The sequence below is a fragment of the Giraffa tippelskirchi genome, chromosome 7 (assembly GCF_054371585.1).
Source record: "Giraffa tippelskirchi isolate mGirTip1 chromosome 7, T2T-mGirTip1v1.2.pri, whole genome shotgun sequence".
NCBI lineage: Eukaryota > Metazoa > Chordata > Mammalia > Artiodactyla > Giraffidae > Giraffa > Giraffa tippelskirchi.
The window spans coordinates 136,189,530-136,405,956 of record NC_137281.1 but is presented as its reverse complement, the minus strand read 5'-3'; the positions used below and the strand labels follow the sequence as shown (position 1 = coordinate 136,405,956).

The 216,427-nt window shown below is 38.6% G+C and overlaps 2 protein-coding genes, 3 long non-coding RNA genes and 2 pseudogenes across 8 annotated transcripts; 4 read left to right on the top strand and 3 right to left on the bottom strand.

Moving 5' to 3' along the window:
- Nucleotides 1–73,227: 73,227 nt before the first annotated feature.
- SGPP1 (sphingosine-1-phosphate phosphatase 1) lies at nucleotides 73,228–113,090 on the top strand. The gene is made up of 3 exons (XM_081509862.1): nucleotides 73,228–74,117; nucleotides 105,149–105,238; nucleotides 112,331–113,090. Exons 1-3 carry the CDS (start codon nucleotides 73,422–73,424, stop codon nucleotides 112,880–112,882), a joined length of 1,338 nt encoding a protein of 445 aa, XP_081365988.1. The 5' UTR covers nucleotides 73,228–73,421; the 3' UTR covers nucleotides 112,883–113,090.
- LOC145513454 (large ribosomal subunit protein eL19 pseudogene) lies at nucleotides 80,447–81,111 on the bottom strand (annotated as a pseudogene).
- On the top strand, nucleotides 81,287–91,361 carry LOC145513458 (uncharacterized). The gene is made up of 3 exons (XR_014059409.1): nucleotides 81,287–81,411; nucleotides 86,843–87,156; nucleotides 90,001–91,361. It is a non-coding gene; the product is annotated as an uncharacterized LOC145513458 (long non-coding RNA).
- Nucleotides 113,091–123,584: 10,494 nt separating the features above from the next.
- LOC145513457 (uncharacterized) lies at nucleotides 123,585–148,556 on the bottom strand. The gene is made up of 4 exons (XR_014059408.1): nucleotides 148,438–148,556; nucleotides 124,864–126,261; nucleotides 124,132–124,546; nucleotides 123,585–123,779 (listed from the first exon to the last, which is right to left on the bottom strand). It is a non-coding gene; the product is annotated as an uncharacterized LOC145513457 (long non-coding RNA).
- LOC145516023 (28S ribosomal RNA) lies at nucleotides 144,605–145,760 on the top strand (annotated as a pseudogene).
- A 254-nt stretch (nucleotides 148,557–148,810) lies between the features above and the next one.
- Nucleotides 148,811–194,808, top strand: WDR89 (WD repeat domain 89). 4 transcript variants are annotated; one of them, XM_081509865.1, is made up of 2 exons: nucleotides 148,811–148,886; nucleotides 193,498–194,808. In XM_081509865.1, exon 2 carries the CDS (start codon nucleotides 193,528–193,530, stop codon nucleotides 194,686–194,688), a length of 1,161 nt encoding a protein of 386 aa, XP_081365991.1. In that variant the 5' UTR covers nucleotides 148,811–148,886; nucleotides 193,498–193,527; the 3' UTR covers nucleotides 194,689–194,808. The 4 variants fall into 4 exon arrangements, with proteins under 4 accessions (XP_081365991.1, XP_081365992.1, XP_081365990.1 ...); XM_081509866.1 differs by lacking the exon at nucleotides 148,811–148,886 and adding an exon at nucleotides 167,547–167,608; XM_081509864.1 differs by lacking the exon at nucleotides 148,811–148,886 and adding an exon at nucleotides 167,547–167,668.
- On the bottom strand, nucleotides 194,166–202,175 carry LOC145513456 (uncharacterized). Its single transcript, XR_014059407.1, has 2 exons — nucleotides 202,034–202,175; nucleotides 194,166–194,536 (listed from the first exon to the last, which is right to left on the bottom strand). It is a non-coding gene; the product is annotated as an uncharacterized LOC145513456 (long non-coding RNA).
- Between the last annotated feature and the right edge of the window lie 14,252 nt (nucleotides 202,176–216,427).

Sequence of the window (216,427 nt, the reverse complement as noted above, 5' to 3'; positions counted from 1 at the left end):
TTGTTTAATAAATGTACCTGTGCCTTTGGAGCTAATGTGCATAACTGCTCCCTAGTAATAAAACAGCATTGAGAGCCTCCACACAGAAAGCCCCTATGGGCACAAAACCCTTCGCAGGAAAAAAGGCTTGTTAGGAAATATAAAAAACATTGCTTTGTGAAACTGTTACTTAATCTATATTTACTCACTATGTTTTTACTCTTAACATATTTAGCCTATATAATGAAAGCACAATAGTTAGAGATTTATATAAATAGAAGTTTAGCTTTAATACAAATAATAAGACAATTGTTGATTTAACTGATGATTCTTACTTAGAGCTGAACTTCAGCTTGCTGTTCTATGACTTTATGGAACCACATTCTTTTCTGTTAAGCTCAAGGCATAGAGTAAATTACCAAAAACAGGTTTTACCTTAAAACTTCCTGTTGATGAATTCTTTCCTGATGTGCCCGATACAAAAGTGTTCTGATTGATCAATGCTTATCAATGGAGAGTCACAAGGTGTTAGCAGGCCACCAGGCCAGAAGATGATGTAAAAAAAATGAGGCTTTTTGTAACTAAAGACATGCAAACGGCTTCGATGAGAGTTGAAACTGCTGGCTCATTGAGCTAAATTGATAGGCCCATTAAGACATACCCATTAAGCTAAGTTGGTATGTCCCTTAAGCTGAATTGGTATGACTCTATACTTTACATTTGTTTCTATATACCACTAAAAATATAAAAGCTGTCTTAAAAAACAATAAAGTAGGAGACACTTGGAAACGCTGAGACTCGCTGTGTCTTCTCATTCATATCACCGATGCCGTCCTTCCTGAGGGAACCCCTGGACCAGCTGGAGCAGGACTCCGGCACAACTTATACTACATATAAGCTGTATACACACACACACACACACACACACACACACACACATATATATATATAATTTGAAAAGATTCATGAACCTCAATGTTCCTAGAGGCACAATTTACAACTGCCAAGACTTGAAAGCAACCTAAGTGTCCATCAACAGATGAGTGGATAAGAAGATATGAGATACACACACACACACACTTACACACACACACAAAACGACATACTACTCAGTCATAAAAATGAATGAAATTTTTCCATTTGCAGCAACATGGATGGACTTGGAGGATATTTTGCCAAGCGAAATAAGCCAGCCAAAGAAAGACAAAAACTGTATGATACTACTTATATGTAGAATCTAAAAAATACAACAAATATTAATAAAACAATAACAAAAAGAAGCAGACTCACAGATAAGGAGAACAAACTAGTGGTTGCCAGTGGAGAGAGGGAAAAGGGGAGGGGCAATATAGGGGTAGGAGAGTAAGAGGTACAAACTAATATCAATATGTATAAAATAAACTGCAAAGATATATTGTAAAACATAGGAAAAATAGTCAATATTTCATAAGTGGAGGATAACCTTTAAAAATTATGAATCACAGCCTCTTGCCTTCTGAGATGACTCTTGTCCTCTCTGTGAAGTCTGTTTCTCTCAGGGCCACTTTCACCTTTTGAGATGAACCCCATTCTGTCTATGGAATGTGTTGTTGTTGTTTAGTCGCTAAGTCATGTCCAACTGTTTTGTGACCCCACGGACTATAGCCTGCCAGGCTTCTCTGTCCATGGGGTTTTCCAGGCAAGAGTACTAGAGTGGGTTGCCATTTCCTTCTTCAGGGGATCTTCCTGACCCAGTGATAGAACCCGAGTTTCCTGCTTAGCAAGCAGATTCTTTACGAAAGACCCACCTGGGAAGCCGTATGGAATATTCAGTTCAGTTCAGTTCAGTCGCTCAGTCGTGTCGGACTCTTTGCGACCCCATGAACCGCAGCACGCCAGGCCTCCCTGTCCATCACCAACTCCCTGAGTCCACCCAAACCCATGTCCATTGAGTCGATGATGCCATCCAACCATCTCATCCTCTGTTGTCCACTTCTCCTCCTGCCCTCAATCTTTCCCAGCATCAGGGTCTTTTCCAATGAGTCAGCTCTTCGCATGAGGTAGCCAAAGTATTGGAGTTTCAGCTTCAACATCAGTCCTTCCAATGAACACCCAGGACTGATCTCCTTTAGGATGGACTGGTTGGATCTCCTTGCAGTCCAAGGGACTCTCAAGAGTCTTCTCCAACACCACAGTTCAAAAACATCAATTCTTTGGTGCTCAGCTTTCTTTATAGTCCAACTCTCACATCCATACATGACCACTGGAAAGACCATAGTCTTGACTAGACAGACCTTTGTTGGCAAATTAATGCCTCTGCTTTTTAATATGCTGTCTAGGTCGGTCATAACTTTCCCTCCCAGGAGTAAGCGTCTTTTAATTTCATTGCTGCAATCACCATCAGCAGTGATTTTGGAGCCCCCAAAAATAAAGTCAGCCACTCTTTCCACTGTTTCCCCATCTATTTCCCATGAAGTGATGGGACCAGATGCCATGATCTTAGTTTTCTGAATGTTGAGCTTTAAGCCAACTGTTTTCACTCTCCTCTTTCACTTTCATCAAGGGGCTCTTTAGTTCTTCTTCACTTTCTGCCATAAGGGTGGTGTCATCTGCATATCTGAGGTGATTGATATTTCTTCCAGCAATCTAGATTCCAGCTTGTGCTTCATCCAGCCCAGCGTTTCTCATGACGTACTCTGCATATAAGTTAAATAAGCAGGGTGACAATATACAGCCTTGACATACTCCTTTTCCTATTTGGAACCAGTCTGTTGTTCCATGTCCAGTTCTAACTGTTGCTTCCTGACCTGCATACAGGTTTCTCAAGAGGCAGGTCAGGTGGTCTGGTATTCCCATCTCTTTCAGAATTTTCCACAGTTTATTGTGATCCACACAGCCAAAGGCTTTGGCATAGTCAATAAAGCAGAAATAGATGTTTTTCTGGAACTCTCTTGCTTTTCAATGATCCATCGGATGTTGGCAATTTGATCTCTGGTTCCTCTGCCTTTTCCAAAACCAGCTTGAACATCTGGAAGTTCACGGATACATACTATGGAATATGTACCTTTCTAAATAAAACCACTTCTTACCCATCACTTTGTCTCTCACTGAATTCTTTCTGCAACAAGAGCAAAAACCTGAGCATCTGTTAAGTCCTGACACCAGGAGTTAAGGCCCCCCACCCAGGTGGAGGAGGGAATGATGATGTTGACCCTCTAGACTTCAATCAACTAATGCTTGGACTCTGTTGACCTTTGCCCCAATTCTATGCTGAATTCTCCTCCGCTCAACACCCCTCATGAATATGCACATACCCTTAGTTTAAGACTTCCCCAATTTTGCAGTTCTGGGAGACATTTTGAGAAATGATCCCTGGTGTTCTCTTTACTTGCTGCAAGTAATAAATCCTTCCTTCAACCCATAACCCCCCTAAAAAATTGTGAATCACTATATTGTACACCTGTATCATATAATACTGTACATCAACTATACTTCAATAAGAAAAAAAGGAAAAAGAAATCTGACTTTTATTCAGTGTAAGATGACAATTCATTGTAGTGCTTTGAGCAGAGAAACAATATTATATGACTCACATTGTAACAGGATTTTTCTGGGTGCTTCATTGAGGTAGAATGTGGGGGGTGGAAAGGGGTAAGAACAGAAGCTGGCAGATCCACTGTGAGGCTACCGCAATAATTTACATAATAGATGATGATGTCTTGGACTAAGATTGTGGTAGTGGGAATGATGAGAAGTGGTAGAACTCTGGATATATTTTGAAGGTTCAGTTCAGTCGCTCAGTCGTGTCCGACTCTTTGCGACCCCATGAATTGCAGCACTCCAGGCCTCTCTGTCCATCACCAACTCCCGGAGTCTACCCAAACCCATGTCCATCGAGTCAGTGATGCCATCCAACCATCTCATCCTCTGTCGCCCCCTTCTCCTCCCGCCCCCAATCCTACCCAGCATTAGAGTCTTTTCCAATGAGTCAACCCTTCGCATGAGGTGGCCAAAGTATTGGAGTTTCAGCCTCAACATCAGACCTTCCAATGAACACCCAGGGTTGATCTCTTTTAGGATGGATTGATTGGATCTCCTTGCAGTCCAAGAAACTCTCAAGAGTCTCCTCCAACACCACAGTTCAAAAGCATCAATTCTGCGGCGCTCAGCTTTCTTCACCGTCCAACTCTCACATCCATACATGACCACTGGAAAAACCATAGCCTTTACTAGATGGACTTTTGTTGGCAAAGTAATGTCTCTGCTTTTAAATATGCTATCTAGGTTGGCCATAACCTTCCTTCCAAGGAGTAAGCATCTTTTAATTTCATGGCTGCAGTCACCATCAGCAGTGATTCTGGAGCCCAAAAAAATAAAGTCTGACACTGTTTCCACTGTTTCCCCATCTATTTCCCATGAAGTGATGGGACCAGATGCCATGATCTTAGTTTTCTGAACGTTGAGCTTTAAGCCAGCTTTTTCACTCTCCTCTTTCACCTTCATCAAGAGGCTCTTTAGTTCTTCTTCACTTTCTGCCATAAGGGTGGTGTCACCTGCATATCTGAGGTTATTGATATTTCTCCTGGCAATCTTGATTCCAGCTTGTTTCTTCCAGCCCAGCATTTCTCATGATGTACTCTGCATATAAGTTAAATACGCAAGGTGACAATATACAGCCTTGACGTACTCCAGCAACAAAATTTGAGGGGTATTGGTGAAGGATAGGAATTAAGTAGGTATTAGGATGAAAGGAAAATGAGCTAACTTTAAAATATTTTTTAAAACAATGACACAGTTGGTATGATGATACTGCAAAAATGGTGAGGCATAGAAAGTGAAAGGAATCAGTAACACTGATGTTTTTAGTCTGAACAAATGGAAGAATAAAGTCTTATGTCATTGTCTGAACTTTTACATTTCAAATTTTTATAATATGCAAATGTTGATAATAAATAACTTTTAATAAAAAGATTATAAATATGAATTAAAATGGTAATTAGAATATTTAGAGATTTTGAAAATTAGAATAAGAAATGAGATACTAGAAAACACTGATAGGAATATCTCAGTAGGAGTATCTCAAAGTTAACCATGTACTTTAAAACTTTTCTATAATATTTTGTATTACAATTATTATGTATGCATGATCACGGTATTTTTGTCTATTAAAACTTCTTTATTGATGCATCTTCAGCATGTAGAAAGATGGCAGGCATATAATATGCACTCAAGAGTCAGAATAAATGAACAAAAGAGCCTTATTTTTTTCTCTAGGTCCAATTTTTTCCTTTACCTATTATTTAAATTCCACAAGTTCTGAGTTTGACTTTCACCATTCTACATGATAAGAATTAAGAAACAGTGATTTATGTGGCATTATTATCAGAGTAAACTTCAGTTATAACTAAACCAATCTAAAGAATTTTAAACTGAAAGGAATTTTTTAATCTGTGAAACAAATCAGCAAGTTAAACTAAAATTCAGAAGAGTTCCTTAAATATTCTTCATTATGCACATCTTGGAATGTGTCTATTTACTAGAGATTACAAAAAAATACGACTACCTTTTGAGATAGGAGATAAAGCAGCTTATGTTGTGTAGGGAAAGATTCTATGTTGGTACATTTATCATTCTTACTAGGTGATAACTAAGCTGACTCCAAGAATGTTGTGGTTATTCAAGTGTGGTTAGCATGCCACTGGGGATTTATGTGATTATTTTAGTTGATGATACACAGACACGCTATTAAAAAAAATCAACAATTCCATGGATAATAATGTTTAGGACTAGGTTAAAGTAGGCATTACAATGAAAGGAATATGAGTCAACTTAAAATTATTTTAAAAATAACAGCCCAGTTGGTATGATGACATTGTGAAAATTGTGATGATCATAAATGAAAGACTGAAGTTTTAGAAACATTAAGTTAAAGGAATAAGGAAGAGTACAAAGCACATTGTATACCATTAATAAGGAGTTATTAATTTGATGAGGTTTGGAAAGGGAATTGAGAAGCTGGACTGACACAGCTTCTAAATGATCTATGGACAATGGTTCAAGGACAGAGAATAAACAGATGCTATTAAAGAAAAGGTTCTGGCACTTAGCTGGGACTTTATCATAAACAAAGAGAGGTGATACTGCTGTCAATCAGTGGTCAGCTCATTGAGTGTCAGTTGGTCTGTTATATGTTTGTCTTCACATATCTTATCTATTTGAGAAAGAAAATACATGAAGACTGTGATTATATCTGTGTAGTCTACCTCCTTTCATATTGGTAGAACAAAATATATATGTGGATATTTAAATATTTTAATACTAATGAAAGAGCATTTTATGACATATGAATTGATTCAGAGATAAATTTTTCTTAACAATATGCAAAAAAATATATATCATAACTACATGGTTCAGTGAATTTTCACACACTAAATAAACCCATAAAGCATCATTTTCCCTTTGTTTTTAAACTAGCTGCATTGCCTAAACTTATTTGTGTACTTTTACTTAAATGAAATAAAACACTCTACTCACTGGATTTCATGCCATGTCCTATCTTCAGACCATCATAATTGTTAGTGCTTTTAATGTTTAAAGTCTACATGTGAACTTTTTTTTTTTATTAAATAAATTTATTTATTTTAGTTGGGGGCTAATTACTTTACAATATTGTAGTAGTTTTTGCCATACATTGACATGAATCAGCCATGGGTTTACATGTGTTCCCCTTCCTGGACCCCCCTCCCACTTCCCTCCCCATCCCATCCCTCTGGGTCATCCCATTGCCCCAGTCCTGAGCATTTGTCTCATGCATCGAACATGGAATGGTGTTCTGTTTCACATATGATAATATACATGTTTCAATGCTATTCTCCCAGAACGTCCCACCCTTACCTTCTCCCTCAGAGTCCATAAGACTGTTCTATGCATCTGTGTCTCTTATTCTGTCTTGCATATAGGGTTATCGTTACCATCTTTCAAATTCCATATATATGCATTAGTATACTGTATTGGTGTTTTTCTTTCTGGCTTACTTCACTCTGTATAATGGGCTCCAGTTTCATCCATCTCAGTAGAACCGATTCAAATGTATTTTTTTTTAATGGCTGAGTAATATTCCATTGTGTATATGTACCACAGCTTCCTTATCCATTCGTCTGCTGATGGACATCTAGGTTGCTCCCATGTCCTGGCTATTGTAAACAGTGCTGCGATGAACATTGGGGTACACGCGTCTCTTTCAATTCTGGTTTCCTCAGTGTGTATGCCCAGTACATGTGAACTTTTTACTGTCTCAACATAGGTTGGGAGTGGGGATGGAATTACTATTAAAGCATTATCTCTGGAGTGCTATATAGGATTCCATTTACATTTATTTTAAACAGCTTAAATTCCAACAGCAACAGGTCTTGTTACCTTTATTTTCTCTCCTTTTGTTCAATCAGAAGTTCAGATAGATATAATATGTGCATTATTATTAACCAATGAGATTATCCTGCTTTGGTGTATTTTAAGTTGCTAAATGCTAACTCATTGATAATTATGGTTTTCTTCTGGCCATTTCTTTTCTGTGATTATAAATGCTGTAAAACAGAGATGGAGAATATACCAAATCTGACACTCTTCTTGTGGTAATTGTGTTCTCGACTTCTTAGCTGCAATCTAAAATAATTTTTCCTTGGTGGATTATTATGACTTTTGGATTCAGAAGAGAAGTTTCCAAACTTCAAAGATTAGACAAATTACAAAGTTAGGAATATGGTTAGCATTTAAATTAAAATTTCCAGTTGATTTGATGAGCAGTTACCTATTTTGAATTTCAGTGCATTATACAATGAAAACAGAATAAATTTTTGTACCAATTAAAAAATTACTATTAATCTTTCTCTGAACTATTTTTCTTGTTTCCTTAATCTTTTCTTTTTATTCTTTTTTCTAAATCTACCTCCATTGTAGTTTTCTCCTATACTGAGTCCTTATAACTTAAAATCTTTCTCCTCTTTCTTGGTGTGTGTCATATGTGTGTGTGTGTGTGTGTCTCCTTTGTTCTGAATCTTCGGTCCATTTTGTTCATCTGGTAATTTTTGTTTTCTCTCTGTCTCTGTTTGCCTCTCTTTCTCTTTGGCTTCTTGCTTTCCATTCTTCTTCCCTCCCTATTTTTGCTCCTCTTCTTTCTTTTAGTTGAAAACTGAGAAATTTTTATCTTGACAGCTCAGAGCAAAGATATTTGATTAACTTGAAACTCATAATTTGGTAGATTTGTTTTCTTCTTATTTCATGATGTTTATTTTGAACATTTATTCATAAGTATCTTTGCCATTGACAGGTTATTATAAATAAAAATAACAATCTTTGTGAAGTACAAGAATAAAATAATATGAACATATGCCCATAAAATGTGGTTTCTTAAATATTGAAAATTTCAAAAAAAAAATCTATTTTCTAATTAGTTTTTAAAATAATGCATATTATCTTAATGACTTCAACAGTCACTAAGATTTTTAGGAAAATGAGCAGTATATTCTAACATTCGCTACTTGCATAAGTCAATGGGAAGTATGTGTTTTAAGAAAAAAGTTAACAAAAATAGATCAATATTTAGACACATGCTGGAGAAAATCTTGAACTTCAATAGAGAAAAAAAAATCATACATGCATAAAACTAAATAAAAAATCAAGTGTAAATGCCAGCAACAAAAATAATCAAACTAGGCTCAGACTTTTTTCCTATGACATTACATACTAGAAAGCAATGAAATAATGTCTTTGTACTTGAAAGAGATTGAGTCGCATGACTTATACTTAGTCACTATGTCACTTCATATGTGAAGATAACAGACAGAGTTAGATAGCCAAGGACTGCCCATAGCCCTTCCTGAAAAAATACTCAAGTAAAATTCTGGTCAGCCAAGAGAGTAGTCAAAATAGAGGTTCAAAGAGAGGAGAGATGACTGTATCGAAGGATGGGTGCTAAGAATTAAAAATCCATTTAATCATTAGATTATATTGCAATAATTATTATGAACAATTACAAAACAAAGAATATATTATTAGCAAGTCTTAGAAAACACATGTTTAAAGGTAAAGATAACTTGAATATAAGAAATGATTTAAGTTCCCCAGACAGATGGGGAAAAATAATGAGGAGATATGAGAAATGTTAAAATGTTCTGATAACCTTTTTGTGTGTGTGTAATTCAATGACTTTTAGTATATGCACAGAGTGTGCATGCATCACCACAATCCATTTTAGACTATTTTTTTTTTAACCTCAAAAAGAAACCTCATACCCTTTAGCCATCAGCCTACAACCTCATAAGTACCACCAAATTCAGGCCTAGGCAACCACTAATCTACTTTCTGCCTTTATAAATTTTCCTCATCTGGACATTTCACAGAAATGCAATCATACAGTATGTAATGCTTTGTGACTGACTTCCTTTGCTTAGCGTGTTTTTGTAGCATGTATCAGCATTCCATTCCTTTTTATATATGAATAATATTCCATAGATATACTGTATTCATTTGTTGATGGGCACTTGGGTTTTTTTCCTACTTTCTGGTTATTACAAATAATGCTACTATGAAATTTTGGAATTTTTTCTGTGAACATGTGTTTCTTGGGTGTATGCCTAGGACTAGTGGATCATGTGGTAACTCTGTGTGTAAACATTTGGGGAACTGCCAAACTGTTTTTCAAAGTGGCTGCACCATTTAACATTCCCACCAGCAATGGATGAGTGTACACATCCTAACTAGTACTTATTATCTATCTTTTTGATTATAGCCATCCTTGTGTGAAGTGGTATCTCACTCTGATTTTGGTTTGTATTTCTCTAATGATTAATGATACCGAGCATCCTTCCACGTGCTTACTGGTTATTTGTATTAATATATGTTTTTTTGAGTCACGACTATTCAAATCTTTTGCCAGCCTCTTGACTGGGTTGTCTCTTTGTTGTTGCTGTTGTTGAGTTGTAATAGTTCTTCATATATTCTGGATACTAGACAATTATTAAATATATAACTTGCAAATATTTTCTCCCATTCCATGAGCTGTCTTTTCACTTTCTTGATGAGGTTCTTTGGAGCTCACAAGTTTTAAATTTTGATGAGGTTCCGTTATCTATTTTTTTCTTTTATAGTTTACTCTTTTTGGTATCATAGCTAAGAAAATGTTGCCTAACTCAAAGTCAAAAAGATATTCATCTAGGTTTTCTTCTAAGTTTCTTAATTTTTTTTTCCTTCAAAAAGAGTTTCTTTACTGTTTTAACATTTAAAACATTTAAGTTGATGATTCTTTTTTGATTAATTTGTATCAATGGTGTCAGATTCAACTTTAGTTTTGTGGATGGTAGAAGTTCAACTTTACTTTTTTATATGTGGATATCCCATTATCCCAGCACCATTCATGGAAAATACTATTGTTTTCCTACAGAATTTTCTTGACATTCTTGTCAAAAATCAATTGACATAAATGTGAGAATTTATTTCTCGATTCTCAATGCTATTTCATTGGTGTATAAGTCTATCCTCATGCCAGCTCCACGCTACTCTGGTTACTATAGCTTTTAGTAAGTTTTGAGATTGGGGAATGTGAGTCCTCCAACTTTTTTATTCTTTGCCAAGGTTGTTTTGGATATTCTGGGTCTCTTGTACTTCCATATGAACTTTAGAATCAACCTGCACCATTCTACAAAAAATGGCGGCTGAAGTTTTGATTGAGATTGCATTGAATATACACATCAATTTGAGACGTATCGCCATCTTAACAATATGAAGAACTCCATGAATCCAAGATGTCTTGCCATTTATCTTGGTCTTTAATTTCTCTCAATGACCTTTTGTAGTTTCCATTGTATGTCTTGCCTTTTTGGGGGGTTATATTTATTTCAAGTATCTTACTGTTTTTAATGCCATTGAGAATGGTATTTTCAATTTGTATTCCCTGATTTTTCATTGGGAACATATGGAAATGCATTTGGGTATTGTATATTAATTTTTTATGCTGCAACTTTGTTAAACATGTTTATTGGTTCTAGTAATTTTTGTAGATATAATGGAATTTTCTACATAAAAGATCATGTCACCTACATTAAATAGTTTAATTTCTTCCTTTCCAATCTTGAAGGTTTTTTAGAAAAAGTCTTATTGCTCTAGATAGAAACTGCAGGGCCATGCTGGATAGAAGATGTAATGAGAGCAGATATCCATGTCTTGTTACTGATACTTTAGGGAAATCATTTAGTTTTTCACCATTGAGTATGTGTTAGCAGTAGTCTTCTTCATCAGTGTCCCTTATCCAGTTGAGAAAGTTTCCTCCTTTTCCTAATTTGCTGAGAGATTCTTCAGGAATGGATATTGGATTCTGTCAAATTATCTTCTGTGTCTACTGACATGATCACATGTTTTTATCCTTTCTTCTATTAATGTGTTTTGTTACAATGATGTTTTTGTAGGTTAGATCAATCTTGCCTTCCTGGGAGAAATTTCATGTGGTTGTGGTACATAACCCTTTTTATATAAATAGATCATGAAATTTGATATGTCAGTATTTTCTTGAGAATGTTTGCATCAATTTTCCTAAAGATGCAAAAATATTTATAAAATGCTTTAAAATATTCATAAAATATTGGTTTGTAGTTTTCTTTCCTTGTGGTGTCTTTGTTTGGTCTTGGTATCAGTCATACAGGTGTCACAGAATGAGTTAGAAAGAAAGCATTCCTGTCTCTGTTACTTTTGGGGGACAGTTTGTGAAGGATAGCTATTAATTCTTCTTTAGAGGTTTGGTAGAATTCAGCAGTTGAAGACATTAGGGCATGGACCTTCATTTCTGGGAAGATTTTTGGTTAATAATCCAATCTCTCCAATTGTTAAGTCTATCCAAATTTTCTGTTTCTTCTAGAGTCCATTTGGTAGCTTTGTCCTTTTAGGAATTTGCCTATTTCAATTTGTTAGCATACTACTCTTCACAGAATCCCTGTAATCCTTTTATCTGCAAGGTCAGTAGTGACATTTCCTTTTCATTTACGATTTTAGTAATTTGAGTCTTCTCTCTTTTTTGCTTTGTCAGCTACTTAAAAGTTTGTCAATTTTGTTCATCTTTTCAAGAAACCAGCTTTTAGTTTTGTTGGGTTTTTAGTATATTTTTTATTCTCTATTTCATTTATTTCCACTCTAATCTTTTTGTTTCCTTCCTTTTGCTTGCTTTAGTTATGGCTTGTTCTTTTTTAGTTTCCTATTGTGTATGGTTAACTTATCGATTTAAGTTCTTTCTTCTGCTTTAGTATAGGTGTATAAAGTTATAAATTTCAGTCTAAACACCACTCTGTGCATGTTTTGGGGTATGTTTTCAATGCTGTAAGCAGGTAGTTTACAACTATGCCTTCATCTTCATTTTCTGCTTGTGCAGAGCCTCAAGGTCAGTCAGAGGTGAGAAATTATGGCTTTCTCAGCTCTTTCTTGAACATGAGCAGGGCACTGCACCTGCACAGGACTTTCTAGATTCCCTGGAATATGTTGAAGCTTTGTAACATAGACATCTCATCCTATATTTTCTCCTTTTAATTTTTTTGGTCAGGGTCTTAGTATCTCCAACTAATATAATTGCCTCATGCACCTGCAGTGATAAACAACTGACACGACTTGTTTTTGGCAAATGTCCTATAATAATAAGAGTATTCACACAGAGTAAGCTCTGATGCAGGTCAAATAAAGACTAACTTTGATAACAGAGCTTTTCAAGGAGCTAAAAGGTCAAATAGTGAAAATTATCTGGGGATGGAAAGAGTAGGAGTGTCAAATCCATTCTGCCCCTCTCCACCAGTGGCTACCAGGCTTCTAATTTTCACATCTATCATAGTTGTGAAGCCAATGGTTTCTAAGACTACCCTGGAACTTGGGGGAGAGGCATATGAATAGGGCACGTTAAGAGCCACAAAGCTCGCTGTTCTTACTGATATTTAGCCATTTTTCTTGAACAAACGATCCTAGAATATTGCAACACTTTCATTCATTTCTAGAGTTCTGAATAAGTTGATTTTGACAATTTTTTGTCATTGTTCTCTTGCTTTCAGGCTTCCCTGCTAGTTCAGATGGTAAAGAATCCACCTGCAATGCAGGAGACCCAGGTTCGATCCCTGGGTTGGGAAGATTCCCTGGAGAAGAAAATGACAACCCACTCCAGTATTCTTGCCTGGTGAATTCCATGGACAGGAACCTGGCAGGCTACAGTCCATGGGGTCTCAAAGAGTTGGACACAACTGATCAACTAACACTCACACTAACATAATTTCTTGCTTTTGTGAATGAGCAGATTTTCATAGGTTCTTACTCCACCATTGTGAAAATGTTTCTAAACAAGTGCATTTTTAGATTAATATAATATATATATAATAATATATATAATATATATTATTATATAATATATATAATGAATACAGAGTATTTCAGGGTGCTATATTTCATTGTTTATTTTCAATTAATTGCATTTTGATCATGTGTCAAATTTTAAATTATAGAAGCTAGATTAAAAAGTTAAAGGGAGGGACTTCCCTGGTGGTCCACACTACCAATGCAGGGGTCCTGTGTTCAGTCCCTGGCCAGGGAACTAAATCCTACATGTTGTAACTAAGAGTTCAAATGCCCCAACTAAAGATAATTCCACTCTTAGGACATATATATCCAAAAGAATTGAAAACAGAGATTCAAACAGATACAGGAACATCTCAGAGATGTCATGAGTTCAGTTTTGGACCACCACAATAAAATGAATATTGCATTAGAGCAAATAATCACAGTAAAGCAAGTCACAATTTATTTGGTTGGGGAACTAAGATCCTGCAAGCTGTGTGGTGTGACCAAAATAAACAAAACAAACAAATAAATAAAAATAATGTGTGTCCAAGATAACACAACCAGTAAGTGAAAAAGCTGAGACTTAAACTCAGTTCTGACTGTAAAGTATTCAATACAGTACTTTACAGTAGTCATCTCAGAATACTGACAGTAAGTCATTTCATTTAATTCATATGATGTAAAAATTATAGAACTTTATGAAACAAAAACTGATTTCAAAAAAATCAAACAATGTTAACCTAACTCATTAATTTGAATCATTCTTGGGGTAGAAAGAAATTGGCAAAGGAAAGACCAGTCACAGAGAATATCTTCCTAAACCTCTTCTACCTCCTCAATCTTCTGCAGCTGGAAAATAATTTTGATTGAAGTTCTAAAGTCACTTTCCCATCACTCTTCATTTATACTGAAATTGTACAATGGCAACTATAGAAGTTCGTAAATTAAAAGACCATTAAAGTGACACTTATATAGATGAGAGGCTCCTTTCCAGGAGCTAAACTTTCTTGTTAAAACATTTTAATGGGCCACATGGTACCAGATAGCACCAATCAAGAATTGTCACTATTGTCTCTTTCTCTCTTTAGTTCTTCCTTTCTTTCTTTGTTTTGGAAGTGTTAATAGCCTTTGACTCTTTTCTCCCTGTGTAGCATATGTCATATCCTACTGTGAGTCCATCTGTTGTATTTGAGTACAACTTCAGGGATAAGGAAACATTCATGGGCTCAAAAACCATACGCTAGTAGGATTTTTGTTTCAGTTTCATTAATAAACACAACACGGAAAGAAAAATGAAGAAAAAATCTGAATCATCTTTGTAAATCCTGACTAGGGAAATATTTAGTGTTACAATTTTGTTTTTATTATCTTTAAAAATTTTTTTATTTGTTTGGCTGCACCAGGTCTTAGTTGCAGCACGCAGGAACTGGTTCTCTGACTAGGGATTGAACCTGGGCCCCCTGCACTGGGGGCGTGGAGTCTCGGCCACCGGACCACCAGGGAAGTCCCTAGTGTTTAGATTTAAAAATGGAAATATGACTGTACTTTATGCTTTGAGGACTTAGATCATAAAAGACATTGGGATGTGAAAGAAGGAAAGAGTACGGGAGTGGCGTTCCGACTTCTGACTTCTATCGTCAGAAGAAAGCCTTTTCTGGGTTGCATACACGACACAGGTCATGAAAAATGAAAGAGTTCGTCAAAATAAACTTTTGCCCCAAAATGAACAGCCTAACAGGAAAATTAAAAGTTCTTTCCTAGATGGGGCTTTGAAAATTGTCATTCCTCAGCAGATGTTGGATGCTTCCAGACCTTCCAGACAAATCCTGAATTCTGTACAAGAAACTCCTTCCTGATTTCCCTTTTAAGGAAATTATCCTGAGATCAGATTAGTCTGGGTCGTCTGGTGGTATCTTCTAATGCTTGAAAAAAAAGAAGGAAATAGGCCTTTTAAGACCAAAAATAATAATAACTTTAGTGTTATAGACCGTTTTATCTTTCAAGCGCAACTGCGACACCTAATGGACAAAATCTTTCACTAACTAGAGCTTTTGTTATTCAGTCGCAAAGTCCTGTCCCGACTCTGTGACCCCACAGACTGGACTGCAGACGTCAGGCTCCTTTGTTCTTCACTGTCTCCTGGAGTTTGCTCAGATTCATATCCACTGAGGCGGTGAATTTAACGTTTTCTATTTCTGTCTTTAAGAAAAAATATGCTATAAAATATTTATACCTTAATAAATGTTTTCTTCCCCCTAGATTCACTCACGGAGAAGGCAATGGCACCCCACTCCAGTACTCTTGCCTGGAAAATCCCATGGACGGAGGAGCCAGGCTACAGTCCATGGGGTCGCACAGAGTTGGACACGACTGAAGCGACTTAGCAGAAGCAGCAGCAGCAGCAGATTCACTCAGGTCAGTGGCCACTGATAAAAAAAAAAAAATTCTCATATATATACTAAAAAGGTTCTCAGTAACTTGTGTGACCAGGGCCTTGGGTCCCCCAGAGAGTTGTTCAACAGGATATCAGGTAATCTCCAGTACCCACAGAACTCACCTGGGTGAGGGAACAAGACAGACCTCTTCCTAGCCATTTTTCTTCTTCCCATTAGAACTATGATGAGGCGTTCTGATAGTAGCCACACTTTGGAGGAGGTGCTGATCATACTTCTCCAAGGTACATGGAGATTACAGTGAAATAATACCACTCAGAGGCCAGGGCTAGAATCTAGTTAAGAGTCCAGAATGGGGGAAAAAAAGATTGAAGTAAGAGTTCTAGGTAAGATTGCCGCACAAGGAAGAAATATTTCCTAATTCTGTATTTTAATAGACTAATCTAGGGGAAATATAAATCAAGAAAGCAAGTAAGCATATGCCATCAGTAAGTTCTAAATTGCTCTTCATTCTCCTTCAGGTTTAATCTTGTTAAGAAGTCCTAGAGAATTGCCCGGATCTTCTCTAAAACTCAGGACTGGTCCTAAAGTATGAAAAGACACCTGATAGTGATGACTGAGGAAAGCTCCTGCTTCTTTAGTGTCTACTACAAGCAAGACATCATGCTAAGATTTCATGCACATTAAATCAGACTGTATTTAATACATACAATCCTGAAGTGTAGGCATTTAAGTCTACCTTTATATGTAAGAAAAATGAGGTTTCAGGCTGTATAACTTAAGTAGCAGAATCAGAAATCAAATCTCAGTTATTTCAGTTCTAAATCCCATTGTCTGTTCAATGTGTATTGCTCCTGCCATACAGATAGATGAAAGAAAATGGAAACTATTCTTCATCTCTTCTCTAGAAATCTGATGGAGCAGTTTTACTGTTATCCTAAATTGAAAACTAACATTTCCTCCCCTGCTTCGTACTGTCAAATTTGGTATATTATATATTTTTCAACTTCAGGGGAGATTCACAATGATGCTGCTTCACTAGAACTTAAAAAGCATCATCAACGGGCTTCCCTGGTGACTCAGTGGTAAAGAATCCACCTGCCAGTGCAGGAGACATGAGTTCAATCCCTGGTCCGGGAAGATCTCACATGCCTCCGAGCAGCTAAGCCACTGCACCACAACTATTGAGCCTGTGCTGTAGAGCTCAGGAAGCCACAGCTACTGAGCCATGTGCCACAGCTGCTGAAGCCCAACTACCTAGAGTCTGTACTCTGCAATAAGAGAAGCCGTGCAATGAGAAGCCTGCACACCACAACTAGAGAGTAACCCTGCTCATCGCAACTAGAGAAAAGCCCGCGCAGCAACAAAGACCTAGCACAGCCAAAAATATAAATAAATAAATACTTTAAAAAAATCATCAAAATTTGATTTGTCTTAGTAGATTTATGAGAGTACAACTACTGGAACAAGTTGCTTAGATTTCAGTCCTGGCTCACCTATTTACTTACTGCATGACCTCGGCAAGTTACTTACGTGGGCCTCAGTTTCCTCATTTATAAATGGAATGTGGTATGTGCTTAGTCAGGTCTCACTCTTTGTGACCGCATGGACTAGAGCCCACCAAGCTCCTCTATTCATGGGATTCTCCAGGCAAGAATACTGGAGTGGGTAGCCATTCCCTTCTCTAGCAGATCTTCTGGACCCAGGGACTGAACCTGGGTCTTCTGAATTGCAGGCTGATTCTTTACCATCTGAGACAACAGGGAAGCCTGTATAAACGGAATAATAAAATTTATTTCATAGATTGTTGTGAGGACTAAGTAAAGTGCTTAAAACAGTGCCTGGCACTTAGCAAGAGCTCAGTATCGTTATTATTGTCAATATTAATTCTAATACGCTAAAAAGTAACAAGTTATTACATGTAGTTATGTAACAACTTTGAGGTATAATTTACATAACATAAATTCATCCATTTAAAAAATTTTCTCTAATTTTTAAAAAGATTTTTTTTTGATGTGGACCACTTTTAAAGTCTTTATTGAATTTGTTATAATATTGTTTCTGTTTTATGTTTTATTTTTTCATGGGATCTTAGCTCCTTTACCAGGGATCGAACCCATACTCCCTGCATTGGAAGACGAAGTCTTAAACATTGGACTGCAGGGGAAGTCCAAAATTCACCCATTTTTAACAGTACAATTTAATGATTTTTAGTCAGTGTGCTAAATATTTTGACAATCACAATTCAGTTTTAGAATATTTCCATCACCCTAAAAATTTCCCTTGTCCCCTTTGATATATACCAGCCCCATCCTCAGCCCTAGGCAATCATGGATCTGCTCTGTCTCTGTAAATTTGCCTTCCTTAAACATTTCACGTAAATGGAATCATACAACATGCAGTCTTTGTGTTTCTTTCACATAGCATGATGTTTCTGAGGCTTAGCCATGCTGTCGCATGTATCAGTAGACTATTCACTGCTGAATAGTAGTCCATCATATGGATATACACATCATGTTTACCCATTCACCAACCGATGAATTTTCAGGTTGTTTCCATGCTTTGGCTATTCTGAATAATGCTGCTATGAACATTCACATGCTGGTCTTTGCATGAACCAATGTTTTCAGTTTTCTGGGTAATATCTAGGAGTGGAATTGTTGGATTATATGGTAAATTTGTTTAAATTTCTAAGTAACTGCCGAGTATACCAATTCTTCTACTCATTTTTAATTGGTTTGTTTGGCCTCTTTTTAATGAGTTGTATAAAATGCTGCTGCTAAGTCGCTTCAGTCGTGTCCGACTCTGTGCGACCCCATAGACGGCAGCCCACCAGGCTCCCCCATCCCTGGGATTCTCCAGGCAAGAACACTGGAGTGGGTTGCCATTTCCTTCTCCAATGCATGAAAGTGAAAAGTGAAAGTGAAGTCACTCAGTCGTGTCCGACTCTTAGCGACCGCATAGACTGTAGCCCACCAGGCTCCTCCATCCATGGGATTTTCCAGGCAAGAGTACTGGAGTGGGGTGCCATTGCCTTCTCCGAGTCTCAATAAATTTATAAGGATTATTTTACTTTAGCTTGACAGAAATCTATAGATTGCCCTCAGGTCAAGTTGCTTGATAATGTTTAAGATTCTAACCTTGCTGATTTGATTTTCTGTCTAGTTATTATTTTAGTTTTTGAGAATAGGATATTAAAATCTCCAGTTATTATTGTTGAATTATTCTTCTTTCTTCAAATCTCTCAGTTTTTCCTTGATATATTTGGAGTTCTCTTGTTAAATGCATATACGTTTATAATTATCTTCCTGATGGACCAATCATTTTATCATTATAGCATATCTACTTTCCTCTTACAGTAACTTATTTTGGTCTTAAAGTCTATCAGACAAAATATTTTTTCTGATATTATAGCCAGTCCAGTTTTCTTACAGCCACTTTTTGCATCATTTTACTTTCAATCTAGTAAATCTATGAATCCAAAATGTATGTCTTATAGACAGTATGTAGTTGGATATGATTTCTTTATTTTATATCTTTACTTTCTATTTGAAGTGCTTAATCCATTTACATTTAATGTACTTACTTGCTTGGTTAGATTTATGCCTGCTATTTTCCTATTTGCATCTTTATGTCTCGTGTCATTTTTGTTCCTCTGTTCCAACTTTACTGCCTTCTTTTGCATTAAACCAATACTCTTCAGTGTGCCATTTTAATTCATTCATTCATTTTTAAGCTATTTTTTGAGCTTTTTCTTACTGGTTACTCTAGGGAATATGGTATGTATCTTTATCACAGTCTGCTTCAGGCTTCAACTGACCAATTCTAGTAAAATGTACAAACTTGATCTAATATACTGCCATTTTCCCCCTCCCCTTCAATGTAGAGATAGATTAAAACAGATGCTTTCAAAGGTTCCAAGTATTTTAAAGAGATAGAAAGTAAAAAAAGGAAAAGAAACACCGTATTTCAGGAAAGGGATACACATGAGCAAAGGCATGAATCAAAAAACAGCCTATTTATTGGCATATAATGCAACAGAGATGTGAAAGAAACATAACAAAGGCCAGATCATGAAGGACCTTGTTAAATCAATAGGGGAAGGGTTGGCAGAGCACACATTATTTTAAAATATAGAGAGGTATGGTCACATTTGCATCCATTCAGAGCACTTTAACAGCAATGCAGAGTATCCGTTTCAGGAAGACACAATCGAACCAAAGCTCGCTATAACCCTCCTTCTGAGTTTTTCTTGATCTGTGAATGTAGTTTCTGTGAGTCCTCAGATGGGATCAAGCCCCTTCACATTCATTCCTTAGCTTGTAACCCTCTGAGGTGATAACCCCAACTGCTGGAGTCTCACTGTGTGCAAAGTCATCCAAGTCAATGCTGACTTATTCAGAGGTCACCTACTGAGTTTGCATAGAATCACACCATGGTATCTCTGTTTCATCCCTTCTTCATGCCCTACTCTCATTTACTGGCTGAATAACTCCTTCATATTATGGACGAAAAAAAGAGTAAAAATGAGGGTGAGTATGAACGCTTCTGAAACAAAATAAGTTTGAGGTGATAACAAATTTCCAGTAGTAGTAAAAATACTGGCTGAGGATTTACAATGTACCAGGCACTATTCTAAGTGCTTTACATGCATTAACTCATTCGAGCCTCAAAATTGTTGTGTTCAGTCGCTAAGTCATGTTTGACTCTGCGATCCTATAGACTGCAGCATTCCAGGCTTCCCTGTCCTTCACTATCTCCTGGAGTTTGTTCAGATTCGTGTCCATTGAGTCGGTGGTGCTATCTAACCATCTCATCCTCTGCCACTCCCTTCTCCTTCTGCCATCAATCTTTCCCAGCATCAGGGTCTTTTCCAAATTTACCTTAAAATTACCCTGGAAGAAACTACTACTTTCCTCATTTCACAGATATATTTGCCCAATGTCAGAGAGCAAGAAAGTGGCAGATTTGAATCCACTGAATCTGAAACGCTGGAATTTTGACTGCTCTGTCTTCAAGCAGAAGTTTGTTGACTAATGGTAAGGGTGGAGTGAGGTGAAGGGTGTCATAGGGTCAAAGCCTGGCTAGGATGAGGTAACTTATGTGAGACTAATAGCTACATTTATTAAACACTTGCTGTCTGTCGGACACTGGAGTAAAAATCTCACATACATTAGAAGAGATAATCCATCAAATCACCTGGCCAAGTGTTGAGTACATCATAAATACTCAATTACTATTAATTGCTATGATCACTTTTAATCCTCTCAGCAGTAATATTAGATGAGTATTACTGTATTCACTTTTCTAACGGAAAATCAAAGTGTTGAGAGACAAGTAAATTACCCAAGGTCAGGTAACAGTAAGTGCTAAAGCCAGCGTGTGAACTCTGATGTGCCTGAATGCTACAGCCCTATCTTTTCTACCACATTATGCTTTCACTAGGGTACCTACCCTTCCACCTGGAAATCATGTGGTTCTGTGAAACCAAACAGCAAATAAGTTCAACTTAAAAAAATAATCTAGGGAATTCCTTGGCAGTCCAGTGGTTAGGGCTTCATGCTTCCACTGAAGGGGTCATGGGTTCAGTCCCTGATTGGGGAACTAAGGTTACCCATGTCACACAGCCAAGAAAAAAAAAAAAGGATATGCAAACTTAAATAAAGCTTACAAATTAGTAGACTATTAGCTAGGTGAAGTTAAATCTGATAAAATAAGTAATATCAAAAGTGCAATGAAATGAGATTGGTTTTATTTTTAAATTTTCAAATCCACTTATTTACCAGTTAAAGATCATTTTCCTGGCCTTTCTCCTTATAAGTTCCACCTAGAAATTTCCAGGTGCTAATAAATGGAGAGAAACTCCAAGCTAGAATAGTGATGATCATGAGTTAAAATCAAATGGCCCTCAAGGATCAGAACTGGATATTTGCATTAGGAGTCAGGGTAGAAAAGCCCATGGGAATAGAGGACATGAGACCACCACCACATACACAAACACCTGAACAGGTCAGAACGGAAATAAGCTCTCTGCAGAAAGCTGGCACCGGGAAAAGCTGCTCTGCCTGTGAAACAAGGAGAAAAACTCCACCTGCTGGTGTGTGTGTAGAGACATGAGTAGAAACAGGCTAATAGGCTGTGCTATGGATGGAAGAGTCACCAAGAGACTATCTGAACCCAAAGTTTCTGCAGGCAGTGGTTGTAGGTACACATTCTCACTGGGCTTCCCAGGTGGTACTAGTGGTGAAGAATCCACCTGCCAATGCGAGAGACACAAGATATTCAGGTTCAATCCCTGGGTCAGGAAGATTCCCTGGAGGAGGAAATGGCAATCCACTCCAGTATTCTTGCCTGGAGAATCCCACAGACAGAGGAGCCTGGTGGGCTATGATCCACTGGATCACAAAGAGTCGGACACGACTGAAGCGACTGAGCACGCAAGGTGACAAAATCCAAATCAGAAAGAATTCAATAAGGACATCTTAATAAACCAGAGTACATAGAAATCACACAGTAAATAACTCTAAGGATGAACTCAGAATCAAAAATTAGACGGAAAATGATAATATCAGAGAAGATCAGTAGGTCCAACAAATAATACATATAACAAATAGCCAGACACTGAGGTGACTGAGCTATATTAAAGTCTAGTTATGTTCTTCTCAGAAAAGAAGTGAAACTCTAAGGAGTGGGGGGGAAAAGACATGTCAATGAAACTTCAACTAGCAAGAAGAAATAAAGGGAATTTTATTTGAGCTAAATAGAGGATTATAACCCGGGAAGCAGATTCACAGAAAACTTTGAAAACTGTTCCATTTGTTAGAAGTTGAAGGCAAGTCATATACAGTTTTGAGACAAAAGACTTTACATCAAAATGATATGCTGATATTCCACATAGACTTCACCAAGCATACCTAGCCAGGGTAGCACATAAAGCAAGCAGCAAGTGATCATGGCTCCCTACAGAGCTGAGAAAGGACACTATTCTTCTAAGAAGTTACACTGCTAGCATCCCATCTTTGAGGAACCCTGGTTAATGTGTAATGCTGTTGGGAGCCGTTCTGGAACTACTGCCGGGTGACCAAGTCACGGCACCAATCAAGAAGAAACCGCAAAGCGTTTCTCTCCAGGATCGGAACCTTCACTCCTTCCTGTTTCTATGCTTCTGTTGTAGCTAGCTGTGTTTCTTTCTTTCTGTTGGGAGCCGTTCTGGATCTACTGCCGGATGACAAAGTCACAGCACCACTCAAGAAGAAACTGCAAAGCAGTTTCTCTCCAGGATCGGAACCTTCCCTCCTTCCTGTTTCTATGCTTTTGTTGTGGCTAACTCTGTTTCATTTTTTGATGGCTGGAGCTGTAGGGGCTTCCATGATGAGATCATGAGAGTCCAGTAAAAAGAAAAATGATCCCTTGCCCCAGAGAAACATTCCAAAAATGATTAAACCTACTGAGGCCCCTGACTGGTGGGTCCCTAACATTCAGCCAGAGAATAAGGCCATGATCATTTGGAAAACAAGCCCTAAGCCTATTGTGACCTGGCCTCCTGAGGAAATTGTTATTGATGACTGGAAAACTTGGGTCATGTATCAGGGATAGTTACAGAAACTAAGCCAATTGCCTTTTCCCCTCAGAATCTAAGCATAAACGGAAAAAATATATATAAATTGTATTGTAAATAGTTTCTAGGTAAACTGCAAAAGACTTCCCCTGCCAGAAATAGTCTTGTATTATGTGGGTAGATGGTAAACAAGCCACCAGTGACAATGGCTGTACTATGAAAAACTTTGCCCTTAGCCACCGCTATAGTTTTTAGTCATTGAAGCAAGACGCTGTACTCACTGTAGTAGCAGGCTGTACAAAATAAGCAGATGGAATAATATGATTTATAGATTATGTTTTAGTAAAATAAAAATAGGTTTCAGGGTAAACATGTAACCAAAATGTGACAATAAGCAGATGGAATAATATGATTTATAGATTATGTTTTAGTAAAATAAAAATAGGTTTCAGGGTAAACATGTAACCAAAATGTGACAATAGACTAGGAAAAAACTTTTAACACATCTTAGAATCAGGGGATGTTGATCTGAATGGAAAAATATTGTAAGAATCATTACGTAGAAGATCATATGCTATATAAATAGAGACTAAAGCAATAAAGATTGTGGTCCTTGGGCCATCATCATCAAAAAAACTCTCTGTCTCCTTTCTTTTCCTTTCGCCGACGCCGTTCATCCCTTGGGGACCCCTGGACCAGCTGGAGCGGGACTCCGGCATAATGCAAATGCACACTGCAAAGTGGGGAGTGAGAAGGGCCAAACAAACACACAGAGAGAAGTTTATGTTTAATTTTTTCTTGTCCTGCCATTAAATATAAATAGTATTTCATCAGACTTTATGAAAAACAAAAAAAGAGGAAACAAGAGATGTGAAAAAAATCATCCAGAAGGTGGCGCAGACAGAAAAAAAAAAACACAATATATCAAAGAGTATCTAAGAAATATGAAAAACAGAATGAGAAGCTCCAATATAAACCCAGTCACAACTTCAGAGGGAGGAAGTAGAGAGAATGAGAGAAAAGAAATATTCAAAAAGGTGACAGAGGAGCATTCTCTTAAACATGAATGCTAAGATTGAAAAACACCAAAGAATCTTCATGAGGAAAAATAGTAACAAATCAACAGGAAGGCACACTGAAGTTAAACTGTAGAAATCAAAAGTAATGAGAGAATTCCCTGATGGTCCAGTGATTAGGACTCTGTACTTTCACTTCTGAGGGACTGAGTTTAATCCCTGGCTGGGGAACAGATAACTAAAAACAGAATAATTAGACTGACGTGGACTTATCATCAGTAGGCTTTTATTAGCAATTATAAGATCTAGAAACACATGGGGTGTTAAGAGAAACAAAGCTCACTGAAGTTAGATCTCAACATACAACCCTCAGACCTCTGAATGGGGAATAGCTATTAAATAGCTCCTGCCCTTTATCATAATTTGCTGGACAGCAGAGTTTGAAGAGGGCCAGTGAGAATCAAGTTTCCATTAAGAAGAAAGTGGCAAAATAAGGTTATTATATCCTTATGTTGCTCTTTGAAAAACTGTGGTAGTACTTTCTGCACAGGGCCAGAGACCTCTGCAAAATGTCAAATCACATTTAATAGAACTGTATGATCCCTTTACACACCTTTCATGTATCAGCTTCTCCCTTATTTAATACCATTCTTCCACCCTCATCACCTGCTGATTAGGAACTTATACACCTTAGAAATACTTCTGCACAACATTTCCTTTGGTTTTCCAAAACACTTTGCCTCAAAATGGAAACACCTATATTGCTTTTTCTGATTATAAAAGACACTCATTATGGGGGGACAAAAAAGAAATCAGAAATGTACATGGAGTGGTCAAGTTTGATCACATCATAAAATGAGATATACAAAAATACAGCATCTGTTATTTTCTGAGTAAGGACTAACTCACTCTTCCTCTACAGTTCTCATTTCAGAGAGGGAGGGTGGATATGGGATAAGAATGTAAACCTACTAGTTAAAGGTATCTCGGTTTCCTCCTGTTTCATCATCTACTTCAGGTAAGCGTTTGGGGGCAACCCTCTGAATCCACTCCTAAACTCTTAGAATTTAACTCTCCTACAAAATTTTATAGGTGAATAGAGCGATCTCTGTTCATTTCCAAGGCAAACCATTCAATATCACAGTAATCCAAGTCTATGCCCTAAATGCTAATGCCAAAGAAGCTGAAGTTGAACAGTTCTATGAAAACCTACATGACCTTCTAGAACGAACACCAAAAAAAGATGTCCTTTTCATCATAGGGGACTGGAATGCAAAAGTAGGAAGTCAAGAGATACCTGGAGTAACAAACAAGTTTGGCCTTGGAGTACAGAATGAAGCAGGGCAAAGGCTAATAGAGTTTTGCCAAGAGAGCTCACTGCTTATAGCAAACACTCTCTTCCAACAACATAAGAGACGACTCGACACATGGACATCACCAAATGGTCAATACCGAAATCAGACCGATTATATTCTTTGCAGCCGAAGATGGAGAAGCTCTATACAGTCAGCAAAAATAAGACCGGGAACTGACTGTTGCTCAGATTAGGAGCTCCTTATTGCCAAATTCAGACTTAAATTGAAGAAAGTAGGGAAAACTACTAGGCCATTCATGTATGACCTAAATCAAATCCCTTAAGATTATACAGTGGAAATGACAAATAGATACAAGGGATTAGATCTTATAGACAGAGTGCCTGAAGAACTATGGACGGAGGTTCGTAACATTGTACAGGAGGCTGTACAAAACCATCCCCAAGAAAAAGAAAGGCAAAATGGTTGTCTGAGGAGACCTTACAAATAGCTGAGAAAAGAAGAGAAGCGAAAGGCAAAGGAGAAAAGGAAAGATATATCCATCTGAATGCAGACTTCAAAAAAACAGCAAGGAGAGATAAGATAGCCTTCCCAAGTGATCATTGCAAAGAAACAGAGGAAAACAATAGAATGGGAAAGACTAGAGAACACTCCAGTGTTCTTGCCTGGAGAATCCCAGGGACGGGGAGCCTGGTGGGCTGCCATCTATGGGGTCGCACAGAGTCGGACGCAACTGAAGTGACTTAGCAGCAGCAGCAGGAGCAGAGATCTCTTCAAGAAAATTAGAGATACCAAGGGAACACTTCATGCAAAGGTGGGCACAATAAAGAACAAAAACAATATGGACCTAAAAGAAACAGAAGATATTAAGAAGGGATGACAATACACAGAAAAACTATACAAAAGAGATCTTCATGACCCAGATAACCATGATGGTGTGATCACTCACCTAGAGCCAGACATCCTGGAATGCAAAGTCAAGTGGGCCTTAGGAACTATCACAACGAACAAAGCTAGTGGAGGTGAAGGAATTCCAGTTGAGCTATTTCAAATCCTAAAAGATGATGCTGTAAAACTGTTATACTCAATATGCCAGCAAATTGGGAAAACTCAGCAGTGGTCACAGGACTTGAAAAGGTTAGCTTTCATTCAAATTCCAAAGAAAGGCAATGCCAAAGAATGCTCAAGCTACTCCACAACTGCACTCATCTCACACGCTAGCAAAGTAATGCTCAAAATTCTCCAAGCCAGGCTTCAACAGTATGTGAACTGTGAACTTCCAGATGTTCAAGCTGGATTTAGAAAAGGCAGAGGAGCCAGAGATCAAATTGCCAACATCCACTGGATCATAGAAAAAGCAAGAAAATTCCAGAAAACCATCTACTTCTGCTTCATTGACTATGATAAAGCCTTTGACCATGTGGATCACAACAAACTGGAAAATTCTTCAAGAGATGGGAATATCAGATGACCTTACCTGCCTCCTGAGACATCTGTATGCAGGTCAAGAAGCAACAGTTAGAACCAGACGTGGAACAACAGACTGGTTCCAAATCGGGAAAGGAGTACGTCAAGGCTGTATATTGTCACCCTGCTTATTTAACTTATATGCAGAGTACGTCATGCAAAATGACAGGCTGGATGAAACACAAGCCAGAATCAAGATTGCAGGGAGAAATATCAATGACCTCAGATATGCAGATGACACCACCGTTATAGTAGAAAGCGAAGAGGAACTAAAGAGTCTCTTGATCAAAGTGAAAGAGGAGAATGAAAAAGGTGGCTTAAAACTCAACATTCAGAGAACTAAGATCATGACATCCAGTCCCATCACTTCATGGCAATTAGATGGGGAAACAATGGAAACAGTGAGAGACTTTATTTTCTTGGGCTCCAAAATCACTGCAGATGGTGACTGCAGCCATTCAGTTAAAAGACGCTTGCTCCCTGGAAGAAAAGTTATGACCAACCTAGACAGCATATTAAAAAGCAGAGAGATTACTTTGCCGACAAAGGTCTGTCTAATCAAAGCTATGGTTTTCCCAGTAGTCATTATGGATGTGAAAGCTGGACTATAAAGAAAGCTGAGCACCAAAGAATTGATGCTTTTGAACTGTGGTGTTGGAGAAGACTTCTGAGAGTCCCTTGGACTGCAAAGAGATCAAACCAGTCAATGCTGAAGGAAATCAATCCTGAATATTCATTGGAAGGACTGATGCTGAAGCTGAAGCTCCAATACTTTGGCCACCTGATGTGAAGAACCAACTCATTAGAAAAAAACCCTGATGCTGGGAAAGTTTGAAGGCAGGAGGAGAAAGAGATGACAGAGGACAAGATGGTTGGATGGCATCACTGACTTAATGGACATGAATCTGAGCAAGCTCTGGGAGATGGTGAAGGACAGGGAAGCCTGGCGTGCTGCAGTCCATGGGGTCGCAAAGAGTTGGACATGACTGAGCGACTGAGCAACAACAACAACAGGATCTTAACTTTTATATTCGTTTATTCATTCCCAACAATATTGTCTTTGGTGAAGGACTCCTAAATCAGGTACCTTGGGGGAATAAGGATATTTTCAGAAATGCACATAGTCAGAAAACAAAAAATAGAACAAAATTCCTTTGCATCTTTCTTATGAAATAACTGGAGAATGTGCTCCCCTAAAACAAAAGTACAACTCAAGATGAAAATGAACAGGTCATCTACAGTAATTGAGAGGTGAAGGATGACAATGAGGGGATGTCTCAGGTGGCACAGTGGTAAAGAATCTACCTGCCAATGCAGGAGACACAGGAGAAGTGGGTTCAGTCCCTGGGTCAGGAAGATCCTCTTGAGTAGGAAATGACCAGTATTCTTGCCTGTAAAGGGCTTCCCTGGCAGCTCAGCCAGTAAAGAATCTGCCCACAGTGCAGGAGATTCCAGTTCAACTCCTGGGTCAGGAAGACTCTGCTGGAGAAGGGATAGGCTAACCACTCCAGTATTCTTTGGCTTCCTTGGTGGCTTAACTGGTAAAGAATCCACCTGCCATGCAGGGGACCTGGGTTGGATCCCTGGATTGGGAAGATCCCCTGGAGAAAATAAAGGCTACCCACTTGCCTGGAAAATCTCATGGACAGAGGAGCATGGCAGGCCACAGTCCATGGGGTTGCAAAGAGTCAGACATGCACACCCTTAATATGGATCAAATCAAAATTTGATAGAACAGTTTTTGGAGGTTGTGGGAGAGGGGAGGATGGAAGGATGGGAAGGGTGAGTAACTGTGTGGTGGGTGAAGGGAGAGCAATGAGAATTTGGGTCCCACCTTCCACAGTAAGTTTACAAATAAGTAGTTGTTTACAAAACTGAAAAATCAAAGAAATAAAAGTTATGTTATTTAGAGACATGGCAGCAAACACAAAAATAATCAGCTACAAAAGATGAAAGTGGTTACCTCTGAAGAGTGGGTAATAGGTAGAGGGAACACAGGGTATTGATAGTTTTTCCTAACAAAACTTGCTGAATTACTTGACTCTTTAAATAAAGTACATATATAAAGCTTCATATTTGTCTGGTTCTTATAAAACATCTCTGGCTATTGAATTTTCTAGATTTTTGTGGACACATTTTTCACACTAGACACACATTGTCCTATTTGGGATTACACTAATGCCTTTCAGTAATCCCTTGGAGCAAGTCAACAGACACATAATTGTCTCATGAACAGATCTGAAGTCATGGTTGTAAATATTCACTTTGCCTGGCAGAGTAAATCCTGAGTAGATTCTGGAAAAGAGGTTTGCTAGTTTTGATTATGATTTCTCAGTATTTCCAAAACAATGAAACAGGAAAGCATTTTAAGCAGACAGAATAGTGGGACTTATCAGTAAAGAGGTTTGTTCCCTTTAAGAGTAAGAACCACCATTTCAAACTGAACACTGAGTTCATATACTTACAAATATCATAGCACGCCACTATTTTACCACATATACACACACACACACACACGTAGGTTCACTTAAACATACATATGCTGGTAGTATGAATAACTTTTTAAACTTTTAATTTTGCTCATAGAATTCTCCAGGCCAGAATACTGGAGTGGGTAACCATGCCCTTCGCCAGGGGATCTTCCTGACCCAGTGACCAAACCCAGGTCTCCCGCATTGCAGGTGGACTTTTTACCATCTGAGCCACCAGGGAAGACCTTGATATAATTACACATTTACTAAAAAGTTGCAAGAATAGTGTAAGAAACCCCATATACTCACCAGACTCACAAATTATTTATATTTTGCATCATTTATCATTCTCTCTCTCACCCTGATATATACTTATTTGTTTGTATATGCCTGCCTACATATATATATATATATATATATATATATATGTATATTCTTTCTGAACCATTTAAAATTAAGTTGTTACCAGGGAGAGAGGGCAATTGTGCCTTTACCCCAAAACACTTTTGTATTTTCTAAGAGCAAGAACATTCTCTTATGTAATCCATACCATGACCCAAATCAGAAAACTTAACATTGGTACTATACTGTTATTTACCCTGAAGTTCATATTCAAATTTCATCACTTATCCAAATAATATTCTTCATAATATTCTTCATATTTATTTTTCCTTGTCTAGGATCCAACCCAAGATTCTATATTGTTTTTAGATGTTATGACTTGTTGGTCTCTTTTAATATGGAACAGCTCCTCAGTGATGAGAGTATATACCAGATATTTTGTAGGAAGTCATTCAAGTTGAATTTGTCTAATGTTTTACCATAATTAGATTCAGGTTATCCATTTCTGTTAATAATAACACAGAGAGATGCTGTAGCTTTCTTAGAGCATCATATCAGGAGATACATGATGTCAAATTGTCCATTTCCTTCTCCAGGGGATCTTCTCGACTCAGGGATTGAACCCGGGTCTCCTGCGTTGCAGGCAGATTCTTTACCATCTGAGCTACCAGGGAATCTGCAGTCAGACTGTCCCAACTTTGCTAATTAGCTTAGGTAGTGGCCGTGAGATGTCTCCACTGTAAAGTTAATATTTTCCCCTATGTAAATATTAAGTAATTTGTGTGGAAATACTTCAATACTATGTAAATATTCTGTGTGTAATATTTTTATCCACTAAACGTCCACTAATGGTATCCAACTTTACCATTTCTTCTATATTTTTTAGTGAGCATTCTATTGTAGGGCTTTCCTGATGGCTCAGATGGTAAAGAATCTGCCTGCAATGCGGGAGACCTTGGTTCCATCACTGGGTTGGGAAGATCCCCTGGAGAAGGTCATGGCAACCCACTCCAGTATTCTTGCCTGGAAAATCCAATGGACAGATCGGATTCATAGAATCTTATTTTATTCAATGGATTATACTCCATTTCTATCATTTATTACAAGGCTCAAATTGTCCTAAATTTAGATAATGATAGAAACTTCAATAAAAGAATAAAATCTGAGTGCTAGGTATGCTCACTGCTACTGATGTGTCATTGTTTGTAGGCCCTCTCAGCAGACAAAGCTAAAAAATGTATATATCCATACATTAATAGACATATCTGATAACTACATAAATCCACTTAACCCACCCCTAAAAACATTTCCATTATCCCAAAAGTTTCTCTCATGTTCCTCCCCAGTCAATCCCAATCAATTCCCATCCCAATACCAACCAGGAGCAACCTCTGCCCTGATTTTCTTTTTCATTATATATTAGTTTTGCCTGTTCTAGAAGCACATGTAAATGAATCATATATTATGTACTATTTTTGTTCTAGCTTCTTTCATTCAGTGTAATATTTTTGAGATTCAAACAAGTTGATTCATGTATCAGCAGTTTGTTCCTTTTTGTTACTGAAAAGTATTTCATTGTTTCAGTTCAGTTCAGTTCAGTCGCTCAGTCGTGTCCGACTCTTTGCGACCCCATGAATTGCAGAACGCCAGGCCTCTCTGTCCATCACCAACTCCGGGAGTCTACCCAAACCCATGTCCATCGAGTCGGTAATGCCATCCAACCATCTCATCCTCTGTCATCCCCTTCTCCTCCCGCCCCCAATCCTACCCAGCATTAGGGTCTTTTCCAATGAGTCAACTCTTCACATGAGGTGGCCAAAGTATTGGAGTTTCAGCTTCAACATCAGTCCTTCCAATGAACACCCAGGATTGATCTCTTTTAGGATGGATTGATTGGATCTCCTTGCAGTCCAAGGGACTCTCAAGAGTCTTCTCCAACACCACAGTTCAAAAGCATCAATTCTGCGGTGCTCAGCTTTCTTCACCGTCTAACTCTCACATCCATACATGACCACGGGAAAAACCATAGCCTCGACTAGACATACTTTTGTTGGCAAAGTAATGTCTCTGCTTTTAAATATGCTATCTAGGTTGGCCATAACCTTCCTTCCAAGGAGTAAGTGTCTTTTAATTTCATGGCTGCAATCACCATCTGCAGTGATTCTGGAGCCCAAAAAAATAAAGTCTGACACTGTTTCCACCGTTTCCCCATCTATTTGCCATGAAGTGATGGGACCAGATGCCATGATCTTAGTTTTCTGAACGTTGAGCTTTAAGCCAACTTTTTCACTCTCCTCTTTCACCTTCATCAAGAAGCTCTTTAGTTATTCACTTTCTGCCATAAGGGTGGTGTCATCCGCACATCTGAGGTTATTGATATTTCTCCCGGCAATCTTGATTCCAGCTTGTGTTTCTTCCAGCCCAGTGTTTCTCATGATGTACTCTGCATATAAGTTAAATAAGCAGGGTGACAATATACAGCCTTGACGTACTCCTTTTCCTATTTGGAACCAGTCTGCTGTTCCATGTCCAGTTCTAACTGTTGCTTCCTGACCTACATACAGGTTTCTCAAGAGACAAGTCAGATGGTCTGGTATTCCCATCTCTTTCAGAATTTTCCACAGTTTATTGTGATCCACACAGTCAAAGGCTTTGGCATAGTCAATAAAGCAGAAATAGATGTTTTTCTGGAACTCTCTTGCTTTTTTGATGATCCAGTGGATATTGGCAATTTGATCTCTGGTTCCTCTGCCTTTTCTAAAACCAGCTTGAACATCTGGAAGTTCATGGTTCACGTATTGCTGAAGCCTGGCTTGGAGAATTTTGAGCATTACTTTACTAGCATGTGAGATGAGTGCAATTGTGTGGTAGTTTGAGCATTCTTTGGCATTGCCTTTCTTTGGGATTGGAACGAAAACTGACCTTTTCCAGTCCTGTGGCCACTGCTCAGTTTTCCAAATTTGCTGGCATATCGAGTGCAGCACTTTCACAGCATCACCTTTGAGGCTTTGAAATAGCTCAACTGGAATTCCATCACCTCCACTAGCTTTGTTCGTAGTGATGCTTTCTAAGGCCCACTTGACTTCACATTCCAGGATGTCTGGCTCTAGGTGAGTGATCACACCATCGTGATTATCTGTGTCATGAAGATCTTTTTTGTACAGTTCTTCTGTGTATTCTTGCCACCTCTTCTTAATATCTTCTGCTTCTGTTAGGTCCATACCATTTCTGTCCTTTATCGAGCCTATCTTTGCGTGAAATGTTCCCTTGGTATCTCTAATTTTCTTGAAGAGGCCTCTAGTCTTTCCCAATCTGTTGTTTTCCTCTATTTCTTTGCACTGATCGCTGAGGAAGGCTTTCTTATCTCTCCTTGCTATTCTTTGGAACTCTGCATTCAGATGGGAATATCTTTCCTTTTCTCCTTTGCTTTTTGCTTCTCTTCTCTTCCCAGCTATCTGTAAGGCCTCCTCAGACAGCCATTTTGCTTTTTTGCATTTCTTTTACATGGGGATTTTCTTGATCCCTGTCTCCTGTACAATGTCATGAACCTCTGTCCATAGTTCATCAGGCACTCTGTCTATCAGGTCTAGTCCCTTAAATCTATTTGTCACTTCCACTGTATACTCATAAGGGATTCGATCTAGGTCATACCTGAATGGACTAGTGGTTTTCCCTACTTTCTTCAATTTAAGTCTGAATTTGGCAATAAGCAGTTCATGATCTGAGCCACAGTCTGCTCCCGGTCTTGTTTTTGCTGACTGTATAGAGCTTTTCCATCTTTGGTTGTAAAGAATATAATCAATCTGATTTCAGTGTTGACCATCTGGTGATGTCCACGTGTACAGTCTTCTCTTGTGTTGTTGGAATAGGGTGTTTGCTATGACCAGTGCGTTCTCGTGGCAAAACTCTATTAGTCTTTGCCCTGCTTCATTCTGTACTCCAAGGCCAAACTTTCCTGTTACGCCAGGTGTTTCTTGACTTCCTACTTTTGCATTCCAGTCCCCTATAATGAAAAGGACATCTTTTTTGGGTGTTAGTTCTAGAAGGTCTTGTAGGTCTTCATAGAACCGTTCAACTTCAGCTTCTTCGGCGTTACTGGTCGGGGCATAGACTTGGATTACCGTGATATTGAATGGTTTGCCTTGGAAACGAACAGAGATCATTCTATCATTTTTGAGATTGCATCCAAGTACTGCCTTTTGGACTCTTTTGTTGACCATGATGGCTACTCCATTTCTTCTAAGGGATTCCTGCTCACAGTAGTAGCTATAATGGTCATCTGAGTTAAATTCACCCATTCCAGTCCATCTTAGTTCGCTGATTCCTAGAATGTCGACGTTCACTCTTGCCATCTCCTGTTTGACCACTTCCAATTTGCCTTGATTGATGGACCTAACATTCCAGGTTCCTATGCAATATTGCTCTTTACAGCATCGGACTTTGCGTCTATCACCAGTCACATCCACAGTTATTATAATTTCTTTTGCAGTGTTCAGGTTAGAGGTCATGCACAGTTTTTGTTAAGTTAATTGAAGTATTTTATGCTATTGTAAATAGAATTGTTTTCATTTCACTTTCCAATTGTATTTCCAATAGCATTGATCTGTAAATTTTGACTATGTATCCTTTGATCTTGGAAGTATCAGATCTAGGGGTTGTATTATAGATGCTCAGATTTCCAACTTTTTCATTAACTGCAACAATGAATAGTTTTACTTTTTCTTCTCCTACCTGTAATCCTTTTCTTTTTCTTGCATTGGTTAAGATCTCCAACACAATCTTGAATTAAAATAATGAGAAAGGACATCTTTGCCTTGTTGCTGAACTTAGAAAAAAAATAATTTAATATTTTACTATCTGTATAAGGTTAGCTCTAAGTTTTTTGTAGCTGATCTTACTTGTCTACCTTTTTCAAGTAAAAAGTTAGATCATTGATTTTATTTAAGATTTTATTTTTAATTTCCAGAAGTATAGAAAAGTTGAAAGGATAATATGATTATCACCCAAATGCCTGCCATCTAGAATCTACAGGTATATTTTACTCTGCTTTCTTTATTACATATCTATCCAAATATCCATCCCTCTAGACATCTCTCTAGACAGTGTAGAAGGGTTCCCTTTTCTCCACACCCTGTCCAGCATTTATTGTTTGTAGATTTGTTTTTTTATGATGGCTATTCTGACTGGTGTGAGGTGATAACTTATTGTAGTTTTGATTTCTATTCCTTTAATAATTAGTGATGCTGATCATCTTCTCATGTGCCTCTTGGCCATCTGTGTGTCTTCTTTGGAGAAATGTCTCTTTAGGTCTCCTGCACGTTTTTTTGACTGGGTTGTTTTCTTTTTGATATAGAGCTGCATGAGCTGTTTGTATATGTTGGAGATTAATCCTTTGTTGGTTGCTTGATTTGTAAATATTTTCTCCCATCCTGTGGGCTGTCTTTTCATTTTGCTTATGGTTTCCTTTCCTGAGCAAAACTTTTAAGTTTAATTAGGCCCCATTTGTTTATTTTTGTTTTTATTTTCATTATTCTAGGAGGTGGATCAAAAAAGATATTGCTGGGACTTTTCTGGTAATCCAGTGGCTGAGACTCTGTGCTCTGAATACAGGGGGCCAAGGTTTGATCCTTGGTCAGGGAACTCGATTCCACATGCCACAACTAAGAGTTCACATGCCCTAACTAAGGACCCCACAGGCCACACAAATATTGAAGCTCCCACATGCCACAACTAAGACCTGGTGAGCTGAAATAAATAAATAAAAGTAATATTAAAAAAGATATTGCTAAAAAAAAAGATATTGCTATGGAATTTGAAAGACGGTAATGATAACCCTATATGTGAGACAGAATAAGAGACACAGATGCATAGAACAGTCTTATGGACTCTGAGGGAGAAGGTGAGGGTGGGACGTTCTGGGAGAATAGCATTGAAACATGTATATTATCATATGTGAAACAGAACACCATTCCAGGTTTGATGCATGAGACAAATGCTCAGGGCTGGGGCAATGGGATGACCCAGAGGGATGGTATGGGGAGGGAGGTGGGAGGGGGGTTCAGGATGGGGAACACATGTAAACCCATGGCTGATTCATGTCAATGTATGGCAAAAACCACTACAATATTGTAAAGTAATTAGCCCCCAACTAAAATAAATAAATTTATTTAAAAAAAATAAAAAAGATATTGCTGCAATTTATGTCAAAGAATGTTCTGCCTATGTTTTCTTCTAAGAGTCTTACAGCGACCAGCCTTACATTTAGGTCTTTGATCCATTTTTAGTTTATTTTTGTATATGATGTTAGAGAAGGTTCTAATTTCACTCTTTTACACGTAGCTGTCCAGTTTTCCCAGCACCACTTATTGAAGAGACCATTGTATATTTTTTCCATTGTATATTCTTGCCTCCTCTGTCATAGATGAGATGACCATAGGTGCATAGGTTTTTCTCTGGACTTTCTATACTGTTTTCGTGGTCTATATTTCTGCTTTTGTGCCAGGACCAGGCTGTTTTGATTACTACGGTTTTGTAATATAGTCTGAAATCAGGAAGCCTCATTTTTCCAGCTCTGTTCTTTCCCAAGATTGCTTTGGCTGGTCTACCCTGATGGTCCAGTGGTTAAGAATCCACCTACCAATGCAGGGGACATGGGTTTGATCTCTGCTCCAGGAAGATCCCATATGCCATGTGGCAACTAAACCTGTGCACCACAACTACTGAGCCGGTGCTCTAGAGCCCACAAGGCACAACTACTGAGCCCGCATGCCACAACTGCTGAAACCCGTATGCCTAGAGCCTATGCTCTGCAACAAGAGAGGCCACCACAACAAGAAGCCCACGTACCACAATGAAGAGTAGGCCCTGCTTGCTGCAACTAAGAAAGTCTGAGTGTGGCAACAAAGACCCAGCACAGCCAAAAATGAATAAATAAATCTTTTTTAAAAATTGCTTTTGCTATTCAGGGTCTTTTATGTTTTTATACAAATTTAATTTTTTTTGTTATAATTCTGTGAAAAATGCCATTGGTAGCTAGATAGGGATGGTTTTGAATCTGTGGATTGCCTTGGGTAGTATAGTCATTTTGACAATATTGATTTTTTCCAATCCAAGAACATGGTATATCTTTCCATCTGTTTGTGTCATCTTCAGTTTCTTTCATCAGTATCTTATAGTTTTCAGAGTACAGGTCTTTTGTCCTCTTAGATAAGTTTATTCCTAGGTATTTTATTCTTTTTGATGCCATAGTAAGTGGAATTGTTTCCTTAATTTCTCTTTCTGATTTTTCACTGTTAGTGTATAAGCATGCAAGAGAGTCCTGTGTATTAACTGTAACTTTTCCAGTTACAACTTTCAGTTCAGTTCAGTTGCTCAGTCGTGTCCGACTCTTTGCAACCCCATGGACTGCAGCACGCCAGGCCTCCCTGTCCATTACCAACTCCCAGAGTTTACCCAAACTCATGTCCATTGAGTTGGTGATGCCATCCAACCATCTCATCCTCTATCATCCCCTTCTCCTCCTGCCCTCAATCTTTCCCAGCATCAGGGTCTTTTCAAATGAGTCAGCACTTCACATCAGGTGGCCAAAGTATTGGAGTTTCAGCTTCAACATCAGTCCTTCCAATGAACACCCAGGACTGATCTCCTTTAGGATGGACTGGTTGGATCTCCTTGCAGTCCAAGGGACTCTCAAAAATCTTCTCCAACACCACAGTTCAAAAGCATCAGTTCTTCAGCACTCAGCCTTCTTTATAATCCAACTCTCACATTTATACTTGACTACTGGAAAAACCATAGCTTTGACTAGATGGACCTTTGTTGGCAAAGTAATGTCTCTGCTTTTTAATATGCTGTCTAGGTTGGTCATAACTTTCCTTCCAAGGAGCAAGCGTCTTTTAATTTCATGGCTGCAGTCACCATCTGCAGTGATTTTGGAGCCCCCAAAAATAAAGTCAGCCATTGTTTCCACTGTTTACCTGCAACTTTACCAAATTCATTGATGAGCTCTAGTAGTTTTCTGGTAGCATCTTTAGGATTTTTCTCTGTATAGTATCATGTCATCTGCAAACAGTGACAGTTTTGCTTCTTCATTTCCTATTTGGATTCCTTTCATTTCTCTTTCTTCTCTGATAGTCAGGCTAGGACCTCCAAATCTATGTTGCAAATCAAGTGGCAAGAGTGCACATCCTTGTCTTGTTCCTAATCTTAGAGGAAAGAACCACTGAACATGATGTTAGTTGGAGGTTTATCATATATGGTCTTGATTGTGTTGAGGTAGATTCCCTCTAGCTCATTTTCTGGAGAGTTTTTAGCATAATGATTGTCAAATTTTGTCAGAAGTTTTTTGCATCTACTAAGATGATTGTATGATTTTTACTCTTCAGTTTGTTAATGTAGTGTAGCACATTGTTCGCATATACTGATGACTCCTTGCATCCCTGGGATAAATCCCACTTGATTAGTGTGTTCAGTTCAGTCGCTCAGTCATGTCTGACTGTTTGTTGACCCCATGGACCGCAGCACACCAGGCCTCCCTGTCCATCACCAACTCCCGGAGCTTACTCAAACTCATGTCCATCAAGTCAGTGATGCCATCCAACCATCTCATCCTCTGTCATCCCCTTCTCCTCCCGCCTTCAATCTTTCTCAACATCAGGGTCTTTTCAAATGAGTCAATTCTTCACACTAGGTGGCCAAAGTATTGGAGTTTCAGCTTCAGCATCAGTCCTTCCACTGAATATTCAGGACTGATTTCCTTTAGGATTGACTGGTTGAATCTCCTTGTAGTCCAAGGGACTCTCAAGAGGCTTCTCCAACTCCACAGTTCAAAAGCATCAATTCTTCAGTGCTCAACTTTCTTTATAGTCCAACTCTCACATCCATAATGACTACTGGAAAAACCACAGCTTTGACTAGACAGACCTCTGTCAGTAAAGTAATGTCTCTGCTTTTTAATATGCTGTCTAGATTTGTCATAGCTTTTCTTTCAAGGAGCAAGCGTCTTTTAGTTTCATGGCTGCGGTCACCATCTGCAGTGATTTTGGAGCCCAAGAAAATAAAGTCTCTCACTGTTTCCATTGTTTCCCCATCTATTTGCCATGAAGTGATAGGACCGGATGCCATGATCTTTGTTTTCTGAATGTTGAGTTTTAAGCCAGCTTTTTCATTCTCCTCTTTCACTTTGATCAAGAGGCTCTTTAGTTCCTCTTCACTTTCTGCCATAAGGGTGGTGTCATCTGTATATCTGAGGTTATTGATATTTCCAGCTCGTGCTTCATCCAGCCTGTCATTTCGCATGATGTACTCTGCATATAAGTTAAATAAGCAGGATGACAATATACATCCTTGATTAGTGTGTACAATCCTTTTAAAGTGCTGTTAAGATTCTGTTTGCTAGTATTTTTTTGAGGATTTTGCATCTATGTACATCAGTGATATTATGTCTTTTATTTTAAATGTTTCTCATAGATGCATATAATCTTTTGGTTTAAGCAATCTTTGGCTTTTGGACTTCCTAGGTGGCACAGTGGTAAAGAATCCGCCTGCTAATGCAGGAGATGCAAGAGATGTGGGTTCCATCCCTGGGTTGGGAAGATCCCTGGAAGTAGGAAATGGCAACCCACTCCAGTATTCTTGCCTAGAAAATTCCATGGAAAGAGGAGCCTGGCGGGCTACAGTCCATGGAGTTGCAAAGAGTCAGACACGACTGAGTATAATCTTTGCCTTTTAACACATTATTGACTAGAGATGCATTAATACACCTTTTGCTACCTGAACATTATTGACCAAAGATGTTTTAGTATTCACTTATATAACAAATCATTGGTCACAGGCTTTAGTTTCTGCAAAAACTCCCTGGTCAGTAATGTGTCAATTGGAGTGTTTAGTCATTTACATATAATAGAATAATTAATATCATTGGGTTTAAGTGTATTGTTTTCATATTTTCTATCTGTCTCATCTTCTTTGTCCTTTTGTTTCCTCTTTTCCTATCTTCTTTTGTCTTGAGTATTTTTACATTCTATTTTATTCCTTATATTGGCTTATTAATTATATCTCTGCTCTGAATTTGGCATTTTAAATTTATCTCAATCTATCTTCAAATAATAGCAATAATATTTTATCTATTATTAATATTAATATTAGTAATATTTGTCGGCATAAGAAATTCCTCTTTTTACATGATCTCCTTCAAAGAGCTGTCTACTTGATAGCAGGTAGAATTGCTTGTCAACAAAATAGCCCTTTGATTTCTTTCTATTTGAACCCATCCAAAGACCGGAGAAGGGCAATGGCACCCCACTCCAGTACTCTTGCCTAGAAAATCCCGTGGACAGAGGAGCCTGGTAGGCTGCAGTCCATGGGGTCGCGACAAGTAGGACACAACTGAGCGATTTCACTTTCACTTTTCACTTTCATGCATTGGAGAAGGAAATGGCAACCCACTCCGGTGTTCTTGCCTGGAAAATCCCAGGGACAGTAGAGCCTGGTGGGCTGCCGTCTGTGGGGTCACACAGAGTTGGACACGACTGAAGCGACTTAGCAGCAAAGACCCATAATGCAAAATTCTCTTTAATACCAATTATTTTGCCATCAATAGTACTAGTCTGTACAACCTGACATTTTCATAATCGTAATCAAACTAAGAGACAAAGAGAAGATTTGTGCTGAGGAATGTGTGCTATTCATAGCAAATGTTAGAGTTCAAAGTTATGTATGTAGCTGTCCTAATTGAACTGTGAACTTCATAATAGTTCACAGCTGTAACTGTGCTAACCTTCTAGGGTCAGATACATTTACAAAAGAGTCATCTTCTAAGGGTTATGTAGTAATTTCTCTGATTTACGTTCCAGAGTTGTTATCATCTGGATATTCCTGTTAATCAGGAAGGTAGAAATTTTCATTTAATTGTGATACAGAATTCATTAATCATTTGCTATCATCTTAATAAAGAGGAACAAATATTTTAATCAACATTCATTTAAAGCCTCCAGTGAACCAGATGCTGTTCAAAAGAAAAACAATACACCGATAGAGTTCAGAGGTCTCCCTCCTCCTTGGTGTGCTTACACAATTACTGAATGTACTCTGAAGGCTTTCATTGGTGAAGGAAAAGTACTAGGTGCTCTTCTTAGTGTGTTAACTCAGAACACGATGTCTTAATCTGTGGAACACATACAAAAGCTATTATAGTACCTGATCTAAAATACTGGTAGGTTCCCCTTCCTATGCTGAAGCTTCTTGGAGACACTGACCCTGTCATATCGTTAATCTTTGTAAATCTGTCAGTGTCTAACGTGTTGCCTTACATTTGGCAGGTGGTCAAGAAATGTTTATTGAATAAATTCATCTTAGTTAGTAGATTTTTCTGTAAATACAGTAATTCAGGTAACAGGAAAAACTCAGGACCTCATGGACTTTCACATTCAGGATATTATTGTTGCTGTTTTAATTTCTACTATTAATACTAACACGATCATTTAAACTCACAGCCCAGATTTTATTGATTAAAACGTTCTCTTTGTCTCCAGTTTCCTAAACTGTAAGGTGAGGGAGAAATTTCGTGCTGCTTCATAATCAGTTGAGCAGCTGTGCTACCCACAGCTAGTCAGACAAATACAAAGCATTAATAATTTTATTATAGTTGTAAGAGTCGATGAGTGGGCAGAATTGCTAACTTTATAATCATGTTGCAAAAACAAGTGTGCTCAGCTCAAACAAAAAAAATTCTTCTATCAGAAGGATGATCACAAACAAGCACAGGCCAGATTTCCCTGGTGGTACAGTGGATAAGAATCTGCCTGTCAACGCAGGGGACATGGGTTCAATCTCTGGTCCAGGAAGATTCCACATGCCATGGAGCAACTAAGCCCATGTGTCACAACTACTAAGCCCAAGCTCTAGGGATGGTGAGCTGCAACTACTGAAGCTTGTGCACCCCAAAGCGGGTGCTCCACAACAGGAGATGCCACCTCAATGAGAAGCCTGTACATTGCAATGAAGAGTAGCCCCTGCTTGCCACAACTAGAGAAAGCCCATGCACAGCAATGAAGATTCAGCACAGCCAAAAAAATAAAAAGTTTACAAACAAGCACAGGCCAGTGCATTGGTATCTGCACTTTTCATTTATTTATCAAACTGAAGTCTGTTGCTTTAGATCCCACAATTTGCTCTTTACAACATATTGAAACTAGATAGATTATGTTAAAAACACAAAATAGTAACTGCTAGTAGGTAGCTTGTGGTGATAAAAAGTACAGTTTTTAGAATTAAAATTAGTAAGCAGTAAAAATGGCAGAAACAAAGACCAAGAAGTGAGAGAACTCATAGTGTGTTTCAGTATTAGTGAGTGGACAGTATCAGTGTGTCTACAACAGATGCTGTGGTGGAAAACAAGACAAGAATGGTCAACTGGGGTCTAACTAGGGAGGGCCTTGAATCTGCTGTCACCCAGAGTGGCTGTACATCAGACTATGGTGAATAAGAAGCCTTGATGCTGTTTGAGTAGGGATCTGGTTGATATAAACTACGTTTGGAAGGCAGTATGATAATGATGTCAAGCAGAGTTGAGGTAAGTGGGTAATCCTTACTCTCACAGACTATTAAATTAAATGAATAATTTCTATTTTAGTTCATACTATGAAACATACCATAAATACAGAGGTAAAATACAAGGATGTGTAACTTAAAGAATAATAAACACCAACTTTTAAACTTTTAAAATATTTTTTGCTTCCTAATTATATATTCCTGAATTATATTTTTTTAGTTTTGCCTGTCCTCGACTTTATATAATGGAGTCATACTCTAAGTACTTTTCTTTGCTAGCTTTATTTCCTTGGTCAACATTTTTGAGATTCTCATCCATATTAATGCCTATAGCTGTAGTCCATCCTTTCACTGCTGTATAGTATTCTATTGTTTGACTACACCACAGCTTTATCCATTGATATTTCCAGTTCTTCGCTATTATGAATACTACAGCTAAGAAGCTCCTGCATATGCCTACTGGTGAATGTAGAAACTGTCCTTTAAGGTAAATATCTAGGAGTAGAATTGCTGCTGCTGCTAAGTCGTTTCAGTCGTGTCTGACTCTGTGCAACCCCATAGATGGCAGCCCACCAGGCTCTCCCGTCCCTGGGATTCTCCAGGCAAGAACACTGGAGTGGGTTGCCATTTCCTTCTCCAATGCATGAAAGTGAAAAGCGAAAGTGAAGTCGCTCAGTTGTGTCCGACTCCCAGCGACCCCATGGACTGCAACCTACCAGGCTCCTCCATCCATGGGATTTTCTAGGCGAGAGTACTGGAGTGGGGTGCCATTGCCTTCTCTGTGGAATTGCTAGGTCATTAGAAATGGTGTTTTCAACTTATAAGGCAATACAAAATTGTTACCCAAAGTCTTGAGCAAATTTACAGTCTCATAAGGACTTCCCAGGTGGTGCTAGTGGTAAAGAACCTACCTCCCAAATGCAGGAGATATAAGAAATGCAGGTTATCCCCAGGTCAGCAAGATCCCCTCTAGAAGGGCATGGCAATCCACTCCAGTTTTCTTGCCTGGAGAATTCTATGACAGAGGAGCCTAGTGGGCTACAGTCCATAGGGTCACCAACAGTCAGACACGACTGAAGTGACTGAGCATGCATGCATGCATGCAAGGAGTGTATGGGGCTTCCCAGGTGGCTCGGGGGTAAAGAATCCACCTGCCAATGGAGGAGACACAGGAGACACAGGTCTGATCCCTGGGTCGGGAAGGTTCCCTGGAGGAGGAAATGGCAACCCATTCCAGTATTCTTGCCTGGAAAATCCCATGGACAGAGGAGCCTGGTGGGCTACAGTCCATGGGGTCACAGAGCTGGACATGAGTAAGCATGCATGCAGGCAAGAAGTGTATGAGGGTTTCTATGGCTCCGTTTCCTCTCAACATCAAAAACTGACCAATTTTCAAGTTCCTTTTTGCAAGTCTGGTATGTATGAAATGGTATCTCATTGGTTTGTATTTCTCTGATCACTAATGAAGTTGAGAATCTTGTCACATGCTTTTTTGGTCATAAATGCTCTCCCTTCTAAGATTCTGTTGTTGTTTACTCACTAAGTCACATCTGAGTGTTTCACAATGCTATGGACTACACACACCAGTCAGAATGGTCATCATCAAAAAATCTACAAACAATAAATTCTGGAGAAGATATGGAGAAAAGGAAACCCTCTTGCACTGTTTGTGGGAAAGTAAGTTGATACAGCCACTATGGAGAACAGTATGGAGATTCCTTAAAAAACTATGAATAGAACTACCATGTGTGCGTACATGCTCAGTCACGTCCAACTCTTTGCGACCCCGTGAACTGCAGCCCACCAGGCTCCTATGTCCATGGGATTTTCCAGGAAAGAACACTGGAGTGGGTCACCATTTCCTTCTCCAGAGGATCTTCCCAACCCAGGGATCGAACCCATATCTCCTGCATCGGGAGGTGGATTCTTTACCACTGAGCCATCAGGAAAGCCCCTCTTCCAAGACATGATATGAGTATTTCATATAGCTAAGATTAGATGTGAAATATCTAATTATATCATTTGCCCACCTTCCAGTTGGTTTATATTTATTTATTGATCTGCCAGGTCACATCTGTCTTATATCAAGTTTCCATTTATCCATGGGTCTGTTTCTATCATCTGTTTTCTTAATTCATTTTTAATTTATTTAGTATTTAAGACTGGTAAACTACAAAATGACTTTTAACGAAAGCATCAATGAAGGAATTTATACATGGGATTTTTTTTTTTAATTTACAAGAGATTTTTGAAAACAGTAATCACTGAGGATTAGCATGCCACCAGAGAGAATCCAAAGGGGTCCATGAATATACAGCACAGCCTCCAAACATGCACAAGGCAAGGGAGGTTAGCTTTACTGAGCACTTTATGGGGGCTTTTCACTATTTCTTACATCAAGATCTTGGGGCCTGGGCTTCCCTGGTGGCTATTTGGTAAAGAATCTGCCTGCCAATGCAGGAGATTCTTGATCCGGGAAGATCCCACATGCTGCGGAGAAACTAAGTCCATGTGCCACAACTACTGAGCCTGTGCGCTACAGCCTGGGAGCCGCAGCTGCTGAGCCCATGTGCCTGCAACTACTGAAGCTGGCTCCACAACAAGAGAAGTCACTGCAATGAGAAACCCTCGCACCACAACTAGAGAGTAGTCCCCTGCTTTCCACAACTAGGAAATGCTCATGCAGCAAGGAAGATCCAGCACAGCCAAAAATAAATAAATGAATAATTGTTTGTTGTTGTTGTCTTTTTTAAAAAAAAAAAAAAAGGATCTTGGGGGTTTAAAGCATTTTTGTAGTATATCCTCTTTCTCTTTAGCATTCCACTATTTTTATTTTCCCACATCACTATGGCTCGGTAAGATATATCATGAGATAAAATAACTGGATTGGTGTTAACCCTAGGATTTTTAATGGCCTGTCTGATTCTCTGTTCTTAGTGTCCCCAGCCACTGAAGTTTTAACCCCTCCCTGTACTCTGGGATCGATCCTGAAAGTGGGAAGTTTAGTGCATTAGCTCTGGTCCATTTCCTACAACTAAAGCTTGTCCCGCTCTAATTTTGTTGGAAAGGACTGATAATGGGATTCTGTAACCTCCTAAATCCTCACTGCAAGTAACACAGCTTTGCTAGTTCTTCTATGACTGTGCTCTTTCAAGAGACCAGACTCCTGCCCTGAAACCCAGGCCAGTGATATGGACCCTGTACTCTGCTCCTCAAGGCACTAACAACTAGGAATCCCGAGTGACTTTCTTAGCTAGTGTGTTTGCTTTTTCCACACTGCTTTCTGAGACAGAGGCTGACCCCTGGCTTGTTAGGCCACAAGCTAAGGCCCTTGGCTCTTCTCTCTTTGTTCTGGTTGCTAGGAATCTGAAAAATAATTTTATGCTTGGTTGTTAAGGCTTTGTTTTGAGCAACAAGTGAGCAAAAAGTTTCCTGATATATTTTCATCTATTTATTGAACCAATAAACTTCTCTGCTATGTACTTTAGAATATGGCAATATAAAAAATTAAAAAATTAACAGGATCCTCACCATCAGGAGCTTATGGTCCAGCAGGAGAGCAAGGTATCAAACAAGTTGTGATCAAACAAGCACTGCAAAAAGGAAAGACTCAAAGTAAGCTTACATGAGGACTTAACCTCAGCTAGTTAACATCTATCACTGAATGTTGTTGTTCAGTTGCTAAGTCATGCCCAACTCTTTGTGATTCCATGGACTGCAGCATGCCAGGCTCCCCTGTCCTTCACTATTTCCTGGAGTTTGCTCAAATTCATGCCCACTGAGTTGATGATGCTATCTAACCATCTCATCCTCTGCTTCCCCCTTCTCCTTTTGCCTTTGATCTTTGCCAGCATCAGGGTCTGATGCTCTAAGCATCAGATGGCCAAAGTATTGGAGCTTCAGCTTCAGCATCAGTCCTTCCAATGAATATTCAGGGTTATTTGCCTTTTAATCTAGGTTTCCCAGGTGGTGCTAGTAGAACCCGCCTGCCAATGCAAGAGACGTAGGAGACGTGGGTTGGATCCCTGGGTTGGGAAGATCCCCTGGAGGAGACTATGGCAACCCATTCCAGTATTCTTGCCTGGAAAATCGCATGGACAGAGGAGCCTGGTGAATATAGCCCATAGGGTCACAAAGAGTCAGACACTACTGAAGCAACTTAGCACGCACACATCACACCATTTATTCTAAGTTTTTTTCTGCGGCTGTGCCATGGCTTGCAGGTTTGAACCCTGGGCCCTGGCAGTGAAAGCGCTGAGTCCTAATCACTGGATCGCCAGGGAATTCCCTAAAATAGGTTTTTTTAGCTTCTAAAAGCCCTGGGTATTACTTCTTTACAAAAGGCTTCAAAGGGAAAAACCTTTTTATAGGCTTCAAAAACAGCTTTATATACATCATTTTCCTCCAACTCTTAATTTCAAATCTACAGAGAAAAAAAAAAAGGAAATAATTGTGTAATGTATCTATATGTACTCTTTGCCTAGATTCACCACTTGTTAGCATTTTACCAATTTGCTTTTTCCTCTCTCTCACTTTCTGAATCATTTGAAAATAAGTTGCTGGCTCCATGACATTTCACTACTAAGTAGTTCATCATGTATTCTCCATGTCCACAATGCCACATTTATGCCCAAGAAATCTAACAGTAGAGTCCATTCTAGCCTCCTGAATTGTCCAAAACATGTTGTCGATAGCGTTTTTCCCCAATACATCTTTTAAAAAGGAAATATTGTGCTAATATAGCCAGCCAACTGGATGACATAAAAGAATGATGAACAAATGTGAGTGTTAGTCAGTTCTTGCTTATTTCATTATTTATTTGTATATTCAATGAGCAGACAGATAAAAATTAAATCAACTCACTTTGCTTCTCTTAAGTAATTTTGACTACAAGTCTAAAAAGCAAAGGTGTAGCTGATTATTCATTTAACTTAGATTTGGAGATAATCTACTCATATGTACACACTACAAATCTGATCTAAACATTTTCAAAATAAAAACAGTGATTGTGTTTTTCTTTCCGCTTACTACCTCCCCGATTCTTTCTGTTTAGAATATTTAGCCAACATTGATTGGTGTATTAAATATAAACTTATTAATAAAGTTTTCTCACATCAGTGAACAAGGTTTCTTTTCTTCATGGACATTAGTTTTTTTCACCCTTGTGCATGACTCAGGATTAATTTCCGTCCCTTTATCTGTATGCCTGCTAAAAGATGGAGACTATAGAAACTGGAAGTATTTTTGGAGCACCTGTTTGAATTCCTTGAACTGTTTACTTATTCCTTGAACAGTGTCTAGAAGGCTAAAAGAAACAGCCAAAAACTTCTAATTCAAGCCAGTGGTGCTTGTCCTTGTCCAGGGACAGCTCTCGAGATTACGTTATAGAGTGTGTTTTAGAGAGAGCCTGACCTTGCTTTGCCCTCATTTTATAGGTCACGGGCTGCCTGACAGTTTCATTTACACTTCCAGCCTTTCCTATAGAATTCTATGAAATATAATTTTTAGCAGCAAATGCCAAATTTTGAATTTAAATAGTAAACACAGTCCTCAAAAAAAATGAATGCAAAAATCTAGCATCAAAGACATGTAGAATTTGGTTCTCAAAAACAATACCAAAAATAGGGGGAAAAAGAATTTACTGTCACATTTTTTTTTTTTTTTTAGTTCTACCAGTTTATTGCTACCAACCCATCTCCCCACCCTCATGCATGCATGCTCAGTCATGTAACCCCATGGACTGCAGCCCACCAGGCTCCTCTGTCCATGGACTTTTCCAGGCAAGAATACTGGAGCGACTTTTTTTTTAAATAATGGAGGGAACCCAGATAAATGTAAAACCCTAAGTTAGTTGAATTTTTAGTTTTCTAAGGCAATGGTCTCCAAAGTCTGGTGTGTGTCCTATCCTTCAGGGCTACACAAGACAATCCACTGGGTATGGAAAGAAACTATTGAATAAATGTCAATTTATATTTTTATTCCACCCGTAAAAATGTCTGTGCACTGCATGGTGGTGGTGGTTTAATCGCTAAGTCGTGTCTGACTCTTGTGATCCCATGGACTGTAGCCGGCCAGACTCCTCTGTCCATGGGATTCTCCAGGCAAGAATAGTGGAGTGGGTTGTCATTTCCTTCTCCAAGGGATCTTCCCGACCCAGGAATCAAACCTGGGTCTCCTGCATTGCAGGCAGATGATTTACCAACTGAGCTATGAGGGAATGTATATTATACATTAGTATAGTAATATATTTATTTAATGTAAAAATAAATAATATGCAAAAAGCTTGCAGACCACTTTTTTTAAAGTTAGTATGCTTTGATTAAGTACATTTTGTTTATATTTTGAGAAAACTCTGGAAAAAAACTTCCCCAAAAGGAATAAACTGAAATGTACAGCTACATACAAAATGTTAAATTATAGCATTTGGACTGCTAACCTTTAAAATAGTCATTACATACTAAAAATCACCATACAGTTTTAGGAATATGTTAAAACAATGTCTTATTTAATGTTTGCAAATTGTAAAGATAAGTATTGAGAATTTGAAAATGACATGAAAATAAAATGAAGGAAAAATCCAAGAGACAATCATTGTTATCATTTTATGTAGTCTCTCTAATCTTTTTTATACATTTTTATATAGATGAAATCATATGTATAGATAAATACATTTTTGATTTGTTGTAAAATATACACATTCATAAATATATAGAAATACTGAATACACAAGATTCATAAATTCATAAGGGTAAATTTAATGATTGTGTAACAGCCCATGTTGACAAATGCCCTTATAAATGCTGAAATGAAACTAAAGGGTAGGAAGAGTTATGCACTGATAACATTTCTAGTAAATCCACCACAGATGGTTTCATGAAAGAAGCCTTTCTTTAACATGCTATTTAGATAGACATGATATTCTGTTGTGGGCTAGCATTAATTCGATTTGTTCTGTGAAGAGCTTATTTTAATCTACATTTTTGCTTCTATGATATATATACATATACATATGTATTTACATTTGTAAGTGGTATATATAGATGTGTGTGTATGTGTGTGTAGATATTTGTAGAGATACACACACACACACGCACACACACTTGCCAAAGAGAGATTCTTTAATTCTTTAGGGTCTATTAGACCAGAGGCATTTACCAAGGGAACCTCTTTCCAGGAGGTCTGAAGGCACAGGGACTGTAACTGTGGAATCATTACAACCATTTTTTCCACCAATGTCCACAAGCTAGAATTTCTATTAAAAAAAGTTAGCCTTCCTGTGTGAGCAACAGAAGAATGGATACATCAAAAGCCAGGTGGAGGTCCAAGCTAAGGAAAAGTTGGAATTATAAAATAAATTAAGCCAACAACCTCTGTGAAAGAAAATAAAGGCAGATATCCAAAACAAAGAGGTGCTATTAACAGCAGTGACTGAAAAAACACGTCAAACAAAATAAGCAGCTTAAGTTGTAAAGAATAAAAGAGATTGAAAGCACTCTTTGAAACTTGAAACAACCATTTCTACCACTCTAATCCTTCTTTGGGTCATGTATTCCTTTCTTTGGTCATTTACCCCTAAATTACTGAAAACAAATACTTGACAAGAGGCAGCTGAATTAATCTTTTAGCTTTTGACTGAACTGAGATGAGGCTAGCTGGTTTATCAGCATATTATTGATAAATCTTTGAATAGGTATAAGATTCAGTTAATATCTCAGCCCAGCTATTTTTAAGATAAATAGTGACATAGTCTTATTCCAATAAACATTACGTTCATCAAACAAGCATGACTTAAAAAAATTTCTTTTCAAGCCACTGGGAGAAAAACTCACAAATCAGAGACACACAACTAATATTTTTATCCTTTATAGTTTCCAACATTTTCAATGTCTGGATATTCCAATAATATTCAAAAATTTTCCAATTTATACTGTTAAATAAATGTGAAATACTAATAGAAAACTGTTAAAGTTATGACCAACTTTCAACTACAATGTGACCGTGTATAACTAAAAGGGTAAAACTAAAAGGAAGGCTTCCCTGGTGGCTCACTGATAAAGAATTTGCCTGCCAATTCAGAAAAGGTGGGTTCAATCCCTGGGTCACAAAGATCCTCTGGAGAAGCAAATAGCAACCCACTTGCCTGGGAAATCCCATGGACAGCAGAGCCTGGCAGGCTACAGTCCATGGGGTTCACAAAAGAGCTGGACACGACTTAGCGACTAAACAATAACAAAAAGTAAAATAAGAAAGTAACAACAAAAAGTAAAAACCTTCACTGTCAAGGTTCTTTTGTTAATGGCATCAAGAATGTTTCTAAAACTTTTTTATAACAGATTCAGAATCATAATAATATTGCAGTAAAATCTGACACCTTAACAGTCTACCTGTTTAAATTTACTAACAAAAACTTGTAAACATGGTATAATACAGACTTGGAGCAGTGTATCTCAACTTGAAAGCATTGATCTAACAACACTGTAAAGCATTATCCTTCAATTAAAAATAAATTTAAAAAAAGCACTTACTTATCTAATCAATTAAATACAGAAAGTGTATCACACAGGTCCCATACACGTGCACATGTGAGTGTGCTAAGTCACTTCAGTTGAGTCCAAGTCTGTGTGAACCTATGGACTGTAGCCCACCTTGCTCCTCTGTCCATGGGATTCTCCAGGCAAGAATATTAGAGTGGGCTGCCATGCCCTCCTCTGAGCGAACTTCCCGACCCAGGGTCAAACTTCCATCTCCCATGTCTCCTTCATTGGCAGGCGGGTTCTTTACCACTAGTGCCACCTGGGAAGCCCTACCCATGCAAAACTCCAATTAAAAACATTCTTTAGTGTGGCAATAAAATCTTTACATTTTTTGTATTTTTTTTTCTTTTTGTAACGTCCTTTTCTTCAACTTTTTTCTGTTTCATAAATATGAGTCACACAGCAACAATGATAAGGAAATCCAACCTAAGGTTCCTATAAGTTTCTAAAATTTCACAGTTATGGTGGTCTATGTATTTTATAGTCAAATTGTCTCTTCATGTATTGTATACTTAATAACTGCCAATTTTAAATACCAACTCTAAACAAAACTGCTTGACAAATTCATTTTACTCTCTAAACCAGTTTTTCTTCAAGTGAGGTATTGATTTATTTTAGGATCTTTCATTGTCAAAATATATTTTCTTTTAGTGACCACAATGTAGGAACCTAGAATAAAGGATGGAAGGAAACAGAAAACTTAGAAGCTACAATGACTACTTCAAAGGGGGGAAAAATAAGCAATTTTAGCATCTTGTAAAGAGAAGAGGATCAACAATAACTACAATTTATTAAATATTTCCTATAAGCTGTGCACTGTTAAACTTTTTACATAAATAACCTCATTCATTCTTTGCAAAATTCCTATGAGGTAAGCATTGTTATTTATTCCAATATCACAGAGCCAACAAGTTAACAGAGCTAGGTATTGAGCTTACTTTCACTTGTCTCTAAAGCTTATCTCCTAACCACCACATACTGCCTTCAACACAACACTTCTTTGACATCAAATTCTGTAAACATAATGAAATGACTCTGAGTGACGCGATAGGTAGAGCATAAGAATTAATAGTTTATTAACCAAAATGGAAACTGAGAAAACTGGGGAGGTAATGGACAAAACTGTCTGTAAATGAGCTCCAAAATCTGGTCAGAAATTCTCAACACGTGCCTGATATCTTGGGCAACAATACAAGATTTTACACAAAGTAAAATAATTAGTCCATGAGCAAGCAATTAAGCCAAGGGAAAAGCTACTGGCATTGATGTTGTGGGTCCGTTGATCAAGATAATTTGTGAATCATTTTGCATAAATCATAAAACATCACATTATGCATTGCTGCAACACATGACTTTCTGGAGAAATTCTATTAATAGAGCTAATCTGTGAACTATAATATTGTTGGATACTTGCCAGGTTCATGTACCGAAATATTTCATATACCATAAGAAGGATAATAATTTCTTGGAGATTATTCCAAAGTTTTAGAATCTGAAAAGGAGTGCATACTCAGGATCTAAAATTACTCTTGTGAGCAACAAACACAAGATGCTGAACATGACAGGCAACTTTAGTATTGCCAGAGAATTGTGATAATTAATTCTTTTTCTACCCAGCAGACATTTCCTTACTGCTTTCTTGTGGGGACTCCATTTCCTGTGGGGCTGATTCCCTGCCTTTCTCCACCAGGCATACACTTCTGCATCTACCACCACCACCACCACCTTAGGAAATACACAGATGGTACAGACCTAGCTAGATACTGCACATCTGTGGCAGCAGGGACTGATCATGAAGAGGGACAAAGCAAGGGTAATCACAATCATCTTTAGGACAATTGCTAATAATGCTGAAGAAAAGGCACTCTTCCGCTATTGTGAGGAAAACAGAAGTCTAGACTGGCAAATGGCCATCGTTGCCACCACTCGGAGAAAACTTATAAAAGAATAAATATAAAAACAGCAATAAGAAAATGCTGAGAATGGTGGGTTTGTGACAGTATTCCAATGACATCATCTGAGAATCTGAATCTAGCTGTAGTTGAAGCTGGAAGCAATCTTGCATTTTTCAGTTATACAGTCAATAGATACTCTTTTGTGTTTAAACTAGTTTGAGTGTCGGCCATTTGCAAACAAAAGTGAACTTTGACCATAGGTACACTATAAATGTATTCTGTAAGTACAGTAATACCCTAACATTGCTATAATCTCAGTTGCCTGCATACAACAAGTCCATAAACTTTGGCAAATGTGCCACAGACTTTGCTGTAGTATGATGAAATGCAACTCCACCATGATGGTCCTATTTTTTAAAATTTTGTTTTAATTCTCTTTTTAAAACATGTATCTGCACAATTTAGATTATACTAATATGGAGTGGGTTGCCATTTCCTTCTCCAGGGGATCTTCCTGATCCAGGGATCAAATCTGGGTCTCCTGCATTGCAGGCAAATTCTTTTCCATCTGAGCCACGAGGGAAGTCCAAAAGATCAACCAACCATTCCCAATTCAGAAATAGAAAACTGCTGGTATCTTAGAAGTAATTTTGTGTCTTTTTGCCTTTTCTTGAGAGGTAACCACTGTATGTTATGTGAGTTTGCATTTCTTTGGTCTCTGTATAAATGAAATTGTACTGCGTTTTTCTTCTGTAACTTGAACTTTTCTCTTAATATGTTGTTCTTGAGAATCATCTATGTTGATACATGGTGATGAAATAAAATGCATATTTTAAGGCAGAATAAGAAAAAACCTAAAGCTCAGTGTGCACCTGCATTACACATTAACCAGAGCTCCTCAAAGATGGGAGTGCCTGCTCAACCACGAAGATCAATTTTTCTCCCCCTCCTTCTTCTACGAAGATCAATTTTTCTCCCCCTCTTTCTTCTTTGTGTAGCTGTGTAACTTCTTAAAGCAATAATGTTCCTTTCACTACTTGTTTATGATAAAAAAAAAAATCCTCCAGAAAGCGAACATAGAGGGAACTTACCTCAACATAATAAAGGCTATACATGACAAACACAGCTAACATTGTTCTCAAGAGTAAGAAGCTGAAAACATTCTAAGATCAAGAACAAGACAAGGATGTCCATTGTCAACACTTTTATTCAACTTAATTTTGGAAGCTGTAGCCACAGAAAGCAGAGAAGAAAAAGAAATAAAAGGAATCCAAATTGGAAAAGAAGAAGTAAAACTGTCACTGTTTGTAGATGACATGATACTATACATAGGAAATCCTAAAAATGCTACCAAAAAACTACTAGAGTTCATCAATGAATTTGGGAAGGTTGCAGGATACAACATTAATACAGAGAAATCTTTCGCATTGCTATATGCTAACAATGAAAAATCAGAAAGAGAAATTAAGGAAATGGTCTCATTTACCATGACATCAAAAAGAATAAAATACCTAGGAATAAACCTGCCTAAGGAGGCAAAAGACCTGTACTCAGAAAACTATAAGACCCTGATGAAAGAAATCAAAGATGAAACAAAGAGATGAAGAGATATACCGTTTCTTGGATCAGAAGAGTCAGTATTGTGAAAATGACTATACTACCCAAAGCAATCTATAGATTCAGTGCAATTCCTATCAAATTATCAATGGTATTTTTCACAGAATTAGAACAAAAAAAATTTTAATCTGTATGGAAACACAAAAGAGCCCAAATAGCCAAAGCAATTATGAGAAAGAATAACAGAGCTGGAGGAATCAGGCACCCTGGCTTCAGATTATACTACAAAGGTACAGTTAAGAAAACAGTATGGCATTGGCACAAAAACAGAAATATAGATCACTAGAACAGTATAGAACCCATACACCTATGGCCACCTAATCTGTGACAAAGGAGACAAGAATATGCAATGGAGAAAAGACAATATCTTCAATAAGTGGTGCTAGGAAAACTGGACAGTTACATGTAAAAGAATGAAATTAGAACATTCTCTAACATCATATGTAAAAACAAACTAAAAATGGATCAAAGACCTAATTGTAAGGCTAGATACTATAAAACTCTTAGGAGCAGAACATAGGCAGAACACTCTTTGACATAAACTGCAGCAGGTTCTTTTTTGACCCACCTCCTAAAGTAATGAAAATAAGATTTAAAAAAATAAACAAAAGGAACCTACTTAAACTTAAAAGCTTTTGCACAGCAAAGGAAACCATAAACAAAGCAAAAAGACAACTGACAGAATGGGATCAAGTATTTGCAAATGATGTGGTTGAGAAGGGATTAATCTCCAAGATATACAAATGTCACATGCAGGTCTATGTTAAAAAAACAAACAAAATAAATAAAAAAAAAATAGGCAGAAGATCTAAATAGACACTTTTCCAAAGAAGACATATGATGACCAAAATGTACATGAAAAAAATGCTCAAAGTCACTAATTATTAAAAAAATTCAAATCAAAACTACAATGAAATATCACCTTATACCAGTCAGAATGGCCATCATCAAAAAAATCTACAAACAATAAATACTGGAGAAAAATGTGCAGAAAAGCAATCCTCCTACACTGTTGGTGGGAATGTAAATGGGTACAGTCACTAGGGAGAATAGTATGGAGATTCCTTATAAAGCTAAAAATAGGGACTTCCCTGGTGATTCAGTGGTTAAGAATCTGCCTTCTAATCAGGGGATATGGGTTCCATCCCTGGTCTGGGAACTAAGATCCTACATGCCACAGGGCAGCTAGGCCTGTGTGCTGCAAGCTACAGAGCCCACATTCACTAGAACCTGTGCATCACAACAAAGATCTCACGTGCTGCAATGAAGATCTGTTGTTCATCACCAAGTTGTGTCCGACTCTTCGAGACCCCAGGGACTACAGCATGCCAGGCAGTCAAGACCCCAGGGACTGCAGCATGCCAGCCATTCTGGTCCAATTTAAGGGGAAAGGATGGGGGAAGGGATAGTTAGAGAGTTTGGAATCAACTTGTACACATGCTATATTTAAAATGGATAAGCAACAAGGCCTACTGTATAGCGCAGGGAACTCTGTTCAATATTATGTGGCAGCCTGGATGGAAGGGGAGTTTGGGGGAGAATGGATATGTATATGTATGGTTGAGTCCCTTATTGTCCACCTGAAACTGTCACAACATTGTTAATTGGCTTATTCTTGAATATAAAAAGTTAAAAAAAACCTGAAAAATATAAATCATTGAATAATATCTAAAATGAAAAATGAAATAAAGATTAGCAGTACAAATTTATTTTAAAAATTAGGTCAAATAAAGCCCTTGTAGATTAAAATTTTTTAAATTTTAAACATTTTAAAAATCAAGTAAATAAAAACAGAGCTACCATATCATCCAGAAATCCTGTTCCTGGGCATATACCCAGAGAAAACCATAATTCAGAAAGATACATGAAAAAAAACAAATACATGCATCCCAAATGTTCATTACTCTATTTACAATAGCCGGGACGTGGAAGCAACCAGGATATGGAAACAATGTAAATGCCCAACAACAGATAAATGAATAAAGAATATATGGTATCTATATACAAAGGAATATCACTCAGCCATAAAAAAGAACAAAATAATGCCATTTGCAGCAACATGGATGGACCTAGAGATTATCATACTAAGTACAATAATCCTGAAATGTGAAGTCAAGTGGGCCTTAGGAAGCATCACTATGAACAAAGCTAGTGGAGGTGATGGAATTCCAGTTGAGCTATTTCAAATCCTAAAAGATGATGCTGTGAAAGTGCTGCACTCAATATGCCAGCAAATTTGGAGAACTCAGCAGTGGCCACAGGACTGGATAAGGTCAGTTTTCATTCCAATCCCTAAGAAAGGCAATGCCAGAGAATGTTCAAACTACTGCACAATTGCACTCATCTCACACACTAGCAAAGTAATGCTCAAAATTCTCCAAGCCAGGCTTTAGCAATACGTGAACCGTGAACTTCCAGACGTTCAAGCTGGTTTTAGAAAAGGCAGAGGGACCAGAGATGAAATTGCCAACATCCGCTGGATCATCGAAAAAGTAAGAGAATTCCAGAAAAACATCTATTTCTGCTTTATTGACTATGCCAAAGCCTTTGTGTGGATCACAATAAACTGTGGAAAGTTCTGAAAGAGATGGGAATACCAGACCACCTGACCTACCTCTTGAGAAATCTGTATGCAGGTCAATATCAATAGCCTCAGATGTGCAGATGGCACCACCCTATGGCAGAAAGTGAAGAACTAAAGAGCCTCTTGATGAAAGTGAGAGAGGATATTGAAAAAGTTGGCTTAAAGCTCAACATTCAGAAAACTAAGATCATGGCATACGGTCCCATCACTTCATGGCAAATAGATGGGGAAACAGTGGAAACAGTAGCTGACTTTATTTTTTGGGCTCCAAAATCACTGCAGATGGCGACTGCAGCCATAAAATTAAAAGATGCTTATTCCTTGAAAGGAAAGTTATGACCAACCTACACAGCATATTAAAAAGCAGAGACATTACTTTGCCAACAAAGGTCCATCTAGTCAAGGCTATGGTTTTCCCAGTAGTCGTGTATGGATATGAGAGTTGGACTATAAAGAAAGCTGATTGCTGAAGAATTGATGTTTTTGAACTGTGGTGTTGGAGAAGACTCCTGAGAGTCCCTTGAACTGCAAGGAGATCCAACCAGTCCATCCTAAAGGAGATCAGTCCTGGGTGTTGGAAGGACTGATGTTGAAGCTGAAACTCCAATACTTTGGCCACCTGATGCGAAGAGCTGACTCATTTGAAAAGACCCTGGTGCTTGGAAAGATTGGAGGCAGGAGGACAAGCGGACGACAGAAAGGTGAGATGGTTGGATGGCATCACTGACTCGATGGAGATGAGTTTCAGCAAACTCCAGGAGTTGGTGATGGACAGGTAAGCCTGGCGAGGTCCATCGGGTCATGAAGAGTCGGACATGACTGAGCAACTGGACTGAACTATAAGTCAGACAGACAAAGACAAATACCAAGTGATATTAGTCACATGTGGAATCTAATTTTTAAAAAATTATGCAAATGAACTTATTTACAAAGCAGAAACAGACTTATAGATTTTGAAAACAAACTGATGGTTATGCATGCCTGCTAAGTTGTTTCAGTCGTGTCTGACTCTGTGAGACCCTCTGGACTGTAGCCTACCGAGCTCCTCTGTCCATGGGATTCTCCAGGCAAGAATACTGGAGTGGGTTGCCATGCCCTCCTCCAGGGTTATCAAAGGGAAAACATGGAGCAGGAGGGAAGAACTGGGAGTTTGGGATTAATATGCACACAGTACTATATACAAAATAGATATCCAAAAGGACCACCTGTATAGCACAGTGAACTCTACTCAGTATTCTAACACTCTGTACAAGAAAAATCTATGAAAAAGAATGAACATATGTATATGTAAAACTGAATAACTTTGCTGTAACCTGAAACCAACACAACATTGTAAATTAACTATATTCTAATAAAATTTTTAAAATAAAATAAAACTCTTCAGCTACTAAAAAAAATAGTGTTGTTTCCTGGCTCTGTAGGGGGTTTCAGTGGCTGTATATGCTTACCTGGACTATGAACCCTTGATGAACCTTGTGTAAAATACCAGCTTATCGTTTTGAGGTACAATCCTTTGTCTCAAAAATATATATGACTATTCTCAACCTCTACCAGGTGGAACAGTTCTCAGAGCTTTCTGAGAATCTATGTCCTGGGTTATTATTCTCAGTTTGGCTCAAATAAAATTCCTTTTTCTTTTTAACTTGTAGCTAATTGAATTTTCATTAGCAGTAGAATAAAAGTTAATTCATTTACACTGCTGTGTAAAGCATTCAGTTGAGGAACACACCACAATTTATTAGTCTATTTTTCAATTGAAGGACATTTGGGTTTCCCATTTTTTGCTATCACAAACATTGCTTCTATGAACATTCTTATGTGTGTTCCTAAGGCACATGTACAAGAGATGCCTTAAACTGTACCTAGGAGTGGCAACAGTGGGTTATTGGGTATGCTTGTGTTCTTTTTTCCCAGAAAATGCCAAATTATTTTCCAAAGTGGTTGTACCAATTTCGACTTTGACCAGCAATGTATCAAAGTTCTGATTGCTCCACATATTCTTATCAATATCTAACATTAACCCACTTAAAATTTTTGCCCAGTCTGGTTATCATGAAATAGTACTGTTTGGTTTAAAATTTTCATTTTTCCTGACTACTAAAGATGTTGAGCACATTTTAATATGGTTATGAACCATTTGATTTCTTCTTTTTTGGTGAAATGACTGTTTCTGTATTGCACCTATTTTTTAGCTTGGTATTAGTCTTATTCTTATTAACTAACAGTCTTACAATTATTCTGGATGCTAATCTTTTGTGAGTTTTATGTGTCACAGTACCCTCTCAGTTTATTAATCCTTTTGGTGTCTTTCAATAAACAAAAGTTCTCCATTTAAATCTATTGAATTCATCCATATTTTCTTCTATGGTTTGTGTTTTTGTGCTCAATTTATGAAACCTTTCAGCACTCTTAACACAATAAAGATACTGTCCTACATATCATTTAAGAAGTCTGAAGCTCTGTTTTCTGTATTTAGGTCTCAATCTATCTGGAATTTGCTTTTGTATATTGTATGAGTAATGGTCCATAGCTTTTCCATAGGGATTCACAAGGGTTTCCCTGATGGCTCAGTGGGTACAGAATCTGCCTGCAATGCAGGAGACACAAGAGGATGCAGATTTGATCCCTGGGTTGGGAAGATCCCCTGGAGGAGGAAATGGCAACTCATTCCAGTATTCTTGTCCAGTATTTACTGAGGAGCCTGGCGGGCTACAGTCCAAAGGGTCACAAAGAGTTGGACATGGCTGAGCAACTAAGCACACACACACACACAACTATCAGAGAGAGTCTTATCTAATAACCTGACATTTATTTATTTAGGATTTTAATGTAGTTTCATAACATTTTATCATTTCCCTCAAAAAAGGATTACATACTTTATTAAATTTATTCTTGAATACTTTTGGTTTTTTGTTGTCATTGAAAATAGCATTTTAAAAAAATTACATCTCCCACCTGATATATGCTATTGAATTGCAGCTGACTTTTGTATATTGATTTTTAAACATTCCTGCCAGTTTCTCTTATCGATTTTAATAATTAACTTCTAGATTTAAAAATTTTAGGGACTTGACTGTTGGTCCAGTGGTTAAGAATTCACCTGTGAATGCAAGGGACACAGGTTCAATTCCCCTGGTCTGGGAAGATTCCACGTGTTGTGTGGCAACTGAGCTCATGTGCCACAACTACTGAAGCCCGCTGCTCTAGAACCCATGCTTGGCAACAAGAGAAGCCACCACAATGAGAGGCCCACACACCACAACTAGAGAGCAGCCCCTCCTTGCCTCAACTAGAGAAAGCCTGCACGCAGCAAAGACCCAGCACAGCCAATAAAAAAATAAACTTATCTGTTATAACTTTTGTTATAACTTTTTTAAACCTTATACCATTCACCAATTGTGACAGTTTTGTTTATTCTATCCCTGAAGCAATTAAGATTTCCAATACAATGTTGAAGTGAAGTGGTAATAGCAGGTATCTTTTACTTGCTTGTGATTTTAGATATGTTTGTTGCTGTTGTTCAGTTGCTCAGTCGTGTTCGACTCTTTGCAACCCCATGGACTGCAGCATGCCAGGCTTCCCTGTCCATCACCAATTCCCCAAGTTTGCTCAAACTCATGTCTATTGAGTCAGTGATGCCATCCAACCATCTTGTCCTCTGTCGTCCCCTTCTCCTCCTGCCTGCAATCTTTCCCAGCATCAGGGTCTTTTTTAATGAGTCAGTATTTAGTATTTCACTATTAGATAAAATGTTTGGTATAAGTTTTTGCAGATAACTTTTGTCAAGTTAGTAAGTTTCATTACAGTTCTGATTTTAAAAAAAGTTTTTGTTGTGAATGGATGTTGAATTTTATTTAATATTTTTCCTTCATCAACTGAAAAGATCGTATGTTTTTCTTAGATTTGTTGTTAATGCAATAAATTACAGTAATTTACCTACTATTAAACCAACATACTTCTTCAGTATAAATCCAATATGCTAACATTTCTAATACACTGTTTGATTTGATTCGCTAATGTTTTGTTTAGAATGAAAGTGTTAGTTGCTAAGTTGGGTCCGACTCTGCGACCCTGTGGACTTAGCCCCCCAGGCTCCTCTGTCTATGGAATTCTCCAGGCAAGAATACTGGAGTGGATAGCCATTCCTTTCTCTAGGGGATCTTCCTGACCCAGGAATCAAAGTTGGGTCTCCCACATTGCAGGCAGATTCTTTACCATCTGAGCCATCAGGGAAGCCCTTGTTTAGAATATTCACCTTATTTTATGAGTGCTAGTAGCCAGCAGTTTTCTTTTCTTGCTTTGTCCTTTTCTGATTTTGGTTATCAAGGTCATGTTAGTCTGATTACCCATTTTACCTGTAGAAGAGAAATATACACATCTGTAGATACAAATATTATTCCTCTGTAAATGGAGATTTATGAATTATGTCAAACATGAACCAGTTAAAGAATGCAGAGAAGACTTATCTATTCAAAGTAAATGCCTTCATCGACACTATCATTTCTTTTCATTTAATCTTCTTGCACTCCTACATAGAATATTTCTCTTGCTATGTAGTATACAGAGCAGTGTAGTAAAAGGAACACAGTACTCCACCGATACCCTGCACACTTAATTCTCATTCCAGCTCTGCCACATTCTAAGTTGCCTCAAATACAGATTGATGATAATAACTTATTTATTATTATCACTGTCAAGATCACATGAAATTACGTATATGAAAGTCAATTTTATAGAAATGTGCTACACAGACTCCAAAGAGTCATTATTCTTTGCTAATTCTGGTATTCTTGACAACTCAATGCATGAGCATTTCATTTAAATTCTTTTCCAATTGAGTATATTTTTGGATGAAAATTGACCTATTTTTGAAAATCTAAAGTTGCTAAATTTAGTTGCAGAGTTAATATAAAACAGATTTCTGAAATGGAAATTATGAAGTTGAAAGATTGTTTTGCAGTAAGTGGAAATGATATGAATTTATAGTATTCATAACTTATATATGAACTAAATAATTCTACGCACCAACAGTTAAAACAGTATAAGAAAGAAGAAGAAAAAAGCAACAGAGATCTGCTTCTGAAGTGATAGCCTACTTCTGGAGATACATATATAATATGTATATGAATTTGATGTTAAAAAAATGTTCATGACACTTTATCTAAAGAGACTAAGGAAGATTTCATTCAAGACAAACTACTGCAATGAGGGTTCTTCATTTGAGGAGAGAGAGTGGGCTCAACTCTGAATAGAATAAAGACAAGCAGGGATTTACAGTCAAGAGCAAGATAGAGGTCAGTGGCCAGAACACATTAGGGGTAAGGGAGATTCCTGCTGAAGGCTGGCCCTAAAATATCAAGAATGCAGGATGAGGAATTTGATCTGATACAAGTGATCAGATACCAAAGGTGGAGGACCTTCACTAAACCAATTCAGCAGGATTCTTCGGAAAACTAGACTAAGTGGCCAAGGACTGAGCCTAAAGTCGATTTAGGCTTGGTCAAAGAGAGTCTTTGGCAGTAGCTGGAATGTCTGTCTCTTGACTGGATGGTTGAAATACCAGCTTTTTCTAGCCTCACGCTGAGAAAATCTAAGGTTGCTTCATGTCAACTCACCTTATTAACCTGAACCAGCAACAATTAAAACTACAGAGTTCAAATTACAGTTTTGAAGCCTAAGATCCAATGTTTGCACTTAACCTTTCAGCAATAATTTTAGTATCTGACAACCACTTCTACTAGCCCAGGGCATGCAAGTGTAATAAGAACAACTTTGGAAACAATGGAATGACAAGTTCTATATACATTTTGTAATACTGGAGTCTTTATCCTTTTACTAGATGTGGGTGTGTTAGAAGGAATGACTGCCTAAGTCTTGCAATAAAACTCAAACAGGTTTGGGCTTGACACCCAAAGAATACCAACACTTATGCTTCTCTACAGAAATCTGAGTATAAGGTAATGCCTCAAGTGATGCCTTGACAAAGCTGATCTTTATCTGAAGGTTAAACAATTCCCTCACCCTTCTTCCCCAGAGGACTTAGATAAGATGCCTGCCTGGTTTGTCAATGACAGAGCCACACAGAAATATCCATTCTTTGCCTCATAAATGAAGAGCTGAACTGTTTTGTCCCCACTGATCAACAGGAAAAAATATTAAGCAAATTTTGGTTAAGCTTCTTTCCTTTCTCCAGGATCCTGTACTTGGGCCCACCCTAAGTCCTGAGGCAGCATACAGCTCTTCCTTAAGGGCAGCTCCCTGAGAAGAGGCTGGCCTTAGGGTAAAACACCCTTGACTTACTCTCCCATCCCAGGAGAAACCCCTGGTGGCTCAAACGGTCAACAGCCTGCCTGAAATGCGGTTTGATCCCTGGGTCAGGAAGATCCCTGGGAGAAGGAAATGGCAACCCACTTCAGTATTCTTGCCTCTTGCCTGGAAAATTCCATGTATGGGGGAGCCTAGCAGGCTACAGTCCATGGGGCTACAGAGTCAGACACGACTGAGCAACTAACACAACAACCCATCACACCATCCTTGCATCCCACATCCCTTACCTGTTCCTTTCTATCCTTGTTCACTCCTCTCTACAAAAAAAAAACCCTCTTTTTATCCAACTCCTGACCAAGTCAAATTTTATTTGATTTCTCATGTGGCTAGCAAATTAATCTCTGCCAAGATCACAACTCCAGCCTCAGCATTCTTTGCACTCTTTTTGCTCTTTTTCTGGCTCTCTGCTGCCTGAGAATAAAGTCCAAATTCCTTAGTGTAGCTTTTAAGTCTTTCCAAGAGGTCTAATATCTCTTGGTTCTCTCACTGAACACTTTCAGGTGTTTCTAAAACCCGCCTTGCTTTTTCTAGTCTCTTGTGTTTAACCATTTTATTTCCTGTGCTTTGAATGTTTTCCTTCCAAAATTACCCCATTTTAATTTCTATCCTACACACATACTATTCCTTCCCTGTTTGGGAATTAATCTCTTCCACTATTATTTCCCTGACACTGTCTGTACCTCCATTAAAGTATTTAACACAGTTGTCTTTTACTACAGTACTTGTCGACAGTTTTTCTCTCTCCTTCTAGAATATAAACTTCTTGAGGGCACAAATGTGCTCATTCCTCTGTGTATTTTCTCTGGCCCATAGCCAATGCCTTGCATTTTGTAAACATTCAATACTTGATCTTGTGATTAAAATGAATGCAGATAAAAATGTGAGAACTCAGGACTCAGAATCAATTGAATATTATTTACAATAAGGCAGAAGATGGATTTCTTAACTAATAATGGTCATAAGAGAACAGCAAAGATTGAGATGGTTATTTGATGACCTCTTGGGAGGCAATGGATGAGATGGTTGGATGCTATCACGACAGAGGATGAGATGGTTGGATGGCATCACTGACTCAATGGACATGAGTTTGAGCAGGCTCCGGGAGTTGGTGATAGACAGGGACCCCTGGCGTGCTGCAGTCCACGGGGTCACAAAGAGTTGGACACGAGTGAGCGACTGAACTGAACTGAACTGGGAGGCAATATAACAATGTGTTAAGACTGTGGGCTCTGGTGTCAGGTGTCTGAAAGCAGGCTCTGCTACTTACCAACTCTGTGACCTTGAGCATATTCTTTATAATCTTTCTATACCTCAATTTTTCATATGTATAATAGAAAAGAGATTTACCTTACAGGGTTGTTGTGAAGATAGTTACCGTCGGTAAAGCCTATCAAATAGTACACATCATATAATAAGACTCAATAAACATTACTTTTACTACCAAAATTGGGTATCTAAAAAGGAAAAGCTTCACTTTCTTGTTGCCTCTTAGTGATTGTTTAAGTTAAATGATTCCAAGGAAATTTGTTACCAAATAGCTACTGGTCACACTGGTTGGAACAAACCTGAGGCATCTCTAAGGATGATTAGATCTCTCAAAGATTTGTATAAGAAACAGACAACTACAGCTGTGCTGGGAGTGAGCCAAAGCCAAATAATCAAATTTATATATTTTAACAATCTGTTTAGGCTTCAGAGTCTTTCAAGGGGAATTCTGCAGGAATGGATTTCTAAAGCTCATTCACCCATATATTGCTGTTGTTTAGTCATTCAGTACTGTTTGACTCTTGGCAACCCCGGGGACCGCCAGGCTCCTCTGTCCATGGGATTTTCCATGCAGGAATACTGGAGTGGGTTGCCACTTCCTGCTCCAGGGGATCTTCTCGACCCAGGGATTGAACTCGCATCTCCTGCATTGGCAGGAGGATTCTTTACTGCTGAGCCACCAGGGAAACCCATATATATATTGATTGACAACATTTAGGTGCTAGGTATATAGAAAGATATAGGTAATAATCAAGGATATTATTCCTGTCTTCAGTTAATTTATATTCTAGTGTAGGAGACGGTCTTGAAGGACTCAGTCAGGTGAGAGATAGAAGGAAGTGAGTTCAACACAGAAATAATACAAGCTGACACAGAGAATGGACACGGAGCACCAACACAGAGGCATAAGGGAGAATGAAATATTCAGAGCAATTCATTTCAGCATAACTAAATATAGAGTGAGGATAAGTGAGGCAGTAGTAAAGTAAGAGGGAGAGACAGGAACAGGAGGATGACGACCTTGTCTACAAGGCCTGATCACCACCTGGCTTCTCTCACTCTGCCTGTTAAAGTCCCCCTAGCTTGCATACCTCATGGGAGGAGGGGAGAAGACAACAAAAAGTCAGGTAGGAGCCAAATAGCCTATGTAAAACCCAAAGTGCTGGATAGACTAGATCTCAGTCACCTGGTTTCTCCTCTTGTATCCTGAGAGATCTACATTCAGTTCTTCAGGAATGACAAAGTAAAATTTGAATTTTTTATTCTGAAGGCAATAGGGAAGCACTGAAGAGCTTTAAGCAGGAGAGAACTGTGATTCAGTTTGCCTTTAAAACGCAGTTTTTAAAGCAAGGAAGAGATTTGAGGGGGTGGTGAATAGAGGCAGAGGTATGAAGAAGACAATGCATTCTATCTCAAATATAAGTTTGAGATAATGATGGATATTTGTATGGTGATGTTAAAATGATAACACACCAAATTCAGACAGGGCTTTAAATAAAATTTCCAATGTATATCCTGCAGTTAACCCATTTTAGAGTTAAAAACTTTCTTACCTATATGATGTCATTTTTAGCCTTTCCATAATCTGACAAGGCTCTTGTTCTTCCCATTGTGCTGTGAAGATTTGTACATCTGAGACTGTAAGTGATTTGCCGAGGATCTTACAGGAAGTCGGTGGCAGATCCATGCCCCAAATCTAGGTCTTCTGAATCAAGATAATATTCTTTCCATAATTGTATACGTTTATAGTAACTCATCAACTCCTTATTTAGTGTCAATTTTGCTCCCAGCATCTTGTTAGTAGAAATAAAATGAATTAGAAGCAAAGCATGGGTCCTTGCCTCTGGGGACCAGCAACAGGTTTTGCAGCAACAAACACTGTTCATCACCAAAGCTGTAGGTGAGCGATCGGATCTGACTTCTAGTTCTAACTCTGCCTCTAACCACCTGTGTGATTTTATTTTATTTGAAAATTGCAAGTTCAGTTCAGTTCAGTTCAGTCACTCAGTCGTGTCCAACTCTTTGCAACCCCATGAGCTGCAGCACGCCAGGCTTATCTGTCCATCACCAACTCCTGGAGTTTGCTGAAACTCATCTCCATCGAGTTGGTGATGCCATCCAACCATCTCATCTTCTGTCATCCCCTTCTCCTCTTGCCTTCAATCTTTCCCAGCATCAGGGTCTTTTCAAATGAGTCAGCTCTTCGCATCAGGTGGCCAATGTATTGGAGTTTCAGCTTCAACATCAGTCCTTCCAATGAACACCCAGGACTGATCTCCTTTAGGATAGACTGGTTGGATCTCCTTGTAGTCCAGGGGACTCTCAAGAGTCTTCTCCAGCACCACAGTTCAAAAGCATCAGTTCTTTGGCGCTCAGCTTTCTTTATAGTTTAACTCTCACATGTATACATGACTACTGGAAAAACCATAGCCTTGACTAGATGGCCCTAACTTACCTCAAAAAAACCTTAATAAAAATTGAATTTATTGGCTTATGAAATCCAAGGAAGAACTGAACACAAGTATCAAGAAAAGCAGGGCAGGGACCTCCCTGGTGGTACAGGGGTTAGGAATCTGCTTGCCAATTCAGGGGTCACGGGTTTGATCTCTGGTCCAGGAAGATTTGACATGCAGCAGAGCAACTAAGCTCGTGTGCCACAACCAGTGAGCCCACATGCCACAATTACTGAGGCCCGTGAGCCTAGAGCCTGTGCTCTGTAACAAGAGAAGCCACCACAGTGAGAAACTTGTACACTGCAGTGAAGAGTAGCCCCCACTCCCTGCAACTAAAGAAAGCCTATCTGCAGCAACAAAGACCTAGCACAGCCAAAATAAATACATAAATTTAAAAAAAAGCACTACAGAGTTGGGGTAAAATAAAACAGTATAAGTAGTCTGTATGGTAAGGGAAAAAAATTTCATGGTGATCTCAGCCTATGTGGGCCAGAAGTAAAAGTGGGTGAGAAGCCATTTATTTTGTTGACTGAGATACTCTCAGACCATTTTTTTCCTTAGAATATTCCTTTGGGAGAAAGTGAAAGGCTGGGGCAGAGAAAATATAGAATATAAAAAAATTAAAATTAAAATTTTATCTATATTCATCATACATCTTCTATACATTTGTGCTATGATAGGTATCTTTTTGAGAATTCAAAAGAAATCCTATTTTTGAGAAGTATAAAACTAATCAGAGATGCAGGATAAAATCACTAGGTTATATGTAAATGATTTAATAAACATGGGTTTAATCATTCAAAAATATTCATAACGACCACTTATTGATGCCATAAGTGCTACGTAATGACATCTACATTTCAAAAATATTTTAGTAATAGTAATAACTTATGGTGACTAGTTTACAACATATAAATTTTGCAGTTTAACAAATAAGAAATTAATTTGAAACAGAAATAGGCTCACAGACATAGAAAACAAACTTATGGTTACCAAAGGGGAATGGGTAGGGGGAGAGAAATTAGGAGCTTGGGATTAACATATACACAATACTGTATATGAAATAGATAAACAACAAGGACCTACTGTATGGTACAAGGAACTAGACTCACTATCCTGTAGTAATCTATAATGGAATAGAATCTGAAGAAGAATATATATGTATATAGACACACAAATACATGTATCTATGTATAACTAATCACTTTGTTGTACACTTAAAACTAACACAATATTGTAAATCAACCATACTTCAATAAAAATATTTAAAAATTCTAAACAAACAAAAAATGAAATTTAGTTGGATTCCAGGTAGGCAAAAGAAAACAGATTGATAATAATGAATATTCAGTTTGAAATGAATATTATCATTTTCTTATTAAGTAATATAGATTCTCTGTCCCTTGGAGGGGTTTAAGGAGCTATAATTCACATTGAACATTGTATTAGTTTAAGGTGTATAACATAATGATTTAATATATTACTGTAATTTTAATTAACATCCATCACCTCACATAGTTAGTTCTTTTTTTCTTGTGATGAGAACTTTTAAAATCTACTCTCTTAGCAACACTCAAATATACAATACAGTGTAACATAGTTTTGAACCTAAATTACTTACAAGGTGCATTTCTATTGATAAAGTTCTTTGAACTCATTGTAAAAATAGCTGAATCAATGATTTGCATGCGTGCTTAGTCACTCAGTCATGTTCAAATCTTTGTGATCCCATGAACTGTACCCCGCCAGGCTCCTCAATTTACGGGATTCTCCAGGTAAAAATACTGGAGTGGATAGCCATTTCCTTCTCCAGGGGATCTTTCTGACCCAGGGATTGAACCTGGGTCTCCTGCATTGCAGGCAGATTCTTTACCATCTGAACAACCAGAGAAGCCCAAATCAATGATTTACCACAATTCACTATGATAAATTATCTGTTGAAGGTAGAACAACCAAGGCCAAGACTGTGTATTGTATTTCCCTTCTACTTTAAGGAAAGTTCCATTAGAAACGATAGCAATTTTGCCTTTACAGAACATGAGTCTTCAAAATGTTTCAATATTACATAAAGTACAAAGAAGTATATCACAAAATTTAACATATCAATTGTAGGACATGGATTAAGACATTTGTTACAATGTAAGTAACATGGAAACTTATATTACCATATGTAAAATAGATAGCCAATGGGAATTTGCTATTATGACTCAGGGAACTCAAACTGGGGCTCTGTAGCAACCTAGAGCGGTGGGATGCGGAGGGAGGTGGGAGGATTTCAAGAGGAAGGGGACATATGTATATCTATGGCTGATTCATGTTGATGTTTGATGTTTGGCAGAAACCAACAATTCTGTAAAGCAATTATCCTTCCATTAAAAAATAATTTAAAAAAAAGACATTTGACTTTGCAGGTAACACACTGAATCAGACCCAGAGTGTCATATCTTTCCTTGGCAGAAATATTTTTTTCTTTTAAAAAACGTTTATGCTTTAAAAGTGTTTGCCGCAGAATATTTAAATTTGAATTTTTATGCAGTTAAATTTCCATTAAGTTCTAAGATGTTCTATTATGAAAAGTTCAGAGTGAATGTGAATAGAATCCACCAAAACTACTATTTTTTTCGCTGTGGTGCTTTGGTTTACAGCTAAGACCGTTTCCTTATCATTAACAGATTTATTCCACTAGCAGGAGAGTGCTAGCCCCTTCAAGTTTGGTCAACTTGCATTCTTTTTCCTCCTTAGTGCAGTCATAGGCCAAATTCCCATTCCCCCATCATCTCTGTTTCCATTACCTTTAAAGGGAATATTGCATTCTGACAAAATCTATCAGTGCTGAAGGAGTCATAATTTAGCCACGGGATATACAGACATTCCCTGGTTTGTGATGCTTCAATTGAAGATTTTTTGACTATATGATGGTGCAAAGGTATTACAGATTTAGTGGACAACATACCTCAAATTCTGAATTTTGATAGTTTCCAGAGCTAAGGATATGCAGTACAAAAGGCTGGGCAGGGTAGGGGAGCGTAGGGAGCTGCAACTCTCAGTCAGCTACTAGATGACAAGAGTAAATCACTAAGACACTTATAATCATTCTGTATCCACATGGCCATTCTGTTTTTCACTTTCACTGTCAGTATACAATAAATTACATGAGATACTCAACACTTAATTAAAAAACAGGCTTTCTGTTAGGTGATTTTGCCAACTGTAGGCTAATATAAGTGTTCTGAGCATGTTTAAGGTAGGCTAGGCTAAGCTATGTTGATAGGTAGTTTAGGTGTATTAAATGCATTTTTGACTTAGGATATTTTCAATTTATGATGGGTTTATCAGGACCACCATTGTAAATTGAAGAAGATCTGTAAAGATCACCTTCTACTTTGTTTTCTGTTTTCTTTTTTCCCTGCTATCTTTAGACTAATCCCCAGAATCAAAAATTTCTTGGATGAATCTGAATAATTCCCCTCTGAACAAATTGTTTTCATAGAAAAGCATGTGTAAACTGCCTCACAGACATTTCTCTCTACAAAGTTGTTCCTTGACTTTAAGCACCAGCTAATCATCTGTTTGACAGAAGCAGTCAGAGCTAGCTCAATGTCACCTTCCTGCCTCTCACTCCACTTAGTGATTGCTTGTATCTCACTTCCTAGAACTGTTTATTATGCTTGGCTTTACATCTTTGAATATATTTTCATGTTTTCTCTTGTTATGCCTTCCTCATTAAATTAAAAATGTCTCAATATTAGACACAATATTTTCCAATCAGGGATGGACTATTATTTGCCTGCAGAGCTATGAATTTAAATGTAGTGAGTAGTGAAAGTCATTCAGTCCTGCCTGACTCTTTGTGACACCAGGGACTATAGACCACCAGGCTCCTCTGTTCATGGGATTCTCCAAGGAAGAATACTGGAGTGGGTTGCAATGCCCTTCTCCAGGGGATCTTTCCGACCCAGGGATTGAACTTGGGTCTCCTGCATTGTGGGTAAATCCTTTCAAATCCCTTCCTTCCAATTCTCAGAATCTGATTCAAGTTCAGACACTCATTCTCTCACTTGGTTACTGTAATCATCTTCTAATGATTTACCTGGCCTCTGGTCTCTGACCTGTGGCAATTCACCATTGATTTCTTTCCTAGTCCTCTTTCTAAGCACAGTTCTAATGGTGTTAGAGACAAGGTTAAAGGCCTTTGATGGTCCTGCACTGCTTACAAGGGCTTCCCAGGTGGTGCTAGTGGTGAAGAACTTGCCTTCCAATGCAGGAGATGTAAGAGACACAGATTCGATTCCTGGGTCAGGAAGATCCCCTGGAGGAAGGCATGGCAACCCACTCAAGTATTCTTACCAGGAGAATCCCGTGGACAGAAGAGTCTGGTGGGCTTCAGCCCATAGTGTCCCAAAGCAACTTAGCATGTATGCACTGCTTGCAAAATAAAATCCCCAGCCTTTACAATCTGGTCCGATCTTCCCTTTCTAACACCATTCCAGTCACTTACCCTCTCTACTCTGTATTCTATGAGCTATTAACTGTTTACTAAATATGTCTTCACACATTTCCATCTGTCTTTATTCATTTTCTCTTTTCCAAAGATAGGCTTCTCCAACTATTCATATCTCACTTTTCAATTATGATCTAGCTTAATAGGATCACCTCAACAACTTTTTTCCTGTTCCTAGTCAACTTGTTTCCTCTCCTTTCCAGAGCAAGTTGTTTATGATTCAGTTTTAGCACTTACCATCTGCTCTATACTCCAGAGGGGGATCTATCTCTGTCTCCTATTTATCTTGTGAGCAACTTGAGGGCACAGATGATGGCTTATTCATCTTTCTATGGCCACAGTCTGGCAAGTGGAGCGGGAGGAGGAGAATCATTCTCCCTGGGAAAGAAGAAAATACAATATTTCTAATGACATAAAGGAGGGGAATTTTCCAGCCTGTTTCTTGGAAGAAGTTCAAAATTTTAAATTTAGACATTCACTGTACCTGAAATGACTTCCTGGAACTAGAGTTCAGAGCCCTTTTTGTAAAAACCACTCTTTCTAGAAGTCAAATTTGTAACTCGTGGGACATGAAAGTCAAGTTTCTAAACCAGCCTTATCAAACTCAGAAATCTACCCCCTGAGTTCAGCTGCCAAGTACATATCTTCTGTGCAACCCTGCTAGCTATTAGAATTTATCAAAAGGAAATTCTATAGGTAGGTGAAGAATAACTGTGATCTGGTAACTTAGACAAAAATATTTGTTAAATTCAAAACCAAACGGACACCAGTCTTAATTCCTTGGGCAGATGAAACCAATTTAGTCATTTCTTGCTTATGCCTTGGGAAATAATAAGTAAAATCTGAACTGCTTCTCAAGGCTGATATGAGGTTACCACTGAAAATTCTATTATAACTAATCATTATGAAGAAGAAAAAGGTCACTACCTTCTCACAATATGAGCTGCTTTATAACAATATACCCCGAAAACTCACCCTGCATTTTGGTTTGAGTGATCCTAGCTTACAAACTCTTTGGTATGTGCACAATACCCATTTACTAATTACTACTTCAGCGATTTATTGGTTTTACTTCGTCCGTTTCTGAGCTTTTGACAATCAATGACACGCTACCGTCCTGGGATATACATCTACTCTAGTCACCACCAGTCAACTGGCACCTGGCTTTAAGGACAGCTCAGTAATTACTTGTAATTCCTTGAGTGCGTGGCAGTTACTTCGCTTTCGTTCACCATTCACCATTTGATTCCGTGCCAGCAGGACGTCTGGGTGCTTGGCCACTGGCACCGCCGAACCTGGCACCAGGATCGTGGCCTTTTCCAGTCAACGCCGGACCGAGAGAAGCCGGCAACCCCAGCCAGCAGGAGCGAGGGTTGAAGTTGAAAAAGGGCGCGCAAAGTCCTGCCCGCCGAGCGCCGCGACGCCTGGTGGGTACTAATAAGGAGAACCTCCAGGCCGCCGCCCTGCAGAGCCTCAGCGCCCTCACGCCGCCCGGGTGCGCTCGAGGCTGACCCGCGCCGCCGGGCCCCCTTCTGGAGCGGCCGCGGGGGCGGGGCCCGGCGGGGCGCGCGCCGGCGCGTGGAGGCCAAGGCGGTGGCGGAGCGCGCGCGGCGAGGGAGGGGCGAGCAGAGCGGGGGCGCGCGGCGGCCGCTGCGGCCTGTGGCGCCGTCACCCGGCAGAACCCAGCTGGTGGCGGGAGGTGCCGCTTGACTTGCCGTTGCCGCTGCCGTAGGCGCGCGGAGACGGATCGGGGCTGCGCCGGGGGCCGGCCCACCCTCCCGCTGTCCTCCTTCGGCCCGCGGGCCGCGCGGTTCCGTTATCATGTCGTTGGGGCAGTGGCTGGCCCAGCTGGTGAGCAGTTTGCAGGACCCGCAGAAAGTGGCCCATTTCCAGCAGCTGTGCGGGGTGGAAGCGCCGGCGAGCTGCACAGCCGCGGCCGCCGCCGACCCGAGGGAGGATGAGAAGGCGGAGGCGCACCTCGCCGGAGAATCCCGGCGCAGAGAGCGGCAGCCGGGGGCGGCCGGAGGCCCTCCGCCGCCGGGGAACGACCGCAATCAGTGCCCGGCCAAGCTGGGCGGCGGCGGCGCCCCCAACGGCGTGCGGAACGGGCGGGCGACGGAGGTGGGCCCGGCCTCGCCGCGGCGCGCGGGGGTTCTGCGCCGCAACTCGCTGACGGGCGAGGAGGGCCAGTTGGCCCACGTGAGTAGCTGGCCTCTCCACTACCTGTTCTGCTTCGGCACGGAGCTGGGCAACGAACTCTTTTACATGCTGTTCTTCCCCTTCTGGATCTGGAACCTGGACGCCCTGGTGGGCCGGAGGCTCGTGGTCATCTGGGTGCTGGTCATGTACCTGGGCCAGTGCACCAAGGACATCATCCGCTGGCCGCGGCCCGCCTCGCCACCCGTGGTCAAGTTGGAGGTTTTCTACAACTCTGAGTACAGCATGCCCTCCACCCATGCCATGTCCGGCACCGCCATCCCCATCTCCATGGTCCTTCTCACCTATGGCCGCTGGCAGGTAAGGGTCCCTGTCCTCGCCCCGCAGAGCCTCCGAGTCCTCGTTGCTCTCCGCAGTCGTTTGATTTTGGCCATTCCCTTCCCAGACTTCTCTTTCCACAGGTTTTCACAGTACCCGCCAAACAGGCCCTTTCTAGCTTAAATAATAATGAAACGATGGGGAAAACCTAAGACTTAGCCATCAAACTCGATTTTACTAGTGATGCTTTTCTTGGAACCTAAAGGAAATACCGTTTGTGGAGTAATACATTATCATCGGGCTTTAGTTGAGTTGATAAACGGTTTTTAATTCTTGTGATGCACAGACTATCATTATGATTAAGTATACCGCGCTTATAATTAATCGTTGGGTGACTAAGATTCACCTGTTTTATACGATGCCTTTCCCAGACACGACTGAGCAACTTCCCCTTTCCCTTTTCCCCTGACTGATTTCTGTTTCAGGCGTAGGTAAAGACATTGACTTTTTCTGGAGACTGTGTTTGTAAAATAAACATGGTCATTCGGCAATGAAGTAATGAATTTTAAACGAAAGCCACCCTTTGTGGAAGTTAATGGAGCATCGCCTGAGTGCTCTTTTTAAGGGGTGTGGTTGCTAATTTGCTGATAGACACAATTTAATTAGCTTTTGGATCATTGATCTGTACTGTCAGTTGTTGAGCTACAGCATGTTGAATTAGCTTTGCAAATACTTGGTTTTAGTTGGTCTTAAAAGTAGGGATCTTGGTCAGACCAGCGGGTTTGTAAAAATGGTAAATATGACTGCCTGACAGCCAGGGATGAGTGAGTTTTTAAGCAGTAAACTTTTATATTTTGCGTACTACTTCTGGCCTCCCATTTTTCGGTTTTTCGTGGTCTGTAAATGCAGATTTAAAAGCTAGTTCTTTTTTATATAGAAGCAAAATATATTTTTAGACTGATGTCTGTTTTATCTATCACTTTAAAATTCTTATTGAAGTTCAGTTGGTTTACAGTGTTGTGTTAGTTATCTGTCTTTTAAATTTTAAGGAGGTTTGTTCGTTCTGCAGACCAGTCCCTTAATTTAAGAATAAAGTTAATAACGATGAAGAATCTAAGGACTCAGACTTCTTGATTTTTTTTCCCCATTACAGCACAAAATTATCTTCTACTGAGAAATACACATCCTTTGTAAACTCTGTTATGGTAAAGACTTAATTTCAGTATAGATAAACCCTTGTCCTTATAGACATTTCTGGGCAGTGCATTGCTTACAGACTGTGGAAAATGTGTAATGTGTGTAATAAGAATGGCAAAATTATGAGGGAAGAGTACCATGAACATTTTTTCTTTTTCTCTATGCAACCTAAGGAGTTATACAGTAATGTTCAGATTGTAAAGTAATGCTGCTTGTTTTGCATAATAGGTAAATATCTCAAATGCACTTAATCTAAATACTTCAGAGTTTAAGATTGTCATTGAGTTATGATATTTACTGGTTAGCTAATGATGTTTCTCTTATTTTTATGAGATTTTCAGGATTCCATAATAATAGAGCCTTTTATAACTCCTCATTGAGTAGCTATGTTGCAAGCAATTAATTTTTAGCAGTGCAAGTAAGAGAAAGTTTTTTTTCTCTTCATTCATTGAGAGCACGTGCTAACAGGAAGTCTAGAAACAGTACCACCGGATTGTTTATGGGATGCATCTATCAGTATTTTAACACTTCAGGGTTATTTGAATTACCAGAATATGCTTACAGTATAGTTTTTCAACAACCTAGTATATTTAATTCAAAGTTTGAGGGCTTTATATATCATACAGTTTTAGAATTTGAGCTAGTCAGGACTTCAAACGTCTCCTGGTCTCAAACTGTCGTTTTACAGATGTCGAAACTTCCCAGTTACAGTAGAATTAATCTTATAAAATTTGTTTATTCTTTTACATGTCCATTACAGATGTGAATAAACTTCCAAAATTTGAGTAATTATTTGTCTTTGATTAGTTGTTTTGAAAAAAAGACTCCCTTACATGAAAGTTCTGTATTTATAAATAGTTGTAATAATTCAGTATAAAAAAACCTAAACGACCTTTTAAATTTTTACTTTTTTTTAAAACCTTGTTATGAATTGAAAAGTACCTTGCTTTGCTTTAAGGTGTTTTGGTCATCTTCTCTGCCAATTAGTATTGTACTTAGGAGGCTTGTATTTCCAGAGTGAGTAATGAAAAAATGTATGTATTGTGAAGTGGGGTAGGAATTAAACGTGAAAGCCTAGTGTTTTTCTGAGTAACAGCAGTTATGGCTGACAGTCATTGCCATCTGGTTGTGCTCCTGCAGCTTGTTCAGGACAGGTGTGTTTGTCTCTATGTGCCTAGGACGTTGAAGCTTCTCTGGAAATTTGAGTTATCTCCCTTTGATGAGACATCTGCTTCACTCCTCCCTTCATGCCACTTCATGTTCCTGCTTGAAATCTGGTCATGGTTCACTTACATGAAATCTTTTAAATGAAACCTTTGTGTTTCATCATTCATGTGTTCTTAAAATAACAGTAAGCCAGAAAAATTATTAGGGGCTTACATCAAGTGCAGTTCCTATACTTTACTCCTAGAGATTCTGATCCATTAGATAAGTAAGGGGTATTGCATTTTATTGAAATTCCCTAAATATTTTTGAGGAAAAAAAATGTACGTTTTTAAGTCCCATCCAGTAAAATTAGTATATTTGATCCTTAGACTATATTTTATATTTCTTCAACATTGCTGTCACTGTTCTTTTGCAGTTCTTTTAAAGGTATGTTAATAATACAAAAAGGGAAATTGAAACAGTGTGGCTCCAAACAATTATTTGATGTGCTGAAAGAATTTTTTCCAGTAATGTAGGATAGAAAGTGTTATGGCATTTCTCCAGGTATTAAATAGCTTGATCATATTATTTGTTGGAATTTTTTGTAGCTGAATTGAGAAAAAGTAAGAAATAAGGGACATTAGATATTAAAAACATAGTCTTTTGAAAAATAATATAAAAAAGTAAAGCATTCCTTTTATATTTATTTCGGCATGTTCTTTCCAGAAATAAAAAGTCTTAATTTTTAAATAATATGGCATATAATGAGTACAAATTTTATACTTGTCTTAATAACATTAAACAATTTTTAGATGAATTTCATTTTTAAAAAATTAGTGACATCACATGCTTTATAGCCTAACCCATTCCCAACTAGTCCATATGCTTTCACTACTTTTTAAATTATTATTAAAATAATAGTTATATTATTATCTTTATTAATATTTATTAAGGCCTTACTATGGGTCAGACATTGTTTGAAATGCTTATTACCTCATTTAGTCTGCTCTTAAAACATGCCAATGTTTGGTGCTACTGTTAATACAAATTTACAAATTATAAAACTGAGATAGGAGAAGAATAACTTACTCAAAGTTACATAGCTAGTGAGTCACAGGCCGGCTGTAAACTTATAGACAGGCTCCAGAGCTTACAAAGAAAACTCTCTTCACATGATGCTTTGTGAATTTTAAATTGACTTTGCAGTAAGAAAATTTTTGAAATAGATATGTGTCCTTACAATACAAAAACAGCTTTGATATGCCTTGAGATACAATACATGTACAATAGTCACAAATATTTCTTTTAAACATAAGTTGTTGACTGAAACTAAATGCTGATTTAATTACCCTGCCTTTCTTCTATTTTCCTAATATGAATTTTAAAAATTAAGCATAATGAAGGCTTTGGGGGGAAAAAACATAATATATTTATCATAATATAGTTTATTGTAGATAATAAATGAAACTATTTGTGAGATCATGAAATGATAAAAGGCAAAGAAGGAAGAGTTAGAAAAGTAGGTCACAAATGATGAAGACCAGAAAAGGCTTTAGGAGCCACGGGGAACTGATCATTACAGTAATTCTGGGAAGAAATACAGTTTATTAAAAAATGAAATTGGCTTGCTACTTTATTTCTTTTTACCTAGCTGATACTTGTGTTTGAAATGCACATTTTTCTGATTTTATACATGCTTATTAATAAATCTCAATTTTAAATTAATTTATTTGAATGGATAATAGATTGTTGAAAATCCAATGTTTACATAAAATATGTGAAGAGGAGAGTGGGGCTTCCCCCTTGGCTCAGCAGTAAAGAATTCATCTGCGATGCAGAAGACGGGTTCAATCCCTGTGTCGGAAGATCCCCTGGAGGCAGGCCTGGCAACTCAGTTCAGTATTCTTGCCTGGAGAATTCCATGGACCAAGAAGCCTGATGGACATATACAGTCCATGGGGTCACAGAAAGTTGGACACGACTTTAAGCTACTGAGCACATGAAGAGGAGGGTACAGTTTTTCTTTTTGAGTCACAGCTAGGAGGCTCTCTTTTCCAGAATGATTCATTGTTAGAAATTTCTTATTTAATCTTCTAGAGATAGTCTTTACTATCTATGCTGTTATGGACCTTGGTTTTTTTCACTTAGAAATATATTGTGAAGGTTTTCCTCTTCTTTTACCCAGCAGTTAATGAATACTAATTTTGTGCTTGTGATTGTTCTAAATGCCTTACTTGACTTTCAATCCCCAGAAAATCCCGTGAGTACTGTCACTGGTTTGCAGAAGAAACTGAGGCAGAGGAAATTAAGTAACTTGCCCAGAATGACTCTGCAGGTACCTAAGAGAGCCTGGATTTCAGATTCAGGCAGTCTGGTTTGAAGTGACCCCACACTGCTGTGTTATAATGTGTCTCTGTATTAGCATTTTCCTTTGAGAGAGCTATCTGATTTTTGCACATGTGCGTGATGTTCCAGTATATTAACAGCATGATTTATTCAGAATTTGACTATTCCATTACTGCCAATTCAAAGACATTCTCTATTCTTTTCCTACCAGATTATTGGTATTTTACTAATTTTTAAAAACTATACCTCTTTGCTTTTCTTTTTGTTCTTTTTTCCAAGTCCTTGCTCTACCTTCAAATATTGTTATACCAGTTCAGGTACAGCAATAGCATGCTTTATTTTTCCCTTTCCCCTCCTTTGTATTGTTGTTGTCATACATTTTACATCTATGTTATAATACTCAGAGTACATTGTTATTATTTTTGTATAGTGTTCCAGGATTATTTCTAGAAATATTTTTTTCTCCCCTCTTCCCTAACAGCCTCCCCTTCTGGAACTTGTCTCACGTATGTTAGATTTGTTAAACACTGGTCACTTGTAGATCACGAGTGCTTTGATGATGATGACGATGATGATGACTGCAGTGCTTTTGCTCTCTGTGCTTCATTTTGGATAGTTTCTATTGCTATGACTTCCAATTCACTGGTCTTCTGCAGTGTCTAATTTTCTGGTAAACATCATGTAGAATGGGATATGATTTTAGATACTATATACTTTTATATCTGGAAGTTCCTATTGGATCTTTGGTCTAGTATACAATTAAATTACTCGTCAGTTTACTCTTTTTAGGCTCACTAGAGTGAATCTGGACTAACCATAGTCTAGAGCTAATTTAGCCTGACTGACTTACAGTGATAACCTTCTGAAGACTACCCAGTTCCCTCAGCTCTCTGCCTGATGGGAAAGCAGTTGCAGGCCTGTAAGCTCTGGGAATTATATGGTCTACTACTGCTTACCAGTAGTTTTCCCCCAGCCTGGTGGACTTTTGTCCCATGTGTGCACAAGGTAGTACTCAGCCAGCAATTTGCAGAGACCCCTTCACCTCCATGGAGTTCTTTCTCCATCCAGAGTCCTGTTTCCAGTACTCTCTTGAAAATTATTGCTGCTTTGGCCCCTGGGAACTTCTGTTCTCTCCCCATAGCTCAGTAAGACTGTTGTACTTTGTTTTGGTTCTTCTTCTCATGCTACAGCCTGGAAACTCCCCTTTAGCAACAAGCCAGGGCAATCAGAGGGCTCTTTGCATTTGTTTTCCCTTTTCTTATGAATCACAGTCCTGTGCTATTTGTTTTCCAATATCTGAAAACAGTTCTTTCATATAATTAGTCTAGGTTTTTGGTTGTTTTCAGTGCAACAGCTTTTCCTACAACAGTTAATTGTTTATGGGCAGAAACAGATATCTTCTTACCTCTACTGTTTTGTGGGGTTTTTTAATGTATATAAAATACAACAGCTTCAGTTCAGTTCAGTTCAGTCGCTCAGTTGTGTCCAGCTGTTTGCGACCCCATGAACCACAGCATGCCAGGCCTCCCTGTCTATCACCAACTCCCAGAGTTTACCCAAACTCATGTCCATTGAGTTGGTGATGCCATCCAACCATCTCATCCTCTGTCGTCCCCTTCTCCTCCTGCCTTCAATCTTTCCCAGCATGAGGATCTTTTTTTTTTTTTTTTTTTAGGCAGATGAAGGCTTGTCTTTTATTGAATGAGTAATCTATGCAACTGCCGAGGCCACTATGTACAGAAAAGAGGGGGAGAACTTTATTTCTTGGTCTCTTCCTCCTTGGACAGAGTCTTGATGATTTCCTCCTTCTTGGCCTGGAGCAAGCTCTTCATGGCGCTTGTGGGCTTCCTTGGTCTTAGACCTGCGGGCCTCAGCCTGGTCCACCAGAAGCTTCTTGCAAGCCTTGTCTGCCTTCAACTTGTGGATATGTTCCATAAGAATACGCTTGTTTTTGAACACGTTACCCTTCACCTTCAAGTACAGGCTGTGATACATGTGGCGGTCAGTCTTCTTAGATTCACGGTATCGTCTGAGCAGCCGGCGCAGAATTCTCATCCTCCTCATCCAGGTTACCTTCTCGGGCATTTGAGCATTGGCAGTACCCTTTCGCTTACCTATACCCATATGCCTGCCCTTCCGGCGAGCCAAGATGTTTTTCCGGCTTCGAGCCTGGAAATGGACAGTCACAGGCTTCCGGATGATCAGCCCATCTTTTGATCAGCTTCCGGATCTGCTGGTGGGAGTTGGCATTGGCAATTTCATTAGTCTCATTGGGGTCCAACCAGACCTTTTTGCCACAGCGAAGGACACTGGAGGCAAGCCTCTTCTGAAGCCTGAGCATACTCATGGCCGTGGCCACAGCGGCGAAAAGAAAGCCAAGATCTTTTTAAATGAGTCAGCTCTTCACATTAGGTGGCCAAAGTATTGGAGTTTCAGCTTCAACATCAGTCCTTCCAATGAACACCCAGGACTGATCTCCTTTAGGATGGACTGGTTGGATCTCCTTGTAGTCCAGGGGACTCTCAAGAGTCTTCTCCAACACAACAGCTTACTGAGATGTAATTCATGTACCATACAATTCACTCATTTAAAATATACAAGTCAGTGGCTTTCAGTATATTCATAGTATTGTGCAACCATCACCACAGTCAACTTTGGAACATTTTCATCATCCCCCAAAGAAACTCCATCCCCATAGTCATTGCTCTCTATTTTCCCCCAATCTCTTGGCACCTCTAGACAATCACTAATCTACTCCATAGATTTGCCTACTATTGTCATCTTGTATAAATGGAAGTATTCAGTATGTAGTCTATTGTGAATAGCTTTTTTCACATGGCGTAATATATTAAGATTCATCCATTTTGTAGCATGTTATCAGTACTTCAATTCCTTTTTATTACTGAGTAATATGCCAGTGGTAAAGAATCCACCTGCCAGTGTAGGAGACACAGGAGACGTGAGTTTAATCGCTTGGTCAGGAAGATCCCCTGGAGGAGGAAATAGCAGCCCACTCCAGTATACTTGCCTGGAAAACTCCATGGACCGAGGAGCCTGGCAGGCTGCAGTCCATGGGGTCACAAAGAGTTAGACATGTCTTAGTAGCTGAGCACGCATGCATGCAGGCCAGTGGATGAATATACTACTGTTTTATGTGTCTTTTCATCTGCTCATGGACATTTGAGTTCACTTTTTGTGCTGTGGTGTGTGCTTAGTTGCTCAGTCATGTCCAACTCTTTGTGACCCTGTGGACTGTAGTCTGCCAGGCTTCCCTGTCCATGGGGATTCTCCAGGCAAGAATACTGGAGTGGGTTGCAGTGCCCTTCTCCAGGGGATCATCCCAACGCAGAGATTAAACCCAGATCTCCTGCAGTGCAGGTGGATTCTTTACAGCTGAGCCACCAGGGATTCACTTTTTAGTTATTTTGAATAATGTTGCCTTGTATATTTTTACGTAAGTTTTTGTAGACATATTTTTTGTTGTTGTTTTTTCTCTTGGGTTACTTACTAGTTTTTGAAGTCTTTTAAGTTTGGTGAAATTAGCCTTTTGATTGTGGTGTGATTTGGAAATATGTTTTCCTAAATTATTACTTCTCTTTTGACTTTTTCCAAGCAGAATTTTTTTCTTCTTACATATCAATTTTTATTTCATAGTTTTGGGGTTTTGTGTAATGTTAGTAAGTCTTTCTACCATGGTTTCCTATAGTACTTTTAATAGTTTCATTTTTCTATGCTTAAATCTTTGAATCCAATCTCTTGTTTTGAGGAAGGAATCCAACTTGATATTTCCTAATGGCACCATTTATTGAATAATCCAGTTTTCCCTGTTGACTTGAACTGTCACTTTTATCGTATATTAAGTGTAGGTATATATTTGGGGTCTATGCCCATGCCTTGAGTTAGAGTTGATATATCTGATATCGTGTACAAATGTGTGTGCTTAGTCACTCAGTCGTGTCTGACTCTGTGGCCCCATGAACTGTAGCCTACCAGGCTCCTCTGTCCACGGGGATTCTCCAGGCAAGAATACTGGAGTGGGTTGCCATGCCCTCCTCCAGGATATCTTCCCTACCCAGGGCTCAAACCCAGGTCTCCCACATTGCAGGTAGATTCTTTACTGTCTGAGCCACCACAGAAGCCCAAGAATACTGGAGTGGGTAGTCTATCCCTTCTCCAGGGGATGTTCCTGACCCAGGAATCGAACCACAGTCTCCTACATTGCAGGTAGATTCTTTACCAGCTGAGCTACCAGGGAAGCCTGTGTTGCACACAACAGTATTGTGTGCAAATACTATACTGTTATACTTATTATAGTTTTATAAATATTTTTTCAGAATTCTCATTGGGTTTTTTTGTTTTATTTATTTATTTATTTATCTTTAATTGAAGGATCATTGCTTTACAATATTGTGTTGGTTTCTGACGTACATCAACATGAATCAGCCATAGGTATACATATGTCCCATCTTTCTCTTTTTTCAATTTAATTAATTTATTTTTGGATGTGCTGGGTCTTTGTTGTTGCAGGGGCTACTCTCTAGTTATGGTGCACAGACTTATCCCTGCAGTGACCTTTCTTGTGGAGCATGGGCTCTAGAGTGCGGGCTCAGTAGTTGTGGTGCATGGGGGCTTATTTGCTCCACAGCATGTGGAATCTTCCCAGATCAGGGATCGAACCCATGTCTCCTGCATTGGCAGACAGATCCTTTACCACTGAGGCACCAGGGAAGCCTGCCCTTCTCTCTAGAACCTTTCTCCCACCTCCCACCCCATCCCACCCATCTAGGTTGTCACAAAACCCTGGTTTGAGTTCCCTGAGTCATACATTTACTGTTTTTATCTTTCTTCATGGACTTTAGATTTTGTCTAGTTCTAAAAGAAAAATCCTTTTGCAGTTCTTTGTATTGCAAAGATAAAGTTGTCAGTTCGCATTTAAGTCTTTGATCCCTCTTCAGTTGGTTTGTATGTGTTGTGAGGTATGGATCTGATATAATTTTTTATATAAATATGTAACTGACCTTGTACCATTTTTGGATAGTTTATCCTTTTCCACTATAGCATTATTATCTGTAATATCACTTACATTACATATCAAGTTCCCATATTTTCAGGTCTAATTCTGGGTTCTCTCTTCTGTTGAACTGGTCTGTTTGTCTAATCTCTTTAGTGATATCATTGCCTTAAATGCTATAGTTGCTTTAAAATAAGTCTTGGTATCTGTTTATGAAAGTTCTATATCATACTCTTCAAGATTATGTTGGCTATTTTTAAATATTTCTTTTCAGTATACATTTTAGAATCACCTCTTTAATTTCCATGTAAAAGCCTATCTGGACTTTTACTGAAATTGTAATAAATTTATAAATTAATATGGAGAGAATCAATAGCCTTACAATATTGAATTTTCTTATGTTTGAATATGATAAATTTTACTTATTTAAATTTTCTTAAATGTATTTCAGTGAAGTTTTATAATATTCTCCATATGGATCAACCATATTTTTTGTTGGATTTATTTCTAGTTACTTTATTTTTTGTTACTGTTGTAATGATAACTTGTTAAAATTCAAATATTCTAACTTTTTGCAGCTGTAGTATAGAAATATCCTTGGCTTTCGTACATTGATTGCATATAAACTTTGTTCAATTCTCCATTAATTTAATAATTTGTGTGATAGTCTCATATGTTTTCTATGGGGAAAATCATGTCAACTGAGAATAATGACAAGTACATTTGTTCTGTTGTAATTATACATTTGTTTCTTCTGATTGACTAAAAAGCTTTAATCAAGGTAATGACATTCAATTCCACAAATATAATCTCTTCACATTTTTAATAAGTCCTAGGCAATAATATAAGCCCTCCAGATATCGGAGTGAATAAAACAAATATGTTCTGTTTGCTCAAGGAGATTAGATTGGTATTTTAGAAATATTCTTGTATCTGTAGTATGGAAAATGGACTGGAAAGAAGCAAGGCAGGAAGCAGGTAAGCCAGACCTAGTAAGAAGTTGCTCTGCTAGTCCAAGGGAGAGTGATGGGGAGCTACATCAGGAGACTGCATCGTCAGCCTGCTGCCTGATTTTTTTATGACCTGTGAACTGTGGATGGCTTTCACAGTTTTAAGTAAAGTCAAAAGAAGAAGAATATTTTGTGACACATGTAAATTATATTATTCAAAATTTTTGCAGCTTATACAGTAAAGCTTTATTGGAACACAACCATGTCAGTTCATTTGTATATTGTCCCTTGTGCTTTTGTGCTACAACAGCACAGATGAGTAGTTGTGACATTGATGGTATAGTCCACAAAGCCCAAGATAGTTACTTTCTGGCTGTTTATAGAAAAAGACTTTGCTGGCCCCTGACCTATATAGTGGCAGAAGAGAGAAATGTGTGAATTTGAGAGAGATTAAGAGATTACCAAGCATTGGCAAGGCTTGGCGATTAACTGGATGTGTCTGTAAAGAGAAAAAAATGGAGTAAAGGATTCTTCCCAGATTTCCAGATATTTGGAAAGATGAGAAATAGTAGTTTGATTTCTAGAAATAGACAATATTGAAATCAGGTCAGATTTAGGGAAAGGAGTAGGAACATGGAGGAGATGAATTCTGTTTTAGATATGTTGAGTTGGAGGTGTCTATAAGACAGCCATTTGTAAATACCTGGGAGGCAGCTGTATACATGAAAGAGACCTGGACAGGTTTGGTCATCAGCATGACTTTGCAGAACAAAGTGATGAGAGTAGACGATATTGCTGTGAGAGAGTACATAGAATAAGAAGAACAGAGGGTCTAGTAGGAAAAAGAACTTTAAAGACATTAATATTTAAGGACTGGATAGAGTGAAAGGAACCTGGAACAGAATCTGATAAGTAGCAGTTTGAGAGGTAAGAAGATATCTTAGGGATTGTCTAACTAAGGCTGGGGGTGGGGAGGGGTGTACAGTGTTCTAGTAACCCATTTGAACTACCTTAAGCAAAAAAAGTTATTTGAGGACTAGAGGCAGGTATCTCATGGAAGTCAAGGATGAAGTGCTACAAGGTCTCCTGAGGGACTGGAGCTAAGCTCTGGAGTACTATCAGAAGTAAGGGCATGCCATCCATCTTTGTTTCTTGAGGCTGCATGGCCTCTTAGTTCTGCTGCTTTCTTCTCTATCTCTATTTTGGCACGTGTCTGTCAGCCTCACCCCTAGTTCTACGTCATTTCTGAATTCAAACACATAACAGAGACTGACTGACCTTCTCACTTTATTTCAAACTACTACTAGGAAAAAGAACCACATCAGCTTAGTTCAGCCAGTGGGTCTGCTTCTCTAGAGCCAGGTGTCTGATCCAGTAGCTGTGGTCCAGAGAACAGCATCACACAGTGTGAACATGTCTCCAGGGCCACATTGCTGGGTCTAAGTGGGGTGTTTCCAGAAGAGAGAAGTATAGACTGGACAGTATCGTAAAAAGAATATACTATAAACTATAATTTAAAGAAAAGGGAGTATACTGGAGAAGAAAAGTAATTTGATATAAGTTGATATTGTTAAATGTTGATATCGTTAAAAGGATGACTATTCAACCTTATAGAAGATTTGGAAAATAGAAGAATAGGACAAAGCTAGTATTAACTTTATTCCTTACAATTTTGAAACAATTGGGACCATATTGTGTATGGACTTTATTCATTATTTAATTAATGTGTGATGGTAAATTTTATGTGTCAACTTGGCTAGGTCACAGTACCCAGATTTTTGGTCAAACACTATTCTAGATGTTTCTGTGAGGATATTTTTAGATGACAGAGAAAGAAGGTGACAGACCATAAAGAAGGCTGAGTGCCTGAGAATTGATGCTTTCTAATTGTGATGCTGGAAAAGACTCTTGAGAGTCCCTTGGACTGCAAGGAGATCAAACCAAGTCAATCTTAAAGGAAGTCAAACCTGAATATTCACTGGGAGGACTGATGCTGAAGCTCCAGTACTTTGGCCACCTGATAGGAAGAGCCACTAGATAACCTTCTGTAATGTAGGTGGGGCTTTATCCAATCAGTAGAAGACCTTAAGAGAAAAAAAGACTACCCTCCTCCAAAGAAAGCATCAGTTCTTTGGTGTTCAGCCTTCTTTATGGTCCAACTCTCACATCTGTACATGATTACTGGAAAAATCATAGCTTTGACTATATGAACCTTTTGTCAGCAAAATGATGTCCCTGCTTTTTGGTTTGTCATAGCTTTCCTTCCAAAGAGCAATTTTAAGTTCATGGCTGCAGTCACCATCTGCAGTGATTTTGGAGCCCAAGAAAAGAAAGTCTGTCACTGCCTCCCCTTGTACCGAAGAACTGATCCTTTCCAGTCGTGCTGAAGAAAACTCTTGATAGTGCCTTGGACTGCAAGGAGATCAAAACAGTCAATCATAAAGGAAATCAACCCTAAATATTCATTGGAAGGACTACTGCTGAAGCTGAAGTACCAATACTTTGGCCACCTGATGCGAAGAGCTAACTTGTTGGAAGAGACCCTTATGCTGGGAAAGATTGAAGGCAGAAGGAGAAGGGGGTGGCAGAGGCTTAGATGGTTAGATAGCATCACTGACTCAATATATTGACGTGAATTTGAGCAAACTTCAGGAGTTAGTGGGGAACAGAGGAGCCTGGGTACTGCGGTTCATGTGTTTTCAAAGAACTAGAAATGACAGCAACTGAAGAACACAACATCTCCCAAGGAAGAGGGGATTCTGTCAGCACACTGCCTTTGGATTTGAGCTAATCAAGTTCCCTGGGTCTCCACGCTGCTTGCCAACCCTGCAGGTTTTGTATTTGCCAACCTCTGTAATCCTTAAAATAAATCCAATAATAAAACCAATTCTTTACAATAGTAAATCTCAGTGTGTATATGTACATACATACTTTTTTACTTTTTTGGGCTCCAGAATCACTGCTGATGGTGACTGCAGCCATGAAATTAAAAGACGCTTACTACTTGGAAGGAAGGTTATGGCCAACCTAGATAGCATGTTTAAAAGCAGAGACATTACTTTGCCAACAAAAGTCCGTCTAGTCAAGACTAGGGTTTTTCCAGTGGTCATGTATGGATGTGAGAGTTGGACGGTGAAGAAAGCTGAGCGCCGCAGAATTGATGCTTTTGAACTGTGGTGTTGGAGGAGACTCTTGAGAGTTTCTTGGACTGCAAGGAGATCCAATCAATCCATCCTAAAAGAGATCAATCCTGGGTGTTCATTGGAAGGTCTGATGTTGAAGCTGAAGCTCCAATACTTTGGCCACCTCATGCGAAGGGTTGACTCACTGGAAAAGACCCTAATGCTGGGTAGGATTGGGGGCGGGAGGAGAAGGGGACGACAGAGGATGAGATGGTTGGATGGCATCACCGACTCGATGAACATGGGTTTGGGTAGACTCCGGGAGTTGGTGATGGACAGAGAGGCCTGGCGTGCTGCAATTCATGGGGTCGCAGAGAGTCGGACACGACTGAGCGACTGAACTGAACTGAACTGATATGTACATACACATCCTGTTGGTTCTTTTTCTCTAAAGCGTCCTGATGAATACATTTTGTCAGTAAAAGTTCCTAGAAAACATTATTAATGAATGAAATATTTTCATATTCCTGCAAACTACTTTTGTATTATAGGGTTGCTGTTCCTGTTGATATTATTTATAAATGAGGAAACTGCATTACAAAGAGACTATGAAACTTAGCCCATGGTCCCACACCTGAAGAAGCAAGCACCTTTTATGGGGTCTGTCTAGCTCCCAGCCCTCTAAAGGCTCCCTCACCTATAAGGCTCACGTATTTTCTCTACATGATACTGCCCATCAGGAATTGAGAAGAGTAGTATTTGGGAGTATTTCCTGAGAGAAGAAGTAGTAAATTCAGAAACCTTCATCTACCTTGTGGACTGAAGAAGAGAGAAACTGGTCTGCAGGAAAAGAAGAATGAAGTGGATATGTAAAGAGAAGAGATGCCCCTGTGACTGTCCTGTTCATAGCTCCAGTTTCTTCTTGAAACTTAGCCTCATTCTGCCCTAGTGTTCTAAATCTTTCTAATGTATCAATTTTTTTTCCCTTAAGATAATTAGATATATCTGTTATTTGCATTTTTAGAGTCCCAATAAATGTATGTAGTAAGTCACTAGATCTGGGTCTGTGTAATTTTATTCGGCAGTGCTGTGGAGCTTGTGGGATCTTAGTTCCCTGACCAGGGATAGAATTGGGCTCTCTGCAGTGAATGCACTTAGTTCTAACCACTGGAAAACCAGGGAATTCCCCAAAACTGATATTTTTAAATACTATGGTCAGTAAATACTGATTTATTCATTGTATATTATATATAATTTTATGGTAAACATACTTATATATAATCCTTGCCCTCATTTCTATTTTTTTAGTGAAAAGTTCTAGGAGAAAGGTTACTGATTGAATGTATATGAATATTTAGAGATCTTTTATGTATTGACAAAATGCTTTCCAGAAAGGTTGCCTCAACTTTTACTCCACTAGCAGTGTATGAGAACAATATCATATATTAATGTTTTATTCTTGTCCTCTGTTGTTTACATATTCTCCATTCCTTAAATTGAAAATATATAAAATTTTTGTTGCTTGCCTTTGTCCTATGTTTAAGTTACTTTAAAAATTTTTGAATTCTACTAAAGACAGCTTTCATAACTGCTTTTTAATTATATTAAAAAGTAATTATATTGACTTACCAACTTCAATGAATAGGAATAGAAATATCCTAATATAAAAAATAATTCTGATTATGTGTGATAAATATTTAAGGAAAGCATATCAATAAGAGTACAACCATTTGGTAGAATAACTGAAGGAAATGTTTAGATAAGTGTTCCATGATAGGGTTTACAATGAAAAGATTAGATAGTGGTATGAAATGAGAAACATCTAGGAGATCATGTGATCTGTTTTGAGTTTAGTAAATTTTTATTAATATGAAAATTTGAAGGATTTGTAAATTTTTCTTTTACATTTTGTTGTTTTGGGTTTTCTTGGCTGTGCAGCTTGCAAGGGATCTTAGTTCCCTGATCAGGGATCAAACAGACACTCTCTGCTGTGAAAGCTTAAAAGTCTTAACCCCTGAACTGCCAGGGAATTCCCTCTTTTCGTCTTTTTTGATAAGCTCTAAAACGTTCTTTTTTTTTTAATTGATGCTTTTGAACTGTAATGTTGGAGAAGACTCTTGAGAGTCCCCTGGACTGCAAGGAGATCAAACCAGTCAATCCTAAAGGAAATCAGTCCTGAATATTCATTGGAAGGACTGATGCTGAAGATGAAACTCCAATACTTCAGCCACCTGATGTGAAGAACTGACTCATTGGAAAGGACCCTGATGCTGGGAAAGATTGAAGGCAGGGGAAGAAGGGGACAACAGAGGATGAGATTGTTGGGTGGCATCACCGACTTGATGGACATGAGTTTGAACAAGCTCTGGGGTTGGGGATGGACAGGGAAGCCTGGGATGCTGCAGTCCATGGGGTTGCAGAGAGTCGGACACGACTGAGTGAACTAACATTCTTTTTAGAGGAAATACTTAAATTTAGCAGATAAAGCTCAACATTCTCTAAGAAGAAAATGGAAACTAGGAACCCTTACCAAACTTGAAATTATAACCTATTTGTGTAGTGGTAAAAGTATAAAGTGACACGGATGGTAAATTGGAAGAGGCATCAGAATAGGCTGCTAGAATGTAGTACTTAAATGTTATGTAGCATCCCTGGGTCTGTTTCTTATTTTGTAAAGAGGGGGAATGAAATCAGTATAAGATATCCTTTCTACCTGTAATTAAGTGAAATTTAATTTTTCTCCATTCTAAGAAAAAACAAGTAAAATATATCTATGATATTTTTGATCCTAGTGATACAGGAATTAAACAACACACTTTTGGGAATTCTCTGGAGTTCCAATAGTTAGGACTCCACACTTCCACTGCTGGGTACCAGGGTTCAGTCCCTCTTTGGGAAGTTAAGATCCCACATGCTAAGCAGCCAAGAAATAAATAAAATAAAAGAATTGCTGGATACATTAAAAAATAAAAAATAACACACTTTATACAGCCTAGTATAGTGGTTAAGAGTTCAGACTTGGGAATCAGATTTCCAATGTTTGAATCTCACATCTGTAACTTAATACCTATTTAATTTGGGGCCTCTCTGTGAGGCGTTTCATTTAAATTAGAACACCTACCCCTTAGGGTTGTTCTGATGATTAAATGAACTAATATTTGTAAAGAAAGTGAAGTCGCTCAGTCGTGTCCGACTCTGCGATCTCATGGACTGTAGCCTACCAGGCTCCTCCCGTCCATAGAATTTTCCAGGCAAGAGTACTAGAATGGGTTGCCATTTTCTTCTCCAGGGGATCTTCCCAACCCAGGGATTGAACCCGTGTCTCCCGCATTGCAGGCAGACACTTTACTATCTGAGCCACCAGGGAAGCAATATTTGTAAAGCTCTTACAATAGTACCTGGTACAGAGTTAATTATATGTTAAATTATTTATTAATATCTCAGTAAAGAACAAACCCACACGTATTTCTTCTAACATATGCCTAGAATGGAACTTAGGGTATGAATTAGGGAATAAAAAATTTAGGGTATAAAAAAATCTAGTTTGAGTTTTCTATTACAATGCCTTTTGCATTTTGAAAATTGCTATTGTTGTTGTTCGGTCGCTCAGTAGTGTCTGACTCTGCAACCCCATGGACTGCAAAACGCCAGGCTTCCCTGTCCTTCACCGTCTCCTGGAGCTTTCTCAAACTCATGTCAGTTGAGTCATTGATGTCATCCAACTATCTCGTCCTCTGTCATCCGTTTCTCCCATCTCCTTCTCTTCCTGCCTTCAATCTTTCCGGAGCTTCAGCTTCATCATCAGTCCTTCCAATGAATATTCAGGATTGATTTCCTTTAGGATTGACAGGTTTGATCTCCTTGCAGTCCAAGAGACTCTCAAGAGTCTTCTCCAACACCATAGTTCAAAAGCATCAATTCTTCAGCACTAAGCTTTCTTTATGGTCCAACTCTCACATCCATACATGACTACTGGAAAAACCATAGCTTTCACTAGACGGGGTTTTGTTTCTTTTAATTTCATGGCTGCAGTCACCATCTACAGTGATTCTGGAGCCAAGAAAATAAAGTCTGTCGCTGTTTCCATTGTTTCCGCATCTATTTGCCATGAAATGATGGGACTGGATGCCATGATCTTCATTTTTTGAATGTTGAGTTGTAAGCCAGCTTTTTCACTCTCCTCTTTCACCTTCATCAGGAGGCTCTTTAGTTCCTCTTCACTTTCTGCCATTAGGGTGGTGTCATCATTTATATCTGAGGTTATTGATATTTCTCCCAGCAATCTTGATTCCAGCTTGTGTTTCATCCAGCCTGGCATTTCGCATGATGTACTCTGAGTATAAGTTAAATAAGCACAGTGACAGTAAACAGCCTTGACATACTCTTTTCCTAATTACCAGTCCGTTGTTCTAACCATCACTTCTTGACCTGCATACAGGTTTCTCGGGAGGCAGGAAAGGTGGTCTGGTATTCCCATCTCTTGAATTTTCCTGTTTGTTGTGATCCACAGAGTCAAAGGCTTTAGTGTAGTTAATGAAGCAGAAGTAGATGTTTTTCTGGAATTCTCTTGCTTTTGCTATGATCCAACGGATGTTGGCAATTTGGTCTCTGGTTCCTCTGCCTTTTCTAAATCCAGCTTGTACATATGGAAGTTCTCAGTTCACATACTTAAATTCCGCTACTCCACTTACTCTCCCAAGTACTGTTGTCATCCCAGACTAGATTTGTTCCCAACTGTAAAGATTTAAATTAGGAATTAAAAAAAACATCTCCACAGAATCTGCAATATTAGGAGAAATTTAGGCACTGGAGAAATTTTCTGGCATCTTGTAAGCAAATAGGCTATATTAGATGAAAAATTATTTGATAGGTTAAAATCAGAATGAATTAATGAATTGGAAACTGCCTGCAAGACTGGGTCTACTAAATCTGTTTTGTTTCTACTCTGGTTTCTGCAGAGAGAATCAGTAGTTTGTATTTCATCTTAACTATCTGCAAAGCTGTGGTCTGCCTATGATACGTAGCCCTTGTCTTTTTTCTTTTTTAATTTTTTTAATTTATTGCAGTATGATGACACATTTATAAGAGACTTGGAAAATATACCTCCACTATGTATTACAAGTTTTAAGTAGATAAATTAGATTATTAGTTGGAGTTTCAATATCAAACTCTCAAAACTTAGTAGAATGAATAGACAGAAAAGTAGAAGGATATAGTAGACCTGAAAAGCCCTATGATCCAATTCAGCATAATTAAGATTTATACAATTCTCACATGACAGCAGAATACAAATTCTGATCAAGTTCCATAGACGTAAGCCAGATTTCACATTGTATTTAGTTGCACTGAGCTCCATCCAAGAAATTCTGATAAACTCTTTCATTTTTATTCTGTTACAAATATTTTCTAATTTTCCTTGTTATAGCTTCTTAGATATACCCATCATTTAAAAGACATTTAATTTCCAAATACATGGAGTTTTTAAAGTATCTTTGATAATAGTTTCTCTTTTTGATATTAATTTATTATTTAAATGCTTTCTTCTCTGCAATCACCTTCGGAGTTTTTTCAGTCTTTTAACTTTATTGAGGCTTTCAATGGCTACATCAAAGATCTCCCTTGGTAAATGTCACATTGCACTTGAAAATTCGTGGGTTTTTTCCAAGTATCTCATGATATTGATTTCTAACATATTTCCACAGTGATCAGAGAACAAACTATGATTTTAGTACCTTTAGACCATGAAATTTTTGCACCTTGTTTTGTCCCTGGATATGTTCCACTATCTCCTGGTTTATAGCCTGTGTATGCTATGCCTGGTGGGCTGCCGTCTATGGGGTCGCCCAGAGTCTGACACGACTGAAGTGACTTAGCAGCATGCTATGCTATGCTATACTAAGTTGCTTCAGTCATGTCTGACTATTTGTGACCCTATGGACTGAAGCCCACGGGATCCTCCATCCATGGGATTCTCTGGGCAAGAATACTGGAATGGGTTGCCATGCCCTCATCCAGGGGATCTTCCCAACCCAAGGATCTAACCCAGGTCTTCTGCACTGCAGGTGGATTCTTTACCAGCTGAGGCACAAGGGAAGCCCAGGAACACTGGAGTAGGTAGCCTATCGCTTCTCCAGGGGAACTTCTGACCCAGGGATGGAACCGGGATCTCCTGCATTGCAGGCTGTATTCTTTACCTGCTGAGTTACCAGGGAAGATTACCTTCATTAATCTACCAGTGGAAAGTACCATGAAGGAAAACATGCTAATTTAATTAGTTTTTGATTATTTGTTTTTCTTTTTAGTATAGAAAATATAGTTTATAATGTGCTATTGAATGAAGAGGTTTTTATATTTCTATGCAACTTGAATTGCTTTGTATTAAGAAGGAAATGGCAACCCACTCCAGTACTCTTGCCTGGAAAATCCCATGGACGGAGAAGCCTGATAGGCTACAGTCCATGGGGTTGCAAAGAGTCGGTCACGACTGAGCGACTTCACTTCACTTCACTTTTTAAAGCGTAAGCTGCAGAATCCTTACCTAATGTTTATTCTAAAACAAGAATTGGAAATTCCCTTTCCTGAGTTTAGTTAGTTCAGTTGCTCAGTCATGTCTGACTCTTTGCGACCCCATGGACTGCAGCAGGCCAGGCTTCCCTGTCCGTCACCAACTCCCGAAACTTGCTCAAACTCATGTCCATCGAGTCAGTGATGCCATCCAACCATCTCATTCTCTGTCATCCTCTTCTCCTCCTGCCCTCAATCTTTCCCAGCATCAGAGTCTTTTCCAATGAGTCGGTTCTTTGCATCAGATGCCCAAACTATTGGAGCTTCATTTTCAGCATCAGTCCTTCCAATGAATATTCAGGACTGAATTCCTTTCGGATGGACTGGTTTGATCTCCTTGCAGTCCAAGGGACTCTCAAGAGTCTTCTCCAACACCACAGTTCAAAAGCATCAATTCTTCGGCGCTCAGCTTTCTTTATAGTGCAGCTCTTACAACCATACATGACTACTGAAAAACCATAGCTTTGACTAGATGAACCTTTGTTGGCAAAGTAATGTCTCTGCTTTTTAATATGCTGTCTAGGTTGGTCATAGCTTTTCTTCCAAGGAGGAAGCGTCTTTTAATTTCATGGCTGCAGTCACCATCTGCAGTGATTTTGGAGCCCAAGAAAATAAAGTCTGTCAGCGTTTCCCCATCTGTTTGCCATGATTGATGGGACCAGATGCCATGAACTTCATTTTTTGAATATTGAGTTTTAAGCCAGCTTTTTCACTCTCCTCTTCACTTTCATCAAGAGGCTCTTTAGTTCTTCTTTGCTTCCTGCCATAATGCTGGTGTCATCTGCGTATCTGAGGTTATTGATATTTCTCCCGGCAGTCTTGATCCAGCTTGTGCTTCATCCAGCCTGCTATTTCACATGATATACTCTGCATATTAGTTAAGTAAGCAGGGTGACAATATACAACTTTGACATACTCCTTTCCCTATTTGGAACCAGTAAACCGGTAAACCTGAGTTTACTCAACAGGATTTTCAGATTTCGGTTTATCATGGTGAATTCCAGAGATGCTCTTGTTAGAAATAAAGTTTGACACAGCCCAGGTTTGAGGCCAGGAATTGAGTGATACCATGGCTTTTGACCCCAGGTTATCTTGAATGATAACCTGGCTAAAGGCTTATGTTTACTTCATTCAGCAAGTATTTATTGACTGCCTATCATATGTAGACACTAGACAATAGTGAAAATAAATACTATTATTTTAAGTACATATAAGTATTTGTAGTATATATGTGTATATAGAATGTATACAGACTATATCTTAATGCATAAATGTAGCCTGTGTCAAAGATAAGGGTTGTTCATTTCTTTTAGTAAAGTGTTCTATTCTTAAAGTATTTTATTCTTTTGGGTGCTATTATAAGTTGAATTGTTTTCTTACTTTCCTTTCCAGACTGCTTGTTGCTGATGTGTAGAAATAAAACTCTTTTTTGTGCATCGATCTTTTTGTACCTGGCAACTTTGCTGAATTCATTTCTCAACTCCAGTAGTTTTTGTGGATTCTTGGAGATTTTCTGTTTTTAAGGTCCCATCTTTGTGAATGGAGATAGTTTTGAAGTGAAGTGAAGTGAAGTCGCTCAGTCGTGTCTGACTCTTTGCGACCCAGTGGACTATAGCATACCACGTTCCTCCAGCTATAGGATTTTCCAGGCAAGAGTACTGGAGTGGGTTGCCATTTCCTTCTCCAGAGGATCTTCCCGACCCAGGATTTGAACCTGGGTCTCCCACACTGTAGAGACAGGTTTACTTCTTCCTAATTTAGATATTTTAAAATTTCTTTTCCTTGCCTAACTGCTCTGGTTAGAACCTACAATACAATGTTAGAAAGCAATGGTGAGAGATAGACATCCTTGTTGTTCCTAATCTTGGCAGGCAAGCTGGGCGGGACCTTTCAGCCCTTGAATGTAATAGTATCTGTGGATATTTCGTAAGTGCCCTGTATCATGTTAAGGAAATTCCTTTCTGTTCCTAGTTTTTGAGATCTTTTATTGTGAGGGAGTGTTGAATTTTGTCAAATGCTTTTTCTAGATCCATTGAGAGGATCATGTGTTTATTTTGCTTTGTTTTTACTTCTTTCTGTTAATGTGGTATGTGACACTGATTTTTTTGTTGAACCACCCCTGTATTTCTGAGATAAATAACCATTTGATCATGGTGTGTTATACTTTTAATGTGCTGTTAGATTTTGTTTGCTAATACTTTGTATGAGATTTTTGCTTTAGTATTCACAAGGGCTAGAGGTCTGTAGTTTTCTTGTGCTGTCGTTTTCTGGTTTTGGTATCAGAGTAATAAAGGCCTCATAGCATGTGAGGACGTATTCTCTATGCTTCTGTTTTTTGGAAGAACTTGAGAAATATTGACATTGAATCTTCTTTAAATAAATGTTTGGTGGAATTCACCAGTGAAACTGTTTGGACTTTGGTTTTTCTTCAGAGGTTTTTGATTGCTGATTCAATTTCTTTACTTATTTAGATTATATTTCTTCTTGAGTCAGTTTTGGTAATATGTGTTTCTCTAGGAATTTTTGAATTTCATCTAGGTTATCTTAATTTGTTAACATATTAATTGTTCATAGTTTTCTCTTATAATCCTTTCTATTGCTGTAAGATCAGTAGTAATGTTTCCACTTTGATTTCTGGTTTTAGTTATTTGCATCTTCTTTTTTTTTTTTTTTCCCCCGCCAGGCTGTAGTTTTGTCAGTCTTGTTCTTTCTAAAGAAACAACTTTCAGTTTTGTTGATTCTCTTGTTTTACTATCCTGTATTTCGTATTTCTCCACTCTTGTCATTTTATTACTTCCCTCTATTGCTCACTTTGCATTTAGTTAGCTCTTCTTTTTCTAGTCCTCAATGTAGAGTTGTGAATGGTTTCTTTTGTTTTAATGCAGGACTCCACTGCTGTGCATTTGACCCTGAGTGCTGCTTTCATTGTATTACATGATTTGTATTATCTTGTGTTTAGTTTCTATTTGTCCTTATTTTATAATTTCCCTGTGATTTCTTATTTGGCCTATGGTTATTTAAGAGTAGTTTAATTTCTTCATATAGTTGATCTTCATTACTCATGGACTGTTTGTAAACTTAGCCCATGCAGTAAAATTTGTTACCCAAGAATCAGTACATTCAGACATGTGCAGAATGTGAAAATTTTGAGTTACCTGGCATACACGTTCCCAGGCAAGGATGAACAAGGCAACAACCTGCTTTCTGTTTCAGCTATTATTTACTGTAGACAGTCCTTTCTGCTCTGTTCAGTGCAGTGTTTTTCATGTTTTTGTGCTTTTTGTTGATGGCTTTACTGTTTAAAGTCAAGTGAAAGTCACTCAGTCCTGTCCCAATCTCTGCTATTCCATGGACTGTAGCCTGTGCATGGGATTCTCCAGGCCAGAATACTGGAGTGGGTAGCTGCTCCCTTCTCCAGGGGATCTTCCCACCCCAGGGTTCAAACCCAGGTCTCCCGCACTGCAGGCAGAATCTTTACCAGTTGAACCACCAGGGAATGGTCCCCAAATTACAGTGCTGTTTCAGTTCAGTTCAGTTCAGTTGCTCAGTCATGTCCGACTCTTTGCGACCCCATGGACTGCAGCAGGCCAGGCTTCCCTGTCCCATCATGAACTCCCGAAGCTTGCTCAAACTCATGTCCATTGAGTCAGTGATGCCATCCAACTGTCTCAACCTCTGTCATCCTCTTCTCCTCCTGCCTTCAATCTTTCCCAGCATCAGGGTCCTTTCCAGTGAGTCAGTTCTTCCCATCAGGTGGCCAAAATAATGAAGTTTCAGCTTCAGCATCAGTCCTTCCAATGAGTATTCAAGACTGAATTCCTTTAAGATTGACTGGTTTGATCTCCTTGCAGTCCAAGGGACTCTCAAGAGTCTTCTCCAACACCACAGTTCAAAAGCATCAGTTCTTCAGCGCTCAGCTTTCTTTATAGTCCAACTCTCACATCTATACGTGACTACTGGAAAAACCATAGCTTTCACTAGATGGAACTTTGTCGGCCAAGTAATGTCCCTGCTTTTTAATATGCTGTCTAGGTTGGTCATAGCTTTTCTTCCAAAGAGCAAGTGTCTTTTAATTTCATGGCTACAGTCACCATCTGCAGTGATTTTGGAGCCCAAGAAAATAAAGTCTGTCACTGTTTCCATTGTTTCCCCATCTATTTGCCGTGAAGTGATGGGACCAGATGCCATGATCTTCATTTTTTGAATGTTGAGTTTTAAGCCAGCTTTTTCTTCCTCTTTCACTTTCATCAAGGGGCTCTTTAGTTCTTCTTTGCTTTCTGCCATAAGGCTGGTGTCATCTGTGTATCTGAGGTTGATATTTCTCCTGGCAGTCTTGAGTCCAGCTTGTGCATCATCCAGCTCGGCATTTCACATGATGTACTCTGCATATAAGTTAAATAAGCAGGGTGACAATATACAGCCTTGACGTACTCCTTTCCCAATTTATAACCAGTCTATTGTTCCATGTCTAGTTCTAACTGTTGCTTCTTGACCTGCATACAGATTTCTCAGGAGGGCAGGTAAGGTGATCTGGTATTCTGGTATAAAGTGCTGTTTAGTGTCCCTAAACACAAGAAGGCAGTGATCTAATTTACAAAGTAAATATACATATGTGAGATAAGATTCATTCAGGCATCAGTTACAGTTCTTTTGGCCATGAGTTCAATGGTAATGTATCAATAATATAGTACATCCAGAAAAGAGAAGAGGAAATTCACCCGTGTATGTGTAAGGCCACTCTGGAAATGCAAAAGTAGTATTTGTAGTGTCTGATGAAGTTATGGAAAACATGGGAAAGTGGCTGGATTTGTGGGTTCATGAGATGATAACCAGTTAAAAAAAAAAAGAAACCATAGTGGACAGCATTGATGTTAGACTGAAAGCCAATGAAACCGTGTTACACAGAGCAAGGAAAATATTAAATTCTTATAGTGCTGACTGGCCTGCACATTTCAAAACACTACACAGCATTAAAAATGTTAAACTTTCAGTAATCCTGAGTCAAGAGGCTGTGGGCTGTTTTTTAAATTATCTGCCAAGTGTTAGGAAAAAGGCTATGTGGAAATTCCAGCAGGTTTTCAGTGCTGATGAGACTGGCTTGTAGAACTAGTTCTCCAATTCTGTTAGTGTTTGCGTCAGTTGTTTTGGGGCTTTGGTGCAAATAATGTTTATAATTGTTAGGTCTTTTTAATGAATTGATCCTTTTATCAGTGCATATTGTCCTTTGTCTTTGGTAACATTTTTTGACTTGAAGTCTATCTTGTCTGATTTTAGTAGAGACACTTAGGTCTCCCTTTTGGATACTGTTTGTGTGAAATGTTTTTCCATTTGTTCACTTTCAACCTATGTGTCTTCGGATCCACAGTGAGTCTCTTAGGCGACATCGAGTTGGAGCAATGTTTTCTTGTCTATCCTACCAGTCTCTGCCTTTCATTGGAGAGTTCATACCATTTCTATCTAAAGTAATTACCTGTAAGGAGTGACTTTTGGTATTTTGCTATTTGTTTTTGTGTGTCTTTTGCCTCTTTTTGCTTCTAATTTCCTACATTACTGTTTTCTTTTGCATTTGAGTTTTTTTTTTTTACAATGTACCATCTTTATTCCCTTCTTATTTTCTTATGTGTATATTTTTTGATACTTTGTGGTTACCATGGGAATTATAATTAATAACTGGATATATTTTTGAAGGTATAACTGACACTTTTAACGAGTTATTTGTGGATATGAACGGGGAAACCAAGATTAACAACAAGGTATTTGGCCTGAGGAATGAAATTGTGGGGAAGTCTTTTAGTGGGAAGGAGATAACCATAGGAATTTAAGCTGGTCAGAGGTAGAAATGGAATTGGGGATTTCAGATTTAGTCCTATTACATTTGAGATGCCTTTTAGACACTGATCACATAAGCAGTTGGATACAGAAGTCTGAGATTCAGTAGAAATGTCCCAGCTAGAGATGGAAATTTGAATCCTGAACATATAGCTTGTATATAAATCCTTGGTCCTGGATGAGATCAATAAGGGAGTGAGCATAGATTGGGAATTGGGCTCACTGATACTGAGTTGTGAATTAAGGGGGGAACTAACAAAGAGGCCTGAAAAGGAGTGGTCTATGTATATTTTATATATTTCTAATAAATTCTGTCATTTTTTAGGAAAGGATAATTCCACATGAATCTGTTTTCTTTCCAGTTATAGCTAATCGAGGACAGTAGTCCTAATTTTAGAGACAGTTCAATATAAAATTAAAAGGTAGTTATAATTTGAATATTCTTAAATATTAAATAAATCTGTCAGATGAATTGGTTATTATGCATCATCTTCCTCCCCCAGCACAATCCCACTTTAGGAGTATTACTTTTATCTAGTTTATTTTTTATTGTCATTAAGACCTGTGGTATTTTTTTATCTGGTTAAAAGATTACTTGATAAGATACTTCTTTGCTTTGATATTGTAATTATGCTGAATTCTGTTATTCTCTGGGGAGTAAATGTGAAAGGCATGTAATCAAAACTGGATCAGGTCTTCCCCCAAATATGTTCCTTTCCACAAAAGAAATCTAGGGAAAATATTCTGAAGATGGAGACTAATGGCTAAGAAAACATCAACCAATCAATGAAAATAAAAGCGACTTTTTCTTTTCCCAAGTTTTTGTCTTACCCTAAAGGTACACTGGAATGTGAGAAATGCCTCTGTGCATCTAGCTTGATTGCATTCCTCATTCTCCCATTTAAATACCTTGGAGATAGTAAACCTGAATAAATGTGGATTCAGTTCAGTTCAGTCTCTCAGTCGTGTCCAGCTCTTTGCAACCCCATGGACTGCATGCAGTCCGCTAGGTAGGCTTCCCTGTCCATCACCGACTCCCAGAGCTTACTCAAACTCATGTCCATTGAGTCGGTGATACCATCCAACCATCTCATCCTCTGTCATCCCCTTCTCCTCCCGCCTTCAATCATTCCCAGCATCAGGGTCTTTTCAAGTGAGTCAGCTCTTCGCATCAGGTGGCCAAAGTACTGGAGTCTCAGCTTCAGTATCAGTCCTTCCAATGAATATTCAGGACTGATTTCCTTCAAATGTGGATTGAATTAAGTTAAATTCAGTTTCATTGTTCCTGCTCAGTAATGCTCCTTATCCTCTACCTTCAGTCCTAGCTTTTGAGAATCAATAAATGAATTTTTCTTCTATCTGTTATGTACAGAGAATTCCCATCAATAACTTTGTACATTTTTTACTTCCTTATGGGGTCTAAGTTAAAAAAGAGAAAGAAGAAAGAATCATAGGAAAGAATCATGGTGGTTGTGGTGGTAGTTTTTACTTCTTTGACCCTCCCTTGCTAGTGAAAAAAAAAAAAAAATTAACAGGACCTGAGTAGCTGCTACAGAGACTGAAGCCATTGTCACGGTCTCTCACCTAGAGTATAGCAACAGCCTCCTGACTGGTCTTTCTGCTTCCACCCTTGCTCCCTTATTGTCCCGTCTCCAGACACTGCTCTGCCCAGGACCCTGCAGCGGGGCTCCCCAAGGCCACATTTCTTACAGAGGCCTCTCAGGCTCTGCTTGCTCTGGCTGCCAGGACCTCTCTCACCTCCTCTCCTACCTGTTCCGGCCACAGAAGCCTCCTTGCTGGTCATGTTTCCTCATTAGAGACTTTGTTCTTCCTGCTTCCACTCCCTCATGTATATTCTTTCCTCAGATATCTGGCTGATCAATTCACTTCCATCCAGTCTTGCCTCAAATCTTAGTTTGTCAATATAAAGCCTGCAATGACCATCTTCTAAAACTTTAACCTGCGCCCCCATACACTCCCATACTCCTTATCCTGTTACTGTTTTAATTATGATAAGTGTGGTTATGCTGTACTAATGATTTAACCCTGAAAACAGCTTAACAACAAAAGTTTCTTTCTCATCTTCTTTCTCATCTGGGAAGTTTGCCCATCTGGTGATACACCTCAGCATACAGCCTCCAGTATCACATCTGTAGGAAAGAGAGCGTTCATAGGATGATTAAAAGTGGCACACGTCACCTTTTTTCCCAGTTCATTGGTCAAAACCAGGCACATGGCCCCAGTCTGCCTGCAAGAAGAGCACAAGGACTATTTGGTGAACATTACTGTTTCAGCTCTGTGTGTGTATGTGCGCATCCATCCGTGTGCATGTGTGCACTCCATTGCTCAATTGTGTCTGACTCTGTGACCCTGTGGACTAGTGCCCACTAGGCTCCTCTGTCCATGGAATTTTCCAGGCAAGAATACTGGAGTGAGTTGCCATTTCCTACTCCAGGGGACTGTTTTAGCACCTGTTCCCTTTTTACTTCTCCACAGTACTTATTATTCTTTATTATATAATTTGTATATTCTATATAAAGTATCATTTATATATTTACATATCATACGATTTGCATATTTTGTGTTTATTATTAAGTTGCTTTTCCTCAGTTAGAATTTAAGCTTATTCCCCTAGAAAACGTCACTACTTACAACTTCTTGGACATAAACCTTTCTTCATTCGCTCCTACTGTTTGTAATGTCCTCTATCATTTTTACCCTGTGCTCCTTTTTTCTCTGTAAAGATTAAATCCTACTCATCTTTTGAGACAATCTGAATTGTACTTAGTTAGGGAGACTTTAAAGGTCCATCCCTTGGACTCCCTCTGTCATGGCACTTACCCTCCTTACAGGATTACTTGTCTGACTGCATCATTAACCAGATTCCTCATGCATATCGAAAAACGTCTGAAGGAATACCTGGAGCCTAGAAAAGGATCTCTGAGAATCTGAAAAGGACAGTATAAGTAGGGTGAAGAGATGACAGAATCAAGAAATATTCAGAAAGTAACATCAGTAAGACTTCATTATTGGTTGAATATGAGGGATAAGGAAGAAATCAAAGATAATTCATACTTCTCATTTAGATTATGATGCTTCCAAATGTAGTAGGGAAAATGAGAGGAGGAACAAGTCTAGTTGGTAGGATGATGAGTAGGGTTTGATGATAATGGGTTTAACTCCATAAGGATCTCAAGTTGGAGATATGTGCAGAGGCTGGCTAAATGGTTCTTAATCCAAGCACATGCATAGGTCTTCAGCATGCTGAGTAGTAGAAGAAAAGGTGAAACTGCCAATAACTACTAAGGCCAGAACCCTTAGTTATACTAATGTTTAAGGAACAATGAGGTATGTTTTCTTGTGTGGAAAACACAGAAAAAAATAGATGATGAAAGGGGAACAAGAGTGTGATGCTGTCAAAATCAAGGTATTTAGACATTCAAGAAAAAATATTTGGGCCACAGTAAATGCAGTGTGAGTGAGCTAAGTTGCTTCAGTTGTGTCCGACTCTTTGTGACCTTATGGACTGTAGCCTGCCATGCTTTTTTATCCATGGGATTCTCCAGGCAAGAATACTGGAAGTGGGTTGCCATGCCCTCCTCCAGGGGATCTTCCCAATCCAGGGATCGAACCTGCATCTCTTATGTCCCCTGTACTGGCAGGCAAGTTCTTTATCATTAGCACCACCTGGGAAGCCCCTAGAGAAATCAAATCAAAATAACTATGTACTAAATCTTGGCCACTCTTGCAGCATTACTTAATTCCTTTCTTTTAACCTCACTTCTTATTGAACCACTTTGAATACTTAATGAATTGAACCATCTTGGCTTCAATTTCATTGGGAAATTTGAAGTAATCAGGCACAAACTGTCTCAAATGTGCCCCCTCTTCTTTGTTTACAAACTTAAGACATGCCCAACTATCAGTCATTTCCTTCTTCCCTCTAGTATTAGGAGCTTCAAAGTCACCTCTAGTTAGTTCTAGAGGTGTGCCGTTGATACTGAAGTGAAAGTGAAAGTCGCTCAGTTGTGTCCGCCTCTTTGTGACCCCATGGACTATACAGTCCCTAGAATTCTCCAGGCCAGAATACTAGAGTGGGAAAGATCCCCCTTTCCCTTCTCCAGGGGATCTTCCCAACCCAGGGATCAAACCCAGGTCTCTTGCATTGCGGCCAGATTCTTTACCAACTGAGCCACAAGGGAAGCCCAAGAATACTGGAGTGGGTAGCCTATCCCTTCTCCAGCAGATCTTCCTGACCCAGGAATTGAAGCAGGGTCTCCTGCATTGCAGGCAGATTCTTTACCAACTGAGCTCTCAGGGAAGCCCAACTGATACTAAAAGTCATCTGCATTTTAAGTTTTTTCCCTCTTTATGGCTTTCTGCTTTCAATATCCCACCAAAAGTTTTCACAGTATAGTTGCTATTTGAAATTATTAATGGACAACAAATTACATGATGTTGAACATTGAAAGGAAGATGGGGAAATGGCAAACAGCAGTCACTGATGGAAGTGAGAGGGAGATAATGCCTCCTCCCCAGGGAAGCAATGACACTAAGCTGGACCAGAGTCAGATGCTTTACCAGAGGCACTTTCATTTTGTAGTTATAGTAAAAGTATGTTTTTCATTTGTTTTTCTTCTGTAGCAGGCCAGTGATTGAGTCTTTACTGTAGAAGCAAAAATGAGACAGTTCCCACAATGAAGATTGTAGAAACATTGGATTTGATTTATTTGTTCATTCATGCAAAAGTATTTCTTGAATGTCTGCTATGTGCCATGCTTAGGCTTAGGTACTAGAAATATAACAGAAAATAAACACATATACTTCTTGTTCTCCTTGAGTTTTTATCTGCTTGTTTATATTTAACCTGATTTATCTAACTAATTTTACTTTTTTTTTTCCCTTCAGTATCCTCTCACATACGGACTGATTCTTATTCCCTGCTGGTGTTCTCTAGTTTGCATAAGTAGAATTTACATGGGAATGCACTCCATTCTGGTAAGGAAAATGTTGTTCATATTGCTTTGTTTTTTCTAAAATCAACACCCAATTTTATAATTTTTAATTATTTTTAAACTTACTGGAAACTTAAGTGAGAAAATGTAGTTATTGTAAATCTTTTTTTCTTGCAAAAATAGCAACAGGATGTTTTGCAAAGTTTTAAAGTAGTTATAATATATATATTTCATAGAAACAGTTCCCAGCAATCACAAGAACCAAGTATTATTCAGGATAACATTTCTCCCTCCTTCCAGGTTCACTTTTATCTTCTTTCTCATTTTCTTCTATGCCTTTCCTACTGCGGAGTCAAAACTGACAATGTAAATAACAGACACCAAGGAGCTCTACTTGTAAGTGAAAACCCAGTGAATAGAAATTAGATAAACAAAAACTGTCCTGGTGCCACTTGTTTTTGAATATTAAACTCTAGTTTTCTTCTTTCCCAACAGTATTTTAGGGCTTACATCAGATATTTTATTTTGAGAATGCAATTCAGTTTCAAAAGCAGCGGCACAGGAACCCTGTATCTTTCAGCTATACCTACTCACTTCCCTTCCTGTTCATCTGATTGACATTCCCTAATTCTGGCCCGTATCATCTGTAGCTAGGGTACTGCAGCAGCTTCTTAATTAGTATCTCCACTTCAAGTGGGACACTGCTCCATTCAGTGTTTAGCCTCCTATTGTCTTTTACTGTTCAAAACACAAATATGATGCCATATTGAATGACCTATGTTTGCTCAAATGTGAAGGGTGTTTCTTATCTTCACATTGTTAGGAATGCCTTAACCTCCACATGGAATGCTGTTTTCCCTTTCTTTGCCTAACTATCAAATCCATTGTTCATGACTCACCAGAAGATGTTATCTCCTAAAGCCTTGTTACCTTCTCCATCTTTCCTTTCTCAAGACTGGTTAGGTGGCTTTTCTCCAGAACATCTTGAGCATAATTCTGGCATAGCACTTATGCTGAATTGCAGTTGCTTTTTTATTTATCTGTCATCCCCACTAGACAACAAGCAATATGAGAAAAATAACTCTACCCTCACGTATAGTGTGGTGTCTCTTAGAACACTCTGTGAAGGTATTATGTATTATATTATAAAGAATCAGAAGAAAGATGGAGAGATAGGGACAAATTCACAGAATCCAAAAATTTATAAAGGGTTATATCAAATTTTTCTTGTCCTTAATAAATGAACACTTTTAGAATTTTCTACTCATAAAAATATCTCATTTCATAGCTGAAAAATATTGCATTTGTTTCTTCTGCAGATTACTTACCTCCAGCAGCTGCCCCTTCACTAGTAAATTTACAAAAAGTCCCAAATACTATGTTAAGAAGCAAACTATTTGTGTTTTATTTTTTATAATTATTTATATTAATGCAAATTATGAATTGACATATAATTTTATCTTTCTGACTAGTCTGTAATAATTTTATAATAGACCAATTATCACCTTTTTATATCAAATCTAATATTAGTCACAAGAAAATGTTTTCCATCTTTGTGCCTCATTACAGTTGTTCTCTTCCACTCCCAATTAACAATATCGCACCTTAAAAACTACCAAAAGATTATGAACTAAGAATGATAATATTATCCCTAGATTCATTATCATCATAAAAGAGGAATTAGAATCTTATTATATTGAATATATAATCTCAAACATGCTGTGTTCAAAGGAAATATATAGTGGATTGATTATTCAAGCTGAGTTCAGTTCATGTTTTTGATACTGGATAACATCTGTTCTTGAATCAACTGAAGTAAGAACAATATTGATGTATTATTAAAGTATAAGTCTGATAACCTAGTCTTTTTTTTTTTCTTGTTCTTTTGGCCATACTGCGTAACTTGCAGGATCTTAGTTCCCAGACCAGGAATTGAACCTGGGCCTGGGCAGTGAAAGCATGGAGTTCTTATCACTGGATCACCAGGGAATTCCCCAACCATAGTCATTTAATTATTCAAAAGCATCCTGTCCCATAGAATATCTTTATGAGTTTTATTCTGACTAGCTACTCAATTTTATTATGTGTATTATTACAAGTTGTTTTTCTTTTTCAAAAGTAAAATCACAGATGACTTGCAAGCATTGCCAATTATGTTCCTGTGTTACAACCTTTATTAACATTAAGAAGAAAGTTCTAGTAATGTAGTCTAAATAATTTATAAGGAACACTTCATTCAGTATTTCCCATATGCTTTGTTTTTATTATTACAATACAAAGAGCAACACTTAATTTATTTTTAATGCCTACTTTCTAAATGGCTTCCCAGATGGTGCAGTAGTCAAGAATCCTCCTGCCAATGCAGAAGATACGGGTTTAGTCCCACGGTTGGGAAGATCCCCTGGAGAAGGAAATGGCAACCTACTCCAGTATTCTTGCCTGGAAAATTCCATAGACAGAGGAGCCTGGCAGGCTATAGTCCATGGGGTCAAAAGAGGTGGACATGACTGAGCAACTGAGCATGCATACACTTTCCTAAACAGATTTCCTTAATCTCCAGAAAAGTAGGAGTTATTTCCTCCATTTTTCCTTTATTTTCTATCAAACCTAGCTCTGAAAATGTCTTAAAACACAAGCCATTTAAAAATGACCAGACTAAGTACTTGTCAGCTTACTAGTTTATTTCTACATTAGTAAAATTATGAATATTTTGTAATTACATTTACCTAAAATTGTACTAAATCTTTCCACTATATGTGGAAAGATTTTTTAGAAAAGTATTATGAGATTCTCAAGTAGCATGTACCTCCAAAACCCATTTTTATAATAAGATATAAGAATCAAACTAATCAAACAACTGCAAAAGTCCTGAAAACATGTTATAGAGAAAGATCCAGAACAGTAAACACTAACAGTTTTAATAGTAGTTATTTCCAAGTAATAATTACTTGTTATTTTTTATTCATATTTTCTAGTTTTTCTATACTGAACATGTATTAAATTTGAATTTTAAAGATAAAAATTTCAAAATACATCCTTATTAGTTGTTTATAATGAAGAATGATGCATTCCAGTAATATATTTTGTTGTTAGAAACCCTGTTGGCATCACTGACATGTTGAATTAGAATCAGGACACCTGAAATATATTATAATTAAAAAAAAAAACAACACTAGGAGCAGACAGAAGTCTTGAATTCTAGTCTCAGCCAATCACTAGCCTCTCTAGTTCTATATACTGATTGGGAGAAATGAAAAGAAGGCAATTCTAGATTTGATATGTAATAAATCTTTATTGAATTTTTGGTATTTGATATCGTCTACCATAAATTTGATAACTGTGAATATTCCATTCATATGTGTAATTATTAACTTTTACAGCAGATATGTTATCTATAATTAATTTAATTATCTAAAGTTATTTGCTTTCTTTTTGGAAAATTTGCTACTTTGAGTTCTTTATTACCTTTAACATCAACTTTTCTTTATCACATATTTTGTGCTGTAACGCTTAAAATCACTTAGTTACGCATTTTAATGTTGTACATTAAATTGGTATCACAATGAGAGCCACCATGTTTATGTCCTGAATTCAGTCATTCTTCTCTAGTTCTGTGGCATGGAAATTAAATATGCCTTAATGACAATTAGAAACGGAGGCAGATTTGTATAGAGTCTTACATTAATTAAATTTAATATTCATAGAGCTATACAAAAAAAGTAGAGGACAACAAGATTGGATGTTTTATGTCATACTGAAATATACTTCCAAAAATATAATTGCTATCATATATATCTAAAGAAATCATATTAATCAACAAGAAAAAGAAAATCCCAAGTAATAGTTGCCCTAAAGACACAAATATATCTTGCATATAAAAGGAATAGCCCGTGGACTTACAAAATAATGCTTAATTAATAATCAGGGAAATGCAAATTAAACATCAAGAAATACCAACAACCGATGGAACCTGGAGAAGCATTTTGGAGATTATTTTATTGGCTTATAAAATTGAACGTGCACATATACTTTGATTCTGCCTTTCCATTCCTAGGCACATGTCTGGAGAAACTTTTGTAGACCCATACAGGAACATCAAAAGAAAGAATATAGTAGCATTGTTTAAATTCCTGGTTGGTTTAAGAGAGAAAGAGAAGTCACTCAGTAGTGTCCAACTCTTTGCGAGCCCATGGACTGTAGGCTACCAGGCTTCTCCGTCCATGGGATTTTCCAGGCAAGAATACTTGAGTGGGTTGCCACTTCTTTCTCCAGGAGATCTTCCTGACCCAGGGATTGAACCCGGGTCTCCTGCATTATAAGCAGACACTTTACCGTCTGAGTCACCAGGGAAATTGGTTTTAGAGTATATACCAATTAAGAAAGCATTCAAGCTCAGCTGTAACCAATGAACTAATCCAAAACCTGAAAACAACCTAAGTGACTCTCAGTGGGAAAAATAGATAAATAAGTTATATAATCACACAAAATATTACATACTTTGGAAAGTGAATGACCTATAAACCACATATGATGAATGAATCTTAAAAGAGTTTAATGTTAAGTGTGAAAAGCAAATCAGAGGAGACTACATATTGCCTAACATTTTTATAAAGCTCAGAAAGAAGCAACACTTGGTAATGTTTTGTTTGGAGGTATGTGATAAAACAGTTTTTATTTATATTTTTAATTGGAGTGTAATTGTTTTACAATGTTGTGTTAGTTTCTGCTGTACAGCAAAGTAAACCAGCTGTGAAGTATACATATATCCCCTCCCTCTTGAGCCTCCTTCCCACCCCACCCACCATCCCACCCTCTAGGTCATCACGGAGCCCTGAGCTGAGCTCCCTGTGCTCTACAGCAGCTTCCCACTAGCTCTCTGTTTTACGCACAGTAATGTATGCATGTCAGTCCTACTCAAAGCAGGTATCCGTTCAGTCAGTACTTAGGTTTATGCAGAGTGATAGAACTATTAACCAGCATACCAATAGATTCAAAGTACTTTGTATAATTTCAGGTACACTCTACGTATCTGATTTCTATGTACCAAATGTTACATTATAACAATAATAAAAAATCTTAGGACAGAAAAACATTAAGCCACTACTCTGTTGCTTAACTGTATTGAATGCTATTGAGAAGTAACCATTGTTTTTGGCAGCATAAAGGTCACTAGTATCTATGAAAAGAGTGGTTTCAATACAGTCATGAGTTTAGGAAAAAATAAGGAAGTGAGGAAGTGGAGACAGAGTGTATGCAATGTTTTGCATAAATTTTTCAGTGATAGTTTATCCCAGAGTTTGGTTTTGTTTGTTTTAAGGTGAAAATTTTGGAACAGTTTTGTTCATGTCAGGAGTGATTTGGAAAGGAAGATTCTTTTAATAGCTTTATTTCCTCCAATAAACCATCTTCTGTCATACATAAAACAAGATGGCATTTTTCATCCCCTTGGCTTTTCTCTTACATTCAGATAATCACTAAGTTGAAGTTGGTCAACTCTAATTTTAAAATGTTTTACTAAATCCATCTACGTATGTCTCTGTATATGGACCACATCTAGAGGGAGTCACTGTGGTAGCCTCTCACCTGTGTCTCAAGTGGTCTCCTGTCTTCCATACTTTACCCCATAATACCCCATAATCTATTCTCTACACAGTGGATGGGGTGTTCTTTTATAAACATCAGTCAGATTTTATTACACTCCTACTTGGGGATCTTTCTTTCAGGCCTCCTGTCACTTTTGAAATAAAATGTGAAGTTCTTACACCTAACCTACAAGGGCCCTCCCTACGTGATCTGACCTCTCTGCCTGTCTCTTGGATCTCATGTCACGTCTCTTTCTTACTGTTTGAGGCACACTGGATTTCTCTCAGTTCCTTGAACTCAGTAGGTTCTTTTCTGCCTCAGTACCTTGGCACTTGGTTATTTATTCTACCTGGGACACTTTTCCTTAGGTCTAAAGATAGGGCTGACTCTTTTTTGGAATCAGGTTTCTACTCGTGTCATCTCCTCAGACAGGTTTCCCTAATCACTCTTAATAGGGCCTATCCCACTGTCTTGTTGTAGCTTCTTGATAACCACCTGAAATGGTAATATTTATCTACTGTTTCAGAGAAGGCAGTAGCACCCCACTCCAGTATTCTTGCCTGGAAAATCCCATGGATGGAGGATTTTCCGTCCATGGGGTCGCTAAGAGTCGGACACGACTGAGCAACTTAAATGGCAACCCACTCCAGCGTTCTTGCCTGGAGAGTCCCAGGGACGGGGGAGCCTGGTGGGCTTCCGTCTACGGGGTCGCACAGAGTTGGACACGACTGAAGCAACTTAGCAGCAGCAGCAGCATCTACTTTTTACTTACATGATTATTGTCAGTCATCCCCACTAAAATGTAAGCTCTATGGCAGTAGGTATCTTCTCAGTTTTTAAGCAATATATCCTTAGCCCCTAAAATAGTGTCAGGCACATGTAGGTACTCAATAAGTATGTGTTTAGTGAATTAAGAAAAAATAGGCTTTGTATCCTCTTTAGTCATAGAAATAATTATGTGTTTAGATGTTATATTAAATACATGAAGATGAAGTCTTAAAATAAGACTGGTTGATCCTTGAACAACTTAAAGGTCACTGTAGTCAAAAATCCACCAATAATTATAGTGTGCTCTTCATATACTTGGTTCCTCCATATCCACAGTTTCTTCATATCAGGGCTTCTGCATCCTCAGATTAACCAACCAGGGATCATGTAGCACTGTACTACTGCTTACTGCTGAAAAGAATCAGCTTAGTGGATCCACACAGTTCAAATCCAGGTTGTTCGAGGGTCATCTGTATATTGCTTTTCTCAGAAATCACAACTGCATACTTTAAGCTAGTTTATTGTTCAGGATTTGAATATAAATTTGTGTATAGCATATCTATATTAACTTATAAAAGGGCAGAACTATAAAAACAATCATTTTATTATTATCAATAAATCTTTTTAGTGTAATGGTTTTAGTACCTACTATATATTATATAAAGTTTAATAATGTGACATTTTAAAATGTATGTTAACATTTGAAATGTGAAATATATACTTATTTCTTTAAATCCCAAACAAAAATATTGTACTAAACAACTGTGCTTTTTTCTTTTCTCAGGATGTTATTGCTGGATTCCTATATACCATTTTAATCTTAGTTATCTTCTATCCATTTGTGGACCTGATTGACAACTTCAACCAAACTCACAGATATGCTCCATTAATCATCATTGGGCTTCATTTAGCCTTGGGGATCTTTTCTTTCACTCTTGACACCTGGAGTACATCCCGGGGAGACACAGCTGAGATTCTGGGGAGTGGTGCAGGGATTGCATGTGGATCTCATCTTACCTATAAAATGGGTCTGCTATTAGATCCTCCTCTGGATATACTACCTTTAGCTAGGCACCCCATTTCAGTGACTCTGTTTGGAAAAGCCATATTGCGGATATTCATAGGGATGTTATTTATACTAGTTGTCAGAGATATAATGAAAAGGATCACTATTCCTTTAGCCTGTAAAATCTTCAATATACCTTGTGATGATATTCGAAAAGCAAGGCAGCACATGGAAGTTGAACTTCCTTATCGGTATATTACCTATGGAATGGTTGGTTTCTCTATCACATTTTTGGTTCCTTACATATTTTTCTTTATTGGTATCTCTTGATGGAGAAATACTGTTTATTATAAGAAAGGAGGGTATCAGTTACTGATATCTAAAAACCATATTCTAGTTAAAAGCCAAATCAGAGTTAGGATTTTCAGGAATTTAACTTAAATAATTATTTAAGTAAATTCTTAAGAGTCAGTGCATTTTATCACTGCACATCCAATTATTGTTTTAGGTGAGCTGAGCTATTACAACATTGAGAAAATGATAAATACCATTTGGAATGTCCATGTAATATTTGGAGAGTTTTGTGCTGTTACAGATTCAAGTTATATAATATATATTAAGGAACATAATATAAAATTATGTATCTAATATATATATTATATATAAAATAATATACCTAAGTTTTTTTGAACCATGGGGGTGTATTATAAAATCAATAATAATATGCAAACATTTGTGCCTGTGTATTTGGACTCAATACAGGTATATTATTAACTGATATATTTAATGTTTATTTACAATGGGAACCATTTCCTAATCTAATTGCATAATTACTAGACCAGAATTCATATGCTACCACATATTAATTTACTGCCTCTTTTTACACTGCCATCATCTTTCATGTTATCCATGATGTTGAACATAGGAGGCATTTTTAATGGACCAAATTTTCCGAAAAATTAGTTTTTGAATTCTTTTTTTGTTTTCCAGTTCTGTGCACTGTGTTGAATGTATTTTATTTGCAGTTTTTCTGGACATTAGTTTAATAAGTCAGGTACTGAATTTTATTGCTTGCTAATTGTGCCTTTCTGTTGCTGAATTAAGAAATGCCATGTATACTGTGATATAAAAATAAGACTATCTTAAGTTACATATAATCAGACAAATATTTAAAAAAATATCTGTCAAGCTAACAGGGCTAGAAGTAAACCACCTTTAATTCTTTAGCCTTTGTTTAGAAAGAAACGTGGAACGGGCTAAATTTTCTCACTAATTTATTGGGAACCTAAATGGATAAATATTTCCATTTTTATAGGTATTTTTCTGTGCATTGTAAGTTATAGGAATGATATATTTTTTGTACATTGTCTTGATCATTTATACTACAGGTAGATAATTCCAGTGAATGGAAATGTAATTGAACTTTATAGATGGGACAATGCACATGTTTCATATATAAACAAACCATTTTTCTAAATTATTTGGAAGGGATTGGATTTAGCAGTGTTAACTTTTAATACCCATTTAGTAGCTACTTAATGGTAAATTATAAAATTTAAAAGTATCAGAATTTTAGATCTTATTTTTTTCAACCTTTTATTATTTTCACAGTGGGAAATTTGAGTATAAATATTAAACTATTCTTTATTCTGTCTGTGCCTTTATATTTTGAAGTGTAATTGTAATTAGGTTAACATTAAATTTATTTGTATTAAGTTTTTCATAAAGAAGAGAATTAACTTTCCATGTAAATGAGCATCGGGTATGGAATTACTGACTTAGTGCAATATCTGTCTGATTATCCAGAGATATCAACTTAAGATGTTTCTATTTTGGGCAACATAACTATTTGAGCTCATATTTTTATAACTCTGATTGAGTATGTAAAGACATGGTAATTTTTGACAATACTGCATCTGATAATTGTAACTAAATTTACAGCCTTTACCTATTAGTTAACAGAAAACCAAGGCACTTAGGAACATACTGGTACGTTGGAAAATGTGCAAAGAACTTTTCTTTCAAAATGTGTTTACTGAATTGAATTTTAGGGACTATTTCCTATAATTTGGGTCTATGCTATCTTATTAATTTTTATATCTAGCTTAAAAGTATTTGAAAATATTCCGTTTCTTTGTGATTTATTATTTTCTGTCCTATGGTATTTCCATGCTAAATGTATTTTAAAATAAAAGCCAAATTCAAGATTGGAGGGTGTTTTGTTTGGCTTCTATGCATCTGTTTCTGTATTTCCTGGTAGGAATTTATGAAATATATCTAGTATTTTCATTCTAGCAGTCTTTTCCTGTGAAGCATTTCATTCAATGTAAGTACTGTTTTTAGTAACAAAAGACATTGAAGAAATTCTTTACGGTTCATACTGACTTTGGGCTCTATATATGATCATTCTGACATTGAACTTTCAGTGAAAAGTTTCATAACTTTATTTTTAAAACTTATGCCTAAAACATGTTTCAATAAAATCCATGATTAAGTATTGCAGGTATTTAGTTGACTGCTAATCCATTAATTTGGGCTCATACTACTAGGAACAGGTACCTTTTCAAGCAGAATAAACAGATGAACAATTCATTTTGTAATTGTGAACTGTCATAACATGAGTTGTAAAGACTAGGGCTGCCCATAGGTTTTTGCAATATAATTTTAAAAACCTAATATAAAGTGGTACTACTATAGTAGATTTATATTAATTTAATTTTACTTATTAGCTTTCTTTACAAGTAATGTTTAGTAAATGTATCTTTCAAAGAATATAAATATTAATTCAGTGATGTGAGTATAATTTAAAGCAAATTTTCATAAAATTTGATAAAGATGAATAAATACTAAAATGTTTTTGAGTGTTTTAGTAAATAAATACTTGAATGTTTTTATTTTTGTAATCACAGAATTTTATGTGGCAAAGACTTTTTATTACTAAAGCAATTTTATTCTTGTTAGCAAAGAACAGTTCAGTTCAGTTCAGTTCAGTTGCTCAGTCGTGTCCGACTCTTTGCGACCCCATGAATTGCAGTCCACCAGGCCTCCCTGTCCATCACCAACTCCCGGAGTTTGTTTAATCTGGACATCAATAAGGGTCAATTTTAAAAATTCAACTTTATAGTTGAATTAGTTTTTCTGAAAGGAGTTTTTGTTGTTTGCTGTGGAGATTATTTTGAGAAAGGGCAGCAGCAATGGTTTGAGAAAGAGTAGTTGGATGTAGTGAATGTTACTGTGTTGATTATTTTGTTAAATTTTGGTCATGTTCTTCCAGTTTTTGCTCTTGTACATAAGTTAAAAAGAAGACTTTTAAACTTGAGTTTTAAATAACTTTTACAGTTGAATTTTAATGCTGGTTACATAAGCTATAAGCATCCTTCTCCAGGGAATCTTCCCGACCCAGGAATCAAACTGGTGTCTCCTACATTGCAAGCAGATTCTTTACCAGCTGAGCTACCAGGAAAACCCTGAAGCTATAAATAGCACAATAAAAAAAGTTTCAACATGCTAACTACAAAGGACATTTTACAATGCTCTTCATTTTTAAGCATACCAGACCACTTCAAATTTTATAAACAAAGCATTCCACACCTTCCTTGTGAGACATACAGGGGGAAAATTCAAAGAAAAATAAAAGAAATATTTTTTTAATAAAAATGTTTACAGAAATAAATGCTAACTTTTTAACCTCAGCTAGCTAGTATTTCCTAATCTGTCCTTCTTTTTTCCTTTCACCATGTTTTGTCTTGGTGTATTTCCCATGGATGTCTAAAAAGCCCAGCTCCTACTACTGTAATCAGATGTGACAGAAATGTAATGGGTGATTTTAGGAGTATTTTCCTGTCAGTTTCTGAAAGCCAAATGAACTTTAAGATTGCATTATGATCAATACTAACAGACTGCATCATGATTGTCTACAGCATCATTGGGTTTATTTTCAGTCTCAAATGTCAAAGTTCATTATCTCAGCTTTTAAAAATTCATACATTTACCTATTATGCTGTTTGCAATATTTGTTTGATTTAATAAATATTTTTAAAATTTCTTTTGTTACATAATAACATTTTTTTGTGTGAGATGTAAAATGGATTCTCTTTTTAAAAAATAGTTACTACAGTAATATTACCTCATGTTGCATGAATATCCAGTCTCTAGATAGGTATGTGCATTTTCCAGGCAAAAAATTTCATTAGTTTTCATCAGCTTCTCAGAGAGATTGGTGATCTAAAAAAGTTTAAAAATATGTAGTAGTCTACATTTTACTTCTTGTTGTTTTAAAGGTTTATGTTGTAAATAAATGCTTCCAATGCATCTAGTATGAATTTTGTCACTTTTCATGCAAATATTTAAAGGATAATGATTTAGAGTCTTGAAGTGTTTTGCATGTAATTACTACAATACCCCATTGTATAGAATAGAATGTGATTTGTATCCAGATAAGTTTTAAGATGTATTTTCTTTGGAGTTAAAATAAAATCTAAGAAAATATTCTGTATATGTGGGGATATAACTTGTTTCCAGTAATAAGCTATATAAATATGTTCTTGAGAATATCACTTTGTACAGTTTGATCTTTAATCTCACATAACCAACTAATTCACAATCTGTGATTATTATAATTAAAGTGATATTTATAATCAAAATGTAGATGAGATACAGTCGGGGCTTAAATGTAAATTTTTTAACTAAAGCACAAAGACTCCCCTGCAGAGTCTACAGGCCTTCATGTGTTCTGCAACAAGGACTGCCTCCCAGGGGCCACGCTGGGATTTCTAGACATGCTCTGGGAGGAACGTTGTGTTCCTCAATTTATTTCCTAACCTGCTATGCTTGAGACCGGACTTTCTTCTGTAGGTTAAAGTCAGAAACTATCACACATCTGAACAACCCCAGCTGCTTAAGACGTGGTTTTTAAGGGTGAGTGTAGGAAGGGGTTTGCTAGTAGAATCAGAGTTGTTCAGTTGCTAACTCGCGTCTGACTCTTTGCAACCCCAAGGACTGCAGCACGGCAAACCATTCCAGTATCCTTGCCGTGAGAATCCCATAAACAGTATAAAAAGGCAAAAAGAATCAGAGAGACACGGTCAATATGTTCTGGATCTGTCAGGTAATCCACAATACACCCATGAGCACCTAAGTTTTCTGATTCAACATTATTGTTCCAGAGAGCTCTTGGCTTCCTCGTTAGAACTGTATATGTGTGTCTGTTACTTATTTTAAAAGGATATAATAGCCATATTGTCTTATTTTTACCTTACAATTAGCCCTCAAACATGTTACTAGACAGCACAGATCTGCAAGTGTAACCATTCCATATTATTCACTTGAAACTCATTCAAAGAAAATTTTGGTGACTTTTCATGAGATGGTTTCGTAGGTAGAATGGAAAGATTATAGAATTTTGTTTAGGGAGCTTTAAGGTGATCCATGTCACAATCAGTTCAGTAGAGTTCAGTCACTCAGTCGTGTCTGACTCTTTGCAACCCCATGGACTGCAGCACGCCAGGCCTCCCTGTCCATCACCAACTCCCGGAGTTTACTCAAACTCATGTCCATTGAGTCGGTGATGCCATCCAACCATCTCATCCTCTGTCGTCCCCTTCTTCTCTCACCTTCAATCTTTCCCAGCATCAGGGTCTTTTCAAATGAATCAGCTCTTTGCATCAGGTGGCCAAAGTATTGGAGTTTCAGCTTCAACATCAGTCCTTCCAATGAATATTCAGGACTGATCTCGTTTAGCATGGACTGGTTGGATCTCCCTGCAGTCCAAGGGACTCTCAAGAGTCTTCTCCAACACCAGAGTTCAAAAGCATCAATTCTTCGGTGCTCAGCTTTCTTTGTAAATCCCATGTCAAAGGGATTTTTATGCTACTGTATACATTTTTTAAAAAGTCTACAGGGTCAACAGTGGTTATTTCTGAGGAGTGAAATTATTTGACCAGGAGGAAGACTTCTATTCTTCCCTTTGTATCTGTTACATTTTAATTATTTATGAAACTAGGAGTAAGTTTTATTAAGTTGTGATAAACTTACACAAAAAAAATCAATGTCCCAAAATGGCCACTTAAAATGGCTACATGCAGAATACATCATGAGAAACACTGGGCTGGAGGAAGCACAAGCTGGAATCAAGATTGCCAGGAGAAATAGTAATAACCTCAGATATGCAGATGACACCACCCTTGTGGCAGAAAGTGAAGAACTAAAAAGCCTCTTGATGAAAGTGAAAGAGGAGAGTGAAAAAGTTGGCTTAAAGCTCAACATTCAGAAACTTAAGATCATGGCATCCGGTCCCAGCGACTGAACTGAACTGAACTGACTTGGGGAGTTAATCTTTCAGTGTCCTATCTTTTTGCCTTTTCATACTGTTCATGGGGTTCTCGAGGCAGGAATACTGAAGTGGTTTGCCATTCCCTTCTCCAGTGGACCACATTTTGTCAGAACTCTCCACCATGACCTGTCTGTCCTGGGTGGCCCTACACAGCATGGCTCATAGTTTCATTGAGCTAGACAAGGCTGTGTTCCATGTGATTAGATTGGTTAGTTTTCTGTGATGGTGGTTTTCAGTCTGTCTGCCCTCTGATGGAGAAGGATAAGAGGCTTATGAAAGCTTCCTGATGGGATAGACTGACTGAGGGAGATACTGGGTCTTGTTCTGATGGGTGGGGCCATGCTCAGTAAATCTTTAATCCAATTTTCTGTTGATGGGGGAAGCTGTGTTCCCTCCCTGCTATTTCAGTTCAGTTCAGTTCAGTCTCTCAGTTGTGTCCGACTCTGTGACCACATGAAACGCAGCACGCCAGGCCTCCCTGTCCATCACCAACTCCTGGAGTTTACCCAACTCATGTCCATTGAGTCAGTGATGCCATCCAGCCATCTCATCCTCTGTCATCCCCTTCTCCTCCTGCCCCCAATCCTTCCCAGCATCAGGGTCTTTTCAAATCAGTCAGCTCTTCTCATCAGGTGGCCAATGTATTGGAGTTTCAGCTTCAACATCAGTCCTTCCTATGAAAACCCAGGACTGATTTCCTTTAGGATGGACTGGTTGGATCTCTTTGCAGTCCAAGGGACTCTCAAGAGTCTTCTTCAACACCACAGTTCAAAAGCATCAATTCTTCGGCGCTCAGCTTTCTTCACAGTCCAACTCTCACATCCATGCATGACTACTGGAAAAACCACAGCCTTGACTAGACGGACTTTTGTTGGCAAAGTAATGTCTCTGCTTTTTAATATGCTATCTAGGTTGGTCATAACCTTCCTTCCAAGGAGTAAATGTCTTTTAATTTCAATGCTGCAATCACCATCTGCAGTGATTTTGGAGCCCAAAAAAAGTCTGCCACTGTTTCTCCATCCATTTCCCATGAAGTGAAGAGATCAGATGCCATGATCTTAGTTTTCTGAATATTGAGCTTTAAGCCAACTTTTTCACTCTCCTCTTTCACCTTCATCGAGAGGCTCTTTAGTTCTTCACTTTCTGCCACAAGGGTGGTGTCATCTGCACATCTGAGGTTATTGATATTTCTCCCAGCAATCTTGATTCCAGCTTGTGCTTTTTCCAGCCCAGCGTTTCTCATGATGTACTCTGCATATAAGTTAAATAAGCAGGGTGACAATATACAGCCTTGACATACTCCTTTTCCTATTTGGAACCCGTCTGTTGTTCCATGTCCAGTTCTAACTGTTGCTTCTTGACCTGCATACAGGTTTCTCAAGAGGCTATTTACCTGGAGCCAAACTATGGTGGAAGTAATGAAGATAATTGTGACCTCCCTCAAAAGATCCCAGGCATGTACTGCTACAGTCCGTGCCTCCAACCCTGAAGCAGGCCACCACCGACCCATGCCTTCGCCGGAGACTCCCGGACACCCACAGGCAAGTCTCCTGTGGGGTCACTGTTCTTTCTCCTGGGTCCTGGTGACAAGGTTCATGTTGGGGCCATGCTCAGTAAATCTTTAATCCAAGTTTCTGTTGAAGGGCGGGGCTGTGTAGCCTCCTGTTTTGGCCTGTGGCAACCTCCTTCAAAAAGACTTATGCCAACTCGCCCTTGTAAGTCTATCATGAAGTTGGTTTCAGATTCCCAAGTTGCAAGCAGTGATTTCTCTCAAATCCTGACCCTGATACAGAGCTCATTTTTTACAGAACTTTTGTCCAGTCTTGTGAAGATTTTTGTGTATAAATTCCATTCTGTGTAAAGATGCTAGTGTCAAAGTGGAATTGACTTTTGTGTTCCCGTTCTATGTTTTCTCCAATAAATATAGTGATAAAACAAGTGTGTTGAATAAAAGAAACAGACTCAAGCCAGTATGTTACGGATGATGCCAGAAGAGCAGAATTTTTGTTTTGACTTTGTTTTGTCTTTGACTATAATTTGCTATATACCTTTAGGCACTAGCTCCATTTTCCATGAGATACTATGTCCTCACATAAAATGAAGAGGTTGTACTTGATGTTTTCTAGGATCCCTTTCAACACTAAAATTTATTAAACTGTACTAGACCAAGCATGCAAAAACAAAGGGAATAGTTCTATTGTTTTTATTAGGGTACTGAAATTTAACAGAAGAAAAATTAACCCCTTTTGACTGAGGGAATTGAAGGGGCCTATCTTGTCCTGTCTGTAAATAGTTCGTAGATGCCCCTCTAAGAAAGTTTCAAGTTTCTCCAAAGAGAAACAATGAGTTAATAGCTTTAGAAGTGCCATAATAGGAGGTTGTTAAGTCTCAGTCATAATTTTTGTTTGAATCACAAGATTTAAAGTGACTGCTAGATGTTACCCAATTCAACTTACTATCCAAATAATTCTAAACTGAAATCACCTGAAACAGATAGTTCTTTGTTTAAAAAATAAAGTGGGGTGGGGTAGGGGCAGGGACAGGGTAGACACCAAATTACCTATGTAGTTTCATAATTCATTCAACATATTTTGCCAGCTATCAAGATGAACATGTAAATTAAAAAGAGAGAGAAAGAAAAGGAAAATTCTGTCTGGGATGCTCAATCAGAACTGAAACAAAAAACCAGAGAATACTTTAAAAAAAAAATGTAAAACTACTTCATTACAAGCATAAACCTCCTATGAACCTTGAAGATTCATGTTGTATTTTAGAAAATAAGACCCTTGTAATAAATTCAAGCCATTTAAAAATTGCAGAGTACATTATCAATTTAAATTTTTTAAAAATAGAGTAAGCAGAACATGAAACACCACCTATGTTCATTAGACCATTTCTAAAATTTAACAGTGCTCACTGCGTAAGGCATTTTAAAAAATATTTCAAAAGTTCTGTTAGAAAACAAGATTAACAAACATCTGTCAGCTGTTCTCTTACAATGAAATTTTTTCACAGAAATGAGAAGTTACTCACCACAAAAAAATTACATGAGATATATATGGATACATTCATGTTGTAAAAAAACCCTCAAATACAAGAAAAGCAGAAGTCCTATTTTGACCATTATAATGTATTGCAATGTAATGTGCTCACTCAATCATGTCCAACTCTGTGACCTTATGGACTAGCCCATGAGGCTCTTCTGTCCATGGGATTTTCCAGGCAAGAATACTGGAATGGGTTGCCATTTCCTTCTTAAGGGGATCTTCCCAATCCAGGGATCAAACTAGCATCTCATGCATTATAGGTAGATTCCTTACCATTAGCGTCACCATAACAACTACATTCTCCTCCCAGAAATAATCACTGTTGCCATTTGGAGGATGTTTTTCCTTTGTATGTCTATATTCACATACGTTGAAATATAAAATTGTGTGGGTTTTTTTTATAATAGCATTTTATAAAGGTTGGATTTTCTAAGAAAAACAGGATATTATACATATTGTTCTGCAAATTGCTCCCCTCTTTTCCTTCCAATTAATGATATATATTGGAGTTCATATAGAATTTCCCTCCTAGAGTTATCTTTTTTATCCTGAAACACGAACTTTTTCATGACTACTACTAAATCTCTGCCAAAAGCATACACAAACATGCTGTCCCATGTCTCTGTTCCCTACTTCTTAAGAACTGACTGTATATTCTGTCTCTACTTCCTCACCACCTATTCCCTGTTTCACTTTAGAATTTAAGAATTACAGAAAAGTTAAAAGAATATAATATCTGTATTCCCATTATATTAGTTTTATGTGTACACTTGATTTGATATATGTATATATTATGGAAGGATCACCCCAATATGCCTAGTTAACATACATCACTGCTGCTGCTGCTAAGTCGCTTCAGTCGTGTCCCACTCTGTGCGACCCCATAGACGGCAGCCCACCAGGCTCCCCCGTCCCTGGGATTCTCCAGGCAAGAACACTGGAGTGGGTTGCCGTTTCCTTTTCCAATGCATGCAAGTGAAAAGTGAAAGTGTAGTCGCTCAGTCGTGTCCGACTCTTAGCGACCCCATGGACTGTAGCCTAGCAGGCTCCTCCGTCCATGGGGTTTTCCAGGCAAGAGTACTGGAGTGGGGTGCCATTACCTTCTCCGACATCCATCACTACACAGTCACAATTTTTTTCCTACATCTTTTAAGATTTACTCTCAGCAACTTTCAAGTATGTAATACAGTATTATTAACCATTGTCACTATACTGCACATTACATACATCCCATGACCTATTTATAACTGGAAGTTTGTATCTTTTGTCCCCTTCATCCATTTTGCTCACTCTTCACTCTCCACCTCTGGCAACCACCAATCTGTTCTCTGTATTTAAGAGTTTTTTTTGTTTGGTTGTTTTTTAGATTCCACATATAAGTGAAATCATATGGTATTCACCCTTCTCTGTCTGACTTATTTCACTTAACATAATGCCTTTCAGTGCCAACCATGTTGTTGCAAATGGCAACATTTCATTCTTTTATACGGGTAATGTTGATAATATCTCATTTTGTGTGTATATACATATATACACACACACCACATTTTCTTTATCCATTCATCCATTGATGGACTCTTAGGTTGCTTCATGTCTTGACTTACAAATAATGCTACAGTGAACATGCGAGTGCAGACACCTTTTCAAGTAAGTGTTTTTGTTTTCTTCAGATAAATATCCAGACACAGACTGCTAGGTCATATAGTAGTCCTTTTTAAAACTTTTGAACAACTGGAGTGGGTTGCCAGTTCCTTCAGGGGATCTTTCTAACCCAGGGATTGAACCTGGGTATCCCACTGTGCAGGCAGATTCTTTACCATCTGAGCTACCAGGGAAGCCCTTTGTACAACTAACATACTTTTTTCTGTAGTGGCTACTACGATTTACAAATTACTACAATGTAAATCCCACCAACATTGTACAAAGATCCCCTTTTTTGCACATCTTTGTCTTTTTGATAATAGCCATTCTAACAGGTGTGAGGTGCTGTATTAGTCGCTCAGTCGTGTCCGACTCTGTGACCCCATGGATTGGAGCCCACCAGGCTCTTCCGTCCATGGGATTTTCCAGGCAAGAATGCTGGAGTGTGTTGCCATTCCCTTCTCCAGGAGATCTTCCCGACCAAGGAATCAAACCAGGGTCTCCTGCATTGCAGGCAGACTCTTTACCATCTGAGCCACTAGGGAAGACTTTTGAGTCACCATTTGTGAGATGATATTTCATTGTAATTTTGATTTGCATTTCACTGACTGAACTGAACTGAACTGATGATTAGTAATTCAGTCTCTTTTTAAAGAAGTAAAACATTACAGATGAAGCTAAAACATCTTTTAATTATTGCCATATTCCCATCTCATGATTTGCAGAGGCAATTATTGTAATGAGTCCTTCCAGTTTTTTACTTTTATGGACTTACTTGTACATCTGTAACCAAATGTACAATATTTTATGTGTTATTGTAAATGTACATCAATGGTATCATTCAACAATTGCTTTTCTTTGGTTCAGGGTTACATTTTTGAAATATATCCATGTTTATAATTTATAGATTTAATTCATTTGTTACCTACTGTATGGTATTTAGGGGCTTCCCTGATAGCTCAGTTGGTAAAGAATCTGCCTGCAATGCAGGAGACCCTGGTTTGATCCCTGAGTCGAGAAGATGCGCTGGAGAAGGGACTGGCTACCCACTCCAGTATTCTCAATTATACCAAAGTTGATTTATTTATTCCTCTAGAATGGATAGTTAAATTATCAATGTTCATTAAAAATATAATAGACTTCTTAAGGGCAGTTTTAATCTCATAGTAAAATTGAGCAAAAAGTATAGAGAGTTCTGACATTCTACTAACTGCACCTCACAGCCTCCACCACCATCAACCTCCTGCACCTGTGCAGTACATTTGTTACAATAGAGGAACCAACACTGATACATCATTATTAAACAAAGCTAGTGGCTCAGATGGTAAAGCGTCTGCCTACAATGCGGGAGACCTGAGTTCGATCCCTGGGTTGGGAAGATCCCCTGGAGAAGGAAATGGCAACCCACTCCAGTACTCTTGGTTGGAAAATCCCATGGATGGAGAAGCCTGGTAGGCTATGGTCCATAGGGTTGCAAAGAGTTGGACACGACTAAACGACTTCACTTCACTTCATAGTTTACATTAGGGTTCACGCTTTGTGTTGTATACTCTATGGACTTGACATATATCCACAATTAGAGCATCATACAAAATAATTTCATTGCCCTAAAAATCCCCTTGCTCCACCTATACCTCCCCCTAAGCTTTGGCAACCACTGATCTTTTCACTTTCTCCATAGTTTTGTCTTTTCCAGAATGTCATATAGTTGGAATCATACAATAATTGACTTTTCAGATTAGCTTCTTTCACATATTAATATGCAGTTTTATATTAAAATAATGTGCTTTGATGTACAACACAGAGTGGGCCCTAATGTAAACTATGGACTTATTGTTCATAATAATGTATCAGTGTTGGCTTTTCAACTGTAACAAATAGATCACACTGATGCAAAAATTAATAGGAGAAGTTGGGTAGGGGACTAGGGGCCATATGGCTATTTTTCCTCCAGTTTTTCTGTAAATCCAAACTTGCTCAAAAAAAATCTCAAGTTAAAAAAATAGGCTTATAAATATTAACTCAAAATGGATCAAATTAAGGGTTAAAACTATAAAATTCTTAGAAGGAAACATAGAAATAAAAAATAAACATTCATGACTTTGGATTAGGCAATAATCTCTTTTTTTAATTTATTTTTTAATTGAAGGATAATTGCTTTACAGAATTGCACTGGTTTCAGCCAAACATCAACATGAATCAGCCATAGGGACACATATGTCCCCTCCCTCTTGAACCTTCCTATCTCCTTCCCCATCCCACCCCTCTAGGTTGTTACAGAGTCCTGGTTTGAGTTCCCTGAGTCATACAGCAAATTCCCATTGGCTATCTATTTTACCTATGGAAATATGTTTCTATGGTACTCTCTCCATACATCCCACCCTCTCCTCCCTCCCCTACCCTGTGTCAATAAGTCTGTTCTCTATGTGTCTCCATTGCTGCCCTGCAAAATAATTTCATCAGTACCATCTTTCTAGATTACATATATATGTGTTAGTATATGATGTTTTTATTTTCCTGACTTACTTCACTCTGAATAATTGGTTCTAGGTTCATCCACCTCATTAGAACTGGCTCAAATGCATTTTTTATGGCTGAGTAATATTCCATTGTATTCCACAGCTTCTTTATCCATTCATCTGTCGATGGACATCTAGGTTGCTTCCATGTTCCAGCTATTGTAAACAGTGCTGCAATGAACATTGGGGTACATGTGTCTTTTTCAGTTTCGGTTTCCTCAGGGTATATGCCTAAAGGATTAGGCAATAATTTCTTATATATGACACCAAAAGCACAAACAATAACAGAAAAAATAGATAAAATGGACTTCATCAAAATCAAAAACTTTTCTGCCTCAAAGGGTATACCATCAAAAAAGGAAAAGACAATCTGCAGAATAGAATGAAAATATTTGTGTCACATATCTGATAAAGATTAAGTATCTAGATTATGTAGAAATCTTGTAACTTAATAACAAAAGATTAATAGCCCAATTTTTAAAATAGGCAAAGGATTTGAATGACACTTCTCCAAAGAAGATATACAAGTGACCTAGAAGCACATGAAAAGATGCTCAACATCATCTGTCATCTGCTGCTGCTGCTGCTAAGTCACTTCAGTCGTGTCCGACTCTGTGCGACCCCATAGACGGCAGCCCACCAGGCTCTGCCATCCCTGGGATTCTCCAGGCAAGAATACTGGAGTGGGTTGCCATTTCCTTCTCCAGTGCATGAAAGGGAAAAGTGAAAGTGAAGTCGCTCAGTCGTGTCCGACTCTTAGCGACCCCATGGACTGTAGCCTACCAGGCTCCTCCATCCATGGGGTTTTCCAGGCAAGAGTACTGGAGTGGGGTGCCATTGCCTTCTCCGTCATCTGTCATCAGAGAACAGCAAATCAAAACCACAATGAGATATCATTTCACACACTAGGATGACTATAATAAAAAAAGATGGACAGTAGCAAGTATTGGCAAAGATACAGAGAAATTGGAGTTCTCAAACATTGCTGATGGGAATGTAAAATGGTGGCAGTGACTTTGGAAAACAGTTTGGCACTTCTTAAAACTATAAGCAGAGTTATTATATGGTCCCACAATTTCACTCTTGGGTATTTACCCAAGAGAATTAAAAACATATGTCCATCGTCTGAGAGTTTATTTCTGTACAGAAAACAAACTTACAGTTACAAAATGGGATAGGGAGGAAGAGAGGGACAAATTAGGAGCATGACGTTAACAGATATAAACTATTATACATAAAATAAATAAGCAACAAGGATTTACTGTATAGCAGAGGGAATTATATTCCATATCTTGTAATAACCTATATGGTATATAATTTGCAAAAAAAAATTCACTAGCCTGGAAGCTCCATGAGGGCAGAGACCCTCTATCATATTCTCCTCATTATTCTTGGCACCTAGGGTTAGTAGAGACTCAATATTGGTCCTGTGAATGACTGAATGGATCTGCCTTTTTTAATTATACTGCTGCATGGTATAATTACATAAATCTATCATAATTTACTTAAAGATTACCCTTTTAATGGACTTTCAGATTATTTTTTGCTATAACAGTGCTACTCTAAAGATTGTTGCAAGTGTCTATATTTTTTTGTCATTGCATGTGACTGTGAATTGGCAGGGAGCCAACAAGAAATGGATAAATAAGACTATATCCTGTCCTTTTTCCTGACAGCATTTCTATTTCCTTTTCCTACTGAGATTTAAAGTGCCCTTGTACACAAAGTAATTTTCAAACATAAAGAAAGCTTGTTTCTTTTAATAGCTCAGATTCAAAGAGAAAGTTTTTGCTTTATCATCAAGACTGTATTCTCTGTCCCAGTCTAGTTAGATTTAAAATTCTGTTATATCTTGGAAATCAGCATGGGATTGAAAGAAGATAGAATGAGACCCTTACACTTACCTCTGCAAATAATTTTTAGTTTGATCTTTTGTCATCTCATCATCTTATTCATCTCTGTTGGCTCCCTGCCTGTACAGGTCTTCAGCAACTTATACTAAAATGTTCAAAAGCCCAATACTGAAGATATTTATTGGTATTTGTATTCATTTTATATTTAATAACTTGGTATACTGAAGTAAACAAATATGTATAACTTAAGAAAATTAGAGGTTAAAATCTGCTTCTGGAGGGAGTCTTCACAACACGTTTTACCTCAAGGACAAAAACCAATCAACTTAGAGTGTTTATGGGCTGTTTCGTGAAGAATTATTCAAATTCTTTTGATAGGAGTTGGTTGGTTTAGTCGCTAAAGTCATGTCTGACTCTTTGCGACTCCATGGACTGTAGCCTGCCAGGCTCCTCTGCCCATGGGATTCTCCAGGCAAGAATACTGGAGTGGGTAACCATTCCCTTCTCCAAGGGATCTTCCCAATCCAGAAATCGAACCTGGGTCTCCTGCATTGCAGGCAGATTCTTTACCAACTGAGCTATGAGTGAAGTCCTTGATAGGAGTGCTACAATCAATTAATGATGTTTGCAAACGGCAGAGGAGAGAAGGGGTGGAAGATAAGAAGTCAATGAAAAGGACACTAAAAAGGGAGGAGAGTTCCCAGAAAAACAAAGAGATCCACAGTGTCAAATGCTAGTGGAAGGATTCAGGATGAGGGTAAAGAAAACACATGGGTTTCTCATTTAACATTTAAGAAAGCAAATTAAATAATATATGTGATAAGGTTAGTGGTCAAATTATAGTGAGTTGGGGGGGGATTAAGGAATGAGGCACTAAGTATATTTCTGAGGCTTTTTGATTTGTGAAATTGGTAGGTACTACATGCTAGAACTGATTTCATTATATACAGTTTTAAAATCTACATTAAATCTAAGATTAGACTGCATCTGAATCAGAAAGAATATAAAACCTAAAGCTAAGGATATCCATTAAATGACTTTGTAGCACCTGATCTTAAGCAATAAGTTTTAGTACCATTAATCTAGCTTTTATTTCACATTTGTCAAACAAAAAGACATCAGGGAACCACATCAAGGGGATAAACCACCTGAAACAGTGATTTCTCAGTGTGCAATACCCTGACCAGTAGTTTGACATCACCTGGCAACTTGTTAGAAATGCAAAGTCCCAGGCCCCATCTCAGACTTACCGAATCAAAAAAGCTTGGGAGCCTGAACCCAGCCATATTTTTAACAAGCTCAACTGGTAATTTGGTTGCACACTTGAGTTATTGTATTATAATGGCACTTTCTTCTTAAATAAGACACATAGTTATTAAGTTACTAATCTACTTGGTGGGCTTGACCTAGATTCTGTACTGCCAAACCCTTTCTAGGGGTTAGAGTCAACTGAAAGTCTTTTAAGGATATTGTGGTCTATTGGCCAGCAGTGATATATTAAGAAAGCTCAGAACTGAAGGAAAGATGATTACTCACACTGGGCACCAGCGATCCCACAAGTGGGACAAGTGCCTCTCCTTAAACTCCCTGGAGCTTAAGCAGAAATCTCAGGTACCCAGAGTCAATTCCTAACACCTCAAAACTACATAGGCATTTTTGACCGATTTGTCTGTGAAGAACGCGCTCTTTATTAAATTTTTGCCTCACTACCCATTTGTAACATGTGCCCTGCAGAAATTCTCCCCACTTCCTCTCCTTCCCCGCCTTTTTTTTTAAAGTTTGATATATTCTGTGTGGAAGAGGATGTAGCAGGTTTTCTGTTTCGTTTTGTTTTTGTTTAGCTGCACTGAGTCTTACTTGTGGTACGTGGGATCTTTTGTTGCAGTGCACGAATCGCTAGTTGTGGCGCGTGGGCTCAGTAGCTGTGGCACCTGGGCTTAGGTGCCCTGCAGCATGTGAGCTCCCAGTTCCCTGCCGAAGGGGCTGAATGAGGATCCTCGGCAGATTCTTAACCACTGGGCCACCAGGGAAGTCCCTCCCCTACCTTATTTTTTTTCTCACAACGGTTTACTTGTATATCTATTACACTGCTGTGTTACATGTAATATTACATAATAGTATAATATTATACTGCATTTCAAAATAATCAGATCCTTTAAAAAGATCCCTTCTTCTAGAAACTGTGCTTCTCCTTCTGAGTTCTGCCTTTTAGCCTTGTAATTATTGAAGGTCTTTCCTCAGGTAATTAAAACCTGGCTTCTTTGTATAATATTAACCCAGTGTCTGAAAATCAATTATCTAGCCAGTATTTATAGGCAGTGTTGACTCCGCTGAACTTGTGCTCAGTACTCAAGGCCCTCTCTTACTTTCTCACTGTGGTTTGGTCCTGACTACCTCCACTGGTCAATCTGTACTATGGGCATGAGGCTTGAAATGGCAGCCTCACGTTTGCCAGCCCTATGTATGCCAGGGAAGGTCTAAGACCAAACCCTACTATTTAGATCAATAATTGTGTGATTCATATTTGTAAAAACTGGCCAAGAACATTTATTGTCAGTAGTTTTTTTAAAAATAAAAAATTATAAATGCCCTTTACTAATCTACATTTCATTTATAGCAAAAGTTATAGTATGAGTTTAATGAATATCTGCATCATCAGTTTCAAAGCATTTTTAAAATAATTTTATTTATTTTTGACTGTGCTGGGTGTTTGTTGCTGCTCCAGCTTTTCTCTAGTTGTGGTAAGCTACTCTCTAGTTGTGGTGCAGAGGCCTCTCATTGTGATGGCTTCTCTTGTTGCAGACATGGGCTCCAGGGTGCACGGGCTTCAGTAGTTGCAGTGTTGAGGTTCAATAGTTGCAGCGCCCAGGCTTTAGAGCACAAGCTCAATAGTTGTGGTGCACAGGCTTAGTTGCTCTGCAGCATGTGGGATCTTCCTGGACCAGGGATCGAACTCGTGTCTCTTGGATTGGCAGGCGGATCCTTAACCTCTGAGCCATCAGGGGAGCCCTCAAAGCATTTTTTACCAATAACCTTAAGAGTGACATCTTTGTTTCTCCTTCTGAACTTTGTCCTTAGTTTATCTTGTAACTATACAAATCTCTTAGCAATCTGTGCTTCAGAATTATCATGTAACCTTGAAATGACTGATCATGTTTATGATTGTTTTAAATTCATATATTCAGCATCTTTATAATTCATTGAAAAATTTTCCAAATTTTGAATTCATTGCTACCAAACAAATGCAGGTGCATTATTATCCTCTATTAATCCACATTTCAATTAGTGCAATGAAAAATCTCATATCACTAACGTTTATTAATAATCATGCAATAGCATTAACGACCATGTTTCAAATATCTTCAAAATATTTGTCAGCATTTAAATTGACAGTATTTCATTGAAAAACTGTTGAAATGAAAATAATTTCTCCTGCCTCAAAAATAATATTCCTTATAAATCATGCTTTGGTTTGAAAGGAAAAAGGAAGAACATTTATGAAAGTTCATATAAAGATACATCTAGTACATTCTATAATGTGTATTTAATAAACTCAGTTTCTTCAAGAGTAAGTTGAACTGAAATTTCTGACTATTGCTGTAAGTTTATCCAGATTTTCAAATTAACATTTATTTTCTGTTATGCAAACTTTCCATAAAATCCTAAATTTGAAATACTTCACTTAAAGACATTTCTATTACAGGGGAGAAAACCCATAAATTAGTACCATAATTATAAAAGTGTAAAACAGCTGGAAAGAAATCCATACTTTTGCTATTGGAGTAGAGGTGAGGAATGTTTTTCCAGGTCTAAAGCAAATCAACAAGAAGGTGACAAGTTCCCAGTTGGTAATAATTACCAATTCAAACTATAAAAGGCTAATATGTATTATTACCAGCTTGGAAATCTTTATTGCCAGACTTACACAGATCTTCCTGTGCATATTGAAAGGAGAGTAAGATAGTGATTTCCAATATTATATACCTATTAACATATCATTAATAATATTGTCAGGAATATTATTAACCTACATGTGCTACATTTTTCAAGGTTCTCTATATATAAATGTTTCACGTAAGTACTCAGTATAAATTCTGATGATATAGGTTGGCATTTCTTAAAAAGATTCTACTTCTGTATGTGGTATTTCAAGAACAGTATTCACAGTATTTTTATGTTACAGAGAGTGCTCCCATTAGAATTAAAATTACATTTATATTTCAAAATTTAGTAATATGTAGAACCACAGAAGAGAGGAACAGTAGTTGCTTCTTCAAGAGAAAGAAGACCCCTATTTCTTGTTGCTATTCAAAACAATGTATTAGAGTTTTGCATAATCAGGAAGTTAACATTAACGACTTACTTTCGCTGTTTTTGATAAAGTCCTAAAACTAACCAGCAGAAAGTTGTAAATTTTAATATTATCTATAAAATGTATTATTTTACACCTAAATGTCAATTAAACAAAATTCACCCTAATGCTTTCAGATGAACTATTTAATTTTTTAAACATTAGTTGGATACTTAAAGCCCTTTTTGATGCAAGTTTTAAAATTTACACATAAATTACTTCTATGACTTTGTAAACTACATTTTAATTTTCCTTTAACAATGCTGTAGTAGGCATAACTTCCTCCTACAGTCAATATCCGGAAGAGCAAGTTTTCATGTGCTATCGCTGTCATTACAGACATTCTTGTTCTTGGAGCTTAGAGGCTGCTTTTTTCTAAAATGGGGATTGCAGCAAAGATTTCTAAATGGGTAATTTTAATGTAGCCATTTTAAGTGGCCATTTTGGTACATTGATTTTTTTAAAGTTTATTACAACTTAATAAAACTTACTCCTCTAGTTTCATAAAAAATTAAAATATAACAAAGGGAAGAACAGAAGTCTTCCTCCCAGTCAAATAATTTCACTCCTCAGAAATAACCACTGTTGACCCTGTAGACTTTTTTAAAAATGTATACAGTAGCATAAAAATCCCTTTGACAATTAAATAAAAATGAGCTCTATATATGGTTCTGTGCAGTTTCTTCATTTAAAAATGTGTATGAAGGATCTACCTAATTTTAATAGCTACATATTAATGTACTCATCTTTAAAATGTATTTATTTATTTGGCTACAATTAATTAGTTGCAGCAGGCAGGATCTTCCATTGCAATACACATGCTCTCTAGTTGTGGTGTGCAGGCTTAGCTTCTCGCTGGCACGTGCGGTCAGTTCCCAGACCAGGGATGGAACTCATGTCCCCAGCATTGGAGGAAGAATTCTTAACCACTGGACCACCAGGAAAAAGTCCCATATTATTGCATTCTTGTAGCATAGTTTAACCAGTGTTCTATTTACAAATATAAGATATTGCTAGATTTTTAAAAATTACACAGATACAGTGACTATCCTTGTATACACATTTTAATGCTTTTATGTAAAGTGTAATTAAAGTTTCTGTGAATTTTTTTGTGTTGATAGATGTCAAACTGCCCTTCAGATAGGTTATATAAATTGATAGCACCACTAATTGTATATGCAAGTACCTGTTTCATATTCACTTTATAATGCATACGCTTTTGTTCTGTTTCAATATTTTTTTATCATGAATGTGAATCACCTTTTCAAAGTTCATAATTTTTCTAAAGAAGTGAGATAATTTAAATTCAGTCCTTTTCTTTTATGGCTATATTGTTTTTCTAAAACTATTGCTGAATCCACCATCTTTTATTCATTATTCTGAAATGTCATCTTTGTCATATACTAGATTCCCTTATAAATATTTGTCTTTTTCTGGATTCTTTATTCAGCTTCATTGATTTATCTGATTGCTAAGAGTTTCAAGTACTGTAGCTATAACAGCTTAAAATTCTTGTAAAACTCATCCTTTATTTGTTCTTTAAAAAATTTTTTTTCTATCTACTCTCATATTTCTAGAAGAATTTTGGGGGGCAGTCAGATCTTTTTATTGTAGTAAGCTATACATAGAATTTACCATTTTAACTGTTTTTAAGTGTACAGTTTTGTTGTATGTATTCACATTGTTGTGCTAACCATCAATACCACTCATCCTCAGAATCTAGGCACATTCTAATAACACTTGATCAAGTTCCAAAACATAATGCTGTTGATATTCTGGTTGTTATTCTACTCAGTGTATAGATTCATTTACGTAGAAACACTATTTTTACAACATTAAGTCTTTCTAACCAAGCACAGTGTTTTTCTATCTCATTCATTGATTCAACACTAACTTAAACATCTATGGAGTGCCTATTACACCAGGAATTCTACTAGGCACTAGAGATACAATTATAACTACAATACTGTATCATGTTGGTTGGTTGGTTGAGTGACTAAGTCGTATCTGACTCTTTCAACCCCATGGACTGTAGTCCTTCAGGCTCCTCTGTCAAGGGGGTTAAATCCAGTAGGAGAAAGAGAGACTAAACAAACAATTGCACATGTAACATTGTGAAGCTTTACGGGAGAGATACATAGTGGGCCTATATTAAGTGATTTGATCTAAACTTGGGGGTCTGGGCTGCCTTCCCTGAAGACGTGACAATCAAGCTCACTCAGATCATACTCAAATATACTCAAATCATCTTCAGTATTTGCTAACTGGCTTCAAACAGGCCCAGCACATTTCTTAGGTTTTCCCCTGAGTACAAAATCTCTTAAATAGTATTATATGGTATCTTCTTTTCATTTTTGCTTTACAATGTTGTGTGAGTTTCTGCTGTATAACGAAGTTACTTTCTAACTGGGTCTTTTCTATTTATGGGAAAGCTATTGAACTTGTATATTAAATTTGTAAATAGCTGCCTTTGGGATTTTTAACTGTTTTGGGGGGAACTCATTATCTTTTTCTTGTACATTCTGCCTCAGCCAGTAAGATAGGAATGTCTGCCAAAATTTCCACTCTTTGGGAAGTTTCAGGGAGATACTGTTGTCTTCTCTTCACCTCTGTGAATGCAAGAGTGATTTATCTATTTGGTGAGATGGTGAGAATATCTGCATTGAATAGAATTAATAATTGAAAGGTATCTCTTGGCTCTTGATAGTCAATGGGAAAGGCAGATCCCAGTCCACTCTGCAGCAGGCTGGTTCATGTTTGCTTTGTTGACATTGCTCTCCTGCTATAAACAGGATGTTTGAGTTCCACACACTGTGTAACATCACTGTGTAAAACTGTTAGGCCAAGAAAAAAATTGGAAATTGTTTTTTCATTCTTATGTCTTATATTTTCACCTATTTTAAAATGTGATTAAATACTTAATGGAAAATAAAACACTTAATGGTGTCAGCCTGGAGAGTTTGATTAAAGAGCATTCTGTCCATGAAGTACTTATTATTCACCAGATCCAACAGTCACCAAACTTTACTGATTGCACATTCATCATAAAAAAATTTTAAGTATCTATTGCTAAACTTTACTTAATAAATTATCCACATGTACTATTATAATGTCCTTTGTATTACAAAATATACATGGAATTGAAATTGCTAAGATGAGATTTCTAAGATAATTTTTACTTTACTTATTAATGATTCTCAAATATTTTGCTCTCAGCAATAATTATTATAACTCCATTTTTTTTTAAATCTTAGTTTAACATTTTGAATATAAAGCATCTTGAAAGTTTTGTTCTACTTTCAATTTATTTCACTTCTTGGTTTTAATGTCTATAATGTATAAAAACTCATTTGAAAAGACCCTGATGCTGGGAACGATTGAGGGCGGGAGGAGAAGGGGACAACAGAGGATGAGATGGTTGGATGGCATCACTGACTCAACGGACATGAGTTTGGGTAAACTCTGGGAGTTGGTGATGGACAGGGAGGCCTGGCGTGCTGCAGTCCATGGGGTCGCAAACAGTTGGACAGGACTGAGCTACTGAACTGAACTGAATGTATAAAAAAAATACCTCAAAAAGCTACTAAGATTTAAAAAGAAGTGGTACAAAATCAGGATTCTCATTTTTTCTTACATATATCCTAATTATGGAAAGGTTTTTGTTGAAATTCCACTAGAAATATCTATCTTCCCTAATGTCAGTCAGATGTTGTATATTTTATCTAACATGGATTAAGTATCTACTGTGACTCTTCATTTGGAAAATTTTCAAACAAGTTTGACAGTTTTGTTTCCCAATATCAGCATACTTGAATTTTTACAGAAGACAAATCATTTTCAGCAATAAAGTCAGAGAATGATAGAAACATTGCCAAACATGTTTTCAAATTGTACTTGTTTTTGATAAGCAGTTACTTTCCCATTCATTGTTAAAAGGTCACTGTTACCTTCAAAGAACAGATAAAGTGTTCCTTTTTTCTGTTCCCCAAAATATCTGCCAAAGTTGCGTTTTATACAGAGTCACTTGTCAGCACAGGAACGGACAGGAAATTCGAAACTTTCCTTTTAGTAAAAGGAAAATGTGAAACTCATCTTCACTTTGACCACTCTTTTAAGGATTCTGCGACAAGTATCAGTAAACCTCTCTCTGTTGTATTAAATTTTTTTATGCTCACTCTACAGATAATTAAAAAATGCTGTAAAGATCTTACACTGAAATTTTTATGTCTTATTTTTTATTAAAATAGATGATATCCTACAGAAGTTCATACAGTCTGGCGCCAACTTCCCTGTCATTGTAACTTACCAATGAAGAATCCAATGATTTGATTTCACATGTATCATTAGCACCGTAACCAGGTTCCAGAGAATTAATCTATCCTGGTGAAATCAGTTGCTCCACCAAGAAAATCAGTTTTGTTTTCCCATGTAAAATTGTTTTTATTAGCAAAGTCATTTATTATTGAAAACATAACCTCTCTGGAATATCTTTTTTTTAATGGCTCAAGAGAAATAGTTCTTCCTGTATTTCATTCTTAACTCAGAATTTAATAAACACCATAAGCTGAAACAGATGAGAAACACTTTCATCCAAATGAACAGGAACCCCCCATACTGCATAATTTGTTTTAATACTTGAATCTTCAACTTTGCACAATATTTTCTATACATATACACTTTAGTATATGTTATCTGAATAATGTTATTTTAGTTTGTCTCTTTAAAAATTTTTTATTTTAGCTATTTTAACTGTTGCAGGAAAGATATATTTCTCCAGTGGTGAATGAATTGATTTCTTTTTAATTACTACTATTTTTGTCTTGTTTTGTCTTCCACTTTTAAGTAAGGAACCTCAAAAGTAAGAAAACTTAGAAATCTAAACATTTATCACTTAGTTTAGTGCAACTGTATAAAGTGTTACATGTCACATAATTTTAAATATCATTCAAAAGATTGTTGAGATTTAGCTTCACATTTTGGATGTATTGATTTTAAATACCTTGCCAACAGTGGTTTTATATTACCATCAGCAAATACCTCAATCCATTATAGCCACTAAGGCAAGATTCATTTGCTAGAAAAGTGGATAGAAATCTGTCTTTCAAATAGTCTTCCTCTTATTTGTTTTTTGATTAGCTACTTATTTATTTTTGGTTGCACTGGGTATTCACTGCTGTGTGTGGGCTTTCTCTAGTTGTGGCAAGCAGAGGCTATTCTTCGTTGCAGTGCTTCTCACTGCAGTGGCTTCTCTTGTTGAGGATCCCAGGCTCTAGGTGCACGGGCTTTCGTAGCTGTGGAGTATAGGCTCAGTAGTTAAGACTCGTGGGCTCTGGAGCACGGGCTCAGTAGTTGTGTTGTACAGGCTTAGCTGCTCCACGGTACATGTAATCTTCCCGGACCAGGGATTGGACACATGTCCCCTGCATTGGAAGTTGGAAGTTGGTACAGTCTTATGCACTGTACCACCAGGGAAGTCCCAAATAGTCTTCCTTTTACTTTCTAATTCTTTTGGCTGACTTGTTAAATCTCATGTAAAAAACTGTCATTTTTATCATGTTTTGGATAAGAAGAGATTGTCCTGAAATGAGGAAAAATCTAGTTCTTCCATTTGGTTATTGCTTTTGCTTCTATTATTGATCTTTTTGTCTTGTCTTCTTTGCATGACTGTTTTAACATCAAATGTTTTACTATCTCAGGTTAGGTTCTCAAGAAGCAGAGTCTGAGATAAGGATTCTCGTGCCAGTGAGTTTTGGAGAAACTGAAGGATGTCAGATGAAACCTATAAGGCAGTGCAGGAAATAGAACAGCACAGGAGAAGGGGCTCGGCAAGGATGTGGGTTTACCTGAAGTTTATCCTCAATCTGATCCTACAAGAAGCTCCAGTGCATGGATGGCACCATGGAGTTGTGTGTGTCACCTCCAAGAAAGGAGGCAAGACTTTTATATCCCCTTATCATTGAGTCATTGGCCACAGGCCACCTGGGGGTGGCGATTAAAGGGTGGTGGTAATTTCTAATCTCCCTGATTAGGTAACTCCCATCATTTAAGAACAAACCTGCCAAGCAGAAGGGTATAGTTATGAGCTGTTAGCAGCAAGAGTCACAACATATGAGGAATGCAATGACCAGTAAGGAGGATCTTGGTAGGGCACCAATATCCATTTTGTGAGGTTAGTTTAGCTAAAACTAGGTGTCATGATTGGTAAATCTTTTACTCTACCACTGTACAATGTGTCACAATGTCCTGAAAAGGAATAATAAACACAAGAGGGTGACAGCTGCGGAATTCCTGCTTGTGTTGGTGGACACCCACCACCTTATGTGACCATCTGACCTTCAGACTAAGTCATGAGGAAAGTGACATTCCACATATGAGTAAAAATTAACCTATTTTCAGATAAAAAAGAAACAAATACAAGTTCTAATATTTTCTTTCTGAAGCTCAGTAAGTCATCTTGCAAACTCTACCTTGGAGATCACTGTACCAGACTCTAATGCCCAGGCCGATAAAACAAGGACATGAGACCTATGAAACACGTGATAGAAAAAGCTGGTATTCTACATCCTTTCACCTCCCTTCAGTGTCTTTTTTCTTATGTGGATGCCCTGTCCCATGTTTGCCTGCTGTTTTCATACTGTATATCTTCAGGCTTGCCAGAAACCCTCATTTTCAGCACAGCCTTTTTTTCTTTTTATTTTAGCACAGCCTTTCTAAATAAAAAGTTTCTACAAATCAAAAAAAATAATAATCCAACAAGGAAATGAGCATGAAATAGTTCATTGAAATGTAAACACACTTATAGATATTTCATGGAGATCAAGTTTGGCAGTACTGATCAAAATGTAAAATGCATATCCTTTGACCCAACAATTCTGTTTCTAATTTATGCAAAAGATATACTTGTGTATGTGCATAAAGATGCACAAACAAGGATATATGCATATGTGGATTTGCAAATATGTAAAACAGAGCAACTCTGCAGTGATTATGGAGCCCAGAAAAATGAAGTCTGTCACTGTTTCCACTTTTCCCCTTTCTAGTTGCCATGAAGTGATGGGACCGGATGCCATGGTCTTTGTTTTTTTAATGTTGAATTTTAAGCCAGCCTTTTCACTCTCCTCTTTCACTCTCTTCAAGAGGCTTGTTAGTTCCCCTTCACCTTCTACCATTAAGTAAGCAGAGTGACAATATACAGCCTTGTCATATTTCTTTCCCAATCTTGAACTAGTCAGTTGTTCCATGTCTGGTTCTAACTGTTGCTTCTTGACCCATATACAGGTTTCTCAGGAGACAGGTAAGGTAGCTTGGTACTCCCATCTCTTTAAGAATTTTCCAGTTCCCAAAGAAAGGCAATGTCAAAGAATGTTCAAAGTACCATACAACTGGGTTCATTTCACATGCTAGGAAGGTTGTGCTTAAAATCATTCACGCTAGGCTTTCACAGTATGTAAACCAAGAACTTCCAGATGTATAAGCTGGGTTTAGAAAAGGCAGAGAAACCAGAGATCAAATTGCTAACATTCGTTGGATCATGGAGAAAGCAAGGGACATCCATAAAAACATCTATTTCTGCTTCACTGACTACACTAAAACCTTTGTGTAGATCACAATTACCCTGAATAGATTTTCAGGTTGGGAATTTAAGGGTGAGAAAATGCTAATTAGGTTAGTATATTCATAACTGAGACTTTATTTAATGTTCCTTTCCTCTTTTAACCTTTCACTTCATTAGCCTGAGAGCAATCATCTATAATCATTTATAATCATCTGATTACAAACTGATGACTCTCAAGTCAAGCTTCTGACTCTCACTGTGACTCTGTATTTTATCACCATCATCATGCATTTCTTTAAAGGAAAGAAAACTTGACTTTGCTGCAATGTGATATTATTATTGTTCTGATATTAAGATGCTGGCAATCATGATGAGATCCATCTTTACAATTCTTGGCACAACTTAGGATTTTGTATCATCTGGTATGGAAATTTATTTATTGTAATATAATGCTTAGAAAATTAAATCCAACCTCCTACTAAATATTTTTCTAGGATAGTGATGAGAGAGAATCAAACTATATGTAAATCCAAAAATATGTAGACAATGAGTGGGGTTATAAGTGGTATTTGAGTCTGAGGGCTAAAAGTTCCAGAAATCTTTCAAAAGAAAACAGATGGGTGTCCATATTTCTTTTACAGCTCAGATGAATAATTTTGTATTATACCATCATATAAACCAATTGGAAATCACATGAAAAAAAAAAATCCTAAGGATATGATATGAGCCAAGGAGTCTGTATTTCACATAAGTTCATATCAATTGTCTCTTTATTACTGCACTCTACTCCGCCTATAACTTTGATCTACTTCATCATTTAAACTTTGATTCCACTTCTTGGCTGTTGTATACTCCTAGTGTTATCATTAAATTTTTATTTTTTTCAAGGATAATTTTTAACAACTAAAGGGCTCAGCAAACATCTTTTTTATCATTCTTCCTATAATCAGAGCAAGTGGTATAAATGGACCAAACGCTGGAATTTGAACCAGTAGCTCCTGAATGCCTATACTGTGGCAAGCACTGTGTGGAGTATTTTATTTACATTGTGTTAATTTTCATAATCTCATTGAAAGGAATATATTGTCACCTGATGAATAATTTGAAGTTTAGAGAGATTAAATAACTTCAAAATCATACAGTTTTGAGTATTAGTCCTTATTAAAGTATTTGCTTATTTTAGTTATATTTGGTGGGGGAGTCATCATTTAGAGATACAAAGAGTCCTATTTACAAATGAAATGACTTGCTTATCTGATAGGAGATGTGGTGGAAAGGTGGGTGAGAGCATAGATATAAGTTTAGCCATCAGTTAAGTTGGGTGATAGGGTCATATACATAATGGTTCATGCCATTTTTTTCTACTTTTGTATAAGATGGAACTTTCCCACACTTTAGTTTTTAAAAGTAAGTAGCCTGGAATGTACAAGTACAATAAAAGAGAAAATGTAAATGTGTAGTTGGACCACAAAGAAGGCTGAGTGCTGAAGAATTGATGCTTTTGAATTGTGGTGCTGGAGGAGACTCTTGAGAGTCCCTTGGACTGCAAGGAAATCAAACTGCTCAATTCTAAAAGAAATCAATCTTGAATATTCATTGGAAGAACTGATGCTGAAGCTGAAGCTCCAATACTTTGCCCAACTAATGTGAAGAGCCAACTCACTGGAAAAGACCCTGATGCTGGGAAAGATGGAGGACAGGAGGAGACAGGGGCGAGAGGATAAGATGGTCGGATGGCATCAGTGACTCAATGGACATGACTTTGAGCAAACTCTGGGAGACAGTGAAGGGTGCTGCAGTTCACGGGGTCACAAAGAGTTGACAGACAACTTAGCGATTGAACAACAACAAATCTGTAGTAGTGTTCACCTTAGCAATTCATAACTCTTTCAGCTGTATCCTTTTAGAGCTGATCTGGAGGAATAGCCCTGGATCAACTTGAACGTGCATGGGTAAATGGGCACTTTCATAACTTATTTAATAAAGAACTGATGAGAATTCCCTGCCAGTCCAGTGGTTAGTACTTGGCGCTTTCACTGCTGGCCCAGGTTCGATCTCTGATTGGGAAACTAAGATCCTCTAAGCCTGGCAACACAGTCAAAAAAGAAAAAAAAAATTTTTTTCAAAGTAATTATTAAGATCCTAAGTTGCTCCTGTTGATCCTAACCATATCTCTATAATAAACTATGGTCCTAATTCTTAGTTAAAAAGAAGACCCAAGGACCGGTTTGTCAAATACTCTAGTCTTTCTTTCTTCTCCTCTTGACTCCATTTAGTGTGCTATTTTACTATTTGTTCATTCTTTTTAACTTCAAAGTGGCAGGAAGAGAACAAACAGCTTAAACCAGTCAATTCACCACCTTTGAGCAGCTCTGTGGAGGGGTTTTCTAGAGGTAGGTGGTGGTTTTGGTCAATATAATTATCAGTTGCAGTACCAGCTCTGCCTCTTCTTCAACTCTCAGCTGTCTAAAGGGATTATAGGAAAGTCCATCTTAAAACTGAAGGAATTAAAATACTGCCACTATCTTGAAAAACTGGCACAGTGACTGGTGTAAACCAACTGGCACCTGTTACAGGATGTTCTAGCCACCACCCCACCCTGTGATTTCAAGGGCAATGTTGTTGACATTTTCAAAAGCTCCAGAGCTGGTAGCTTGCCAGGAAGTCCTTCTCATACAGAGGCAGGCATGCCTACAGGTGGGCCTTATTTATTGGGAAACCTCTGTGATTCAAGAGTTGGGCAACATATTCCTGGTGCTAGGGAATCAAGCCAAAGGCTTCAAATGTAGGCTGTCAGGCCAACATCTCAAGAACAGTCAAACAGGCAGAAAGTTAGAGAAACAGGCTGGAATGGAGTTTGAAGGTAGAGCCATTCCTTTTAGACGAATTTTACCAGAGAGTGGAAATGGAATTGGTTTGTACATCCTGTGTGCTTATACTAACCCTCTTCCCAAAATACAAGACACAACGTCAAACATAGTTTCCGGGAATGAGTTCCAAGCCTGAACCCCAACTCTCAAAGATCTGAAGTTCTTTATCTGTGTGCTGCCGTGAAGGTATTTTGTAGATGTAATTACTGTTCATTATCAGTAGACTTTAAATAAGTTATCCTAGATAATATGGCCAAGCCCAATTCAATTAGTTGAAGGGCTTTCAGAGCAGAACCGAGGTTACTGGGAAGAAATTATGCCTGTGGATTGCAACTTCAGCTCATGCCTGAGAGTTCCAGACTCCTTCTCCTGACACACTGCTCTACAGATTTCAGACTTGTCTTCTAGCCAGCCCCCACAATTGTGTAAGTCAATTCCTTGCAAAAAAAAAAAAAATCCTTAATCTATATCTCCGACTGGTTCTGTTTCTCTCACTGAGTCTTGGTATAGTGATTGAGCCTGAATATTTCCAAATAGTATTATGTGTAATTCAGACTTCACATTTTAACAATAGCAAATAAAAATATTTTTGTGTATATATAGCAGTGACAGATTTTATTTTCTTGGGTTCCAAAGTCACTGCTGATGGTGACTGCAGCCATGAAATTAAAAGATGCTTGCTGGTTGGAAGGAAAGCTATTAACAAACCTAGGAAGCATGTTAAAAAGCAGAGACACCACTTTGCCAACAAAGCTCCATATAGTCAAAGCTATGGTTTTTCCAGTAGTCAGCACAGATGTGCGAGTTGGGCCATAAAGAAGGCTGAGCTCAAGAACTGATGCTTTCGAACTGTGGTGCTGGAGAATACTCTTGACAGTCACTTAGACTACAAGGAGATCAAACTAGTCAATCCTAAAGGAAATCAACCTTGAAGACTCATTTGAAGGACTGATGCTGAAGCTGAAGCTCCTATACTTTGACCACCTGATGCAAAGAGCCAACTCATTGCAAAAGATCCTGATGCTGGTAAAGATTGAAGGCAAAAGAAGGAGGCAGCAGAGCATGAGATGGTTAGTTAGCATCACCAGCTAAACGGACATGAATCTGAGCAAACTCCAGGAGATAGTGGAGGACAGAGGAGCCTGGCATGCTGCAATCCATGGGGCCACAAAGAGTTGGACATGACTTAGTGACTAAATAACAACAGGAGTGAGAGTATGTGTGGAGTGTATATATATATATGTGTGCTCTTCTGACTAGGATTGTCTTCAGCCCCATGTCCTTCCTTGCAGTGTTCAAGAATCCTATAGCAAGAAAGGCAGTTAAACCAGAATCACCCTCTCTCAGTATCTGATTGAGTGCCTCATCCTTCATTATCCCCCAGGTGATATCCGATTATACCTACCAACTTTTAGTAAGAACTGTTGAGTAATGTAGCAATAATCCCCCAACCCTGATATTTCCTCATAGTAAACCTCCACCCACTGCCCCCCTATCCCCTGGGTATAAATTCCTGCTTTCCCTGTTGGACTCAGAATTGACTCTAATCTCTCTCCCTTTTTACAGAACCCTACCACAGTACCCACCTCAAAGAAAGTCTGCCTTACCGTCTTAAAAAGTGTCATGAATAATTTTTTTCTTTAACACTTCCGACTTTTTTGATCATGTATTTCTCAATAATTTTTTTTTACCACTCATACATATGTAAACATATACATATTTGTGGTTGGGTTTCAAAGTTTATCCTGCTATATCATGTTCACAATTTTAAAAAATACATAGATATATATATATATACACACACACATGAAGAAAAGTGTTATGAGATTCCCACTGTCCCTACCTACTATGCAGCAAAACTACAGCCATGGGAATGGGCTTGGCCTTATCAGCATAGAGAGAAAACCCTGTTGAGACTGATCCTAGTCTGGCATGGTGAAGAGAAATGCGAGGTGTAGAGTAAGTGGGAGGCCCCCCGCGCCCCACCACCCGTCCCTGCGAGGGGGCGGGGTGGGGTGCACCGCCTTTGCAGGCCACCAGTGAAATATTCTGATCGTTTTTTCCACTGACCGAGTGAGGTGCGGGTGGAGGTGGGGGGTGTGTGGCAGTGGCAAGCCCTAAGGGGCTCTCATTTCTAGCACCACGTGCCCCGCCAGGGACAGTGCCAGGTGGGGAGTTTGACTGGGGCTGTACACCTGCAAATGGTGTCCTAAGGCAAGCTCAGGGAGGACAGAAACCTCCCCTGGAGCAGAAGGGCAAAAGCTTGCTTGATCTTGATTTTCGGTATGAATACAGACCATGAAAGTGGGTCCTCACGATCTTTCTGACCTTTGGGGTTTTAAGCAGGAGGTGTTACCACAGGGATAATTGGCTTGTGGTGGACAAGCGTTCATAGTGAGGTTGCTTTTTGATCCTTTGATGTCAGCTCTTTCTATCATTTTGAAGCAGAATTCACCAAGTGTTGGGGTGTTCACCCACTAATTGGGAACGTAAGCTGGGACTAGACTGTCTTGAGACAGATTAGTTTTACTCTACTGATGATGTGTTGTTGCCATGGTAATCCTGCTCAGAAGGAGAGGAACTGCAGGTTCAGACATTTGGTGTATGTGCTTGGCTGAGGAGTCAATGGGTCAAAGCTACCATCTGTAGGATTATGACTGAATGCCTCCAAGTCAGAATCCCACCCAGGAAGAATGACATGGCAGCGCTGGGAATCCTCGGTTGGCCTCGGATAGCCAGTTCCCCGCCATCGCTGCCGGTGGCCTGTCGCCTGCATCCCTCCGTGTGCGGCATGGCGTGCCCCGCTGCATGTTGGGACCAGGTCACGCATTAGGACTGGGTCTGGTGCAGAAAGCCTTTCGTCCTAAGACACAGGGCATAGCCAGAAAGGCAGCCACCCCCTCGCCCAACCACCGCAGGTTTGTGGGGAACCTGGTGCTAAACCATTGGTAGATGACCTGCTTCTGGGTTGTGGTTTCATACGCAGCAGAGTAGCTCCCTTGCTGTGATCTATTGAAAGTAAGTCCTGGACACAAGGGTTTGAAAAAAGGAAAAAAACAAAAAGCAATTTAAAAAACAAGTGTTGATATTAAAAAGTAAACACAGGAACTTTCCCTGGTGGTCCAGTGGCTGGGACTCCATGCTCCTGATGCAGGGGGCCCAGTTTGACCTGGTCAGGGCGATAGATCCTGTGCGCTGCAACTAAAAGGTCCCTCCTGTCATGACTAAGACCCGGGGCAGCCAAATAAATAAACAAGTAAATAAATAGTTTCAAAAAGTAAACACAACCAGGGATTGTAATATTCATTTCCTGTATCTCAAAAATCACCTTGCATTTCTCTCACTTTGAGGTCATTTCTTAAAACTATTTCCCAACAGATGGTGTACAAAGATGATTCCTGGGTTAAAGGGCAGTAGTGGTGGGACTTCCCTGATGGTCCAGTGGTTAAGAATCTGCCTTCCAGTGCAGGGGATGCAGATTCAATCCTTGGCCAGGAACTAAGATCCCACATGCTGTGGGCAACTAAGCCTGAGTGCTGCAGTTAAGACCCGACACAGTCAAATAAATAAAAATAAATTAAAAAAAAAAAAAAAAGGGCAGTAGTGGTGACTGCTGTGATTTCTATATTTAAATTCTCAGTTAAAAAAAAAAACATAACAACTATTCAAGATGTTTCTCTTTAAATGGAACACTTTGAGAGCTTTGGAAATATTCCAAAAGAGTCAACACTTAGGACAGTTAATACAGATCAGCCAAATGTGCCCAGGATTCAGTTATTCAGTTGATTTGTCACTCTGCTGAACCATGCTAACCATAGCAGCAGTCTTGATATCTGCAGTTTTTATTCTTAGTAATACAAATTTAATTAATATCTCAAATGGATCACTGATTTAAAATAGGGGGCAAAAGGAAAAATATTTTCAAAATGTTAGTTAATGGAAGGCATTAAAACTAACAATTTACATTTTTGTCTGATGGTGATTTTCATACCAATATATTTCACTGAGTACATCATATCAAATATTTAAAGGAGAAATATAGTGGTGGTTACACTACGTTTGGCTCTTTATGTACTGAGAATTATAGAAAAAAAAACCACTTATGTTTCTTATGTTTCATTTACAAAGAAAACCCAAGACCTTCTGTCATAATTTACAAGACACAAAAAATTGTAAAAGCAATTATTCCAAGCATCAGTCATAAAAGCAGTTTCTGCTTGGCTTAAATCCTCTAAATTGTACTTAATTTTTTGTCCAGCAACAAGTCCTGTTTTTTCTTACACATATGAATGTTTGTATTACATATTAAATAGAAAAAAAAAATGTTGAAAAGGGCCACTCAGAAAAATTTTTGATATTTATAAATTTTCACTTTTGCTAAACACAAAGCAATGAAATATTACTAAATGTGCTCACAGACATGAAAGGAGTTCATGATTCAGTAAAACCAAGGAAGTGAAGTGAAGTCCCTCAGTCCTGTTTGACTCTTTGCAACCCCATGGACTGTAGCCTACCACGCCCCTCCATCCATGGGATTTTCCAGGCAAGAGTACTGGAGTGGGTTGCCATTTCCTTCGCCAGAGGATCTTCCCGACCCAGGAATCGAACACGGGTATCCCACGTTGTAGGAAGATTCTCTACTATCTGAGCCACCAGGGAAGTCCTAAAGCCAAGGAAACTCTGCCTTAAACCAGCATGTTTCCAATAAGACTGAAAATGGACTTCATAATACAATCTTGAATAATATACAGTGTGTGTGCCTCCTGAAATTGGTCATGTTTGACATTTTAACTACAGCATTATTTTCCTATCAACACAGTAGCCAGTTCTGCTTTTTATCGTATCAACACTTGATTTACGTAAACAGACAAAATAGTATATATAACGGTCAAGTTTAGAGCACTTTTCAAATATTGTCGAGTGAACACGAACATGAAAATCAAATACCATTTTGCTGTAAAAGCAAAAAAACCAAGACTTTTACTATCCACTTTGTATGTTAGTCACGAACATCTAGCAGATGGCTTCCCTGGTGGTTCAGTGGTAAAGAATCGGCCTGCAATGCCGGAGACCCGGGTTCGATCCCTGGGTTGGAAAGAACCCACTCCAGTATTCTTGCCTGGAGAATCCCATGGATAGAGGAGCCTGGCGGGTTAGTCCATAGGGTCGCACAGTCGGACACGACTGAAGCAACTAAGCAGTATCAGCAGAGGCACAGTAGTGAAATGTTTTAAATACTAGTATTTATCTTTACATACATGAAGTCCTTCTAGTTTTCGTAAGTGTCTTTTGGCTTTAATACTGCTGATAAGCGAAAGGGTAAGAAAGCACAACGGAAAACAAGAAAACCACAGTAACTATCAGCGGTTGTTAACATGGAAGAAGTAGCAGCAACAACCACATTCGAAGCTATGGGACACTTGCGCCCAGGACCACAAATCCCAGGATTGCCTGGGGTGGACGCGGAGCTCCGTTCAAATTGATAACTTTTCCCGCCAATGACACAGCCAAGTCAAAGACCGCGAAAACGCCTGATTCCTCTGCGTTCCAACACTGAAGTCATTATTTAAAAGTTCTGAGTGTATGTGGGTGTTTCAGGGCCCGATTCGAACTACTAAGTATTTCTCACACGCAGAAACTTACTGGTCAACGTCCCAATTGTCTACCCGAGTCTGGCTCGGTGGCAGTTCTAGTGTCTAAACGCTGAAAGGAACTTACGTCGCCCTCTGTCAACGGAAGGACCCAGTCGCCCGAGGAAGAGGCGGAACTCGCTTTCTTCTTGCCCTTTCTTGGACACGCCGCCAGGAGACTTACGCCTTCGTTACAATCAATGAGTCATTAAAACTTCCGCTAACGTAACGTACTTCCGTAACGTACAGGGCGATGTTGCCCGTCCCTATAGGAAGCTGGGTCTACGTTTGCGCAGATGTCTAGCTTTCGTCCAATCCGGAAAGAGGCCAACTCCCGGCGTTTCTTCTCACCTCCCCGCCCCACCTTTTCCCCCTCCCCGGGGCAATGGCCCGCCTCTCTGCTGTTGACCAATCCTCTGCGGGCTCCTTTGCGCGTTTATCCAGTCAGAGAGTTGGAGGGTGGAGTTCTGGTCGTCCGCTTGGCTCCGAGTCTGTGCTCGACTTCGTTCCCGCACCAGTCGTGGGCTTCCTGGTCAGGTATATTTGATAGGCCTGGGGTGGGTAAGGTTCTTGGGATGGGCAGCTATCTTGGCGGTCGGCGACAGTGCCAGTTGACTCTAAAAAACCGAAGTCGCTGAGCCTGTAGCACTAGGGGCAGAGGGAAATTAGGGGAGGCGGTGAGAGGAGGGAGCCACGTGTTGGGACTTCTGGTGCAGTGATCCGAGCCCCTGGGTCATACCCGTGCTGTCACTGCTCCGCCGACCTTCTGAGGGTTAGGTTGGTGTCGCCGAAGCCGTCCTGTTTGGGTGAAAAAGCGCCTGTTTGTCAGGTGTTCAAGGAGCGGTAGCTGGGACCTATTTTTCCCCTACGCGCACTCCCTTCCCTCGCATTCTTTCCTCCCCACCTCCTGGGTTGGTTAATTTTCGGGATCAGAAAAGCAGATTCTCCTCTGGGAAGAGACGTCCTGGAGTATATAGTAGGAACTGTGAGACTAGCTGCTCTGATAAGCACTTTACGTGTGTTATGTCATTTAATCCACACAGCAACACCTAGAAGGGTAGAGACTCGTATTCATGCGGAGAAACATTACTCGTCTGCGCGTTCCCTTCAGCTTCTTTCTAATCACTTGTGTGTGACATTAGGTTTCTATGCACGTAAAATTAAAATATGGTATTGCTTGTAAAATATTGGTCTTGTTTTCTTTTCTGACTTGAAGTTATTTTAGAAGTTAATACAACATACCTAGACGTAGATCGATTGCTGTTGTCGAGGTAAAACAATCTAGTAGAAAGACATCGGAGTAGGAGCCATTTACTAACCTTTAACTGGGCAAGTCACCCTCTCAGCCGCTGCTTTTTCCACTGCAGAATTGAATTCAGTAGCAGACTTGACTGCTTCCTAGAGTTGTGAGGATCAAATGAGATAATGAATATAAATTACTATTGTTAACTACATAGGACTCTTTCTGCTTTTCAATTTCTTTCCCGTGGAAGCTAGACTACCTTTAATATGCAATATATAATATATTTAAAATATTATATACACAGACACAACACATACAGTGGATAACATGCAGTGGATAACATGCAGCCTAGTACCACTTGAGTTGAAATACCTCTTAAGCCTATGTGGCCCACTTAGCTGCTTATCCAGGGTTCAGGGTTTTATTCCCTGTGGATGCAGAAGTGGTACTTGTCTGATTTGTATTTTTATCTTACACTGCTGTAAAGCAAAAATAGTTCAGCTCATTTAACTGCTTTTCTGAGTTCTGATTACTTCTGGAGACTCTTGAGAGGAAGCCCATTTCTTTGCTTTTTTCAGCTTCTAGTAGCCACTTATATTCCTTGACTTGTGGCTCCTATATTTTAAAAGCACATCTCTGAAATCTGTGCTTCCATGATCTCATCACCCTCTGCCTTCCTCTTAATGGGGCATTTGTGTTTACAAATAGGTCCCACCTAGATCAGTCAGTTCAGTCGCTCAGTCATGTCCAACTCTTTGCAATTCCATGGACTGCAGCACGCCAGGCTTCCCTGTCCATTACCAACTCCCAGAACTTGCTCAAACTCATGTCCATTGAATTGGTGATGCCATCCAGTCATCTCATCCTCTGTCATCCCCTTCTCCTCCCATCTTGAATGTTGCCCAGCATCAGGGTCTTTTCCAAGGAGAAAGTTCTTCACATCAGGTAGCCAAAGTATTGGAGTTTCAGCATCAGTCCTTCCAATGAATATTCAGGACTGATTTCCTTTAGGATGGACTGGTTGGATCTCCTTGCAGTCCAAGGGACTCTCAAAAGTCTTTCCAACAACACAGTTCAAAAGCGACAATTCTTCGACACTCAGCTTTCTTTATAATCCAGCTCTCACATCCATACATGAATACTGGAAAAAACGTAGCTTTGACTAGACAGACCTTTGTTGGCAAAGTAATGTCTCTGCTTTTTAATATACTGTCTAGGTTGGTCATAGCTTTTCTTCCAAGGAGCAAGTGTCTTTTAATTTCATGGCTGCAGTAACCATCTGCAGTGATTTTGGAGCCCCAGAAAATAAAGTCTCTCACTGTTTCCATTGTTTCCCTATCTATTTGCCATGAAGTGATGGGACCAGATGCCATGATCTTAGTTTTTTGAATGTTGAGTTTTAAGCCCACTTTTTCACTCTTCTCTTTCACTTTCATTGAGGCTCTTTGTTCTTTGCTTTCTGCTGTAAGTGTGGTGTCATCTGCATATCTGAGGTTACTGATGTTTCCCCCAGCAATCTTTGTTCCAGCTTGTGCTTCATCCAGCCCAGCATTTCGCATGATATACTCTGCATATAAGTACTACTCTGCATGTAAGTTAAATAAGCAGAGTGACAATATACAGCCTTGATGTACTCCTTTCCCAGTTTGGAACCAGCCTGTTGTTCCATGTCCAGTTCTAACTATTGCTTCTTGACCTGCATATAGATTTCTCAGGAGGCAGATCAGGTGGTCTGGTATTCCCATCTCTTTCAGAATTTTCCACAGTTTGTTGTGATCTACACAATCAAAGACTTTGGCATAGTCAATAAAGCAGAAGTAGAGGAAGTTCATGGTTCATGTACTGCTGAAGCCTGAGTTGGAGAATTTTGAACATTCCTTCACTAGTGCATGAGATGAGTGCAATTGTGTGATAGTTGAACATTCTTTGGCATTGCCTTTCTTTGGGATTGGGATGAAAACTGACCTTTTCCAGTCCTGTGGCCACTGCTGAGTTTTCCAAATTTGCTGGCATATTGAGTGCAACACTTTCACAGCATCATCTTTTAGGATTTGAAATAGCGCAACTGGAATTCCATCACCTCCACTAGCTTTGTTCGTAGTGGTGCTTCCTAAGGTCCACTTGACTTCGTTTTCCAGGATGTCTGGCTCTAGGTGAGTGATCCCAACATCGTGGTTATATGGGTCATGAAGATCGTTTTTCTATAGTTCTTCTGTGTATTCTTGCCACCTCTTCTTAATATCTTCTGCTTCTGTTAGATCCATAGCATTTTTTCCTTTATTGTGCCCATCTTTGCATGAAATGTTCGCTTGGTATCTCAAATTTTCTTGAAGAGATCTCTAGTCTTTCCCATCCGATTGTTTTCCTCTATTTCTTTGCATTGATCACTGTGGAAGGCTTTCTTATCTTTCCTTGCTGTTCTTTGGAACTCTGCATTCAAATGGATATATCTTTGTTTTTCTCCTTTGTCTTTAGCTTCTCTTCTTTTCTCAGCTATTTGTAAGGCCTCCTCAGACAACCATTTTGCCTTTTTGCGTTTCTTTTTCTTGGGAATGGTCTTGATCACTGCCTCCTGTACAATGTCACGAACCTCCGTCCATAGTTCATCAGGCACTCTATCAGATCTAGTCCCTCAAATCTATTTCTCACTTCCACTGTATAATTGTAAGGGATTTGATTTAGTTCATACCTGAATGGTCTAGTGGTTTTCCCCACTTTCTTCAATTTAAGTCTGAATTTGGCAATAAGGAGTTCATGATCTGAGCCACAGTCAGCTCCCTGTCTTGTTTTGCTGACTGTATAGAGCTTCTCCATCTTTGGCTGCAAAGAATATAATCAATCTGATTTCGGTATTGACCATCTGGCAATGTCCATATGGAGAGTCTCCTCTTGTGTTGTTGGAGGAAGGTGTTTACTATGACCAGTGCATTCTTTTGGCAAAATTCTGTTAGCCCTTGCCCTGCTTCATTTTGTACTCCAAGGCCAAATTTGCCTGTTATTCCAGGTATCTCTTGACTTCCTACTTTTGCATTCCAGTCCCCTGTGATGAAAAGGACATCTTTTTTGGGTGTTAGTTCTAGAAGGTCTTGTAGGCAGATAATCCACCTAGAGAATCCAGAGTAATCTGTCAATCTCAAGATGCTTAGCTTAATTACAAAATCCCTTTAACTTGTAAGGAAACGTTCATAAGTTCCAGGAATTAGAGAAAGGATGTTCTGGGGGTGCATTATTTAGCTTGCCACAAAGGGTATAAAGAAGGGTAAAATAGATTCTATACTAGTGCAGCATAAAGACTAGTAGGATATGCTGAGAGAAAAAAATATAAAGTGACTTCTGGATTGCTGTGAAAAGACCCTTCTTGGTTACCCTAGGTTGGTGCTTCAGCTTTTCCACTGGGAAATAGAAGAGGTAAATGAGTATTCCTGTGATAATGTGGATACAAAGCCTGAATTAATCCCTTAGAAAAGTGAAATTTCTTTGAATTCTAGTCTGCCATAAAAGTTCATGTGAGTTTTGCATTCATGTGAGTTTCATAATATTTGTGTTTGATACTGTTTTGAACTGTTGCCATATCATAACATTGCTGTTCTAGGGAGAATAGAGTTTATTTTGTAGCTTCTTGTAGCCAGTTTACTGTAGTCAGAGGTGTGTCCCCTAGTTTAAGAAGCATGACCTCAGAAGATGGAGATGTATTATAAGGAAGTCAGTAAATACTCAGTCTCATTCCTCCTAAGGCTAGAATATGCGAAAGTCTTCATGGAGAACTGGACTGATGGTCCCTCATCATTAATATCCTCCAGACCCCCCAGCAAGGAGATAGTAGCTCTGATGACTTCAGTTTTTACTCGTATCTTCAGAAGGTAACAATCTGTTGCTCTCATGTCTGGTTGGAATTAATAATTCTCAAGAGACAGAATCTGATGAGTGTGTTACCATCCAAGTATAGATATATTGGAATAAGATAATATATGAAAGAACTCAGCTCCAAGTAGTCATTCGGTATTCAAGAACTCAGTTCAGTTCAGTTTAGTCACTCAGTCATGGACCCCAGGGACTGTAGCACACCAGGCTTCCCTGTCCATCACCAACACCCATTCCCTTCAAGGGATCTTCCTGACCCAGGGATCAAAACTCGGTCTCCTGCATTGCAGGCAGATTCGTGATCTTCTAAGCCACCAGGGAAGCCCAAGTCCTTTTTAAGCTGGCTCCCTTCCTGTGCCATCATCAGGTCCATAGGAAAAAATTTCACATCCTTTGCCCTGAAAATAACAATGCATTGCAGTACAGCCATTTATCCTTGTTCTGTTTGAGCAGGTATCCAGCCACAGTCTCTTGGACCTTTCCAGGCATGGCTCTTGTATCAACAGTTAGCACAGCACCAGATCAAGGTCTGAGCTACTCTCATAAAGTGGGCATGAGGAAAAAATTCCACAGTATTTTTCCACAAATAACTTTTTCCAAAAAATGATTTTTCAGCTTCTTTCGTGCTTGTATTCCTTAAAATGCATGTCATGATACTGATCACAAAATTAGTTTTAGGCTACCTTCTTCGCAAGTCCAGTGTGAGTGGTCTGCTTCCTAACTTAGGACTGTGAGGGTATAGTGCACAGTTTTAGACTCTAATATATTTTTGTACACTTAAGGTACAATTTATTGGGTATTTTCTTGGTAGTTAATTTTTAACTGATTTTTTAAAAAAAATCTCCCAGTAATTTGAATTTTTAAAAAATCCAAACCTAAGGTATTTCACTTGGGAGAAGGAAATGGCAACCCACTCCAGTATTCTTGCCTAGAGAATCCCATGGACAGAGGAGCCTGGTGGGCTGCTGTCCATAGGGTCGCACAGAATCAGACATGACTGACGCGACTTAGCATTCATGGAAGGTATTTCACTTACTAAATGCTTCCCTTTGGTTCACTAGTCTTCTCTGTTTCTTTGCCCTGTAGTAATTCATATGAAGTAAATATAGAGGAGTGAATATTGTTGAAACTATCTTTGAAACTGATAATCTCTGGGAAGCTAACATTTAATTGATTGAGATGAATGATAGAAGTGTTTTTTTTATTATTATTGAATCCTAGAAAATAGTATTATTGTAGAGTTATATTATTTTACATTTATGCATTTAAAATTTAGCTTCATTTTATTTATTTTTTATTTTGTGGCCATGCCACGCAGCGTATGAGATCTTAGTTGCCCTGCATTAGAAGCATAGAGTCTTAACAACTAGGTCACCAGGGAAGTCCTCACTTAGCTTTAAATGCAGATTTTTCTTGGGTTCCAAGTTTATTTTAGCTGAATTAACTAGTTCATCATTTCAGTTAGATAACTTGTACATCATACAATAATGAGATTTTTAGCAAGTAGACCATAAAACTTCATTATGTTTTCTACTGTACATTTTACAAATTTTCTTGGCTATAAAGCAACTTGAAAAGTATAAAGCTTAAAATTTTGGCATAATATGATAAAAGAAGCACTTGGGAGTCAGATCTATCTAGATCATATTAAATATTTAATTTCTCTGAGCTTCAGTTTACTTACTAAAATAAGGATAATAGTATTTGTCCTATTTCAGGGTTGTGAGAAATAGATGAAATGACGAATACTGTAGTCCTTAGAAAAATGTGGTTCTTTCATAAAGTAGTAGCTATATTAAGTATCTATCGATAGTACCTTAAAAGAGTTCAAATATAACACTAGTTCTATTGTGAACTCCACTAGTTCATGTGATTTTTGACATTTTGCTGTTTCATAAGTTGACTGGACCAAAATACAATAAAAATGCTGTCTGTCAAGTCTTTTAAGTTAATATTAGTGTTAGTTAATATTTGTCTCCAAATTTCATTGCTTTGCTAACAATAGAATTTTATAGGAAAATTAAAAGAAACCTCTGTGCCACTATAGTTAAAATTGTTTCCCTGGTAGTGTAGTTTAGTTTCTCTTATCAGTTAATATATTTCTTTTACATGGTCCTTTGTATTGGTATATATACTGAGGTAAGTGATGGTGCCATTCTCTCTGTGGATGTTCATTCTGATCATTGTTACTTTTTATTGGCTTTTTAAAAAAAGAGTTTCACTATTTCTTTTTTATTATTATTATTTAATTGGAGGAAAATTGCTTTACAATGTTGTGTTGGTTTCTGCCGTACAACAATGCAATTTAGCCATAATTATATATATATATATATATCACCTCCTTCTTGAGCCTCCCTCCCACCCACCCCCATCCCACCTCTCTAGATCATCACAGAGCAGCAGGCTGGGCTTCCTGTATTGCATAGCAACTTCTCACCAGCTATCTGTTTTACATATGGTAGTGTATATATGTTGATGTTACATTCTCCATTCATCCCACCCTCTCCTTCCCACACTGTGTCCACAAGTCCATTCTCTATATCTGCATCACCATTCCTTCACTGCAAATAGGTTCATCAATACCATTTTTCTAGATTCTATGTATATTAGTTAATATGCGATATTTGTTTTTCTCTTTTTGACTCACTTTACTCTGTATAACAAGCTCTAGGTTCTTCCACCTCACTAGAACTGACTAAAATTTGTTCCTTTTTATGGCTGAATAATATTCCATTGTGTATCTGTCCCACAACTTCTTTATCCATTCACCCTTTGATAAACATCTAGTTTGCTTCCATGTCCTAACTATTGTAAATAGTGCTGCCATGAGCGTTGGGGTACATGTGTTTTTTTCAATTATGATTTTCTCAGGATATATGCCCAGTAGTGGGATCAGTGGGTCATATGGTAGTTTGGGGCTTCTCAGGTGATGCAGTTGTTAAAGAATCCACCTCCAATTCAGGAGACTCAAGAGACTCTTTGCTGGGCAGGAAGGAAGTGAGAACCTACTCCAGTATTCTTTCCTGGAAAATTACATGGGCAGAGGAGGCTGGCGGGCTGCATTTGATGGGGTCACATAGCATTGGACACGACTGAGCACGTATGCACATGTGTAGTTCTATTCCTAGTTTTTTAAGGAATCTCCATACTGTTCTGCATAGTGACTGTATCGATTTACATTCCTACCAACAGTGCAAGAGAGTTTCCTTGTCTCCACATCTTCTCCAGCATTTACTGTTTGTAGATTTTTTGATGATGGTCATTCTGACTGGTGTGAGATGATACCTCATTGTAGTTTTGATTTGCATTTCTCTAATAGTGATGTTGAGCATCTTTTCATGTTTTATTGGCCATCTGTATGTCTCTTTGGAGAAATGTCTGTTTAGGTCTTCTGCTCATTTTTTGATTGGGCTGTTTGTTTTTCTGATATTGAGCTGTATGAGCTGCTTATGTATTTTGGAGATTAATCCTTTGTCAGTTGTTCCACTTGCAATTATTTTCTCCCATTCTGAGGGTTGTCTTTTAATCTTGCTTATTATTTCCTTTGTTGTGCAAAAGCTTTCAAGTTTAATTATATTTCATTTGTTTATTTTTATTTCCATTATTGTAGAAGGTGGGTCAAAGAGGATCTTGCTGTGATTTATGTCAAAGAGTGTACTGCCTATGTTTTTCTCTAAGAGCTTTATTGTTTCTGGTTTTACATTTAAGTCTAATCCATTTTGAGTTTATTTTTGTGTATGGTGTTCGGAAGTGTTCTAGTTTCATTCTTTTACATGTAGTTGTCCAGTTTTCCTAGGACCACTTATTGAAGAGGCTATCTTTTCTCCATTATATATTCTTGCCTCCTTTGTCAAAGAAAGGTGTGCATAGGTGTGTGGGTTTACTTCTGGGGTTTCTATCTTGTTCCATTGGTCTATATTTGGGTCTATATTTCTGTTTTTGTCCCAGTACCATACTGTCTTGATGACTATAGCTTTGTAATATAGTCTGAAGTCAGGAAGTTTGATTCCTCCACTCCATTTTTCTTTCTCAAGATTGCTTTGGCTATTTGGGGTGTTTTATGTTTCCATAAAAATTGTGAAATTGTTTGTTCTAGTTCTGTGAAAAATTCTGTTGGTAGTTTGACAGGGATTGCATTGAATCTGTAGGTTGCTTTGAGTAGTATAGTCATTTTGACAATATTGATTCTTCCAATCCAAGAACATGGTATATCTCTCCATCTGTTTGTGTCATCTTTTGTTTCTTTCAACACTGTCTTACAGTTTTCTGCATACAGGTCTTTTTTCTCTTTAGGTAGGTTTATTCCTAAGTATTCTTTTTGTTGCACTGGTGAATGGGATTGTTTCCTTAATTTCTCTTTCTGATTTTTCATTGTTAGTGTATAGGAATGCAAGGGATTTCTGTGTATTAATTTTATATCCTGTGACTTTACTGTATTCATTGAATAGCTCTAGTAATTTTCTGGTGGCATCTTTAGGGTTTTTTACATATAGTATTGTGTCATCTGCAAATATCACCATTTCGTAAATTTCAACGGAGCTAGTGAGGTTAAGAGCACAGATTCTTAAACTAAACTACCTGAGTTGAATACTGCCTCCAATTATAAGTACTTTGTAGGCTGTTAGGAGAGTTAAATGAGTAAATATTTGTGAAATGCTTGAAACAGTGCCTGACATACACTATTTTTTTTTAATTTATTTATTTTAATTGGAGGCTAATTACTTTACAATACTGTAGTGGTTTTGCCATACATTGACATGAATCAGCCATGGGTGTACATGTGTTCCCCATCCTGAACCCCCCTCCCACATCCCTCCCCACCCCATCCCTCAGGGTCATCTCAGTGCACCAGCCCTGAGCACCCTGTCTCATGCATCAAACCTGGACTGGCGATCTGTTTCACATATGATAATATACATGTTTCAATGCTATTCTCTCAAATCATCCCACCCTCGCCTTCTCCCACAGAGTCCAAAAGACTGTTCTATACATCTATGTCTCTTTTGCTGTCTCGCATATAGGGTTATCGTTACCATCTTTCTAAATTCCATATAAATCCGTTAATATACTGTATTGGCTGACACACACTATTAAGTAAATTCCTTCCTTGACGATTTTATTCACATATCATTCATCAAGTATTAATGTGAAATAATAGCAAGAAGAGAAGAAGCTCTAGATGATGGCTTATATTTTAAATTGTATGTTGCACCTGACATTATTTTAAATCTTTCTTTAAGCCTATAAATACTTGGAAATTTGCACATCTAGGCATCTAAGATTGGCACTGGATTTCACATCATTGATATTACCACTGTCTTTTTAAAAACTTCCTTAGTATGAAGACTTTCCACATATATATGTTTTAAATATTTTAACTATATGTCATTTGGTTGTATGAATTCATTTTTGTTAGTGCCAATAGGAATTATAATAGCACCAGTTTATATTAGACTGTTTATTTTTAGTTTGGCTACGCTGGATCTTCATTGCAGCATGCAAGATCTTTTAGTTGCAGCATGTGGGATCCAGTTCCCTGACCAGGGATCGAATCCGGGCCCTCTGCATTGGGAGCACAGAGTCTTAGCCACTGGACTACCAGGGAAATCCTGAATGGCCATTTTAAAATGCTTTGTGAAATATGTTCTTTATATCATTTGAGAGGTAGTATAAGGAAGTATTTAAGACTGTGGACTCTGATGCCTAATTTGAGTTCCAGTCCCTGTTCTACATTTGTGAGCTGAGTGACCTTTGGCATGTCACCTACCCTTTCAAGCTTTACTTCCTAATTATAAAGTAGAGGAATCCCTTAGAAGAAATGGAGTAGCTATCATGGTCAACAAAAGAGTTCGAAATGCAGTACTTGGATGCAATCTCAAAAACGACAGAATGATCTCTGTTCGTTTGCAAGGCAAACATTGAATATCACGGTAATCCAAGTCTATGCCCCGACCAGTAACGCTGAAGAAGCTGAACTTGAACGGTTCTATGAAGACCTACAAGACCTATTAGAACTAACACCCAAAAAAGATGCCCTTTTCATTATAGGGGAATGGAATGCAAAAGTAGGAAGTCGGGAAACACCTGGCGTAACAGGCAAATTTGGCCTTGGAGTACAGAATGAAGCAGGGCAAAGGCTAATAGAGTTTTGCCAAGAGAACGCACTGGTCATAGCAAACACCCTCTTCCAACAACACAAGAGAAGACTCTACGCATGGACATCACCAGATGGTCAACGCCGAAATCAGATTGATTATATTCTTTGCAGCCAAAGATGGAGAAGCTCTATACAGTCAGCAAAAACAAGACCGGTAGCGGACTGTGGCTCAGATCATGAACTCCTTATTGCCAAATTCAGACTTAAATTGAAGAAAGTAGGGAAAACCACTAGTCCATTCAGGTATGACCTAAATCAGATCCCTTATGATTATACAGTGGAAGTGACAAATAGATTTAAGGGACTAGATCTGATAGAGTGCCTGATGAACTATGGACAGAGGTTCGTGACATTGTACAGGAGACAGGGATCAAGACCATCCCCATGGAAAAGTAATGCAAAAAGCAAAATGGCTGTCTGAAGAGGCCTTACAAATAGCTGGGAAAAGAAGAGAAGCAAAAAGCAAAGGAGTAAAGGAAAGATGTTCCCATCTAAATGCAGAGTTCCAAAGAATAGCAAGGAGAGATAAGAAAGCCTTCCTCTTCAGCCATTAAAAAAAATACATTTGGATCGGTTCTATTGAGATGGATGAAACTGGAGCCCATTATACAGAGTGAAGTAAGCAAGAAAGAAAAACAATACAGTATACTAATGCATATATATGGAATTTGAAAGATTGTAACAATAACCCTATTGCGAGACAGAATAAGAGACACAGATGCATAGAACAGTCTTACGGACTCTGAGGGAGAAGGTGAGGGTGGGACGTTCTGGGAGAATAGCATTGAAACATGTATATTATCATATGTGAAACAGAACACCATTCCATGTTCGATGCATGAGACAAATGCTCAGGACTGGGGCAATGGGATGACCCAGAGGGATGGGATGGGGAGGGAGGTGGGAGGGGGGTCCAGGAAGGGGAACACATGTAAACCCATGGCTGATTCATGTCAATGTATGGCAAAAACTACTACAATATTGTAAAGTAATTAGCCCCCAACTAAAATAAAAAAAAAGATAAAATAAAATAAAAAATTTAAAAAAAAGAGAAAAAAAAAAAGACAAAGCCTTCCTCAGCGATCAATGCAAAGAAATAGAGGAAAACAACAGAATGGGAAAGGCTAGAGATCTCTTCAAGAAAATTAGAGATACCAAGGGAACATTTCATGTAAAGATGGGCTTGATAAAGGACAGACATGGTATGGACCTAACAGAAGCAGAAGATATTAAGAGGTGGCAAGAATACACACAAGAACTGTACAAAAAAGATCTTGATAACCCAGATAATCACGATGGTGTGATCACTCACCTAGAGCCAGACATCCTGGAATGTAAAGTCAAGTGGGCCTTAGAAAGCATCACTATGAACAAAGCTAGTGGAGGTGATGGAATTCCAGTTGAGCTATTTCAAATCCTGAATGGTGATGCTGTGAAAGTGCTGCACTCAATATGCCAGCAAATTTGGAAAACTGAGCAGTGGCCACAGGACTGGAAAAGGTCAGTTTTCATTCCAATCCCAAAGAAAGGCAATGCCAAAGAATGCTCAAACTACCGCACAATTGCACTCATGTCACACGCTAGTAAAATAATGCTCAAAATTCTCCAAGCCAGGCTTCAGCAATACGTGAACCGTGAACTTCCAGATGTTCAAGCTGGTTTTAGAAAAGGCAAAGGGACCAGAGATCAAATTGCCAACATCCGCTGGATCATCGAAAAAGCAAGAGAGTTCCAGAAAAACATCTATTTTTGCTTTATTGACTATGCCAAAGCCTTTGACTGTGTGGATCACAATAAACTGTGGAAAATTCTGAAAGAGATGGGAAAGCCAGACCATCTGACCTGTGTCTTGAGAAACCTGTATGCAGGTCAGGAAGCAACGGTTAGAACTGGACATGGAACAACAGACTGGTTCCAAATAGGAAAAGGAGTATGTCAAGGCTGTATATTGTCACCCTGCTTATTTAACTTATATGCGGAGTACATCATGAGAAACGCTGGGCTGGAAGAAACACAAGCTGGAATCAAGATTGCCGGGAGAAATATCAATAACCTCAGATATGCAGATGACACCACCCTTATGGCAGAAAGCGAAGAGAAACTAAAGAGCCTCTTGATGAAAGTGAAAGAGGAGAGTGAAAAAGTTGGCTTACAGCTCAACATTCAGAAAACTAAGATTATGGCATCTGGTCCCATCACTTCATGGGAAATAGATGGAGAAACAGTGCAAACAGTGTCAGACTTAATTTTTTTGGGCTCCAAAATCACTGCTGATGGTGACTGCAGCCATGAAATTAAAAGACGCTTTCTCCTTGGAAGGAAAGTTATGACCAACCTAGATAGCATATTGAAAAGCAGAGACATTACTCTGCCAACAAAAGTCCGTCTAGTCAAGGCTATGGTTTTTCCAGTGGTCATGTATGGATGTGAGAGTTGGACAGTGAAGAAAGCTGAGTGCCGAAGAATTGATGCTTTTGAACTGTGGTGTTGGAGAAGACTCTTGAGAGTTCCTTGGACTGCAAGGAGATCCATCCTAAAGGAGATCAGTCTTGGGTGTTCATTGGAAGGACTGATGTTGATGCTGAAACTCCAATACTTTGGCCACCTGATGCGAAGAGTTAACTCATTGGAAAAGACCCTAATGCTGGGAAGGATTGAGGGCAGGAGGAGAAGGGGATGACAGAGGATGAGATGGCTGGGTGGCATCACCGACTCGATGGACATGCGTTTGGGTAGACTCCAGGAGTTGGTGATGGACAGGGAGGCCTGGCGTGCTGCAATTCATGGGGTCGCCAATAGTCAGACACAACTGAGCGACTGAACTGAACTGAACTGAAGTGTATCTACATTGTAGGGTTGTCTGGGAGGGTAAATGAGATATTCATATAAGGCATTTACAACAGTGCCTGGATTATAACACGAGTTCAGTCTATCTTTAGTTACTGTTAATGTCACTGATGTATACAGAAGACTCGGTAAACACAGTAAGTAGAAATGTGAGGAAAGTAAGATTCGGACCGAGTCTGTGATTTTCTGAGGGTCACATGTAAAAAAGAAAAAAGTAAGGCCCCTCACTTCTAGTGCAGATGTTTTCCCATGAAAAGTGTGTTTCCTTTTCTACCATTAACACCTTTTAACTCACTCATAATGACTAGGTACATCCCAGAGACATGTTCTTCATTTTCCATTGTGTTTCCAACTCTTGGCTGCTTGTTAGAGTATTTTTATGTTGGTTCTAGTTCTGTAAGACTGTTTCTCTTTTTTCATGAATCCTTCAGTCCTGCAGCATGCATGACAGGCATCTATTTTCAAGAAAGGAGAATAGATATTGAAACTAAATTTTTCATAGTGGTTAGTTTGTTTTAAAACATTTGACTTCATTAGCCTGTCATTAATTTGTTTTTCATGTAGCACTGAATTATTTTTGCAGAGCCATTTTATTCTTTCTAAACTTACCCTCCCCCACCCTGCCCTGCAATTGTAAAGTTGAACTGAAGTTATTTCTTAGGAGCTAAGAAAGGAGCTTGAAAATCACACAAATGCCCTGAGCCATTCTAAAAATAGGAAGGATGCAATTTGTGAATCATCAGTTTATTTTTAAAAATTCTGAAAGATTATAATTTGGATGTATTTTTTTGGCATCAAAAACATGTTTATATCATATGATCAAAGCAAGTAGTATTTAGTGCTTTATACTGGAATTTTGAATTTTTTTGATCCTGTAACATGTTTTGTGAAGGAAGAGTTGCATTTTGAACATATTTGCTCTGAAGTTGGCTGTGTAGGACTAGTTATTAAATTACACTCAAGTCATCAGGTGTTTGTTTGCTAAATACTTTCTGCATATAGGGTGATGTTCCTAAATCCTGGCTTGTTCTTCAGTTGTGCTTTGATGGTGCTTTCTAGGAGGTCGAGTGAATTGACCTCCTCAAAACTGTGGTTATGTGTTGTTGGTTGTTTTTTTTTAATCAATATTGATAAGATTATTACTATTTAATTTCTCTAGAAAGGGGATAGCTGGTTCTAAAGGTTGGTCTGTGTGTGTGTGTGTGTTTCCTTTGGCTGTCATTGTTTTACATTTGTGGGTAGTTCCTTATCTTTGCCACCTTGTCTGCCTCTCTTGAGTGCGTTTCGTACGTGTTTGTATTTTTACACTCCTCTCGCACTCCAGTACTCTTGCCTGGAAAATCTCATGGATGGAGGAGCCTGAAGGCTGCAGTCCATGGGGTCGCTGAGAGTCGGACATGACTGAGCGACTTCACTTTCACTTTTCACTTTCATGCATTGGAGAAGGAAATGGCAACCCACTCCAGTATTCTTGCCTGGAGAATCCAAGGGACGAGGGAGCCTGGTGGGCTGCCGTCTGTGGAGTCGCACAGAGTCGGACACGACTGAAGCAACTTAGCAACAGCAGCGTGGGAAGTAGGATTTCCTGAGGCATGCTGTGGAGTTAGTCTCCAGCTGATAGAAGATTGATATTAGAGAACTGAAAAATATAGTTCCTGTCCTTAAGAAATTTATACTTTACATTGGGGAGAGAAGCAAATATAAATACATAACACGTACAACTAAGGATAAATAACATTTTAGTATATTCAGTATGTGATTGCTAAATGAGTAACAGTTGATATTTTGGCATTTAGAGTAAGTAGAAACACTTTAGGTTAAGAAGGACTTTGTAGTACTGGTGAACTTTTAGCTAGAATTTAAAGCATGGGTATTATCTAGATAACTCAAGAAAATTATGTAGGATTCTTGGGAAGAATAGCAACTCTTTTAGCAGCTGTATTGTGGAGAAAATATTTTGCCTATTAAAATATTGTTGAGTCTAGGGTTGCTATAAAATACATTGTGTAATTCACATGTTCAAATGTCTGCAGCCCATGTGAAATAACAATAGAATGTATGTCATACTTTATGAAAATTATTTAGTTTTATGAACTTAAGAAATGTTCGTGAAATCATATATTTGCTTTTATTTCTGATATACTGAATGTCAATATTTTTTACAAGATGAAGTTGGCATCTAAAAATAAAACTCTTACATGCTGTTTCTCCTGTGAGAAGTAAGAAATTTTCCCATTCTTGCAATCTTTGTTCAGGAGTCAGTTAGCTGTTGAATCAAGTGTTTCCTGTCATGCTCCATATCAGGCACGGAGGAAGTTATTATAGTTGCAGACTAGAGGTAATGGAAAACAGGAATACAGTTGCAGGACAAACAGTGAGGAGGTGGATGTGAAGGGCGATTTTCAAGGTAGGCTTTATTAGCTAGTAGAATCTTGTCCTTGGCCTCCCTTTAATCAAAGGTAATTCTGAGATTTTGAGTCTTGGTGACTGAGAAGACTGCAGTTAACAGAGATGAAGAATATATGTTTGAGTTACATTTTCAGTATATTTAATTTCAAGTTTTGGCAGCATGTTCAGGGGTAGAGGTCTAGGCAAACATTAGAAAAACATGATTAGAATTTTGATGAGAGATCAGGGTTAAGGATAAAAGCTAGGAGTTCACATAGAGGTAGTAATTTATATTGCCAGGGGAAGAGAGGAAAAGAACAACTAAGAAAGTCTTAGTTGTCCTGGAAACAGTTTAAATTTCTTCTGTTTAGAGACTTTGTAGTTAAGTCCTGAATGATGTTTTTCGTCATTCTCTAATTTTTGCACCTGTTGCTTAATGGCGCTAGTCATCGGTGCCAAGAGCAAAGTAGGCAAGTATTAAAAAAGAATTTGATAGTTTAAGTCCAAGCTAAATGTTTTCATGTTTAGTAAAGTTAAAATTGACAGTATATTATTTTCAATACTTTTTATCCTTCACATCAGATCTATATAGTAAGTGGAATTTTTTTTTCTCTTAATATCCGGCTTTTGCAGGATGGTTCAAGAATTACGCCTTTTGTTGGTTATTTCTCTGATATCAGGATCTTTCACTGTGTTCAGAGAAAAGGAAATGAGTTTAGAACTTAACTACATTCTTATCTTCCTGTGATATGGCACAGAGGGATTAAGAGCACTGGTCTGTCCTATTGAATCTTTACACAAACATAAAACTATAAATGTTTATGTTTAAGGGTTTTTACTACTCTTTGATTTCTATTTCAACAGATTTGGATATTCACCTAATTTAGAGTAATAAATAGTGAACCTAGACTTTGAAATGTAAAAGATGTCTTTAACTATCAATTTATAAATATTTATAAAATATAGCCTTTTGTATGAGAGATATGGTGACATGATTATAAGCTCTCCAGTATCAGGAAGCCTCATTCTGGCTTAATCTTATTTTAAGTACTGATTAACAGTAGAAATTAAAAGAATGTTAAGGTGTTCTTCCCACAGTATGTATATTCAATTTGATGTCAGTTGTCATGGTTAATCATGGGCTTCCCAGGTGCTGCTAGTGGTAAAGAACCTGCCTGCCAATGCAGGAGACATAAGAGACACAGGTTCTATCCCTGGGTCTGGAACATCCCCTGGAGGAGGGCATGGCAACCCACTCCACTATTCTTGCCTAGAGAATCCCATAGACAGAGGAGCCTGCCAGGCTATGGTCCGTCCATTGGGTCACAAAGAGTCAGACACGACTGAAGCGACTTAGCACGAACACATTGTTAACAGCATGGGTGTGTGTGTGTGTGTGTGTGTGTGTGTGTGTGTGTGTGTGTGTGTGTGTGTGTAAAATCTAATAAGTTATTCTGCAAGTTTATCATTTGACACTTGCATTTCTTTGAAATTTTCTATGCTGACACTTACTAGTCTTATGGGCCAGCCATCATTTTGATCACTTAATATGTAGTAATTAATTTATATCTTATAACAACCCTAATAGGTTGTCTTAAACAACCCTATTAGGTTGGAACTGTTAACCCTGTTTAAAGAATAGAAGCTGAAACACATAGCTAGTGAAGCCAGAATTTGAACCTTGACAGTCTGGCAGTATACTCATCCTCTTAACTATTGTACAGTTCTATTTCTCTAAGTCTCAGTTTCCTCACCTAAAGAGCAGTAATAAAAAGATTATTTTTTAGGGTTACTGATTGATAGGACTAAATAAAGCAATGCTTGTGAAGAGACTGATTCAAGATCCTAGATATTAATGATCAGTTAATACTTATTTGGCTACTTTTTTTGGGTTCTTCTGTTTCTTTTTTCTTTGTCTCCTTTATAGTTTTTATTTCTCCTCTGCCTATTTCTTTTAACTGGTGTTTCAGGGTTCCATTCTTGACCTGCTGTTGTATATCATTCTGTATAATTCCCCTTCAAGAGGTTCATCCACTTCCCTAGTTTTTAACTACTGCCTATTTCCTATAATTCAATGATCCAATTCTCTACTTTCCTCCTGAGTTGTAAGCTGATACATCCAAATGTCCACTGTACATCCTCCTTTGCCTACCCCCACATGTCCCTCCAGCTTGACGTGGATAAAACTATATAAAAGGTTTTAATCTAAAATGAAACTAAAGGATATGAAATGGAGAATCTCACACTTTAGCTCTCAGAACAATGAAACTTGAAGACTAAGAGACTGATTTGCCATAAATGCCTGATTTTTAAAGATTGAAACCTCTGACCAATGAATTGCTCCCCATCTTTGAGCCAGTTAACTCCACAAGGCCCCTAATTGGGCTCTCCTCTTTCCCACTCCTTGCCCATGAATGCAACCCATTCTTAACCTTCTTCAGTGGACTCACCTGTAGCTCACTGCAGCCGCATGTCCTGAATTACAATATCTCTGCTACTCCAGAATAAACTTGATTTTTGGTATCTCATGAAGAAGGGAATGGCAATCCACTCCAGTGTTCTTGCCTGGAGAATTCCATGGACAGGGGACCCTGGCAGGCTACAATCCATGGGATCGGAAAGAATCAGACATGACTGAGCGACTAACATACACACACATTTGGTATCTTAAGTTTGCCTCAGCTTACCTCTTTTCTTTTAGGTTGACCTTACATGGTGTCATAAGTGGGATCTGAAGCCAACCACTTGAACCTCTGGAATCAAGTGAGTTTCCTGCACTTGAGTCCTTTGCACTGTTACCTTCTGTGAGCCTTTCTAACTTTGGTAAGTCTCCTCAGAGCTCAAGCTGCCTTCTTTTGTTTGAGCTCTCCTACTTTATTCAGGATCTAGATAGAGACGGGTTGCCCTTCTGGTAAGTACTCTTGTTTCTGATAATTGTATCTAGTCATCTGAATGTACTAAAGATACCTTTAGTACTGAATATACTAAAGTACCCCCCCACAACCACCACCTTGAGGGATCATAGCCAGTTTTATGTTAAAAAAATTTATGGTCTTTCCTCATGTGCATAAATAGACCAATCTTACTAAGGATAACACAGAACTCCAGTGGCCATTATATGGAAACTTTGATCTCTCCAAACTTGTTTTCTTTGAACTAAGTTAGAAGACCATGGCTACAATATTAAGCAATCTGAGTAGGATAGTTATTTTAATTGGTATCTGCTGCTGCTGCTGCTAAGTCACTTCAGTCGTGTCCGACTCTGTGTGACCCCGTAGATGGCAGCCCACCAGGCTCCTCTGTCCCTGGGATTCTCCAGGCAAGAACACAGGAGTGGGTTGCCATTTCCTTCTCCAATGCATGAAAGTGAAAAGTGAAAGTGAAGTTGCTCAGTCATGTCCCACTCGTAGCAACCCCATGGACTGCAGCCTACCAGGCTCATCTGTCCATGGGATTCTCCAGGCAGGAGTACCGGAATAGGGTGCCATTGCCTTCTCCGAATTGGTATCTAGAGGCTACTAAATGTTCAGGATTCTAAAATTGCCTCCTTATTGTTTCTAAATTAACTGAAGCAAATAAACAACCAAAGGTGGATTAAAAAAATCCCAGGTCTCTTCCTCAGTGCTAACTAAGGTCCTTTCTAACCCCACTGTTCCACCTCCTCCATATCTCCCTTTACCCTTCTTGAGTCTCTTCTCTGAATTTACTTTCCTCACCAAGCAGAACCCATTAAGAGCTTCTTTTTCAAAATTAGACCTTCTGAGGATCCTACTAAAAACTGCCCTAGATTTCCTACACACCATGAACAAAGGGCAACATAAGGGCTATAATAAAGGATTTCCCCTCGGTAACCGAGGATCCCAATATATTTGCTGAAGAATTCAATGCTGTAACCCAAACCCACCAACCTCATCTCTCTAATCTCTGTTAATTAGTCTACTTGCTTGTTGGAGAAGGTCAAGCCCCACAGTGGATTAAAACTGCAGCTTGGGGAAACCCTGAACAATTTCTAGGGTTTAAGTTAAACCAACCATTAGTCCTTTCATATGGTTAACCTCATGGCAGAGCCAAACGGCTACACAAAGCCATCCCTGAAGCCTTCCCAAAATCTGTGGACTGGAATTAAAGTCAGGTATGCATCCAAAAGCCTGCTGAATCCTTCCATGACTATTACAACAAACTCCAGACCGTTTCCAAAGGAAATTCTGGACTCTTCATAGATGTTGAATCCTCTCAGGTAGCTTTTAATTCCATTTGTATAAAGGGCCTACATAAGGACTTATCCTTGGTGGTCAAAAGAACCTGTATCAAAGGGGAGAGAGTGTTCACCCCTGACCTTGTCAATCTGGCTAATAAATTAGCTCACACCATATAAGATGACTCCAGAAAGAAAAAAAAAAAAAGATAACTAAGATTTTGAATCTACAGCACCAACAGATGGAAACTTCAAAGCAAATCCATCCTACAAGAATGTGTCATTATTGTAGAAAACCTGACCAGGGGAAAGGATTGCTACAAATTGAACTCCAAATAGTTACAACCTTCTCAGAACCATGGCCAAATCCACGCCAATGATAGGGCTTCAGGGGCACACAGGGACTGTTCCTGTTCTGCCATTAAGTAGACTGGGAAAAACTACTCTCCAGGTCAGGGACAAATTCCTTACAGTGTTAACTGGCACGGGGACTGCTCCTGTCAGTGCCCCACCCCACTGCAATTAACAGTCCCTTCCCTGGAGTAGTATGTATGTTCAAATAGTGAGAGTCTTAAGTAAACTGCAATGTAAACTGCAATGTGTCCCTATTTCTCAGCCCATAGTTTTTGGTCTGGACCTTTTGTAAGGCAAATGTCTGCTTTTTCTCAGTGATTTGGTTCCCAAACATTTATTGGGATGAGATTTTTCTGGAGAAACACAATGCTGCCTTTTTTTTTCTCTCAAAAGGTGGAAATTTAAAAAAAAAAAGGGTGGAAGTATCTCTTGAGTTTAAGTTCAACACTCAGGAAAATTCAACCCCCGTTGCCATTATTTGCACTCTACAAACCAAGGCAGTCCAAACCTTGTACTCATTTGCTCTATTAAACTTCGAATTCCCTGATCTTTGGGTAAAATCCTTAACTGAAAGAGGCACAATTCATAGTGCCCCTGCCATTATGATCCAGGTGGACCCCACAAAACCTCTCCTAAGAATAAACAAATACCCTATGAATAAAGAAGCTTACAGGGCATAAGGCAAATTATAGAGAACTATAAGGCCCAGGCACTTACTATCTTTTGTACTATCTTTGTATTAATAATACCCTTATTTTGCCTGTAAAAAAAAAAAAAACAACCCAGTGGCTGAGAATGGAGATTTGTCCAAGACCACAGGGCAATAAACAACATTGTAATTCTCTGCCATCCTGTCTTTTCAAATCCCTGCATGCTATTAGTATCCATCCATGCTGGAAGCACCTTTTACATTTTAATCAGTTTAGGCAGTGAGTTTTTAGTATCCCTGTTGAAAGGGATAGTCAGTGTCTCTTTGCCTTTACCTGAGAAGAACAACAGTACATCGGGACAGTCATGCCTCAAGGCTCTACTGAGGCCTTCATACTTCTCACAAGTGTGACAGGCTGATTTAAATGACATAAATTCTCTAGGGGCTCCACCTTACTACTGCATTTGGATGAGCTGCTTTTTCGTTTGCCCTCCTAATACTTCCTGCAAAAAGAAGTATTTGCTGAAAATCTCAGCCCTTAAGGGACACACAGTCTTGAAGGAGAAATTACAATTTGTCCAAACTCAGGTTCAATCTTGAGGACACTTAATCTCAAAACAGGTGCTACAACCTAGATGCTGATAGGCTTCAAGGCATTTTAAACTTTTCAAACCATAAAAGCAAATGTTTCTTGGTTTGGTTTTTTGGCCATGCCATGCAGTTTGTGGGATATCAGTTCCCTGACCAGGGGCTAAACCTAGACCTTGGCAGGGAAAGCCCAGGATCCTAACCACAGGGCCACCAAGGAACTCCCAAAAGCAAATGTTAATTGTGAGGTTTTCTTGGGCTAGCTGGCCATTGTCATAATTGGATCCCAAATTTCTTTTTGGTGGTTCAGCCCCAATATACCCTGCTAAAGAACACCAGCCTGACCCCATAGTTTTGGATAATCAAGATAGCTTGACCTTTAAGATCTTGAAGGAAAGTTTAATAAGTCTACCTGCCCTTGGACACCTAAATTATCAGCTACCCTTTTCCCTTTTTGTATATGAGAAGGAAGGGAATACCCTCAGATTACTTACCCAAAACTATGGGGCTATCACCAACCTCTAGGTTGCACAGCCAACAATTAGATACAGTGACCTGACCTCCCTCCCATGCCTGAGAGCTATGCCTGCTTCCACTCCTTTAGCAAAGGCTACTGAAGAAATCGTTATAGGATCCTCTTTAATCATCTTTGTACCTTAGCCTGTTGAGCCTCTTAAATTTCATGCCACACTCAACATCTTTCAGCGAGCCATCTTACCACCTATGAAATCCTCTTACTTACCTCCCCTCATATCACTCTTATTCACTCTAACAGTCTCAACCCTGCTCTCCTTCTTCCCTCTTGCACTGATGAAATTCCCCATGTTTCTCTGACTTTGATGGATCACCTCTTGACCCCTCATGATGACTTACAAGAAACCTCCTTGGTGAATGGTAATCTGGTTTATTGATGGCTATTGCCTAAAAAATGAGAAGGGCAAATTTTGTGCCAGGTAGGCAGTGTCAGCCATCTTCCAGGTCACTGGGGCTGTACTCTTCCCTTCAGCCACTTCAGTCCGACAAGCTGAATTATATATATGCTGTCACTCAGTGTGTTTTAGCCAAAGGCAAGTGGCCAGCATCTATACATATAGTTGATAGGCCTTTGGGATAGCCCATGACTTTGTAACATTATGAAACAGTGGGGTTTCCTTTCTTCTAGTGGAGATAAAATTAAGAATGGCTCTTATGTCCAGAATTTGTTGGCTGCCAGACTGCTGCCAGCACCTCTAGCTATCATTAAAGTCCCTGAGCATTCCAAGTCTGATTTCTGGAAGCCAAAGGAAACAACCTCACCAATATTCCTGCAAAAAAACATGCCACCTTTCTGGAGATCTATAAACCATGCCTCTATCATGGTCCAGAAGGCTACTCCCCCTGTGAAGACCTAAAGGCACTAGCCAGGAAAGTACAACAGTTGGCCTCTGAAAGAAAAACAGGATTGGAAATCTAAAGGCTGTTGGTCCTGTCAATTAAAGGGACTTTGGTTTGGACCCAGTAATAATTTGGTCCTGCCAAGAAAATCTAAGATTTCCCTTATTAACCACCATACATGAATTAAACCTTGGTCCAATGAGAAAACGGTAACATTTATGAATGAATCTTGGTGGAGAAACATTGGCAGGGCCACAGAAAGCACATGTCTTGTTTGTTCTACCTGTCCTAAATCCAACTCAGAGAAGACTATCTACACTGCTGGGGACATATTGATTTACCCAAAAGACCATCTGAGGTCTGGCAGATGGATTTCATACAATAGTGCCTGTCTCGTGAATACAAATATATTGGGCTTGCAGGTTTGAAGGTTTTCACAGGGACTGAAGCACTTCCATGTAGAGAGGCAACTTCCTCTTCTATAGCTAATGTTCTTTTAAAAAAGATTATTTCCATTTGAGGAGCCTCCCTGGAACTCCATAGTGAACCCACTTTACAGAACAAGTACTTTGACATATCTGTGCCATCTGGCCAGTTCTGCAACATTTTCATTCTGCTTATCATCCTCACTCTTTAGGACTAGTTGAACATTCAAATGGAATTATCAAGATCCATTGGCTAAATTAGTTAAAAACCTCCAAATACCTCAGCCAAAATTTTTTCTGCTGGTTCTTCTAAATCTTAGACCCAGTCCATTCAGGATTCATAAGCTCTTATCCTTTGAAATAATTACAGGACAGTCCCTGCTTCCTTTGACCTACAAATAATAAAAAGGGGATCTATTTCAGTTTTGCAAAGGTGTAATTAAATCCACTGAGAATAATAATGCTTTGGAAAAATAATCTTTCCATGGCATGCTCCCAGGAGACAAAGATGTCAAATACCACATTTGCAGCCAGCTCTATTGGAAAAGGCATCTCCATAAAGTTTCCTTCCAACCTTGTTGAAGGGCCCCTCACAGGTGTTGCTGATTATCACCTGTGTCGCTAAGCTCCAAGGGGTGGACTCCTGAATTCGTGTGTCTCTTCTATAAAAAGTGGATCTGCAACCTAACTGGTGATTCAAAGGTAAAATTTTCTAATGACTGAAGCGGATGACATCAGAAATAGACAGCTTTCCCGAGATAAGCAGACCAGGCCTGTGTCATGCTGCTTAAAGTTCTAGTAGTCCTTTCTCTGGATTTCTTGCTGCCCCCTCATTTAGCTTTAGCACATCCCTTGGTTCCCTGCTTAGGAAAACTCCCAGATTCTACCAACCTTACTGATGGTTTGATTTGTGCCAGAGGTGATGAACCTGAACTGGTACCCTGACCATTATCCTTAGAAGGATGACAAGGTCTCTCTGGCAGAGATGTAGTATTTTCCTTTGGTCCGTTTGAATTGTCACACATTCTTCCTTCTGGCAAATTGGCACCAGACATTACAACATTCCATTGGGTGCCCCCCACCCACAAAGGAATACCCCTCACTCAAGTCTGGACTCTTACCCAAAATCTTCCTTTGTGTTTCGAAAATGTTAATGGGACTGGTAAAAACTTTGTGGTGGGGCAATGAAAGTAATGATACTGGGGGCTGGCCAGTGGGTGTCCTTCCATTCACTGATAGTTTGGTCGATGAGAAATCTAGGAAGTGGTGGGGATGTACATTCTCCCTGGAGATTGCCCAGGCCTCCATCAGAACCTCACCCACAACAATCCAACTCTCTCATTATTCCAAACATATAGAAGTTTAAGATCTTCTTATAGCCATTTCCACCATGCTGACTATCATGCACTACATATAAATGACTGTTTTTGGTCATGCTGCTGCTGCTGCTAAGTCGCTTCAGTAGTGTCTGACTCTGTGCGACCCCATAGACGGCAGCCCACCAGGCTCCCCTGTCCCTGGGATTCTCCAGGCAAGAACAATGGAGTGGGTTGCCAGTTCCTTCTCCAATGCATGAAAGTGAAAGTGAAATCACTCAGTCGTGTCCGACTCTTAGCGACTCCATGGACTGCAGCCCACCAGGCTCCCCCGTCCCTGGGATTCTCCAGGCAAGAGGACTGGAGTAGGGTGCCATTGCCTTGATAACTCTTCTTTTATCAGAGGAAAAAAAGTACCTGGGCTAAAGGGCCCACTTATGCCCTTTCTTCAGAAAACACTGGTTATTTCTTTCTGTGTGGAAGAAATACGCATTCCACATTCCCCCTTAAACGGAAGGGACACTGCAGAGTTGTTTCCCTCACTCCTGAGGCCAGAGTCAGAAAAACCTTCCCTTCTACTGGAAGAACCCACTTGGGTTCTTTCTCCTCACAACTTAAAGGAGCACGTGAACCTTTTGTTCAGTTAAAGTTGTAAAGCGATTGTTGCGAATTTAAAACAAATGTATCCATAAATTCTTAGATATTCTTCCTTTCAATAGGTGGAACCTAATTGTCCTACCTTAAGTGGGCTGTGGTTAGTGACTCTCATCTATCAAGTAAAATGTGGCAAAAGTGACAGGGTGGTTTTCAGGACCAGATCATGAAAGGCATAGTGGCTTTGTGTGTGTGTGTGTGTGTGTGCTTTCTCTCTGTCTCTCTCTTGGATCACATCTTCTGGGGAAAGTCAGTTGCCACATCTTGAGGACACTCAAGTAGTCCTGTGAAGAGATCCATCTGATCTGGAACTTAGGCATCCTGCCAATAACCAGTAAAGAGGTGAGGCCTCATCCACCGTGAGAAAGCATTCTGGGGAAGGAAGTCCTCCAGCATCAGGCAAGCCTTCAGCTGACCACAGTCTTGGCCACCATCTTGACTGTAGCTTCATGTAAGACCCTGGGTCAGAAACACGCGCCTAAGCCCCTCTCTTACTCTCGGAAACTGTGTGCAATAACGAACACTTATTGTTTTAATCTGCAAAGTTTTGAGTAATTCACATTGCAAAAAAATTAACACACCATATTATGTTTATGATAGGGGTTTAATTTTAATAAAATGTGAAAACTAAAATATCAGTGTAAAACTAAATGTGAAAATCAATGTGAAATCAATGTGAAAACTAAAAAAACTAGGATGGATATAATTTTGGATGGATGCCCTCTATTAACCCTGTAGTAGTTAGAAAGGGATTTGAGTGTGTCTTTGACTGTCTTTTCCCCCCTTGGGTTAGAGTAATAGGATGTGGAAAAGCAAGTCGAAACCTCTCCATAGTCATGGGAACTACCTTCAGTGCTTCTGTTAGAGCTTTTGAATAGCAGCAAACCCAGAAAGACAGCCTAGCAAAAGTAGTCTTACAAAACCACAGAGCCCTAAAGCTCCTTACTGCACAGTAGGGAGGAACCTGTGTTTTACTCTGGGAAGAATGCTATTTTTATGTTAATAGGGAAACACAGTGCACAAACTAAAAATGATGGACAATATCAGTCTCTTAACTGAAATAGGCCAAGCCCTAGGACTTAAGACATTTTCAAACTATTAAGTATAGGTAGCTGGGGAAACTGATTGAGTTTGTTCCAGTCAGTAGCTATAATTGGACTTCTGACCCTGAGTATAATCCTTCTAATGAAATTTCTACTGTCTTGTTTCAATAGGCAAATGCCTTTCTCTCAGATATATGTACAGAATAAAGTTCCTAAGGCTTATCCTGAGGCTTAATTGACCATGAAACCAAATTGACTCCCTTGGAGGAGTGTGACAGAGAGTCTCCATGTTTAAATGAGGCAAAAAATCAACTTGCCATGCCCTCTTCTATGGGACAGAGTATCTTAGGATGGTCCTCTGAAGCTTCAAGGGATACACAGCCCAACATCTAGCAACATCTCAGACTAAACAAATACCGAGGTTGATTAACAATACTTTTCTGTGAAAGATCTTGCTCAAATGAGGAGAGAGTAAAAGGATTTTAATCTAAAATGGAACCAGAGGATATGAAATGGAGACCCATGCATGTGCCCTCAGAAAAGCAAATTTTAAAGACTGAGAGACTAATTTCCCATAAATACCCGACTTAGAGAATTATCAGTTCAGTTCAGTCACTCAGTCGTGTCCTGACTCTTTGTGACCCCATGGACTACAGCATGCCAAGCTTCCCTGTCTATCACCAACTCCCGGAGCTTACTCAAACTCATGTCCATCGAGTCAGTGATGCCATCCAACCATCTCATCCTCTGTCGTCCCCTTCTCCTCCTGCCTTCAATCTTTCCCAGTATCAGGGTCTTTTCAAATGAGTCAGCTCTTTGCATCAGGTGGCCAAAGTATTGGAGCTTCAGCTTCAGCATCAGTCCTTGCAGTGAATATTCAGGACTGATTTCCTTTAGGATTGACTGGTTGGATCTCTTGCAGTCCAAGGGACTCTCAAGAGTCTTCTCCAACACCACAGTTCAAAAGCATCAATTCTTCTGCGCTCAGCTTTCTTTATAGTCCAACTCTTACAACCATACATGACTACTTGAAAAACTATAGCTTTGACTAGATGGACCTTTGTTGGCAAAGTAATGTCTCTGCTTTTTTTTTTTTTTTAATGTTTTATTATTTACTTATTTGGCTGTACTGGGTGTGGCATACAACTCTTAGTTTCAGCATGTGGGGTCCAGTTCCCTGACCAGGGATCAAACCTGCGGCCCTTTCATTGGGAGCACAGAGTCCCAGCCACTGGACCACCAGAGAAGTCCCTGTCTCTGCTTTTTAATATGCTGTCTAGGTTGGTCATAGCTTTTTTTCCAAGGAGCAAGCATCTTTTAATTTCATGGCTTAGTCATCATCTGCAGTGATTTTGGAGCCCCCCCAAAATAAAGTCTGTCACTATTTCCATTGTTTCCCTATTTATTTGCCATGAAGTGATAGGACTGGATGTCATGATCTTAGTTTTCTGACTGTTGAGTTTTAAGCCAATTTTTTCACTCTCCTCTTTCACTTTTATCAAGAGGCTCTTTAGTTCTTCTTTGCTTTCTGCCATTAGGATGGTGTCATCTGCATATCAGAGGTTATTGATAATTCTCCCAGCAATCTTGATTCCAGCTAGTGCTTCATCCAGCCCAGCATTTCTCATGATGTACTCTGCATATAAGTTAAATACGCAGGGTGACAGTATACAGCCTAGATGTACTCCTTTCCTGATTTGGTACCAGTCTGTTGTTCTATGTCCAATTCTAACTGTTGCTTTTGACCTACATACAGATTTCTCAGGAGGCAAGTCAAGTGGTCTAGTATTCTCATCTCTTTAAGTTGATCTCTGGCTCCTCTGCCTTTTCTAAATCCAGATTGAACATCTGGAAGTTCACGGTTCACATACTATTGAAGCCTGGCTTGGAGAATTTTGAGCATTCCTTTGCTAGCGTGTGAGATGAGTGCAATTTGCGGTAGTTTGAGCATTTTTTGACATTGCCTTTCTTTGGGATTGGAATGAAAACTGACCTTTTCCAGTCCTCTGACCACTGCTGAGTTTTCCCAAATTTGCTGGCATACTGAGTGCAGCACTTTCACAGCATCCTCTTTTAGGATTTGAAATAACTCAACTGGAATTCCATCACCTCCACTAGCTTTGTTCTTAGTGATGCTTCCTAAGGCCCACTTGACTTTGCATTCCAGAATGTCTGACTGTAGGTGAATGATCACACCATCGTGGTTATCTGGGTCATGAAGATCGTTTTTCTATAGTTCTGTGTATTATTGCCACCTCTTCTTAGTATCTTCTGCTTCTGTTAGGTCCATACCATTTCTGTCCTTTATTGTGCCCATCATTTCCCATTCTATTGTTTTCCTCTATTTCTTTGCATTGATCACTTAGGAAGTCTTTCTTATCTCTCCTTGCTATTCTTTGGAATTCTGCATTCAAATGGGTATGTCTTTCCTTTTCTCCTTTGCCTTTAGCTTCTCTTCTTTTCTCAGCTATTTGTAAGGCCTCCTCAGACAACCATTTTGCCTTCTTGCATTTCTTTATCTTGCGAATGGTCTTGATCCCTGCCTCCTGTACAATGTCAGGAACATCCGTCCATGGTTCTTTAGGCAGTCTGTCTATCCAATCTAATCCCTCGAATCTGTTTGTCACTTCCACTGTATAATCATAAGGGATTTGATTTAGGTCATACCTGAATGGTCTAGTGGTTTTCCCTACTTTCTTCAATTTAAGTCTGAATTTGGCAATAAGGAGTTCATGATCTGAGCCACAGTCAGCTCCTGGTCTTGTTTTTGCTGACTGTATAAAGCTGTATACAGGATTATCAGTTTTACAGATTTATTGAAGCTTAACTTGTGACCAATGAGCATCCTCTAAAACTTTCTTCCCATGTTCGAGCCAGTAAACTCTCTGCGTGTCTCCCAGCAGGACTGTCCCCTTTTGCACACTTAGTTCACAAAAGCAACCCACCCTAAACCTCAACAGGCTTGTCTGTAATTTGCTACAGCTTGGTGTCCCGAATTGCAGTTCCTCTGCTGTTCCCAAATAAACTTGATTTCTGGTAACTTGAGCTTCACTTCTTCTAGATTGACATTTTATTTTCTTAACCAATTTTCAAAAAGCAAAAGGTTTAAATTTTGATTAATTTAAGCTTTTCTTTGCTGGTTTGTGCTTTTGTGTACTAGGAAATCTTCACCTAACCCAGGGTCATAACTTCCCTACTTCTTACCTAGAAGTTTTGTAGTTCTTGCCCTCACATTTAGGTCTATGACAATTTTAAGTGAATTAATAGTCGTTGTTCAGACCTCTCCTTTATCTGATATTAATAAGCCACTGCAGTGTTGAGTTGTAAGTTAGTATGTTGTTGTTGTTTAGTCGCTAAGTCTTGTCCAACTCTTTTGCAACCCCATTGACTGTAGCCCACTAGGCTCCTCTGTCCATGGGATTTCCCAGGTGGCTCAGTGGTAAAGAAACCTCCTGCCAAGGCAGAAGATGCGGGTTCAATCCCTGGGCTGGAAAGATCCCCTGAGGGAGGATGGGACAATCCATTTCGGTATTCTTGCCTAAAAAATGCTATGGACAGAGGAGCCTGGTGGGCTACAGTCCATGGGGTTGCAAAGAGTCAAAACACGACTTAGGGACTGAGCCTGCAGTGTTGGGATGCTGGAGGGCTTTCCTCATTGTCCCTCCTCCACTCACAGCTTTAGGCAGGCACTGCTGTGCTGTGCCAGATAGGGGGTTTCTCACCAGATTTCTCACCTCACCCTTCCTCCTCCAGCAGTAGACTTGTTCCTTTTTACTCAGAATGAGAATCTTGATGGAGGCAGAAGGTCATTATGCTCCATGATGGCCTGTTTTTTCAAATTTGTATACATCTGCATATAATCACCACTCAGAAGTCCTCTTGCTCTATTTCTCAGTCTGGATCCCACCAAAAGATAAGCAGTATTCCGATTGCTACCATTACAGATTTGTTTTTTCTGTTCTTAAACTTTGTATCAGTGAAATCCCGTAGCATCTTGTTGTGCCAGGCTTCTATCACTAAACAGTTTTGAGGTTCATCCACCTTGTTACATATACTGGTGGTTTGTGGCTTTCTGGTTTCTTTGCTGTGTATAATTCTGTTATATTAATATATCAATACCACAATTTATGAGCTTCCCAGGTGGCACAGTGGTAAAGAACCCTCCTGCCAATGCAGGAAACATAAGAGATGCAGATTTCCCTGGGTCAGGAAGATCCCCTGGAGGAGGGCATGGCAACCCACTCCAGTATTCTTTTTTTTTAAAGTAATATTTATTTTTATTTATTTATTTGACTGTTCTGGGTCTTAGCTGCAGCATGTGAGATCTAGTTCCCTGACAAGGGATTGAACCCCAGCCCCTGCATTGGGAGCATGGAGTCTTAGCCACTCCACCACCAGGGAAGTCCCACTCCAGTATTCTTGCCTGGAGAATCCCATGGACAGAGGAGCCTGGCAGGCTACATAGGGTCGCAAAGAGTTGGACACTACTGAAGCGACTTAGCATGCACATAGGCTCCACAGTTTATAAAGACTATTTAAACAACTAGATGATTATCTAATTAATCATCTTGTAATTGTCCTAAATGCTAATAATTATCCTAAAAGTAACATGCCAACGGTCTATTCACCTTGTCCCTGAGGCCAGAAACCTAAGAGTCATCTTTGACACTTCTTCTCATACCCTCTTGAAGTCCAATGAGAAAATTCTGTTTATTCCTCTTTCATAATTACGGCCACAATCCAGCCACTTCTCCCTGTTTTCATATCTCTTGTCCACAACTGTGCACAAGCCTTTTCACTGCCTCATTCTTGCCCAAAGGTGTGTTCTCCAGGCTGCAGCCGGCCAAGGAATCGGTCACAAACGTCTCTGACCTGCTGTCAACCTGCAGTGGCTTGCTTTCTTAACTTGAAAGCAAAAGCTGAAGTCCTTACCATGGCCTGCAAAGCTCTTCTCTGACTCCAGCTACCTCTTCAACCATAATTCTTACGCCACTTTCTTTCCCTGAAGCAGCTTTAGCTGCTCCAGCCCACTTGCTGTTTTTCTTTGCCCAGGAGGCTCTTGGCTCATATGGTCCAATACTTTGCTTCCGAATTTTATTCTGGTCTCGGCTCAAATGTCACCTTCATGAGAGAGGCTTGCCTCTAATGAGCAAATCTAAAAGGCTCTTGCTGGGACTCCCCTGGCAGTCCAGGGGTTAGGACTTCACCTTCTAAGGCAAGGGGTTCAGGTTCCATCTCCCTGGTTGGGGAGCTAAGATCCCATGTGCCTTGTGGCCAAAATGCCAAAACATAAAACAGAAGCAATACTGTAACAAGTTCAATAAAGACTTCAAAAACCATCCACATCAAAAAAAAAAAAAAATCTAAAATAAAATAAGTAAAAGGCTCTTCCTGTCTCATGTCTTGTCTTACACATTATTTTTTATAATACTTATTACTGTTTCCATTAGGACTTCCCAGGTGGTGCTAGTGATAAAGAACGTACTTGCCAATGCAGGAGACATAAGAGACGCAGGTTCCATACCCGGGTTGGGAAGATCCCCTGGAGAAGGAAATGGCAACCAATATTGCCACTCCAATATTCTTGCCTGGAAAATCCCATGGACAGAGGAGCCTGGCAGGCTATAGTCCACAGGGTCTCACAGAGTTGGACACAACTGAGGTGGCTTAGCACGCATGCACGGTTCCCATTATAATCATCTGTGTATCTGTCTGGCTCCTCACCACCCTCTTTTGAGAGCAGGGACTTTGCCTGTGTTCTTTGCTAAATCCATTGTGTTTTAGGCCTGTCGTGTCAGCCATTCAAGAATTATTTCTGAATTACTGAATAAGGATTTTATGATATTGCTTATCAGTTTCTAACTGTAACAGTATTCAAATGGCTGGTTCTTTGATGTTAACATCATTCTGTTATAAGCCATGATTCTTTTTGTTCTCTCTCCTATCTTCCATTTTCTTTTTGCAGTTATTAAGAAGAACGTTTACTTAATTTTTAAAAGCATCTATTGAGAATTATAAAAAGAAGTAGTAAACATAGAGTACCAATTCAAGATGTGAACTCTTCCACGTTGCTACTGTCTGTTCCAAATTAAGACATCTGGTGATTGGGGAAGTTTAGTTCCTCTCTTTTTGGTTCACCAGCTGGTTGTTCTGGAAAGGCAAAGGCAATTTATTGTTCTTGTTGAAAGAAGCTGGGTGTTCATAGACTTACTATAAAGGGTGGATTTGGGGTGGAAGATTTACTTGAGAAGCTGGACACCTCAAGATGTTACTGAGGAAAATGTCTGTTTTTTAAAAGATACTTTGAATATTATATCTGGAAGCTGAAGGATAATCTCATACTGCTTGAGAGAGTGTATGTATGTCATTCCTTCCTACCCCCTCCCCCCCTTCCCTTGGTAACAAATTTCTGCACTTTAAAAACTGTGCTCTCCCTAAGAATTTTAGTGTATTTAATGCATAAAGTGCCATATGTTGCTGCAACCAGTATCTTGAACATTCGTGTGAGGAAGAATAGCATATTCAGGCTCACTAAGCAGGATTAATTTACAAAGATGTTATAAGTCTCAGTCATTAATGAATATGATATTTGAAATTACACTGAAATTGTAGCAGATGTCAGTTTAGCATACCTTCCATTAAATATGTAGCACTTCTGCCCAATTTAAAACAAATGGTTCTTTGACAACCTAGAGGGGTTGGATGGGGTGGGAGATAGGAGGGAGGTTCAAGAGGGAGGGGACGTATGTATATCTATGGCTGATTCATGTTGGCATGTGGCAGAAACCAGTATTGTAAAGCAATTAGCCTTCAATTAAAAATAAATTTAAAAAAATAAAGCAAATGGTTTCTTGATAAATTGTTTTAAAGCCAATTCTCGTTAGTTTAAAACATACACACAAATTTCTCTACATTTGTTATGTAAAAGTTTTCTGAGAAATGTTCAGCTGACATTAAACCAATGCTTGCTTTTTATCCCAAGGTATTCTCTAGGACATATTGGTAATGCATATGAGTAACTGTTCTTTATTAGAACTTTTGTAACTACCATTAGATTTTTCCTGTTTGCCATTGACCTTGCCAATAGCACATGACATGAGATATTAGCAGTTACTTCTTCCAAATTCTCTGCAAACACCCCTTCCCTTAAAAAAATAAGTGTAATGTATGTTTATTATACAGATAACATAGCCTACGGAGAAGGAAATGGCAACCCATTCCGGTGTTCTTGCCTAGGGAATCCTGTGGACCGAGGAGCCTGGTGGGCTGCCGTCTATGGGGTCGCACAGCATTGGACACGACTGAAGCGATTTAGCAGCAGCAGCAGCAACATAGCCTACACCTATTTCTAAAAAATATGCTAAGTGCTTACGATCGAGACAGTATAGTATAGGAGTTTATTGTGTGTCTGGGCTCTGGAACAAGAATACTTGAGTTCAGAAGCCAGCTTTTTCAGCACCTCCCTCCCCCCTCCCACCCCATCCCACCCTCTAGGTTAGCTGCATGTTAGCTGTGCTTTTATCAGTTTAGTGAACATAATAGGACTTATGGGATTATATCATCATTGTTAAAAATTTTAATATAGAAAAGTACTGAAAAGAAAGCAACATATTCCCTCCATACACACACACACTCCAGATACTTGAAATACATTTTGTGAACATTATTCCAAGACCTTTCTTGGGTATATACAGATAAGCTGAACAGAAGCATGCATGAATAGGAATACTTTTATTAAATATAGTATTTATATATTTTATATAGTATTTATTAGTATACATTTTCTCTGAATAGTATTGCATTTAACTTGGGTTTAATTAACAAAAACACAAAATGAAACAAATAGCTAGAATTTAGGTATATGAGTTCCTTTGCAAATTCCCTTTGAGTTAACCCAAAGAAAAGATGAATGATATTAAAACGTTGGAGTCATTATGCTGTGGAGTTTTTTGAACTACGTCTTTCAAGTAGCATCTATACTGCTGATGAACGGATGCAGTCAGCCTTTCATGTGGTGATTGGCAGAATCAGACTCCTTTCATTTTACGACTCAGCCATTCTTTTTTTTTGGTCGCACTGAGTCTTCCTTGAGGTGCTCGGGTTTCTCACTGCGGTGGCATCTCTTGGTGCAGAGCACAGACTCTCGGTGTGCGGGCTTCAGTAGTTGTGGCACTCAGGCTTAGTTGCCCTGTGGCTTGTGGGATCTTCCTGGACCAGGGATCGAACCTGTGATTTGTGCACTGGCAAGTGGATTCCTATCCACTGCACCACCAGGGAAGCCTGACTCAGCCATTCTTAGGGCCTTGGAATCCTCTGCATCCAGCCAGCAGATGGGTGAAGAGAAGGTAAAGAAGGCATCACCTTTTGATCACCTGACCCAAATATAACCATTGCTTCACTACTACTGGCAAAAAGTCATCACAGTCTAGGGCTGAGGCAATCTTTGCTGGGGGGACCTGGACTCTTTTCCCTTCTGGGATCCCGTGAATGTCCTGTACCAAATCCCAGGTGTATCTATTCCTGTGGGCTGCTTCTCATGTCCTAAACTCAGTGTGGAGACCTTAGAAATATAGTAGGCAGCCCTCCTTCACCCTTCTGTACCCTTCACATAACCATGATGCATTTGTCAAAACCAGAATTAACACTGGTATAATACTGTTGACTAAAGTACAGAATTTATCTGGATTTAACCAGTTTTCCTGCTGATATTCTTTTTTTGGTTAAGAATCTAATCAAGAATACCACTAATCTAATCAAGAATACCACCAATCTCTCAGACCTTCCTTCTTTTTCATGACTTTGAAACTTGAAGAGTACTAGCCACATATTTGTAGGTTGTCCCTCAGTTGAGTTTGATGTTTTCTCAAGAATAGGCTGGGGTTATGAATTTTGGGGGCTTCCCCAGTGGCTCAGTGGTAAAGAATCTGCCTGCAGTGCAGGAGCCGCAGGAGACACAGGTTCCACCCCGGGGTCGGGAAGATCCCCTGAAGGAGGGCATGGCAATCTACCCCAGTATTCTTGCCTGGAGAATCCCATGGACAGAGAAAACCGGTGGGCTACAGTCCATAGGGTTGCAAAGAGTCAGACACAACTGAAGTGACTTAGCACTCAGACACGTGAAATTTTGAGAAGGATGTCACAGAAGTAAAGTCTTTCTCATCACATCACATCAGGGGGCAAGTGACATCAACATAATTTACCACCAGTGATGTTAACCTTGATTGGTTTTTTAAGGTGGTATCTTCTGGTTTTCTCTAATTAAAGTCTCTTCTTACTCTTTCCTTACTCTGTTCTTTGGAAGCAAGTCCAGCCTATACTCCAGGAGAGGAGAGTCATTTTTATCAATATGGATTCATGGCTATTTATTCTTTTTTATCTTATCCTTTAGGTTATAATCCAGTGTTATTTTGTTGTTCAAATTGGTCTCGAGTGACCAGTGGGAGATCATAGCTCTTGTGTCTTTTTTTTAAATCACTTCTTTACTTTTGGGCACTATTTGTTGCTTTAGGTTCATCTTCTAGTTTCCCTGTCTGAGACCTAGCTGCTGCTGCTAAGTCACCTCAGTCGTGTCCGACTCTGTGCGACCCCATAGACGGCAGCCCACCAGGCTCCGCCGTCCCCACCAGGCTTCACCGTCCCTGGGATTCTCCAGGCAAGAACACTGGAGTGGGTTGCCATTTCCTTCTCCAATGCATGAAAGGGAAAAGTGAAAGTGAAGTCTCTCAGTCGTGTCCGACTCTTAGCGACCCCATGGACCGAAGCCTACCAGGCTCCTCCATCCATGGGATTTTCCAGGCAAGAGTATAGATTCAGGCCATTTTCCCAAGGAGATCAAAGGATATTTTTAATAGGATAGATGCTAAGCCTCTCTAATTGGTACCTAACTAAAAGAATCTTGGAGAAGTTGACTGAGAACTTGAGTTTCACTTCAGTATATTTTCTTCTAAAACATATTGAAGTTCATTTGCTGTTTAGAAATGTACTTTTCATTATGAAATGAAAAATAAAATCTTAAAAAAAGAATCAATATGGAAAATTTCATGAACACAAATGTCAAAGGTTTGTTCAGAATTGAGAGTTATTGATTTGATATTTGTGTTCGTGAAATTTTCCATATTGATTCGTTTTTTAAGAATAATTTTAATATAAAAGTAACAGACTTTCATTTTTTTATAAAGCTGTACGATGGTAGTTTTTAAAACATGAATGTGAAATGAAATAAGGCAAATCAAATGAAAATTTATTAGAAAGGAAATCAATATTTGCTTTTTTTTTTTTTTATGCCAAGGATTATGTCCACTACATCCTTCTGTTTGGTGTTCCATGATTTCTTATGTCCTTGTATCAGCACCGCATGTTGTAATTGTTTCCTGGTCTTTCTCCCAACCTTTTGAAGGCAGCAAGTGTGTTTCTCATCTGAATCTCCATCATTTAGTATTTTACTTGGCTATAAAAGGTGCTCAATATCAAGTATATCCATTTCTATCCCCATTTTAAAGATGAAGAAACTGAGGCTTACAGAAGTTAGGTTAATTTGTACAATGATGACTTTGCTAGTTTGTGGTAAACAAGAACTTGAACTTACGGTGTTTTATTCTTAAACATATTGCTTTTTTATTGTACCACACTGACAGACTATTGACACGCTGAAAATTAATTCACTGCATTATTTCCAAATTGACAATCTCTGAAAGTATTCGTAAGAAACATAACATTTGATACCTCCTGGGAGAGGAAAGGGGCTTAAGGACAGAAATGTTCTGGAAAGACATTAGTTTTGGAACCTTTTGAATTTTGAACTGTGGGGCTATTTTAGATATTCAAAAATAGATAAATTTAAAAATACAGAGAAACTTAGCAGATAGAGTTTTATATTAAGTTTTAAAATATTGTATCATTTCAGTGGTTCATTTGTTTTTTTTTTTTAATTTTGTTGATGTCTTTAGAATCAAGGATCCTACCATTATTATTGGCATAGATTTTTATAGTCTTCTGACAATTCCTTTTTGTATCCTATTTTTTCCCTTTTATTTTTGAGGGAAAAAAATAAGATAAAAAGGTGGGAAAGGGAGAGGATAGAATGTTCTAAAGGGAACAAATGATCAAAATCCCTCTCTTTAATATGAGTGAAATTTGACTTTTTAAAATATGTTTCCTAAATCTTTCTTTTAGAAGCCTCTTACATTAAGTCAGAACTTGGTGATAAAACCCAAGACTTTATCTCTAATTAGTTAGGGTGGTTCTGACTGCATTAACAAAAACTCTACAGCAAATTGACTTAAATAGTCAGGAAATACTGAATCTCATAAACATGGAATAAAAGTTCTTTCCATTGGTTGGATTGGGTACACTTCAGAATTTGTGTTTCGCATATGAACAGATTATAGTTGAGAGGGGGATACATGCATGAGTTGGCAAAAATGTAAGATTTCTTTACCAATTACAGGTTAAAAGGAATGGCATTACTATGATTAGGTTAATCAGAATTCAATTCTGGGCCTGTGGTCAACCCTGAAACCATGTTGACGCCACATGGAGAGGGAAGAGGGGTGGTTGGAGGGTTTCCCTCATACTAGATGGCCTCTAGACTTTCCTAATTGCCCTTCAAATAAAATATGATGTATAAATGACCCCTCTGCCCCTGATAATAACTTTTGAGGACTATAATTGTTTGTGGTAGATAACAGGTTGCATAGGGGTTCTATTACTATTCTCTAGTCCATACAAAGTCCATGATTAAAAAAAGTGATGTTAACTTACTATAGCCTTTTTCCATGTTGGTGTGTGTTTTTGCAGTCATCCTCCTCCCTTTTTTTCTCCTCTACTTATCTGTAGAACTGATGTATAATTCCTCCTCTCAAAGCCTAATAAACGTATTCTTTAATTAAAGTCAGCACTAATATTTTAGTACTTACACAGAAGAAGAATAGCATAGAACTGAATGAACACAGGTTCACAGGTTTTGAAGTTACAATTTGGGTTTCAGATCAAACTTCCCCTGTATTTTCCCCTTATTACCTGTGAGAGCATTGGCAAGTTACTTGGTTTTTCCGAGCTTCAGTTTCTTCTGTAAAATGGTGATAATGCCTGTCTCATAGGGTTAAATGATTAAGATTAAAAAAAAATACTAGATGTAAGTTTCCAGCACACAGTCTAGCATTTGTTGAACTCCAATTATGATTGTTTTCTTCTCTGCAAGCCTCTATCATCCTAGCTCACCTTGCTAGATGTTTTAGTATTGTTGTAGTTACATTATTAATGTGGGTTGTGTTGTTGTTAAAGACCATTCCTGAATGGCTTTTCTTACTTAGCTTCTCCCTACATTTAGGACATTAGCTGAATCTCTGCATTTTACCATCATCAGAGTTCCTTGTGGTCAATGGGCAGTATTAAATATCAGCTGTGGGGAATTCTATTTTCTGACCCAAGTCTGATAAATTGTTTCAAAAGAAAACTAGGCCTTTATCCAAGGTATAGTTTAAATACAGCTGTTATTCTTTAGTAGCAAAATGTAATAGTATTTGTTGCTTATGTCATCAAATCTTTCAAGTATGATGAACATTCATACTGGAAAGATAGAAATGCATCTATTTCTAAACATGCTGCTCATTTCTGACTTCCTACACAATAATATATGGCCAAAGATTTTTAGTAGCATGCCTTTTGTAATCAATAGTTTCTAAATAGATATGAAATGTTGTGTTTTCTTTTAATACTTTTTTTCATCTTGTTTAAATGGGAAAGAAAGCTACTTCCTCTTCCATTATCAGCTTCCCTTGTGGCTCAGCTGGTAAAGAATACACCTGTGATGCAGGAGACCTGGGTTCAGTCTTTGGGTTGGGAAGATCCCCTGGAGAAGGGAAGGGCTACCCACTCCAGAATTCTGGCCTGGAGAATTCCACGGACTGTATAGTCCATGGGGTTGCAAAGAGTTGGACACGACTGAGCAACTTTCACTTCCATTATGGAATTATTTAAGCTAGCTAGGCTGTTCTTCAGATTTCATATTCAAACTTGGTCAATTCAAGAATAAGAGGAATGCCTAGTTGCAGTTAGATGTATTTAGAATGTACTTTATATATAGAAATAACACTTTATTGGGTGTATTTTAATAGGAAGTAAAATAAAAGAACATTTTGATTGATAAAGATAACTTAAATCTTACTAAGGCAAAAGCCCCAGAAGAAATACTTAATGTTTAGGGATGTTGTTATCAAGTAAATCAGCTCTCAGTTATCTAAGGACTATTCCTTAGATTAGAGATTAATGAGCATTTTCCATCTAATGTGTTTCAAGATGGCTTAATGAAAACTTTTTAGCCAACATAGCTTTAGACTCTACTGAACTTCCTTTATCTGGACTTTTCCTCCTTGTCTCATCTCAGTATTGGGAAAGGGCAAAGTGCAGTATGATTTAAGAGGTAGTGGCCCATGGCTGATTCATGTCAATGTATGGCAAAAACTATTACAATATTGTAAAGTAATTAGCCCCCAACTAAAATAAATAAATTTATTAAAAAAAAAAAAAAGAAACAGAAGTAAGAAGAAAAAAAAAGAGAGAGGTAGTGGCAGTAACTCCATTCCCTTCTCTTCTCTGTTTTGTTCTCTTTGGGCTTATCTTCATGTCTCTTCTTTTCTTCTCCCTATTCTTTACTTCAGTATACTTTTCTGTTCTTTTCTGTTTGTGCCCTTTTTCATTTGTGTGTGTGCATTAGTATAAGAAAGGCGTCCTCAGCTCTCACTAGCCTGTTGAGATCTAAAATGCTAACTTAGCTTCCTTTTATGTATCTTAACAGAAACAAATAGAGAAAATATTAAAATTATGGTTAATCTTATTTGTTCTCTTTATACATTTTTGTTAGATTGAACCGTATGAAGTTGTCAATATTGTTTTGATCTCCAGAAATAGATTGAACCTTATACTTCAGTTAGTTGCCTGCAGCAAAAGATTTGAAAAGGGATTGGATGAGAGCCCTGAGTAGAGGAATTGGATATTCCCCAGAGATTCTGGCTTAGGTAACTGGGTAGATGAGAGTGTTGTCATGGTGCCAGTATCATCGATCAACATGGAGAACATCAAAAAGCATAATTTGGTTTTTTTTTAAGGAGAATGTTTCATGGAGGGGAAGCATAAATAATCAGTTTAACTTGGAGTTATAGTGGGATTCAAGGAGAGATGGCTAGTTGACACTTGGCAATATGGACTTATAAATAGATGCGCTCATTGACATGCAGGTGGCACTTGAAAACATGAATTTCAGTGAGGTTACTGAGTGAGGAGAAAAGAGAGACTGTGGCTTATCTTGAGGAATGGGAAGAGGATCATGCCCCCCCCAAAAAAAACAACTCAGATAAGGGCATACATAGAAGTAAAAAGTTTTATTTATCATTTTACAATGATTCATTAGTATGTAAAATTAAGATTAACTGTGTAACCTTGGAAGTTATATTTCAAATATGTCTCATTTGCATATGCATATTAATATGTTAAAGCGTAAGTCAGAGGTTTTCATCTTTTCCCAAGGAGATTAAAGTAATATTTTACCATTTGTATCTGTGGACGAATGAATATAAACTCTATAATATGAGAGTGCTCTGGGATCTACCTGTCTTCTATCTTTCTCTTTTTTTGAAACACTAGACTGCATTTAAACAGTGTGTCACGTGGAACACCAGTGAGATTGTTACCATTCCTGCTGTCTTAAAATGTTGGTTTGCTGTAGCATTCCATCTGGGGCCCACTCTGCCTGCATCATCGATCCCAGAATCCTTTGGATTAAAGCCTTGCAGGGGACTGTTCCAATGTGAAACAGACTCTCTGGGCAACACTGTTGGGGGGAGGAGTACAGCACTGCTATATTGCTTGGGGGTAGCAGTGCACAGCCATAGTCCTGTAACTTGCTGTTAACTTGAAAGTCACATTAAACTTTCTTATTTTGAAAGTCACATTAAACTTTCTTATTGTTTAAAATTCTCATCAATCTGATATTTCATATGCAGGGATCAATATGAAACAGTAGCAAAGAATTGTTTGTTTTGTAATCTTATTAGCACTTTGATTATTTCAAGAATGGGTAGTTGTTTTTTATCTGGAATTAAAAAGGATTTTTTCCTTGAAATGTGTAGGCAGTATACTCTTAAGTGAACACACATTTTAGGACATATTTGAATAGCTTGTAGTAAAAAAAAATATATATATATATATGTTAAATAATGTTTCTTTCACAAATATAAAGTCTTTATATTTCCTTTTTGTGCTTTATTTAAAGTACTGCTAAAGAATGCCATTATGTTACTAATTTCCATAAGCAGAGCTCTCTCCCTGCAAACATACAGACATATGACATATCATTTTAGGTTTATTCTGCTTTTCCTGGAGCTCTTCAGCTCTTTATGCATGAAAGCTGAATCAATTATTCATTCATTTATTCAACAACCATATTGATAACAAAAAAGCGAGAAAGTCAGGTAAAATCAAGTTTTTCAAAAATATTGAGTGAAAAGAGCAAATTGTAGCAAAGATACATATAAATGTGATGCCATTTTTAGAATTTCTTAATCATAGAAGTTGTATCTATCATTTCATTTCTTTAAATAAAAAACTGAGGCAAATATGGCAAAATATTAAGATCTGTTAAATCTAGGTAATACATACAGTATTTGAGTATGTTTCCTTTTTTCTACACTTCTTTGTACATTTGAAATAGTTCATAATTAAAGCATTTTTAATTTTTAACAAAATGGGCAATATGATAGGGAGTGACCAGCTGCTTTAGGTTGGTTGATCAGGGAAGTTCTCTCTGGGGAGGTAACATATTGAGACCTGAATAACAGGCAGGAGTTACTCACACAAAAAATGTACAGATAGTATTCCAGACAGAGAAGCAGCTACTGCCACAGTCCTGAGACAGAAGCATGATGCGTTCAAGGAGAGAAGGCCATTTAACCTATCTGGTTATAAAACCAACAGTTATGCTGTGGAGGTAAACGGTCTTTTAGTCTCTCAATACTTAAAGGAAGCTCACTGTTTTCGGACTTAGCTTATTCTTATACAGAGTTGTTGCATGTAGGGACTTGCAGACTAATTGTGATAATGACATATCAAAAGCACACAGAAGCTGGCCTGAGGAGTTTCTCAGTGGTCAGGTCAGAGACAGTTTGAGCACCAAGAACTTAAAGAAGTGATCAGAGTTGTTATTATGAGCCTCTGTGATGTGATGCAATAAGTCCCCAGCAACACATAAATTGTATCCCTGATAACAGTGTTAAACTGGAATCTAATCTCAAAGAGGAGACAATTAGAAAAATCTAGAATATAGGACATTTTATAAGACAACTGGCTGGACTTTTTAAAAAATTCAGTGTTAAGAAAACAGAAGATTAGGGAGGTTCTCTGCGTCAAAGTATTTAGAAGTGAAATGATATTTTGTCTGCAGTTCACTTTCAAATAGCTCACCAAAAATGTGTGTGTCTGTGTTCATAGAGATAGAAGAAAGCAAGCTGGTGATCCTCGGAGGTGAAAGACTGTGTGTATGTGTGTGGGTGTTCATTGTACTGTTCTTTCAAATTTTGTAAGTTTTAAAATATTCAAAATTTAAAGTTGGAGAAGATGCTTATTCTTTTGAACCTCAATCCAACTTTTAATATTTTTTGCCTGTTGGTTTAGTTGTGCTGTTTGGAGCCACTCTGATAGATTTAAATTCTCCACCATGTGGTGTTAATGGTATTGGTAATGGTAACCCTGGTGATTTTTATGTGACGTTTGTTGAATGTGTACCATGATATGCCAGACACATTGTTTCAGTTAATCTTTCTAACCACTCTTGAGTTCATATTCATTTCTCTTGTAAAAATGAAAAGACAGACAGCTAAAAAGCTATCACTAAAGCAACAGAAAAAAAAAAAAAGCATTTCATCTTAAGAATGAAAATGTGAATTGTGAGGCTGGCAAGAATATTCATTTGGTGAAAGCAAGATAGAAAAACTTGTGATAAAGTCACTAGACTTTATGCATATTTTTCTGGCCTGGAACTTGTTCTATATACAACCTACCATTGAGAAGCAATCCAATGTGGTGGTGAAGATCACCATCCCTGAAGCCAGAATGCCTGAGTTCAAATTCCAGCTCCACCATTTGCAAGCTGCTCCTGCCTGAGAAGCACATTTCTGCAATTCCTACTGGGTACCTCTTAGTTTTTTTTTTATCGCTGCTGTGTAACAAATTACTGCAAAATCGGTGCCTTGAAATGACATAGATTTTTTAAAGCTCTGGAGGTCAGAAATTCAAAGTGGGTCTCACTGGGCTAAAATCAAGGATTAGCAGAGTTGCACTTTCGTGTGGAGGCTCTAAAGGAGGCTACTTCCTTGCCTCTTCCACTCTCTAGAGGCCACTCAATTTTTGGCTTCCCTCGCCCAAACCAGTAATGTATCTCTCTGAACCTTTCTTCCACAGGAACATCTCCCATTGATTCTCATATTCTGCCTGCTTGTACTTTTAAGGGCACTGGTGATTACTTTGGGTCCACCCAGATAATCCTCAATAATCTATTTTAATGTCAACTGATTAGCAACCTTAATTCCATTTACGACCTCAATTTGTCTTTGCCATGTAACCTAACATATTCATAGGTTCCTGGGATGAAGGCATGAACATCTTTGAGGGACTATTTTTCTGCCAACACATGTGTGTTTAGATTCTATAGCTGTATAAGGTAGCTGGGGCCAGGAGAAGATAATCCCAAAGTAGAGATCCTGGCTAATGCTGAGGACCATGAGTAGGACCAATAATTAGGTTTGAGCTGAAAGGAATTACTAAGCAATGTATGTACATGTACATACATTTTTATAATCTCTTACTGGCAGTAGATTCAGTATATAAAAAGTGGTTGAATTAGAAGGAAGCAGCTGAGTTTTAGTTACATCATGGTAGAGGAATGATTAAAATATTAGGTTTTATTTCTGTTTTCTTGTGCCAGCTCTCAGAAGGAAATGTTCTTGATTTAATTACAATGTAGAGATGCTTTGGGTTTAATTTCAATTTTTGGTTTTATTACAGATTTTTACTACCCTTGGATGCACTCCTGATATGGAGAAGATTGAAGAACAATTTGCCAACTTGAACATTGTTAAACGTTCCTCAGAAACTAAAGAGCCTACTTACCTGCTTGGCATAGACACATCGAAGACTGTACAAACAGAAAAAGGAAACTTGGTTGCTGTTTTATGTTCTAATGGATCAATCAGAATATATGATAAAGAAAGATTAAACGTACTACAAGAATTTAGAGGATATCCCGGACTTAATGGAGTCAAGTTTGCAAATTCCCATGACAGTGTGTATTCCTCATGCACTGATGGCACTGTAAAGTGTTGGGATGCTCGACTGGCCAGTGGAAAACCTGTCCAGCTGTTCAAGGGTTACCCTTCCAATATTTTTATCAGTTTTGATATCAGCTCTAATGATCATGTCATTTGTGCTGGTACAGAAAAAGTTGATGATGATGCATTGTTGGTATTTTGGGATGCAAGAATCAGTTCTCAGGACTTGTCTACTACAAAAGAGCCACTTGGTGCATATTCAGAGACACATAGTGATGATATCACTCAAGTACGTTTCCATCCCAGTAATCCAAACATGGTAGTCTCAGGTTCAACTGATGGCCTGGTAAATGTATTTGATATTAGCGCAGATAATGAAGATGATGCACTGGTCACAACCTGTAATTCAGTTTCATCAGTAAGCTTTATTGGTTGGTCTGGGAAAGATTATAAACAGATTTACTGCATGACACATGATGAGGGATTTTGTTGGTGGGATCTTAATCATCTGGATACAGATGAACCAATTACATGTTTGAACATTCCAGATGTCAGAGAAGTAATTAACGTAAAAGAAGGGATTTTGGACTATTTGATTGGTGGCCTATATCATGAAAAGACAGACAAATTGTTTGTTGTTGGAGGGACAAACACAGGAATTATTCACATAATGAGCTGTATGACATCAGGATTGGTCCATGTGACCAGTCTTCAAGGAGGGCATGGTGCTACAGTCCGGTCCTTCTGTTGGAATATGCAGGATGATTCTTTCCTAACTGGAGGAGAAGATGCACAGTTGTTACTTTGGAAATCTGGAGCAGTAGAGAAGACATTTACAAAGAAAGACAGCATGAAAATAGCATCCTCTGTATACCAGCGTGTTCGTGTTCACAGTAATGATTCTTATAAGAGAAGGAAAAAACAGTGATATTACATTGGGCATTTACTTGATAGGTTTTATAGTTGCAAATAATTATTTCTGTGTACTACCTGTGGTAGACATGTTAAAAGCTCATATATAAATAAAAACAAGCCAGTTAGCAAACAATCCTGGGAAAATGCTGAGAATGGTTTAATTCAAGTCTTCATGTATTCTAAAATTATTTTTTTAAAGCTGCCAGTTGAGTATATAAGCAGTGAGTTGAAAGTAAAATTACATTCCTCATTTTAAAAACCCATCTGTTGAATTAGTAAATGTTGGGTTTGAAGAAATAGCTTTGATAAGGGTTTTTTAGAAGTAGATGGCTGGTGTGACTTTTAAAAACAGGTGGTTTGGGTTGTGTTTTTTAAGCTCAATTTTTTACTTTTTTAATCATCTTTATTATTTATAAAACCAAATCAGACTGTTTTTTCTTTATTTGAGAAGCCCCTACTTGCTTAATACATGTAGATTACATTAGCATTGTAGTTGAGTTGCAAAATCATGTTCAACTCTTTGCGACCCCATGGACTGCAGCACGCCAGCCTTCCCTGTCCTTCACTGTCTCCCAGGGTTTGCTCAAATTCATGTTCATTGAGTCAGTGATGCCACCCAACAATCTCATCCTTTGTCATCCTCTTCTCCTTTTGCCTTCAATCTTTCCACATCAGGGTCTATTCCAGTGAATCGGCTCTTTACATCAGGTAGCCAAAGTATTGGAACTTCAGCTTCAGCATCAGTCCTTCCAGTGACTATTCAGGGTTGATTTTCCTTAGGGTTGACTGGTTTGATCTCCCTGTAGTCCAGGGGACTCTCAAGAGTCTTCTCCAACACCACAGTTCAAAAGCGTCAGTTCTTTGGCACTCAGCCTCCTTTATGGTCCAGCTGTCACATGTGACTACTGGAAAAACCATAGCTTTGGCTATACAGACCTTTGTTGGCAAAGTGATATCTCTGCTTTTTAATATGCTGTCTAGATTTGTCATAGCTTTTCTTCCAAGAAGCATGTGTCTTCTAATTTCATGGCTGCAGTCACCATCTGCAGTGATTTTGGAGCCCAAGAAAATAAAGTCTGTCACTGTTTCCACTTTTGCCCCTTCTATTTGCCATGAAGTGATGGGACTGGATGCCATCATCTTAGTTTTTTGAATGTTGAATTTTAAGCCAGCTTTTTCACTCTCCTTCCTCCAGCCTGGCATTTCACATGATGTACTCTATATATGGGCTTCCCTTGTAGTTCAGTCTGTAAAGAACCTGCCTGCAGTGCAAGAGACCCGGGTTCAATTCTTACATCGGGAAGATCCCCTGGAGAAGGAAATGGCAACCCACTCCAGTATCCTTGCCTGGAAAATCTCATGGACACAGGAGTCTGGTGGGCTGCAGTCCATGGGGTCACAAAGAGTCTGGCATGACTGAGCGACTATTACTTACTCTATATATAAGTTAAATAAGCAGGGTGACAATATACAGCCTTATCTTACTCCTTTCCCAATTTTGAACCAGTCATTTGTTACATGTAGGATTCTAACTGTTGCTTCTTGACCTGCATACAGATTTCTTAGGAAACAAGTAAGGTGGTCTGGTATTCCCATCTTTTTAAGTGTGTGTGTGAGTCACTCAGTTGTGTCCAACTCTTTGAGACCCCATGGACCATAGCTCACCTGGCTCCTCTGTCCATGGAATTCTCCAGGCAAGAATACTGGAGCGGGCATCATTCCCTTCTCGCGGGGATCTTCCCAACCCAGGGATTGAACCTGGGTCTCCCGCATTGTGGGCAGATTCTTTACTTTCTGAGCCACCAGGAAAATATTTTCCACAATTTGTTGTGATCCCCACAGTCAAAAAAAATAAGACTGGTAGCACTAGTAGTAGAGAACCTGCCTGCCAATGCAGGAGACATAAGAGATGTGGGTTCAGTCTGTGGGTTAGGAAGATCCCCTGGAGGAGGAAATGGCAACCCACTCTGATAGCTTTTCCTGGAAAATCCCATGGACAGAGGAGCCTGGCAGGCTACAGTCCATGGGGCCACAAAGGAGCTGGACACGGCTGAAGTGACTTAGCACCAAAGTCAAGACTTTAGTGTAGTCAGTGAAGCAGAAGTTTATGCTTTTCTGAAATTCTATTGCTTTTTCTATGATCCAGTGAATGTTGGCAATTTGATCTCTGGTTCCTCTGCTTTTTCTAAACCCAGCTTGTACATCTGGAACGTTTTGGTTCACGTACTGCTGAGGCCTAGCTTGAAGGATTTGAGCATAACCTTACTAGCGTGGGAAATGAGCACAGCTGTACAGTAGTGTGAACATTCTTTGGCATTGCCCTTCTTTGGGATTGGAATGAAAACTGACCTTTTCCAGCGCAGTGGCCACTGCTGAGCTTTCCAAATTTGCTGACATACTGAGTGCAGCACTTCAACAGCATCATCTTTTAGGCTTTTAAATAGCTCAGCTGGAATTTTATCACCTCTACTAGCTTTGTAGTAATGCTTCCTAAGGCCCACTTGACTTCACACTCCAGGATGTCTGGCTCTAGATGAGTGAGCACACCATTGTAGTTATCCATGTCATTAAGACTTTTTTTGTATAGTTCTGTCTATTCTTTCTACGTCTTCTTAATTAATTTCTGCTTCTGTTAGGTCCTTACTCTTTCTGTCCTATTTATATTTAAATACACTGACATATTTAAATATAAATACTCTAAATAGAATTAAACTTTTTCAGAAATAGTGATTTTCATTTTTGAGAAAAATATATTGAGTAAATTTGCTTTTATACTTTTAATACTATCTGCATTTTTGAGAAAAATACATTGAGTAAATTTGCATCAATACTTTTAATGTTATTGGTTAAACAGGTGTTTCACTGATGAAAAGGAGAATATCTTGCAAAATTCGTTTTGAAACTCGAAGTAAATATACAAAAATGAAAGTATTTATAATAGCAGAATGACTTTTTATTTTCAAAAGATTCCAATATTTTGTGATAAAATTTTCTTCTAAAGTGTTTCCTCCATCCATAATTTTAAACTTGAATTTTTGTTTACTGCTAATTTTTCCATACTTCCTTTTAACTATTTCTCCAAAGAATCTTAGTTAAAAAGTTGATCCTTCTAAAGGTTTGGTACCTTATCTATGGGACTGGAGCTCTGGGGGGAATCTTTTTCTATAGAGCATTTGTAGCTTACATTTAGATACGATCTAACTTAACTCTAGTGAGATTGAACAATAGGTGAAAGTGAAAGTCTCTCAGTCATGTCCAACTCTTTGCAACCCCATGGACTATATAGTCCATGGAATTCTCCGGGTCAGAATACTGGAGTGGGTAGCCTTTCCCTTCTCCAGGGAATCTTCCCAACCCTGGGATCGAACCCTGGTCTCCTGCATTGCAGGTGGATTCTTTACCAGCTGAGCCACAAGGAAAGCCCAAGCAATAGGTAAGTAACTATTAAACGTATTAAAAATACATGATTCTTATTTCAAGAAATTCAACTACGCTTGGTATAATCCAAACCATACACCTGAGGGTAACTTAGTATTTTTCCTTTTTCTCTTAACCACTCACTAAGTCCTGTGCCATTCTACTTCCTAATAGAAGTAGGAACTTGTCATCCTTTTTTTTGCTTTATCCTCTACCACTACTGTCTTAGATAAGACTTCCGTCATTTATTTCTCTCCAAGATTATAGACTCTTATCTACTCCAGTTCATTTTCTCTACTCTTCTTGACTGAACATCAAAAACACAGGTTTGATAATGCCTCATGCTGCTTAAAATCTTTGATACATTTTGATCTTTTGATAGAGGACTATGTTAAAATGAAAAGCCGTGTTTTTAACATGTTTAGGATATGAGGTAATGCTGACTATGTTGTAAGTGGGAAAAAATTCAATTATTAAAATGAAATAACTTAAGAGGCTATCCCAGAACTTCAGTCTTCAGGTTGAAAGGCCCAACAAGAGTGTCAAGTGTAATGACAATAATAAGACCACCCAATTTTTTCAGTGGTCAAAGGATCTGAATAGACATTTCTCCAAAGAAAATATACAAGTGGTCGATAAACATACACAAAAAAGATGCTTAATATCATTAGTCAGTAGGGAAATGCAAATTGAAACCACAATGAGATGCCATTTCACACTCACTAGGATGGCTATAATTAAACAAAAGCATTGGTGAGAGTGTAGAGAAAGCTTCACACACTGCTGTTAGGAATATAAAATGGTATTGCTGCAGTCTGGCAGCTCTTCAAACAGTTGCTATTTGATACAACAGTTTCACTCCTAGGTATATGCTGAAGAGAATTGAAAACAAATCCACACAAAAACTTGTATATGAATATTCATAACAGTATTCACAATAACCAAAAGAGGGAAATTCAAATGTCCATCAGTTGATGAATGGATAAAAGTACACATATGATGGAATATTATTCATCCGTGAAAAGGAAAGAAATGTTCATCCATGTACTACACAACTCTGATGAATCTTGAAAACACACTAAGTAAAGATAGCCACAAAAGACTACATATATATGATTCCATTTACATTTATATTCCATTTATATTCCATTACATCAAATGTTCAGAATAGTCAAATCTATAAAGAGAACATATATACAGTATTTGCCTGGGGCTGGGAGGTGGGGGGAAAATGGGAGGGTTGATGGCTGATTGCTGATAGGATTTCTTTTGGGGATGATGAAAATATTCAAAAATTGGTTGTGGTTATGGTTACATAACTGGGCATATTAAAAACTATTAAATTGTACACTTCAAATATATGAACTGTATGCGAAGTACATCTGAATAAAGCTGTTGCCAAAAAAAAAAAAAACACCAAAAAGATATGAACCAAAAAGCTAGGTGGCAATCTTAATTATTGCCAAATGGAATTTACAAATGTAATTATTGATAAATGTAGCATTGATTCCAAAATGAGATGAAAATGAAGAAAAAGGCTTGTTTTGTTTGTTATTCACAGTTTAAAATATTAGCTACCAAATTCAGTGGCGTATTTTTTAAAAACATGACAAATAGGTTTTATCTCAGGGATACTAGGGTGACTCAACATCAGAAAATCTATCAGAGTGATAGACAAAGAATGACATAGAAAAACATGTGGTAAGGCTTCCTACCTATTTATGAAAAATATAAACCTCAAGCTATCAATAGAATAATTTTTTAACTTGGTTAAAGTTTATATATAAAAAATTGCACTAAATGTTATTCTTAGTGGAGAAATGTTAGATTAAAATACATTTTCTTTGAGAAATTGAGACCAGAACGCAATGAGGAAGCCTATTGGAGTAGTATAGATTCTGGCTAATACTATAAGAAAGATTAAAAGAACTATAATGTGTAAGGATTGGAAGAGAAGAGGGAAGAAAACTCCTTTGCAAATTAAAAATACCTGAAAAAATCCAACAGTCAGCAAACTATTTGAACTATAAAGAGGTTCAGCAAAGTTGCCAGAAGACGGTCAGTCTACAAAAATCCAAACATCATTAAACAATAGCAAAAGTTAAAAACTATCACAGAATTGACCAAGATTATAGGATATCTATTTGAAAGTGAAAGTGAAGGTCGCTCAGTGATGTCCCACTCTTTGCAACCCCGTGGAATTCTCCAGGCGAGAATACTGGAGTGGGTAGCCTTTCCCTTCTCCAGGGGAATCTTCCTGACCCAGGGATCGAACCCAAGTCTCCCCCATCACGGGTGGATTCTTTACCAGCTGAGCCACAAGGGAAGCCCAAGAATACTGGAGTGGGTAGCCTATCCCTTCTCCAGTGGATCTTCCTGACCCAGGAATCGAACCGGGGTCTCCTGCATTGTAGGTGGATTCTTTATCAGCTACCAGAGAAACTAATATATGGCCATAGAACAATGCAAATGAATAGAACTCAGAGACAAAGCATGGCTATATGGCAACTTAATATTTTATAAAGGTGACATAATGAAAAAGGAAAGTTTTTTCATTAAGTTATTTAGAGGATACTAGCTTACTATATTTGAAAAGGAAATGGCAACCCACTCCAGTACTCTTGCCTGGAAAATCCCATGGAGAGAGGAGCCTGGTGAGCTACAGTCCATGGGGTCGTGAAGAGTCGGACACGACAGAGCGACTTCACTTTCATTTTGCACTTTCACTTTTCACTTTCATGCATTGGAGAAGGAAATGGCAATCCACTCCAGTGTGCTTGCCTGGAGAATCCCAGGGACGGAGGAGCCTGATGGGCTGCCGTCTATGGGGTCGCACAGAGTTGGACATGACTGAAGCGACTTAGCAGCAGCAGCAGCTTACAATTTAGAGAAAAACAAAACTAGATTCCTTAAATGATAAATGTCGTTCAGTTGATAAGCTGTGTCCAACTCTTGTGACCCCGTGAATTGCAGCATGCCAGGCTTCCCTGTCCTTCACCATCTTTCTGAGTTTGCTCAGACTCATGTCCATTGAGTCAGTGATGCCATCCAACCATCTCATCCTCTATTGTCCCCTTCTCCACCTGCCCTCAATCTTTCCCAGCATCAGGGTCTTTTCCAATAAGTCAGCTCTTCACATCAGGTGCCCAAGGTATTGGAGCTTCAGATTTAGCATCAGTCCTTCCAATGAATATTCAGGGTCGATTTCCTTTAGGATTGACAGGTTTGATCTCCTTGCTCTCCAAGGGACTTTTAAGAGTCTTCTCCAACACCACAGTGTGAACGCATCAATTCTTCAGTACTCAGCCTTTACAGTCCAACTCTAGCATCTGTACATGACTACTGGCAAAACCACTGCTTTGACTATATGGACCTTTGTCGGCAAAGTGATGTCTCTGCTTTTTAATACACTGTCTAGGTTTGTCATAGCTATTCTTTCAAGGAGCAAGCGTCTTCTAATTTCATGGCTGCTGGGACTATCCGCCTTGATTTTGAAGCCCAAGGAAATGAAATGTGATACTGTTTCCACATTTTCCCCATCTATTTGCCATGGAGTGATAGGACCAGATGCCATGATCTTAAATGAGAATAGCTCTAATTTAGAGGTGGTAAATGACTTCTTAAACTTCAAAAGTATACAGTATAAGACAGAAAAATATTATTATATCAAAATTAAGCATTTCTGGTCACAAAAGATCTATAGATAAATGACAGATGGAAGAAAAGATACTTGGGATCAATGAGTGGTTAAATGTAGACTATAGAAGGAATTCTGCAAATCAATAAGGGAAAATACCAATGGAAAAATTAGCAATGAATATAAAAAGGCAAATTTCAGATGAAACCCACAAAAATTGTCAGACTTCTTAGCAATCAGAAAAATAAAGACTTAATCACCTTATATCTTTTAGAATTAAAAAAATTAGGAAATAATGTGATACCAAAATGTTGGAGACACGTGGGCACAGAGAAACACTACTGCACTGCTGATGGGAGTGTAGACACACAGATACAGCTATTCTGGAGAGCAAAAGCACATGTTCACATACCCTCTGACCTAACCATTATACTGCGCATTGTGATAGCCCAAAGATATTTGCATACAGGTTCATTATTGGGCGTTGTTTGTGATGTCATAGAGTAGAAGACAACCCGGATATGCATCCCTGGGAAACAGGTAAAAATGTGATGGATGTACACCATGAAGTATTCTGCAACACTTAACAAGCCACAAACTAGATCTATAGACGTATGGCTTAATCATAAAAATATAGTACCCAATGAAAATAGTAAGAAATGGAATGCATGTGTGGGAAAACCATTTATATAAATTTAAAATATACAAAAAGCAATTCACATTTTGCAAGCAGATACAGACAATTATACATGTTAATCACCATAGGGTGGTTGCCTAGTATGGAAGGAGAAAGTAATGGAAGGGGGTTCAGAAACAGGGAGAATGAGAGAGGGAGGAGAGAAAGCAAAGACAATAATTTTAACAGGAAAGAAAAGAAGATTACATTGATGGAATATTACCACCCCATTTCTGCAGTTTGTGGGTCATCTGCTTGGTGGCTGTATGGTGGGTGGGGTTAATGGCAACCTCCTCCAAAGGGGTTATGCCACAGGCTGTGTCACCCAGGTAGCTGCATCCTTCCTTCCAAGGACATTCCTATTCTATACCTATGCCCCTCATGAATTTCAGAGCTTCAGGTTCTGGTCCTTTCATCAATCTCTAGCTCCATCAGAACCCCGCTATTTGCAATGAAGCCCCATCCAAGCCCAGAAAAGCAACTGCAACCCACACAACAAACCACATACATATTAGTGTTCCGTCTACTGCCCCAGACTTCCACAACCTCTGCCTCACCTTTCTGATGACAACCACACCCTGAACCATAGACCCCTGCAACAGATAGCCATGGCTCCTGCTACCACACTGATTATATTCTTTGCAGCCAAAGATGGAGAAGCTCTATACAGTCAGTACAAACAAGACCGGGAGCTGACTGTGAACTCCTTATTGCAAAATTCAGACTTAAATTGAAGAAAGTAGGGAAAACCACTAGACCATTCAAGTATGACCTAAATCAAATCCCTTATGATTATAAGTGGAAGTGACAAATAGGTTCAAGGGATTAGATCTGATAAACAGAGTGCCTGAATAACTGTGGACAGAGGTTCGTGACATTGTACAGGAGGCAGTGATCAAGACTATCCTCAACAAAAAGAAATGCACAAAGGCAAAATAATTGTCTGAGGAGGCCTTACAAATAGCTGAGAAAAGAAGAAAAGCAAAAGGCAAAGGAGAAAAGGAAAGATATACTCATTTGAATGCAGAGTTCCAAAGAATAACAAGGAGAGATAAGAAAGACTTCCTAAGTGATCAATACAAAGAAACAGAGGAAAACTAAAATGGGAAAGACTAGAGATCTTTTCAAGAAAATCAGGGAAACCAAGGGAATATTTCATGCAAAGATGGGCTCGATAAAGGAAAGAAGCGGTATGAACCTAACAGAAGCAGAAGATATTAAGAAGAGGTGGCAACAACACACAGAAGAGCTATAGAAAAATGATCTTCATGACCCAGATAACCACGATGGTGTGATCACTCACCTAGAGCCAGACATCCTAGAATGCGAAGTCAAGTGAGCCTTAGGAAGCATTGCCATGAACAAAGCCAGTGAAGGTGATGGAATTCCAGTTGAGCTATTTCAAATCCTAAAAGATGATGCTGTGAAATTCCTGCACTCATTATGCCAGCAAATTTGGAAAACTCAGCAGTGGCCACCAGACTGGAAAAGGTCAGTTTTCATTCTAATCCCAAAGAAAGGCAATCCCAAAGAATGCTCAAACTACCGCACAGTTGCACTCATCTCACAGGCTAGCAAAGGAATGTTCAAAATTCTCCAAGCCAGGCTTCAACAGTACATGAACTGTGAACTTCCAGATGTTCAAGCTGGATTTAGAAAAGGCAGAGAGGCCAGATATCAAATTGCCAACATTCATCGGATCATAGAAAAAGCAAGAGAATTCCAGAAAAATGTCTACTTCCGCTTTATTGATTACACCAAAGCCTTTGTGTGGATCGCAACAAACTGTGGAAAATTCTTCAGAAGGTGAGAATACCAGACCACCTTACCTGCCTCCTGATAAATCTGTATGCAAGTCAAGAAGCAACAGTTAGAACTGGACATGGAACAACAGACTGGTTCCAAATCGGGAAAGGAGTATGTCAGGGCTGTAAATTGTCACCCTGCTTATTTAACTCATGCAGAGTACATTATGCAGAGTACTCTGTACTCATGCAGAGTACAGAAATGCCAGGCTGGATGAAGCACAAGCTGGAATCAAGATTGCCAGGAGAAATATCAATAACCTCAGATATGCAGATGACACCACCCTAGGGGCAGAAAGTGAAGAGGAACTAAAGGGCCTCTTGATGAAAGTGAAAGAGGAGAGTGAAACACCTGGCTTAAAACTCAGCACTTAAAACACTAAGATCATGGCATCCGGTTCCATTTCTTCATGGCAAATAAATGAAGAAACAATGGAAACAGTGACAGACTTTATTATTTTGGGGCTCCAAAATCACTGCAGATGGTGACTGCAGCCATGAAATTAAAAGACTCTTGCTCCTTGGAAGAAAAGCTATGACCAACCTAGACAGAATATTAAAAAGCAGAGACATTACTTTACCAACAAAGGTCCTTCTGGTCAAGGCTATGGTTTTTCCAATAGTCATGTATGGATGTGAGAGTTGGACTCTAAAGAAAGCTGAGTGCTGAAGAATTGATGCTTTTGAACTGTGGTGTTGGAGAAGACTCTTGAGAGTCTCTTGGACTGCAAGGAAATCAAGCCAGTCAATCCTAAAGGAAATCAGTCCTGAATATTCTTTGGAAGGAGTGATGCTTAAGCTGAAACTCCAATAATTTGGCCACCTGTTGTGAAGAACTGACTCACTGGAAAAGGCCTGATGCTGGGAAAATTGAAGGCATGAGGTGAAGGGGACAACAGAAGATGAGATGGTTGGATGGCATCACCAGCTCGATGGACATGAGTTTGAGCAAGCTCTGGGAGGTGGTGATGGACAGGGAAGCCTGGCGTGCTGCAGTCCATGGGGTCACAAAGAGTCAGACATGACTGAGCGACTGAACTGAACTGAACAGCCCTATTAGAGGGTTTGAGAACTAATCATAGGCACATGGAAAACTATGCAAATAAAAGAGGTGTGGGATGATTTTTAACTCTAAGGGGGGGAAATTGTATGAGAAAAGAAATGGAACTATAGTATACTGTTTGACCCAGTGGTGAATAATATTTATGTAGTCATCATGGAAGCACAATATTGATTTAATCAAAAGTTGTAAAACTATGTTAACAGCAGGGAAGGGAAGTGGAAGTGATGTGCAAATGCTTGGTTTCCTTTTCCATAGTAAAAAGTTGGCTTTCTTTCTATGGATAAATCAAGAAAATAGCAAGGTAAGCATATTATCAATATTTAGAAGTATGTAAGTAAATCATCTGCCAAAAGAGTTAAAAGTTGAAAGTGATCCTCTCTAGAGAAGAAAGGCAGAAGAGAAAGGAAAGGAGATTTCTGTTTTTATTGTTCTTTGATCTTTGTTATGTGTGGGCTTCCCTGAGAGCTCAGTTGGTAAAGAAGCCACCCACAATGAGGGAGACTGGGTTCGATCCCTGATTTGGGAAGATCCCCTGGAGAAGGGAAAGGCTACCCACTCCAGTATTCTGGCCTGGAGAATTCCATGGACTGTGTAGTACATGGGGTCACAAAGAGTCGGGCACAACTGAGCAACTTTCACTCATACCTTGTGGTAGAATATCAAGATAGTTTGGGCTGCAAATAACAGCTCAATTCAAATTAACCAAATGGGGAACATCCTACCTGGCATAAGTTCAGAAGTAAAGCATTGCCCAGGCTGATAGCAAGAATGCAAATTCTTTCCATTTTTCTGCTCTGCCAGTTTTCTTCTTGTTAGGTTCAAGTTCACAAGATGACTGCAATCAGCCAGTGAGCACATCCATACTCAACAATGTTTAATGGGAGAGCAGCTGCTCCTTTGCTTGTGATAGTTTTTATTAACGTTTACATACATTTACTAAGAAGCCTTGTAGCAAGTGTCATTGGCTGAAATTTCATTCTGTGCCCAAGCAAAAAACAGTCACTAGCAAGAGGAACGCAATCACCATCAACTGGCCCAGTCATGATTCACTGCCTGTGGGGCTGAAGATAGCACATGCTCCTCAGAAGGATATGGGTTCAGAGAAGGGTATGAAAAAGTAGGTTGGGGTTGATGAATAGTTGTTCTTCAACAGGAAGACTACTTCAATTCTGTGTATGTGTTATTTCAAAACAATTTTCATTTTATCACTGAGTCAATATTTGTGAGGGAAGGATTAACTTTCACGGTTTAATCAACATGCATTAAATGCAAATTATTACATCTTTATTGGACTATTGTTTGGAGGAGAGTTAGACATTAAAAAATTAAAAGGAAAACTATTACATATAAAATAGACAAACAATGTCCAACTATATAGCACAGGGAACTATATTCTGTACTTTCTAATAAACCATAATGGAAAAGAATGTGAAAAAGAATATATATGTAAAACTGAGTCATTTTGCTGTACACCATAGACTGACAAAACACTGTAAATCAACTATGTGTGTGTGCTTGCTAAGTTGCTTCAGTTGTGTCTGACTCTTTCCGATCCTATGAACTGTAGCCTGCCAGGCTTCTCTGTACATGGGATTCTCCAGGCAAGAGTGCTGAAGTGGGTTGCCATGCCCTCCTCTGGGGATCTTCTCGACCCAGGGATCGAGCCTTCATCCCTTACATCTCCTGCGTTGGCAAGTGGGTTCTTTACCACTAGCACCACCTGGGAAGCCCATAATACTTAAATAAAATAAAATTTAAAAGAGAAACTGAAAAATGTGTCAGATGATTTTTGTGGTCTTTTTGGCAAAGTTTACGATACTGATTGCTTTTGAAGTTGGTAATATTATTTGAATTAATTTATTATTCAATTACTGACTCATTAGTAAATACATCTCTCAGATCCACAAACTAACTCTCAGGTATCTAGCTTTGAGATTACTAACATTATGTCTTTTGCACTTTAGTACTGCCTGGGTTTTGTGCTTTTCACTACCTATTACCTTTTTGATCATGTGACATGTCAGAATTAAAATGATACAACTTTGCAGCCTCATCACCTTTCATTCCTCCCACTTTTACACTTGTGCATCAGCCAAAAGAAACTACTTGAAATCCCTAAATTTAATGAAAATAATGTAACCACACTTTGCATCAGTTTTGTTATATGAAAAATGAAGATAAACGTGATAAAAACTCAATTGTCTCCCATTATTTGTTCTCCCTTTCCACAGTATGGAACCCCCACATTTAGGATGGGGATGTAATGTCCAGAATAAAGATTGTATTTTCCAGAGTATTCCTTAACTGTTTGTGGTTATAAGATTACTTTGAGGGACTTCCCTGGTGGTTCAGTGGCTTAAACTGCACTCCCAATGCAGGGGTCCCACGTTCAACTCCTTGTCAGTGCATTAGATCCCACACGTCACAACTAAGAGTTCGCATGCTACAACAAAGATCAAAAATCCCATGTGCCCCAACTAAGACCCAATGCGGCCAAATAAATAAGAAATAAAAATAGATATTAAAAAAAAAAAAGACTAATTTGGGTTGAGAGTTCCCTGGTAGGCTGGTGGTTAAGATTCCAGGCTTTCACTACTGTGGTCCAGGTTCAATCCCTGGTGAGGGAACTGAGATCCCACAAGCTGTGTGTGGCATGGCCAAAAAAAAAAAAAAAAGATGACTAAATTGGGCTAATGAAACATATATAGAACTTTCATAAAATGACAGTTGAGTTCCTTTGCTCCCTTCTGCCATCTGGAATGTGGATGTGATGGCTGGAGCTCTAGCCAACATCTTGGACCAGGAGATTGAAGGCCTAGAGTAGTTGACCCTGAGGTTTTGTCGACAAAGGACCTATTAAACTATCATTTAAGCCACCGTTATTTTAGGCCTCTGTTATAAGCAGTGGAACCTGATAATGTTGTATAAACTTTTTAAGATTGTTCAAAACGTTACATGAACTGACATATGTCAAAGCTCTTAGAGCAGTGTCTGAGAATAGAGTGAGTGCAAAGTAATATTTATAATGTTATAGACTGCAAGGAGATCAAACCAGTCAATCCTAAAGGAAGTCAACCCTGAATATTCACTGAAAGGACTGATGCTGAAGCTGAAACTCCAATACTTTGGCCACCGGATGTGAAGAGCTGACTCACTGTAAAACACCCTGATGCAGGGAAAGATTGAGGGCAAGAGAAGAAGTGGGTGACAGAGGATGAGATGATTAGATAGCATCACCAGCTCAATGGACATGAAGCTGAGCAAACTCCCAGAAATAGTGGAGGACAGAGGAGCTTGGCGTGCTGCAGTCCCTGGGGTCACAAAGAGTCTGATGCAACTGAGTGACTGAACAACAATAAAACTATTTCCATGATTTGGTAAGGTTGTTTTATCTGCCTGGGGGTTTATTTGGCAAACTTGTATTTGTTCTTAAGCCCCAGATCAATCATTTCTCCTCTGTGAAACTTTTTCTGATCCCCACCTGGGGAGGTAATCATTCCTTTACTTTATACCGGTTCTTAATTTTTTTTTTCTCAATCTTGTGTACACTTTTACAGCAGCTTGACATTTCAGTTTACAAATTTGTCTCCCTACTAAATCACCTTTTCTCACTCAAAACAAAACAAAAACAAATAGAATGCTCTCTCAATAAACATAAAACTCTTATGGTTCATGTAGATTCCAATAATGCCCCTAAACCTATTACTGCCCCTAAAGCTTTCCTGGTGGCTCAGACAGTAAAGAATCTGCCTGCAATTCAGCAGACCTGGGTTTGATCCCTGGGTTGGGAAGATCCCCTGGAGAAGGGAACGGCTCCCCACTCCAGTATTCTTGCCTGGAAAATTCCACGGACAGAGGAGCCTGGCAGGCCCCAGGCCATGGGGTCGCAAAGAGTTGGACATGACTGAGAGACTTTCAATTGCACTTTCAAATCTATTACAGTATTACTATGCTAATCCTGCAACCCCCTCCCCACTCCCCGCCACTGCTGCCTAAAAACCCTGATGCACCACTCTTAGAGGAGACATACCCCTCCTCCCCTCTCCTGGCTGGCTCAACTGATGAGTTAGGATGAATGCCTATTGAACTGGCCACTGTGGGAGATGATGCTGGAGGAAGAGATTTGGTCTCGTCCTCATAGGGCTTGCACTATGCTAGATGAGACAGGGTCTCTAATAAAAATAATACAATGTACAGAGTGAACAAGTAGGCGGGATGAGAGTGTGATTCATTCTGTTCTCAGGCACAGGTTAAGAAAAGATGATGCCTGGACTGTGTTTGGAAAAAAAATACTTTACCCGATAGACTGGAGAACGGGGAGAAAAGAGCAAGGAAGATAAATTGGGCAGAAGGAACAACATGTGCACAGGCACAGAGGCATAAAATTCGTGGTTAATTTTAGTCATGAGCATGGACTCAGGTCTTTCTGAGATTCTATGCAAACGCATTCACAAAATATTTCGAGGGGTGAGCTACCTCTGCAGATGGTTCATCGCATCTCTTCTGTCTTGATTTTTCACTGCTTTAGTCTGAGAGCTGTGTTTCCCTGAGCCTCTTTTCTGGACTCAGTAACACTATATAATAGCTGAAATTGTCAATTTCTCTTCTGGAGAAATATTCCTTGGTGCCAGTTCAGGGCCTCAGTGTTGATTCATCCTGCAATTGTACATATTCAGAAGCTCTTCCTTCTAAGGCTCATGCTCTTCTATGACATTCAGAGTATCTGCAAGATTACTTTGTAGAAACTTACTGGTTAGTGCTTAGCTTTCCTTTTCTGGTTAACAGCAGGTTGGTTAGTTTTCTACCCTCTGTCTTTAGTCCCTAGCCTAGGGACAATGCTGTGCTCATTTAGCCTTAGTCTTTCTGTGTTTGTTTTTCTGATTCCAATAGCCTCCTCATTGATTAAACTAGACTGTTTTTATAAAGTTGCTCTCTGTGCCTTGATTTCTCTTCTCTTGGAGGGAATAAAGGCTACATATTTCCTTAAGGGCTTTGCAGATAATGTAGTTTGGCTCAGGTGTTGAATGAGCTCCTAAAAGGAGGTTTAACCCAGTACTCTTTCCTTGGAGACCTTCAGTGGCTATGAGTCTCACAGTGCACTGGACCTGGCATGATTTTACTGTCACCTGGCTGGATAGAGCTGCCACACTCCCCCTGGCAACTCCTTTTAAATTTCGATTGAGTTTTGTGAGCCCTGAAGGCTATTTTGGATCCAGGCACTAACTGTAAGCACCTGCCAGTACAGGGTTCTCTCTGCTTCCTTTGTAGTTTCCTCACACACCTCAGCTGTTACATATAGATAATAGTTTACACTTCTAGCTGTACTATTAACTGCCGCTACCATTTGTATTGGCCAAAGCCTAAGAACTGAATTATTAAGAAGTGAGTCTTGGGATTTCCCTGGCAGCCTGGTGGTTAAGACTCCGAGCTTCCACTGCAGGGGGCACAGGTTTGATCCCTGATTGGTGAACCAAGATCCCACCTGCTGAGCAGAGTGGCCAAATAAAAGAAAAAGCAAAAAAAGGTGAGTTTTGTGAATGTTCTCTTCTCTTCACCAAGCCTGCTCACTTGGCATGGAGTCTTTGACAAGGCCCAACTTTGAGTGCTGTGTTCTTGGCATCATCAGGACTACGCAAATGTACCCATCAATTGATCCTTAGCTCCTCCTAGATTCGGAGTACTTATTCCCTGCAGCAGTGTGGTCCTTTTGCGTCTCTTTCCTGCCACACCTGTTTTGATGCAATCATCCACTTGCTCTAGGCTCTAGGTCTGATCCCTGACCTGGTATTGTTCTCTGAAGCAATTTTAGAGAGAATCCTCCAGGCAACTTTGTGCAATAACAACCATTAATCCCAAGAGGAAACACAGGACACAGGAGAAAACAGAGATTTGGCGAGGTAAAGTTACTTATGGTTCCAAGATAAGAATGGGAAGTAGCTGGCTTCTGTTTTAACCTGGTGACAGTCTCAGGATTGTAGGTAGGAGGCTGTAATGTGATCTATGTGGTTAACAGTGTGGCCTCAGATGTCAGATTGCCTGGGTTTAAGTCCTGGCTGAATTAATTGTTGCTTCTGTGGTTTGAGAGGCAAGTTATATAATCTCTCTGTGCCTTGGCTTCCTCATCTGAAAAAAATAGAGCAATTAATAGCCTTTACCTTTTCGGTTGTTCTAAAAATTTAATGAGTTGATACAATTGAAGCATGTAGCAGAGTGCTTGGGACATGAAAAGACCTTGATAAATGTTAGTTATCATCATCATCATTGTCATCAGTGGAACTGAATTTGTCCGGTAGTAGAAGTCAGATAAAATGAGGCCCACGGATGTTCGTCAACTGATCACATAAATCTGTTGCTTCCACAATGTTTTTCAGTGTTTAGAGAACTTTCACATTTATTATCCTGTGTGATTCCATCACTCTATTGGCTGGTGTAGCCAGTTATGCCATCTTCATTTTATGGAGATATTCAACTCTACTTAGTGAGAGTTATGTGCCAGGCATTTATGTGCCACACACTGTTATGTTCTGTAAACTCAAAGATAGAAAGATAGCATGGTTCCTGCTCTAGGTCAGTAAGAGCTGTCTTTGGGAGTGGGTTTTGAGAGGGCTTTTCTTTTTCTACACTTTGTTTGAATTTATATGATAAAAATATATTAATTTTACGGTCAGAAAAGTAAAAGGTGTGGCATAGGGGATGTGTCTAATGGGGAAACGGGGGTGCAAATTACTAATTATAATACAATTGTCACAGTGGACGTGCAGATAAGGGTCAACGGACATGTAGGAGTTTCAGGAGGAAAGTCAGAGGAGTGCCATTTAACCAGGGACAGGAACTTTATGAAGTTTGCAAGTAAATGAAGAGAAGAAGGTATTCAAGCAGAGGGAGCATGAATGACTGTGCTATAGCTTGAGGAAATGATGAACCATTCAGTTTTGCTTAACAGGAAGTGAGCAGCAAATGATATAAATTAATGCGAAATACACAAGCAGGAGGAGTCAGATAATGAAGGAAGGTACTAGGACAGTGGTGTTCAGAATTTGCCCTGTAGGTGATGGATTTTGTGTTGAAGAATTTTGTGTTGGAGAGTAGCAGGATGAGAATTGTTGGCATTGTGGGGCTTCCCAGGTCGCTCAGTGGTAAAGAATCTTCCTGCCAAGCAGGAGATGTAGGTTGAATCCCTGTGTTGGGAAGGTCCCCTGAAGGAGGAAATGGCAACTCACTCTAGTATTCTTGCCCAGGAAATCCCAGGGACAGAGAAGCCTGTTGGGCTACAGTCCATGGGGTTGCAAAGAGTCAGACATGACTTAGGGACTAAATAACAGCAGTAGCAACAGTTGGCAGTGTAGACACGCTGCTGCTGCTGCTGCTAAATTGCTTCAGTCGCGTCCGACTCTGTGCGACCCCATAGACAGCAGCTCACCAGGCTCCCCCGTCCCTGGGATTCTCGAGGCAAGAATACTGGAGTGGGTTGCCATTTCCTTCTCCAATGCATGAAAGTGAAAAGTGAAAGTGAAGTTGCTCAGACGTTTCCAACTCTTAGCGGCCCCAGGGTCTGCAGCCTACCAGGCTCCTCCATCCATGGGATTTTCCAGGCAAGAGTACTGGAGTGGGGTGCCATTGCCTTCTCCAGTGTAGACAAGGGGGCTGGTTATATTCTAAAAGGCTAAAATTGCCAAATCAATACCAATATCAGAACTCAAGTCTTTTGACTCAAGTTTATCATATTTTCCATTAAACCGTGCTGACCCTTCTACACAGCAGTTTATCAAGGTCCCACTCTTTATTGATTTGCTAGTTTGAATTTAAATTCTGAACTAAGAGAATGGGAAAAGATTTCATATAATCACTAAACAACTTAACCCTGTCTTTCCTCTCTCTGGGGAGACGTGCCTATTAGAAGATAATTTTCTCTTAAATTCCATCTCTTCATTTGACAGGAGGAGAACTACAATTCATTCATTCTTCAGATATGCACAGAGCATAGATTCTATCAAGCAATTTGTTCTAGTGCATATATCCTTTATAAATTCATGTAATTTTTAAAGTCTCGATTTAATTTTCTTTGATACAGTGTAATCCCACGTCTCCTTTCATAAGATATATAAAGTCCAAAGATGTGTGGACAGCAGCCTTTCAGAGGAAAAGCTTGCTTTCTCCATGTGACAATACCCTCATTGTGTTTAACACTCTTTGCTTCTACACCCCTGTCCCCAACAGAGGGCATCAGTCAGCCTAATGCACAGCAAACTGGTCATCATGGATTCTTCCATTTGGGGTGACGATGCTTTTACTTCTGATGCTCTCTACCCAAGGCTCCTGCTGTCTGGCAGAAGAGAAGGGAAAATACAATCCTACACTATTAGCGCCCTCTCTTGGCTTTTCCTACCTAAAACACTATCCTGTCAATTTGGCAGGACTTTATTAGTATTCCAAGGGCTTCCCTGTTGGCTCAAATGGTAAAGAATCTCCCTACAATGTAGGAGATCCGGGTTTGATCCCTGGGTCAGAAAGATACCCTGGAGAAGGGAATGGCTACCCACTCTAGTATTCTTGCCTGGAGAATTCCATGGACAGAGGAACCTGATGGGCTATAGTCCATAGGGTCACAAAGAGTAGGACATGACTTAGTGGCTAACACTTTCACTAATTTTATTAGAATATCAGGGGTTTTCTGAGATCCCCAAATCCTCGTGGTTAGTATGATCCTATGTTACCAGCAGAGATTTAGTCTGAATTCATCCTAGGGATGTTATCATCGTTCTGGCAAAATTCATGTCATTGAGTGTTTCTTTGCCATCTGTGTTCTACTTCCTGCTTGTTGGAACAAGAAGTGCTAAACTATTCTCTCTCATCAGTGACAACACCCACTTCTGGGGCTAAGTTCAATCTTTTAAACTATACCCAGAAGCATGGTCTTTTACTCATATACTCACTCATTCATTTATCCATTTTTTGACTGCTTATTCAATGCCAGCACTGGCAGCCTTAAGTAACTACTTGAGGCACAGTGCTGGACAAAACAGAAAAATCCTTCCATCATGAATCTTCTGACCTCGTGACCCTGATGGGGGGGGTCTTAAACATGAAGAACAGATTATTAATTGAGAATGGGAGGAAATGGAAGCATTGACATTTGCCATCATTGTAATTGATTCATTTTAAGTAAAAAGTTTAAACAAGTTTTAATTGTTATAGATGAGCATGGATTGCTATTTTCAATTTAATTAGAGGGAAGGCAATATACTGCCTCTTAACATATTGCAGGAGAGTCCATGAGAATGGGGCTATTTGTTTAAAAGATAACTGTTTCCTTAAAAAACTAAATATGGTCCATAAGATCCAGCAATTCCACTCCTGGGTATATGTTGTTATTCAGTCACCCAGCTGTGTCTGACTCTTTGTGACCCCATGGACTGTAGCATGCCAGGCCTCCCTGTCCCTCACCATCTCCCAGAGTTTGCCCAAGTTCATGTCCTTTACATTGGAGATGCCATTCAGCCATCTCATCCTCTGATGCCCTCTTCTCCTGCTGCCTTCATTCTTTCCTAGCATCAGGGACTTTTTCAATGAGTCACCTGTTCGCATCAGATGACCAAAATACTGAAGTTTCAGCTTCAGCATCAGTCCTGCCAACAAGTATTCAGGGTAGATTTCTCTTAAGATTGACTGGTTTGATCTCCTTTCTGTTCAAGAGACTCTCAGGCGTCTTCTCCAGCACCCAAGTTCAAAGGCATCAATTCTTCGGTGTTCCGCGTTCTTTACAGTCCAGCTGTCACAACTGTACATGACCACTGGGAAGACCATAGTCTTGACTATATGAACCTTTGTCAGCAGAGTTATGTCTCCGCTTTTCAACACACTGTCAGGTTTGTCATAGCTTTCCTGCCAAGAGGCAAACATCTGATTTCATGGCTGCAGTCACCATCCACAGTGATTTTAGAGTGTGAGAAGAGGAATCTGTCACTACTTCCACCTTTTCCCCTTTTATTTGCCATGAAGTAATGGGGCCAGATGCCATGATCTTAGTTTTTTTAATATTTAGTTTTAAGCCAGCTCTTACACTCTCCTCCCTCACCGTCATCAAAAGGCTGTTAAGTTCCTCTTCGCTTTCTGCCATTAGAGTGGTATCATCCGCATATCTGAAGTTGTTGATATTTCTCCCGCCTTATCTTGATTCCAGCTTGTAACTCATTCAGCCCAGCATTTCTCACAATGTGTTCAGCATATAGATTAAACAAACAGGGTGACAGCAGACAGCCCTCTTGTATTCCTTTCTCAATCTTGAACCAATCAGTTGTTCCATACAGGGTTCTAACTGTTGCTTCTTTACCTGCATACAGGTTTCTCAGGAGACAGGTAAGATGGTCTGGTATTCCCATCTCTTTAAGAATGTTCCAGTTTGTTGTGATCCATACAAAGGCTTTACCATAGTCAATGAAGCAGAAGTAGAAGTTTTTTAATTCCCTCGCTTTCTCTATGATCCAGCAAATGTTGACAGTTTGATCTCTGGTTCCTCTTCCTTTCTAAACCCAGCTTGGACATCTGGAAGTTCTTGGTTAGCATAATGCTGAAGTCTAGCATGCAAAATTTTAAGCATGACCTTAGTAGCATGGGAGATGAGTGCAATTGTCTGATGGTTAGCACATTCTTTAGTACTACCCTTCTTGGGAATTGGTAGTACTAAATTCCCAAGTCCTGTGGCCACTGCTGGATCTTCCAGATTTGCTGACATATTGAATGCAACACCTTGATGACATCAGCCTTTAGGGTTTTGAATAGTTCTACTGGAATTCCATTACATTAGCTAGCTTTATTAACAGCAGTGCTTCCTAAGGCCCACTTGACTTCACTCTCCGGAATGTCTGGCTCTGGGTGGCTGACCACACCATCATAGTAATCCGGTTCATTAATATATTTTTTGTACAGTTCTTTGGTACAGTTCTTCCATGTATTCTTTCCATCTCTTTTTGATCTATTCAGCATGTACTAGGTCTCTACCGTTTATGTCGTATATTGTGTGCATCTTTGGGTAAAATATTTCCTTGATATCTCCCATTTTCCTGAAGAGATCTCTAGTCTTTCCCCTTCTGTTTTTTTCTTCTAGTTTTATAAACTGTTCATTGAAGAAGGCCTTCTTGTCTCTCCATGTTGTTC

Bases quoted from the DNA above. Each gene is read 5' to 3' on its own strand.
- SGPP1 (XM_081509862.1), top strand. From the start codon at position 73,422: ATGTCGTTGGGGCAGTGGCTGGCCCAGCTGGTGAGCAGTTTGCAGGAC. The intron at 74,118-105,148 runs GTAAGGGTCCCT...TTTTCCCTTCAG, and splicing joins TCACCTATGGCCGCTGGCAG to TATCCTCTCACATACGGACT. The intron at 105,239-112,330 runs GTAAGGAAAATG...TTCTTTTCTCAG, and splicing joins TGGGAATGCACTCCATTCTG to GATGTTATTGCTGGATTCCT.
- WDR89 (XM_081509865.1), top strand. From the start codon at position 193,528: ATGGAGAAGATTGAAGAACAATTTGCCAACTTGAACATTGTTAAACGT.